Here is a 235,000-nt window from a genome sequence, read left to right as displayed (position 1 = left end):
ATTTCTGCTCGGCACATTGAGGGATTTACATAAGATGGCACTTGCCTCCTGGATGTTTATTTCCCCCCATATAATGGAGCATGTTGGCAGGATTGTTAGGGCTGCAGAATTGGCGTGCTGACATAAGGGGGTGGGGAGGATCGGTTTAGGTGCTCTGCTCTGTAGGCAATACCTGTGTGGTTCAGATAACGGTCAAGTGCTCCAGCATTTGCTGCAAGCCTGAATTGGTTCTGATCCATGGCTCTCTAGAGATAGACGACAGACAGCTGCTGCGCACCAGCTCCCAAATGAAGGGACTTGGACAGTGTTCCAAATTAGAAAACAACAGCAGGCGCTTTGCCATGACCTCGAACACATAACTCTACTAAACAAACTCAGTGGTTTCCAGTAATGAAAATGCACTGCAGTTTGGGCGAATAAAAAAAGTTCTTTCTTTCTTTCTTTCTTTCTTTCTTTCTTTCTTTCTTTCTTTCTTTCTTTCTTTCTTTCTGCTTAAAATGAGGCATTGTTTTTTATTATATTAAGACAAAAATCAAGTAATTTGTTTTTTTTTATTTTTTATAAATCTAATCAAACTTAAATTATACAGAAAACTGTTTGACAAAATCTAATTTTTGATTTAATATAAAATGTAATATGTGGCCCTGGACCACAAAACCAGTCATAAGGGTAATTTTTTTTAAATTGAGATTTATACATCATCTGGAAGCTTTCCATTGATGTATGGTTTGTTAGAATAGGACAATATTTGGCCGAGATACAACTATTTGAAAATCTGGAATCTGAGTGCAAAAAAAAAAAAATCTAAATATGCATTTAAAGTTGTCCAAATGAAATCCTTAGCAATGCATTTTATTAATCAAAAATTAAGTTTTAATATATTTACAGTAGGAAATTTACAAAATATCTACATGAAACATGATCTTTACTTAATATCCTAATGATTTTTGGCATAAAAGAAAAATCTATAATTTTGACCCATACAATGTATTTTTGGCTATTGCTTCAAATATACCCCAGCGACTTAAGACTGGTTTTGTACTCCAGGGTCACATATGTTGACAAAACCAATATACTCTATATATATTTATATTAATATTTTATATTTATTGCACATAAACACACACACATTTAAATTACATTTATAATTTTGGTGTGAGAATGAGATACAGTATTATTTATTACATCTTTTAATTCTAGACTCTTTTAGCTGACAGTGAATATGCAGCTCCTTATATTTTCAGCCTTTAGGTAATCAGTTTGCATTCACTTAATCATTGTAATTACCAGTTTGATTGAGAAAGAGAGGTGCATTAGCGTGAATCATTTGGTGAATTATGCGTTTAGAGCTTTGCGTCTGGTTCTGCCCTCTCATGTTCTAGGTCTCTTATAAATTTGAATTATTCAAGGCATAAAATGTGACTCAGTGAATCGGAACAGGAACAGACAAATTCTGCTAACAAGACAGCACTTTATAGTGTTCACAGTTCTTTATTACACCCACTCACTCACTAACAGAAGACAGACATTGGAATGATTGTGCCTTGAAGTCTGGCTGATCAGCAATCTTGTAAAACCCCAAGATGCTGAAGACAGGCAATTTTGGGCTGCAGGCTCAATAGCTTTCTCATTTTGTGTCTCTCAGTAGCATCTGATCTGTATTTGGATTTGGATTAAAGATAAAGTATGTACTGTACAGTATTATTGATTTTAAGTGGTTATACTTATTGGTTTTAAGTGATGTAAACAGTTTTTAGGTTTTTAGATATTTATGCATTTTGTGTATAATAATTATGTAAAAATTGCTATTATGAAATAATAAAAAAAGATAAAACTGCATTGCCATCACGGTACCAGAATCAAAGCACCAGAAGTTGTTGCATAAATCTAGAAAAATTGCCATGGCCCTAATTAAATCCACATCTCGTGAACGCTGGAAATTAAAATTCTGTCATATCTCAAAAGCGCTTCATTTACAGTGTTGACAACTCGCTCAAGTGTTCTGCCTTGAGGGTTCATTTCCGTCCTCAGTCTAAATCCTCGTGCCAGTCACGTCTGCCTCTGGGCTTTGAGTGTGTCTCAGTCTGGCCACTTCATCATACAAACACACAAGCAGGCTAATCTCTGAGCGCTCCAAATAATATCATCCTCATAAGCCAATGACAAGTCTTCTCACAGCGTGAAGAAACTGCTCTGACAGGGCCAAACAATAAACAGGGACAGACAAAAAGCATTAGGAAAGCAGTTTTGAAAGTTTGTAAAGAAAGATTTGAACTGAATTATGTATTGTATGCATTTTTTTCAAATCATAATATTCCTTGTGATTAAAAGTCTCTGTAAATTTATTTAACAAGATGTTAATTGATGGACTGGAGTACTGGAGTGGTGTGGATTATTGTGATCTCTCATTCTGACGGCACCCATTCACTGCAGAAGATCCATTGTTGAGCAAGCGACATAATGCTGTGTTTATTTTTTTCTGTTCTGTTGAGGTTAAGATATAATCTAATTCTTGGATGGCCTGAGGTTTGAGTACATTTTAATACAGTGAAATCATTTTAATACAGTGTTCGTAACGCAGTTTACTCCTGCAGTCTGACATGTTTTTTTTTTGCATCGGGAATTGATTGGATCAAACATTAAGAGCTTGATGTCAGCGGCATGGAAATTTGTTTCAGAGGTGGAGTAAGTTGTACATATTTTTATATCAGACAATATTGGAATATTTTGCACTGATAAATCATATATAATGTATTAAGAAAGAAAATCAGTCCAGTTTTGATTTCATGTTGACTTTCAACAGCTTTTTTCTGGTGAGTTGGTAATGTGTCAGTTGATGCCACATTGTTACTCCAAAATAGACCCAGATTTGCTAACTTTTGCACTTCATTATTCAAAAGGAGAATGAAGGCACAGACTGTACGTCTGAATCCAGACCCACGCCAGCAGCTGGGGGTTACACCCATTCATATGGCCTCTGGAGATAAACTCAATTCAGTGGGTGCTGAAGGACTGTGCAATGGGGTTAAATTAATCTCTTTGAGCGACTGCGGCCTAAAGGTAAGAATGTATATTTGAATGTTAGAAATAATATTTCAGTTTACAGTGAGCAGTGTTTCAGAATGATGAAACATTGCGGGTCTTAAAGTCTTAAAAAGTGAAAGTGACCCATACTCAAAATTCGTGCTCTGCATTTAACCCATCCAAAGTGCACACACACAGCAGTGAACAAACACACACCCAGAGCAGTGGGCAGCCATTTATGCTGCGGCACCCAGGGAGCAGTTGGGGGTTCGGTGCCTTGCTCAAGGACACCTCAGTCATGGTATTGCCGGCCCAAGACTTGAACCCACAACCTTAGGGTTATGAGTCAAACTCTCTAACCACTAGGCCATGATTTCCCCACAAAGTGTAGAGCTCTGTTTGGAGAATGCGGGCAAGTCTTACTTTACCCTTACCCAAATTTGGCCCAAACTGAGCCGAATGTCTTAAATTCATACAATCATGGCATTAAAGGTTGCATACACTTCATCAGTATTTTTGTCTTGTTTTCCAGTTCTAATATCTAAACATCCTTATATCAAGATTTATTTACTTGAGATGGAAAGTGTTTTTTTTCTGTAAATTGAACAAAATTAAGTGAGTTTATGATTGAAATAAAAACAAACATCTGCCAATTAGGGTATGCAAGTGAATTAAATTCATTTTTCTGAGCTCATTAGAAGATATTGTTCTTGATGTAATCATAAACTCACTTCATTGTGAACAGTTTTTCAGAAAAAAAAGACTTATGTCATTTAATCTTGTCATTGTTTTTCTCAGGTAAATGCATTTTTTATTTAAGAATCTTTAGACTTTTTATAACCCCCAGGTATAGCATACATGAAATTGCCTCGTAGAAGATCTATTCAGGTGGAGCTGGGGAAGGTGGAGGGCTTCTGAAGCACGCTGCAACTGCTACAGCAAGCACTAGCCAAGTATTTGAATGTAGAGCAGCAAGCTCATTGGCTGCTGAAAGAAACCAATCACCATGCGCCATGTGAATAATGATGTCATTATATCAGATTGAGTTAGAACCTATCAGTCTGCGCCATCTAGAGTTTCATGACAGAACATTCTAATTAACATACAGTATTTAAAGAGGTCATGAGCTACCTTTTTTATTAAATTGTACAGTTCACTGAGGTCCACGTTTAATGTTATCAAGACTTTTAAATAAAAAAAAAAAAAATCATAATTTAGAAGTAATAGGCTATTTTCTGTCCTGTTTTGACCCCCCTCATCTGAACGCTCTGTTTGAATAGGCCTGACGGACTGTAGACTCGGAAGTAAACACCCGCTGCTATGATTGGCTGATAGTTGTGGATGTTTGACAGCCTGCGTCCTTCAGGTTAAAAATGCATAAATACTCAGTACATATCAAACAATCTATAATAACAGACAAAGCAATAGTGTTACCATAATAAAAATAGTTACTCACACTTGTGTGGTGCGACATCGTATCCAATATAGTCGGCACAGCATTGTCTTTTAGTTTCAATCTTTCTGAAAATACTGCTTTGAATTGTGCCTTGTTTGTAAATGAATCCATTGTAAAATGAAATGAACACAGGACCAAGTTCTTACTGACATAATCTGGTGCTGACTGGCTTCAATATAAGCTGATTTTAAACTAATGAGAAAGTTCTGAGTTCTGAAACTTACAGAATATTTCCATATCATAATGACCTTTTATATATCAAAAGGAATTTTGATTTCTCAGTTCGTGACCCCTTTAATTGTATTAAAGTAGATATTTTACCAGGCCTGATTACTTAGTTTGAAGGATGAAATAGACTTATGATGGCTCAAAACAGTCTGCTTGCATGGGCAAAAATAGTTAAACTTTGCACTTGATCTTAGCAACTACGATGGAAATAGAAGAATTAATGGAGAGCTTTTCCTCTTTGATAAACTTTTGCGCTGCAAATTACTGTAGCAAATGTTCTTTAATCTACTGTCACTGAATGCTAAATACATGCGTGAGAAGTGAGGCTTCAAGAAGAAACCAATTTCCAATTACATAGCAAGTTCCAGATAAAGATTTCCCTGTTAAGCAATGCTTACACAACATCAGATAGACTGCACTCAGTTTCTAAAAGTGTGCAAAAATATGGATATTCTCTGATCTGGAAATTCATATAGTTGCTATTAATTTTTCTGCCCTGCTGCAGCACGCTCATTACACTCATAAATAGTGTAAATCTCATTTAAAGCATGACTGCTGTAGGTGCATCTATCCATGCATATAATTCTCAGACATACTCAGAGGAACAGTGTCGGCCCACATCTCCCTGTCTGGCACCGTGTGGAAAATGTGTATGCGAGCTCTGCTTAAGTAGGAGCAAACAGAGACCGCATTTACATTTCAATCTGGCAGCGAGACATAGCAAGTTTGTACAATCTCTCGCTCTCCTTTTCTACAGGGTTCAAGATAATTATAGATTGATTCAATGCTTCCTGCCTTCGACAAAAATCCAAGCTTTTCAGCAACTCTGCTGCTCCCAGAACCAAAAGGTAATCTAGGAATGAGGTTCATGGCCGATTGGATATCGCTTTAATGCACAAATAAGGAGCAAAGCAGCAAATGCCAGAAATAATGAAGCTTTAAATAAGACCATTATTTTTATTATTAAATTACTAAATTATTACAGTTATACACCAGTTTAATTACTAGAATATTTTAAAATAAATAAATTGTTGATTAGATGTTACAAAAAGTGACTTTGGATGTCATTGCTGTATATTGTTTGTTTTATTTTTTACGTTATGTACTGTGCACATGTGGAAAACATATTTTGCTGTTGCATCACATATTTTTTCTAATTCTGTGTTCTGGTCATTTTGACCTGGCGTGAGTAATGCTTTTTTTTTTTACCCAAAACGTGAGGTGCATAAGTACATAAATACAAAACCTATGCTTATCGAAAGAAAACAAGATGACAAAAAATATAATCCAAGACTTGGTGATAATTTTACAAAATGACAGATTTACAAGCATTTTTAAGTGGCAGTCATTTTTGATTGGGAACATCAAATTAGATAAAGCACGGCAATCACAGATCTTTAAGTAGTTTGGCCTGTAAAATGTCTGCTATTACAGTTTGTTGCATTACATTGTTTACAAAGAAAAACTAAAAAGTTCAGCATCAAACTGCATTTCTGTTTGGAATGAAATGCGCTCAAATCTTTGTTGTTTGAAATGGAGCAGAAAATCAGGCTGTCAATAAAAAGCCTCTTACTGAGGGAAGTATTGAGTGTTGATTCCTGAGCTTTTGTGTCAAAATAAACCCTTTGGTTCTCGAGATGCCTTTGGAATTGACTTTCTGGGTCGACAGCACTTATGTACTTAAAAACTGCAATTACAAGGGAGAAAAGGGGCAGGATCAGGCTTTGTTACATTATCTGACAGAGACAATTTTCCATTGTGCACACCTGTAATACAGGCCACATGATAGAGCTGTTCAGCCCACACGATGAATAGACTAAAGGTGAGAGAAGAGAGGGATCAACACATGGATAGGAAATAAAATAAGTCACATTTTCCTGCAGCCCAAGCAAAAAGGAACAATGCATTGTTTGGCCATTCTAGCATTGGTCTATTCCTTACACAAAGCTATCGCATGTCTTCATATTACATATATATAGTGTATGAGTTGTATAGATGACTTTCATAATGCTTTTGTGTGTGTTTGTGAAAGCTGTAATCTTTTCATTGTGATTAAATGAAAAAAAAAACAGTATATTTTCTTGAAATTTTCTCCTTTTGTGTTCCACAGAAGAAAGTCATGACGACATGAGGTTTGGTAAATGATGAGCTATTCCTTTAAGTTCATTGATTCAGCAACAGAGAGCATCCCATTGTATCTCTCAGCTTGACACAATCAGAGCGATCGCCTCTATGATCGAAGAATCCCTCATATAAATAACAATCTCTGTTTATGTGGAGGAGGTGCTATATTGCGAACACTAAGCAGTATTGGGACACTCTAAGAGGGAAAACTATAAGTGTAGTTTCTGTTAGTAGAAGCGGACTGATTCTGATTCAGGGTGTGCTAGACTGAAGAATGTCATTCCTTTTATGAGTGAAATGTAACATATTGCAGTTTTGTTGGTTCTAAATTTAGAATAAAAAGCCATAAAGAAATGAATTCTGTTTGTTGAAATCAGTGTACTGTAGTATTGAATGTAGTATTGCAGTATTGACCCTATTTACTTAATTAATACACAGTTATAGTCTCAAAAAGTAACATAACAACATTGATATACATACAAATTATTCTTGAGCAGCAAATTAGCATATCAGAATGATTTCTGAATGATCACTGAATACAGCAATGATGCTGAAAATTAAGCTTTGCATCAGAAATAAATAACATTTTAAAATATTTTCAAATAGAAAACAGTTATTTTAACTTGTAATGATATTTTAGAATATTAGAGTTTTTACTGTATTTTTGATCAAATAAATGCAGCCTGGTGAGCATAAGAGACTTCTTTTAAAAACATTAAATAGATAGACAGACAGAGATTGATAGATAGATAGATGGATAGATACAGTAGATAGACATTAACTAAATTCTACGCACTCCGCATCTTTTCGTTTTTTACAAATAAACTGAACACAGGATCCATTCATGATGTTTGCTGTTTGTGATTCTAGCAAATGCCTTAGTTTGTCTAAGTTTCTGATATTTCACATATGACCACCATCGTAACTAGCTAACATTGTTGTCCATAATGGTATCCATGCTTTTCATCTATATTTAACACAGTCCTTAGGCTACAAGAATCGTTTAAATCTTTAATGAATCAAGCACATTATCCATTATTTTTAGTTCACAGTTTCCTTTCACACAATTTCTTCTCTCCTTTCCCTCTAAGACTCTGTACTAGCCAAGTTCCTTGGGGCTTGTTTTTGTCTGGCATTAAAACAGCCATGCTGAGACCTTCCGACAGCTTCCAGATTAGAAAATGAAAGACCGTGAGCAACGCGGATTCCGTTGCCAGGGAACTGTAAATCAACTTGTCATTGGCTGAGTGGAGACGATTCGAAGGTTTGCTGACCACTTGTTGTTCAGCAGGATCTTTGTGGTCATATTTTTCTGGTGGACATAGAATGTCCGGTTTTCAAGGCCTGATTGGAAATAACAGCAAAGAGATCTAATAGCTTCTATAGAACATCTAATTAAAGGCTTTTGCCAAGCACCTACGATCTGTATTCAAATAGATTTACTGCACTTTTTAGGTCAGGGGTGCTGAGTGCTGCACCTGCAGAACTATTTTCCCGAAGTTCCAACTCAAGCACACCTGAACCAGCTAATTTAGGTCAAGTATACTATAAAAATTGCAAACAGATGTGTCGGAGAAGTTTAAATTAATCAATTCCTCCAATATAGAGTACTGCAGTGATGACATATTTTTGTAAATTAGCATCACCATGGTTCCCTGAACAAAATCCCAAATCCCAACACTCGAGGACCAGTGGTATTTTTCTATAAAGCTATCGTATGACTAGGAAGATTTGAAAATTGTTCATGAGTTGTATGGACCACTTTTGCAATGCTTTTATGATGGCTTTTTGGCATTTTTCATGCATAAATCAGCTTCCACTTTCATTGTATGAAAAAGAGCAGGAAGAAAATATATAATCTGAATAAAATTAGTGTAAGTGATAACAAAAATGCATTTTTTTTTTTTGGTTGAACTGTTACTTCATTCTATATCACAGTATGTTTTGCTGTTTCTTAAAGGAATTTGTCTCTTTTGCATGCAGTGATGAAGCAGTCAAATTATTGTTACATTTATCATGTTGGATATGAAAATGACTCTCCAGCTGCGCTAGATTCTGACTGAAGCGCAGACTGCAGGAATGGAAATGATCTGTGGTAGTGGGTGTTACAGGAGGGATGTGACAAGTAAATTGGTGTCTAAATTGCAGCACTGTGTCATTTTAAAAACCTCAGTTTATGGAAATCAGCCCTATTCCCACACACAGGTTTTATCTTTTTGTCAAGCACAGAGAACAGTGTTAGAGGTGCCGAATGGAGGAAACTGGCTGTTAATTAAAGTCTGTCACAGACGATCTCACACACCAAACTGTCACACCAAGTTTGTCCCAGCAAACACGTCCAGTAGGAGTTTCACTTCCTCCTGTCTTTATGTAAAGTTGTTAAGGATTTACATGCTGTTCATCTCTGAGAGGCTGTAAATAATACAGACTATTAGAGTCAATTTTACAAGAAAATTCTAATACTTGATTTGATATGTGATACTAATACTTTGTTTTTACATATTTCCAAACTCTTGAACTAAGAACCGAAAGATGAAATTAATGTATACGTATATGCAGTGGCATTAGTTGATTAGGTTTAATCCAGTGTGAATCAACAAAACAAACACAAACTCCATTCAGACAGTCATAGTGTCACTTTTAGCTAATTAAAAAAAAATCATATTAAATCTGTCATTGACCGTATAAGCATAACTATGAATCTAAACCCAACTGGCACACATCTCCGCTAATCAGTTGAATGGACTGCTTTCAAGGATTATAATGTAGATGGGTCAGTGTCCAAAAGAGCCATTTAATCTTTTATTCATTGACACCCTCAATTAATCATTATGCGATGCCACATTGTCAAGACTGTGTAACAGGCTTTCCAGGGCCCTTCTGAACATCATTTAGCTCAGAAGACTTAATGGTGTTCTTAGTTATGGCTCATTTGAGTATCAGCTTTGTTTGCTGGTAGTCCTAAAACGCCTTTGAAGAATGCCGAAATGTTTTTTTGCCACATATGGGGCTTAATTCTGTGTTCAATCTGTGTTCAACTGGTTCTTGTATCTTTGAAGCCTTGAAATAGTTGTGTACCCATTTTCAAATCTGTTTTAGGGCTCAGTTTGCCCATGTTTGGTATGGCCAGAATGAAATATAAATGTGTTCAACACTCGGAATAGATTCAAACAAAATAGACAGACACAAGGGGTGAAATTATATAACCACTTTTACCACAGGAAGAAAAAAGATCTAGGTAAGAGATTGAGAGACAAATGTGTGGAGCAGCTTTTTCTGCTGCACAAACCAGATTTATAACCTGCTCCTTCCAATCCAATCCAGCTGCTCACAGTAATGAGTAGATGCATCTGATTGGCTTAGAGGGACAGAGGGTGGGGTTAACTGGAGGTTATGCAGATCTTCAGCTACTTAGGGTATGTTTACATGACAACAAGTTCTTCCTTTGTGTTTTTGAATACATACAGATGACAACATTGTCAAAACAATCCCCATTCACACGGATCCATGAAAAGGACTAAACTGCTGTATTATGCATGCCAGGCCAGTAGTTGGCAATTTTAGCCTACCTTGTAAAGAAAAACTACATGCACAAATTCAGTTTTTTGTCGTTTACACAGAGAATATAAATTGCATTTTTTAAACCTGTTTTTAAAAGTTTGTTTTCAGGTCAATGAAGGGCCAAAACACATTTTAAAAAATTAGTTGAAAATGGTGTTACTGTATGTAACAGCTCCTTAAACGTTCACACTTTGCCAGAATGTAAGCTCTAAAGCTAAAAAAAAAAAAAAAAAAAAAAAAAAAAAAAATGGCTAGCTCAGATTATTTGATTTTGACTGTAGTTGATGAGAAATATTTTAATTCATATTAAAATCTCAAACTTTTGATTGGAGACTTTGTATTTTGAGATACAATATATTTTCTGAAACTCTTATTAGGCTTTGTCCACATCTGTACAGATATTTATAAAAAATAAATAAATAAACAGTTTTCACTTCTTTTAAAACTAAACATCTGTCCACACTAACAGCATTTTAGACGACAATGCAAAAACACACGTAACCCAATTTTTGCAACTTATTGCAATGTAAAATTTGTTATAAACATATTATCAACCTGTTTAGGTGAATGACATAACACAGAATTTTTGAAGAATAAGCTTTTTGAAAAAGATCAGTTTTTAGTTATCTAAAATCCTGTTTACATGTGAATAACATCTCTTATAGATGGCGACTGAGAGACACATGAGAGATTACTGGGGTGTTTTTTTTTCTTTTTTTCAGGATACACTTATGCAATTGTCCCTTATTGCCATTTAGAAGAAACTGATTTTTAAAGAGAGTGATTTTTCTTTCCTGTGGAGGAGTTCTCATTACTCACTCTATATTGCAGATTCTCAGCTAATACTGGAGTTTCAGAGACCCATCAGAGAGAGAGCCAGTGCACTGCTGCCCCAGAGACTCCCTCAGGCTTATAGATCATTTCTTCCTAGTTTTAGGAACGACTCTGACAATAACCTCCTGATTCCCATCAGCCCCGTGTCCGGCAGCATTCCATCACTCTTCGACGATATCGATCTAGCTGTCTCTCTCGTCTGCCTCATCAATGCACACGTATGACTAAGGACGACTGTGGGCTGACGTGCTGCAGCATACGGACAAAATGCATTTCACCTCTGATTCCAGCGCACTTGGCTTTTCTGTCTGGTAAGTGGCCACTGAGAAGAATAGATCTGTTGGCTTCCATTATAAGACTAGGAAATGCTCACCTGCTGGACAATCATGCCTGACCTTGAAACTGAGCTTGAGTATAAAAGTTTGTGATGTTCTTTAACCATGTAAACTTTTAGCAAAAAACATCACAAATGATCACGCTTTGTGCTTATTGAGGAAGTCATAACTATTTTTCACTTTTTAAAACCTTTTGCTTTTGTGTTTAGTTAAAGAAAGAGGTAATCCTCAGGCCATCCAAGATGTTTAGTTGGATTTTCTTGGAACAGATTTAGATAAATGTAGCATGATATCTCTTGCTCACCAATGGATCCTCTGCAGTGAATGGGTGCCGTCAGAATGAGAGTCCAAACAGGATGCAGTCTGTCACTTAATATTCTGTGAATTGAAAATCTGCATTTTTGTAACACATTTCTAACCATAATATTAAGTCATCTAACTATAATATTGCTTTCTGTGAGTGGACAACAGGGAAGGAACTTTTCCGCTGAAGGAAGCATTATTATGGATTATAGACTTGTATTTTGGCCAAAACCGATGGTTTAAAGTTAAAATGCCTTAATGATGAATTTGTTTCTTACAAACAGTTTTTTTCAAGACCTTCACAAGACATTAATTGATGGACCAGAGTGGTGTGGATTATTGTGATGTTTTGATCAGCTGTAAGGACTCTCATTCTGATGGCACCCATTCACTGCAGAGCATCCATTGGTGAGCAAGTAATCACAAAACTTCTTCAAACCTGTTCTGATGAAGAAATTAATTTTACATCATGTGTCTCCTGTAGCTAGGCAGAAATCGACTTTAAATAATGGGAAATGAGTCGTGTTATCCAACAGCTTTCTTCTCTTGTGCATCGTTTCTTCTCCATCTGCTAGTATTCCCATCGAAGCTGTGAGGCGCCACGTCTGCTTTACCGTTTCCAAAATGACTCATTTTCAAGCACAGACTTTGAGGGTAAAACTCAGCATCTATGACACCTCCTTTAGATTCAACCTGCTGTTATATTGGATGTATTAGATGCGTATTGTTTCATTTTTGACAGCAAATTGCCAGAAAATGCTGACTGGGACCTTTTGAAACAATTTACCCATTTTTGCTAAGTGTATGGGCCTGTCTAATCATATAATAGCCCAAAGCAGATTGGCTCAGCAATAACTGCAGTGAAAAATGAACACTGACGGCAGCAAACAGAAAATACTGGTTGCCAAAGCATCTTTATGGATTCTGGTGAAATACAGGAGACATGGTTATTTCAGCTCTGCACTGTAATGAAGCTATAAAATTGGAAATAAATATCTCCTGCATTTTTGTACAGCAGCTACAAATGAAGAAGAGCTTTGGATTTCATATATTTATTTATTATTTATCTGCTTTCATATATTTATTTATTTATTTATTTATCTACCAGCTGCAGTTAAATTAATTCATGTATATGCAGATATTCAGATTTCAGGATATTGATTTAATCATCTTATAGGAGTGCATTTACATGATGCATTAGTAAATTCTGATTAATTTCAGAATAATTACTGTGCTTTTAAGCATACTAAAGTTGGGCAGCATCCTTTCTTTTTCTTCAAGTCCTGTCAGAAAGAAAAGAGCTTTGTCTCCTTTGACAGCATTACTATGTTAGGAGTTTGGATTAAAGTGCTCTAGTTTCTACAGTTCCTCAGAGACAGATAAATCATCCCCCTCCCCATAAAGACGAGACAGGAACTGAGTGGGTGAACAGAGAAAATGGGACATCAGTTGGAAATAAATAACGTTTCAGTGCAATGCACTGCTGAAGTGGTCTGGTGGAAGACTTAATGGCTCATAATTAACATTCTCCATTCAGCCCCCTGACTCACATCCTACAGTATTTTCAGTGTTTCATAACAAAAGGTCGATATGGTGATTGTTATTCATCTTCATCTGCGATTAAGTCTTGAGGACAGATACATAAGTGCACTTAGAAGTCTTTAAAGGAGATGGCAAAAGCAGGTCACCGTTGTTTTATTTTGCCCACTCACTGATATTTCACTTTAGGTTACTGGGAGATTACTTCTTCATCAGAGGTGCTTTTCATTATAAACACACACACACACACACACACACACATATACAGTATATAGAGTGCTGTTCAAAATTTGGGATCAGTGAGATTTTTAATGTTTATAAGGAAGTTTCTTATGCTCATCAAGGCTGAATCTATTTGATCAAAAATACAGAAAACAACTGTAATTTTGTGAAATATTGTTGCAACTTAAAGTTGCAACTTAAAGTTTTTTATAATTTTAATTTTAATTTTATAAATTTACATAATAGAAAAATATAATGTATATTTTTATATTTTATTTTTATACTTTAAAATAATTTATTCCTGTGATCAAAACTGAATTTTCAGCATCATTACTCCAGTCTTCAGTGTCACATGATCCTTCAGAAATCATTCTAATTTGCTGATTTATAATCAGTGTTGGAAACATTGAAGAATAAAAAAAGTAACACAGGTTCTAAAAAATATTAAGCAGCACAACAATTTCAACACTGATAATAAATCAGCATGTTAGAATGATTTCTGAAGAATCATGTGACACTGAACACTGGAGAAATTGCTGATGAAAATTCAGCGCTTCATCACAGAAATAAATTATATTTTAAGGTATGTTAAAATAGGAATACAATATTAGAATAATATTTCTGTATTTTTTTTATCAAATAAATACAGCCTTGATGAGCATAGGAGATTCCATTAAAAACTTATTATATATACTAATATTGTTACAACTCAAAATAACTGTTGAAAACAGTGCTGCTTAATATTTTTTGTGGATAAATTATTATTATTATTATTATTATTATTATTATTATTATTATTATTATTATCAGGATTCTGCATTTATTTAAAATACTTTGAAACATTTTAAATGTCTTTAAATGTCACTTTTGATCAATTTAATGTGTTCTTGCTGAGTCAATTTTTAACTGCTTGGAAAGAGTCTCTCTCTCTTTCTCTCTATGTAAATGCATATACCTTAAAAAAGTTATAATTTAGCTTATACCAGAGCTCTTAATCCATTAAAGTTTGTTAAATGCATGATATGCTGATTTAATCAAATGCATTACATTGTATTTGCGGTAAGCAGTAAATCATATACACCAGAAAAAGTGGCTTTAAGTCCATATAATGATTTTTTTTTTAATCACCCATTTCAGAATTGAGTTTGCCATCTGTCTGTCGGAGGCTGTTTACAGATGACATGTTCTTGTATTCGGTCTGTGCTATTTTTTTGATACACTGTCTAGATCTGCAGGCTCTCAACAACTGCCATCAATTTAGCTGCTATTTCAAGCGTGAATTGTTTGAACAAGCCATGTTCTTGTACTGGACTGGAGAGGAAAGTTTTTTGAAAGTTACAGTATATTTATATAGTGCAACACTTTTATTTGAAAAGATAAATTCTGTTTTTAATGATGACCCCTTTAAAGCATCACCTTACTGAAATATTGAAGGTAACATGATGACATTAAAATTTGATACTTTTATGTCATTGCTTCTTAGCTTGCGTGGACCACAAAAGGAGATGATTAGCAGAATGGCCCTGTTTCTCATCCACTTTCATTGTACAAAACAAAACTCAAACATTTAGCTAAGCTGCTTATTTTGTGTGAAAGAAAGAAAGCTACATGGGTTTTGAAAGACACCAGGAAGGAGAGTAATGCCACAGTTTCATTTCTAGGTGAAGCTTTCCTTTAAACTTTAAACAAGTCTCTTGTATGCAGTTTCTTAAAGAGTATTTCTGTGCCTAATTCTTATGTCCTTTCGTTTTTCTTTCCATTTTGGTTAAAGCTGCAGAAAAGCTAAAAGGCTTGCTAGATATGCATCACAGTTGATGTACAGAGTAACTAAATGCGACTGTATTGAGTGATAGTGCCTCATCCAGCTGCAGGGTTGTGGACATTTAATTTCTCTTTTAGTTTTATCACAGTCACAGTTCTACTAAAGTCAGAAGGTTTTAATTCATGTCAGAGGATCTTCAGGTAGGCTGTTAAATGTGCCAGGACTGTGCAGTAGTGCTATTCATCTCAATTGAGCTTCTCTGCATGCTGAAGGTGAAAAATAGATGCCGTCATGTTCAAATGTGTGTTCCTAACACTAAGTGGCTGGGTACATCTGAAGCTGTTAGAGCAATCATTGCATCATTCATTGGGAGCAAAGGCTTTGTTTTACTCAGCTTTGACTGATGGGACTCATTAGCCATTGCAGGTTGTGAGTGTTGCATTTACCTGCTATGAAATTTAGTAGGAAGCCATTTTCTCCTGCTCAAATATAGTTATATTTCCTTTCAGGAATAGTTCACGCCAAAATAAAAAGTGACACCCTCATCCAAAATGTATGTTTTTTTTTTCTTCATGGGAACAGATCTGGAGAAATGTAGCATAACAGTACATCACTTGCTCTGCAGTGAATGGGTGCCGTCAGAATAAGAGTCTAAACAGCTGATAAAATCATCACAATAATCCACACATCTCCAGTCCATCAATTAATGTCTTTTGAAGTCTTTGCAATGTGGTTTAAGTGTGCTGCAAAAGTTTGCGACAAGCATTCATGTACTTTAAACTAATGTATATAACTTTTATTTCATATTTTAAATATATTTCTAATTGCACATTTTATGAAGTTGCAATGTTGTTCATTTAAAATATATTACCTTTTATTTAACTAATGTAATATTGCATAAAACAGTTAAAATTATAATCAAGTACTGAAAATGTAACATTAAAAATAAGTGTACTTTTAGCATGACAAACAAATAATTAAAACGATTTAAAATGTACTTTAATTTTTAATTTAATTATTTTAATTTGACATTATTAAAGTGCACTTTTTAAAATACTTAAAGCACTTAACACTTAAGTGCACTTAAGTAGCCTTTGATTTCATTACAATTATATTATAGGGAATTATATGAAAAAAAACATACTTTTAAGATTTAAAGTACTCTAAAATTCAACACAATTAAGCACACTTCTTTTTTTGCAGTGTATAAGGAGCTCTTATGTGGCATAGATGTGGGAGTTTCAAGCAATGCCAAAAACATAACAAACAAACAAAAAAAAGCTATTTAGGCCACTCGTTTTGACCCATCCTCTCTTTGAGAGTGCATTTGAGAGCATGCACCATAAATCACAATAGCTCCACTAATGCCAGTGGGTTTTAAAGTTAACCTACTGTTTCCATTTTCTAGGAAGGTTATATTGTATGTGTTGCAAAGTCCGGGTTAGATTCACCCTAGTGGCAAAGTAAGTATTTAATTGAACCAAGTATTTGAAAGTGTGGAACAAAAAGGAATCCACGTGCTATTATGCTCGAGTGAAGCCGAATGAAGCTGCATTCAAGTTCCTAAGTGTCTCCTAGAGCCACAGTCACGTTTCAAAAGTCAAATGTGGGATATTTCTGTTTCCAAACTATATTGCAAAAAAAGTGTTACAGTAGCTTTGCCATTGATTTGTGAGTAAATGTCTGCATCAGACAAACAGAGCATAAATTATGCTATAGCACGTTAAATGTAATGCATTTTAATTGCTTGCAATGCATTTAAATTTTTGCATGCATCCTCATTTTAGAATTGTGTCTAATTTTCAGAGCTCTGGATGAAGCACTGCATCAGTCAGGAAGAGGCTGCTCATAATTTCACGCTGAGCTTGTGTCAGAGTGTTTTGTCCTGTCAAGTGGAGCGGGTCTCCCATCAGCCAGTGGGCAGCGCCAGCAGCTGGCCAACCCATGGCAGAAAAGTCAGATAAAAGGTTCAAAATGAAGCACATTCTGTATGGAATTTTATACAACAGGAGATCCCAGATTAGTTTATTCTAATGGATGTGGATTAAACGCCCTCTTGTGGGCCGGAGTCATAAATCCTCAAAGATAAATACAAAACCTATCTATCCATCTATCTATCTATCCATCCGTCCATCCGTCCGTCATTCTATCTATTGTTTTATTTGTTCAATCTATTGTTATATCTGTCTATCTACACTGTAAAAAAACCCCTGACATTTACGGTAAAAAGTCTGTAAAACATTTTAGGTTTTACAGACTTAACTTAAATTCACAATAAAATACCTGTATATCTGTTTTGAACCATTGTAATGCACTGATAACCACCAACAACTGGTGGTGATGAGAAAGTCATGATGAGCAAAGCTTTTCTATGAGCTGAAAAGGGCAATACTTGTATATAGAAGGTGCACAGTGTCATTCACATAAACACTAAACCCCATCATGGTGACACACATGATACTGAAATAATGCAATTAATATTAATTTAACAACATTAAATGTAACATAATGTACACAACTGATAAGAAAAAACTAAGAAGAAACATGCAATTTAAACAAAAAAAAAACATCAAATATGAATTGTCGTGCAGGGAATTCTGGGAGTGTCAATTTACAGTTTGTCATCGTTAATTATACAATGACTTTTTCTTTTTCACTTCCAACAATGACTTTTTCTTTTTACTGTAAAATTACATTCAATATAATTACATTTATAACTGAATATAGTATGGAAACTTACTGTTAACCAGTTAACAGGTTTTTACTGTAGCATTTTTACAGTCTTTTACTGTTAAATCACAATCATTTTTTTACAGTGATATCTATTTGTCTCGTGCCTCTTTTTAATCATTTAAAACCTAACAAACTTATTTTGTGAATCATTTTTCTTGGTGTGTTTTGGGCTGTATTGATTTTAAACTACACTTCATGAATTTAGTCTCAAACTAGACCAGTCAGGGAAAAACCGATAAGGCTGGTCTAATTTCAGACACAGCACAATGCTACAGTACATGACATGTTTTGTCTATTTGATAACAAAGCCAGATTCCCCTGAGAGCTGCAATCATGAGACTATTGTTGGTCCGTGCTAAATCCTACAGTGTGAAAATCTGCACAACAAAAATGTCAGTTTTCCCTTTGAGATGTTTTTGTACGAGACTATGACTGAATATGTCATGCGATAGGTCTACAGAGTCCCCTCTGACGTGTTCAAGCTATGGATCTCACAATAGAGACGTCTCTTTATGTAATCCGTAATGCTGGAGCCTCATATTCATCACAGGATGAAGAACACGCCTTTAAGCTGAAGGACATCTCCCTAGTTTTGTCATTTGAGAATTGTCAAAGCAGGGCGTGCAGTATTTATGGTGTGCTGATATGGCCTCAGATGACCTATCGGGTGTAGTTTCATCTGTCCAGATTTCAGCCACTCCTTCCTGGAATCACGTTCACACCTGCTTAGAAGAATAACCTAAAAGCAGCCATTCAAGAGGTAGATTTCAACACAAGAGGACAGACGATAGGGAACAGATTGAACACTAGACTCCTAAAACTATATAGAGAAAAAAAATCACAATTCAGATCTCTTGAATATCTCAGTTGTGTCTACTGGACAGCAGTGAGATTAAATTGAGACTTTGTTTATATCCTCTGCTTCCCTTTTCTTTCCTGAGAAAAAAACCACAGTCATCTCGTCTGTGTGTCTGACGAGTTCTCAGCAACTTCTCAAACTGCTCTGATTTGACATCAAAAGTCAGATATTTCAGTATGAATTTATTTAAAAATTACTGTAAATGCAAATATTATTTATTTTACATGAAACTCGTTTAAGACTAAATCATGATCCACAGCCTACTTAAAAAAAGTTCAAATCAGACAAGCCACTAATAAAACCACTCAAGACAAGCAAACCAGTTTAGGATGGTTTAAAATATGTTTTATTCAGGACATAACATTAATAGCTCAATACAAAAACAACTGCCTTATGTATATATACACTAGCGTTCAAAAGTTTTTTTTATGTTTTAAAAAAAAGTCTTATGGTCACTACGGCTGCATTTATTTGCTCAAAAAATACAGTAAAAACAGCAATATTGTGAAATATTATTACAGTTTAAAGTAACTGCTTTCTGTTTGAATATATTTTCAAATGTAATTTATTCCAGTGATGCAAAGCTGAATTTTCATTACTGATGAAAACCGTTGTGCTGCTTATTATTATTATTTTTTTTGGAAACCATGATACTTTTTTCAGGATTCTTTGATGAATAAAAAGAAGAGCATTTATTAGAAATCGTTTGTAACATTAAAAATGTGTTTACTGTCACATTTGACCAACTGAATGCATCCATGCTGAATAAAAAAAAAGTATTCATTTATGAATTCTTTTAAATGTCTTACTATATATATATATATAAAATGTATCTATGTATTTTTATCTATATTCTTGTCCACAACCTTGGCTTGTGTATTTTGCAAAATTATTCATTTTGTGCTCCACAGATGAAAGACATAAAGGCAGTTTTATACAATTTGACAAAACATGAGGGTGAGTAAAATATGACAATTTCATTTTTAAGTAAACTATTCATTTCACCTGTAAGTGTAACCAGTTTGGTTACAATCCAAATGAAAGTCTGTTTGATTAAAATCATTTTAATATTGAATATTTCATTCTCACATGTACCATTCCATATAAAAGTGTTCGTAATTTGTTGTGTTGTTTTTAAATATTCCTTCAGCTTTCTATTGTTAGTTTTCACTGACATTGTGGGGAAGCAGCAATATGGCACATTTAAGGAACAGTTTGCACAAACTACTGTGTTTAAAAAAAGGTCTAACAGCTGTTGAGGAACAGATGTGCTGTACTCGTCTGGAAATCATCACAAGTCCTAACTTTTCAAATAGAAGAAAGTAGCAACAGTATTCATGTTGGCATGTTTCGAGGCCGTTTCAAGTTCGATTAGGGGAGTGCTGGGGTAACACTGCAGTCTAATACTTGAGGCACCTTCCATAAAAGCCAAATATAGTTCCATCGATCCATTGACGAAACCTCGAGACGGACGTGTAGATGCCGGGGTACTGGGCATCAGCACAGCCATTGCCCCAGGAGACGATGCCATAGACACGGCCCTCACACACCAGCGGCCCTCCAGAATCCCCCTGCAGAAAAGACAATCATATTAATATGATTATGGACAGAGAGGTCAGATGGTGTGCAAGAAGAGTGACCTACTAGAAGGAGAAACTCACAATGAAAATGTATCATTACGTAGCAGATTGGAGCTTGGGGGAGAGGGGTTGAAATATATAGATTCACAATGTCAGCCAAAATATATTTTTAGTTTTTATTTATTTATTCTTTTGCACTGCCGTTCGAAAGATATGTACGCTAAATTTTGCTTCTTTTCATTGCTCAAAAGTGAGTGTGTACAGATATTTATAATGTCACAAAAGATTTCAGTTTCAAATAAATACTGTTCTTTTGAATTTCCTGCTAACTGAAGAATCTTAAGAAAAACAAGTTTTTTAATGGCTTTCACAGAAATATGAAGCAGAAGCACAACTGTTTTCAACATTGATAATAATCAGAAATGTTTCTTGAACAGGAAATCATATTTATTAGAAAGATTTTTGAAGGATCATATGACACTGAAGACGAGAGTAATGATGTTGCAATTTTTTTTCAAATCAACAGCTTTGCATCACAGAAATAAATGTAATTGTAAAATATATTTAATTAGAAAGCTGCTCTTTTAAATTGTTAAACTACTCCACATTATTACTGTTTTTACTGTATTTTTTATACAAACAAATGCAGCCTTGGTGAGCATAAGAGCCAACATTAAAAATCAGACCCCAAGCTTTTGAACAGTAGTGCATTTTATTCATTCATTTTGTCTTTAATTAATTAATATTTGAAATAAAATGCTTTTGAACAGTAGTGCATTTTATTCATTCATTTTGTCTTTAATTAATCTAATATGGTGTAATATCTCATTTGTATTCCCTACCACTAGATGGCAGACATGTAGTACTTCGATTCTAGACCATCATTACGTCATGTTCCTATTCAAAGTGTTCGAGGAAAAAGCAGAGCAAGTGAGCTCTCGTGTCATGATGCGGAAGCAGTTCAGTTCATAGCGTGCGAGTAAATGGTGAGATTTATGAGAGAAAATCGGCAAATGGCTAATACAAATTTGTACCGTGAGGATGTATTGCAAATGTTCTTCGCTGATTCTGACTCTGAAGGGGAATATTTGCCTTTTGGAAATGACGATCGGTCATCTAATGGTCGCGCTTCTCCCCGTAATCTTTGCAGCGCAATGGTGCCGCCGTAAAGGCGAGAGTGTTCACGAAGCACAAACAAATGATCATCTCGCCCTTTGCCCAACGGGGATGAGGGTGGCAGGGGTGAATAGTGTCCATAGGAGAGCTTTTGCTGATTCGCGAGCGCTCTAAAGGCCGCTGGCCAGACAGTACAGGTGCAGTCAGTGAGTAGGTGCGCTCTGCGCTGTGCCATGCAATGAGAGGAACCATACTTCAATAACTAAACTTTGTCGCCTAGATACCTGATTGGTTAGATAGCTGGTCAACTGATAAAAAAAATAGGGAATGCATTTTACCATGGCACAGTCATATAGTATAATTTACTACTTTTCCTTTTTTTTCTCTTTTTTTTCCTGATCATTTTGGAATGAGAATAAAAAGACAAAAAACAAACAAACAAAAAAAAAAAAAAACTTCAAACATCCATTCAATATCTATTATTTCCTGAATTTACTGATGAAATCAAAAAGTAGGCTACTGGTCACATGCGTTTTACTACTATATAGTTATATAGTAATAATTTAGTTCTTTTTTTTTTTCCTGTTTTATTGTTGGATTCCTCTTTTCTGATCATTTGGAATGAGGATAAAAAGACACACACAAAAAAAACATGCAAATAAGTTCAAACATCAATTCAATATCTAATATTTCCAGAATATTATGAAATTCGAGATGGCTGCCCCCGGTGACGTCATAATATGCAAATTAGATGAGTATATTTACACCCCACATAAACTTTCGGCCATGCCCAACATTTTTCTAATTCACAGTAGATTTCTATCTTTAAGCCCTTTCAAGCCACAAGCTTTTGAAATCTTGATGTAACAAATACAGCATTTTTTTTTTTTTCCAAAAAACCCTGCCTAAAGGGACCCCAAGCTTTTGAACAGTAGTGCATTTTATTCATTCATTTTGTCTTTAATTAATACCAGATATTTCTAACCTGAAATTAAAGAGTTGAGCTCCTATTTTATTTTATTTTTTAATTAATTTGCATCTGATAACTAAAGTAAATGGCCACACATTTCTAAGTTTAATTAGACCCATTCAGCAGTGCAACCAATTAAATGTATAAGTTGTTGGCAAAAACAGTGTGACATCCAAATAATGACTGAATATAAGATGACCATGTTCCTGAAAACAAAGTCCAGTAAATCACTACAATTGTGCTAATAGTTACCAGTAGTTTATTCCAATAAGTTTTTTTTTTTATTTCAAAATATCTGTTTTTACCACTTATTCATAAATAGTAGATTTCCAGCAGCATCAGAAAAAGTTCAGTCCATTGTTCTGTGCCATTCACATTAAGGTAAGTGCCTGTAAAGCAGTAATCGATTGTCTCACCTTACATGCATCTTTTCCTCCTTCACTGTATCCTGCACAGATCATATTCTCTGTGATGTTTCCATTAAAAGAGTCTGTGGCGTTACACACTGTGCTGGACACAATGGGCAACTTGACCGTGCGCAGGGTTGCAGGGATTCCTCCCGTTGGAGTGGTGAAGCCCCAGCCGGACACGGTGCACACGCGACCCACGGCCACCATAGTGTCCTGCCGAGGCAGCGGCGCCAGAGACACAAAGCTGTTCACATAGATGGGAGACTGCAGCTAAACAGGTTAGAGAAAGGAAAAATTAATAGTGCACATAAAGCATACAATAAAATGCTGTTCATGTTTCTTTTATTTATCAAGTAAACTTTTCTGAAACCCTAAAATTTTCACCAGCTGACATCTCAAATAATGACACGTTTTGCATAATTTGACAAAATTATAAATGATGCACAACAACTGATATTTGCCTTGATTTTATACCTTTATTTTCTTCAAATCATGTTTTATAATGCTATAAATAATTTTACTGAGGACAAAATTATTATGGTGGAAATGGGATTGTGGGACAGACACAAAAACATTTATTTATTATTATTCATTTTCAAAACATTTATTTTTCAATACAAATTTTATTTATCTTAACATGGCTTTTGATGTAGTAAGTATATTTCCCCCCATATTTTAAGATTAAAATGTATATATTATATTATATTATATTATATATTATTATTCATTTTTATATTATATTATATTATATTTATTATATTATATTATTTTATTATTTATTATTATGTGACCCTGGACCACAAAACCAGTCATAAGGGTCAATTTCTTGAAATTGAGATTTATACATCATCCGAAAGCTTAATAAATAAGCTTTCCACTGATTTATGGTATGTTAGGATAGGACAATATTTGGCAGAGATACAACTATTTGAAAATCTGGAATCTGAGGGTGCAAAAAAATCAAAATACTGAGAAAATGACCTTTGAAGTTGTCCAAATCAATTTCTCAGCAATGCATATTACTAATCAAAAATTAGGTTTTGATATATTTATGGTAGGAATTTTACAAAATATCTTCATGGAGCATGATCTTTACTTAATATCCTAATCATTTTTGATATAAAGGAAAAATCGATAATTTTGACCCATACAATATTTTTATGGCTATTGCTAAAAATATACCCCAGCAACTTTAGACTGCTTTTGTGGTCCAGGGTCACATATTATATTATATTATATTATATTATATTATATTATATTATATTATATTATATTATATATATTATATTATATTATATTATATTATATTATATTATATTATATTATATTATATTATATTATATTATATTATAAATGTTGCAATTAACCTGAACTTCTGGAATGCTTCAGAAGTATTTTTCTATGGTTAGTTCATGTTCACTAATGTAGGTAACTAATTTTAACAAATGAATCTTTTGTGAAATGTTATCAAATTATATAGTATAGTAAATTAAATATAAAAGTATAGAATTTTAAGTTTACAATTAAAACTTTAAAGGTGTAAAGCATGCAGGCAGTATTGTTGCAGCGCTGATTACTGAGAGACACATCCATCACTTCATGTAATATGACTTGATGCCGGATCATTGTGTTCATTTTATATGCATGAAAGGAATCAATGATTCACAGCTACTGATGGTTCGGTGTAACACAGGAGCATTGATTCCACTGCCTCACCTTAATGAGCATGATGTCTGCGTTATTGGTGGCTCTATTGTACTGTGGGTGAGGTATTAAAACATGAGGCCTGCGGAACTGCTCCGTCCCCTCATATAATCCCACAGAAAAATCTCCAGCCACGATCCTCATGTTTTCCGCCCTAAAGACACAAACCAACACTGATTTTCACACTTGAGTTCAAAAACTCTATTTTTATTGTATTTTACTGTACTTCTGCTTTAAAATACACTGTAATATACCTTCACATTTATGGTTTTTGAAAATGAAAACCATGAATTATCATACATTATCAAAATCGTACATTTCCAGAAATCACATATGATTATATTTTAACTTATTTTTGTTATCAGTTATGTATATTAGTGTGTTTTGTGCTACGCTTTCTGTTATTTATTTCTGTAGTTGAACTCTTTTTTTCCACCTGTATTATCCAGATTTTGATAACTCAAGTAGCACGGTATATTAACATTATATCAATTAAAATATACAGTTATGAGTTATAAAATATAGCCTTTAAGTGCCAATATGTCATCCCATAATGCCTGAATCATTTTTACTGTGAATCCCTGGCAACCCTGTCTGCCAGTTTTAAAACACTTAAAAAATGCTTGCTGGTTTAAGCTGGTCAAACTGGTGTTCAGATGGTTTTTGATGATTGATCAGCTGGTCTCCTAGTCTGAGTAGCCAAAAACAGCCTGACTAGCTGAAGAAGGTAGTCTCCTTAACCAGCTATGATCAAGCTAGAAGAACTATAAAACAATAATATATTATGTAAAATGTGTGTTTGTGTGTGTTTGTTAACACACACACACATATATTGTTACGTAAACTATTAGATTTTTTTTTTTGTTCCCCAAAAATTAAAAACTACAATAGTCATTACTACATTGTTATTTTATCATTAATTTATCACTTTATCATTATTAAACTATTTCATTTATGTTATTTTACATTTTTGGTGTTGTTTTACATATTTTGTCATTGTACCTTCCAATATTAATACATAGAACGCTTGAGTGCCAAGCTGTTTCTATGGTAACCACCTCAGATGTTCTGAGTTCGTCTCGCCAAATGGAAAAACACACACTGACTAACCTTATACTAATCTTACCCTATATTGCAGTGTGCTGCGGTCAGGATCCAGTATTTGTTAATCAGGGTCCCGCCACAGAAGTGCTGGCCCGTGGCGCTCTGAATGGACACAATGTATCTGATGGAGTACGGTGCAGGGGCGTATCCGCCCACGATACGGCCCTGTATCACATCCTGACCTGAGAAACAAACCAGCACACACGTGAACTCACTGACAGCATCTTCAAGCTCTAGATTTTTCTTTGCATACGTGCACGTGGAGGCCGCTCTGACTCCAAACCTTTGTCTCGGAGGGAGAGAGTGTAACTTAAGGTTGCTAAATTTGTCTTATACTATGTCAATACCGAACAATGCGGTGTAAACAATATGGGTTTTTTCCCCGTCTAAATCTGTCTGCACAAGACTATAGTTTCCTAACACGTGCGTCACGGACAGATGATTCACGTTTGATTTGACTGGTGACTAGAAAATCATCTCTGGTCTATATGTTGCCCTTGGGCTTATTGATTGGCATTTAACAATTAGGCAGCTGTATGTGTTGTGGTTAAAGTAATCCTATACAATATTAGCAGGCCTTCATTCTGCCCGTGTGAAACACATACATGATGAATTGAATAATCTATAATGCAACCTTGATTGAATGATCTTAGACTTTATGAGGATTGGCAGCAGCGTGACCTTTATCAGATTGCTTTATGAAGCTCTCAACGTGAGGAAATCCTAAACGTTAAAGAGCACAAAGCGTTGAATTCCCCGTACATGAAGAGGTTATGTACTTCTTTTGTTTGCTGTTTATGTCGTGAAGTAGCGAAAAACAGTAAACAATGCTGAACATCAGTGTTTACGGATTTAGATTACAGTGTTTGGGGATTTACTGTAAATAGTCTTGTTGTGGGTTTTTAATATTCAGCGCAATTTTACATTAGATTCCAGCATCTGATGGATTGGTTAAGATTTTTTTGCACATTATAAGATTTATAATTGCTTTTCAGGGCTTTTTTTCATGTTGGTAATGGCTTCTTTGGATTTCCTTCAGTGGAAATGCATGCTGTCAGGATGAAGGGCCCATCCATCAATGAAAGTAAACTTTTAGTTTGTCCTCATATTTCATTTCTGCACTAAATAAATCACAACACTGACAAAACTTCAGCCAGACATCCAAAATTGCTTACATATTAACTACCCAGTATTAAAAGTCAAATCCAAAATGTCTCCTATAGCAATCTTTATTTATTTTTTTGAGCTTAGAAAACTTGGCATTATTATTTTACTGTATATTAAACTTCAGTGTGTCAGTAAAATTCTATATATATATATATAATATATATATATATATATATATATATACAATGTTTGTATTGGGTGACTTTGGGTCTTTTTTTTCAGGAGAAGCAAATCTGATGAGTACATATTGAGATCTTTGACTTAATATTGCAGAGTTTGTTATTTTGGCAAATCTTATCACATTTCTTTACAAAGTCGTGAGGAAACTTCGGTAAAATCTAAAATTGATATAGCTTTTTATTAAATATGTGTAAAATATGATATATATATATTATGTTATTCAAAGAACAATTAAAAAATATATAATTTGTTATTTTTCTCTTTTCTTTTTCTCTTGAGATTTTAAAACTTTTTTTTCCTGTAGGTTGACAGATTGAATCTAAAACATTGGAATATTCCATCAATTTATTTTATTTTTTAAAAATGTTGTTATTATTATTATTATAAAATAATTTATTCTAATTATAAAATATATTTTAAAATAAATAATAAGTTGTTGTGATGTTGTAAATTGATTTTTGGAATTTTAATTTTTATTTTGTTGTTAGTTTGTAGAAAGTCACCCAAACTTTTTTTTTTTTAACAAGATTGTATTTTTGCAGTAAAAACTTCACTTACAGTTCATTGCTTTGCTCAAGGTACAGTATGCGATTGCTCCACTAGCCACAACAGTCAATGCCGCTATACTGTGTTAATGCACTGAAAGGATTTTATAGGACTGAAGTATAAATCTGTACTTACAGCTCACCACGAGGAGCTCCAGGAGAACACAGAGCAGAAGCAGCGGCAGGTTCATACTGATGGAGATGCAGACGCAGACGCAGAGACAGACACATCCACTGGTGCAGACCAGACTGAGAGGAACTCTGCTTCAGGTACTCTGATTCCTCACCTGGGGAAAGATCACCTCTGCATTCTCAGGTTTCCTAGTTCTAGTTCCTATTTCCGTCTCCATGGTCACAATGTTGCGGGAACAATATATAATTGAAGCTTTCTTAACCAAACCTGTGAACGTTTGTTTTGGGTTTGATTTAGGATCAGTACAAATGCCTACGTCACATGCAATTTGCGTCATATCGCAGATTAAATTCTGCAGTTAAAGAATCAGTCAAATTTACTGTAGCTTTTATTATTCTGTCTCATATTTCAGTCCCTTTTAACTGAACATTATTAGAAATCATTTGCACAATTTCAACAAAACTTAATCTACATCTCGAAAAGAACAGAATAGAAAGAGATTTAAAATAAATAAAATAAAATAATAAAATAACCAGTCAAAAGAAATTGCATAAAATGGCTAAACTGGATCATTTGATTTCAGATGACACTTTATTTTGTTGTTTGACATTTTTATCATTTTGAGCCCCTTTTAACAGAAAACTACCAGAATTTTTCACAATTTAAAACCCCTAACCTACATACCAGAATGAAAAGAATAAAAATGATAAAAAATAGAATAAAATAATAAATCAAAATAAGTTCAAAGCAGTGTTATTTTAGTATCATTGGGATTCTATTACAAGTTTTGTTAATATTTTGAATTAGATTTTATTTTTATAGTTTCTGCTTTCATGTTAAATTTAGTTAAAGTTTTAGTAATTTTTCTGTGTTTTTGTTAGTCTTTTTATTAATATTTTGTTTTAAATATGTCAATGTAGTATTTATTCATTTTCATTTCAGTTTTAGTTTTAGTTTTTTTTAGTACATCAAGTTAAACTAGATTAAATATAGATATGTTGCCTTGGAAGCTTGTTTTTAAGTTTTTATATTTTATTAAATTTGTATTCATTTTTTTTATTTTTTTTTTATTTTTTATTTAATATTATATATATATATATATATATATATATATATATTATATATATATATATATAGCTTTTGAAACCCCAGCTAAAGTAATTTTTTGTGATTTCTACATAAAATTATCCTTCAAAAGGTAAGGAACATTCTATGAAAATGTAACCTTGATATCTTTAATACTGACTGAGTAAGACCATGTTAAAGATTGAAATCTTAGTGAAATTAATGGTTGAAATCAAACTTTGATGGTTATCTCATAATTAGATTTTGAGACATTGAGACTGAATTTCACAGAGAGGGTCATAGACATTGAGACTGAATTTCACAGAGAGGGTCATATATATATATATATATATATATATATATATATTATATATATGTATATATGTGTCATATATACAGTGTGTTTATTGGGAAAATATAGTAAGTAAGAGTGTGTGTGTGTGTGTGTGTGTGTGTGTGTATAAATATATATACACACACACATTACTTACTATATTTACTTATTATTATTATTTTTTAATTATATTTGTTTTTTAATTTATTTATATTTTTACATTAATGCAATATATTTTAATACAATAAAACATTACAAAAAATAAAATAAAAATCTGGGTGCCAGTGAATGGTTCTGAACCGCTTTAACCAATGGACCAACAGAATCCAACAAAATCCCCATTAGATCTGGATTGCCCAAGATCTGGAGCAGGGATCATTAAAAATGAAGATGCGGATGAAGTGGCGTGGTCTCTGTGACCAGTGTGAGCTAATGATCTCCTCTCAATCTGACACAGCACAATCTACGTCTCATTTCTTGTGTCTCTTTCTCATGGCTGCTTCCCCCGGGTGCTGACTGCTGCCGTTTTAATACCTGATCTGTTGTTCTGCTCTCTTGATTCTACCACAACAGAGCAATTAGCCCTCTTCGCACCCCTCCTCATCATCATGACAGGATGTCTCTGGCTTCTGTGTTAGATCCTCTGCTCTGAGCCCTGCAGGGTCCTGTCCTGTCACACATGTTTAATGGAGAGTTTGGGGACTGTTCTGTTGTCAGTGGACTATTAATCGTGGCTTTGGCATTTATTAATAACTGACCTCTTAAATTGGATCTTTCATCCATACAGTTGTCATGGTAATTAGGGGGACAGTGATGTCACAGCACTGCTGAGATCCCTCACTGTAGGAGTGTTAGCAAGAATCAACTAAACGATTCAGTCTTTTATTTTATAGAGTCTGTAGTTGTAATAGCATTATAATAAAAGTGTATAGTCTTTTATAGAAGTTTGAGAGGGAATAAATTATGTGGAATAACTTTAGATGTCAAAATAAATCAGATGTTCTGTTTTTTATTTTGTTTTATTTTCACCATTTTAAAATTCTACATAATATGGGATGTTTTTAAATGACATTCACTGGAGATAACAGACAACTAAATCTGATTACCTTTTTTTATCACTTCAACAATTTTTAAATTCCACAAAATTATGTGAAATAAGTTTAAATGACATTCGTTAGAGTCATCTAAATGACTTAACAAACAACTAAAGCGGATTACAGGTTCCAATTTTATTTTATTTACAAAATGACTTCTAATTCTACATAATTATGTGGAATAAATTTAAATTACATTCAGTGGAGGTGACAAACAACTCGAGATGATGAACTATTATATTATTTTATTATTTTTTTGTTTTATTTTTTTCACCGCAGACCATTTTTAAGTTCAACATGATGTGTAATTTAACTTTAGACGACATTCACTATAAAAATTTTTTTTTTGTTTTATTTTTTTTACTTTTTTTTTAAAAATGAGCTTTTTTTTTTTGAAGTAGTTTAATTGAATTTTTATAGTACTTTAATTAACATTTATTAAATTGTACATTTTTGCTTTTTATTTAAAAATCGCAAGAGCATATAAAACCAACTTTAGCTTTTGTGTTAAATGAGAAAAAAAGGATAGCATTACACAATAAAACAAATGACAATATTTGCTGTAAAAACACTTCATAAATAAGTAATTCTACTATAAGCAAAGTTTTAATACTGATGTATCAAATGAACCAATTTAGACAGTATTGAGACACTCCCCAGACATCCTGATTTTATCTTTATATTCGGTTAAGATCCTATAATGTCAAACTTTTCCCACAAGTGATTCTAAAGCTGTTCTGTAAGCTGCCAACCTTTGTTTTTAAGAAAACTCCCACAGTCTGAGTGGGTGTGAGATGAAGGATGAAGGAACGAAGACAATAATATGGTGTAAAGTGGGATGTGTTTGCGGGGAAAACCATGTTGTCAGATTAAACAAAGACACTAAAGGTAAATAAATCTAATAATTTAGTTGCATATACAGAGATAAAAATATATATCTGGGAAATAATGTGCTCATCCAACAGAAAATAAAGCACTGATTAAATGTTAGAAAGGAAACTGAATCATTATATTCGAGTAACAAATGTCCCAATAGCTTAAATCTGAGAACCATATTTATTGTCTGTCATAAATAGCATCCACAGATGAATAGATATTAGTCTGTTTCTAACAGTATTTTATTACACTGAAAGCAAATACTTTAAATCAGCTAGGCGTTACCTAATAAACTCGTCATTTTATCCATAAGCACATTGCTTATTAAAATGCAAACATTTCCTTGAACTGAATAGATCCTAATCGACTTTAATGTCATACTTTATACAATATATTGTTCTGATCTGGTTAGAATTAGCTTATAAAGAGTCTAAATGCAAAAGTCTTTAGCTCTAAATCATTAGTAATGTCAGATTCTGGTTTTGAAAAGCCCTTTTTGTATCAGGATAGCATACAATCAATCAATCAATCGTGTGTCATTTCCAAGAAAATTATGGGGGGTAAAATCTTAAACTTGTTGTTAAAAACATTTCTGATCATGTAACCCAAGCTTGCGATATTTTGAAACGCTGTTCATCTGACAACACCCTCAGTACTTGTGTTTAACGCTGCCATTGAAACGCGTGAACAGGGTGTTGTTCTGAATCTCCAGCACACAAAAAGTCACAATAAAGAGTGTTGAATCAGATACGAGTGACACTGAGGGACTTCATCTTTGTCAGGTACTAGGTCAGTATCTGTTATACTGTGGGATAGATGTACAGCTTGTTGTTTGACGGACAACAGCAGGCCCGCAGAAGCACTGGACATGGATAGTGTGTCAGTATAAAAGGAGAGAAGTACTGAAATCAGCAGTTGGAGGTCATTCAAACTTGGTAGGTGAGGAATTATCACTGGTGAGTCTTCACATATTTTATTTCCTTTTTCCTCCTCGACTGTCTAATGTCGAAAAGGCATTAAAACGTCTCGTAATAGTCATTGACTTGTAAAAAAAAAAGCCTAAGTGACATGATCTTGTGATCAGATATTTCTTCTGCACTCTTGAACTGTATCAGGTTGCTATTGTACAGTTTTAAAGGATGCAAGCAGACATACAGATTTCAGCATTGAGAGACTCGTTTTCATTTATTACAGGCTTTCGCAATATTTCGGACACTTATTTTCTTACAGCGCTGACAGAATGGCTCAGTTATTGTGGGTATTTCTTGTGCTCGCTGTAATGATCAAAGGTAAGCAATGCAATTCTTCATTAAAAAGTGATAATTTGACTCAAAGAGCTTGGAATTAACATTTGTCTAATTCGTTTAGAAGTCTATTCTGCATTAGAAATTTCAGGATATAGCATTCAATAAAAAGTCATGATGTTAAAGGCACATTTATAATTGCATATGTAAGCAAACATAATCATAGTTAAGCTAAAAGAGAGTTTTAAACACAATGATATCATGGTATGTGGGTGTGGCTGGGATTGTTTCATAGAAACTCATTTTAACATCATCTAATCTATAAATATTCTACTAAAATGTTGGATATATAGCCTAAATAGGCAAAATATGTATTTTGCATGTTTTTTTGCATTGACTAGATACATTGCCACAAAGGATCATTGGGGGTCAAGAGGTTGTGCCTTACTCTGTCAAATACCAGGCATCTCTTCAGGTTGACAGGAAGCATTACTGTGGAGGAACCCTCATTCAGCCTCAGTGGGTGTTGACTGCTGCCCACTGCTGGAGACCGTACGTAATGAAGCTCGATTTAAAACAACATTTGGTTAAGTTTTATATGAACAGAAGGAAGGAATTTCATTGGAAAATGCCCTGTATGTTGTATTGTATTTGAATGGACAGGGCCAGTGTGATTCAGGTGGTGCTGAGTGAGCACAATCTTGCTGTAGAAGAGGGATTTGAGCAAGTGCTTGATGTGTCCAGAGTCTACAGTCATTTTGCCTACAATCCAAAAACTTTTAACAATGACATCTTGCTCATTAAGGTAAGAAACGCATAACAAATACAAAAAAATGACTGATTCTGTGGTGCGATTTGAAGACTTGATATATACAGTACGTGAAGAATCCTGCTACAGATTTTTTTTTTTCAGATTTTTTTATATTGTTAATTAATGTGCAGTGATTGATCAATAAATATTGATCAAGTTTCTTTTACAATGTTTTACAAAGTATTAATTTAAATAGAAGTATTAAAAAAATATATATCCATAAAAAAGTATTTTTCATTTAATAAAAAGTATGCCTTGTCTTTATCAATTCCATATTGAAATGTGAAATGTTCAACATCAGTCAAGAATATTTTCTACCCATTGTCACCATTACAGAAATCACACAAGTAATCAATATTCAGTTTTACTCAAAACACAGCTGAGTTTTTCAAAACTGCTGTTTTTGTTTGAGCGACTGAAATGTCAACTTCGAGCTTAAAGGTGGGGTAAGTGTTTTCTGGTAGCCAATGTTGATATTTCAAATCACCAAAACAAACACGTCCCTACCCCAAAAGTGTCTCGCCCCTATTTTGATAGCTTCGCCCCACACATACATACGCAACCCAGGCAACAATAAGTTCTGAGACAAAAGCAAAACCAGTGTTACACTGTGTCTACACCGGACGCGACAAATATAGAACTCATTATAATTTGTGATTCTGTGTTGATTTGTTGAGTTGATGCACTGCATGTCAAATGACAGAAAGATGATGCTGCGTTCTATTTATGACGTACTGACACAAATTTCAAATGATTTTCAAAAAGTCACCTTAGCGTGTCCAGTGTAGACAGATCTTAGCTGTTGCGGCGCGGCCCAACAACTGTCGCATCCGGTGTAGACATGATGTTACTCACCTATCGAGAAGAAACAAAGCAACCTTGGTGTCCGTTCGCAGGCCTTCCTGCTCATTGAGTTCTCTCCAGTGCTGGAAACCTGATCTGAAATTTACATGGGTCCTACTTCTTGCCTTATCGTAAGCCTTCTTATGTTCTGCAGATGTTTTCCTCTTTTGTTTTTATCTGTCGTCGCTCGGCTCGGCTAATGTCCGTCCTGTGCACTGAGCGCTCTCTCCTCTACATCATGAGTAGACAAGCCCCTTACTGCTGATTGGCTACAAGTTTGTTTTGGTACTCGGCCGGAGTTTTCTAAAGCATTTTTTTTAAAAATACATACCCCGCCTTTAACCAATGGCTTGAGCTTTTGGGTAAAATCTCAAAATCTCTTTGTTTGCCCAATGGCAGATGGGGAGAGTGTTTGGGGAAACCTGTTTGGAAACTGCCATTATTTTCAAGATTTTGGTGTAAAGTGCACACCTCACATGAAGACATATTTATTTTTTCCCCCAGCTCAGTGTTCCAGCCCAGATTAATGCTTATGTTCAACCGGCCACACTGCCAACCATAGACACGCCTGAGTTAATTGGAGGAACCAGCTGCACCGTGAGCGGATGGGGAGTGACACGAATATATAGCTTCTATCTGTCACCGATTCTGCGTGCAGTGGATGTGTCAATCATGAGCTACTGCCAATACTACTACTACTACAGAGTCAACGACAACATGATTTGTGCGGGCTCTCGCTTCGGGGGAAAAGACGCCTGCCAGGTAATCAGAGGTTTAAATGCAAACGACAACTTCCCCAGCCCTGGTGGCAGCAAATGGAATAGAGCGCAACAGGTCCCACCCACTTTTTCAAAGTATTTTTCTTATTTAACCAAACCATTTAGCTACGAGATGAATCCCAACATTACAAACTTTAATATAAAATTCTATTGATATAAAACTATTGATTTAAAGTTATTAATTTTATATTATATATATATATATATATATATAGAGAGAGAGAGAGAGTATATATATACTGTATAGAAACAATGTATTTTTTGTAGTGTTGGGTTTGAGTCCACCAAAGTCCAAGTCCAAAATGGGCCGAGTTGGACTCAAGTCCGAGTCGAGTCCAACTAAACATTAATGTTTGTCATTAAGTATCTTAAGCTTGTTTTAACCTTTACAGCTAGAAAAAGCAATGTCGATTTAAATGTAACAAAAGCAAACCTCTATTGCATCTTGCCATTTTGATTTTTGATTTCACATCATCTCATGATTTGTGTTCTGCTCAGCTAACCTAAAGTAACAAAAGTTATGGCTGACTTGATTTATGTTTATGACATATTTCAGAGTCAGCTGTAAGGACCTTTGAAATAACAGAAATCATTTGGCGAAGTGGTATGGACATATAATACAGTCAAGACATGCCTTGCACACGTTGAACGTTCATCAACCAATCAATAGGTTACTACAGAAATAGCCAATACAGACATTTAATCAGAGGTTCAATTGGGATTTGTTATGTGGGGGAGTGGGGAACTGTGGTTTCAGGCTTTTGAGGGGTGCATATGTTTATGCAAAGCCTATATCTTATATGAATTGGCAAACTGTAAAGTAACTTGAGAGAGTCCTCTGCTATGAACAATTGCTGATCAAAATTATTTTTACATGCTGCATGGCAGTGTGCAAAGCTACATCTGTTTGCAGGATTTTTAAAATCAAATATAAGACGTGTTTGAAGATGTGACCTTTTTTAAGGCCTGCAAAAATTAGTATAGAAATAAAAATAAAACCATATGAGCAGGGTAGGGCAATGTCTTATTAAACTGTAAAATGACTGTAAAAACATGATTTACAAGAAATTATTTTTAAGAAAAGGGATGAGTCATAAGTATAAATTATAGTATGGGTTGAAGTTCACATTAGTCTGAATAAAAACTGCAGATGGGCAGATTGAAAATGCAAATTGATTATCTGCCAGCAGGAGGCGCTTTTGGAATGGCAGAAATACAGTGGTTTCCCTGGAAACGGCTTTACACAAAGCAGTGCAGCACTCATAAATGCTTCTTTATCAGATAATAATGAAGATGCCATCAAAACTTTTTTGAAGACAGTCGGTTCCCTTCAGAGATACATCCTTATAAAAACACGCTTACTGCATCATTGCTTGAATTAGTATAAGAAAAGCGTTTAAAAATATAGCCAATATAGCAGTACAAGGAAAGTCCACTGATGTGTTATCGCAAGCCCCGGTCCAATTTAACCCCTGCATTTAATTAAGTAATAAATGTAAAAATAAATAAAATATCTGTTCTACTAAAGTAATTCAGATAAGAGCAGTGAGTGATTTTCTCTATTTCTTTTGTTGTTTGATTAACAATAATGACACATAATAACACAGGTTTATGCTGCTGTCGCTTGCATAAGACTTGATGCACAGATCAAATATTTCCAGCTGTTCAGGTTCATTTAAGACACACCTGACTGCATTTACATGAATACTCTTCAAGACGGCCATTTTGACATAACTTAGTGTATTTGTGTGTGGCAATAACATGCGAAAAAGAACTTAATTCGATATTAGCATACTGACTGCGCGTTTGTGAGAGCGCTTTGAGTGTGTGCACACATAAACCTGGCTGCTTTTAAGTACTCGCAAGACTTTAAGACACTTTAGGATACTGTGTGTACTTTTTGTGAATGTGCTTTTTGTTAAAGTGGTGCTTTTGGTCATTCGCTTATTCTGTTTGGCTTTTTTGTGGCAGTGCTTGGTCTTTGTGACTGACAGGTATACTAAAAGTTGTACTTGAGTGCGAGTTTGAGTACCCCACTTCAAATCTAAAAGTTGTTTTTTTGAGTGCGAGTTCGAGTAAAGATCCCCACTTCAAATTTTTTGGTAATTTGGTAAACATTGCTGTACTTTGTAATTGTTTTGAGACTTTTGTATTATTATTTTAAACTTATTTTATTATTTTAATACATTTGCAATGCTTTAATACTTAAAATTATTGTAATACTTAAAAAGTATGTCTATGCCACTTTTAGTGCACAAAAATAAACTGATATAACTTAAGAAAATAATATTAAAAATAATTTTTTTTAAGATAATCTCATAGATGAATATTTTTGGACACTAAAAAACATTAAATACTTAAACTAACTTTATTGGATCTTTTATATCATTATTTTGGCCCACCCCTATTTAGAGACACTTTATGAAATTTATAAACTATAAGCTGGGTTGTTTAAAGTTGCTCAGAGTTTAGTTTGACCCCTCAAACACACCTGCATTTTCATGGCAGTCTGCAGTTTCCCTAATTTATGATGGCAAACAAACCCTCCCGAGGGTCCCGCCAAAGGGATTTCTGTGAATAAGGTGTTCTGGGAATAAGGGTGCGGTCCATTGCTGACAGTTCATGGAGACTTTAGATATATGGTACAGCTTTCAGGGCTTTATATTCAGCTTCTTTATGTTAGTGTAAATCAAGGTGTGATAACTTAATTTAGTTACACAATAGGTAATGTTTACAGCTTTGCAGGTAACAAAAGAGTCCAGATGGTTTCAGTTTCAGTGTTTAAATAAGTTTTTTAAAATTAACCTTGAAGAATGGAAAACAGAAAAAAATGTAATGTAAAAAAATAAGGTAAAAATAAATATATATATATATATTTTTCAATTTTTAAGATAATGTAATTTGTGATGGAGGAAAATGTATTAAAATAAAAAAAAAAGTCAAATACATTAATCTTTCTTCTTTCACAGGGCGATTCAGGCGGTCCTCTCATTTGTGATGGGACTTTAGAAGGCATTGTGTCATGGGGAATCGGCTGTGCTCTTCCGTACTATCCTGGCGTCTACACAAAAGTGAGAAACTACAGCCGCTGGATCGACTGGATCATCAGCTCTGACAGCTGAAACATAGGTTCAACTGAATATGGGAGGCCTTTCCTTCAATCAGAATTAAGAAAAGGTGTAATTTGCGAATTATTTATTTTTAAAGTAATGATTCTTTCTTAATGTTTTGTTTATTTTATTTTTAATTATGGGTCTCAAAGATTATAGATTAACATGCATATTTTGCACTATAAAAAAGCATTGAAATTTTATTTTTTATCTTATGTCCAAGCCTATTTTCACCCATATTTCCATATATATGGAATGCTTGAAATTAGTTTTGAAGATAAATATAAACTGTGCCCATATGAATTTCTTTAGAAAACTGTATTCTATTTAGTTTTTCTAAATGTTGGAACAGATAGAAAAGTCCTTCAATGGGATTTAAAAAGCATCCCAGGATGCATCTGTTTGATGGAATGACTTGGAAGAAATCTAGCTGTCAGTTAGATTGATGGAACTGTCACAGTTTCGTTTTGAAATACATAAAGTTTACAACAAGCTCTTACTTGCCTCTTTATTATTGTCATATGAAGTCTCTGAACTCTGGACTGAGTAAACAGGATGATCTTTACTCATCCGTCTGGTTGCTTACAATTTGTGCATTACCTCAATTAAATATTTTCTAGTGCTCATGAAAATAAATGTTTAAACCACATTTAGGTAAGTGAAATTGTTTTGTTCATTATGTTGACGATCCTCTGTCTAATGATTGTCAGAATGCCGCAATGCACAATCCTATTCGTGGAATTCCACACCTTGTCATTAATATAAATTATTAAGTAAATGGGAGTTTTCACATTGCTGCAACAAATTACTTCATTCTAAGTGGCACAAAGTCATTGCATCAGTGATTTCCTCCTTAGTCACACACACACACACACACACACACACACACACACACACATACACACACACACACACACACACACACACACACACACACACACATACACACACACACATTAACTTGTGACTTGAAGCCATGTAGTGCCTGCTGTCAGAACAGAGTGTTCAGTCAGCAGCATTATGAATAGCTGGAGCCCAGAAGCGCTTGTTCGGAAATCTCAGGAAGCCAAAGAACAGGCGTATTGTCCCTACAGCAAGTTCAGAGTTGGAGCAGCTGTCTTAACAAGCGATGGAACCGTGTTCACAGGTGAGGACACTGTTAAAAAATATGTCTTTGTTATTTGAAACTACAAATATATACAGTACATAACATTCAAATGTCTGGGGTTCTTGAAATTTTTAAATGTTTTTGAAAGTCTCTTATCCTCACCAAGGCTCCCATTATTTGATCAAAAATACAATTAAAACAGTAATAATGTTAAATATTATTCAAATTTAAAATAACTGCTTTCTTTTTGAATATATGTTAAAATGTAATTTATTCCTATGATGCAAAGCTGAATTTTCAGTACCATTACGTTGCATGATCCTTCAGAAATCATTCTAATATGCTGATTTGCTGCTCAAGAAACATTTCTTATTATCAGTGTTGAAAACAGGTGTGTTGCTTCTTGAATTAATGGAAAGTTCAAAGTACAGCATTTATTTGAAATAGAATTTATTTTGGCTCATTAGAAATATCTTGACTGTCACTTTTGATTAAATGCATTCTGTCTGAATAAAAGTATTAATGTCTATTAAGAAAAATCTTACTGAACCCAAACCTTTGAATTGCAGTCTGTATTTGTCTTGTAGCTATATTTTGTGTCTGTTTTTCATGGTTCTTTAGCATGTAATGGTGATGTTTAACAGGTTGTAATGTAGAGAATGCATGCTACACTGCTGGATTGTGTGCTGAGAGGACTGCAATCTCTAAAGCTGTGTCTGAGGGACATAAGAGCTTCAAAGCCATCGCAATTGCCAGGTAATTCTGTATATAGCTATATATGTATTGACTGAAGTATAAGTAGTGTTGAGTAATATTCCTTAACTGACTTTTTTGCAGTGACCTTGAAGATCGCTTTATTTCTCCATGTGGAGCCTGTAGGCAGTTCATGAGAGAGGTCAGTTCTTTAAAAATGAAATATTGCAAACTGAGCATTTTTTTTATTATTGTTTTGTTACTACTATAATTTACAAAACATAGAAGTTACACTGTGGCTTGCGAAAACAAGTCATCAGGGAAAACCAAAATATGAGTCAACAAACAGCATGTTTGGAAATAATAGGATTTTGTGAAATGTAAGTGTGGCTTAGAATTTAAAAAAAATAATAATAAAATTGTAATACACATAATTTTTCAGCTTCCTTTGATACTGTCATCTAACAGACTGGTTGTCATTACTCTTACAGTTTGGCTCACAGTGGGACGTGTATATGTCCAAATCTGATGGATCTTACAAACTGATGACAGTGAAGGAGCTCCTGCCGTGTTCATTTGGCCCTGATGACCTGAGGGCAAGAGAAAACCATTAGACTTTTGACATAAAGCCATGACAGATAGATTTAAATGTATTGAATGGATGGTTATATTATTTTCCTATGAAATAATATAAATGTGTAAACTAATAAATAGTAGGTCTATTCTGAATTGATGTGTGGTTAAATTATTATTATTATTTTTTTTTTGCAATGTGTGCTTTCATTGTGACATGCGCAGTGCTGGGGAAGCTACTCTGAAACTGAAGCTTGACCAGCTACAAGCTACTGGTAAAGTAAAGTAGTTAAGCTACATTCAAGCTACCCTTCTGAAAAAGTAGCTAGCTACACAAGTTACTATCAAAAAGTAGCTAGCTACACTGAAACTACTTTCAGTTTGTTTTTTTAAAAAAAAAGGAAGATATTGTGGTTTAAAACAACATACTCTAATGCAATCATGATTTCAAAGAGTATGGTGAATTTAGGTTGATTGGGACACTTTTCCAAGCCATTTCAATGACAAAAGTGTCCCAATCATTTGATTTTGATATCTGATACACACAATAATAAAATAGGCTACTGAATAGTTATATAGTTATATATAATCTTAAACTGACTGTCAACGTGCAAAATTGGTACTAACATAACATCAATGAAAGAATAAAATGTATGCAACTTAAACTGGATATGGAGGAGTACGAATGTACAAATTACAGTTGATTCATGTGAAATATCCGCTCCTGTACATCCTTTGCAATATCATCATACGATCTCTTGTTGTTGGAAAGACTGTAAAGCCCATTTTCTATTTTATATTTGCTTGGATACAATGACAAACGTTAACTGATCTCTAAAGCAGTTCTTCAGTTCTTGCATGATACAGGACTGTCTATAAGAATTTAATTCAAATATTGACCTGTGGGGGGCAGTAATACGCCTAGAAATGTCTACTACACCATAGACATAAAATACAAGCTCTTACTTGTCTATATATTGCATTCCTTCTGGAAAGAGTAAACAAGATGATCTTGATTCAGCTGTCTGGTTACTTACAATTCTGTGCATTACCTCAATTAAATATTTTAATATATATTTAAGTGAAAGTTGAGTTTTTTTCATTATGTTGAGTGCTCTGTCTTATGATTGTAAATCACCTTGTCATCTAGGCCCAAAATGAATTTTTGAAGTCAATGTGAATTTTGACATTGTTTTATCAAATTACGCTAAGCGTCAAAGAGGCATTGCATCACTAATTTCGTCCTTAAACAGTCACACACACTAAGTTTTATCACTTAGTGCCTGGTTGCTGATACAGGCGCTCCAGTCAGCAGCATTATGAGTTGCTATAACCCAAAAAAGCTTGTTCAGAAATCTCAGAAAGCCAAAGAACAGGCATATTGTCCCTACAGCAAGTTCTGAGTTGGAGCAACTGTCTTAACAAGCGAGGGAACTGTTTTCACAGGTGAGGACTCACAAAAATTTCAAATTGAAATAAGTGTTCTTATACATGTATTTTTATTTGAATCCTACAAGTACATGCCATTCAAAAGTTTAGTTCAATAAGATTTTTTAAATATTTTGAAAGGATTCTCTTATGCTCATCAATGCATTTTTGATCAAAAATACAGTAAAACTTTAATATTGTGAAATACTGTATTATTACAATTTAAAAAAAATTGTGATCAAGAAACATCAACGTTAAAAATAGTTGTGCTGGTTAATATTTTTGTGGAAACTGATACAGTCTTCAGGATTTTTTTTTTTATTAATAGAACGTTCAAGAGAACCGCATTAATGTGAAACAGAAAGCTTTTGTAACATTTTAAATGTTTTTACTGTCACTTTTGATCAACTTAATGCATCCTTGCTGAATAAAAGTATTAATTTCTTTAAAGTAAAATCTTACTGACCCCAAACTTTTGAATGGTATCAATTAAGCACCAATAAGAAGTATACTAAATAAATCCCTTCCAAAAAAAAAAAAAAAAAAACAGACAGGCAATATGACACATGAGTTTATATAAAAGTCTGCAGTACAGGTTGTAATGTAGAGAACGCCAGCTATCCTCTTGGACTGTGTGCTGCAATCTCTAAAGCGGTGTCTTGAGAAAAGGCAGAAAGAAAAAAAAAAAAACCCTGTTGGCAATTCGAAATTGGAATTGTAGTCGTGTTACAAACCAGATGTACAGTATAGATTTAAAATGTTTTGAATTGATGTATAGCTTTATTATTTCCCACTTGAAAATATATAAATATAAACTGATAAACAATAACCATATTCTGCACTGTTGTGTGGTTAATAACCGACTCACCCCTTCGAACTTTTTATTGATATTTATCTTAATGTACTTTTATTGTGAAGTACGTTTCTTATGACCTTTATTTTGAAAGACTAACAAAAAGTGACATCTCGCGGACCAATGAGCGTCTATGCATAAACACTGTCCTTGAGTAAATAATGTAGGGAGAAGGTGGGTCGGTAAACGGTCCCAGTTGGTTTCTCTCATCGTTAAATTTAGTGCTTTACTCGGCTCAAAATGTCAGTGAAACATGCTCTCGGTCGGGGGTTGGAGCTGGGAAGGTCGCTTCTCCAGCTGGGGCTCTTTAAACCAGCCGGCCGTGTGGCAGCGAAGCTCCGCGGCGAGAGGCTGCGTGTGTCCCGCTCGACCCGCACCGTCCAGCCGCAGACCTTCCTGCCCGCTCGGTTCCGCTTCTTCCGCCGCTCTCTCAGCGGGCTGGCCGCCCAGCTCCAGTCCGGGGCTTTCAGGAGAGGGCTTGGAGGTGGTGCTCCCAGAAACAGAGCTGTTTTCCTGGCTTTTGGGGTCGGTTTGGGGCTGATTGAACAGCAGCTGGAGGAGGACAGGACAAGCGCTGCTCTGTGTCAGGAGATACAGGTGAAAAAGACCATCACAAATTGACGATATTTGTATATCTAATAATAATAATGATATTGCATGATAATAATTAAGCATTCCTGCAGCTCAAACAGTGGCATGGTCATGTTGATTAACAGAGAAGGCATAAAAAATGTATTTGCTTTGGTAATAAACGTCTGCCAACTGCATAAATGTAAAATAATTAAGTAATTTAAATGTATATGACTTGGCCATCACAATAATAAATTATATTTTAACATCTATTAAATAGAAAACAGTTATTGTAATAATATAAAAAAAAAATTACTGTATTTTTTTTAATCAAATAAATGCAGCCCTTGTTCCGAACTTTGACTGGTAATGTATTATATATTATTATATTTTAACATATAGTATAACACTTGTTATATTAATATAATATTATTACAATGTTGCAGTATTTACTCCTTGTTGCATAAAACACTTATTGCATGTAACATTGCGATGTTACGTTTAAAGTAATTCATAAATGTAATTGAAACATAATTAAGAAAAGAACAGGTTATTAGTTAACCTAGTCTGATTACAAAATACTGAACAGTAACAATCATTTGATGTTTTACATGTAATTATGTCATTATCTATCGCATCAGGTTACTACTTTCTTCTAAAGTTTATTAGACCTAGTCAGTTTTGCACAAGTACACATGCAAATGATATGCAGAGAGTATTATAAATATATGCAAATTACAACATAGCAATTGTATCCATGATGCATTTATTATTTGTCAGCAATGCATGTTATTACATTGGAATACAACTTCTCTATTCATTTTCATTTAAATAAATTTCAGAAAAATTGTCAGTTGCAATTACATGTGTATTCACAGGCTTATTTGCATGTTTTCCACAATGTTTTTTCGATGTAGGCCGTATTCAGAAAGAAGAAGTTCCAGACCCCTCTGAAGTCTTTTACATCAGGGTACAAGTTGGAGGACTATGTGATTGGGAAACAGATCGGGAAGGGTTGTAATGCAGCGGTGTATGAGGCAGCGGCTCCGTTCGCGACCCCTGCGGAGAGCGGGAAGTGTTCGCTGGTGGAACTCAACCAGAAAGAAACAGATGATGACAATAAGAAAGCAGGACCACTTCGATTCTCAGCTACACCCAGCTTTCCTTTAGCTATGAAAATGATGTGGAACATTGGGGTGAGAATTTAGAGTATTTTAGCATTCTGTTGTGGAATAAAATTAATTATTTTGGATTTTGTGTAGAATGCATATACAATACAGTATTCCAGAATCCCTCAGCAGCTTTTTCTCATGAACATTAGGCTGGTTCATCAAGTGACGCCATCCTTCGCTCTATGTCTATGGAGTTGGTTCCTGCATGTCCACAGGCCTTAACGGAAGAGCAAAGAGAGTTCGCTTTGGATGGGTGAGTTCATATGTAGATTTTAGCAGTACAGCATGGCCTTAAAATAGACTGAATCATTGCCAATGGCTTTGCTATTTTTACAGCCACTTTGGAATGGTGCCTAAAAGACTGACCGCTCATCCCAACGTGATCACAGTGTACCGGGCCTTCACTGCTGAAGTCCCGCTGCTGCCTGGAGCTCAGGAGGAGTACCCCGATGTCCTGCCTGCCCGACTCAATCCACTGGGTTTGGGCAGCAATCGCACACTGTTCCTGGTCATGAAGAAGTGAGGAATCATGAAAGCACCCTGTTAAAAAAAATATATACACACATATATACACACACACACACACACACATATATATATATATATATATATATATATCGTGCATACCTAAAAAAAAGGGGGTGAAAAAAAAATCAGCAAAATATTGTTTCATATTATTTATATTATTACTTTATAACAAATGCATTATCATAATAAATTATATATATATATATATATATATATATATATATATATATAATTATTGTTATTTTATTATGATAATAATTTTGTTATAAAATAATAATAATATTGTAAAAATATTAATTATTATTAGTATCATTTATTTAGTACAGTGTTTATTATGAAAATAACAAAAATAAATAAGTAATAATAAATAATATTATATTATTATAATGCATATAATAATATATTTTATAAGAATGTGTTATATAATAATGTTTATGTATTAGTTACTGTTTAATTTGTAATAAGAATGTGTTATATAATAATGTTTATGTATTAGTTAATGTTAAAAAAATAGGCCTTTAGACTAATTTTCTGATGGATGCTGCTTGTGGTCAGTTTTTGATTCTGTGAAGTCATTATTGATGTCTGTGCTGTAGTTATCCATGCAGCCTGCGGCAGTACCTGGGGGTGTGTGTGCCAAACCGGATGCAGGCGTCTCTCATGCTGCTGCAGCTGCTGGAAGGGGTGGATCACCTGTGCAAGCAGGGCATCGCTCACAGAGACCTCAAATCAGACAATGTGCTCCTGGAGTTTGACAGCAGTAAGAGTCATTAGACAGGGCAGAGAGCATTTAATGCTAATGTAGACTTGCAGCTTTTTGCCAGCATTAGCTAAATGCTTCAATCACAGTAACTGTAACATTGCTGTAATGTGTTTTTATTTCAAAGCTGGGTGTCCCAGACTGGTGATCACTGACTTCGGCTGTTGTCTGGCAGAGGATTTGGGCCTCAGGCTGCCCTTCAACAGCTGCTGGGTTACCAGAGGGGGAAACGCCTGTCTGATGGCGCCTGAGGTGAGAAACGTCTGGAATAACACTTGAAGTGTCAGGGCTCAACAATAAGGATTTGTTCTGCTTGCCTTTTCAGGCCAGTAATTCAGATTTCTGCTTGACCTGTGAACATTTTTACTGGCATTTTAAGTTAAATGTTATATTTCCATTTATAAAAGGGGACAGCAAGAATGTCTCTTGCAAGGCATTTATTTGATTATTACTGAACATGTTTTATTAATCAAATGAAATGTATTTATGATTCCTTTGTCCTCTAGGTGGCCACAGCAGTTCCAGGTCCAGGGGTGATGATAGATTACAGTAAAGCAGACGCCTGGGCTGTAGGGGCCATCTCCTATGAGCTCTTCAGTCAGCCGAACCCCTTCTACAGCTCGGAGGGATTGGAGAGTCGCACTTATCAGGAACAACAGCTTCCTCCACTTCCTGCTTCTGTACCTGATGATGTACAGCTAGTAGTGAAGCTACTGCTACGCAGAAACACTCGCAAGGTATAATATTCACCAACAAACACTACCTTATATACGGGCAAACGCCATTTTAATTATATATATATATATAGAGAGAGAGAGAGAGAGAGAGAGAGAGAGATATTGTCATTTAATTAATTTATTTAGTTTTTACAAGCATGAGTAAATCTTACAAAATATGTGTAGGTAATTGTTTTGTTTTTTTTAAATTCCCAAAATAAATATATATATATATATATATATATATATATATATATGTGTATATATTTGTTTATATAAACTATTGATATTAAATTGGGTTAAAATATGTATACAGAAATATTTTATTATATATATATATATATATATATATATATATATATATATATATATAATATATATATATATATATATATATATATTTTATTGAGTTAAAAAAATGTTTTTTTGATTATGTGATGCTTTCAACATATATTTGGGTCATAAAAAATATAACTTGTAAAATTATATTTTAAGTAGTCACATTTCAGGAACACTTAATGGTCCTAAATATTAATTTTAAGCAATACATGTAGAAAGATTTCATCTTCATTCAGATCATTATTCTAATAGTAATAATAATAATTATTATTATTATTATAATTATAGTAGTAATAATGCATGCTTTATTGTTGTAATATTACTATCATGTTTTTTAAGCAAAAATAAAACCATAAGTAAAAATAATTCCTGCATATTAGTTATCGGACACAACATAAAAATCATCTGTATCAGTTATAAAAATGATGCTGTAAAATCTGTCAGGCTCTGGTTTACCCATAGAGAAACTCAACAACACTTGAATATAAAAACTAAGAAGATAAAGCAGTTCATGGACTGATTTATTTCATGATGTCCCTGATGGTTTGCAGCGCCCCAGTGCACGTGTAGCCGCTAACATGCTTCACATCACCCTGTGGGGCAAGCGTGTGTTGGCCAGCTTGGATCGGGCCAGAATGGATGAGCTGACGGACTGGCTGCTGTGTCAGTCTGCTGTGGTGCTGCTGAAGGGTCGAGGGTCCGGCGGGAGCTCCGTGGAAGCTGAACTCCAGAGATGCTTCCTCGCCAACATAGACCTGGAGGACCTCCGCGCCGCAGTCAGCTTCCTCATGTACGGACAAGAGCAGTGGAAATCCCTGCTAGTGCACTACACTGAGCCTTAGTGTGTGAGTGAGTGTTTACCAGAGAAACAAGCACAGCTCAGTACCAGTCTTTTTTTGTAGATTGTGGAAGCACTTTAATTTTAATGTCCTTAACTGACATATTTTGAAATTATGGCAGTTTATGCATTTGCACTTTTCACTATATATATACATTTAGAATACTTTATGCTTTTGATGACTCTTTAGAATAACAGCTTAAACCAGGTACAAATTCATGCATAATGTAATGCATTAATATCCACAGTATATCACGCTATACTGAATATTGCTTTAAAAAGTAGGCAAATGAATGCAGAATAAATTATACAGTTGATGGTTTTCTGACAGGATATTCAATAGAAATCTGAGCTCAACTTTTGGTAACTGATTGCATCATGAAATGTCACTGGAGCAGAGTTGGTTGGAGGGGTTGAAAAAGGAATTGGGGTTTGTGATGTCACTTTAGAGATTGAGCAAGTGATTATATTTGGATGAATTCGCTATTACAATCTTTAGATGAATTGTCATTGTGCATTAAAGGAAACGGTGAATTTTGAATGCACGTTGACTTCATGGTACATGGCCTGGAAAGGAGATAAATGGCAAAAACAATAAAGAATTTGAATAGTATTGAAATAATGTGTTCATTTGCATGTGGCAATAAAACAGTTTGGCAATAAATTAAACGTTAATATTTGCACTGCAGTGTAATATCATTGTGACATTTGCATTACTTTGGAATAAATTGCATTGCCCAAGAGAAATGGGTATAGTGCACCAGTGCTCTTAGCAGAAATGCATAAGACAACATATAGGCTATATAAAGAGAGAGAGAGAGAGAGAGAGAGAGAGAGAAATGTAATTTATTGCTCACATTGCAGGAAAAACATGATTGTGCTAAAATTGTAATTTCAAAATATATTTTTTCTTTTGAAATATGACCTGTTTGACAGATTTTGTCAACAAATCTAAATAAATAACACCAGTTTGTATTTAATAATAATGATAATTATTATTATTGTTAATAATAATAATAATAATAATAATAATAATGCACATTCAGTTCTTGTAATCTTTTATCTTTTGTTTTGAAGTTTTTGTTTAAAAATGCAAAATGAAACTAATTAAAAATAATGTTTGCATAACAGTTTTTGGTTGGACTTGGATATAAAAATAACCAGTATCAGAGTAATAACCAGTATCGTCCATTAAAATGAAAATCATAATGTAGTATGCACACTATATACCCATTCCTAGTAGGTGCAGTAGGGGGTATGATTGTGAAAAACAACACAGAGTCCAGCCCCTCATCACGCCATGGGAGAAAGTTCATTTTGAATCGCCTGAACTAATAGCGACATATAAAACTTTGCGTTTACACATTTGCGAAACCTTTCCGTTGAAACGGACCTCTAAACTCGGTTGTTTGCACAAGAGTTGGTTGCACGCTAAGCTGATCATGCTCTCTTCGATCAAACTCGTTAGTAAAACTCGAGCAGTCTTTGGTGGCTCTCAGATTTTTAAAGCGTGCGCTTCTCAGAGAGTCGTAAAACAGGGACACTTTGACGGGGATCAGAGCAATGTGTCTTGCACGCGCCGAATGTCCGGGACGGGCTTCAATGTCCCGCCGAGCGCGGAGTTTGTGGCGAGAGTCAGCGGGATCGCGACTATGTGCAAATTACCGTTTCAGAAAACAGCGGACGGACTGGACGCGGCGTTCGTCGGGGTTCCCATTGACACCGGAACATCCAACCGTCCCGGTGCAAGGTAATACTGAACATTCATATACCATCACACACGGTCATGAGTGGCACAAAAATGTCTGCGACAGTTTGTCATTGTATAATATACAATGAAAACACAGAAACTGTATTTGCTATGTGTATTATAGTATGCTATAGGACAGGGGTGCCAAACCCTGGTCCTGGAGATCTACCTTCCTGCAGAGTTCAGTTCAAACACAGCTGTCTGTAATTATCAAGTGCTCCTTCAGATCCTAACAGAGTTCAGTTCAAACACAGCTGTCTGTAATTATCAAGTGCTCCTTCAGATCCTAATCTGCTATAGCATATATAGTACTGTGTATAAAATAATACATTTTACATTTATGTTTTAATACATTTTATAGACATATATACTTGTAATTAAACAGATACCTGTGTTTTATGTATGTTTAAATATTATTTTATAACATTTCACATTTTCAAAAAATGACTAAAATAATTTAAATATGAATAAAATGTAATACAAAAATTATAATTATTTTTTTTATTATTATTTTTATTTAGATATATGCTTATAATAAAACATACTATTTATACATGTATTTGATATATATTTTAAATATATTTAGTAAAACCTACTATATATATATATATATATATATATATATATATATATATATATATATATATATATATATAAAATTTTTAAAATATAATTGTATAACATTTAATATACTTTCAAAGTGTTAAAAAATTATAAAATGTAATAAAGAATTGTTATTCAGTGTTTTAAACATTTATAACAATATTTATATCTAGACATGCTTATAATAAAACACTATATATGTGTGTGTGTAAATATATTTATTTAAAAAACATTTTACATATTTTCAAAAATGTATTACAAATATAAAAAATTCAACAAAGTAGTAATAAAAGTAACTAATTTTTAAAATAAGAATGTAATATAAATAAATAAATACATACAGTGCCATTTGAAAGTTTGTGAACCCCTTGCAAAATCTGTGAAAATGTGAGTTATATATATATATATATATAGTATTACAAAGCAAAATGTGAGTTATGGTTAAAATGTTCATGAATGTTGAGTCCCTTGTACTCAATACAGATTTGGTCCGAGGCACATCAGGGCAGAATCTGCTATGATCAGGTTGTACAATGGCTGGACAAGAGCGGCCCCATACGAATCACTAAGGGTGGCGGATCTTGGTGACGTTAACGTCAACCTCTTTGACCTGAAGGACACCTGCAAAAGAATACGAGAGGCTTATCGTGAAATTGTGGCCACTGGCTGCATCCCACTTACACTGGGTGAGAAAACATTTTCAGTATGCAGAAATACTTGGATCAGGTTTGAATCTACCTTTAATATGTTACTTCTCCAATTGTCTTGGATTCCCAGGAGGTGATCATACAATTGCATACCCAATTCTACAAGCCGTTGCTGAGAGGTTGGTGAAAACACGAGAGGTCCCCCTCCTAATTTTATAATACTAACTCACATTTAGTCTAAAATACTGCTATCTCTGCTGTTCAGGCATGGTCCAGTGGGCCTAATACATGTGGATGCCCATGCAGACACTAGTGACATGATTCTGGGTGAGAAAATTGGTCACGGGACCCCTTTCAGACGCTGTGTGGATGAGGGGCTCCTGGACTGCAAGAGGGTCGTCCAGATCGGGCTCAGAGGCTCGGGTTATTCTCCAGATAATTATGAGTGGAGCCGAGCACAGGTATCATGATGCTTTTACCAATAATCATCATATATATTAGAATGTAATGTGTCAGATAATATTCATTGGCCTACAAAGTGACATCATAGTTCCACCACTCTATAATGATGCTAATATTTGAGTCCGGTGCTTCTTTCATGTCTCTCATATAACTCCGCTGACATGCGGCCTTTTGTTTCATTCAAACACAGCAGCAGACATTTTTCGCCTCAGTTATCTTTCAAGTTATTTACTTAAAAATGATAGGCCTATGGCAATAATGTTAAAGTCTTTGTCTTGTTGCTGGAACGATTTCTTTGTACACTCTAATGGATTCTAAGATAAACAGATTAGATTTTAAAACAGTTTCAGTATTACACGTCTCCGACATTATTTAGGTGTTGAAAAGCAGTGTATTAATAAGTGATAAGACATTATCCCTCAAATGTCCCTCAAATGCGATAACAAACTGTTGGAAGTACATTATCCTGTCTGTCTCTGTTTGTTATATTATAGCCATATTATATTTATATTTTTAAATCATTTTGGTCTTTCCAGGGTTTCCGTGTAGTGGAAGCTGTGGAGTGCTGGCACAAATCTCTTGTCCCTCTCATGGAGGAGGTTCGCTCACAGATGGGAACCGGACCGGTCTATCTCAGCTTTGACATAGACAGTCTGGACCCTGCATTCGCTCCCGGCACAGGAACACCTGAGATTGCTGGCCTCACACCCATTCAGGTATGCTTTACCTGTCGCTCAGAGATGCTTAAACCTGCTCCACGAGTTGAGAATAAACTCCCATCACCCTTAAACCAACAAATGAAGGTCTTTTAAATCACTTTATGTTAATAATACTTACACAAGTATTTATATAAACATATAACTTGCTCCACACTATGCAACCGATATATAGAACAAGTGATTTGGAAAATGGACACAGTATTAATCTGGCATACTGTACTATAAAATACAGAACAAAGATACAGCCAAAAGCAGCCCTTAGACTTTGCGCGTGAAAGTTTAATATTAACCTTAGGGGTTGGTTAAAAGCGCACTGAAAGATAGAGACATGGCTGATTTGAATCTCAATCGACACGCTTTTGTGTAAAGAATAATGTATTTTGAATTTTTTTTTTAGGCTCTGGAAATCATTCGAGGTTGCCGAGGTCTTAATCTTGTGGGTTGTGATTTAGTTGAGGTTTCTCCACCTTATGACACCACAGGTACTGTATTATATATATATATATATATATATATAAATATATATATATATATATATATATATATAAATAAATTATTTATCATATTTCTATTATATTTTATTATTTACATTATATTTTTCACAGGAAACACTGCTTTGACTGGGGCTAACCTTCTTTTTGAGATGATGTGTGTCCTTCCAAAAGTCAAATATTATTGATTGCGTTGGTGGAATGTCTCAAATAATTGCACAGTGACATATCCATGATTTCTGTACAAAATCAGTATTAATATTATTTTCAGCAACAAATACCTTTATTTGGATTAGCAAAACAGAGCCATACTGTCAATTTATGAACACAGTGAAGAAAATTCATATTGCGTATGGAGAAACAACTCTCGGGAATAAAAAAGAAATCACAAAATTATGAAAATAAAACATTTCATGTTTATTTGATAATATAGTTTTTAAACCGATTAATAAATAAAACAATTACATAACACGATGCAGAGTTCATATTTTACACCACAGACATAAACACATTTAGTCATATAGAGTTAATAAGCCATGAAAATTTGGCATGATTTAATGCTATCTTAAATTTAAGATATTTACCAGTGCATTGCAAAACACAAATAAAATGCTAATATAGTAAAATGGCACCAATACCGCATCATTGATTATAAAGTATAATGAATGTTCATTGAACACCATATGAATTAAGTAATATTATTCATCACGCAAAATATGTCAGTAATGGAAGACTTCATATAGGAGTGGATATAACTCACCCACACCTTTCTGTGCATATGCAATAGCTAATCAAATGAATTAACCACTAAATCCTGCTAAAGAAAATGAAACATCACTACATAAAGGAGACAAACGCTTTTCTACAGCAAACATGAAATGCATAGTACAAAATACTTCAGATCAAGTATGTATCATTTCTTCTCTTTGTACTGTTGAGAGTATGCTTTGCATGCCACAACACATTTTTAATTAAAACACAAATGGAAACTATATAGGTCTCTGGCGCTCTTTGTCATTCTTTAAGGCTATACCTACTCATTTTATAGCTGCACTATATAACTGAATGTAACTTGTACAGGTCAATAAAGAGCTGTTGCACCCTTTAATTACACTATTATTCTGGTAAGAACATCTGGAATCTTTCTTATATTTTAGAGACACAAATCCATATTATATTTTTACATATACATTTAATACTATGTAACTATTTACACCTTGGGACTGAAGCACAGTTCATGTTCTATGGGTATTGCTCTAAAGTTGCGCCAGTTGTGTTAAAGTCTGTACCACAAGTATGGAAGATGCTAAGAAATTTGTACTGGAAAAAAAAAATGAATTGATGAAACTGATAAAGCTATAGTATTTTTTAAGTTTAAATTAACTTATGATATCTACCATCCATATTTTCACTATTCTTTAGAAGGGGGGAAAAAAGATTTTGTGTTTGTTCAAATTATTTAAAAAAATTAAGAATGGTGCATGTTTCCAAATGGCAGATTTTTATATTTTCAATTTTGAATTCTAACAAACTTTAATTAAAGGTCTCAAAGTAGCCTAAGTATTTGATTCTAGTTTTATATTATTAAATTTTATGCTTTAGAATGTTTTTTTTTTTTTTGGTAAGGAATTGCAAGTAAACCATTAAAATGTTAACATTAGTAAATGCATTTAGCATCATGAACTAACAATAAACCACAATTTTGAAATGATTTAAATGTTTTAGTATATTTACTGTAGAAATGTACGTTATCCATAATTAATCAATGCTGCGAAAGCATTGTGCATTATTTCAATTAATCCAATGCATTAACTAAAGTTAGCACATAGAACCTTATTGTAAATTGTTAGCATAAAGTTAAATATTGCACTTTGTAGATCAAGGGTGTTAAATTAAAATTATGTGTAATATATTAAAATAATATATTAAGTGTCTCTTAAAATTGTAAACGTACAAATTCACAGCATTGTCATGAGTAAACAGTTAGGACTAAAAGTCTACAGTGATCATGTTTGTTATGCTACATTATGTTAGCTGTTTTTCAACTAGCAGCATGTTGCAGTGTTATTCATGGAACGGAAATGTTTCAAATCGAAAGCTAGGCTAGCTGTATCAATATTTTGTCTCTCAACTAACAGCCTTTTGAAATGAATACCAAATATCCAAACTGACTGTAAATCGCTCCATTAGAGCAGCTAAAGTAAAGATTTCCAAGAGGTCAACATCAGTGTCGATTCAAGCGCTCCAAACATTCTCCTTTACTCAACAATGCTAAGCCAAAGTCACTTTTGCAAAGTCTTACATAGAGCATCTGTCTCTGAGTAGCTTCAAGCCTGGTTTAAATGAGGCCATCGGGTGCTTCTAATGCAGCTGGGTTATTAGCTTCCATGAGGCTTTATTTGTTGACAGTGATCTTGTCCAGACCGGGCCAGGCTGGGACATAGTACCGTGGCAGCGTCCCTTCCATCAGTCGCTCCATCCAGAGTCCGAGTCGATCCAGTTTGTGGTGGATCTGAAGAGTTGTGGATCGAGAGCGTGTCGTGCCCTTCCTGGATCGGGATCCTCCTCCTTCCTCTTCTGGCTTGCTATCCAAGTCTTCACCTGTGTAGACTGGCTTGAAAAGACACAGGTACTTCTTATGACCATTGAGGGCTAGAACATAGCCAGTGTAGTCTAATTTGCGGCTGCCCGCTTCGTCCTCATCTGTGTCGATTTGCATGGCGTCCTGGGCGTATTCCAACACGGCCGCCATCCATTCGCCGTGTTTATCCACATTTAGGAAGGAGAAGTGTAGGGTGAAACTCCTACGAGGAAGAGGATACATAGTATATATATTTTTAAGGCTTTGTGACTTAAAGGTACAGCATGCAATGAGGGCTCACCCAGTGAATGAATAAACTTCCTTGGCAAACTTGCTGAGCAGGATGTTCTTTGTGGGATCAGTAAGTACCAGAACTACATTAATATGACCCGGCCTCAGCTTCACCAGGTTACTAGTGTATGTAATGTCCGTTAACTCTGTCACCTCCACAAAGTTTTTCTTTGGTGGGCGACTGCTGGAAAAAAAAAAAAAAGTTTAAATGAGAGCATTTAATAGTATAAATAATTAGGGTTGCATCAATATAAAATAATTATTTTATGCTATTTTTATAGCTGATAACAAATAACTGATATTATTAAAATTCCAAATGTAATATTATTTTTATATATTTATAATAAATAAATTATATAAATAATCTCAACATAAAAAGAAGAGAAATGAGCATGCATAAATAAATAAATATCCAGTATTGGTTTAAACTCACTAATATCCAATAAATGTGACCCTGGACCACAAAACCAGTCATAAGGGTCAATTTCTCAAAATGGAGATTTATACAGCATCTGAAAGCTGAATAAATAAGCTTTCCATTGACAATATTTGGCAGAGATACAACTATTTGAAAAACTGGAATCTGAGGGTGCAAAAAAAATCTAAATACTGAGAAAATCACCTTTAAATGAATTCAAATGAATTCTTAGCAATGCATATTACTTATCAAAAATTAAGTTTTGATATATTTACGGTAGGAAATTTAACAAAATATCTTCATGGAACATGATCTTTACTTAATATCCTAATGAATTTTGGCATAAAAGAAAAATCTATTATTTTGACCCATACAATGTTTTTTTGGCTATTGCTACAAATATACCCCAGCGACTTAAGACTGGTTTTGTGGTCCAGGGTCACATATGTAATGGCACTGATACATTGTGCATCATTGAAATAGATGAAGTTCTGTTGAATTTATTTATTGGATTTATCCAAACGTAATATACGAAAGAACCTGGATGTGCTGGAGGTGTTCGGTGAACCATTCTCTGCCTTGGATGCCTCTTTTGCTTTTGTTTTGGGCTGTTTTTCCTCACTTGAGTCACTGAAATTAGAAAGAGCAACGTTCAATATCTCATAATTTCCTATCTAACACATCAGAATTATGAATGCAATAAATCTTACCTGAAAGCCTGAATAACTACAGTGCCAAATAAAATAAAAAGTGCAGAGAATATCAAAGACAGCAGGGGCATCACCTCACGCCTGCAAAATAAAAATAACTTAGAGCAGTAAATATAAAAAATATTGCTGACCCAATCCCACCTTAACAACTGTTGCGTTCTGCCACTAAGAGATATGTGACCCTGGACCACAAAACCAGTCATACTGTCCTTATCATACTGTCCATATTACTAATCAAAAATTAAGTTTTAATATATTTTAAGTTTTAATATATATATATGGTAGGACATCTTCATGTAACATGATCATTACTTAATATCCTAATGATTTTTGGCATAAAAGAAAATCAATAATTTTGACCCATACAATGCATTGTTGGCTTTTGCTACAAATACACCCCGTGCTACTTATTACTGGTTTTGTGCTCCAGAGTCACATATTTCATAAAGTTTATTACCTGAATTAGCAACAGTAAAAAAGAGGGGCAGAGTTTAGGGTCAGTCGGCATTTTATTCACCTACCAGTTATTGTGAAGAAGATCATCGATAATTTCAGCCAAGTAGTCATATGCCGTGTAAATCCATCTTATTAAAAACATCTGAAAACATATGGATGTACAAAATTAAGTTCCAGTCAGTTTGGATTTAATCTAGATCTCTACTGAAACATGCATATAGGACAAGGTCACTGCTAATTTCCCAATTAAAGACGTTCCATGAAAAGCGAACCCTGAGAGACTCACCGAGGTGAACTCATTGTTGAGCTCTGGGAGAACGGCATCATTGTTGAGGATGGAGGGATCCTTCTGCAGTCTTTCGAGTTCCTCCAGAAGCTTGTGTTTGTCTTCCTTACTGCCGTTCCATCCTCCCGAAACTGGCTTATACAGAATCTTACCAGCTCCGTTACGCCTCTCCAGAATCACCACCTGCTCAATACACACAAAAGTTTTATTGGGTTACAGACTAGAGGTCCACCAATAGTGGATTTTGCTAATTTTGCTAACTTTAATGGGAAAACAGGCCAATAACCAATTGGTAATTTTATCATCCATGAAACCTTGGAAACTAAACGTATATTGAATGTAAAAATTCAATGTAAAATAGTGCTTTATTACTAAAGCGTTATTACTTAATGAACAAAAATGACTTAATCCTGAATGTATTGTTAATATCTCAAATGAAATCAATTCAAATTAAATATAAATACAATTGGAACCAAAATGTAGCACTTTAAATAACAAAAATTCCAACAAAGATAGTGATCCAAATATCACAACTTATTCTGAAAACAGGTAAAACTTTAGGAATCCTGTAAATAATTGCTACATCAAAGTGATCGTTTGAATAAATATATTGTTCTGTTCTCTGTCTGCAATAATTGATGCAAAAAGCAACTAATAATGTAGAACAATCGTTCGAAATAACATATCTGTCAACCTCTATAATGCTCAAGTATTTTCTTCTCGAAACAAAAATGCGTGGAGAAGATAACATCTACCTGTGGTAGTGTGCTGTCTTTGTTCTTCAAGAGAACATCGCATAGGGGCTGCTGACGTCGCTGGTAGACGTAAGCAAATCGCAGCACATCATTAGTGTTCGCGGAGGCTAGCGAGAGGAAGGCTTCATTTCCTGTGGCGAAGGACTCTTCCTCACCAGTGATGAGTAGAACACAATATCTGTGGAAGAGTCATCGCAGACTATTGGAAAAGACCTTTTAACATGGAGAATCAGATTAACTCCACTGATATTTACAAAGCCGTCTCACTTCCTGCGACGATGGAACTGTTTGACAGGGCAAAGCTCATCAAATAGCTTCTGGTTCACCAGGCGAGGGGCCAGGAGGAACTTGTTGTTGGAGATGAACTCATCTATTATCTGCTTCTTCATCCCTTTAGCCTGAGGAAGCAAATGTTTAATTGAAAGTCAAAAGGTAAACATATTTATATCTTCTCAAACATCTAATACAAAAAAAGATGTAGCTGAAGCCCCAACCTGATTGGTTGTTGTTTCAAGACCTTCTAAAGCCATAAACACACTGCACGATTTTCGGCTGTCGCAGACGAAAGATTGGCATCGTGAAACAATCGTGGCGATTTCTCTGATCGTGGCTCCGAATCGGTGCAGTTATGTCGTACAGTGAAAGAGGTTCAAAGATAGCCGTTGTCACGGTCTTGCGACTAAAGAGAGCCTACGATACAGAATTATCACCGCACAGTGTGTTTGCTGGTACGATCCACGTTTACTGACCAACCAATAAAAATGCCACACAAAATCAATAAGAAATGGCACTAAAACATAAAACTGCTTACCTCAAGCTCTTAACCCCTTCCTCTTTCGCAGCTTCCAATTTTTTTAAGCACACATAAACAATACAACTGCTAAAGTGTGATTTATCATGTCCTTTTTGTTTACCACTAGCACATGCTGATGACGTTTTTTTCTTCTGTAGTAGCATATGAGTCAATAGGTGTAATCATCGTACAGTGTACATACGTCATAGCCAAGTATATAAAATCCATGTCGCACAGTGTGACATATCTTATAGGATTGCTAAAATCGTGCAGTGTGTCTCAGGATTTAAGCCTGTTACACACTGCACGATTTTAGCAATCCTATAAGATCACTGCTGGTCACACTGTGCGACACGGATCTAATAAACTTGGGTACAACATCCATGTAGACTGTACGATGATGACATCTGTTGACTCATAGGCTATGATGCACGTTTCATTAGCATGCGCTAGTGGTAAACAAAAAACCCATAATGATTCACACTGAAAGTTGTAGTTTTTATGTGTGCTGAAAAAAGTGGGAGCGGCGAAAGTGGAAGAAATAAGAGTTTGAGGTAAGCAGTTTTATGTTTTAGCGCCATGTCGCATTGATTTCATGTCGCATTTTTACTGGTTGGTCAGTAAACGTGGGTCGTAACTGCAAACACACTGTACGATGAACATGCTGAATGTCTTACACTGCCAGAAAATTATCGTAGGCTATCTTTGGTAGCAAAACTGTGACAACGGCCGTCTTCAAACCTCTCTCACTGTACGACATAGGACCACCGATTAGGAGCCAATCTTTTGTCTGGGACAGCCGAAAATCGCGCAGTGTTTCTCGGGCTTAAGATGTGTCAAACTCAGTTTCTGGAGGGACATAGCCCTGCAGGGTTTAGATTCATACCTAATTAAATGCACCTGATCCAGCTAATCAAGTACTTCAGGTTTATTTAAAAACTAAATGGTATGTGTGTTGGCACTAAACTCTGCAATTTGACGCATCTGTTCTAAGACAAGTATCCAGCACACGCCTTATAACAAAATAAACAATGACTTAAATAGCATAAATAAAAATAGTTGGATACAAAATTAATAAAAAAAATCATCTAAATTGCACACCTTCGAACAATCTGAACTTTAACAGGTCAGGCATTAACTATGCTATTTTTGCCAGCAACAAAACTATCCAATCGATGCAGCCTACAGTAGTCAAGGGAACAGGTTTACCTGTATAATATCTGCAGGCTTCTCAACATCCTCTTTGAATACAAGCATGGTTGGCGCATAAGTGTTTATGTTGAATTTTCTTAACAGGTCAGCGGTCTCAGAAAGACCTTGATCCACATATCCAAACTGCACATAGTCCTTATAGGCAAATGCTGTAAGCTATTAGAAACAAACAAACAATCAATCATTGGTGTATTGGCTGCACATTGGCAAATCTGGAGGTTACTAACCAATCTCTACCTTATAAAGCAAAGGGACCGAAGGCACTTGGTCAAACAGGAGAACATGTGGCTTGTTCAGCTCATGCCAGCTCTTCAGAAACTCTTGGTTGTTCTTGTCTGTAACCTACAGACATCCATGAATGAGCAGTTTGAGACCAGAAGAAGATATAAATACAGACATTAGGAGTGCATGATGATGTTCACTAACCTTTTCAACTAGTCTCTGTGGCAGCAGATCTTCTACAAACTGCATCAGGTGGCCTTTTACAACAGCGTAATGGAAGAAAGCCACTTTTCCATTGACGACACCAAGAAAGGATGGAGTCTGATGTGCTCCCAAATGATTTGCTAAACGCCGCTCATAACCAACATCAACCACACCAATTCCAATCCCTAGAGATGAGAAAAACAACTTCTTATCTGGAGGAAGTGATCATATCACTAACAGGGACGTAAGCATTTCTAGAAAACTTGTATCGTCCCACCTAGAGTTTCCAATTCCTGCACTGTTTCTTTCCAGACTGGCTCGATATGGATGCAGCTGAAGCACCAGTCTGAGGTGATCTTGATCAAGTAAGGCCTCTTGAAGCTGTCAGGCACAACTTCACTGATATACTGGTTGAAGTGCAATGTGTACTTGCTGTCAGCAAAGTCCCGGCCACCCTTATTGTTGAAGGGGAAGTGAAAGAAAGACTCGTCAAAGTAGAAGTTGTCATGAAAGTGGCGGAAACCATGGTGGCCACGTCCATATGGGTGAGTGTTATCTGTTTGTCCATAACGATCGTAGCTGGCTCTCTTCTCCTCGTTTGTTAAGATCTACGGAATAACATGAAGTTAACATCAGTGGTACTTCTGACAACATGTGATCTGTTAAGTGTCTTTATGAGCTGCAATACCTCATAAGACTTTGTAATCTTGATGAACATGTCTTCAGCTTCAGGGTTTTTGTTTTTATCAGGATGCCTGACAGTAGAGATGAAAGATGAAAATGGTGTAGCATTCTCATTTAGACATAAAATTACAATCTACGAGAAAAAATAGCACTCTCACCATTCTTTGGCCAGCCGTTTATACACTTTCTTGATTTCTGCTTGGCTTGCGCTTCTGGTGACTCCAAGAACTTTATATGGATCAAATTCTGCAGTGCTTTCCACCATAGCATCCATCAGGAGCACATTGACCATCATCACAGACAGCAAAAGCACCATCATCCTCATCTTGACCATGTGTTCTGCTGCCCAAAGACTGTTATATTATAAGACATTATGGAGGAAATACTTAAGCATGAAATATTTAAAAAATAAACATTTAATTCTGAAAATAAACAAGTAATAAATAAAATAAAATAATTTCTAATGAAATAATAAATATAACCAAATATGAAGATAAATAGAAAAATATAAATATAAACATTAAATATTTTATCCTGAATTTTTAAATATATAAAAAATTAAATAAGAATAAATACAACACAATGTGAAGAGTAAATAGATAAAATGTGTACATAAATGAAGGAATTAAATATATCCATTGTTACGTTTTTGTTTTTTTTAATAAATATTAAATGAATAAAATGTTTTTATTGAAGTACTACAATTAAAATATAAAATAAAATATAAAAACAAAAGCTAATTCAATATTATAATAATTATTAGGCTAAAATATTATATAGCCTAAATAATACTGTTATATAATAGTGAATATATCTACAAATAAAAAAAGGTATATATATTCATAATGACTTATCTATTTCAATTTCATGTTTGGTCTAGTGTGTTATTATCGATCTGCCTTCGCACATGCCAAATAAAATACAACCTAATTTGTGCATACTGAAAGCTGTCATGCAAATACAGAAGTTTCCATTAGATGTCAGTGACACATATTATAATTGCGTTTAGACTATTACAGAAAACGCGACACATAAAGCGCATTCGATGATAAAAGAAAATAATCATTAAATCGCGTTCTGAGTGCAATAAAAAGCAGGACATGCAGGTAAATCTACATCTGACGAAACTGAAAGATCCTTAGCTAGCCTGTTAGCCAACCTAGCTCATGCTCTTATCACGAATATGACATCAAAACGAGAGGAAACCATTACAACATGAATGGAATATGAATATACCGTTACTAATGGTGCCAGAAGTTCATCCAGCCATCTGAGTGACGCGTTCATAAACCATGAGACATGCGCATTAAAATGAGCAGATTCAAAGCGGCACAGACATTCTCTCTCTCTCTCTCTCTCTCTCTCACACACACACACACACACACACACACACACACACACACACACAAAGAGAGAGAGAGAAGTGCGCGGTCTCTCTCTATTCCATGGTGTTTATTGCAGTAACAAACAAATATGGTATTAGGCTACCATGCCTTGCAAAAACACTTCCACCTTGATATGATGTATAAAATGCCTCCAAGGGTAGGCTATTTCAAAAATCTGTTAGGACTAAAGAATGTGGTACCAAATCTAAACAGACTGGACAAATTGTTTCAAATGTTTAATACAGAGGTGTCTTAACCCAAGAAGCAGAATAATTCAGACTCCAGATAGCAATGTAACTCATTAAATATTAATAGGACTACAGAACAGTCGAAACAGTAGGGCACTATGCTGCTAATCAGCATACAGCACCAACTTCTGTCTGACAGACTTGCAGCCTTTAACAGCAAAGATTTTCTCCTCTGCAGGGAAGAAGGGCAAGTCTCTGGCCACTTCATCTGCCAAATCATAGTCTTGGATCATGTTCAGATGGTGCATCTCAGTCATGACACACTGACGCACATGCTTTAGCTCCAGAGGGAGGAAAGGAATATAGTGATCGACCAGATGATGATCTATGATACTAGAGTGCAGAAATCCACCTATAAAACACGCATAGACATAAAAAAAAGTTATTTGTGGAGTAAATGCAACCACGTATTCAGACATTTATATATATATATATATATATATATATATATATATATATATATATATATATATATATATATATATATATATATATATATATATATGGTCTTTCAATACACACTGTTCTTATCGTTGAAGATGTTTTGAAGAATCTTAGTCTCCAGTTCCTTGCTGTTCATCCAAAGCTCTTCCCGATCTTTGCCTTCTCTCCAGAAATCCAGAGCCACTTCAGCAATCACATTCCCACCTGCATTACTATAAACAAACAGATAAACACTTGTTAGGGACAGTAGAGGCATTTAATTACCACTGTGTTTGAATTTTATAGAGCTAATATGCTGATTACAACTGCATTTTCAGAAATCCAAAAAAACAAACCCTTGAGTTTTTGAGGGCTTTACCTAAGAAAAATGAAGATTGCATTGCGGAATGACACTCCATCTACATTGGCTTCGTAGTCTAGGAAAGGTTTTATGACATCAATCAGCTGTGGTTGCATCTTGTCCATTTCATCAAATATGAACATGGAGTGGGGGAAACTTGATACATTTCCATGAATCCACTGTTTTAGCTGTTCCTGAATATACAGCACATGCAAATCCCAGTTAGAGGAATAACTTCTGGTATGCACAACATTCTCACAGCCGTTTTACAAAAATGTGCATTCTTTTTTATTTTCGTATTACAATTTTAAATATATTATTTACTATGTTTTTAATGCAGTAATGAATACTGGGCAGAATATGCGATCAGGTTAACAGAAATTAAATGCAGTTTCATTATTATTTCAAGTGATTATACTAAATCTGTAAATAACCCAAATCCCCACCTGTCCAGCCAACATGAGTCCTGTGGGCATTACATTATTAGTCAGTTGTTATAAATGATTGCTATAAGTCTTATAGGCCAAAGCTAAAAACTCTGCAAATTATTTACTTACACTGTACAAGTCTAACTTATTTCTGTGTGGGAAATGATGCTCAGATATATATATGTGAACATGCTTGCTCTGGTCCCCTTTTTTGTACACATTTCTTGCAATGATTTTAGCAACATGATTTTTCCCAACTCCTGCAGTCCCATGGAAAGAGAGGACCAGCGGTTTGTTCGGGTTGCTGTCAGTCATAAATGATTTTACAGCTTTCAGTACAACATCAGATACAATGTGCTGCCCAAAGAGAGAGTCTCTTAAATCTTTCTCCAAACCTGAAACATGTTGAGATATGTGAAGTCAACAAATAACAAAACAACCCATAACACATTTGCATTTCTGAGGTTTTCTGACAAATTATATCGCGCAAAAACCTCTCAAATGGTGTAAATATAGCATATACAAGGGTAATTTTATTATAACATTTAGGCCTAACTAAATATTGCTGTAATTCAGAAAGGGAACTACCATGAAGAAACAACACTGGAGTCTCATTTAATTTCTGTCCCTCTCCCTTTCTTTCATTAATGCAGTTTTAATTGGGTAAACACTTTACTTTGAAAAAATATTTGATAACGTATAGCCTGGTATCAGTAATACCGTGGGAACGTGCTATCAACTTCATAACCATAGTTTGGGGGGGAAATACTAAGTTGAACACTGTCGTATATGAAGGATAAAAACGTTATCCTTTTTATGAAAAAAAGTTATATGGAAAGTTATAGCCTAAGATAAGCGCAAACACGCTGTTGGAAACAAAATAAAATTTTGACATATGATGAGCCATAATCAACTCATAAATCTATCGTCAAAACATATGATAGGCCTACGTTATTTCGCCGTTTTACTCACCTTTAAAGTCAAAGGGCAGCAAATCGTCCTGTTCAAGAAATTTGTGAATCACATAAGATGCAGCAGCCGCGAAAAAATCCAGAAAACCTGAAGATAATGTTATATTAGACACCAGCAATAAAACTATTAACAAATGCACTTTCATTGTGAAAGCGAATAATCTAGGCTTCTTTCAGTCACGGTTTCGTTTTTGGAAGGAACTCGGAAAGGAACTGACGCTCCTTCAGCAAATATTCAGTTCCCTGTTAGGCTTTACTAACTACAAGAAAGAAAACAGGCTTTTCTTGTTTTCCCAGTCTTCGGTATGTTGACATCAAACTCACCATGACCACTGCAGAAAGTTATTATTATTATTCTTATTTTTTTATTATTATTCAATAAGTTACAAAATGTGTCATGACTTTAATTACAGAGAGAGATGCCAAAACCTTCCTCATCATGATCATGTGGTTTGCTGCCAATATTCCCAGAGGTTTTTATAGAGGAAAATTAATAGGTATGCAATATTTAAAATTTATAATATTAATTAATTCATTTTATTATAACATTTAACTATAAAAAATTGTAATGAAGTTTCATATGTAGATAAACAAGTGTGTAAATAAATGCCATAATAATAAACAAATATAAGGTGTAAAGATAAATATGTCCATAAATCTAAAATTAGAATCGTGAAATCGTTCAAATATAATGCAAATATTTTTTTTATTTTAATTATTTTATGTTTGGCTACCATTACACTGTCAGTTTTGCATTTCCTTTACAGGCGTGAGTCTTGAAATGTCCTGTTCACACAGCAACTTAGTAGCATCTCGAATACTGTCTGTATGAATGTGCAACGGGTATGAAGCCCATATTCCTTAACAGTAACCATAGCAACAGTGACCAAGTAATATCAAAGATGGTGACGTCCGTAAAACTTAAATCCTTAACAGTAAGTATTATCAAATTTTATAGGTTTTGTAACTTTGTGTAGGATTATTAAGCTATGGATGTCTGTTCAGCCCTGAATGTCGGCGGAGACCAGGACAACTATGAGCCCCAGAGACAGATCCCCAGTAAAGACCTTGTCTCCTGGACGCAGGAACCAGATGAGTCCTCTGCACAATCTGACCTTTCTGCAGCCTGGAATTGAACTGCTGGTTTTGTCTGGCCAGAGGAGAACTGCAACTTGATTGCACAGATACTATTTAAACTGAACTGAGCTGGAGGATGACATCACTGAATTCAATGATGAACTGCCTTTTTGCATTATTGACACACTATTTTAATATTTAATGCTGTACAGTTGCTTTGACACAATCTGTATTGTTAAAAGTGCTATATAAATAAAGGTGACTTGACTTGACTTTCTGACACAACGAGAGTCCAATTGAGCCGCAAGTTTTTCAGTGAATATCTTCATTTGCCTACAGTATCTTTTATATTTGGGTAGAGAGCACAGCATTTGAATCGTACAAACACAAACCCGAATGGAGCGGCTCTGGTGTAGTAATGTATGAGCCTTTTGAAAGTTAGCTTTGACGTGTTTGTTTAGCTTCAACATGTGTGGTTTCGACGCCGAATCTATATTGCTGCGCTGCTCACGTTCAATTAAAGTGACAGCACATTTTTGATGGACAAAATAAACATTATTTCACACAAAAAGTGCTATAAATGCACAGAATAAACATGTCTAGCGTGTTTAAACAAGAATTGGAGTAGGTCTATGTCAGAAAAAAAATGAAGAATCAAAAATATGTATAGAAGATTTACCCATTTAAACTTGTTTTTAATTTTTCAGTTTGGGTTAAAGTATTGTGTAATAATAATAAAAAAAACCATTTAAAACAGCACATTCTGTATCGAAGTAGCTACTATATGACTGAAACTACATGATCTTAGCTATTTTTGTTGTTTACCTTTTAAATGCGAATACCCGCGTTAACATGCAAATCCCTATTAACAAACTTTCAAAACTTTAAAGCTGACAAACTTCTAAAAACACATTTTTAGTTGTCTTTGTAAAGAAATGTGTGGCTTTGGAGCTGCTACTGTGACGCTGTACAAATGCTTCCAGTGTGAATAGCCTACTAACACGACTCTGATGGTGTAGTTATGCTGACATGACGCTGCCACAAAGCTCATGCTTGCGGTGTGAAACAGGCGAGATTCTGGCAGCTGTATGGTATTGCGGCCACGTGGTTGTAGCTCTCAGAATATTCAAAGCCTACAAACAGAGTGGGGGAACAATGACGTCACTTTGTAGGAGGATCGGCTGTTAGCATCACACTAGTGACACAGTTGTAAAAACGACGGCTTTCTTCTAACATGAGGAGGTTTGGCATTATGGCATATTTGGTTTTGGGCGGAACGTTAAAGAACACGACACACACGTCTCCCTTAAATCCTGTCTTATTCAACCAATCCGATTACGACTCCTAAACTCCCGAAGTGTTTCCTATTTTGTGTGCCTTATGCATCAGACGTTCGTCCAACAGTCTGAGACTAGCATCACACTGGTTCCTTTGACAAAAAATAAATGCTGTGTTCAATCATAGTACATGAAACTTGCACGTTTTGTCCATCAAGATAATCTTCACAAAATAATATAACTTTTATGAATTTTGAAGCCTAAATAAAAGCACCAGAACTTAAAAGCTAAACTTGGCTATAAACGAACCACACCACCATGGTCGATCGCCTTCAACATCACCACCACCATGCTTCCAACAACTTTTTCAAACTTATTTTTAACATGTTCAGTAGAAAAGATTTACTCTGTGGATGAATTTTAATCCACACTACATGAACCTTTTCATATAAACTGGAATAAATACAAAACTAGAGCATTTCAGCTATTTTTTGTTAGGGTGGGTACACAAAATGTTATTTTATCCTTGCTTTTAGAAAATCCTCAATCTATATGCTTTCTAACGGCTTCATGTGGGCGTAAACATTTAATTTTAACTCATTGTGCATTGTGAGCGTTTTTCCATGAAAGTGCTCTGCTCTCGTTTGTCTCTCTTTTCAAAGACAGTCATCGGCTCCCTGTGGTTCAGGACCCGCCGCTACGGAGGCATGGAGGAAAACGATGAGCTGCTTGAGGTTATGGAACGCACCACGGCGAGGCTTGACTTGCCATGGAAGCGGGCCAATTAAGTGGCACCTCGGGGCTGCCTCGATGAGCATTATCTTTCTGACCATAGCCCTCCATCTCAGTGAGCATTCCATTTCTTCCTGATCTTCATGTGGAATTCGAGAGGGCCTGGAAAAATCTGTTTCCATCCTGCTTTCTATGGGCGAGACATCTTCTCCTAAGGCTACCTCCTTGCCATCCAAACCCCTTCAATTTTCGTTTGAATGACAGGGCGTACACAGCAGCCGGTCAGGCTACAGCTTTATTGCACACCATGGCGGTGCTATGAGCTTACCAGGCTGACCTGCTGAAAGACCTGGACATGGGTCAGGGTCCATCCCCTGATGAGGTGGCTGAGCTGCGCCGCATCACAGATCTCACTTTCTGTGCCACTAAGCCATTGGCAGATCCATGGCGGCCATGGTGGTTACAGAGAGACATCTGTAGGTGAACCTGGTGGATATCGGGACGAAAGAGAAGGGCTTTCTCCTTGACGGTTTCTCTGATCACAAATGCAGACATGGTTTTATGTTTACATGGCGCGATGCAACGCAACACAACACATAAAAACCCAGTATAAGTCATTATAATCCATAATTATGTCCCCACTGGATGCAACAAATGGCTCATTTGCATCTCAGGCCTTTGGCTGAAGGGGATAATGTCACTGACAGCCATCAAGGCGTCCTATAGGGCAACTCCCATAGCTTTGGTGGAGTTAGTATTTAGTGCTCACCTTGGTGCTTTGCATGCACTCTCCTCAGCAGGGCAGCGTGGTTATACCTTTTCCCATAGCAACCGCTACAGGACACAGTTTGAAGTTCCATCAGAAGGGAATGTCTCATGTTACATATGTAACCATGGTTTCCTGAGAAGGGAACGAGACACTGCATCCTCGTCTAGAAGCCTCGCCATGCTTCGGACGCAAGCTTTAGACGAAGAAGCAGATGATGCATTCTCCCTGTGCCCTTTTATACTGTGGTCACGCCAGTAATGACTTCTGGCTGTCGCCAGCCAATGTTATTGTCGTGATTAGATGTATGCTTCAGACACCTGTCACACTGAAGGCGTTCCCCATAGCGACCGCTAGAGGGTGCAGTGTCTGGTTCCCTTCTCAGGAAAACATGGTTACATATGTAACCTGAGACGTTTTTCAGGTAGCTTTGCAGTTAGGTTTCTTTAAGCATATTGGATATGTTGCCACAATTCTTCTGGATTTAGTGTGTCTCAGTTTGTTCTGTTTCTTCATGTCATTCAAGACAGACTGGATGATGAAAGATCTCTGTGTGGAGCACTGGCTGTTGTCATACTCCTCGTGCAAGCAAAAATCTAATTTTTAGCTGGTGAAAATACTAGTGGCCTAAGGCTCTCATCACCAACATACAATGACATATGTTGTGTAATAAACCTGACTTGTTGCCTCACTGGCAGTGACTTTGCATGCAGTGTTTACGCACAAGGTACCTCCCGAAACTGATTTTAGACAGGCTTCTTTGGCAACATAATAGTTTAATGATCTACAACAAAAGACAGACCTTTGGTGTAAGTAAGTGAATAGGCCTATTTAAATACTACAGTACTCATATCTTGCTAGAAATCTTTTTTTTTTTTTTTAAATAAATTTGTCAATACGTCGGTCAGTTAGTTGTACATTCGACACATAAGGATTTATCAGTATTATTTTACTGGGTCTCATCAGTATTTCATAAAAGAGTCTAATGACACCCCTAATATAATATTATCAGAGATTTACAGATTCACACAAACACACACACAAAAACATCCTTAATCTCTCTCTCTCATTCCCTGAGCTCTTTCATGGTATTTCATTATACTAACAAACATTTAAGATGGTATAATCATGGCTTTTTGTCATGAAGTTACTTCCAAAATCAGGTAAGAATTAAAAACATGAATTTAAAAGGTAAACAGACTGGACATAGGTCTAGATTAAAATGTTTAATATGATAGTGCCTCCAACCCAGACTCCTAGCAGTGTAACTCATCAAGACTGAAATATTAATAAGTTAATACAAAGGAGAGATTAAGGTCATATATAATTTCTGAGCAACAGTGTGTTAACGATAAACTGGACAACAATGCTGCTAAAGTTTTTCATTATTAATTGTCATATAGCACCAACTTCTGTCTGACAGACTTGCAGCCTTTAGCAGAAAATATTCTCTCTTTTTCAGGAAAGAAGGGCATGTCTCTGGCTACTTTATCTGCCAGATCATAGTTTGGTTTGATATTCAGATGGCGCATCTCAGCCATGACACACTGACGCACATGCTTCAGCATTAGAGGCAGGAAAGGAATATAGTGATCAATCAGATGCTCATCTATGATACTGGAGTGCAGAAATCCACCTGTGGAACAGACATACACATTAAAAATTAAATGTGTTAATTGTGGAGTAAATGGAGCCACATTTTTAGTTTTAGGGCTAAATAAATATATTTAGAAAATATATAAATAGAATGATCAAATAATATATTATGAAATACAAGTCAATTAAACTTTTTGAAATATATTTGAAAATCTATATAAGCTTTTGAAATGTGTTTAAAAATATATATTTTGCTTAATACTTAAATTATCTTTTAATACACACTGTTCTCATCACTGAAAATGTTTCTAAAGATTTTAGTCTCCAGTTCCTTGCTGTTCATCCAAAGCTCTTCCCGACATATGCCTTCTCTCCAGGAATCCAGAGCTACTTCAGCAATCACATTCCCACCTGCATTACTATAAACAAACAGATAAACAGCTTATAATTAGTTGTGTCACTCGTTAGGGACAGTAGAGGCATTTAATTACCACTATGTATGAATTTCTTAAAGCTAATATGTTGACTACAACTGGATTTGTGGAAATCTTAAAAAATCAAACTTATGATTTGAGGGCTTTACCTAAGAAAAATGAAGATTGCATTGCGGAATGACACTCCATCTATATTGGCTTCGTAGTCTAGAAAAGGTTTTATGACATCGATCAGCTGTGGTTGCATCTTGTCCATTTCATCAAAAATGAACATGGAGCGGGGGAAACTTGAAACACTTTTATAAATCTCCGCCTTTAACTGTGCCTGAATATACAGAACATGCAAATCACTGTTTGAGAAATGAATTATGTGTAACGCTCCCACAAAATGTGGATTATTTTTACTTTTATATTATAATTTTGAATATTTGGTTTTACTATGTTTAATACCAGGTAAAAAAATAAATAAAAAATGCTGTCATAGTTCACCCAAAAATGTTAATTTGCTGACAGTTTACTCACCCTCAGGTCATCCATAGACTTTGTTTTTTCATCGGAAAGATTTTTAGAAATGGAGTATTATGTCACCAATTGTTAACCAATGGATCCTCTGCAGTTAATGGGTGCCGTCAGAATGAGAGTCCAAACAGCTTATAAAAACATCACAATAATCCACAAGAATCCAGTTCATCAGTTAATGTCTTGTGAAATGAAAAGCTAAATGTTTGTAATAACAAATTAATTATTAACATCATCATTAATCAAGTTAAAAAGTTATCTTATCTGAACCAGGAAAGAAATGTGCAGATCAGGCACTATTTACAAGCAAAACCGTTCTAAACAAATATGTTGGTCGGTTTTGATATAAGAGGACAACAGGGGATGGACTTTTTCTCTGGAGGAAGTATTATTATGGATTGGGATTTTGGCCAATATCTTTAAAGTTAAAACTTTAACTTTACACTTCACAAGTCATTAATTTATGGACTGGAGTGGTGTGGATTGCTTGTGGATTATTGTGATGTTTTTATCAGCTGTTTAGACTTTCATTCTGACGGCACCCATTCACTGCAGAGGATCCATCTGTAAGCACGTGATATAATGCTATATTTCTCCAAATCTGTTCTGCTAAAAAAACAACTTGGATGGCCTAAGGGTTAGTAAATTTTCATTTTTGGGTGAACTACTTAAACTGAAATGAAATTCAACTTGATTATTATATCAACTGAGGAAAATACTGAATCTGTAAATGACCCAAGTTTCTAACTGTCCAGCAAAGGGCATTCTCACTCCCAACTCGTCACCTATTGACGCTTGGTCAGGATCCCTCTGCGTCACTTTTTAATGCTCAGGATATCCCTTGAGCATTGCTTTCAGTTGTTTGCCTTATGCATCATATCAAGATGGCATGCATTGCATCAAATCACCATGCATGTAATTGTTTGGATATATAAAAGTATACATTTTAAAAATAAAAATAAATATAAATAATTGAAAGTGGATAAATATTGATACTTTCATAGATATTGGAGCACCTAACCCCACTCCTACCTACCCACTTCACAACAACATAAAACACTTAACAGGCAAATTCACAGGTATTGTACAATTATTTATTTACTGGTATTAATCCAATGTGTAATTTCATAATGGCAACATTCCCGTGCATATTGCATATTGCGTCTATGTGTGATGCCAAAGGTTTCTCATTGAAAGCAATGAAGTAGCTACCCTGCACATCGAAAAATAAACATATGACAAACAACTGAAAGCCACACTAAAGGGGTACCCTAAGCATTAAAAAGTGACGTTGAGGGATCCCGACCAAGTGTCAATATGTGATAATTTTGTATTGAGAATGTGTTGGCCCAGCCAACTCTGAGTACATGAATCCTATGAACCATCTTACTGTACATCTTAAAGAACATGACCGTGATAAAGAAGTAATTATTTGTCTACATGTGATTACTTGAGTCTAAGGCCATGGATTAAAATACCATTTATTTACTTACTTTGTATAAGTCTGACATTACTTTGTGTGGAAAATGATACTCAGATATATACATGTGAACATGGTGGCTTTCTATCCCATTTTCGTAAATGTTTTTCGCAATGATTTTAGCAACATGATTTTTCCCAACTCCTGCAGTCCCATGGAAAGAGAGGACCAGCGGTTTGTTCGGGTTGCTGTCAGTCATAAATGATGTTACAGCTTTCAGTACAACATCATACACAATGTGCTGCCCAAAGAGAGAGTCTCTTAAATCTTTCTCCAAACCTGGAAGATGTGAAGATATGTGAAGTCAACAAATAGGCCTAATCTAAATATCTGCATTTTAATATTGAAGTTTTTTTTACCACACATAATAATAATAAAAATAAATAAATAAAAAACATAATTAACTGTAGCAAAATAAAATGTTATGAAAATACCTAATTGTTTTTAAGCAGACAACTAGTTAAAACAGCTCATGCAGGTTTACTGGTGTTAACTGGACAAAATTCTCATGGAAAATAAAACAGAGAAGCACAACGACACATTTTCTGAGGGTTTCTGGCACTTTTACCACATGACAGATATTAAAGCTGTTTTTATTGGTAAACGCTTTACTTAGATTTAGATTTAAATAGTTGCGCTTTTTCGGAGGTTATGCGCCAGTCAGAGGAAGGCGTTTTTCCACCAAACCTCTGAGTATTATATATGGTCAAACGATTCGATACGTTTTACTCACGTTTAGGATCAAAGGGCAGCAAATCGTCCCGGTCAAAAAATGTGTTAAACACATAAGATGCGACAGCCGCGAACACATCCAGAACACCTGAAGATGATGTTATATTAGACACTAGCAATAAAACTATTAACAAATGGCACGCGTTCATTGTAAGAGTGAATCATCCAGGCAACTTTCAATCTCGGTTTCGTTTTTGAAAGACACTCTGAGGGGAACTGACGGATAAACTGCACTCCTTTAACAAATAGTTAGCTCTTGACCACAAGAAACAAAACACGCTTTTCTTGTTTGTCCTGTTTGAGACGTAGGCCTATGTTCAATTCGCCATAAACACTAGAGAAACCTGTTCTCTAAGTCTAAGGTAGGCTACATAATCTAGCTTCTTACTATAACATGGGTGGTGATAATATTGAACATTAGGCCTATGTGCTCTTAAAATATATAAACATTTAATTGAGTTCATCTGTGTATGAATTATGTATTTTATATTGTTTTATACATCAGTTTAATAAACAGGTTCATATTAAGTGACTAAGATTCGAGGAACACTGTTGTCTGATTTTGCTTTATTTCCTCAGCAAAAATAATTTCAAACAAAGTCACAGCTGCGCCTCGCGCCTCTCCATCAAACACAGCAGTGTTTTGTTCATGAATGAATCTGCGTTTTTGAACAAGTCAATGATTCAATCGCCCATTTAGTCACTTGCTTCATTTCGAATGAATCAGCCGTTTGAACGAATCGATTGAATGAATGATTAAGTGACAGACATTATAGTGACTTGCCGCCACCTACTGGCCTTTTTTTAGTTTCATCAGTAAAGCATTTAATATTTCTATATTCAAAACTTTATATTTAAAACATCAATTTCATAACATTGTTATTATGAATGTAATTGCATTTATGCCTCCTCCTACGCCTTGTTAAACAGTGTTTACATATCTAAATGCTACTTATGTGTTCTTCTGTGCCACCTCTAGTGCCAAAGATTAATTTAGTTGATACTATTTTATTTGATTTGTAGGCTAACTTATTCTTCCTGATTAAATTTCAATTTAAAATAAAAAGATTATAAATATAAATGTATGAATTCGACATAAAAGGTGACACATTTAATAAGGTTAGAAAAAATGACAGTACAAAGGTGCCGCTGCAAATCACTTTGAGTCAAATATCACATCATAATGTGAAGGTAAATTTTTTGTCATTTATACAAAAGGTACTCCTAAGTTTTTGACTGTGCTGCTTTTTTTTTTTTCTAATTGTCTCATTTTTTTTTTTTTTTATCTAAAAGTGGTAGTTGTTATTTTAAATGACCAACCACCTTTTAAGATATAGTGTCCTAGTGAATTTTGGCCATTTCCACCATGCGCTGCTTTTGTAGATGCACACACATCACTTGCACACAAACATTCTGGAGCACAGAAATTTGTTATCAACACTACCCCGTGACTTTTATTATAATAAAATATTACAATAAAATAGCTTCAGTACTGCATTACTACATTAAACAGTATTTCTCAGCAGCAAGGTGTTTTTTGAAGTAACTAAACTCACAGCACAGCTTCATTGTTTGTAGAGAGATGCACAGATGCAGGTTATTCACACAAGCACCTTTTATTCTCTATAGCTTACTCTATTTGAGAAAAAAAGTCAAGTAATTTGCGTTCACTGGATATAGCTGTTGATCATTCAACATTTTTATCGTAAACACTCCCTTGATCGTAAAACAGTTGACATGATTTGCAGCCTCCATCTAGCCTCTCTCTTTTTCAACTTGCTTCGTGCTGGAATTCACAAACTTTTAAAGACATTTTGTCATCCTAACAACAAGAGCGTGCATAATGGAGTGCAACAGATCAATGCAAGAATTTCAAATATTGGACAATATTCTAATAATGGACAGTTTGTCTATTTCTCTATTTGTCTATTTGTCCCCCTCAATGTTATGTAATTTGGTATTCCTCTCGTACCCTTGTCCTCTTTTATGCTAAGAAATAAGTCTCCAGGAAGTTCTCTCCCAAGTGGTTCCACCGCTGCCAGCATTAAGTCTGAGTATGATTCAGTAGGCTATATAACACTTTTAATTGTCAGGAAATTACTTGTCTTTAAAGGTCTTGGTTTAACATACTTACCTGTTGATCAAAAATTGCCTTAATTTTTTTTTTTTTTTTAAGCAACATTCAGGAGGGTGTACTCATTTTTTGCAACACAACATTTTATCACTTTGATAAGAAAATCTTATTTTGCTGAATAATCTTGACATTCTTCTTTGGTAACTGATCAAGCAGACTTGTTGGAACATTATATCTCCAAAGAACCCTAACATGTCTTCTAAGTAAAGAGTAATTGCTGAATTTATTAAGTTTTAGAGGGGGTGTACTTATTTATGCTGTGCACTGTATGTAATGGAACATGATAAATGTTTTGCTTACCGCTTGAATTAAAACAAAGCAAATCATCGTCCTTATAAAAGAAATCCCAGAATCCAGCCTCTGTTGCAACAGGCAACATAAAAAATAAAACAAAAAATGTTCCTGATTTCATTTCAAAGATGATTCCTTGCACTGTTTTAGTCACTTTCAACTGTGAAGAAAAAGTGGCACAGTACAAGATAAATTCATAAGGCTTTCCAAGAATGAGGTTTTACAGCCACATCTTAATACGTCAGGACTGGGTGAGGCGTTATGCCAATCTTCCCACATACTGACTTGTTCTTGTTCTTCCACATTCTCCTGTCATGCATTGTGTTTAAAACCGATCAGGGGTCAACCAACACATAACTTCTGCCCCCAGTGGCTAATTGAGGCAAGTGAACTGTCAAAATCACAAGGCATACTTTTTTTTGTGTGTGTGTGTGTGTAGAAAAGAGTATTAATTATTTAAAGGGCCATATGATGCGATTTCAAGTTTTCCTTTCTCTTTGGAGTGTTACAAGCTCTTAGTGCATAAAGAAGATCTGTAAAGTTGCAAAGACTAAAATCTCAAATCCAAAGAGATATTCTTTATAAAAGATAAGAGTCAACCACACCCCCCTAAAACGGCTCGTTCTAACACACCCCCACATGTCTACGTCACTGTGTGGGAAGATTTGCATAACACCGCCCAAATATTCAGGCAAAGAAAGTAGGCGTAACTTCGATTCTTGCTGTTACCGCCGGCGCCATGTTGTGGACATGCTGTTTTGTTGTGAAAGCCAAAATACATTGTTTGGTCTTTCAAAAGAGGACACGACTAGAAATCAGTGTTTAAGTTGTATTTACAACACTGTTCCAGAACAATTCAACCCAAATATTTAGATGTGTGCTGCGCATTTTATGGAGGACTGTTTCCTGATCCTGGGAGAGAAGACTACAATGCCAGTTGTTCTGACCTACAGTGAGTAAGTGTGTAAAGGATTTGCCACTGATGAATCAAACGCCAGTTTTGAGCAGTGTAGAGCAGAGGTTCTCAATTCCAGTCCTCGCGACCTCCTGCTCTGCACATTTTGTATGTTTCTCTTATGCTTCAGATGTTTGTTCTATTCGAACAAGTGCCCTGCGAAGTGGACATCACAGTATATTCCGCCATGATTCCAGTTAGAATTGAATGTATATGTTCCATTCAAAGTGCATTGAAGTGTGCGAGACGTGAATTTAAATTATATTTATTTACAGAAGTATATGATGTCACACTTGTCCGTGTGTGAAGACGTTGCGCAGTGAAAATCCGTGAATGAATGTTCCGAAGTGAGGTAAACTTCAACAGATTTCCCCTGCTCAGGGAGTAGGGAGCAATGAACACTGTGTAGGGACCATGCCAATGGTAACACAGTTCATGCACGGAGCTCACTTCTAACGAGCTGTTTATCTGAATCAGGTGATCAAGAGAATCAAGAGAGACGTACGAAATATGCAGAGCTGGGGGGCGCTAGGACTGGAATTGAGAACCACTGGTGTAGAGTAGAGCTTGTTGTTTGTCATTTCTCCGATCATAAATGCAGACATGGTTTTATGTTTACGCGGCGCCTCACGATGCAACGCAACGTGTAAAAACACAGTTTAAGTCATTATCATCTGTAATTATGTCCCCACTGGATGCAACAAATGGCTTGTTTGTACTGAGTTTTATGGTTTTTGTCTCGTCGCGCCAGTGTTTGTACAGTAAGGGGCGTAACATTTCCGTTACACGCTTGAAGCATTCGGCCAATCAGAAAGCATTGGATAGCTGGCCACTCAGAGCACACCTCACTTTTCAGACCGACGAGCTTTGTAAAAAAACGACGCATTTCAGAAAGGCGGGGCATAGAGGAGAAACAATAATGTACAGTATGTGGAAAATAATGTGTTTTTTAAAAACATTTAATTACAGCAAATGCACAAAATAATGTTATTTTTAGCGACATCATATGACCCCTTTAAATACATTTATGGTATTATATGTATAGGCCTAGTTAAAAAGCAAAATATAATCTTCTACAATATGAACATCCTGTTCTGTTTCTATTCACAACTCCTTGACTGAAAACAGTTGAAGATCTCCGTTAGTCTATCTGACAGGACTAAAGAATGTGCACTAAAAAGCTGCAGACTGGACACAAAACTTTTATTTCACAGTTTAACTTTAAAAGTACAGTATTAAATCCAGACTACAGACAAAGTAGTAGTAAAACATCAAAAAAAAAAAAAAAAGAACAGAGAAAAGGGTCAGGTCATACTTTATTGCTGTTGAACTTTGTGCATTCTAGAGTTAAATCAGCAGCAGTGCAAAAAAGGTGAACAAAATCTTTCATATATTCATTGATCTAGGCAACCAACTTCTGTCTGACAGACTTGCAGCCTTTAACAGCAAATATTTTCTCTTTTTCTCTTTGCTCAGATATAAATGTGTGAACATGCTTGCTGGGCCCCCCCCCCCCCCCTTACTTGATTCTTCCCAACTCCTGTCCATGGAAAGGATCAGCGGTTTGTTTGAGTTTTTAAATTTACATTTAGTAATTTTGCAGACACGTTTAGCCAAAGTGACTTACAAAGAGGACAATGGAAGCAATCAAAATCAACAACAACAAAAAATTATATGCAAGTTTATATCAAAGTCTCAGTTAGCTTAATGCAGTACACGTAGCAAGTTTTTTTTTTAATTATATAATAAATAAAAATAAATCAGATAGAATAGAAAAAGAATAAAGCAAGCTAGTGTTAGAGGCCTTTTTTGCTTTTGTTTATTGTATAATAAATAAAAAGAAAACAGATAGAATACAAAAAGATTAGAGAAGCTAGTGTTATTTTTTTAAGGAAACAAGCAGTTAATAAATAAATAGAGTGCAAGTCTATATATATATATATATATATATATATATATATATATAAAAAGATGGAAGAGATGTGTTTTTAGCAGAGGCTGCTTGAACTGAGTTGGCAGGTCATTCCACCAGGAGGGAACATTTAATGTAAAAGTCTGTGAAAGTGATTTTGTGTCTCTTTGGGACAGCACAATAATGCATCGTTCACTTGCAGAACACAAGCTTCTAGAGGGCACATAAGTCTGAAGTAATGAATTTAGGTAAAGGGGTGCAGAGCCAGTGGTGGTTTTGTAGGAAAACATTAATGCCTTGAATTTTATGTGAGCAGCTATTGGTAGCCAGTGCAAATTGATAAACAGAGGTGTGACATGCATTCTTTTCGGCTCATTAAAAATTAATCTTGTTGACATGTTCTGGATTAATTGTAAAGGTTTGATCGCTTCATAACATTACGGTTGAATCACTGATGGCAAATGGACTATTCTGACGATGTCTTTCATACTTTTCTGGACCTTGACAGTGTAACTTACTTGGCAGTCTATGGGACAGTCAGAAACCTCCCAGTGTTCATCCAAAATATCTTAAATTGTGTTGTGAAGACGAACAAACTTTTACGGGTTTGGAACGACATGGGGGTAAGTGATTAATGATCAAATTTTCATTTTGGGGTGGAGTATCCCTTTAAGAGCCTACATCTTGAGAGTATTCTAGTGTAGCCTATTCTGATTTACCCATATGTGGTTTTGTAGCTTTGTAACAGTTACCACGCCATCAAGGACTAGGCTACAAGGAACATAGTGATCACTCAGATGCTGATTTATTAGACTGGAGAGTGTAGGTATATCATTTGGTGATTTATTAGACTGGTGTGAGTGTTTTTATATTTTTCATTTAAAAACTGTGGGAACGCAATGTCCTTTTTTTTAAATTACCTTTCCAATTATGAGTGTTTGTGTTAAGGAATGAAAAAAATACGTTCCTCTTTCAAGAAAAAATAATAAATGGGATGACTATGTAAACACTATGCACATAGGCTAATAAAATATTTAACTTTCAGATAACAGCCTAGCTTTTGTTGTTTTTGAAGATCATAATCTTCAGACCCTTGCTGTTCAGTGAATGGATTTAATTGCAGAATTAAAATTTGTAGCTAATATGTTGTCTACAAGTGGAATGTGGAAACTTCCCAGTATATTTCCCAGTTCCCACTTGCTTAAATCAAAGCTAGGGATCGCTTCATACCAGCTTCAACACTGCTTCAGAGATATAAATGGAACTACATGCACTTGAGGAGCTTGAACTGTTATTTGCAGATGCACATAATGACCAGCAGGTGGAGCCAAATATTCACAATGATTCAGAAAAGCCTGCAGATGAACTTCTGAACTACTACCGCTAAGGGTAAGTAAAAAGCAATTTGCGTGGAACTTGATTCCTACACAAAGTAATATAATTTTGTAAACGTCATAATAATATATTTATGTGTATAACATAGACATAAAATATTAAATTAAGAAACCAAAAAGTGCGTAAAAATAGATTAAGACGTACAGTAGTACACTAGTGTCTCTTTGGCGCCTCTAGCGGCTGAACGCAGGTAGTGCAGCGGGATCTCTTGACTAAAGGTGATCTGAATGAATGGAAAACGCTTTCCACGACTGAAACAGAGCAGAGGGAGCAGCCCAGACAAAGCAAGCGAGAAACTTTCACGCTGATAATCGCCAGTCCTGTCCCACCAGGCATGGATTTACAGAAGACAGCGGCGGTGCAGTAGATTCAACACCTTTCTGAGGAGATGAAGGCGAGTTTGGAGTGAATTTAAAGTCCTGCTGCTGCTGAATGGACGAGCTTATTTCGGCTCTTCGGGTCGATGATGAAGCTTTACAATGCAACAGGTTAGACTGAGTTTCGATATATATCAATAGACCAAAGAATCGAATGCGCTCCCTGGATATAATTGTTGCATTGGTCATGTTATAGTCCGTGTATGAATCGCTGAGACGCAAACAGCGTGCACGCGTACCAAACCATTGAAATTACAATGCTACACAATAATGTGAAATCAAAGGAGATGTAGCCAAATCAGGCCTGCTTGATGTTTGCATTTGTGATTTGATATTGATATGTGAGATAAGTGTGATATGTATTCGATGAAATTAATTTATTGATTTTTGGTTTATAGTTCGTGACAAGCTCTTAGAAATGTAATTTACGTTGGTTGCATTTTTGCACAGTTTATACCATTTTAAACAAATGTTAGACTCTAAAATGTCAAGTGGTGTGACGTTCTCGTAAAAGGAACTAAAATACTTTAATTACAGCTTTAAAATGTGTGCTTGACAACTTAATCATTGTTTTCTTTAAAGTTAAAATGGTTGTCAAGTGAAATTTTAAAACAATTGCTTTTTTTTATTTTTTTATTTTCAGTGAAATATTATGAAAGATTATGGCAAACTACTTTTGTCAACATTTGTTTTAGCTTTTTAATTCAGTTAAACCTTGTTGAAATTGTTTACCTTTAAGCCTGACAAAAATATCAGCATTGTTTAATTCACTAACTGAAAACGTTTTTCATATTTTAATGTCTTTCTAAATAACCTAATACATACGGAGAGAATATAGCATTACATACAATATATAGTCCTATATGTTTATTTTTATAATTTTTAAACAGTCATTGTGTTATTTTTTTATTTATTTTGTATATTTTTTTAATTAAACAAGTCTGTTTAAAGAGATACTCTGGTTTCAATATTGGCAATTTGATGCATACTCAAATCTGGGGGTTGTGTCCCACCTGGGATCTGTCTCTGGCAGTAAAATGTTCATTCTCCAATCATCATGCCAGGAGTGGTATCTGACCGCTGGTGACCCCTCCGCGTGCTGTTATAGTGTGGATCTCTTCCTCAACACAGAGAATGCAGAGTAAAGCAGACAGCATGGTACCCAACAAGTGGATTATGCATCCAGTTCTTCACAAATCTCCTCCCAGAAGCTGGCTTGGCATCCGGCTACGTCTCAGTAAGTTTTCTTTCTCCTCTGACTCATACAAAATGTTAATTAATTGATCATCTTAATATCAATAATGCAGGAAAGATGACTAAATTTGTATGTTTTTGCAAATTACATAAAATTGCTTGATTAAATGATTGACGCTGATGCTTCAGATCCCATAAACAAATCAATAGTTGTGGTTTGCCATTAAAATGATGACTTTATATACAGGCATTTGGAGCATAAGCACTCTCTGATAATACTTTGGACCTGTGGAAATGTTAAACAAACATCTAATAACATTTGTTTTCTGCAGTGTGTCTTTTTGTGTGATGTATTTGTAGAGTTATAGAAATGAGTTACAGCAAATCTCTCAGCTCATTATTTTAATAGGCAGTTTAGTTAATTATGATTCGTTTTAAATCGTTTGCATATTAGGGATTTTTAATTACTTGAGAATGAGACCAGAAGTGGCCTGTTCAGTATTGAAATCATAAATCACAATTTTTTTTTTACATGCATTTTACATTTCATATGGAAAGGTGCATGGTTGCTTACTGGCCTTCATTGAAATATTTAGTATATTCTGTGCATCAGTAAATACAAGCATGCATATTGAAAAGTCCAATAAAGTCAACAAACATTTATTTAGAAATAGTTCTTTTTTGTTTTATTAGACTTTTAAAATCAGATTCAAATCCAATTCTTGGATTCTGTAGCCATTCAGTACTACTTCTTCCACAGACTGACATGCACAAACACTTCTCGCTGTTGCCAAACATTTTCCTGCTCGATTATATTAACCTCTGCAATCACAATAAGATTAGCCTTCCAGCCTGAATAGTTATTTATAGAAACCCCAAACTAACGTGTGGTGTACGCCAGAGGCTTCTTATCTCAGCGGGGGCTGCAAGTTACCCTTAGTGCACCAGACCACTGAAGCCTCCCTGAAATACATGGGTTTAATCTCAGAGCATCTGGTGTTTAAGGCTTGTCTTAGAGGAGCTTCTGGCTCACTCAAATTTGATTAGTCGTTCTATCTTAACAGTTCTACCTAGCGTGTGTTTTTCCCTAATTTTGGGTGCATGATGTCAACTGACTGACCTTTAAAGCTCTTAGCTTGATATGCTTCCTGAAAAAATGTCATTGCATCACTGGTTTTAAGTTGGTTCCTTTTGCATCTGCTAACTCTTTGCCTTAAACACTGGCAGATCCTTCTGCTTTAAGACTAATCTTATTATCTGAAGTGTTAAGGGTTTTTATTTACCAGTTTGTGATTCTCTTAGCTATATTTAGCTTGTCCGGTGATAGTCAGGTTTTCTAAAGAAAAAAACAAATTTCAAGAGGTTTTTGCTAAATTGTGGCCTTTGTTTGACTTTTCTGAATAAAACTTTCGGTTGGTTTTCATAGCGATGCAATAGAAGAACTATTTTTGCTTCCCCAAAGAACCTTTCAGCGAACAGTTCTTAAAGGGGTCATTTGACATTGCTAAAAAGAACATTATTTTGTGTATTTGGTGTAATGCAATGTGTTTATGTGGTTTAAGATTCAAAAACACATGATTTTCCATATACTGTACATTATTGTTTCTCCTCTATGCCCCGCCTTCTGAAACGCTTAGTTTTTTTTACAAAGCTCAAAGGTGTGCCCTGATTGGCCAGCTGTCCAGTGCGTTGTGATTGGCCGAATGCCTCAAGCGTGTTATGGAAATGTTACACCCCTCATCATACTGTGCCAATGCCAATAAAGAGTCTTTATTTTTAAGAGTGGACACCATTTGTACATGCAGGAACAACTGTCACTTACATAAGTGAACGGAATTTTTGGTAGATGGTCAATAAAATTGTAAAACCAATCAATAACCAGTATATATGGGATTTTTTTTATTTTTTTTATCTTGGATTCAGTAATGAACCCCCTAGCATCTGCATAGCAATGTCCTGGCATTGAGGCTATGAGTTTTGCATGGGCAAAATGTAAAAATCCAATTAATCCTACTACAAAAGTGATTAAAACCATTAAAAAGGACATTTAACTTGCCTGCTAACATTGACACCATTTTCTTGTCAATAAATTGACCAATTAATTTGACAAGTGCTTAGTTTTTAGCCAAAAGACATCTTGCATTTGATTAGTAACAATAATGAAATATTGTTGGTAACTCACAATGATGTAATCGATTATGGCCTTTACTCGAAAGACTGTATTGTAAATCTGACTCCAAAACACAAATGCAACCCCCACATACACACAAAAACAAACCGCAGGGTTATTGCTATCAGCTTTTCAAGTCCAGAGATGATGTAATGCTCATGAACATGCTCTCGCAGCTGTCAGCCGTTCCCTCCACCGTTCAACAGCCCTCCTAGCTCTACGGCTTTCCCATCATCCCTCACTCTGTCACGCTTTCAGCTTGCTTTTATCATACACAAGAAAGGCTTAAGACAGTGCTATTAGCATATTGTTCTTCCTCCAGGTCCTGCCCTTGGTTTAAGTGGTTGTACAGCTATTAGACTTGTTGAATGAATGAGATTAGCAGTAATTTAGCCGTGAACTTGCAGTTGGAGTTGTTCTGTTTGACTGATGGTGTGCTGCTGTTGCAGCCTGAGGGAAAAATTTCAGGTCCCAGCTGTGAGGAGTAATGAAAATGTTCACTCTTGTATACTGCAGATGCTTCTCTGCGGAAGATTTGGCTTAAATAATAAAAAAAGAATTTTATAATTCACAATAAGGACTATATTTTTAGACTAATATTTTAGATCAATGCAAACAGCCATTTATTTGAAGTGTGTTGTTGGTGTGACACAAAACAGCCTCAGTTGCTTTTATAAAATGGCTGCAACTGCAAAATGATAAAATGCAACAGTTTTCAGTTATTCTGCCGAGAAATATAGCATATTTTAATTATACAAAGCTTCCCCAACTAAGAGAGGAAGTTCTCAGAATTTTGGCGAACATTCTGGCAAAGTTCTTACTAAATGTTATGAACATCTATTCTTCCACTGACATTAATAGAACGTTCGCTCCAAGTTATCTGGTCTTTAATAACATTCTAAAAATTTTATCAAAAAAACGTTATTTATACATACAACATTCTTCTGAAATGTACGTTTATCTAGCATTTTTTAAATGTTACTCCTTGTTTCACAACATTAAGAGAACATTCAAAAGTAACATTCCCATAATGTTTGCAAATTGATAAAATGTATAATTCGCTGCACAATTAATCACATTTTTAATCGCGATGAAAATTATGGATGCCACAATTACAAGGTCCACTTATGTTATTCTGCGTGCTTAAGATGCATTTTTTTTTATTTCTACATGTTATCTTATGGGGTATTCCCATAATTTTAGTTTTAATATAACGTTATAATACCATTTCTATTTTTTATTTTTTATAATTTAAAGAAGAAACCAATCTGATGTATAGTTGACATTTGAGGCTTAATATTATAGAAAAGTGTTTTCAGCTTGTTTATTTTCATATAACAATATGTCATGCAGTTGCATCAAACAATGGTATAAACATCATTCAATGTAAATTGTGATAATCGTATAGAGCTGACAAGCAACATAACAACTTGGTACATTAATGTATACTGTACAGTATGCACAACAAAATCCTTTAAAAAGAGATTAGAATCAGATTTTTTTTGTGTTTTTTATGTTAGATTTCTATTGACTAGATCTGTTGTAACTTCTGTAGCTGTTGGTTTCTTGGCCTTGCTAATGTACTAGCAGCGATCATGCTCTGCTCATTAGAGGAATAAAACGCTTGTGTCACCCCTCTCTCCGTGTGACGATTACGGTAGATTAAAAGGGCCCTTCAGCCTGAGTTCATGTCATCACTTTGTCCCATGTCGACTACTGCTGAAGAGCTTCCCCCACCAGCTTAAGTCCATTTAGGCGGATCTCAGCCTCGTGTTAATGACCACGTCTCTGCCAAGGATGAGCTCTGTAATATCTGCTTTTGTACAGAGCAAGACGGTCTAGCTTTTCATTATGTCCTAAATACCACTGTTCTATTACAGTAACAATTTAGGGATTTTGAAAAACAGGATTTGAGTGAAAGGCATATCAGGTATTTTCAAGGTCATCCACCTAGTTAGAGGTTAAATAAAATAGCCATCTAGATGTCTTGTATTTTGTGTGTAGTAACAGACAAATTGTTGCAGATGATTGCCAGGTTTCCATTCATGTGTTTTTATGTGATTATTATATTTAAAAAATGCCCTTTAGTAACATTTGCCCTTTAGTAACCAACATTGATTCTATTGCTTTTTTGTATTTTCTCTGAATTTGACATTAATGCTCATATATAATAACCATTAGGGCTTGGCGATATATCGCATGTGACATGAATCGCCTTCGATAATGAACGCGATATAGCGTAGCTTGTCAGTGAACTACGGCTCTGTCTAATAAATGCCGCTCCATTTGAAAGCAGGTGATGGCGATTTAGCGCTAATCATGGAACCGGCTTTACTGACGAAATGCGCATGACAATCACATTCGCATGTGATTGTCATGCGCATTTCGTCAGTATGTGTTCTAAATTAGAATCAAATAAATATTTTACAATTTTTCTGCATTAAACATTATAAATGGAAACATTATCTATAAACATGTTTTGAAACTTTTTTTTTTTAGAAATGTATACTTTTGTTAGTAAAGATGTTCATTATGTTACCAAAGATTTGTTTCACATAAATGTTTTTTTTTCTTAAACATAATATTCATCCTAAAAAAAAGCATCACAGTTATCACAAAAATATTAAGCAGCACAACTGTTTTTTACATTGATGATAAGAAATGCTTCTTGATCACCAAATCTGAATATTAGAATGATTAAAATATATTACGATAGAGAAGTTATTTTAAATATTACTCTCTTTGTTTTTGATCAAATAAATGTAGTCTTGGTGAGCATAAGAGACTTCTTTTTAAAAATTTTAACAACCCCAAGTTTTTTTATGGTAATATTTGAAAATTTGAGTCATCTGTTCAGTTTGTTGTTGTAAGTTTTGAAAATATTACATAAGCATTTCTAGTATTTAAGGGGTTAATATAGCATATGATGTGGTGGTTCCATCTAAATATAGGTTAAATATATTTTCCACTACTTTGGCAACCAGAGAGTCAAACTGCTTTCCATCTGTCAACACCATCGAGGCTTGGGAAAACTCACTCCTTCACTTCATCCTGTTGCACACACTCATTCTGCCTCTGTCACACGTCTGCACTCAAACTCTGTTATGTAAGTGCACTTTTTATGCTAATGCAGAATATTCAAGCCTACTGTTTGTGTTTAAAAAAGACGCTGAAGTTGCAGAGGAAAACCCTTAGATTCATTGTCTGAATCTGCTTCTCTGTTGAGTCTCATTCTGCAGCTGCCCGAGCGGGCTGTTCATTTAAAAAAGCTGCAAGTTCAAAGCCAGGTTCTGGATTACTACCATATGTCTGCAAAGCCAGACTCCAAGAGTAAGTCTGCCCCAGCCGTACCCTCTAATTTCTTATCCCAAAATTGGACATCTGAATGGCTGTGCAACATCGTCCCTCCTCTCCTACTCTTGCACGGTACGTTCTCACAATAATTCATCTCTGCAGGATAACTAAAACAATCTTACTGCAACAAGACATTGGGGAAATGCCACGTTTGAAATTGTCATTTTGACATGCATCCACCTCCGTAGAGCGGATATCTTATCAGGAGCCACTGCTGGCCAGTGTCCATCCAAGGAAACAGCTGACATTGTTGTAGTCACACAGCATTCGTAACTCATAAATCTCTCCCAAAAAGGAGGACTAGGACTAATCAATGCAGAAATGTCTGGCTTTTATTGTTTGTGCAAATCATAGACAAAGTTCACTGTCTGTGTAGGAGGGATTTGCAAGGGATCTTTGTTTCCCAAAGACTGGAAGGTATTGGCCTAGTCTGTCAATCCCAGCATGCACTTCAGCCCAGTATGAATACAACATTTGTTTGGTAGTGTGGGTCGAACACCCTCTGACAACCAGACCTCTTTGCCGAAACTGCTTGCACAGGCTTTGACACCGATGTGCCTGTTCCTTGCAGACTTGGAAATACTGATTGTTTGGTGAAGAAAGCGAAGAACTTCTAATATGAAGTTGAAGAAGAAGCACCGTCAACTTCTCAAAGAAGGCGAGACACTCTCGTCAAGATGTCAAACAACTTTGGAAGACTTTAATTTGCTTTAATAAGTGTAGAGGACTTTTAGGTGTTCCTGTTTAGCATGCAGCAAGATCCCATTGTGGGATCCACAATTTGAGAAGCAAGGAACACGTCATACATCATCCATTCAGAGCATTATTTACATTATCAAGAGTTGCTGTGGAATGGGTTCCAGGATTTGCTTGGGTTTGCAACATGGGTCTGGTTTTGGGATCTAAGATGAAGGTGAAGAAGAAGCACCATCAACTTCTCAAAGAAGGCGAGAAATTTTTGTCTGGACATCAAACAACTTTGGAAGACTTTAATTAGTTTATCCTTGCCAAGGTTTAGAGGACTTGTAGGTGTTTCCAACTTGAACCACAATTCAAGATGCGAGGAACCCATCATACGTTCTTTATTGAGAATTTTTTCTAAAGAGCTGCATTGAGTTGCTGTGAAATGGGTGCCAGGGTTTGCTCAGGTTTATAACGTAGTCTTGGATGAATTTGAAGAAGAAGCACCGTCAACTTTTCGAAGAAGGCGAGACATTCTTGTCAAGACATCAAGCAACTTTGGAAGACTTTAATTAGTTTTTATCTTACCAAAGTTTAGAGGACTTTTAGGCGTTCCTGTCTTGGCATACTGAAGATCCCACTGAGGGATCCACAATTCGAGAAACAAGGAACCCATCATATGTTCTCAATTGAGATTTATTGTCATGAGTTGCATTGAGTTGCTGTGAAATGGGTGCCAGGATTTGCTCGGTTTTGGAACGTAGGTCTGGTTTTGGCATGCCTAGTTGCGCGCTTTTATGGGTTGGAACTCGTGAAGCAGGATCAAAGCAAAGTTTAATTGTAAGGGAAGATGAGGTAACTGCAGGTGCCTGCTTTATGGGGAATTGTTTGAGATTGACTATATCCCGTTTAGGTCACATCATAGGTGGACATAAAGATGCTGTGATAGATGTTGAGTGTTTGATTATTGTGCAAGTGGGTATTGTTTCCTTTTAAAGTAGCCTTTAGAAGATCAGTTTATTTTTGCAGTTAGGGTTTACAGCCTTGTCCTTCACAATGTTCCTTTACTGGAGGAAACGGGGAGCTTATGAACTTGAGACAGTCCCATCTTCTTTGACAGAACTGGGGGCGGAACGGTACTCTTGGTCGTCCCCTCTGGATATCATCTATGATGTTTATGGTAAGGCTGGATCCACTTACCAAAAATACTGACGTTCCTCAGTCACTAACCACTTGTTGTCTTTTGTACACACTCCAATCTCAAACAGTACTTTGAACCCAAAATCATAAATGTACTGTTCTTTTTGGTAATATCATTCAGGGTTTCAGTAGTTGAAATGCTGTTTTTAAATGACTTTGTGACACTGTCACTAAGCTGTTCAGGTTTGTAAAGCCAGGATTACTATTACATGAAGCAGATTTTTGTGCCTTTTTTTTTTTTTTTTTTTTTTTTGCACTGTATAGCTGTACCATATTTGTTATCACAAGCTACATTGTTAAGTACAGTGTTAATTTTGACAGGCATTTTTGATTTAGTCTAGGTCTTTATCTTGAGACGAAAATGCCTTATAGTCTAAGTCACATTTTAAGCCCGAGACCCACTGCATGATTTTCGGCTGTCCCAGACGAAAGATTGGCATCATGAAACAATCGTGGCGATTTCTGTGATCATGGCTCATAATCGGTAGTCCTATGTCGTACAGTGAGAGAGGTTCAAAGATGGCCGTTGTCACAGTCTTGTGACCAAAGATAGCCTATGGAAATTTTCTGGCAGTGTCAGAAATTCAGCATGTTCATCGCACAGTGTGTTTGCAGTTATGACCCACGTTTACTGACCAACCAGTAAAAATGCGACATGAAATCAACCTCAAGCTCATATTTCTTCCTCTTTCGCCACTCCCACTTTTTTTCAGCACACACAAAAACTACAACTGTCAGTGTGACTCATTATGCGCTTTTTATTTACCACTAGGGCATGCCAATGACGTTTTAATCTTCTATAGAAACGTGCGTCGTAGCCTACGAGTCAACAGATGTCATCATCGTACAGTCTACCTGCATGTCGTACCCAAGTTTATTAGATTCATGTCACACAGTGTGACCAGCAGTGATCTTATGGGATTGCTAAAATCGTGCAGTGTGTAGAAGGCTTAAGTCATTTGAGTCTTTAATAGTTTTAGTCTAGTTTTAGTTGACGAAAAGTCATTGCATTTTTGTCAACTTTTAGTCATTACTTTTAGTCATCATTTTAGGCAAACTGCAGTTACCAACATTTATTTTGGTAGCTATTTTATATGTAGTTTCCAAACAAAAATAGTCATTAATTCTTCTCTGTTTAGACCAAATCAATTTGAACCAAGGATTGAATTGCAGTTACCAACTTTTTAAAATTTTTGGGTGAACTATCCGTTTAAAACAGTAAACAGTAGTGAAAATGGCAGTTGTTGACCTATAATATCGATAATATATATAATTTATAATTTTTTGAAAAAGAAGCACAATAAGACAAATATGAAAGGGATACAAATTAAACTCATTGTATTAGATACAGTAGGTCTACTTAATGTGTATATTTGTTTAACATCTTTTGTTGGTTAACATTAATGACACGGATAGGTACTTAAAAGGAATGCTGTCCCTTTAAGACGGAAGCTTGCATGAAATACTGACACACGTTCGGTTTCACCCACCTGTTCACATTCACTTAATCCATAACTGTATTTACGTGAGATATTCTAATCTACACCAAAGACATTTTGACTGCTGTGTGTGTATTTGAGCGCTGAGAACTGATTGCGCGCTGTATGTGAGAACTGAAGAAGTGGAGCGTGTGCGCGAGAGAGAGAGCACTTCAGTCAGCACAATTTCACCTATCCCACTTCACTAACTTTAAGTTAACCGACAACGAATTGTGACTCCCGGGAAAAACGGGATGTCTGGTCACCTTATCCCTACCCCTTCGGGTGCTGAGGCCATTGTTTCAGATCGCTAGTTTGCGTTTTGGTAGTCTGTCCATCCACTGCGGCTGCCATACTGAGACTATGCGAATGCCCCTTATCCGATTGCAATCCAATGACAGAGACGCACATATAGAAGGACAAGACCGTAGCCTATAGGATGTATTTTGAATGTCCGGTAGTCCTCAAATAACATTACAATGCCATACTGAGTTAATTTTATAATATTTTTTTTATTATTGTTTTTTTTATCTTGTAGGTTTATTTTGTTAGTGTCTTGTATTATTTTCGTTAAAGATTTTTTTTAATGATTGTTTTTATTGATTGTGTTAACACTGATTTATATGCACCCAAATAATCTGATTCTAAACAGATTTAGACAAAATAGTATAGAATTTGAATGTATGAATTCTGTATTATATTTTATATTATAATAATTTAAACATAATTTAATATTTTTGCATCCCTTGTTTATGTATGCATGCATCGGATGGATGTCTTCAGCCCTTGCATCCTGCTGTTTTGTAGTGCTACATTAAGCTCTCTTCTTTAAGCACCTCTTCTTTACTTTGAATACTGCTGCTGCCCTGCATTTATGTGTTTTGAAGTTGAAAATGTGTTATCATGGTCAATCATTTCTTTCATCTCCTTGTTGTTCATTACTCTTTCCCTGACGCTGTTTCTCATTAGCCCATCATTCAGTCCTCAATGCTTTATTTGTTTGTCACTTACTCAATCCAGATTTCTTCCGGAACATTTGGGACACTTCAACAGAGATAGAAAACTGCAGCAATGAGTCTCTTCTTTGATGTCTTCCATTCATAAGACCTGTAATTAAGGCCGATCCATTACTGAGAACCACTCTCTGGCCGCTGCGGCCTAGAGAAGAGGAGCGTACTGCATTTCTAAGTGCATACTTGTCATCTCAAATGCCATAATTAGTCTGGGAGATTAAGATGGTGGGTCGTGGCTCACTTTGGTGTTTGAGTTGGTAATGGTGATGGGAAAATTTCACAAATTCATAGCGGATTATATAGTCATCCTATGAGGCCCACTGCTTTAAGATTAGCTTCAAAATGGTCTTATTACTGTATGGATTCAAGTGTGCGGCCTTTTAAGTCCTTTTTGCATGTTGTGTAAGAAGCAGTATGGCTGGAGGCATGAAGTCTGTGCAGTCAAAGACTTGCTGTCAGTTTTCTGTCAATGACATTAATGAAAATGTGCATGCTGCATTTTTAGTTTTTCAAACAGACTAAATTTTTAAATGTTAGTACAAAAAAAAAAAAGTATGTAGTTTTATTTGGCTGGGCAGTGTCTAATTACAATAGGTATGCACAAACAAAAAGCTTGGAAAGGTTTTGTTTGACAGTGCAATAAAATTACATATTTTACATTAGGTTTTCAACAAAAAGAGTAAAAAACTGGGCCTTTTTTATATAAATGCAAAATTAATTTAAGATGTGAAAACTTACAGCACTTTTTTATTTGTTAAATATAATTTTTTTAAAGTAATTTATTTTCATTTTTTTTTGATGAAAACTGAAAGTAAAATGTTTTATATAAAAATTTATTATATAAGTATTTTCAACCAAAAGTTTGGTTGACAATTTCTGTTTCAAATAATTTTTATTTCAAAATATAAATTTTTTTTTGCAGTAGTAATATTCTCATCATTTGAGTCTTTATATTTTAAAATGATATTTTAAATTTCTGACTTTATATTTCACAATGTGACTCTTTAGTTCACATTTGGAAAGTCATTCCTCATAATAGCAACTTTATTTCTCACAATATGACAAGATATTAAGAAAATCTCTCACAATGTGCCTTTCTTTTCAACACTCTCACTCAACGCTATAAACAAACAAATAAATAAATAAATAAATAACTAAATAAAAACGTATTGGTACTAAGTACAGTATTATTATGAAATAATTGTTCTAGTTTTATTTTTCTTGGTGTTTTACCTGTATTTTGAATTTTGCACTTCATTGCGTTGTGTTTTAGGGTTAATGGAAATGTCCATAAAATTACCAGTGCATTTTTGTTTTTTACTTCTGAGTTTTCATCTAACATCTGATAACCAAAGTTATGAAAAAATATTGTGGTAAAAATTACAAAATTGCTTCAGGTTGCACATGCAGTTTTTGGGCTGCATTAATGATTTTTAATGCTAATGCTGATCTTTGTGCTGATTGTAAAAATAGTAAAACAGCGAGAGGCCATTTAAAGCAGCTTCTCATCTAATGCATGAAAAAAAGTTGCATCACTCATGTTCCTTTCCATTAGAAACAGAAAATGTCTTTTGTTGTGTAATTGTAAGCACTTTTTGTAGGGTGCATTTTGTAGCCAAAAGTCAGTTTACAATGTATAATGTATGTATAATCGATGGGATCCTGTTCACCTTGTCTGGATTTATTTTACTGATATATATATATATATCCCTTATATGTTCTTGCCACTGAATTTAAACCCTTTTTCCGTCCTTTGTGGTGATGCAGCAGTTGGCTGCGTCTCTGACAGTCAAGTGAAGCACCTCGTACCTTGGCAGTCTGTTGCCGTCTGCCATCTGTCTTCCAACAGACGCCTCGCGTTACATAACTCACACGGCGTCTTCGGCTGACGGGGTGCTTTAGTCTTCAGAGACAAGCAGGAGGAGGAAGGCCATCAGGCAGGTCCAGTAGTGTGCCAGCCGTCCCCTGCTGCAGAACACAGGGATAAATTCACAGCCGATCTGAGGCATTCCTCACATTCCTTGTAAAAGCCGTACAAAAGCGATGTGTAAACCTGCTCTTAGAAACTCCACTCTGCCTATACATGGTAAACATGGTACAGTCCAGGTTGAGGGTCCTTGCTGTGTGGTCTTCTTTGAGGAAGAGGATGATAAGGCTGCTGGACTGTGGGATTGTCGTTGGGAACTGTACGCCTTTGTTTTACGGATCACTTGTTTATATGATTATAAGACAAGCATCACTAGTTCTAATGCTCATACTTTGGCTTTAGGGGCTTAGCATGTCACTATCTAGAGCATTAAACTCTGGCATGTAACTTGTCCTGAAGAGTTTGAACTATGAATGTGAACACTATTACCCCTTTTCCACCAGCATGAACCGGGTGCTAGTTCAGAGCCAGTGCTATTGCTAGTTCGGAGTTGGTTCGACTGGCGAGCCTTCGAAGAACCGGTTTGCCCTTCCACTGGCTAGAGAGCCACCGTAGAGCCAGGTCTTACATCATCTGAATATGTCTCATTTCCCTTAGCAACGGTAGTGCGGCAGCGCCAAACACAACAGGCTTGTTCAGGTTGCATATATTTATTTATTTATTTATTTATTTAAATGCAAAGAAGTATTTATTCATTTATTATGGTTATTGTTAATTTTATTTTGACATTTTATATACCACTGTAAGATTGTCTTTTTTTTTTTTCTTTTTTTTTTAATAGTGTTATTATTATTTTTATTGTTTTTTTTTTTTTTATTATTATTATTTTTATTTTTATTTTTATTATATATACTAAAGTGAGATGACCAACTCTCAAGTAATGTTTTTCTATTTCATTTTTTTAATGCTTTGACATTATTATTATTATTGTAATATCTATATGAAGTCAGATGCCATACTTAGATTATCAGCTCAGATAATAGTTCAGTTTCAACTTTTTTCAATTACTTTTTTTTTTTTTATGATGATACTACTACTACTACTAATTATTATTATTTTTCTTTTCTATTTCATTTTTGATGATTTTACATTATTATTATTATTATTATTATTATTATCTAAAGTCAAATACCATTGTAAGATGATCAACTATTTCAAGTAATTGTTCAGTTAAATATTTTTTTTCAAATATTTTATTTTATTTTGATGATAATAACAATAATAACAGCAACAATAACAATAAAAAATTTATTTATGTATTTAATTTATTACTTTACTTATTACAAGCTTAAACAGCATTGCTTTTTGCTCTGCTGGAGTTGGCATCCGAACAGGCAAACAATACTCACATTTCATTCAGATGCTGTAAAAACTCACTTTGGCTTAAGGAAGTTCTCGGAGCGTGACCGCATCAGTGGCTGTACGCACATGCTGGCTCACTGTGTGTGTTGACAATGCATATGCCGCTAGCTTGTTTTTATCTGTTTGATTTGGGCCTAATCAGCAGTGCTGAGGCCAGACATTCCTCTCCACATTAAACAGAGACTGAGAGGGAGTGAGAGAGAGAGAGAGAGGGGAGAACAGGAGGAAGTTAAAGAGAGGAGAGTGGATGAATACTGCTGAATCAGACTCTTAACACATATCATTAGCATCCTACGCTAAGATGAACAAACTTACTGGTTGTCCTTGAGGTCTTTATTCAAAATAAATGTCAAATAACATCACATTTGATCAAATTTAGTAATATTTCAGTTTCAGCTATTTTTTTTTTTTTTTTTTTTTTTTTTTACAGAATTAACTAGTGAAGTAGTACATATTCAGTGAATTTAAATGCTTTTTAGCTTGTTCATTAAACGCAGACTGTGTTGGAGCAGCAAAAAAAAAAAAAAAAAAAAAAAAAAAAAAAAAAACTACTTAGGAAGCATATGTGACTTATTAAAGCTTAACCTTTTTTTTTTTTTTAAACATGGCACCATGCTGCAACATACAGCTTCTAACTTAAACTGGATTTTCCAGCAGGGATTGTAAAAGTCTATGCTTTATTTCCACTTGTTTCATCATCTGCAGAAGGTTAAGTATCACTGAAGTGTTATACTTAGGGTTTTGCAAACCATAAGTATGGGGAATAATGATGCAAAAACAATGAAGTGCTTGAGCAGGCAGCTGCTGCTGGTCAGACACTGTTGACTCACATGATTTAGGGTTTCACCACAAGTTTTTGATTCATGATGCCTTCGATTCAGTCTAAAAAATGGATGCTGTGGCATATTATTGAAGAAGGCACACATTTAGCTGATTTAAAGTGAAAGATCTGCAGATGGAAAACATGTTGGGAATTTTCCTGAGAATATTGAATCTGTAAGTGGAGAGGAGAGTGGAAAGTTGTTGTTGGGTTGACTTCTACTATGGAGAATCACTTAAATATGTGGCTGTAAACTGTCTTGAAATTCTCATCTACATACAGACACATCGATCTTACAGCATGTGAAAAAAAATAGCCATTCACATGATATTCTTGTGCGTGGGTAGCTTGTTTGTTGCATTCACCCACACCCCTTTCATAGTCCTTAAGAAATCGAATGAAAAATTGATAGTAAGCTTTTTTTAAAATAACTTCCTTTTCCTGCTTGTTTATATCCTGTTAAATAGGGCGCAATTGCATTTGCGATAATCGCGATGTGTCAAAAAACGCGAATTTTTTTCAATCGCAGATGGACTCGTGGAGCATGACAGTGCATGGGGACAACGCCGAGCGTTTTTCATTGAAGATCGATCGGTGACAGCTATGACTTCAAACGGGACCCGGCCGTGTATGACATCAAAGTACGGCGAGAGAGAGCATGAGACGTCCGCTCTCTCATAGCTCTCAGATTGGTTTGATTGGCTCTGATTGATGTGTCTGATCAGATCTAAGGATTGTTGTGAGGAAGATTTAAGTTGTGTTGCTACAGTGTTGCCAAGTCCACGGTTTCATGAACCTCTCCGTATAACGTGTATTTTACTGCCTGAAATACTGGTGGACCCCCCCTCGAAACACGACTGGGCTAGTTTTGAGTAGCAATCGGGCGGATTTTGTTGTGAAAACCTAGAAGCACTGGTCTAAAGTTAACAGACAGTGTTTAAAAAGTGCAGTCCACAGATTTACATATGTTTATTACAGTGACTTCGAATTACCTAAAGTAGTGTGGTAAAGCAGCAGATTTGTTTTTATATTTCTGCAATCTACTTTAGTTTGTGTGATTTGTATATTCATGTTTACACCAGGCTTATTTGTCAGTGCTTTATGTTGTCATAATTATTACATGCTTACAAGGTTGGAAGTTCAACAAATCAGTCAATATATTACTGTGATTGTAGTTGTTTAATAAAAATGTCATTCATATCAATTCATGCGTCACCTAATTTCATCGTAACATAGGCCTACAGAAAAGAACATTTCTGTTTAATCTATCTAATATTGTGTTGGTCATACTATACAATGATTTTTAGCTTGTCATTCAGCCCTTCTTTTAAAGTTCCTGTCTGTCTCAGTCTTTAACTTTACATTTTATTATATTACGGGGCCATTTAATGCTTGAATCTGATTGGCTGACGAACGTTCTGAGGCGTGCAATTATTTTCTGGGAAACGCACGGCGAACGTAGTTCCAGGCAGCTCGCCTGACCGCATTACGGTTCCATATCACTTCGCATAGTAAAACCATAATAAAGGTCACACAGTTTGCACAAAAAAGGTGCTGTTTTTATTAGTTAGCCTAAACAGTGTCGCAACTTAAAGGCTTCACATGACATTTCTCACTAGCGATGTAATAACAGCGCTGTTTGGAGACGCTGCAGCCGAAGAGTGTTTACTAGCAAAAGAGGCATTGGATGAGATGCGGAAGAAATAGTCCTTCTCACAATAGCGACCTTTCAGAAACCACATAGCAACTTTTTTTTTTTTTTCCAGTGTGTTCATGAGGTGTTTTAATGTGTATGTGATTTGATGTTGCAGATGAGAAGCCCGCTCAGGAAGAGTGCGTGGTTTGTCAACATCCAGACTGCAGCGAGCGCCGTCTTGCCTCAAAGGTAAGAGCCTTTCTGAAGACTGCTGGGAGATCTCCGCTTCTCTGTGGAGGGTCCATCTCGTGCTTTCAAGGATCAGAGAGAGGCCTGCTGGGATATGAGCTCTCCTCTCTGGCCACCAGACTGTGAAATGAGTTGACTGTCATAAGCTGGTGCTCTCTGAAACAGGAGAACGATCAGAGGAGAGCAGCCAGCTCAAGTCCACTCTCCTTGCTTTGCTAACATGTGCGGTTTACTTTGGGAATCATGGTGGGGACTGTTGGGAATGAGGTAGACGGCTGTTATTGTGTTGAGGGGCACGTTATGTAGCGTTTTGGGTTGTAATCGTGACCGGAAACTACTTGAGCATATTCATTTTATTTGTTAGGTACTTTGATAATGCTTTCAGTTAGCTAAAAGAGTGTAGTATTTCATGAAAAATAGTAATATTGTGAAATATCGGTGCAATTTATATTTATACAGTTTATAAGTAATTTATATTTATAAAATTTACACTGCTGTTCAAAAGTTTGGAAAGAAGATATTTATGCTCATCATGGTTGCTTTTATTTGATCAAAAGTCAAGAAAAAAATGTAAAATATTATTTCAATGTAAAATAACGTTTTCAGTGTGAATATGTTTTAAAATATAATTTATTTCTGTGATCAAAGCTGATTTTTCAGCATCATTACTCCAGTCTTCAGTGTCACATGATTCTTCAGAAATCATTCTAATATTCTGATTTATTATCCATGTTGAAAACAGTTAATATTTTTCTGGAACATGTGATATTTTTTTTGGGATTTTTTTTATAAATAAAAAGTTGAAAAGAACAGAATTTTTTTAAAAAATAGAATCTTTTGTAACAATATAAACCACAGTTTGAAAGTTTTTTTTGTGGTTAGTATTTTTATTTTTATTTTTTTGTCAGGATTTTTTTTTTTTTTTTTTTTTTTGATTTTTTTTTGATTTTTACTTTTATTCAGCAAGGATGTGTTAAATTGATAAACAGTGATAGAATTGAATAAATGCTGTTCTTAAATTTTTATTCATCAAATAATCCTGAAAAAAGAATCACAGGTTTCCAAAAAAGCAGCACAACTGTTTCCATCATTGATAATAAAAGTAATAAATCAGCGTATTAGAATGATTTCTGAAGAATCGTGTGACAATGAAGACACAAGAATAAATTACAGATTTTATACTTTTAATTATTTTACATTTATTTTTATTTAATTATGCACTTTTATATATGTATATGTATTTTTTTTGTGTTTTTTGTGTCATTGTTGCTGAATAAAATAATTAAAATAATAATAATATTTTGATTTAAAATGATGAAAAATATGGTATTTGAAATTTATATTATAATGTTACTCTGTTCTATGTATATAACTCATGAAAAACTACTTTGATGCAAGATTTATAATTGGACTTCAAGAAACAGAGGCACATGAGTTTACAGTGTAATGCCTTTATGGACGGCACTTTTCCTTCAGATTCTGAAGTTAGCCGAGAGCTGTTACCTGTTGGAGCTTGCTAAGTTTAACTAAGCAGCGAATGTCTCTCCCATCATCCAAAGTGCTGCAGTCAGCTGCTGTGATGTGTTTGTGTGTGTAAGTGAGCGCTCGGGAGCACTGTAGGGGGTCGGCCTGTAGGAGAACCTCTGTCTGGTGCCCCGAGGTCACGGGCTGTGGTTATGTAAAGAGATTATGAGGAAACGTTCAGGAGAGAGGAATGACTCTAGTTTAATTGTCACCTTCTCCTTCCTCTGTACCTGCATTATATTTCTCTCTGTTCATCTCCTCATTAAGATGTTAATATTTTCATTTTGTTAGCTTGACTTGTTTTTATTACTCCTCGTTCTTGCTTTAAGAATTAACGGAGAGTGAGTGATATATTATCCAAAGCTTTGGGGTCAGGAAAATGTTATTGATTTTGAAAAGTCTCTTATGCTTACCAAGGCTGTAGTTATTTGTTTAAAAATGCAGTAAAAATGTAATATTGTGAAATATTATTACAATTTAAAAGAGAAGTTTTCTATTTGAATTCATTTTAAAATGTAATTTATTATTGTGGTTTTATGTTGTATTTTATTGATCATTACTTCAGTGTCACATGATCCTTCAGAAATCATTCTATTATTCTTATATAATATTATAATATAATATTCTAATAAAAGAAAAAAAGAAATAATTCTTATATTCAGATTTTCTGCTCAAGAAACATTTCTTATTATCATTGTTGAAAACCGTTGTTCTGAGAATAGAAGTATTTTTACTGTCACTTTCGATAAATTTGAGTATTTCTAAAAAAAAAAAAAAAAAAAAAAATATAATATATATATATATATATATATATATATATATATATATATATATATATATATATATATATATATATATATATATATATATATACACTTAATATGTAGTATATATTTAATATATAAATATAATGTAATATATAATTATATCTATAAACTTAAATTAGAGGAGTGCAAAATTTTCTAATTGTAATTAAATTTTTGTGAGTTTTTGAATTATTAGTTGTTTATTATTTTTTTTTTTTTTTGCATTTTGATGCAAAAGTTTACTATAACTATAGCTGTGCCACTTTACATAATTTACATTTGTTTTATAAATTTGTAATTCGTGTAAAAAATCTGAGATTAATTTCTAGACCTGAATAAGTTCGCTTTGATAGTCTTTTTCGAATAGATTTAGAATATGCAAAATAAATAAATAAATAATAATAAAAAATTAATTCAATATAATCATAACATATTTTACTCACAAATCATGACTGAAAATAAAAATAATAATATTTTACATTTTCGTTTTGTCATATATGTAAATAGCTGTGCTTGATTGACCTCAAAATGTGCTGAAGTGATGTAATGCTCTGTTTGCTAAATTAAGAGGATGACACATTTTACCCACTGACACGTCTTAGCCCTCTTTCCCCTACCTTTCTGTTTACTATAAACATACAATTTTGAAAGTCATAATTTTGAATTCCTTGCACAATAAAAGCAGCTTTAGTTGTCAGAAGTACGTCAGGATTATTGTGCTGCAGTAACTCAATCTTACCACGAGGGGGAGGTAGAGAGACAAGTGTGTGTGTGTGTGTGTGTGTGTGTGTGTGTGTGTGTAGGACAGAACTCTGATAACTTACAAGAAATCTGTTGATGACAAACAACCCATAACCCTTTAAGTACTGTTAAACCTTGCAAAAATCTGTTAGCGTCTTGCTGTTTAATGCAAGGCCCAGCTAGAGCTTGATGACAAACACCCGGCTGGGCCAGATGTCTGATCACTGTCTGTGTCTCATTTTCTACTGCTCAACTAGTCACGGCTCTTGCACAACAGACGCTAATGTTGCTCTACAGGCCTTCAGACTGGTTTAAGGAGGATTGTATTATTTATAGTCTGCCGTAGGAATAATGCTGACAAGACTAAGGTTAAATGCATGTCTTCGATGTTTTGGAAATACACTTTTAGAAAGTGCTTGCTTTCGACAGTTTGGAAAATGCTGTGGTGTGCCGTTTGTGTAAATGTAACCTAGTAGAAATGTCACTTTAACTGGGTAATTATGGAAAGCCTTAAATGAGCTGGTTGTGGGAGACGCTGCCTGACAGTACGGCACATGCTGTGACGTGTTGCACTGCACAAACTCGAAATTCAGTCTGTTGTTTTCTTATCTAGTATTGTTTTTGTGGAATTTATATTTTATTCAATAATATGTTGAGTTGGCATTTCTTTTTATCTTTAAATTGTCATTAATTTAAGTTGTAGTAATTTTATGTTCTTTTGTAATTTCTATTTATTTACTTACTTAATTGTGTGTGTGTATGTTATTTGTAAAATAAATGTATTATACAGGACATTATCCAATAATTTTACAGACATTTCCATTAACTCTAAAATACAATGCAATGCAGTGTAAACACACACACACACACACACACACACACACACACACACACACACACACACACACACACACACACACACACACACAAAAAATGGGTATATACAATACATTTTCCCCTATTTTTACAGAATTTTGTTTAGCGTGTAACTTTAATTTATTAATTTGGTTTTAATTTTAGCTACTAAATCAATTTATTTCAGTTAGTTTCAGTAATAGTTTTATTTTTTGTTTGTATTTTTGTCATTTTTGCAATTATTATTATTATTATTATTTTCGATTTCTATATTTATTTAATAAATTGTATTATTTTCCATCAAATATTTATTTTGCATTTTATAACCTTTTCAATAATTAAAAACTATTTTTAGTAGTCTAATTTTAAGTAATTTTATGTGCTTTTATAATTTATTTTCTTTATAGCTTTAATGTTTATTTCAGTTTTAGTCATTTCAGTCCTTACAATTATTTATTTTATTTAGTTATAATTAATAATCTTATAAGTTGAATTTTTTTCAGCTCTATTTTTATTACTGATTTTTTTTAATTGTTTTAGTTAAAGTAATTTGGTTAAGTAATTGCTTTCATTTCTTTGTATTAATTTTCTAAAATCTAATATTTATATTACATTATATTTATTTCAACCTAATTTTTTAAAAGTAATTTTAATAGTCTGTTTTAGTAATTTTGTTTTTCTATAATTTTTTTAAAACTATTTTTATGTAGTTTTAGTATTTCAACTTAAACTTATTTCAGTTAGTTATGAATAAAAACACTTTTCTGATCCTATTCCCCCCTTTTCTAATAAGATCTAAATGGCTGTTAGTCTGTTCGTTTGTCTTAAGTTTGTATCTTCTGGTATCTGATCGTGTTTCCGTGTGGAGACGGGGCCAGTCTGAGCGTGCTTCCATCACTCAGAGCCAATTACCTCTATTCACTCCCCGACAGGACTAGACAAGGTGTGGATCGCCAGGGAAATACACGCCTCCACAGACACACAGCTGAGAGCCCTGTGTGTGTGTGTGTGTGTGTGTGTGCGTATAGCGCAGCGATAGATCAGATAACTGCCCTCACTTTCTCCATAACAGCTCATCCTCGTCAAAATCAATCCTCCGCCGTCGAGCCGCCCACTCAACTGCCACTCTCAAGAGTTACTACACGTTTCCAGCTAACTCCAGCTTTTCCCTCTGTTTCCTTATTCCGCTGTTAATCTTCCCCGAGGCGTGCTGAGTGATGGATCGCATGCTGTCTCCATCAGCCGTCTTTTCTCATTTGTGTCTGTTGTTTTCCAGTTCTGAAACGGCCCATAAATATTTAGCTTTCATTGCCCTAATGATTCATGAGTAACTCTGAGCAGCGGATGGATTTATAAATGATCCTGGATGGCTCTTTAAGATGTGAAATGAGTTGTAAGATGACGGTATGGGGCCACACAGACTGTTTAGACCATTGTGGACTTTGCGTTTAACCTTTGGGCTTTAAAGGAATATTTAATGCAAAAAAGATTTACTCACTTTCATGTTGTTCAAACCAGTAAGGTGTGGGATAATGAAAGTGAATCAGGTCTGAAATGTAATCATTATTAAACATTAACATGTTAGCAGCATTGTTAGCATGATTATGAAACTTCAGCAGAGAAGTAGTGGTGTGTAATTTGTTTATAAATCTTAAATCTTTTGAAATCTTTTCAATGAATCATTTGACTCAGTTCACACATGATTTGATCATTTTTAAGGCTGATTTAATTCTCTAGTTCAACTCACTTTTGGTAAGTAACACAAATTTCGGTCTGTTTACCACACAAATCTATCATGTGGCTTTTAAAATTTCTATATATTTTTTTTTTTTTCAATGAATCATTTGATCCGGTTCAGTTCACAAAAATGAGTTGTTCATGAATTGGACTGATTCAGTTCTCAAGTTCTAGATCTTTCATATGGCTTTTAAAATGTGTGAATGAATCCTTTTTTTAATTGAATCTTTTCAATGAATCATTTAATCCATTGCAGTTCACAAACATTTGTACATAAATTTAAACTCACTGAGATTTTCTTTAAATTATATATTTTTTTTGTCACCCAAATGTTTTGTATAGCTTTTGAAATTTGAGAATTAATTTTTTTTTTTTGTCTTCTTAATAACTCATTTGATCCAGTTCTTTTAACAAAAATAATTTGCTCATGAATCAGACTGATTTAGTTCTGATTGAATTCAAATATTCATTTATTTTCAGTAAACAAACTAATTTCGGTCTGTCTGTCACACAAATATTTCATATGGCTTTTGAAATTTGTGAATTTTGATTTGGATCTTTTTCATTTTGTTTGATCCAGTTTACAGAAATGATTTGCTCATGAATCAGACTGATTCTCAACTAAATTATCAACCTACAGATTCAAATATTTTTAGAAAAAAAAAAAAAAAATCTGTTTTTTCAAATAAATATATTGTATAAATTTTAAAATGTGTGAAATGTGTGTTCATTTTTTAATTCAACATTTGACCCAGTTGACAAACTTAATTGATCAAGCATGATTGGAATCGATTCAGTTTTAAAGATTGAATCAACTAACTGACTCAATAAATTAAGAACTAATTTTGGTCCGTTTGTTCCAAAAATACTTCGAATAGCTTGTTTATTTATGAATTGGGTCTTTGTAATGGTCTTTTCGATCCACAAAAATGATTCGCTCATAAATCGGATTGATTCTGTTGTCAAGTTCAATGTACAGACTCCAATATTCTCAGTAAATAAAACTATAAATATATTTATATTATTATTTTATATTTATATTTTGATTTGGATCTTTTTTAATGATTTGTTTGATCCAGTTCACAAAAATGATTTTCTCATGAATTGGACCGATTCAGTTCTCAAGCTCATGCACATCTACTAATACTGACTCATTATTATTATTGTCATAATTTATTCAGAGATCACCATGAAAATAGCCTTGATGCTGGCATGGTGTTAAAAAGTTAATAAATAAATAAATACATTATCATCGTCTTAAATTTCCACTTTTGTGTTCCACAGAAGAAAATCATACTATTTTCTTAAGTCAAATAATATGTGGGAGAGTAAATGACATTTAAATTGTAAGTGAGTTTTAGACATGGTTTTCCACATCCTGCTCGTTTGATATTAATTCATAAAGGTCACATTTTGTACATTATTACTTAAACTAATTGTAAATAGCCTATTGGCAGGTGTAACAGGTCTTTGCGGCAGCGTATGGTTTTGCGCTCTTCAGTGTGTGTTTTCTGTCATCGGTGTCTGAATTGTAAGATGTGTGCCCAGGTCGTAGTTACATTTTCCCCACAGATTGTAATGCCATTAAATAACCACGGACAGCATAAATTCAGCTTGAATGGACAAGGTAATGGCTCGTGAGATTAGAGCGAAGGCCCAGATGGGAGGATTGCTTCACTGTTGCGTGATGCTCATTGACCGCTCACCGTTGGAGCGTCTGCTGGCATTAAGACCGGTGTGGTGGAGAGGATGTGGCCTGAACACCAAAATCTGCCCGTCAGAGGAAGATAATGGCTTTTCAATGCAGAACGCATAGGGTGTGTTTAGAGCGGTGCACGAGAATGTTGTTCATCACACAGGAGCCCTTTCATTCGTCGGTTAGCCTATGGCATCAGTGGATTTGATTTTGTAAATGATGGATAAATTACAAAGTAAGGTCTGACACATATTTTAATCAATGTGTTTATCAACATCTGTGTCATAATTATAGTAGTTCCAGATAATACGTAATGCCTGTCTTTAGTGTGAGGGGTTTTCTGGGAGGGTTTGCACATCATCTTGGGAAAGAAGCTGTTGTGTAGTGTTTGTTTCTTAGAAATGGACCTTTAAACCCTGCCTGCATTCTGTAAGATGAGTAGTTGTTTTTCTGATGCCGATGGAGTGAATCAAACACAAAACAACAAAAACTGTTTAAAAAAGATTATTGAGGGATTAGACTTTTTAAGCAATATTTGTGTTATAGTAATTTCTTTTTTAAAAAAGAAAAGAAAATAAACAACATACAAAAGATTTCTATTTCAAATAAATGCTGTTCTGGAAAAAATGTATCACAGTTTCCGCAAAAAACATTAAGCAACTGTTTTCAACATTAATAACAAGGAGTACGGTTTGTCAAGCTAAAAATCACTGGTAGACCTTCAAATAAGATATTCTGTCAATCATGGCGATGGAACAGTCAGGACACGAGCAGGACGGGCCTGCATCCTTGTTACGACAAAAACAGCTATATTGAGACAGATGTGCGTAGGCTGTGTTGAAGCACTTGTGCTGCATCTTCCCGATTGCTTTGCCTGGAGCACCTGATACCCTCAGGTAATTGTGCTGCTGCTGTCTGCCTCTTTAAATATAGACTCTTTTAATTGAGGTAGACAGCAGGGGGTTCTGGAGGACGGGATGCTATTCCCCAAACACACACACACACACTGTCTCTCACGTAGGAAGCTAATTGTAGAGGACTTAAGTGAAGCTCAGCATGGTTTACTTTGAATACCAGAGAAACGGTGAGTTTTGTTGTAGAAGCTCTGGAACATCAGATCTGTTCTAGTTGACTAGTTAGGGAGTGTGTTTGATAGAGATGGACTCGATATGACTCACGTGGACTAGTACGTCAAATATATTTTACGCCCTACGTATCTAATCCTGGAAATACAATGCTGATGCAATTATAAAGCAGAACTAAAACAAAGCCTGCCTTTTCAGAGCGTGTTTTGCTGAGGGTGTGGTGTTTTATGTAGTTTTGTGGTAAGTCTTTGTTAAATAGTGTTGTGCAGTCATCTGTTTGGGGTTCATTAGGATTTGCTCCTCATATGTTTGACTGACAGGCCTCATGTGACATGATCAGCTCTGTGTTGTGGTTTCGAAACGTTTGTTTGAGCATGCCAGCCGGCTCAACACAGAAATGTTGGCACCACCAATGATGCCAGTTTGGGATGATCTGTTAGTCTGACCAATGTCAGATGAAAGAGGAGTGTTTGGATAACTAAAAAAAAAAAAAGACTTAAAATTAAAAAATGATTAAAAATTGAATTAAAATATTAAAAATAATTATTTTTGCAATTGCATTTGATGTCAGTAGAGGTGACAGATTTATTTTATATTTTTAACATTTTATTATGTTGGTTAACAGTTTATAATAACTTTTTTTTTTTTATTCACATGTGAAACTTTTTTTAGGCTCCAAAACATCCAGATGCATTAAGGTAATAAAACTTGTAGAGAAAATCTTAATTTCATGAAGTCATTCTAATATTGACAATGCAAAATTTTAATTAAATTAGTTTTAATTGTATTTTTAATTTTAATTTAATTTTATTCATGATAATGTCAATGCAAATATTTAATTTAATTTGATATTTAATTTGATATTTAATTTGACATTTAATTTAATAATTTTTAATAAGTCACATATTAAATTTGACCTTGAAACATTTGACCTTCCAAAATAAACACTTGCCAAGCTCTGAATGCAAATATTATTTTATTTATTTGTATTTTTATTTAGAAAATGCTGAAATGAGCTTGACATGATACGACAGCATGATCGGGGTGTTGTATCAGTCTAAAGGGGCTAATTTTGTTTTTAATTTTGGAATTTAAAATATTTATGTTATACAAGAAACAAGATACCAGCACAGCTATGTGGGCAAACAAAGGATAATCATCCACCCTAATAAGTCATTATATTCAATTATATGACAACAAAATGCCACGACTGACCAGTCAGAATGAATTATTTCAGATATGCTCATAATAAAAGCATGAGAAAGTATTTTATGCTTAAATCTTTTCCTTTTTAGCACTTTTGCCAGATTGTCATCATCTCTCCTCCTCACAAATCCATTAAAGTGGTTCATGTGAACTGATTAACAGATAAGGTTCATCTGAAGATGAAGTAGTGTATGTGCATTATGTGTGTGTGTGTAAGAGGATGGGGGCGTTTTCATAAACACACCCCGGGTCTTCGGTCCCGACTGACAGCAAGATTATATCTGATGTTTTCCTTCCTTATAGAGGTGCCAGCAGTTAAATAGTCCCACAAACACCTTCAGGGGCTAAACTGCGCCAACGCTGGAAGAAACGACACCGGGGTAGAAACATTCACCTTGTATAACTCACACACACATACGCACACCAGCTTACAGAGTTATTAGATTGAAAGCAGCCCGGTTCTACAAATCCTGCCAGACTGCAGGTGGACGCTGCAGTTTGCTCTGGAGCGAGAACAGGAGAACAGGACAGCGGTTTGACGCACAGAGGTGTAGAGCAACATGCACACATACAAACACGCATGCGACTGTGACCGGCAGCCGGTGAGTGCATCTGATGGCATGTCAGAGAGCCGTTCCTTCTAAACATTTGGACGTTTTTTTTAATGTTTGGTCATTTGTTTTTTCTTGGTTATCATGTGATGCATTCGTAATTCTTATGTTGGCATTGACGGTGCGCAAGCGTGTAGAAATTTCAGGAGAAAATTGCATGGATTGTGATGAGTAGTGGGAAGAGTTTAAACATGTTAATGTAAGAGGGGTGAGCATGCGGGTCTGGACTCTGGGGTAGGACGACTATGTTAACGTTTTTTCCCTTTCTTTACCCAATCCCAAGCTCTGCTTTTGTGCATTTAGAAAATGATACTTACAAAAAGTATCGTAATAGTACTGTTTTACTTTTTCTGGACATATACCATGGTATTCTTTCATGTACTATCTAAATAACACTGTTTATGATTATGGTAGTCATTAAGCACCATGATATTACTATGATTTATTGGACATGTACCATGGTAAAATAATTGTGTTCTTTGAATTGTGTTTTTGCATTGAGAAATTATATATATATCTTAAATTGTGAGGTTTGTATATATAAAGTTGGTGTTAGTTGTATGGCTTATAATGTATGATTTACATGCATAATTATATTACTGTGTTTAATAGAGTAAAAATTACTGTATTACTGTAATGATAATTTCCAAAAAAAATCTCAAGATTAAATCCTCCAGGTGCATTATGGTAATGAAGCTTTTGGGAGGAAATCTCCTTAATTGTTAAGATAATGTCAATGCGACAACATTCTTTATTTTATTTTTAATAATTTTCGCTTTATTTTATTTTATTTTATTTTATTTTGTTCTACTTCTTTTTATTTCATTTTGCATTTTAACTGTTATTTCAACTATTAAAAATAACTTAAATTATTTTAAAAAAAGCAAGTTGTAGTTTTAAACAGATCTTTAGTTCATATACATTAATAAGTTTATATGTGAATATATTTTTTTATACATTCATGTGAAATTTTGACCTTTCTAACAAAATTTTCACACTGTGTATTTATTTTATTTATATATTTGTTTGTTTTAACTTTAATCTTTTAAGCTAAAATGTTGAAAAATTGAGTAAGAATTGAGCACTTTCCTGTCATTTTCAGCTCAGAGAGAACGTTAACTTTGAATGTAGAGTTCCTTCTCCTTTCACTTCCTTCTAGACACTCTCTCTCTCTCTCTTTCTCTCCTCCCTCTCTCTTTCCCGTATGTCAATTCCTCCTCCTATTCCTCCCCTAAAGCTATGGATAGCAGCGTTGCGTCACAGAGTGGAGCTTGAGTCTGCTCTCTCAGAGCACTTGACAGAGTTTGAGTTGAATGCGTGCAGCTGCTGGTGAGTTTTCGCTTCTGTCTTCACTACATATGACTCTGGTTACCCAGCAGATGGCTAGACATTATGCCTCCTAGGGTTTTTCCTTCTTAAAAGTCTATTTTATGTCATTTACATTATTAATGTTAAACGACTGAACTTTCAGCTAAGCATGTTTAACAATGTTGAACTATGCGAGTCGTTGTCTCTAATTGGGTTTAAGCTGGGCAGCGTTTATGAGATATCATTATTGCTGCAGTTTGTGAAAATTGTGGTTTCATTTTGTTTTCAACCAACGCACGAAATACTGTTAACTATAGTTCTTCTTGGTTGATTTTTGTCTTAACTTAACATTAATTCGAAACCAGTCTCGAAAAGCGGATTGTAATTAATTTTCTTGCTCACTTCTGTAATAATGGTGGCTGTTTTCCAGGTGTGGGTGTGTACATGCACATTTGCTTTTGCTGATGCTGCATGTTGAAACACACACTGAGAGGAATGTTTCTTGTGAAAAGTTAGTTGGTTTCCATTAGCATGGATGGACTTGTCCTTTTGGTCATTCTAAGTTAATTTTTCTTGAGCTCTTCTAATTCAAGAGGGCAACCAAGTGGTTTTCTTTCAAATTGATTTAATGAACATCTGTATTGCAAGACTTCTAGCTTCATTTAGGGCACTGAAATGTGGAAAACTACTGGTAGAAAGCAATTCAGAGATGAGAAAACTTGGTGGAATAGCCTTTATTTAATGGACATGAGACAGAGTTGGCAAACTCTATTGCCCTGGAGTGAACTTTGCTTTTGGAGGGAAGTGATTGTGTAGTGGCTTGTATGTGATCCACAGGTTAAACTCAGGATTAGTCACTCAAGGAAGTTTTGGTCCTTTCATGGTGAGCAAATAGGCCTTTGATGTTCTCAGTACGTAAGCATGGAAATCCCACACCACTCCGCAGACATTTGTCATCAGCTTCTGTGAACAGGCTGGGCTACTCAGACGGATTGTGGCTGGTCTACTGTGGTCCTTGGTTGGCTAAAACCATGACATGACAAGGAGAAGTTTGTCTAAATGTGTGCTTTTGGTTTCACCTGCTTGACTGTTGATTCAAGCAGGTGAATTCTAGAACATTTAAACCAGAATTCATCTTCTAAAATGAGGGATCGATCTCTGGGGGCCTCCATAATGGAGCTTGTTTTGGTAGTACGCGGTTCTTTATTGGCATCTATAGGGCCTTTCGCACTGCTTTAGTTCCAGAACTAAATGTACAGTACTAAAGTACTGGGACAATTTTGCGCGAACTATTTCCCAGTACCATTTAAAGGGTTGCATTCGCACCGACAGTGTGTACTAGGAAGTGATGTAAGCCGGTTGACAGCGATGTCATTTGTGCACAGCATTCAACAACGGAAACAAAGAAGAACAACGTTAACAACAGGAGGATGGAGGACGCTGTGATCGGAGCTGTGTTTTTGTGTCACACGAGTTTCACAATAATGGACATGGAATGTCGACATATACCTAAAGTGATTGAAAGAACGGAAAGGTCCTCCAACGACAACTGGCAGTGCTACATTTGCTACAAGTGCCTGCTCTTCAGCGTCCGTCCATCTATCGCTGTTCTCCATACTTGCGAAATAAGTTGACACAGTGTTTACAGTATGTTTACATGGCGTTTTAAATCATGGCAGGTGAGGGCGTTTTCAAACGCATCTGGCCAATCAATGTCTACTTACGTCACGGGTAGTAAAAGTTGTGCTGTCTAGACCCTGCTCTGGAGTAGGAGCTAATTTGGTTCTCGAAAAAGGCAGTCCGGTACTAAAATTGCACCCAGTTCCGGCGTTGTGAAAACGCCAAAAAGTGGGTAGTTCCATAATTAGTTCTGGTACTATGAAAAGGTTCCCGCAGTGCGGAAGGCCCTTATGGTTCCATGAAGGACCTTTAACATCCACTAACATCCACTGAACCTTTCAAAGGGTTATTTAAGGTGGAAAAAGTTTCTTTAAATTATTAAAATATTTTAGAAAAAAAATGGATCTTTTAAGAAGTGCTCACTGAAAGGTTCTTTTGGAACCCCAAATGGTTCTTCTTAACATCACTGTGAAAAATCCCTTTTGGAAATTCTATTTTTAAGAGGAGTTTGAATTGTATCAGCCACATTGATTTCTAAGGATATGCTTTAGTTCACCTGAAAATGAAAATTCTGTCATCATTTACCTTTATTTAAAACCTGTGGACTTTGAGTGTGGTATTCGGAGCCACATTGATGGATTTCTAACGAAAAATATTTGGGCTAAATTTTAGTTTTTGCACATGTCCAAAAATGAAAGTTCTACACTCATAATCTTTTATGTTTTTATACTTAAAAAAAAAACCTGTGTGGATTTCTATGACTAGCCATATTTTTGTCATTTGGTGTTTTTTAATATGGATTATTTAATAACAGATAGAGAAAATAGTTTCTATGTCATGATTTAATGGATATCTTACAGGTGTTTCTAAGTATGACTGATGCTTCCCATTAAGTTGAAATGTTTGTTTAAACTGTGAAATGCAAATTGGTGGAAGTTTTTTATATGCAAACAAATACATAAATCTGAAATTTAGGCCTGAATATTTTTTGAGTGGAGATTTTTGTTCATAAAATCAATGCATATTGTGACCAATGCTAGTCTAACTTCAAAAAGTCAACCGTAAAAGTATCGCCTGAAAGTCTTTGGTTTTTGCATGTGTCATAATCCTGCAGTAGCAGCTCGGTCTTGGTAAATTTAGACTGTGGTCACTGTATTCTGACATATGCATGTAGACCACTTTTGTGGTAATGTGTTCTTTCCTCTTAATCGTTCCGGATGTCCACTGACCCAAGACTGTGACCCGTCAGTCACTAGCCCCGGTCTGCATACTTCTGTGACTTCTTGTATGCTGGTAATTTCCTTGCTTTAGACCCGTTTCATCTCTTTTAGAAGCATAAGAATGTCTCTTTGTCTTTGTTTGGTATAGAATGCTAGTTTACTGCATACTGCACATTGTGTAATGTATCTAAAACTGTGCCGATTATGTAAACTTTAGTATAATTATCACTTTGCATGTTTAATTCAGATGTTAATGTAAATATATGTCATTTTGATTGGGGGAAAAATCTCTTATAGTAATAATCTTGAATAATAGTCTCTTATGGTCATCACGGCTGCATTTATTTGACTAAAAATACAGTAAAAATGGTAATATTATGAAATGTTATTCCAATTTAAAATAGCTGCTTTCTATTTGAATGTGTTTTAAAATGTAACTTATTCCTGTGATGCAAAGCTGATTTTTCTGCATCATTTTGGTTTGGAGTTATGGAGTGGATAAAATTATTCCTTTATGATAAAAAAACGAGACAAAAGGCTAAGCTAAAAACCATATGGACTTACAGCTTGTTCAAAAGAATTGCAATAATGTGGCTTTCTGTTTTTAGCTCCAGTTTAAGAGAATTCAAGGAAAACAAAGCATGGTGAACCAAACTAATATAACGCTGCCTTGGTTTGCGTAAATGCCTTTTTATTTTTTTATTGATCTTCTTTTAATGTGTACTTTATGGGCCAGACGCTTGTCTTGGAATCAACAGTTGTGACAAGTCCATCCAGAGCAATCTGGTACTGAAAAGCCAATGCAAACTGATTTCGCTTCCTTCAATGGTTGTGTTTTTCTCTAAACACTCAGAAGCAAAGAAGTCGAAAGATGTTTGGCTGGGGCTTCAGTTGCGTAATTACTTAATTGCTTAACCACACCATGTGTCTGGGTGTAGTTTGTAAACCAAAGAACTTATAACATAAAAGACATTTGCCATTATTCATTTTATTTTTATTTTTTTAATTTTCTTGTTTTAGTTCATGAATTTTATTTTAAAGCTTTTCTTTGTTTCATAAGTTAGAATTTTTTTGTTTGCATAAAAGAATGTTTTTGTTTTGTTTCATCTTAGCTTTTAAATATATAATTATCTAACAGTGCTTTCATTTTTTTTTTTTTAAATACAAAGCAGTATTTGCTTGAATGCATAAAAAATAAATAGATATAAAAATATTAAATACACTACCATTCAGAAGTTTGGATGAATTAAGATTTTAGTTTTTTGTCTGTTTATTTAATTTTATTATCATGATAATGCCATGTGACTTAAGTTTTCATGCTTATTTTTATGGAAAACTTTGGCTATGCTTCATGTTAGTTCACACCCAGCTCTGTTTTGTGATGACATGCACATATTATATAAATGGAAGAAAAATCACTGAGTCTTCTAACAGCTGTAGCAGAACTCTGAGTCATTTCTCAAAATGGTTAGATTAGTGTAGTTCACTGTGTTTGTTTTAGTAAGTGTAGCTTGACAAGAGGGATGTGAATCAGTGTTATATGAGTCTGTATGTATGTTTGGGTCTGTTGTGTTTAAGCAGCAGCGTGTCTGTGTTTATAGACGTCACCAGCGTCAGACGGGAATTTCACAGTTTCGTGAGTGTGAATCAAGACATTTAAGGCCGTTTAGTGATTCACGTCGTTCTCTCACACTAAGTCACCATGATGCTGTCAGGGTTGGGCTGAATTTAAGCCTGTTTTTTAATCATCAGGCTTTGTGTGCTTTAGGATCGTTCTGTTTGAGTCAGTGTTTTCGTTAAAACATGACATAAGCTGTCTAAAAGTACTGATTTTTCAAACAGAATATCTATACTGGCATTGTCTTCAAAAGGTCTTATTCTATCAACCCAGCTCTGATTCAGCCCGTTTTTGCCATTTTTATGTGCAAAATGTATCAGGCATTCAGAGAACGGGACCTTAGGTGTGGTGTCTGAGTTTGAAGCTATGGCAGTGCATGTGAGATATTTCAAAATCTATTGCACTGCAATGATGATTCAGTGAATTTAGTTAGAATCTGAAGCTGCTGTCACAAGTCAGTGAGTTTCCGGACTTGTTTGGCCTTTTGTCACAGACTTAAGCTTGTGGCGTCCACGTGAGCACTGTAGCTCAATGCTTGCTTCGCTTCTTCTTATATGGTCAAGGTGAGAGAAGACTAGAGAACTGGGAATTCTGTTGAAGAGCTTGTTTACTATTTTTTTTTTTTGGGTGTGACCTTCACTAACTCCTCCATTTAATTACGCTTATGCGCATTATCAGCTGATTTGAGGTGGAGTCATGTGATTGTGAGATGCATTTGCATGCATAAGCAATGTTTAGAACAAGAAAGCTTTTTACAGTTTTGCCCTGCGAGTTTTAATTGTTGCTTAATTTTGTCATGTCCCTCTGTTTTGAGTTTCAGCATTTCCTGTTCACCAGTTTAAACTCTTGCTTGTCAAACTGAAGTCAAGCTATTCATGTTTTTTTGTTGCTCGCACATAATTTCATTCACCCTTCAAAGCGGCGAGGGCAAATTTCTCGTGCAGCTTTCCATGAAAGGAGAGATTAAATGCTGGCATAATTATCTGTGTGCAAAAGAGGGATGAAAATGTACATTATGTAAGAGCGCTTACAGTTAAAGGGAACAGGTGCTCAGTTTTGCGGCAGATGGATTAATCCTGCACTAAAAGGACACTGCACTTGACTTTTGACCTGAATCTCTTCACACTGTCTGCACAGCACCCCCTTCACCAGATACGTACAGGAGAACACGCTAGCCAAAAAGAGACCACAGAACCTGTTCACCATGGGTCCCCTTCACTCCAGGTCATCTTTGCAGATCGATGCTGATGAAATATTATAAAACTCTCAGGCATGAAATGCTTTTGCAAATCAAGGCTTAATTACTTGAAAGATTATTGAGGGGGGAAATGAGGGCATGAATTTATCAAAGCATACATAATGTCATAATCCTCAGATGCGCTCTGATAAATAGGGATGGCGGCTGCTATTGTTTTATGTGTTGTAACCAAGAGTGAAACGTGTCCAGTGACAAGTAATTAGATTTTTGGTCGTTTTAGCCCTGGTATTATGTGCATTTTGTTGACTAAATAAGTTTTTGTCTGTTTGTAAATGTGGGCTCTATGATTTCTGCGATACAAAAATTGTGGATGGAATTGCATAATCCATTCATAAAAATAGAATTTACTATAGATGTAACCAACAAATTTTGGATGAATAAATCAAAAGTAGGCCGTTAGATTTAAAGTGAGATATGGACTAGTGTCTGTGAATATAAAACCACAGATAATGCTATTTAAATATGAACTTTGCATGTTGTGCGTGTCTCTGTGTTGAATGAATGGTGTACGAAAGTACGGTTTTGTTTACTACACACATGAAGCATGTGTGATGCTTGCAGTTTTTTTTAGGGTCTGTGTCTCACACTATGAGGACATGAACATGTGAACATCTTCAGAGCTGCTCTGAAATTCACTTCATCACCATTTTATGGTTTTATTTGAGAGTAAACCTCTGTTGTGCAGTAAAAAATGTATGGTTAAACATTAAAAATTCATATTTTATGCCTTCTTTTGATTATAAAAAAATAAGAAAATAATAATAATAAAATAAACAACTCAGAATTTCTGAAAAAAGGGCCCTATTATTGTAAAGAAATTAATAAATGAAGTTTTTAATGATTTTAATTAATAAGACATGCATTTGATTATTAAAATTAAATTAAACCATTAAAATGGAATCCAGAAAAGGGAAAACACAAATTCAGAAAAAAATAAAACCGAATTTGGGAAAAAAAAATAAAACACATTTCATAAGGACCTAAAATTTAGTTTTTGTTAAGCATTTAATAAATTGCTGTTAAATTGTATAAGTTTCATGATTTCTATTAATTAGACATGCTTTTTTATTAATACAATTTAATTTACCCATTAAAACAAAGTCCAGAAAAATTAAAATGGGAATAAATAAAAAATCCAGAAAAATTAAAACAGAAAAAAAAAAATTTGGGAAAAAATTTAACTGATTTCATTGGGCCCTCTAATGGCAAGAATGGTGCCATGTGTATCTGAATTCAATAAGCCCCTCTGGACGCTTGTGTGTGTGTGTTCACAGCTGTCTGTTTCTCTCTGCTGTTCACTTAAATTCACCTCCACACTCCCAACATATCACCCCTTCCTGAGGCCCATGGGTAATCCAGCAGAACTTCAGAATCAAACAGCCTACACACACACTCACACACTCAGCTGTCCTTGGCTTTGATCCCTGGCTGAGGGTCCTTTAATTGCCCAACTGTTTGGTCAGCATGTAACTTGCTTGAAGTCTCTAAACTAAAGACTCATCTGTGCATGCTGCCCCACTCAGTTTCTGTTCCTGTTCTCACCCGAGTTTCAAAACCTGGTGCACTTCCTACCTAGACAACATTTAAAGGCAATGGGTAGAGATCAGGGTTATTATAGTAAACCTGGGGTCGGCAACCTTTTCGGCCTGACGTGCCATTTTTAATTTTTCTGGTTAACCACTGTGCCAACCTCAACCCCCACCCCCCTCTTTTTTAATGCATTCTGTATTACACAGCATGCATTAATGCTTTGTACAGTACATACACATTTTGAAATGATAGGATAAAAAAACAATAGGCCTATTTTGATTTTCATGCAAATAGTTTCTGAAGATTTTTTCATAAATTGTTTTTTTAAACTTTTCAAAGGTTTCTTGAATAACAGATATACAGTGTGACCGTACTGAACATCATTGTATGTGTGTGTGTGACAAGGCCAATGCATTAAAACTCATTCAGAAGCACATAAACTTGTTCTCAGCACTGCCACGCGACTTTTATTAATCAGTGCTGAATCGCTTATATTTCTCAGTAAGGAGGGGTGTAAAATCGCTGTTTTTAAGCAACTAAACTCAGCTTCATATTTTTGTAGAGAAAGGCGATTTAGGTGAAGTTGAAGCGAAAGTGCAAGTCGTGGCATTTGGTGTTCTGCATTTAACCCATCCAAGTGCACACACACAGCAGTGAACACACACCCGGAGCAGTGGGCAGCTATATCCAGCGCCCGGGGAGCAACTGGGGGTTCAGTGCCTTGCTCAAGGGCACTTCAGCCATGGGTATTAAGGGTGGAAGATAGCGCTGTTCATTCACTCTCCACCCACCTACAACTCCTGCCAGCACCGAGACTCGAACCTGCGACCTTCGGGTTACAAGTCCAACTCTCTAACCATTATGCCAGAGCTGCCCCCGATATTTAGAGATACTTACACATATCTCTCTCTCTCATTCTCAAAATGGTCATTTTGCAGCTTCATCTTACCTCGCTCTCTTTAACGTTAAATTGACACTTCGCGCTCTGCTTCTGTCAACTGTAAACCCCCGCCTAATTTGATTTGATTGGCCATCTCAGTCATTTTGACATTGACGAGCGCTGTTAGACCGCTGAGGCTTTGATCTGAAGTGCCTATGTGCAGCGGTCGCACGCTCATCTGTAGACTAGCGCAAGTTAATTCTCACACTTTAATAGTATTTATAGCTCCTAACAGGTTGTGTGCTTATGAGAAGTTATTACCTCAAAAAACGTCAGTATGCAGTTTTCCCTATTGCTCGCGTGCCAGCGGTTATCCCTCTGTGTGCCACAGGTTGCCGACCCCTGTAGTAAACTAAAAGTGAAAATATTAAAATCTAAATTTTTCATTACTTATTATTTTAGCTTGTGGGCAAGGTAACATTTCTTATTTTAGCTTTGTGCTAAAATTACTAAAACTACAAATTTTTTTTTAGAAAAACTATATAATGCAACACAATTGCCAAAACTTTATCTAAAATCAAAATTAAGAAAAAAGTAAAAATAACTTATTCAAAATATGAATAATTTATTTATTTATTTATTTATTTATTTATTTTTTTTTTTTTTTTTTGGTTATACTAAAATAACACTGGTAGAGATGTAGTTATACATTTGGAATATCTTCAATAAATTCACTTTGTTAAATTTTTAAAACTTAATTATTTCAAAATACTTTAAAATAAAATCTTATTTGTGTTAAAAATCTCAAAATGAACTGTGCAGTTATAATGTTGTGATGCTTAAAATTATAGCATTCAAAATAGTGGTTTGCATTTAAATATACAGTAGTATTTAAATCAATTTTAGTTTTAGGTGTTTTGTTTTTAGATAATTCATACAAAACGGTATAACGTTATAATATTGCCCATTTATCAGATATCTCACCTACAAAATTATGGATGTGCTGCAGATACAAAGTCAGCATCTTTCTATTTCAGTCCCAGAATGCATTAATATTTATTAATATTTTGAATTAGCTTTTATTTTTATACATTTTATGTTTTCATTTTATTTCAAGTTTTAGTGATTTTAGAACTGAAATAAAAAAAAAAAAATTCATCTGACATTTATATTTTATTTCTGCTATATTTCAGTTCCTAAAATGATTTAAATAGATTTTAGTTACAATAACAATACTGATCGGAATCAATTGGAGTCGAGTTTTGTAGGGTACATTTCATAAGGACTGCTAAATGTGTTTAGAAAGTTGCTGCCTGTGTAGAGTGCTTCAGATCAGTAGTATCCCATCTTAGAAGGTAGCTTCCTAAGTAGGGAGGACACTCACTTGAGGCAGAACTAGGCTCAACTTTCACCTCAGCTTCCTCAGTAATTTCCTTCATCACCTCTCTCTCCATCATTTTAAATAAACACTGAGTGCGTGTGAATACGTGATCAGTCAGGTCTCAGCCAGTCTGTAAACAGCGATGAGTCCCTCATTTTCCTTCAGACGGATGTGCCGTAACTCGTTCCCTCCCGGTGAATCAGCTCGGCTCTACAAACTCCTTTCCTGATGGTTGTCATAGCAGCGGCTCATGACAGACACGCCTTTACATGAGCATACAGGCTATTCTGTTGAGCGCTGTGTTTGGAGAATCTCTCAATCGACTGTCATCAAATTTCTCTTATTATCGGTCAAACCCCCACCATAAAAACTGTAATGTGCTTTAGTTTGTGTTGTTTATGTATATGTATGTTTTGACCTGTCTACTTCACTTGGTGGTTGTACGGATCTTGACCCATCCCTACTGTTATTGGTGACATTTGTGATCTGTTGCCCAGAAAGCTTTATAAAAAATTGTTAGCATTCTTTTAAAAGGGCACCACTCTTATAAAATATCTTTATTAATATTTTATTTAATTTTATTAAATGGAAATTTTCTGCAGACTCCCCTTGCGGCTTCTTAAATTCTGTTTTTGTGGGGGGGTTTTTTTTGTGTGTGTGTTTTTTTTTTCCTAAAAAAAAGTTTTTGCATTTTTATTTAATCTTAATATTAATTTATTCATATTTTATTCATTATTGATTAACCTTTTCATTTTCTTTTTCTTTTCTTTTCTATAATTGAAATTTTCAGCTGACTCCTCTTGTAGCTTTCTAAATTCTGTTTTAATATATAATTTTAAATATTATATATTTTATTTCCTGTTTTTTTTTTTTTTGTCATTGAATAAAATTGTATTTCTTTTTATTTATTTATTTATTTTATAAAGCTGATTTGTTTTTTAGCAGACTCCCCTTGTGGCCTTCTAAATTCTGTTTGTATGTATTCTTATTTATTAATATTTTATTTATTATTGAATAAATGTTATTATTTTGTTTGTAAAACTGAGACTTTCAGCAGACTCTACTTGTAGCCTTCTAAATTAATTTTTTTGTCTTTGTCCTTTTAATTGTATTTCTTAATATTTTATTTATTAACACTTTTTATTAAATTTTATAAAACTGAAATTTTATTTTAATTAAATTTTTTAATTTCCTCTTTCGGGCCCTCAGGATCCTCAAACCCCAATTTGAAAACCTTTGCCCTAGAGCACGCTATGACCATGGAATCCCCAAAAATGTTGCTTGCTTTGCAGTTCTTGCAACATTTCCACATTAATGCAAATCTATAAAACTCCGACATCCAAGCATGAACCAATAATTAAGTTTGTTCTGTCCTAAAGTGATTTGTGTAGACACATTGACTCCATATTTGACCTTTCATGCCTTTAAAGCTGCCGAAGCTTCGCACAAAGTCCCAGCAAGCCCTTGAATCAGACAAACATGAAAGTACACCTAACCCAATTGTGCTCATTGTGGTAGACCATGTCATGCCTATTACAGACAACAAGGCCCATTTAAAAGCAAGTGCTATTTAAAACCTTTATGGAGCCGAGACTGCCTTTCTTCCTCCTTTTGAGGTGGAGTCCAGTCTGAGAAAGAGATGAGCCAAATCTAATCTCCACCGCCCCATCAGATGGGTTCATGAGAGTGCACAGATGATTAGCTCCTCAGATTAGAGGGGTTTTAGACATCTGAAGACTGATTTGGTTGTTGGGGAAGACCGGGACTACCCTAAAACTGCCCTGCCCCCATGAGCGCTTAACTCGACTAGACACCGAGGGGGTGGGCCAAGATTAATTGGACCAAATCTTGTTGGTTCTTTGGGTGAAGGGAATGAATTGGGACCCTTCTGTGAGATTTTGGGGTGTGTGACTGTACTGGAGCGCTATCCTTTGCCGCCATGGACCGGTGTCCAACAAATGGGGCGGCCTGCACACATCCCATGATATGGAAGGTAAGAGGAGGGGAGGATCGTCTGATTGATATGTTTTAATAGGAGTCATTTCGGAGGGATTTGGATTAAGCTTGAGTAGGTGTGGCAGTCGAGGCTTTTCTGTAAAACAGCAAGCTTCAGACATGAAGGTGTACAGTTTGAGGAGAAACTAGTTTTCTCTTAGATTATAACCTTTCAGATCTTTAGCTTGATTTATTGTTTCGCATGACTTTTTGCTTGTCAAAACAAGGCAACCGTTGGCTTTATCACTAAAGGAGCACTTGATGTGGTGATTTCTTTTTTTTTTTGCACTTTTATCTTTGCAAAAATTTGGTTGAATCTTTGGAGAATTCTACTATCTAAAAGTTCATACTATTTTTCTGTATATTTAGATAGATAATCATTTAAATATTTGGGGATAGTAAGATTTCTTTGGAAAAAATAATACTTTTATTCAGCAAGGATGCATTCAATTGATCAAAGGGAACATTAAAGTCATGTATCATCTTACAAAAGACTCCTGTTTCAAAGGAATGCTGTTCTTTTGAACTTTCTATTTATCAAACAATCTTGAAAAATATAACACTGATAAGAATTGCGCAAAGAATGATTTCTGAAGGATCATGTGACACTGAAGACTGGAGTAATGATGCTGAAAATTCAGCTTTGCATTACTGGAATATTTAAAATTTTAAATTATATTCTAATAGAAAAGTTGTATCTGGAATATCTTGGTTCTACCATAGTACATGTCCAAAAACATGGTAAATGATATCACAAACAATGTTTTTTGCAAATGTACCGTGGTATTCTTGAAAGTGCCACGTAAATACCATGCCACATGAATTCTTCTAAACAGTTCAACTCTGTGTTTTGGTCTAAACGATTTAATTTGGTCGTGTTTGTCTGTGTATGGTTGCATTTGAGACTGTATATGATGTTGTGAACTGTCACAAGAGGAAACCGACAGAGTGAGGTGTTTTGTGGTCTAATGAAGTGTGATGAACCTGACCCTGAGTGACTCTGATGTCTGATTTCTCTGTTCCTGTAGGTGTGTCATCATCCCGTCTGTCAGGAACTGAACGGTAAAAGCCCCCTGCACCTGTGCGAGTCATGTGATTCTCGCTGTCACCTGGATGAGTCTGACAGCATGCACTTTGACAGGCATCTCCGCTTCGACGTACAGCCACAAGGTAAACGGCCCTGCAGGCACAAACACACATGTGACCTTCTGCCAAACAGGTTTATGCTTCATACAAACGAGTCTCATTTAAAAACGCCAAGAATGGATGTTTGGTTATTTGTACAACTAATAACTACCAGTAAAATTCAATCACCCAACAACAGGTGCTGGATATAAATAGTATACGTATAAAAGGTTGATAAATTGATTTAATTCATATTAATTTATTTTGATAATAATTAAAAATACTTCATCTTTTGATATTATCTTTTAATTTTTTTTACATTATATTGTTCTTTTTAAATATTATAAATATTATATTTTTAAATCTTTTTTTTTATTATTATACACCATCCCTGTACCATTATATAGTTAATTAGTTCGTTTATTAGTTGGATTACTATTATAAAGCGGACATTTCTGTAAAGAGTGAAGCATGCAAGATCAGATTTGCATTAAATCTGTGTCGTCAGGTTCTATCCTGGCGCGGAATGTGTCCACGCGTTCCTGTCCCCCTCGCACGAGCCCCCCTTCAGACCTGGATGAAGATGAAGAAGGAAGCACTGAACGAGGGTCAGTCGGTGATTCGCAACCTTCCCACAACATTCAAATAACTATATGGAATCTTACAGCCTATACACACCAAGAAAGGCACAAAAAAGTGATGAGAAATTTGAAATGTTTTTATAAATCAAGCTGACATGCATGAAGTGTTAGCATACCTGAACAAGCGCAAAATGCACATCTGAAATTGAGCGATGGAAATAAATCAATATGGCTGCATGATGAATTTAAATAAAAACCACAATCATGTCACTTGGTGTGATTTAATTTGTAAAGGCTGTGAATTAAATAAATACATGCAATGCATGTTTTGAATTTCAAAGTACAAGATTCACTTAATTTGAAGCATCACAATTGATAATAATAAGAAGAAGAAATGTGCCTTCAGCATCAAATCAGCATATTAGAATGATTTCTGAAGAATCATGTGACACTGAAGACTGGAGTATTGATGCTGAAAATTCAGCTTTGCGTCACAGGAATAACTTGCATTTTAAAATATATTCAAGTAGACAACAGTTATTTTAAATTGTAATAATATTTCAAAATATTACTGTTTTTGCTGTGTTTTTAATCAAATAACTGCAGCCTCTGTGAGCGTAATGCTACTTAAGAAAAAATATTTTTAACTGTAGTGTATAAGTAAAAGTGTATTTTTTTTTTACCTTCACTATGGTTTATTTTAATGTAAACATGCACCAACCATCTACCCAAATATGAGAATGGAGAAGAGCTTATAAACTGTCCATTGTCAAAAAAAAGAGAGAAGTTTTAAGGACTCTCCGAGGTTTTCCAATAAAAAAAATAAAAGCACAATAGTTTTGTATTTGAAAATAAATAAATTAAAAGCCAGAAATTAATTTTGTAATTTTACTTGTGTACTTTTTATTATTATTCTATTACTTACAATAGTTATAATAATATAATTGTATTATTTTTATTATATTTACCTGAGATACTTTTTTATTTTACAGAGAAATATTGGCACAATAATAGCTCTTGTTTTGTTTACTATTTATTATTGTAATGTAATCACAATTTTGTCCAAATTGTACACCCTTACAAACAAGCATAGCAAACCTGGAGCTTTTTTTTTATTTTTTTTTTAAATCACATGCGCAAGTTTTACCACAAAATTGCAATGAGATTTTTTAAAAATGCAGTGATGGTGTCAGATACAGATGCCATGGCCATTGTCCTCATGTCTCTGTTGTGTTTTTCTGTCTTTTAACAGAGAACGTAAGACAGGAGGAATGAAGCTGAAAAGCAGAGAGGGAAAAAAGCCCCGGCGTCGCCACACTGATGTGAGTATTGTCCTCCCTCCGTAAAGGCTCATGGGAAACTTTTGAAATCCTAGCTGACTTTACACACTGATAGGCTAAAACAAGCATGTATAGCTTCTTAACATCCTACATATTATATTAATATGCCTTACCAATATTTTTACTGTATAAGTACTTGTATAGACTTGTATGTGGGCTTCCCTATCCTACATAGCATACAGGAAATGACATGTCTCTGAATCATCAGCAGCCCCAGGATGTGGTGGCTAGATGGGTATCTTGATCACATCTAGAGTTTGTTGGAAATGACTGGAAGTGGTCTGTCTGTCGCCCACCTTTGACCAGCGCTGTTCTGTCGCCCCCTATAGGACCCCAGGAAGGAGTGCTTCAGCCTCAAGTTTGACCTCAACATAGACATTGACACAGAGATCGTCCCCGCTGTCAAAAAGAAGACATTACAGTGAGTCAGAGAACAAATCTGTGTTCCCCAGCAACCTTGAATGAAGTTTTTGTTGTGTTTTTGTTTAATAGGTAGTTTATGCTAAATGCATCCATTGTGAAATCAATATTTTAGGTTAGAATTTATTTGAATATACAGTACTCTACAAAAGTTTTTTTAAAGAAATTAATTCTTTTATTTAGCAATGATGAATTAAATTGATCAAAAGTGACAGTAAAGACCTTTATAACTTTACAGATTTCTATTTCAAATAAATGCTGTTTTTTTTAACTAAGAAACCTGACAAAAAATGATTACAGTTTCCACAAAAATATTAAGAAACACAACTATTTTCAATAATGATAATAATAAGAAATGTTTCTTGATTAGCAAATCAGTATATTAGAATGATTTCTGAAGGATCATGTGACACTGAAGTGATGCTGAAAATTCAGCTTTGTATCAGGAATAAATTATTTATGAATATCCATTCAAATATAAAACATTTGTTTATAATTTGTAATAACATTTAAGAATATTACTGTATATCTGAGCAACTAAATGCATCCTCATAAGACTTCTTAAGAAATGTTTTGAACTGTAGTGTGTAAGGAATAGTCTGTATTTTTACCTTTACTATAGTTTATTTTAAACCTTGCAATGTAAAAGTTATTTTTTAATATTAAAAGTACAAATGTTGCATGTATAATATATATATTATACGTCATTGAAAATCGTTATAAAAATAACAAAAATAAGACTATAACGACATACAATAGGAAAGGAGTATTTCATGCCAGCTTTCCAAATAAAAGCTCAATTTCTTCAATTTCTTCTTACAGCTTGTCAATTTCTTCTTACAGCTTGTCAATTTCTTCTTACAGCTTGTCTAAATCTTTGAATGGGTGTTAATTTGATTGCAAATGTCCATAACTCAGTCTTTGCTTTGTTCATTTTATCTGTGAAGCTCATTTGCTCATTTTATTGTTCTTCAGAGAGGTGCTCGGACCCATTTTTGAGCGCAAGGGCATTGAATTATCCCGAGTGGATCTGTTCCTGGACCAGTCCAACACTCCACTCTCACTCCACTTTGAGGCGTATCGTTTCGGAGGACATGACCTCAAAGTGAAAGGTAAGAGTTTGAAGTGTAATGCATCCTCTGCGGCGCTCAGCTTCTTCTCGTCCGTATGGTTTCCGGCTAATCACTGTGACAAATTATCACTTTAGTCTTGATTTCTTCCTACACATTTACATCGAGGTTCAAAACATACACCAAATCTCTGTATTCCACAACACAGCCGTCATTGTGTCCACAGAACCAGACAGTTTCCCAGGAAATGAGGTGTGACCGATTACACTTCATTAGAGTTGTTATGCATCTAAAGGAGCCTCACAGGGACGTGCTGTTTCTTCAAGTAGATCTTCACTTTCACACCACACTTTTCGTGATCATACAGCCATGTGCCTGTCTTTACAAATCCGCATCCCCATGTCTTTAATCAGATAACGCAAACACACGCCAACACAGGCATCCCACAGGTGCTGGATGGCCTCTTGCGTAATACACAGCCTGTGACGTGAGAACGAAGAGAGGGTTAGCATTAAAATGATTGGGACTGAAGAGTTTCATTCATGCTGAAAATCTGCTCTGTTGAAGACCTTCTGGTACTTTTATTAACTCTAACAACGGATTTCAGTGATAATGAATGTATGGTGGTAATATTTTACAAAGTAATCCACAGTAGTGTAAGTATTTTGTTTTACTTAAGTTTTGTTTGTTTGTTTTTTTACTCCCTTGTAGTGTTGGTCTTGCTTTATTTGTATTTTTTTTATTATTTTAATTGTTTAATTTAAATAAAAATAATAATTTCTTTTTTATTGAATTTAACAGGAATCATTCCTTTTAAAAACAACAAAAGCATAATAATATTAATATATCACTATTATTAATATTATCAATGATAATAATAACAATAATAATCTATAATTGTAATGTTGGTATGTCATATTTTAAATATTTGTATGCCATTATTTAAAATAGTGATTTATTTAATGCTATATTTAAAATTCTGATTTAGAAATGCCAATAGCCGTTCAAAGCCATGTGCTCCACAGTTTATATTAATATCATTTATTATTACATACTGGAATTTTCCTTTTAAATTTTTAAGCTATATTTTATTAGGATTTGACATTTAAAGTAATTTGAAACATTACTCCATTATAAAGTATTGTTAGGTCTATTTCATAATCAGTGTTTTCAGAATAAGAACATTATTTGTTCATATTCGTATGATTAAGTGAGTATTTCTTACAAAGGTTGTTTTTCTGCAGCTCGGCCCGGCGATGAGCTGAAGGTGGAGCAGAGCGTGAAGGATCTGCGCTCTCTCAGTCTACCCAACATGAAGCCGTCAGGAGGGGGCAGTGTCTACATCCTCACACCGGGCAGTGAGAGGGCCGAGCACGGGTCCCTGCCGCGCCGGGAGAGCGTTGACATACTGGTCAGTGATGCTGCTGCTTCCTGTGTACAGCCACTCAAGCCTTTCAAAAAACAGTTTGTGTCATGAATTAGATTATATTTTAAATATGTTTTAGAAACATGGCCTAATGTTCTGATGGATGCCAGTATGTTACTTATGAGTACTTACAGTATTGGTTAAGGTTTTTAGTCGTAATTTAGTTTTACAAGACCATTGTTTGCCCCTTAGATTTTTTTATTTTTTTTGTTATAAATCCATTTAGAAACATGGCCTTATATGCTTATGGGTTGTATTTATATATTTATTTTTCATTTTTGACAGCCTTTTTTTACAATCCTTATTTTTCCCCCCTCAGATAGTGTGGGGGATTATTTAAATTTATTTTTTAGATTTTATTTATGTTTTAGAAACATTTTGTGTCTTATCTGTTTTAGAAACATGGCCTAGTGTGCGTATGGATTTTTAAAATTACCTTTTCCCCCCAAACATTATTTTTTACACTAAGTTCTATGTTTTTTTTATTTTATGTTTTAGAAACATGGATTATTTTTTGTATTAAGTTCTTAAATTTTTTAGTTTGTCATCTGTTTTAGAAACATGCATTTTATTTTTTCTTAAAAAACACTTTTAAATTATGTGGGAATTATTTTTATTTTTATTATTTTTATTTTTTATGTACTTTTTGTTGTGGGGTTTTTTTTTTTTTTTTTTTTTTTTATTCATAGTAGGGTATTATTTTTATTTAAATTTTTTTTTTCTATTTCTGTTTTAGAAACATTAGTTTTTTACATATTTTATTCAACTTGTAATTTTTTTATTTTTTTCAATATTTTTTTTTTTTTTTACACAATTTTTAGGCATAAATGAATTTAACAAGAGCATTTTTTGTCCTATCTATAGTAGGGGATTATTTTATTTTATCTTTTTTATTTTATTATCTGTTTTAGAAACATGTCCTTATGTTTTTCTCTCTTTTTTTTCTTCTTTTCTTTTTACTTTTTGCTTTTCTACATATTTTATTTGCTTTTAATTTTTAGCTTAATATATTTATTATATATAATTTATATATATATATATATATATAATATATATAATATATATCATATCTATATTTAATTTTTTTTTTTTTTTTTTTTTTTTTACAGTTTTAGTTTTTGTGTTTTTAGGCATAATTGAATTTTACAAGACCATTTACTGTCCTATCGATAGTAGGAGATTATTTATTTTCATTTCATTTTGTCTCATACCTATTTTAGACTCATTTTATTTTTTTACACCAAGTCCTTATGGCATTTTAAGTCATTATTTAGTTTTACCAAGACCATTTTCAGTCCCTTTAAAAGTAAACAAGCTCCTTTTTGTCACTTTGAGACTTCTATATATAAGTGATCTCTGCTATGACTGGCTAATCTGTTTATGTGTAAAATAAGCATGTTTGCTGACCCTTTTGGCTCTACATTCATGCGTCCCTCTCTTTCTTGATTTCTAAACACCTCAGTCCCACTTCAACTTCCTTTTAAAGTTCCAGCTTGGTGTAAATCATCTTAAGCATAACACATGACTTCATACAGGAAGTTTACTAAGTGCATCCTCCGCCACATACGGCACTCTGACCCTCTGAATGATGCTGGCGATTGTTTGGTCTTTAGCTCTTTTCTGTAGAAATGACTGGTGACTCTTTTAACGTCATGGGGTTGGATTTCCCCAGCTGCACCGTGATACTCAGTAAAGCTGGATTCATGGAAAGACAAGCCTGAACGTATTCCTGTGTGCGTGTACAAACATGGAGATGAGCGCAGACTGTAGGATTGAAAGCCAAAGCCTGTCGATGCACCTTGTGGGCTTTTACTGTGCAATAAAAACTTGAGAACAGAGCATTCAGGTCAAGGCTGTGTCATCCCATCAGGCTTTGCTTGGCGTTGTGTGCATGTAGGTTACGTAATGGCATAAAACAAGTCTTCACATGTTGGACGAGTGTTGCACAGGTATTACGCATCAGACCCGGGTTTGTTTTTCTAGTTCTTCTGTAACACTGGTCTTTTGGAAAAAAACAGAATTTTACTAATCAGACCTGGGATTAGATTTACACCTTTTTTTTTTGTGATTAAAGGTTCATTTGCAATACAAGAAGGAACATTCTCTGCTGAGGATGTGTAGTAATTACGGTTTCTTCTTTGGATAGAGAATAAAAACTCAGGAAAGATGCTGTACGTCAAATTATGCAGCTTGTTTAGAAAAGGTGTGCTATTTTTTGTTTTTTTCTGTGGATTTTAATACAAAGAATGGCTGTTATTTCTGTTTCTGCTTTCACCGACGTCACCACTGGTGTTGTTTAAGGCTGGTGGTTTAGGATTCACACATTTGTTTGATAACGAGCAGCATGAGTTTGCATCGTGGTATTAATTTCCACATTTGTAAGTTCCACCACCCCCTTGTTTTCCAGCAGGGCATTCCTTATCACTCCGTTACACAATTCCCATTGTGGTTATTCATTATATGCAAATAGCACAATGTAATGCAAAACTTTTTATCATTAAATTGGACTTGATCAAGAAGTTGTTTTTTTTGCGGCATCCTGATATATTTAAGTAACTTATGTTTTTTTTTTTTAAAATAACAAATTAATTAAATGGCCATCAAGGTTGTGAAAGTATACATTTTTTTTAAAATAATAATAATGTTTATTTGTTTACAAAATATTATATTTTAGTTTTGTCAAGATTTGGTCGGTAAGTTTTTTTTTTTTTTTTTTTTTTTTTTTTTTTTAAGAAGGCTGTTATGCTCACCAAGTCTGCATTTATTTAATACAGTAAAAACAGTAATATTGTGAAGTATTTTTTACTATTTAAAAGAGCTCTTATCTATTTGAATATTTTTTAAAAATTTTTGTTCCTGTGATCCTTCAGAAATCATTCTAATTTGCTGATTCTCTGCTGAAGAAACATTTCATAATATTATCAATTTTGAAAACAGTTGTGCTGCTTAATATTTTTGTGTAACCATGATAATCAGAATTATTTGATAAATAGAATGTACAAAAGAATAGCATTTATTTGAAATATAAATATTTTGTAACATAAGTCGTTATAAATAGAATGTACAAAAGAATAGCATTTATTTGAAATATAAATATTTTGTAACATAAGTAGATAATGATAGGTCCTTGCAGAATACGATAGATAGGACAGAATAGATAGATAGATAGATAGACAGACAGACAGATAGATAGATAGATAGATAGACAGACAGATAGATAGACCGATAGATAGATAGATAGATAGATAGATAGATAGATAGATAGATAGATAGATAGATAGATAATATTGTATGTTGTGATTGTTCTGACAGTAGCAGTGACCTCCTCGTTTCCCGCTGATGGAATTCTCAGCTCATCTGTCAGCTATTCCGTTGGAATTTTTATGAGAGCTGCTCGGTTTTGTCTGTGAGCGCGTTTGACCTGTATGTGGTAACTCACCCACTGCATCTTGCCCCCTCACCAAAGCCTGACCTTTAGAAAGGAACCCATCACCCCTAGGATTATTGGTGCGGCAGTGACACCAGGACTCCTCTTTGAGGTTTGATTGGCCCAGATCTGCCCCGGTGGGGGAGTGACCTTTAAAGCGCGAGCGTTTGATGTAGCGCAGTGACTTTGACGCTCCCAGGAGCTGAAAGACGAGTGTCTCACGAAAGCAGGTTTTCAGGTGAAAGTCATGTTTTTGATCTGGCCCTTCTTTTGACATCAACTCTCCTAAATATGACAGCCCTCTAGTGGTTATGTGTATAAATATGCATAAGCACAATGTGGTTACCATTGGCGTTTAGTTTTAAATGCACACTATGATTCTGTTGCTTTAAGCATGTCTTGTTGCGTAAGATTCATATCTCACCTCAGCGACCTGGAATTCAGTTTCCCCACCCCTCTTCACCTTTAACCTCCGGCTCCGTTAATGCTAGCTGGCATTTGGGCTGCACCATTCACCCACACAGACACATAGTAGAGCGATCTCACCTGTCTAATGACCTGAGAGGTGTATTACACAACACTTCAGGTGATTAGATCAGAAGTCCCCATGGCCCTCAGGGATGTGTCATTATGATGGATTTAGTAAATCTTGGTCATTTTTTGTGTATGCCATGACATCTCCTCCAGCTGCTAAATTGGTTTATCTATACATATCTGAATGTCATTGCATTAATGACAAACCAAGTGGCATCTGCACTCAAATGCTTCAGGATATTTTTTTCTAACTGTTTTGTTGTTGTTTGTAATTGTATATTTTCAATTAAATAACTTCTAACAAACATATTTTTTGTGAAGTATGTAGTTTAAAAAGTTGGCTTGATTTTTCTTAAAAATAAATGCTCAGACTTGGTTTTTGTTTTTTCTTTGTTTAACCCCATAAAATGCATACTTTTTTAAAAACTAGAAATAGATTTTAGGCCTACTACTACTGCTAGCTTTTTTGTTTTAATAATAATATTAATTATATAATAAATGCATAGATATATAGAATCTACGATATATAATATATAGATTACTATATACTATATATATATATAGATATATATATATATATATAATATAAATAATAAGAAAAAATATTAGTAGTAGTTCTAATGAATAAAAATATAATTATATAATGTAATTTTTATTATTATAAATTAATTGTTGGATTGGATATCATTTCATACTGGATCTCATTTGTTTTGTTTGTTGTTGTGTTTTATATTTTTATTTTTGGTTTGCATTCATTCGTTCGTTCGTTCGTTCATTCATTGTTTGATTGATTTATTTAGCTTTTTCCAGTGAGGCTTACTTTGTATGGTAACATACATATTGCATTATTTTCATTGGCTTGCAAAAGAATCAATAGCTACACAGAAGCTAGTATTTCAAAATGTTATCAAATTGGTGTGATTAATGTAAATATTTGGCCTTTTAAGAAACATTTGTCTTCAGAGACTGCAGAGTTCTGTCACCAAAATGGCATCAAAAGCTTCCAGAGAGTGTGTGTAAGGAAACGGTGTGTCCTGATCAAATGTAACTCAGTCAATGGAATATCAAAGGTCTGGATAAACTGCACAACATCTGTCGGCTGCGACAAATGGCAGGAAATGAGCCTTTCCCTGTTTCCCTATTTGACCTCTCTGATAAAAGACTGGTTCAAAAGTGCATTAATATCACAGCAAAGAGTTTTGTGTCAGAGCAGACAGATTTTATCTGCATCGGTTTCCTTTTTAAATGAAAGGATCAAGTTGTTTGATATGTTTAGGTGTGTATAACTCTTGCAAGCTTTAGGGAAAAAAAATAGCAGATCTGTGTTTGTCAATCTCACTCATTAAGCAAGGGGACCAATGCAAACAGTAGTAATCATTTATTTACCTGGGATTTCAACAAATCACTCTGTTAAGAGCTCTTGACGCAGCAAACCCCCACATGTGATTGATGCTCTTGTGAAGTTAACACAATTACTACGCAATTAGTTTCTGACCATTAACACCCAGTGTTCGAAGACAATAGAACAAAACACAACTTGAGCAAAAAATGAGTCTTATCTTCATGGGAAACTAGTGGGCTGATTCTGAAATGTTGTAAGATTTCTTAGCACACATCGTGTGGAAAGCGAATTCATAGTGTCTCACATAAATCACCTTAAAATTGAGAATTAGTAGTGTCTGTAATGTAACATAGGGCATTTACTGAACTATGAATGCTGATATGTAGTGGATTTGTTGTCTGTCAATACTGTTTTTCTATTTTTATACCCATGTCAACAAAACCACCCTTTTCTTCCAAAAGTTTTTTGGTGTTAATCTGTTACATAAAGGAAAATATTTTTACAAAAAGAAGCAAATTTTAGGACTAGTTTCTAGTTTTGCCTCAAAATACTCATCATCATGTCTAGACATTTTTCCTTTTAGCTTTTTTAATTAGCATAAAGGGGTTGCCATGATCAGCAAATACTACCATATGTGTAAATGCATGAACCATACACAGTATATATATAACTGATTTATCATACAGTTGCACATCAAACAATACATCAACGATTGCAGTACTTCACAATTTAAATCATTGTTTAATTACAGAAATAAGTAAAAAAAAAAATTGTTATAGTAATTTAGGGCTGGGCGATATATCGAATATTAGTGATAATATTGGAATAATTTTGACGACAATGTAAAATTTGAAAATATCGTGAATATCAAATATTTCAAATTCAAGCATATATTTCCCAAAAGAACGCACCGAACGTCCAAAAAAACTGCTCTACATGCCTCTACTACGAGAGCTTTCATGAGAGTGGTTGCCAGATAACATTTAAATTTGTTTAAATCGCCCAATCAGAGCTTCGCTGTTACAAGAATACATTTTCTGCCTTGTTTGCTATTTTAAGCAATCTGGCAACCATGCACATGCTTGACGATGATCTGAAAACCAACACTAAACAAGCGTTGGAGTTTAGCGGATCTAATTAAAAGCGTCGTTTCATTATTACCGCTCCTGTGTTTCTTGTCGTGAGATCTCGACTGTATTGTTTGTGATTGTGATCGCTGAATAAATGCACTTACTCGACCGCTGATGTTTTTTTTGTTTTTTTTAATGGGGCAAAAGAAAATGTTTTTTTTTTTATTATTATTTAAATGCAAATGCAAACATATCGAGATATATATCGAATATCGAAACAATTTTGACAATACGCACGAGATATATTTGTTTTTTTTATATATCGCCCAGCCCTATAGTAATTAGAAAATGCTTAATTTTGATGAAAAATGGCTGACAATCGAAACAAATGCAATTTCTTGTTTATTTTTCCTTTGTGACGTTGTGGTGAAACGTGACACTATAGTTTGCTCACCTACATACAGTACCTAATACTTCCATACTGTAAGGAAGTTTATCTTGTGAGTGTCTGCTGGGGGAGGGGTCAGATTGTTGATTGATTGTTGTGGGCTGTGATGTGGAACTGTCTTGGAGGAGATGGGAGGAGCATATTGATGAAGTCACAAAGCAAAAAGCTTAAAAAACTACTCACTGACAGATAGACGATAGATAGTAGATAAATATATGAATAGTTCTAGCGATAGATTAATATATAATAGATAGATAGATAATAGATAGATAATAGCTAGCCAGACAGAGCATATAGATAGATAATAGATCGGACAGACATGATGATCGACCGATAGATAGATATATAATAGATATGTATCGAAGAGATCTACAGAATAGATAGATTATAACCGAAATTGTATGTTGTGATGTTCTGAGCCAGTAGCAGTGACCTCACGCCTCGTTTCCCGCTGATGGCTTTCCTCAGACTCAATCTGTCCGCTATTCCGTTGGAAAATTTTTATGAGAGCTCTGCTCTTCTTTTTTTTTTTTTTTGTCTGTGAGCGCGTTTTGACAACTTTATGTGGTAAACTCACACACACTGCGTCTTTGCCCCCTCACCAAAAGCCTGACCTTTAGAAAGGAACCCTATCACCCCGTGGGATTATTGGTGCGCGGGCAGTGACACCCAGGACTCCTCTTTGAGTTTTGATTGGCCCAGATCTGCCCGGTGGGGGAGTGACCTTTAAAGCGCGAGCGTTTGATGTAGCGCAGTGACTTTGACGCTCCCAGGAGCTGAAAGACGAGTGTCTCACGAAAGCAGGTTTTCAGGTGAAAGTCATGTTTTTGATCTGGCCCTTCTTTTGACATCAACTCTCCTAAATAATGACAGCCCTCTAGTGGTTATGTGTATAAATATGCATAAGCACAATGTGGTTACCATTGGCGTTAGTTTAGTTTTAAATGCACACTATGATTCTGTTGCTTTAAGCATGTCTTGTTGCGTAAGATTCATATCTCACCTCAGCGACCTGGAATTCAGTTTCCCCACCCCTCTTCACCTTTAACCTCCGGCTCCGTTAATGCTAGCTGGCATTTGGGCTGCACCATTCACCCCCACACAGACACATATAGAGCGATCTCACCTGTCTAATGACCTGAGAGGTGTATTACACAACACTTCAGGTGATTAGATCAGAAGTCCCCATGGCCCTCAGGGATGTGTCATTATGATGGATTTAGTAAATCTTGGTCATTTTTGTGTATGCCAGACATCTCCAGCTGCTAATTGTTTATCTATAATATCTGAATGTCATTGCATTAATGACAAACCAAGTGGCATCTGCACTCAAATGCTTCAGGATATTTTTTTCTAACTGTTTTGTTGTTGTTTGTAATTGTATATTTTCAATTAAATAACTTCTAACAAACATATTTTTTGTGAAGTATGTAGTTTAAAAAGTTGGCTTGATTTTTCTTAAAAATAAATGCCGCTTGGTTTTGTTTTTTCTTGTTTAACCCCATAAAATGCATACTTTTCCAATAACTAGAAATAGTAGTAGGCCTACTACTACTTCTACTACTAATGATAATAATAATAATTAATTATTATATATATTATAATATAATATGCAATTATATATATATATATATATAATTGCAATTTATTATAATACGACAAAAAATAATTAGTAGTTGGATTATTATTGGATAATAATGTTGTTGTGGATATACTACCGTATATATAATTGCAATTTATTATAATAATTAATTGGATTGGATAATTGGATATACGTTCATTCATTGTTTGATTGATTTATTTAGCTTTTTCCAGTGAGGCTTACTTTGTATGGTAACATACATATTGCATTATTTTCATTGGCTTGCAAAAGAATCAATAGCTACACAGAAGCTAGTATTTCAAAATGTTATAAATTGGTGTGATTAATGTAAATATTTGGCCTTTTAAGAAACATTTGTCTTCAGAGACTGCAGAGTTCTGTCACCAAAATGGCATCAAAAGCTTCCAGAGGAGTGTTCAGTAAGGAAACGGTGTGTTTGATCAAATGTAACTCAGTCAATGGAATATCAAAGGTCTGGATAAACTGCACAACATCTGTCGGCTGCGACAAATGGCAGGAAATGAGCCTTTCCCTGTTTCCCTATTTGACCTCTCTGATAAAAGACTGGTTCAAAAGTGCATTAATATCACAGCAAAGAGTTTTGTGTCAGAGCAGACAGATTTAATCTGCATCGGTTTCCTTTTTAAATGAAAGGATCAAGTTGTTTGATATGTTAAGGTGTGTATAACTCTTGCAAGCTTTAGGGAAAAAAAATAGCAGATCTGTGTTTGTCAATCTCACTCATTAAGCAAGGGACCAATGCAAACAGTAGTAATCATTTATTTACCTGGGATTTCAACAAATCACTCTGTTAAGAGCTCTTGACGCAGCAAACCCCCACATGTGATTGATGCTCTTGTGAAGTTAACACAATTAACCTACGCAATTAGTTTCTGACCATTAACACCCAGTGTTTCGAAGAAGAGACAATAGAACAAAACACAACTTGAGCAAAAAAATGAGTCTTATCTTCATGGGAAACTAGTGGGCTGATTCTGAAATGTTGTAAGATTTCTTAGCACACATCGTGTTGGAAAGCAAATTCATAGTGTATTTCTCACATAAATCACCTTATCAAATTGAGAATTAGTAGTGTCTGTAATGTAATTTATTATCCACATAGGGCATTTACTGAACTATGAATGCTGATATGTAGTGGATTTTGTTGTCTGTCAATACCTGTTTTTTCTATTTTATACCCATGTCAACAAAACCACCCTTTTCTATTTTTTTCCCAAAACAGTTTTTCTGTTTCCAAAAGTTTTTTGGTGTTAATCTGTTACATAAAGGAAAATATTTTTACAAAAAGAAGCAAATTTTAGGACTAGTTTCTAGTTTTGCCTCAAAATACTCATCATCATGTCTAGACATTTTTCCTTTTAGCTTTTTTAATTAGCATAAAGGTTGCATGATCAGCAAATACTACCATTATGTGTAAATGCATGAACCATACACAGTATATATATAACTGATTTATCATACAGTTGCACATCAAACAAATACATCAACGATTGCAGTACTTCACAATTTAAATCATTGTTTAATTACAGAAATAAGTAAAAAAAAAAATTGTTATAGTAATTTAGGGCTGGGCGATATATCGAATATTAGTGATATATTGGAATAATTTTGACGACAATGTAAAATTTGAAAATATCGTGAATATCAAATATTTCAAATTCAAGCATATATTTCCCAAAAGAACGCACCGAACGTCCAAAAAAACTGCTCTACACGCCTCTACTACGAGAGCTTTCATGAGAGTGGTTGCCAGATAACATTTAAATTTGTTTAAATCGCCCAATCAGAGCTTCGCTGTTACAAGAATACATTTTCTGCCTTGTTTGCTCATTTTAAGCAATCTGGCAACCATGCACATGCTGACGATGATCTGAAAACACTAACAAGCTGGAGTTTAGCGGTCTAATTAAAGCGTCGTTCAGCCGCTCTGTGTTCTGTCGTGAGATCTCGACTGTATTGTTTGTGATTGTGATCGCTGAATAAATGCACTTACTCGACCTCGCTGATATTTTTTTTTTTTTTTTTTTTTTAATGGGGCAAAAGAAAATGTTTTTTTTTTTATTATTATTTAAATGCAAATGCAAACATATCGAGATATATATCGAATATCGAAACAATTTTGACAATATCGAGATATAATTTTTTTTTATATATCGCCCAGCCCTATAATAATTAGAAAATGCTTAATTTTGATGAAAATGTGCTGACAATCAAATGCAATTTCTTGTTTATTTCCTTTGACGTTGTGGTGAAACGTGACCTATATTTGCTCACCTACATACAGTACCTAATACTTCCATACTGTAAGGAAGTTATCTTGTGAGTGTCTGCTGGGGGAGGGGTCAGATTGTTGATTGTTGTGTGCTGTGATGTGGAAACTGTCTTTGGAGGAGATGGGAGGAGCATATTGATGAAGTCACAAAGCAAAAGCTTAAAAACTACTCACTGTCATCCAGACCTTGAGCACATGTGGGGAATTTCTAGCTCGTCTCTTCATTTTTGCCTCTTCTCTGGATGTTGACTGCTGAAGTTTAGCATAGGACATGCACTTTAGTGTTTGAGCGAGGTCAGAGAGGGCATCCAGGCTGGATCATGGTACGTTTTGGACGTCTGTCCTCATGGCACAGTTGGGATCTCCTCCACATGAATCCTGAAAGTCTGTCTGGAGAAGCGTCTCTCAAAAGTCCATCGCCAACAAAGTGCCAGGTAAAGCAATGCTACATCATTTAAGAGTTACTTGCTCTCTAGCTTTTTGAGCATTCGTGTTTTGATGAATTCTTCGTCAATTATTAAACTTCTCTATAGCATCGTTTTGATTGCACACCACTGTATTTCTCATTGAGCAACTGTTTGTATTGAGTGGGAAGATGCTACGTTTCTGTGTGTAATGGAAGCTGAATGTACACGTAATGGAAAGCCACTAGCATCATTCCGCTAACTGATGACACAAGTTTAGGCCCCTGTGCTAGACAGACATGGTTATCTCGTCAGATGATAAGGTCGTATTGTGATTTTGATCACTGATTAATCATCTGTCCTTAAGCTTCAATGGCTCTTTGTTCTGTCTCTGCTTTGACTAATTGAAGTGGATAACATTGTGAGTGTTGTTGGCCCTGAGACTAGTCCTGTGTTGAAACTCAAGGTAAAGTTAGGAGATGAAATGTGACCTGTTAGAATGGTGTTTTTCTAACATGTTTTTGTGGCTTAAGTGTTGGTCACTTAAACTGTAAATGGATTGTGAGCAGTTTATGTTTACTCTAAGGATTTATAGAACATTATATGTATTATCATTATAGAGTTATTATATATTACATTTTTTATTATGTATAATTTCAGTATACTTCAGGTTTTGCATACATGCCCTCTGATGAGTTATTAATGTGTTAAACCTGCAAGTCCAGGGCTGGGACTTTTTAAGCAGGTCTGTTAAGGAGTATCATCCACTCAGTCATTTCATTAAAGATGATGAACCTGTTTATTTTATGTAAAAGTAGAGCTTACACGTCATAAGGTAGGCCATGGCTTACATAATAACGATGCAGAAATTCAATATCAACATACTATAGTCTGGGATTCCCCAAAGTTAAATATTGCAGAGTTCATTTCCCTGTTACAGTAAGGAAGAACAGGATGCTTGGAAATCATTCAATGCACAGGAATACCATGCTGCTGTCACTTTCGTTTTATCGTAAATCCAGAGGATCATCAGAACCTCTCTCTTACGATGATAGACTAAATCATTAAATGGATTAAATGAATATACTCGCAGCAACAGTTTTGTAATGTAAAATATGATTTTAAGCTAATATAATAGTCTTAAATGTACTTTTCTTAAATGTGTAATTGTTTATTTTATTTTCTGCACACAAAGACCAAAGTAAATTATTTTTTGAAAACTTTGAAATGAAAAATATGTTGTCAAACCAAAGGCTGGCTTTTTTGAGGCACCAGGATGTGTTCCTGGGACCCTGCAAGCTATCTTCTTCTCCCCTCCCTCTTTACATGTGACCCTCTGTCTTTAAGCAGCCACACCTCTTTTTCCTGTCTCACACAATGGGACAGGATCCTCCTAGTTGCTATGACGTTTGGGCTGTCCTATTCAGTAATGCAGGCACACAGGCTCGGTTGGACAGCTTTAGCTCTCATTGCAGGTTGAGAAGCATTGGGAAACTAGAAAGGACCTCGTAGGGAGCCCTGATGCACCTCATATTTTTAGAAGGAAATTAAGGGGTGCCGAGTTAAAAATAGTGATTTATTATTTTTGAATTATTTCAAGAACTCTATTAACACCCATCCAGGAGTTGCAGGATCTACAGAACTTGTCTATCTGTTGGTTTTTTTGTGAGCGTTTGAAGAGAGGAGGTTTTGAGTGATCGTAGCAGCTGGCTCTAGCATGGGTCAGGCTCTGTGAACTCGGCTGAGAGATTACCATGGTCTACCTCTCATTTGACATGCCGCTTGCTTCCATGGTGAGTAGATCAGGCGCTCTAGGAACCCTGTTCCGCTTCATAAATTAGTTGGCCATTCAGTCTGTCCACAGAGAATGAGAATTGCCGGTTACAGCTGATCAGAAAGTGGGTGTCATTGCATAAGTTGAACAAATTGCTTTTTTTTTTTTTTAGCTTTTGGAGAAATGATTTGCTTTACTGGTGCTCTGTAAAGTTTATCAAAATTGTTGTTTGTAAGTGGAATTAAGTGGTGGAAGAAAACTAAATATTGATTTACCGATCCATGTAAATTATAGATGTGTGGCTTTCAACAGAAGGATTCCTTGTGATGTGGCATTTGTTACTCATTGAAGTTTATACAGTACTTTCTTTGTTGGTTGTGCGTAATATAATAAAAACTCATGATAAAATCATAAAACAGTCGTAAAAATGGACAGTATGCATAAATGTGTTTTTCATTTTTAATGGCAGAAACTTCTAATGTTGTGCCAATAGTCCATTTCTGCCTTGAATTTTCATCTCTAGTGCTGGTAGTGTGGTTATAACCAGCAGTCAAACATCCACTGTCCATCCTCCTCAAAGTAGGGACATTTCCTGACATCTGTGTCCTCATCCTTTCACCCCAGATTCTGCAAAAATCCCCTCATCAAAGCTCATCGTCTGCCTTTCTCTCTGCATCTCCTCTAAATTTAGAAAGATGACATAGTGGCCAATCTGCCATTCTTTTATTTCCTCCATTGTAGGGATGTTCATTATTTGCCCTGCCTACAGAGAAAAGATTTTAAAGGAATTTAAGATTTAATAAGAAGTTTTGTCCACATTAAGTTGATCAAAAGTGACAGTGAAGACTTTTATAATGTTAAATATTTCTATTTCAAATAAATGGTGATCTTTGGACTTTGTCCATCAAAGAATCCTGAAAAAGGGTTTCAGTTTTTTCAAAAATATTAAACAGCAAAACTTTTTCAAAATCAATAATGATTATTTCTTTAGTAGTCAACCAGCATATCAGAATGATTTCTGAAGGAAATCACTGAGGGCTAGAGTAATGATGCTGAAATTTTAGCTTTGCATCACAGGAATAAATTATATTTTAAAGTATGTCAATAAAGCAGTTATTTTAAATAGTAATAATTGTTCACAATATTCCTGACCAAATATATGCAGCACTGGTAAGCATATGAGACTTCTTTCAGAAACATTTTGAAAAGTCTTAAAATATAGTAATATATACTTTATTAGAAATGCATTTAATTGTATAAAACACCTGCACAAGTCTCTGAAGTGTTCAAATCAAATGCTTCTGTTATTGTGGCAGGTATCAGTTTCACTTGTGTTTGTTTAGGGAATTCCATTGTTTTGTCTTCAGACCTTTCCTGTTTTTTGTGCATTCCCCCAAAAATGTCGTAGCCGTCTGTGGAATTTGCAGGAGTTGTTAGTGGGTTACGGCACTCAGGGCAGTGGAATTCCCTGCACCCTGACGAAGGGTCAACAAGCCCGTCTGCCTCCCGCTCAGTGAGATTACTACTTCCTTAGATTCTAAACAGCTGTTTGTTTGTTTTTTACCTACTCCCTTTACCTACTATTGTGTGTGTTTTTCTTTTTCCTTTTGCCTTTATCTTCTATAGCAGAGGGAGTGTTTATCAGTAGAAACAATAGCAGCAGGATCTTACTGTTTGGAAAAATCGGTATGAATCATAATGCATTACTGTTTCTCTTAATGTCATCTCTTTGCGGGAGCCCTAATTTTTCAAGCTAGGGTTGGGTGATATGTCTTTTTAAATGATAAAATGGTAATATTTATAAATAATTTGTGATGAAGAAGTCTGATTTAAGAGCAAAGAAAAAACTCACTACAGTCAACTAATTCTATTTTTTTTAATTCAATTATTTAGTTTTTTTTTTTTGTCTGTCTATGTGTGTATATAAATATATCATTTATTCATATTTATATTTATATTGAAATTAAAGGTTAAAAGTAATAAAAATTAAAAAAAAAAAAAAAAAAAAAAAAAAACTTTTAACAGGAAACATCTAAGCAGAAAATAAACATACATCTTTATGAATTTATTTGGTTATACATTTATTTAAATAAATAAATTTATGTATTTACATGATAAATCTGAAATAGTTGAAAAATCAAGAAATGGAGAAAATAGTTTTTTTGTGTTGAGGTAATTAGTTCAGTTAATAGTTTATTTATAAATAATTTAAACATTTTTATATTTAAATATAATTAAACCTAAAACTTAAAAGAACAAAGAAACTGAAGCGGAAATTGTATGATGTGAAATAAGAACTGTTTACTATTCTGCACTATTTCTAGGTCCGGTTTTAACTTTAAAAAATCTTGTGATTACAAATGTGTGCCAACCCTTATTTCCAATTTATTTTATTTTGCAGTTGTGGTTTGTTATCTTTAGAAGAATGGTGGTACATTTACTTTAGTTACTTCCACACCACCTGTCTCTCTCAATCTTTTTCTAAACCTCTCTCACCCCCCCCCCATTCTGTAGGTTATTGTTACTGATAACGGTCTCTCTCCTATCTCTCGGTCTGTTGTCCTTGACATACTGGTTGATATCCTTCTCACAAACCTCTATCTTTCTGCTTTTGTAAACATTTTGTCGTTCCCATCTCTTCCTCCTCACAGGGTCAGGCCCGTCGGCGGAAGAACATGACGGAGTTTCTGGGCGATGCCAACATCCCGTCCCCAGACACTCTGGCCATGCTAGGTGGGTCTTTACCAAGCGTGCCTCCAGGGGGTTCGCTGCCCGGTGTGGCCGCTGGACCAGACAAATGGAAGAACCGCGCCACCAATCGGATCAGCGTTTTCTTCGGCGCCGGATCTGGAAAGGTAAACCTTATCTCGCTCATCTTGAAAACCTCAGGAAGTTCATGGAAATCAGGATGTGATGGTGCAACTTTCCATGGTGTGATTTCCAGTAAAAAGATCTCATGTAAAGATGAGCCAAAGAAACGAAACTCAAACTGGAGGCTGTTGAAATATGTTTATAGTAGGTTGTGCCATAATCTAGTTTCAAATATACTTGGAATTGTATGTTACGGTTTATGAAAATGTACTCACCCGCCATCCAAGATGTAGATGAGTTTGTTTTTTCATCAGAACAGATTTGGAGAAATTCAGCTTTACATCATTTGCACACCATTGGATCTTCTGCAGTGAATGGGTGCCGTCGGAACAAGAGTTCAAAAAGCTGATAAACGTCACAATAATCCAAAAGTAATTCACATGACTCCAATCCATCAGTTAACGTCTTGTGACGTGAAAAGCTGCGTGCTTGTAACAAACAATTCATCAAGATACTTTTAACTTCAAATTGTGGCTTTCAACTGAAATACAAGTCTTCTGTCAATAGTATTGCTTTCTCCAGGGAAAAGTGTTTTTGTGTCTATAAGGAGAGAAATATGCACAGACCAAGCACCATTTATAACCAAAAGTAGCTCTAAACAAATATGTTGGTGGATTTCATTATGAGAGAACAACAGAAGGTGGGATTTTGTACTGGAGGAAGTGTTATTATGAATTACTGACTCATCATCAGAAGTGATGATTTAAAGTTAAAATGCCTTACAAACATATAGCTTTTCACAAGATGTTAGTTGATGGACTGGAGTGGTGTGGATTATTGTGTTGTTTTTATCAGCTGTTTGGACTCTCATTCTGACGGCACCCATTCACTGCAGAGTGTCTGGTGAGCAAGTGGTGAGCAAGTGATGTAATGCTAAATTTCTCCAGATCTGTTCCGAAGAAGAAACAAACAAAATCTACTTCTTGGATGGCCTGAGGGCGAGTACATTTTGAGCAAATGTTCATTTTTGGGTGAATTATTCCTTAAATAGGTGACTAAAACAATACAACAAACAAAATCCCATGAGCCTCAAAAAAAAATAATAATAAAAAAAAAACTCCCCCTTGGAAAGTTTCGGCCTGCATTTACACCAGATGCATGACTAATAGAGACGGAAGCTGTCACTGTCATTTCACACTTCCATCCCTTTCACATTCAGCCATCAAACCCCCAAACAAGACAGACAAGGGGTGTTCTTGTGTCCCACTGGGACTCTTTTTCACAAAAGAAGGGTTAACCAGGGCCAAACCACTGTCTCCAGCAGCCACTACAGGCAGCCTATAGTCCATCTGTGTCTGGCCTCTATTGTTTGGAAGCACTCAATGCTAAATACTCGTTGTCATAAGTACACCGGCCATCCCATTACAGGACAATGGCCCCAGAGGCACATGGGCTGTCAGAGAGGGTTCCTGACATGAATGGATGGGCTTTAATTGTGAGGTTAAAGAGAAGGTGGCGTTTAGTGAAAGGGGTGTTTGTTAGGTGTCATAAACCCTGTCGGGGGTGTTTCGTTGGAACAGACAGGCAGCGCCTCAGTTGTCTGCCAGTTTTTGGTGGTCTGCTGATGTGCATTGTGCTGTGATTTTGATAAATTACAAACTTCGTTAATGTTAGGGACTCTTTATAGTTGTTTTGTTGATTTAAAATGGTTCTGTCATTAAAAATGTTTTGTAAATGTTTTTGAAAGAAGTCTCTCGTGCTCACCAAGGCTGCATTTATTTGATGAATTTATTTGGTCAAAAAATAATAAAAATAAAATTGCTGTGTTAGTTATTAGTATTAATTAATAATGATTTTAATACATACAAAATGTAACTTATTCCTGTGATAAAACAGTTTTAATACATACAAAATGTAACTTATTCCTGTGATAAAACACTGCATTTTCAGCAGCCATTACTCTAGTCTTCAGAAATCATTCTAAAATGCTGATTTAATTCTAACAAAAAAGCTGCAAATGAAAGCGAAATCTTTTGGCCCAATGCTTTAAAAACCCAAAATTTAGGGGAAAACGAATCTTTGAAAAAATAACAAAGAATGAAGATACTTTTAAAAAGAGTTTTTAAATTTTTTGGGAACAAAAGGGTTCCCTTTTTTTCAATTGCCCATTTTTTTGTTTTTTTCTTCTTTGAAATGGCTATTTTGATATTTTCTAAAAAAAAGTTTTTTCAGTTTTATAAATTTACTTTCATTTTTATTAAACCAAAGAAATTCCTTTAAAAAGGCGGGGATTTTTGGGTTTTGACTAAAAATTTTCCTAAAAGGGTTTGGGAGTATTGTATTTTGCCCTTTTTAATATTCTGTTTTTTTTGTGTGATGGTTTTTACTGTTTCCCTTTCACGATCTGGTGATCACTAAACCAGTGAAGCGTTAGAGAAGGTAAAAAGTGACCCGACACCCGCCCCCCTGCAAAAATGGGGGGTGCAGAGAATAAAAGGGCCACGGGTGGGGGTTTAAAAATTTAACCACGTCAACTTTAATAGTAAAACCAAAAACAGGTATGATTGTTTTGTGAATAAAAAATCGTTTTTAAATTTTTTCTTTCTTTGGTCTTGGGCCCTGGGTTTGCCTCATCACCTCAATGATTTCAAGGGGCGCTGTGGCTGCCTATTCTTTCCAGGCCAAAGGGCGAAACCCAGGGGCGAAGTTGGCTGAGGTTTTGCAAGGGCCAGGTAAAGTCATACTGGCCCAATTTTTACCAATAACGATCTCTTTGCCCTTTTGAATTATAAGCCCTTTTTGAAGTGTTCTCCAGTAGAAAAGGGTTTCTGTTTGGGCCCATTTTAAATGAAATTTTAGAATCACGCCCAGCGGTTGAGGTCAGAGGAAGCTCGCAAAACAAAAGGTTGTCGAAAAAAAAAAACTCCCGGAAAACATCAGGGGGAAGATGGGGGACAGCGGTAACCCCACAGCTAGTTCCCCCTAAAATTTTATACACAAAAAACCCAAGACCCAAACAGGTATTTTATTTTTTGTTTTCTCTTTTTTAATTTTTTAAATTTTTTTTTTTTCATTTTATTTTTATGAAATTAATTTAATATTTAGGGTCTTATATTTTTTTTAAATTTTTCCATTTATTTTTTTTTTTTATTTTTTTTATAATTTTTTTAAAGTAATTTAATATTTTATGGTTTATATTTTTAGATTATTTTATATTATATTAAATTTATTTATTTTATAGTATTTAAATTAATTAATATTTTAATTTATTATATTTTTATTTTTAAATATTATTATTATATAAATTTTAAAATTTTATTCTTTTGAACTGTTTTGGAAAAAATTCAAATTTAAAAACAATTGAAAAAAAAAAGGGTTGACTAAAAAGGGTTAAAAAATAGAAATGTAAATTTGTTTTCAATAAAAAAAAAAAAGAACAAAAAAATAAAAAAAAATTGAATTTAATTTTTTTTTTTTTTGTTTTGTTTTAATTAGTTTATTATTTAATTTTAATTTTTTTTTTTTTTTTAATTAAATAAATTTAATTTTTTTTTATTTTTTATTAATTTGTATTATTTTTTAAATTTCCTTTTTTGGAAACAAAAAAATTGGCAATCATTTGGAGCTGGGCATTTTTTTTTAAAATTTAAACTCTCTTATTTTTTTCTCTGTTTTAAAGGCAATCAGAGGGCTAAACAGAAACCTGTCAGTGATGGAAAAAGGGATAGTCGGATGTTTTTGGTTTCCTTCCATTTTCAGTTGACCTAGCTGGGCTTTCAAAACCAGGATGCCGGTTGTCCCACCCACGGACCCGGGTTTCCCACAGCGGGACTCGAGCCCATCCGGACAGTCAGGGGGTAGCCCGGGGCCCCCACAGGGGCCTTTCCCCATGTCCATGGACAGCGCTTTGGGACACTCCCCAGAGCCATGGTTAAAAACCCAGGTGAGTGGCCCCAATAGAGGAAGCACCCGAGGATGACAAGGAGACGACGGGTGACAAAGAGGGAAGAGCAAGGGAAAATGCAGAAGGGGAAGACGATGGGGGGGAAGGGACAGAAGTATTTGGTCTCGGGGCCCCGTGGCGTTTTTCTCTAAAGCCAGGCGGGGCCCCCCGTCCAGGTCCCCTCCCGTTTTTTAGAGGGGACTCCCCGGGAAAATTTCCCTTTCCCGAAGAAAACCCTGCTGTCCACAGGTCACCATGATAACAAAACCCCCCCCCCCCCCGGTGCCCCCCCGGGCAGCCACAGGGGTGGCACGGGAAGTAAGCACAGGGAACAGGGGGTTTAAAACTTTAGAAGCGGCCCTAAGCAGGGGGCCCGGAGGAGCTAAACCCCTGCGAATCGGACGAGTGTCTCCCGACGGAGGAAAAGGCCACAGTTTTCACATGCAGCTCCCCTCGGGGCACGCTTTGGAAGTTTGAGACTAGCAAAATTGCCCATGAGGGGGCCCAGAAACCCAGTTCCCTGCAGTGCGTCAGAGGGGGGAACTCTCGCCCCTAGTGGCCTGGAGGGAAGGGCCCGGGGTTAAGAAAACCCCAGCAGACAAAAAAAACTCACACGGGCCCCAAAATTCCGGGATACGCGCCCACCGGTGCTCAAACTCAAGCTAAACACCCTCGTAAGTTTTTTTTGTGATTGGTTTTTTGAGATACGGGAAATTTTCCCGTCTTTCAAAAATTTTGCAGAAAAAAAATTCCTGGGCAAAACCCATTCTCAAGCTTTTTTATGATATTTGGGGCTGTTTTTTTTAGTGTGAAAGAAACCCAAAGATTATAGGGGGAAAAAAAAAAAAAAGAAAAATTAAAAAAAATTATAAAATTTTGGGGGTTTTTTTAAAAAGTTTGAAGGGTAAAAAAATTTATTTTTTTAAATTTTTATTTAAAAAAAAATTAAACTTTTTTTAAATTTTTTTTAAACTTTGGCCCAATTTCTTCAGGCTACACAAAAAAATTGAACAAATTATTCAATTTGGTCAAAAAATGTGTTTTTTACAATAAGATTGTTCAAAATATTGGGAATGAATATTGTGAATCCCGAATTTTTGGGTATTAAAGAAATAGAAAAACAAAAAAAACAAAAAGAGAAAGTTATGTTTAAATATTATGTGTGTTTGTGGTGGTGTGTTGTGTGGTTTTTAAAATAAAATTTAACCCCAATAATGAAAAAAAAAATTGTAGGGGAAAAAAACAATATATAGAAAAAATTAAATTTGTTGCCGGGGAATTTTTATTTAGTTACTTTTTATTTTTTAATACTAATATAAGGGGTTTGGGGGTTTTTTTTTTTTTTTTTTTTTTTTTTTTTTTTATTTTTGGGGAAAAGGGAAATTCCCCCATTAGATTTCATTGTAATAATTCTATAGGGTGCAAAAAAAAATTAATCGCGTTTAAACCTAATTCAAAAAAAAAAGTTTTTTACATACTAAAATTATAGTATTATTTTTATGTATATAAAAATTACACAATTTTTAAATTTTTTTAAAAAAAAAAAATTGTATGTAATATATATTTATATTGAAAAAATTTAAATATTATTTTAAAATCTTAACATATTTTCCCTTTTGAAAAACGGTAGTGTGTGTTTTTATACATTAAAAAGTTATACACAGTTTTGGAAATTTTAAATTTTATTTTGAATGCACCCTTTCTTTTATTTAGCCCCCTTTTCCAATTTCTTCCCCCCTCCTGCCCTCAGATAAAATTTTAGTTGTTTTTGAAAATTGAAACTTTTTGGTGTTCGACAAATTTTGGGGCTGTGAAAAAGTTTTGACTCTTGTCACCCTCTGTCCCCTCAGGGGGAAGTGAGATTTTCGGCTAAATTTTCTGCGGGCCAAAAATCCCTTTTCCCCAGTGAGCTCCCCGGGGCCTCTCGCTCCCTTTTCCCGGTCGGTGGATTCCTGGCGTGAGTTTTGGGGGTTTTTCTCTGGGGGAAAGGGGACGTCCGAAAAGACTTTTAAAACCCTTGAACTTTGAAAAAAACCAGCTAATTTTTAAAGAGGTCAAAGCTTTCGGTTTGGGACAGCCCCTTTTATCAGAACGAAAAATTTAATTACAAAATGTCAAAAAAGGGAGTGTGACCGAACCCCTACGGGGGGCCCGGTCGGGGGTTTTAAAGGGGGTCACATGAGGGAAAATGAAAAATTAAAAAACGCCACATTGGTTTCCTAATCGCCCTGTTTGTTTTCTAAAGGGGATTTCTGTTTGACAAAGGGAGGACGAAAAGGTGGTTCATGTTAACTGCACACGGGTTTTGGGACTGGGGTTGGTGGGGGGTTTATAAATGGGGAAAGTGTCCCAAATTCATGGGGCTTTTTTGTGTACGACTGAGTGGGTTCAGATCCAAACCCTTTAAACCAATAAATGTTTTTGTTTAACTCTTCAGTCTTCTTGCTGTATGTCTACAGGCTCTGAAGGAGTTCAACCGAATTGACCTGACTGCACCGATGATTGACACTTCACCAGAAGCCACCAGGCAACTGCACCTGGAGGGGGCGCTCCGCATGAAAGAGGGCAAAGACAGCAGGGTTTGTTCAGATTTCAGATGCATTTGGAAACATTAGCAGTGTAGTTGTTTTCAAATCATTAATGGGAGCCACTGTCCTTAAAGGGACAGTCCACCCAAAAATGAAATTCCAAACCTGTGAGACTGACTTTCTTCAGACAAAAGAAGATATTTTGAAGAATGTTGGTAGCTTAACTATGTCTGTTCCCATTGACTTGAAGGAGAGAAAAAGCATTGTAAGTCAATTGTAGTGGTTGTCAACATTCTTCAAAATATCTTCTTTCGTGTTCAGCAGAAGAAACAAGTGAATACAGGTTTTAAATGATGTGTGGTGAGGGAATGGTATGGAATTACATTTGCTTCTATAAAAATGAACGAAACTTTATAAAACTGAACGTAACTTTTTCAGAAACTATCAAAAATATGCCATTACAATAGAAGAAAAACACTTTCCAATATGCGCGCCACTGAGTGACGTCTGTACTTCCTGGTCAGAGAGCACCTGTCCATCAAAAGCTCACTATCCAATCAGAGTAGATCACTGTTAAGCCCGCCCCCACGAGAGGTTTGTGTCAAAACACCAAACGAAAAGCTGCGAATCGTAAGCGAAATCTGTGGCAATGCATTCAAAATCCACAATTAGCGAAAACGAATCTTTGAAAAACATTAACAAAGAATGAAGCATATTTGAAAGAGCCTTGTGCGACTGAGTTCATTTTTTTCATTTTCATTGTGTTTTTCTTCTTTTGTAATGGCATATTTTTGATAGTTTCTGAAAAAGTTACGTTCAGTTTTATAAAGTTACGTTCATTTTTATTGAACCAAATGTAATTCCATAGAATGGCAGGATTTTTAGTTTTGACTGAAATATTCCTCAAGTTTCGAGTATTGTAGTTTGTCATGTTTTACATGTATCTGTTTCTTCTTGTGTAGATGGATGTTTACTGCTTCCTTTTCACTGATCTGCTGCTGATCACTAAACCAGTGAAGCGTTTAGAGAAGGTGAAAGTGATCCGACAGCCGCTCCTCCTGCAGAATGTGGTGTGCAGAGAACTCAAAGACACAGGTGAGGGTTAAACATTTAACCACGTCATACTTTTAATAGTGAACCAAACAGTGTATGATTGTATTGTGAAATAATAATCGTTCTGATTTTCTTTACTTTTCTTGTCTTAGGCTCGTTTGTCCTCATCTACCTCAATGAGTTCAAGAGCGCTGTGGCTGCCTACTCTTTCCAGGCCAACAGCGCCACCCAGGGGCGAAGTTGGACTGATGCGATTTGCAATGTCCAGGTAAAGTCATACTGGTCCATTATTACCAATAACGATCTCTGTCTGACATTTCTGATATTATAAGTCATTTGAAGTGTTCTCTCAGTAGAGAAGTTTTCTGATTTGGCTCACTTGTAAATGCATTTTAGAATCAGCTGCAGCGGTTGAGGTCAGAGGAAGCTCGCAGACAAAAGGCTTGTCTGAAGAAAAAACTACAGGAACATCAGGAGGAAGATGAGGACAGCTGTAACTCCACAGCTAGTTCACCTCAATTTATACACAAAGAACAGAGCAACAGGTATTTTATTTTATTTTATTCTCTTTTTTAATTTATTTTAATTTATTTTTTTCATATTTTATTTTTATGTAATTAATTTAATATTTTATGGTCTTATATTATTTTATACAATTTTTTACATTTATTTTTTATTTTATTTTATTTTTTTATAATTTATTTTTAAATGTAATTTAATATTTTATGGTCTTATATTATTATATTATTTTATATTATATTATATTATATTATATTATATTATATTATATTATATTATATTATATTATATTATATTATATTATATTATATTATATTATATTATATTATATTATAAATGTAAAATAATTCTGTGAACCTGCTTTGGAACAATCTAATTAAACAACGTGAATATCAAAGTTGACTAACTGACAGTTATAAAATAGAAATGTAAATTTGTATTCAATAAAAAAAATAAAGAAAACAAATAAAGAAAAATTTATTAATTATAAATTATAATTAAAAAAAACTACACAATTATATTATATATTTTATTATATTATAATAACTACCTTGTTACTTTTCTCTGTTTTCTTTTTTCTAATTAATGCATCTTTTTTATTTCCATTTTGTTTTAACACAAAAATTGGCAATCAGTTGACCTGCTGTGCATTTTGTTTTATCATAAACTCTCATTATTGTTTCTCTGTCTTAGCCAATCAGATGGCTCCACAGAAACCCTGTCAGTGATGGATATGGATGAGTCTGGATCGTCTTTGGATCCTTCCACTCTTCAGTCTGACCTAGCTGGGCATTCAGACCAGGATGCCGGTCTGTCCCAACTCACTGACCCTGGCGTCCCACAGCGGGACTCTGAGCCCCATCCGGACAGTCAGGAGGGCTCAGACCTGGACCCACAGTGCCGTTCCATGTCCATGGACAGCGCTTATGGGACACTCTCACCAGAGTCCATGGTTGAAACCCAGAGTCGAGTGGCCCCAATAGAGGAAGACGACTCCGAGGATGACAAGGAGACGACGGGTGACGAAGATGAAGAGCAAGAAAATGCAGAAGAGGAAGACGATGAGGAAGACAGAAGCTCATTTGGATCTCAGAGCTCCGTGGCGCTTTCTCTAAAGCCCAGGCGCCGGCCGCCCGTCCAGTGTCGCCTGCCGTTTTTTTTGGAGAGAGTCGTCGTATAATATTATTCAGGAGAAAATGTTGTGTACAGGTGTCAATGTTATAAATATAAACGGTGTGTCAAGGGGGGAGACAGAGTGTGCAGGGGGTGAGCACACATGGGAACAGAGGGTTAAAACTTTAGAAGCGCCGCTCAGCAGGAGCCTGACGGAGCTCAACCCTGCTGAATCGGACGAGTGTCTCCCGACGGACGAAAGCCACAGTCTCACATGCAGCTTGCCCTCGAGCACGCTTTTGGACAGATTGAGACTAGCTAAAATTGCACATGAGGCTGGCAGCAACCAGATTCCCTGCAGTGCGTCAGACGGGGAACTCTCGCCCCCTAGTGGCCTGGAGGGAATGGGCCGCTGTAAGAGACCCCAGCAGCACAAAAAACTCACACTGGCCCAACTCTACAGGATACGCGCCACACTGGTGCTCAACTCAACGCTCACAGCCTCGTAAGTGTCATGTTTGTGATTGTGTATTTGGATACTGTTATTTTCCGTCTTTCAGAAATTTTGCAGAACTTAAAATTCATAGGCAGAACATTTCTCAAGCTATTTATGATATTTTGGTGGCTGTTTTTTTTATTGTGTACAGTAACCAAGATATAGGGAGGAAAAAAAAGAATAATTATAAAAAATTATATAATTTTTGTTGTTCTTATATAAGTTTGTAAGTAAATTAAATTTACTTTTTTTTAAATTTTCATTTAAATAAAATTAACTTAATTTTTTATTTTATTATAACATTGGCAATTCTTCAGAGCTACACAAACAAATTGAACAATTATTCAATTTGGTCAATTAATGTAGCTCTTTTTACAATATAGATTGTTCAGAATATTAGTATTATGAATATTGTGAATACAGAATTATTGTATTACAGAAAATAGAAAAACTAAAAACGAAAATGTAGAAGTTATGTTTATAATATTATGTAGTGTGTGTGTGTGTGTGTGTGTGTGTGTGTGTGTGTGTGTATATATATATATACACCATATAATGAAAGAAAAATAGTTATGAAAAATACAATATATAGATAAATTGATATTTTGGTGCCAGGATACTTTTATTTAGTTATCTTTTTATTTTTTAATTACTTATATAAGAGGTTGTAGTGTTTTTTTTTTTTTTTTTTTTTTTTTTTTTTTTACATTTGGGAAAGAATTACCCATTAGATTTCATTGTAATAATTTACTATAGGGCTGCAAAACAATTAATCGCGATTAACTACATTCAAAATAAAAGTTTGTTTACATACTATAATTATAGTATTATTATTATGTATATATAAATACACACATTTTTATATATATATTTAAAAAAAATGTATGTATATATATATATTTATACTTGTATATAATTTATATTATGTATAAATCTTAACATATTTTTCCTTGATATATACGTGTATGTGTGTGTATTTATACATATAAAATAGTTATACACAGTATGGAAATATAAACTTTTATTTTGAATGCAGCCTTCATTTATTTAGCCTCTTTTCCAACTCTTCCTCCTCCTGCCCTCAGATGAAATTTTAGTCTTGTATTGACATTGAAACATTTTGTGTTGCGACAAACTTGTGCTGTGAAAAAGCTTTCTGACTCTTGTCATCCTCTGTCTCCTCAGAGAAGTGTAGCATCTTTCTGACTGAATTCTGCGGGACACAAATGCACTCTTCCCAGTGAGCTCTCCGGCTGCCCTCTCGCTCCCTGTCCCGGTCGGATGGATTCCTCGGCGTGTAGCTTTCCTGTCGTTTCTCTGCGGGAGGGACGTCCGCAGACTCATTAACTCCTTGCACTTTGTAAAACACAGCTAACTTCTAAAGAGGTCAAAGCTTTCGGTGAGACAGCGCTATTATCAGAACGATAACTTAATATACAAAATGATCAAAGACAGAGTGTGACCGAAGCCCTTACTGTGGGACGTCTGAGGTTTCAATGGGTCACATGATGGAAATGAGAATAAAACGCCACATCTTGGATTCCTTAATCGCCCTGTTTGCTTTCTAAGCGTATTTCTGTTCTGACAAAGAGGACGCAAGTGGTTCATGTTAACTGCACTACTGTATGTGACTGTGTGTGTGTGTGTGTTTATGAATGAGAAAGTGTGCAAATTCATGTGCATTTGTGTACGACTGAGTGGGTTACAGATCTCGACCTAAACCAAATCACTGTTTGACTTCAGATAACTTGAGTAGCCGCTATGGCACGTTACGCATTACTTTAGCACCAGTGTTATGTTCATATGTCAGGAATATTTCTGTCATGCAACTGCTTATACTATTAAATCTTTGGGTTGACGTGGCTTATATAAGTTATACATGAGCACATCGAACCCCTTACTGTATATTGTGTATGTGAGAAGTTGGATTCATAAATAATATCTAAAAATGCTTCGGGAGATGTGGTATTAAAGGCAAACAGACTGAAAAAATAACCTTGTATTTTGGTTTATATTGTTTAAGGATTCAGGAAGCGTCGTCTGACACTAGATTAGCACTTATTAGAGATCATCTGACGCTGAATAGGGTGTTTGGTTTAAGTTGAAGCTCATGTTCGTTTTCAGACATTAACATATGTAATGATGATTTGTCGTTGTTGTTTTTGTTGGTATTCTTATGGTTTTGCAGATACTGCTGTTACCCGAAAGGTTGAACTGAAACTGCCTGGTGCTTTACTAAACCAAGTCCTTCTGAACTCCCTTTTTGAAAGAAAGAAAGAAAAAAAGAGAAAGAAAGAAAGAAAGAAAGAAAGACCCTGCCCAAAGTAAATATGGTGTATTATATGTTTACTTATTAGGCTTTTTGTGTTTGTCATATTTATTGAGCTTGCATTGTTTTATATATATATAATATGGTCTATAATAGTATCATTTCACTTCACGGTTGTATTTTTTGTTTTGTTTTGTTGTCTTAATTTGTTCATTGTCATTTGTTAACTTAATTTTGAAATCTGCTAAGAACCAAAAATAACCCTTTTTTCCATGTGAGGGAGTGTTCCTTAAATGTCTTTCCAAATAAAAGACATCTTTCAGTATTCACGGAGTTTGATGTGACTTTTTAGTGACTTCTGATGTAGATGGATGGATTGATAGACAGCTAAACATTAAAATGCATTAAGTTGAAATGAAATAAAGATTAAAGTGAATAGTGCCTTTGACAAATTTGTTTTAAGAAATATGAAGTAACTGACATGTTTAGATCATCTAGCTAAAGTAATAAACATAAATAATAGGATTTTTCAACAGACTGCTTGAACTTCATTATGTAATGGGTCGTCTGGATGATTTATGCATACAGAAAATCTGCATACTGTGCGCAGTATACATATTATATGGTGCAGAAATAAGGGGGTTGCATGGAAAAGTTTGGATCAACACAATGTAAATGTAACCTTAAAGAAATAGTTAAAAATTAATAATACAATACAGTACTATAGGGAGTAGGAAAAACGTTTAGTAAAGACAATAATAATGTTGCAAATGATTTTTTATTTTTTTTACCTATTATTCATCAAATAATTTTGCGTTTGTCTATTAAAGCCGCAGTCCGTAACTTTTTGCGCTCCAGCGGTTAATAAACAGAACTGCGTGCGTCTTGCGGAAGAACATTGTAGCCGGAACTACTTCTCTCTGTTTATTACTATGGCGAATCACGCAGGTGGCGGGCTACTCCGCAGCGGTTCCACCAGAACCAGTCTAAAATAGTCCCAATATAAACACTTAATATAGGTGTACCGTAGTGATTCAGGATAAGACAAAAACACGATTATATAAATTTAGTAAATTTTGAACACAAAAAAGTTACGGACTGCAGCCAGGAGGTTTAAGTAAAATATGAATGCTTCTAAAACGTGGTTGTGATGCAAAAAGCCACATATTAACAAGCATAAACATAATGATGTAATAGGTAACACAAACAATATATAATCAAAATAATATTTTACACTGTACACTATAGAAACTAAGTCTGAAAACTTGTCCTAGTGCACTTTCCGACAAAAGTAATTCCTCACTATGAGCACTAGAGGGAGCTACTGAGTCAAAAATAAGAATTACACAAAACTACAGAGATGCTGGTTCTTTGTCATTGAACTGGCTCTGCAAAGAAAAGCTAGTGCTACTTAACTTTTAAGGTAATATTTCTCACTCAATTTCACAGTAGGCTATATGTAGTTATGATAACTTGCTAAACTCACTTTAAACTAAAAAAGGCCTCTTCAAGGGTGTGCTGGCTACTAGGCTGATGATTTCCAGTGCTGGAAAGTAACTACATGTAGCTGAATTACGTAATTAAATTACAAAATACTGAGAAGAAATATACACACATACAGATTTGATTGATTTCTCTCCCAAATTTCATTAACTGCTCTAAAATATGAGACACCGGTGTTTCAGCAGTTTAGGACACAGAATCGGACATGTTTATTAGATAAATGTTTTATTTCCTATTTGTGTTTATGTGCATGCTTTATTTTTGAAGATGAATTGTAAGATGCCAGTGTTTCCTTAACCTCAGAAAGAAAAAAGTCAAAAGCAGTGCTAAAGTCTGATTTTGTAATCAGTAATCAGTGTTGAGTACTACTCTAAGGTTAACCCTGCCTGCTTTAAAAGTTTCAAAATGATTAACAATTTGTCAGAAATTTAGAAAAAGTAATCAGTTACGTTGCTTTAATAAAGCAATTAAAATAGTTACACTACTTATTACATTTCGAATAGGGTAACTTGTAATCTGTAACCTATTACATTTCCAACGTAAGCTTCCCAACACTGATCATCTCAGGTTTATCCAGCAGAAAGATAGTCAAACATTACAAAGTGTAATCTAGAAAGATCTGTATACACAGTTACTTCCACTGATGATATGTGGACAGTATATGGCTTTGATTCATCATATAGCAGATGTCTGTCTGACTGAATATGTTTTATAGAAACATAAACACAAGATGAGATGCTCGTCTGTGTATTTAGTTGTGGAAGTTGTTAAAGTGTATGTGGTGTTCTTTTATTTTTTCTCTAAAGGTTTTTTATGATGGATTATGTATCTTATCAATCAGTTTTTTGACATTCATGCAATCAGATCTTTCTGGGTTGGCCTAAACTCATTCACCCTCTGTGCACGGCAGCGCTTGGCATTCTGGGATGTGTGCGGGCCAAGGTGTATTTACAGGTGATTATATCAGCTAATCGGTGGATTACAGCATGTTGACTCCACACAAGACCTTAATCCTCATGGAAAAGGCAGCGTTCAGGCCCCTGGGATTTTCTGCATTAATCCCATCCTAGATTTGCCGGATCCAGCCCCGACCTCCTCCCTGATTCCCACATCTGGCCTTCTGGGGCTTATCAATGTAATCCTCCATTTTAGAAGTAGTTTATTATGCTTCATCGCTGATACACTGGACTTTAATTATAAAAATGCAGCTTTACACTGCGACCCAAAAGTAATTACACAACCTGAGTCGATTAGCTGCTATGTTTGTGTGTGTGTGTGTGTGTGTGTGTACCTTCATACACACCTCAGTACAGTATCATGGTACAGTGATTTTCTTTGTAATAATATATATATATATATATATATTATTACATATATATATATTACACACATGGATGAATGTATTACTCAGCAAGGATGCATTCATTAAAGGTTTAATGTTACACAATATTTCAATTTAATAAATCCTGTTCTTTTGGACTTTCTGTTCAACAAAGAATCATGGGAAAAAAGTGAATCATGGTATATCATGGTTATTATAGTGAGATAAAACAGAAACTAAAATGAAAACCATAAAACCACTACTTCAAACAAACATTATTTAAAATGAACTAAAATGTAAAAAAAAAAAAAAAAACTTTTATAAATGTATAAATTTCAACTAGGTGACAAGGCAATTTTTTAGTTTAGTTTAACTTTTACTACAATAACAAACACTAAAACTCAACTGATAAAATAATAAAAATAAAATCAATAATTAAAATGACAAAACACAACAAAATTAAAACTTTAACCTAAATATATACATTTTGAAAAGTGACAGTAAATTTTCGTAATAATGTTACAGAAGAATTAAAAAAAATTAAAGAATTAAAAATAAAATAAATAAAAAAATTATTTTAATTAAAAAAAAAGTTAAACAACAAAAAAAAACCTTTTATTTCAGCTATATATATATATAACTCAATAAATACCAAATTGATGTAAAGATTTTTGTCCTATTAATTTGATTATTTTAACTGACACTGTACTGTACGTCTGATCTCCTGTTTCTCCTTGCGACAGATGTCATAAAGCATCCTGTAAAAATTGTCTGATTAACATAAAAGGGCACTTTGGCAAATCCAGATTACGAGAGCACTTTCCTTTATTAAACGCAGCAATCCCAGCACTCTCTGCAGCTCTGGGATTAAGAGCAGGTAGACGCCATTGTCTGTCGAAACAATCCCTCTGGAAGCCTGCCGGTGTGTCTGCGCCCATGACGTGTGTTAGTGTGAACACCGTTCTCTGAGTTCTCTTTAATCAACATCATCCTCTTTAGAGGCCGAGGTGACAGGGTTTAGGTTGTGTTTGAATGAGAAAGAGGAATGGGAATGAGAGCTGAGGTATGTTTACTAGGCCATATGGAGAGACTCAGCATGAGAACAGCTGACTGACCTTTGTATTGTCACTAAAGCTGCCAAGCAACATCTGGCATCATTAGGCACAGTGGTTTTTATCAGGTTAACATGGAATATTGTGTACGAGACATGGAAAATCTGGTTTGAGGTTTGATATCTCTCCACACAAAAGATGAAGAAACAGGTTTTAATTAAGTTATTATTATTATTATTATTATTATTATTATTAATACCACTAATAAAATACAATATTAATATAATATATTAAAATATATAAAATAGAAATATTAAAACATAAATAATAAAAGCACCACAAATAATTCATAAAAAGGTTTATAATTTTAATTTAAAATCAGAATTCTCTGGTGTTTATTTATTATTATGAATTACTAACTATTCTTACTCTTATTCTTAATGTATTAATTAATTGTAATTGCCACAAATAAAATAAAATAATATAAAATAATAAAGTAATAATAGTGTTCACATAATTTATATGCTAAAAGGAAGCAAATTAAAAATATATATATTATTGTTAATTTTTTTTACTATTGTTATGAATAACTTTTATATTCCCATTTTTATTTATTTTTATTTTACTTAGAATTATTTTTATTTTTTCATTATCATAATTATTTGTTACAATAAATAAAAAAAACTAACAAGCCACAAAAATGTATTCTCTGTAGTAATAATAATAATAATAATAATAATAATAATAATAATAATAATAATAATAATAATAATATGTATGCTAATAATATATATATATTATAATCACAATTTCACCATCCAGTTAGGCACATCAACCATAACTCCTTTAAAGACAGCCAGAAACTTTGGAGTTATGATTGATGATCAGCTGGCTTTCTCAGACCACATTGCTAAAACTGTATATTTTATACTTTCAGATGATGATGATTAATAATAATGAAAGTGAAAAAGTGAAAGTGACATGACATACAGCCAAGTATGGTGACCCATACTCAGAATTCGTGCTCTGCCATTTAACCCATCCAAAGTGCACACACACAGCAGTGAACACACACACACGGAGCAGTGGGCAGCCATTTATGCTGCGGCGTCCGGGGAGCAGTGCCTTGTATCAGTTATTTTATCAGTCATGGTATTTCCAGCCCAAGACTCAAACCCACAACCTTAGGGTTAAGGGTTAAACTCTCTAACCACTAGGCCACGACTTCCCCAAATATGTAACCAAGACAAATAATATGGGTATTTCTATTATTTGAATTATTTTTTATTTAGTTTTTGTGATTAATTGTCACCAAAAACAATAAAAAGATAAATATATAATAAATATAAACAATAAAAAGCAACACAGATGATTAATACTAAATTATATACCATAATGAACTAGGCCCGAGGTTTCCTTTTCTTTCCTTTTTTTGTCGAACTACTTTTGTTTGGCTTAATATTTAAGCTGTTTTTCTGTTCTGATTCTGTCCCATTAGACATAACATATGTCTGCGAGCTCATAATCATTACTTAGGTGTTTTGAAAAATGAAAGTGACCATACGACACAGTTTATAAAAACAACTTTACAGAGATTACAGTTATTGTATCAGCCTTAAGGAGCTTATTGTCATTCCAGTATTGTATTTTTGAGGGGGTTAATGCACATGAAAATGAAATGACAAGCATATTACTTAATTAAATGGAAATCCATTTGGAAATGCCAGACGCTGCTAGTGAGAAGGGAGGTAGAGTTGTGATGTAAACGGGTTGCATTTACCACCATTTTTGCAATTAATCTGGTGTACTGTAGTTCATACCTTCAGATTATCAGATGTCAAATCCCTGGAGCAGAAGTAAAAGATAACATGAAATATTCAATTATTTTGTGTTCTAAATGCAAATAAAGAAAGAGCACAGGCGTCTGATTGTGTCTTGCATGTGGTGCTTTGAGCAAATTATAAGTCACCAATCTATTTGTGTTTGATTATTAACCCAAATTCATTTCAGGTCATTTCATCTATACACATACAGACGCTAAATAAGTGTGACTAGTGATGGTAAAGCATGTGATAGCCAGCTGAATGAGTGTCCAGTAGAGAATGCTGACCTCCCGAAATGTCCCGTCACTTCCAGTCATTAAACATTAGGAGACAAGCTCACCTTGGGAATACACAAGTTAAAATAACAATAAGACCAATAGTTCATTGTACAGTGCTGTGCATATATCAGTAGTCTTCATGTCTTGGTTACAAAAAGCTATTGAACATTTCCATCAAAAGAATGGCCTTCCCTCTGTGACAACATGCCCCAATAATAGCTCATAATGTTAAACTATATGGGGTAAGTTGTCACAATGAAATCTGCCAGCTGAAAGAACTGCAACACATTTAAAAGGTTAAATGTTTATATATATATATATATATATATATATATATATATATATATATTTTACACACACATATACACACACTATATATATAATAAAAATATATTTTATGAAATTATAAATAATTTTATTATATATTCTAAAGAAAACAGCTAAATTTAAAAAGCTTTCAAATTTAAAATGTTTTATATTTATATTTTTTCTTTTTATTTGCTTTTAGGCTATATTACTTTTATTTTATATGTTTCCTTTATATTTCATTGATATTTTAATAAAATGTGTTAATGTGTTTATATTATTTTAAATTAAAATTTTATATAAAAAATTATATTTTTTATATTATATTATATTGCCTATATAATTCTTAATAAAACAGCTAAATTTAAAAAGCTTTCAAATTTAAAATGTTTTACGTTTTATATTTATATTTTTTCTTTTTATTTGCTTTTAGGCTATATTACTTTTATTTTATATATTTACTTTATATTTCATTGATATTTTAATAAAATGTGTTCCTATGTTCTTAAATACTTTTGTCTGTATCTAAAATCATATAGTGTTTATTTAGTGTATGAAGAGTGTTCATAGAGATGCTTCTGTCATTATAAGATGCAAATGAAGTTATTTATCCTTTAATTAATCGTTTTTTAGTCTTCAGAGCACAAAGGGTTAACTGTAGAAGGTTTGCGGATGAGGGTGGAGTGAACTTGGCCAGTCAGTGTACACTTTTTTTTTCTTCAGTAATAAGCTTGACTTGCAGCAAAGTCATGCTTCAGCATCTTCGAGAAGAACCCATCACGACTACATCACATCTGTTGTAAAATTTCATTTCGTTTTCAGTTCCCTGACAGAGATGGGCGAGATCAGTGAAGCGTCCTTACTGGAATACATCTGTTCCTCTGGAGGAAAAGTCAAAAATTCAGACCTGTCCAACACATATAAGCATTTTATAAACCATAGCGATTTGCAGCTACGTGGTGAGTAAATCAGAATATGACATTTTTCACATTCGCGTTCGCTTTACAGTCTTGTCTTCTCTGCAAGCGCGACGCGACGCAACGCAAAGCGCGCTCACACACACACACACACACACACCTGGCGCGTTTGCTTTTAGAAATGTTACCTTAACTGAATGAAACAGAACGTGTGGGGTCTCGAGACTAGTTCCGGTAAATTACTTAAATAAAAGAAATTTTTCATTTGTGTTGACCTAGGGTTAAAAACGGCTTTAGAATAGAGTTGCTAGGAGCATTAATGAGGTGTTTTTGGGAGCACATTCTGTCATTTTTAACTCTAAAATAAGATTTAAAAACTCGCTTCGCATTAGGAATGGCAACAGAAAAGTAACTGTGGCAAACATCTGCTTTCGATTAAAAAGCTACCAACAGATAGAATTACACACGGAATTCTGTCATTTCCTTTGCTCCCTCAGGAAGGGCCTCCACATTCCCGAACCATGAAAGTTGAGTTCTAAATACAGTATTCACTGACTGTGTTGTTTACAGTTCGATTCATATTCCAATATTAATCAGAATACGGTCAGATTGAGTTATGTAACACACTAAACTGATTCCCATAATAACCAGAATAAGCTGATATTCCAATTTCTATCAATCTGAATAATGAATAATGGTAAATCTGAGTGATATGCTTATTATATATAGAAAGTTGTGAAAAGTTAAACTATTAAAGAAATGCATAACTGGCACAAGGAAGAGACTCTTTTCCTTGCTTTAATCTGAATATTTAACCACATTCTGATTGATATTGGAATATTCTTGTGCAAGTTATCACTTTCAGTGTCTTATTTTGATAAATGCTGAATTGTTAATGCTGACAAATGCTTATCTGCTTTTGCTTTTCTGTTGGCCTAAATTAATCAGTTGTTGTTTCACACGACAGGTTCGTGTGTGAGCTGATCAGTTGTCTAATATTTGATAATTTTTAGATTATTTGCACCTGATTAGCACCCAGTTTCAACATCTTTGTCAATTAATGAGTTAATTTATTATTTTTTTTTTTTTATTTTGTTCTCAATATGACTTCAAATCCCATTTTATAGATATCAGCATCTGCCACTGAAAACAAATATTGTTTGAACGCTAGTGTTTTGTTTATGTACATTAAATATGAATGTAAAAATGGCATAGCGTGTCACCAAAGGCTGCAGCAAAGTGGGTCAAATAAAAAAACATGATGTTCTCATAAGCCATTTAAATTGTAATTACATTAGATGATGTTGCATTTAATCTTACATACATGTGTCAAACATAAATTTATGAAACAATTATCCGTAATGGCTTATAATGCCTCGTCCAGCTGTGCTGGTACAGTTGTGTACAGAGGTTTCAAAATCTGACTTCATCTGGTGCCATCTGACATAGCTATCCAATTATCATAATTATTCTTGATTACCGCAGCAGCCTGCATGACATGCTCTAATTCTGGAGTTATAATGATTCCAGTCCTTTTTAGGATGGTGGTTTTGATGGGATCTCGGGCAGTTGCTATATTCTGTGTGGGAACATAGAGTCCTCATGTAGTTGGCAAGCATAGACTAATAAATTTGCTCCGAAATCTAAACTGTGTGCCTCTCAGCTTCATGACAGGAATTCTGCAGGCTCCAACTGTTAAGTGTTGACTTCCCTTAAGGTTTCCTGTTGATGTTGATGCTGTGTCGCAATGTCATCCCCGTCTTTTCCCCTGGCAGGAAAACGGAAAGGTTGTGTAGGGTACATTATATATTTAAAGATCCTGATATATTTTGGCTTTTTGGCACAGTCCAGTTTAAGTGGCTCTCATTTTTAACCCTTAATATATCACAATGTGTAAATGTGATTTATTTGAAAGTTAAACAGCATCCCCAGTCAACTTTTAAGTATGTTTGTTGACACAAAAAGAGTAAAATATTTCATAAAACAATTGGGATTCTGGGAAATAAATTTTGTATGTTTATTATTATTTTATTGTATTCATTCATGTTCATCAGCAATAAAACAATTTGTTCATAAAGTTATCAGTTATTTTAAAAAATGCCTGCTTGTTATATTAAAATATAATAAAATATATCAATACTAATAGAGCAAAACAGTGTAAACAAATGGGAAAAAAATAAATAAGATTAGACTAAATATATATTTAAAATAAAATATTTGATTTAAAAAATAATAATAATAAGACTAAATAAAATATATTTTTAAAATAAAATATTTGATTAAAAAATTTAAATGTAAATAAATAATACATCTAATAATAACATACTACTGTGAGTAGGGTAAAATGTATTAACAAACAACATTTCCCAAATATTTTAAACATTTATTTATATATATATATATATATATATATATATATATATATATATATATCTATATATATATATATATATATATATATATATATTTTTTTTTTTTTTTTTTTTTACAAAAATAGTGAAAGAAATGTTCATTTGAAAGATGAATACTTCAGAATAAGCTTACATGATGACCTTCAACAAAGTGGCTCACACTCTTGCATCGAATGTGTCTGTTGCCGTGGCAACAAAATAACTATTACATATATATATATATATATATATATATATACATATACATAAACACACACACACACACACACACACACACACACACAGATATATATATATATGTTTCACCCGGATTGAGTGAAACAGCTTCTGCAAACAGAAGCCTTTTTGTGATATAAAAAGTAAACAGGACCATGTAGAGTTACAACTAGAACAGCGGTTTTCAAACTGTGGGTTGTGAATCACCACAGAGGGGAAGTAAGGGGTTCAGGCAAACAGCAAGAGTGATGGTATGCTCATGCCATGTCAGAAATATGAAACGTGTATGTCCTCAAATTCAGTTCATGGGGTTCACATCTTGTGTTTACATATTTCTGACATGACACATTACTGCAGCGTTTCCTGAACTCCCGCTCCTCATGGTCTGCTATGCATGTAAAAACAAACAATAACCACCTGTGTAGTCCGATTCACGAACAAATGACTCTTATGAGTCAGTTCTTTTAATGACTCGGTTCTGGCGACTGCCAGTTACCTGTTTGAATCAGTCTTATAAATCTTTTACTGAATGAACTCTGTCAGAGCGGCTACTGAATAATGATTCACTTTCTTACCTGCAAGTTCCATTTCAAAGCTCATTATATCACTATATTCATAATGTTGATCAGCAATAACATCTTTAGCTCATAAGCTCATCAATTATTAAGAAGTGCATATATGACATTAAAAAACTAGTTTATTATATGTCAATATATTAGCACCACATGTGTAGTCCAATTCATGAACAAATAACTCTTATGAGTCAATTCCTTTAATGATTTATTCACTCAACTGGCAGTTACCCGTTTGGATCAGTCTGATGAATCTTTTACTGAATGAACGTCTACTGAATCAGCATATGATTCACTTAATGAATGGCAAGTTCCATGTCAAAGCTCGCTATGTCACTGTGTTCATATTGTTCATCACCAATAAAATTATAAGTTTATAATATCATCAATAATATTAAAAATAATGACTTGCATTGAAAAAAACTATAACATTATATATTAGTATATTAGCATCACCACCTGTGTAGTCCGGTTCATGAACAAATGACTCTTAAGAGTTGGTTCTTTTAATGACTCGTTAATGACTTATTTGAATAAGTCTGATTAATCTTTATTGAATCTTTTAATGAACTCCATGAGGACAAATATACACACAACTTGTGTCAAAGCTCAGTACACCATAGGTGTTCTTACTTGTTGTACAATAAATAAAGGGAAACTATATTCTGCTTAGAGGGATGGAATGAAATTGAAGAAGGAAAATATCTTCTTGGGATCTAAATAAAACTACAAAGCAGTGCCAGGGGCATCTGAGTGATGCTGACCCGTTGGGAATGATTGTTGAAAAGGAATATGAGCACAGCAGTAATGATGGATTTGTTTGTGCAGCTCTCCTCCCTCTCTGTCATTTAATCATTTTCTATTCTTGTATAGTAATTCGAGCCAGTTTCTGGTTTCTCCCTGCTGCAGTCAGTCTGTGCTAAAGTGATGTTGCATAACATCACAAACTCCCACAGGCCAGGAATCAGAGTCCAGTGTTTGTGCCAAACATTACACAGCTAATCTTTTCAGTCCAAAACATGCAGACAGAACAAATCAATCAATAAACATGAGTTCAAGGTTTGGTTTCAATCACAAATCAGGAAATGTTGTTTTTTAAAGAAGCAGTTCACCCAAAAATGAACATATGCTGAAAATGTATGTATGAAAGATTTGAAAAAAAAATTGTATTACATCACTTGCTTACTAGAGGATCCTCTGCAGTGAATGGGTGCCGTCAGAATAAGAGTCCAAACAGCTGATAAAAACATCACAATGATCCACAAGTAATCCACATGACTAAAGTTAATCATTTAACGTCTAGTGAAAAGATATGTGTTTGTAAGAAACAAATCCATCATTAAGGTTTTTTTTTTTTAAAACATCAAACCTTTGCTTCCAGCTAGTCCTCTATCTATAATAGTGGTTTCTCCATGAAGAAGTTGTCTTGTCTGAAAAAGGAGAGAAATATGCATATCAAGCACCATTTGCAAGCAAAAACAGTCCAAAACAGTTTGGTGGATTTTAATGAGAGGACAACAAGAGATGGACTTTTTCACTGGAGGAAGCATCATTGATTATGGACAAGCATTTAGCCCAGAAGTGACGGTTTAAAGATAAAACTGTGGATTTATTTTTTACAGACATGCAGCTTTTCACTTCACTAGACGTTGACTGATGAACTGTAGTCATGTGGATTTCTTGTGGATTATTGTGATGTTTTTATCAGCTGTTTGGACTCTCATTCTGATGGCACCCATTCACTAAAGAGGATCCATTGGTGAGCAAGTGATGTAATACATACATCTTTACATCAATAAATTTCTTCAAATCTGTTGCCATGGAAAAAAACAAACAAAAACAAACTCTACTACATCTTGGATGTTCTGAGGATGAGTACATTTTCAGCAAATTTTCATTTTTGGGTGAACTATTAAAAGCTATGCTAATTCTTTCATCTTTACTCGCCCTCATCAACATCCAATCCCGTGTGACTTTCTTTTTTCAGTGGAACACAAAAGAAAAAACAGTCATTACTAAATGTAACTAATTTTGTGTTTCACAGAAGAAAGCCATACAGGTTTTACTTCTAGCCTCTGGCATGCTTTGGGTTTTCTTCTGATGCTGAGTTTAGATTTACAAAGGAAAGAACGAATGCAAGGTCATATTACGTACATAATACGAGTGACCTTTCTCCTAAGATAAATTTGGAAAACATGCTGGGGAAAAATGTTTGCAAGCACATACTAATGACACTTTAATCTCTTTTTGCTCCTCTAGCCAAATACAGAGAAGAGTTCAAACTCATCATTGATCGAATTGCGGTGGTGAAATCTGAGAATGTGAGTGTGTTGTCTAATCAGTATTGCATTATTGTTTAAATGAATCAGCTCCACCCGCAGTCTGATTATATAATCATTAGAGCATTTTTGCATGTGTAATACGATGACATTTTATTCCCTGTCCCTGAAGAATAGTCGCAGAGGACTCTATTCTCACAGTGATTCATTATTTACTCTGTGACTGGGATAAGCTTCACTTTCTCACATTAATGCTATACACCACACCCTTATGATCTTGGATCATTGTCCCACATGTGTACTTTCCCTCGGATGAGATCACTTTCAGTCTGTTCTGAACTGGTTTCCGGCCATACACTACCATTCATAAGTCTGGGGTCAGTAAGACTATTAAGGTTTTGGAAGGGTGTCTCATATACTCCCAAAGAGAGCATTTATTTGATCAAAAGTACAGTGAAATATTGAGAAATAATATTAGAATTTCAAATAACGGTTTTCTATTTTCAGCAACATTACTCCAGTCTTCTTTTTATTTAGATAAGATATTTCTTATGTATCTTTAATGTCACTTTTGATCAATTTAATGAATCTATGCTAAATAAAAGTATTAATTTCTTAAGGAAAAAAACATTATGTTTAAATAATTTTTAAAGTGTTAACCTAAAAATATATATGTAGTCATTATTTATACAAAAAGTCATATTTTTTCTTTATTTTTTCAAATAACTGAATGAAGGTAATGGTTCCTTTTTCATTTCAGGGAGAGAAATATCTCGTCCTCAAGAAGAAGTATAGACAGCAAATGCAAGAGCGAAAGTCTGGCCCCGGAAAGGGAGGAGAATCAATCAGCCGGTTCAGCCAAACCCACAAAATGTTCTCCGGGTCTCCAATCCAGTGCAGAACCGTAACCCAACGCCTCAGCAACCAGCACTGGTGGCCTGGTGCTCAGGACCCATGATTACAGTCACAGAGGCACCAGAACCGATTCATACAGATGTTGTGAGTGATTATTGATCATAATAGTTCTGTTTTACTCACTGTAGATCAGTATTAAAGGAATAGTTCACCCAAAAATGAAAATTCGCTGACCACTTCAGGCCATCTGAGATGTAGATGAGTTTGTTTCTTCATCGGAACACATTTGGAGAAATTTGGAATAACAGCACTTGCTCACCAATGGATCCTCTGCAGTGAATGGGTGCCGTCAGATTTAGATTATTTGCTGTTGATTGGAACATCACAATAATCCACAAGCAATCCACACAGCTTCAGTCCATCAATTAACGTCTTATGAAGCATGTTTGTAATTAAAAAAAAAAACATAGTTAAGACATTTTTAACATCAAACTGTAAATACAAGTCCTCTATCCAGTCATCTTGTCTGAATCAGGAGAGAAATATGCATAGATCAAGCACCGTTTACAAGTGAAAACAGTCCAAAAATGTTATAAACAAATATGTTGGTGGATTTTGATGTGAGAGAACAACAGAGAAAGGGCTTTTCCATTAAGCATTATTATGGATTTGGCAAGAAGCAACAGTTTAAAGTTAAAATGCCTTATTGATGGATAAACACAGCTTTTTACTTCACTAGACGTTGATTGATGGAGTGGAGTGGTGTGGATTACTTGTGATGTTTTTGTCAACTGTCTCATTCTGACGGCACCCATTCACTGTAAGTTCATTTTTTTATTTTTGGGTGAACTGTTTCTTTAAGAGGAGTAAACATCAAGTAAAACCTCTATTATAGCTCAGACAGTGACCACTTTTGTCACAGCCGTGTTATCATACATGACACATCATGCCATCTTATGATTTTACTAAAAAAAACATAAAGAAGAAGAAGAAACAAGAACTAAAGGGGAATCTGGATGAGTGATTTAACCACAGTATTTCATCATTGTTCTGCAATGTGACGTTATTCCATTAAACATTAATATTTAAAGCTCTGCTTGAATGTAAGGCCAAGTATTTGTCCAAGTATTTGTTATAGTCTCAGTTAGACTAGCTAGCATGACATGTTCACATCAGCTAAAGTAGTGTAACACTCTTGTGAAATTCAGATCTCTATTAATCATTTTCTTGGAAATCATTCAGAATCATTCAGAAGGTGTTTTTCCTCAGACTGTTTGCTAAAGCTTTTCTGGTCTGGATTAAAGGAGCAGCTGGTGATAAGAGAAAGCTTGTCAAAAGCAGATAACATAGTGTTTCACTTGCCTTATCTTGAGCTGTAGGACTTCAGCTGTTAAAAGCGTTATTTTGAACCACATATTGAGACTTCCGGCAAGGTAGAGTATAGTGGGCATGTAAAATTTCATTTTTGAAATGATTAATTGCTATTTTTTTTATTTTTTTTAAAGATAATCTTCACTTATCTATGATGCCTGGAAGCATCTTTGGATAATTTAAGCCTGTGAGGTTTGCATCTCTCTGTGGTGGCCTTGACAAAAAAATGTAGATTAAAGTTAGCACACAACTGTCACAGCACAACATTCACATTACTATTACTGGTAAACACAACTATTAATGCAAATCTGTGATGGTCTTATGATTTTAATCTGAAAAGGTGGTTTGTCTCTCTAAAAAGGTAAACATCATTATTTCCTCATTATTGATGATAGGTGTTATTATAGTTAACTAAAAATAAAATAAAAAAGGAAATAAAATATAAATATTTGATAGAAATATTGCCTCTCTGGAACTTCAAGTTGAAGTACTAAAAGTATCTAACTAATGATTAAAAAAATGAAAAATGAAAACCTAAAAACAAGTTTAATTTAAAATGCAAATGAAAACTAATTTAATGTGAAAAAGCGGTATAATACTCTATAAAGGTGAACATTATAAGCATATTCATTATGAGTGCATATTATGAGAATTTCTATGAAAAGTAAAGTGATTAAAAATGTTAATATATATTTAATTAATAACATTTATACAGATAATGTATTTTGTGTGTGTGTGTGTGTGTGTGTGCGTGTATGTGTTCAAAGAAAATTTCTAATTGAAATTTGAAATGTTGTCTGGACAACCCTCCAAAAAAAGTTGAAGCACTAAAACTACTAACTACTACTACAAAAAATAAAAAATAAAATGAAACAAAAACAGACAAATTTAAATCAAATTTGTATTGAATGTATAATTCAAGTTTATATTAATATAAACATTGATAGTAGATTCTGCTAAAAACACTGGTTAATGAGTCGCAGTTTTCAGTCACACATGGAGCGCATCAGCGCATACAGTTCAACACACAATAGTGTGAATTTCCTGTCTGCGCTTATTTCAGTCACTTTGATATTGTGTCTAGAAAACTGTTAAACAGACATAGCCTACTATATGAAAGCATGAAAGTAGCTGCATTTATTTCTGTGCAATGAAAACACCATTTTTCTATAGTTTAGCTTTCCTGATCTCAGTATGAGGAGGAGTGATTGTCTTCTGAGAATGTGTTTGGCCTGTTGACCAGGTATTTTGTCAGCATCAGCACATTTGAGCACAGTGAAGTGATCCTTAGTAAGTGATCTTAGTGAAGTCTAACTTCTGCTTTTCTTGTGATTAGCAGGCAGACAGCACCCTCTCACCGCTAGCAGCAGAGGAGAAACCAGAGGAGCTTTCAGCCTCAGACCGAGAAGATGAACTCGACAAGGATTCAGGGTCAAAGGTTAGACTCAAGTAGCTTAAAGAAACATGATCTGTTTTTTAAAACTGATCACACTCTATTTAAGATGTGTCTGTTGCTCTGTCTGAAAGGGAACTAACAAACTTCTCTTAGTTGTCATAAAAGCACTAGAACATAGAAGGGTCAATGGCATATCTGTAAATATTATTTACACAGTTTAAAAAAACAAAATGCATTTCGTATAGACAATGGCTTTAATATACCTTTCGTGATTTAACATTATTAAATGTATTATTATATTGATGTTTTATCCTGGGATTAAAGTAAATATGTCTAGGAGGCTTTACTATCCAGAAAGAAAAATAATAATAAAGACACAATATATAATATTATAACATAAACTCAATCATAATATTTATAAAATATAATATTATTTAATATTTAAAAGTATAATTATAAATTGTAAAAAAAAAAAAAAATCCAGCTAATTAGAAGCCAAGACCTTTTAATTTATAAGCAAAAAGTACACAAAAAGGCCTGCACTCTAAAAAATATTATATTATGTATTTAAGAAAAAACGGGTAAAGCTGTTTTTTAAATAAAAAAAGTGAAAAGTAAAAAAAAAAATGTAATGCAAAATTAAAGTAAGTTTTGTCAACATTCAAGAAGCCATTGTGTTTTCACGTCACATAAACAGGAAATGACATCACAAGGAGGCCCACTGTTGACCCTCATGACTGTGTCAAGCCTTTTTAAGTATTCAGATTTAAGTTTAGCTAAACACTGAGAATACTTCCTGGTATTATTTAAAAAAAATGGTATTTCTTGAAAATATGTTGATTAGCATATGCAACCAAGTTCTAAAAAAATAGCACATGCATCAGAATTTTTTTTCCTCAAGATTTTTTTTTATTATTTGTTGTTGCTCTTATTTGTACATCCTTACTTATCAGTCACCCAAAAGCTGACAATAAAGCAATAATCCAGGAGCCCTTAAAGGGTTAGTTCACCCAAAAAAAATTAAATTCTGTCATTAATTACACAAATTTAGATATCTTTGATGAAATCTGAGAGCTGTCTGACCCTGCAATGATGTCGTTTCAAAATGTCAGTTTGAAACGACATGAGGGTGAGTAATTAATGACAGAATTTCCATTTTTGGGTGAACTATCCCTTTAAACATTCTTCTCAAATGATATCTGCAATACTAGGACTAACCAAAAGGTGGCGCCAGTTAAATAGCTGGATTTTTGAAAGGCCTTATTTCAGCCAGGGGTGACAGCAGGAAAGACACATTCATTTACATTTGAAAGAAGCTCTCTATTCTTGTGCAAAACAGCAACATGCTCCACCTCATTATAGAGAAAATGATCATCTGTGCCCTCGAACATTTGTATGCAGATTAACCTGAGATGCAGCTAGCTAAAGGCCAATAGCATAATGTTAAAACAAGATTTAATTATTATTATTTTTTTGTATTTTTATTTATTTATAAGTAAATATTGAGTCTTATATTTTGTAATTTGAGTTTTAGATTTTAAAGTTTTTTTGTTTTGTTTTGAATTTTTGTTTTTTATTTGAGCTGCTTTAATTTTGTTTTGTTTGAGTGGATTAGATTTTGAATTGTATTCTCTTCTGGAATGTCTTTCCAAGAAGCGAGACGAAACTGAATAGTCTTTCATAGGAATTATTCATATGATGAATTGAAGCTGAAATCATCTGCATAAAATGTGATCTTTTTAATATTTTACAATGCACTGATACTCTTTCATTGACGTATTCATTACTGCATGCCGGTTTCACTACTGTGATTATTTGTCACCAGTCTGGTTGATTTCCACATGGAAAAATATTCATTTTACATGCAATTATTCAGTCACTCACCCGCTCTTTTCATTCTTCTCTTAAAAGGAAGTATGTCTGGCTTGGTTCCTATTTAAGCACAGGTAAACAAATATTGCAGGCAGTTTTAGGAAAAGAGACCTTGTTAGTGTAGCCTATATGAAAGAGTGCAAGTGTTTTCCCACTGTCTCGGACACTCTACAGCTGTCCTGAAAACAATTAGCCCTCACGTGCGCTGCAGAAATGACCCAACCGCTCCATTTTCCCTCACATTAATCAGCTTGACTGACACTTCAGTACATAAAGAGAAATTGACCATCGCTTTGGCTCACAAAACTAGTGGCTTCTGGTAAAACGGCGTATGATAAAAAAAACAAAAGGCATAGTTAGAGCAATTTGGTGCTCATTTGAGCCAATCATTAACCTCTGGCAAGTTTTAAGTGGATTTTTTATGCTTGTGTGACTTGTCAAGAGGGCAAATTGGAGGAATTATCCTTTGTTTTTACTGTTTTCCCATTTCCACATGCAGATTTGTTGTGTTTTTGAAGGAAACGTCCCTGGAAGTTTTGTTTCTGGTATTCAGTGCGAGTCTGTGTACTGATAAACAAAGTGGATGTTTCCTGTATTTGCTGTGTTGACTGCATCTTTGCTGGGATCTGTTTATGTCTGTTTGTGTACTGATGACTTTGTGGACTGTTTGCATTGTTTATTTGCTTGAGTTCGTTCATTCTTCACAGCTCTGGGTTCCCCTGCGGTCATAACGCAACTACAGAACAGGAAGAGGAACCTGCCAAACCCAATCGCCCTTTTTAGCGTGTCTCGTTATTTGTATTACTAACTGTTCGGTTTCACACTGACTCGTCCAAGCTCCAGATGATACTGACAGGTGGTTTTGTGAGTCATATCATATCCTGTTTCTTTTCCAGAGTGAATCCGAGCAGGATGAGGAGTGTGGAGGCAGTTTGGGATCCACCGCTGTGGCTGTGAGTGTACATAACACATAACTGATCATAACATGCTTTAAAAGAAACCTTTATCATGGTAAATTTACAGAAAAATTCCTTTTGTTACTGTTGCTACAATAAAACTGTGGTTTATATACAGTAACACTGAATTAAACCACAGAAAGATTCATTTTGAGACATTTTGAAGGAGATGGCATATTAATGTATCATAATTTGACAGTAAAAACAGTTTGTTAAAGATTGTGTGCCCTTAAATTTAGCTCAGGTTACTCCAGGTGTCTCCCTTTAAGAAGTACTGTAAGTTTGTCAGAGTGTAAAAACATCTGGTTAATGATTATTTACTTACTATTTGATGAAATAAAAAAAAAATAAAAAAATTGTAAGTAGTCATGGGACTGTGAGTGAGATACTGAATTTTAAATGTTGATTTCAGTGTACTATCACTATTGTAAAGTACTTTTCTTGTTTGTTTTGTCCATAGCTTGATCCTCTTGAGAAAGAGTGGATCTTTTCTGCAGCAAGTGGCAAACTGTCTCACCTCACTCAGCTCCTGAAGCAAGACTCCTCCCTGGCCAATAAAAAGGTCGATATCATCAGTATATACTCAGATTAAGTGTCTTGTGTTGCATAATGTGTCCCTCTCCGCCTGAATACATGAATGTAATTTGAATGCATGCGTCTCATATCATAAGCTCAGTTTTAATAATGAATGTTTCTTGGTCTTTTCATATGCTCGGAACAAAATAGGACTTCACCTCAGTAAGTCTGCAATCATACAACACTGCACGTACAGTAAAAGTAACAGTATAAGTTTAGACATGTATGTCTGAATTAATATTTTTCAGAATATTAAAAACCTCAATATAAGATGGAAATGAATTTGTGAAATTTTCCAAATTTTAAATAATTTAAACAAAATATTTAAAATTAAACTAACTAAGATAAATTATGTTAATAAACTAATTGCAAATATATTAATAAATTAGTTTAAAAAAATATTCAAAATTCAATCAATCATTATAAAAAATATATAAAATATATAAAAAAATATGTGTTCCTTGAATTCTGTTTAAAAATTAGGATGAAGCTCACAACATTGATTGAGTGACATTATTACTAAATCACTAAATAATAACCTTCCACTTTGTGATATTTGATAGTTTTATTGACTTCACTGATCTTCTGAAATGTCAAATGTAAAAAATGTGAATATTAAAGGAGCATATGTTTCCAAACTTGACTGGTGATACAGTATACACAAAACCTCTAAAAGTCTTGAATGACAATTACCACTTGCTATAATTTTGTCATTGTAATTTTGTTCATTAATGGATTTCTCTCTCTATCTCTCTCTCTCTCTCTTATATCTCTTGGATTTGACTTCCAAAAGGGGGTGAGTTCAAATTTTTGTCTTTTTTCATTTTTGGGGAAACTGTTTAAAAACTAGTTTTCCAAGTCAAGATTGCATTTTATTTAGTTTGCTTGGCTGTAAAGCTGCATTCTCACTCAACAGCAATGTAGTTTTTTAATCACATGTTGGAAAAGCTAGTTACTAGAAAAGCTAGTTACTTTTTTTTAGTTAGTTTCTCACAAAAAAACTCTTTTTTTAAGCATTGTTATGTCTCAGGTGATTGGTACTGATCACTGAGTGCATTCCAGCACATGTAAATGTTTGTCAGCGTGGTGAGAAGCTCATCAGCGACGTACATGACGTTAACTAGAGTTCTGGATCGCAGATTCCCTGTGGCTCCTCGCAAGGTTACTGACTTTCCACAGTTTCCTCCCTCGTACCCAGGTGCAACAAAAGCTCAACCCCGATCATGCATTTCAAAGCCTTATTTTCAGAAGGATTATGAAAGATAGCTTTTTAGCTCCTTCACCCCCCAAAAACAAGCTCAAATCCTTTTATTTGTCCCCCCTGTGCGCTTAAGAGCTTTGAGCCGGTGTTTGTGGTCCCTGCCTGGGCCGGAGTTCTCACACTGTCCCGTGTCGGACCACCTTCTAAGAACCTCTAAGCCCTTCGCCTTCCCCACGCAGACAAGATACAACATCGGCCATTGAAGTGCGGGAGAGATTAGGGCTCACCTCAAAGACTTCAACCACTTAAAGATAATCTGAAAGTAATAGAGCAGGCTGGGATTAATTGGAGAACAATCGCCGCCGTGTCCCCAGGAAGGTGGTAAATCTGACCACCATGTGGCTTTGATGCCCCCCTTCCTGAACCGGGACGGCGTGCCAAGCAAGCCACCTCTCCTGTGTTTGGCACAGTGCGACTGTGCTTGTGAGATGATGGTTTAAGAGGCGTTTTACCTGTAAAAAAAATTCAGACGTTTAGAAATCTTCAGGCAACCATCATCAGGAGTTTTTCAGTTTACTCAACTTATGGAAAAATCATTGTATCAGTTTACCAAATTTAAAGTTTCATCAAACGCAGTATATGTTCTATGAACTCAAAATGAATGTTTTCAATTTTAGATCATTATAAATTAATGTAAGTATTAGTGGTGTAGAATTGTCTTAAACTAACTTGTGTATCAATTTGTTGAGCATTCTAAAAATACAGATAAATATGAAAATATAGAATAATAATTACTTCTATACACCAAAGAAAGTTGAGTATATGTGCTGAAATGGAAAAAAAATCTTACTGAAAAGAATCACTGTAATGGTGACTTGAAACATACATTTAATGACAAAATACTATCAAAAACACTACATAGAGCTGAAACATCGGATATTTCTGAATAACAAATATTTGTTGTTATATCTCCCTGTGCTTTGACTAAAAATACAAATCAAACTGAGCATGCCCAATATTTTCTTAGTTGGACCCTTACCACTAAACTTGACATTGTAAGTTCTCAAACTAAATGAACAAAAAAAAATGGCCTTTAATATTATATGTAATGCCAGCTTTTCCAACCTTTAAAGTAGAGTTTTTCTGACAAAACAAAAGTTGGATTTTTTTAAAGGATGCTCATTTTTTGCTGTCCTGGATCTTTTCTGCCACTTCTATTGTTTAAGTCTTAAGTTTAAGTAGTTAAGCTTTGCCTTTAGCCTCTCAGTTGCTAAAGTTGCCCTGAGCCCGTAACCCGACACGATCTCTGTTTTCCTTTCACACGTTGGAAGCTCCTTTGGGGGAAAATTCCAATTGGAGCTCTCACAGTGAAGCCCGTAAATAAACAGCCACAATCTCAAATGCAGCGTAAACACTCCTTGCTTTGAGCCGTGCGCTCCAGCAGGACCGCTCGCTTTCTGGCCACAAACCAGATAAAGACCCTGATGTCCTTCAAGAGAAATCAAAGATTAACAGGGTGTGACGTCATTTTGAACAAAGTTGGACCAAAGCAGCATTTGTTTGGAGTTTATTTCATGAGAGTCCCACACATAACATGGATGTTAAGAATTTATTCCCTTGTTTTAGTAAATTGTGGCCATGTTGTTCTAATTCATTACCTTGATTTGAATTCATTAAAACTAGACAACATGGCCATTATTTACTAATTCACCCTTCCACAAATTAAGGCCTAAAAAGGTCTTAAATCAGAGTGGAAAATATTATATTCATAGTCATGACATGTTGCATACCCTGCAAAAAATAAATTATATTTTGCACAGTATTTTTGTTTTGTTTTCCAATACACACATCTAAACATCATAAACATCTTGTTATCTGAAAATGTAAACAAAATTATATGAGTTTATGCTTAAAAAAAGAACAAATATCTTTCAGTGAGGAATGAAAACCTGTTTTCACTTTTAAGTTGAATTTTCTGAGCCCATAGACAGATCTTATTTTAATCATAAATTCTGAGAACTCATAAAGATCAGTTTCTCATAAAATACTTTTTATTTTAGGTCTTTTTGGTTCTCAAGTAAATGTATTTTGATTTAGGAATCTGAAGGCTTTTGCATTGGAAAACAAGAAGTTTTGTTTTAGTTTTTTCCCCCACTGTGATCAGAAGGTAATAAATAAATATTATTTATTAATAAATAAATAAATATTTATTTATATAGTGAAATGAATTAAAATGGAGATCTGTTGGAAGTTTTTTTTTTCCAAACTTTAAAACATTAATAAAAGACATTTACATTTAAAAACATATTGACGTATTGTGTTCCGTTAAATTTATTCCTTTAATTTTTTTTACCTGGACGTAAAAAGTCTAACATTTACCGTCATAATACCTGCAAACTCTAACTAAAATGAGGAAACATATTCTACAATATTGACAATAGACAATGGACCTTTTTTGCCCGTAAAAATCTGCTGAAATATCTATAATATGGCCACGCCTAAATACTGTTTAATACCATTATTCTCAGGAATTTTTAATTTCTTTTTACCCCTAAGCGAAGAATAAAACTAACTTTGCTGTACATCAGTAACCATCATCAGCTTCAGGTTCTTGCACAGCTATTCCAGAGTGGGAAAAATGTTTTTTTTTTTACAAAAATCTGAAGCAGCATTGTTAATAATAAGAAACTGTCCTTAAACAGCAAATCAGCATATTAGAATGATTTCTGAAACAAACTTTGCCATACATCAGGTGTAAATGTAAATCCATCTGTGTGCTCATCTCTTTCTCTTCTCCTCCACCATGTCATCCTCTCCCGATGTATCCCGGACTTCCTTCTTCCTCTGCCCAGTTTGTGAGTACATCATTTGTCCATCGCTCTTCTTAAAAAGCCGCAGTGAATATGTCTCTATTGTGCCCGCACAAAGGTGCTATTTGGTTAGTGAGAGTTGAGGGTTCCCCGCCAGGCCAAAACAGGAACCTGAGGAACAAGGGTAGGAGACGTCACATCCTGTTGGCCATCGTCCATCTTGCCGAGCCTCCATGAGACCTGTCGCGCTGTCAGTCAAACATGTGTGGCAGCCAATCCATCTCAAGGGTGCGACAACCCAAACAATAGAGCGGCTGATAGGGATACCAGACTTCATCTATCACAATATGTCCAGTGGGCAGGACTGGAAACACCTACAGGAGACAGGACCCTCCCGTAGTACAGGACACATTTCTAAGAATACTCAATAGTGGAGACATGATGCGTATTGTGTACAGATGAAAAATAGTATGCGTACATAGATTTCAGACTGTAGTGCATTGTTGTCATGTGACTTTAGTCAGTGAGTTGGGTCTATAGTTATTAAAAACTATTGAATTTTTTTAATGACATTTTGTGTAAAAATGTCTTTTGGCAGAATCAGGAGTTACTAAAATTTGTAGCTGCCTCAGGGTCTGACATTCATTTTTTTTTTACAAAAATATGAAACAGCGCAACTGTTTTAAACATTGATAATAATCAGAACTGTTTCTTGAGCAGCAAACCAGCATATTATACTGATTTCTGAAGGATCATGTGACACTGAAGACTGGAGTAATGGTGCTGAAAATTCACCTTTGATCACAGGAATTGCATTTCAAAATATATTCAAATAGAAAACCGTTATTTTAAATTGTAATATTTCTAAATATTACTGTTTTTTTTATTTATTTATGATCGAACAAATGCAGCCTTTAAGCATAAATCACTTCTTTTAAAATCATTAACAAAATCTTAGCAATACCAAACTCACTTCAAGCCCATTGCACTGTGGGATACAGTATTTGGAGTAGTATGTTATTAGGAACCATAGCCACTAAAAGCATTTCAGTATGACATATTATTGTCACATGACGTCATTTTGTTTACTTTCAGAAGTTATTTTATGTTTTAGTGTAGTTTTGTGTAGAAATATCTCTAGGCAGTCCTACTTAGTATTTGACAAATTGATGTAAAAATCTAAATATTATCAGCTGATATAGCATGGAGAAGTTTTTTAATTTTTACTTTATTTTGACACATTTATTTGGTATTTTTCACAATGCATTAAAATGAGTGAAACAGAAATGTAAAGTTAAAAAATGTAGATCAGAAATGTATTTTATTCCTTGCTACATATACATTTCTTTACAAAACAAAAAAATTCCATTGCATTCATTCATTCATTTTTTTTTTACTCTTTCATTTTTGTTAAGAGTTTTGAGAGGTTTGGTTTAACTTTCGGGAAACAGAAAAATTAACTTAAAGGGATAGGGCACCCAAAAATGAAAATTACCTTTTGATTTACTCGCCCTCAAGCTATCCTGGGTGTAAAAGACTTTCTTCTTTCAGACGAATACAATCAGAGTTATATTAAAAAATTTCCAGGCTCTTTCAAGCTTTATAATGGCAGTGAATGGGTGTTTCAGTTAGGAAGTCCAATAAAGTGCCTCCATCCATAATAAAAAGTGCTCCACGCAGCTCTGGGGGGTTATTAAAGGTCTTATGAAGCGTTTGTATAGGAAAAATATCCAGTGAGAAAAACCAGTAAGAATATGCTAGTCTCTAGGGGTGTAACGGTATGTGTTTTCGTACAGAATGGTTCACGGGGTAAATTCCAAAGGGAAGTGATCATCCCTATGCCCTACTCCCTTCGAAGGGCAGAGCCCTTGGAGTGGCGACACCGTGCTGCGTTGTCACGGGAACATGCTGAAGATAATGAGGAAATTACATCGCTCTCTTTGCCAAGTGCATTCCAAATGACTACATAATGGCACGAACATGCCCTGCTCAGTCCAAAGTCTCCACTCCAAGGGTTCTGCCCTTTGAAGGGAGTAGGGCATAGGAATGATCACTTCCATTTGGAATTTACCCCGTGAACCATTTGGTACAAAAACCTGTACCGTTACACCCATACTAGTCTCACAAGATCCAAATTTTGTTTACAGCAAAGGAAAACTAGTCTCCTCTTGGTTTATATTGAAATCATCCAACATTTTTCTTTACGAATCCTCCTTTTGTACTTTTTTTATTCATAACCGGGTGCTTTGTTTTGCACTCTCCTCTGTGCCTCTCCATTCTCACATTTTTTCTTTCACAAATGCATTGGTTCGCTTCAGAAGGCCTTTATCAGCCCTATGGAGCAGTTTTTATGAGGGATGGATGCACTTTATTGGGATCTAAACAGCCATTCATTGCCATTATAAAGCTTGGAAGAGCCTGGACATTTTTTTTAATGTACCTCTGATTGTATTCTTCTGAAAGAAGAAAGTCCTATACACTTAGGATGGCTTGAGAGTGAGTAAATCATGGGGTAATTTTCATTTTTGGGTGAATTATACCTTTAAACGGTGTCAGTTAAACTTTCCAGAAATAGAAAATTAAGCATTAAATAATGTAGGTCAGAAATTATTTGAATTCAGATTTTCTCCATAATAACATTCACAAAATGTAAGCACAGTACAAGCACAAAGTGGCTGATTTTGATCCAGTGTTGTCTTGAAGAATCCACCTCACGTCATCGTCCTGATAAAGGAGGTGTGTCAGTCAGGCTGAGGTCAATAGCTTTCCCATCTTCTCCATTCGTGGTGTTTAAGAGCACCGGGTGTTTGAAGCTCCGTGTGCATGTGTGCGGTGCGCGGCCCCTTCTCCTCCTGACAGGCCTTGTCAACAGCCTGATGCCTGGGTGGGTCCTCCATCAGAGGGTCATACCAACATCATCAATCTTGCACCCCATGACAGGCCTGTGCTCCCCCCGCAGTGGGCACACTGGTTTGTTGTTTTGTAATTAGACCACCATTAGATGGCAGGAAACCGTCCCCTACACACCCTCTGTGCACAGCTGGGGCCCGCTGGCAGCCTATGGGAGCCGCGGGCCGCTACACCATGTGGCGTTAGGGGGGTGGGGATCTACCTAGTGGGAGAGAATGAACATGCAGAGTGTAAATGATGTATTACAAGATGAATCAGATGGCTTGACGATTGTGTACTAGCTCAAACAAGTAATATGAGAATTCAGATCGACCATGCTGCCCAAAAGTCTCAGACCACACTGAAAATCTGCTGTTTGGGGGATTTAGACAGAAAAGAATCTTTTTTAGGTTAGTTTTAGAATTTTGAAAAATGTTCAATGATTTAACTTATTTAATTAATTCTATGAAATTAAATGAATTTATTTTTAAAAAATGAAATTAAAACTATGAAATAACATGAATGCAAGTGTGAGAATCATTTAGTGACCAAAAATGTTAAACCAATTCTGTCAAACAATTTCATTATGTGAAAAAAAAAATTAAAAAAAATGAATGGATAGTCATAAAAAATATTAAAATAAAAATGCAGAATGTATGAAGAAATTATATTTGAACGAGTACTTCTGCACAATTTCTTGGTTAAATGTAGTAATAATAAAAACATTTAAGAGTGAATGAATGAGTGAAGTAAAATAAATAAATGTAATAAAATAAAGTAAATATTAAAATAAAACTATATTATAATGGAAAAATATTTGAAGAACAAATATTTAGTATTCTGCACAATTTCTAAGTTAAGTGTAATTAAAACATTTAAGGGCTGAATTAATGAAAGAATGGATAAGTAAAAAAATTTATATTAGAATAAAATTATGATCAAAAATATTATTTGAGGATTGAATATTTAGTATTCTGCACAATTTCTAGGTAAAATGTAATAAATAAAAGCATTTAAAATGAATATCAGAAGATGTGTAAATAAAGTAAAATAATTAAATATTAAAATACATTTAAAAATAAATATTGCAATAAAATAACATTATAATGAAAAATACTATTTGAAGACCATTTCTAGGTCAAATGTAAAAATGAAAAGCATTTTAAAAATGAATAAAAGAAAGACATTGTACAGGAAGATATTTCAATGATATGTAATATTTTATGTAAATGTTTTTGTATATTATGCATATTTACATTTGTATATGTTTAGTATTGTAATGTTTCAATATCTCTTACAGACCGCGCTACACTGGGCTGCGAAACATGGTAAAGAAGACATGACCACAATGTTGGCAGAAGCAGGGGCTGACATCAATATAAAAGCAGTACGTGCCACTGCTTCATAAATCAATACATTTTTAGTTAAAAACAAATACACACATGCCTTAACTTAAATGCATTTACTAATCATTATGTTTTTGTCTTCTTTTCTCTCACAGCATGTAAGTACGGCTCACCTTACATTCACCCTTGCTGTGTAATGTTTCTCACGTGTGTGCCAGGCTGCCAGAAAGTGTCCGCTTCTGACATAACTCCTGTGAAAGGGTACGCGGGTGCCCAGCTGTGCAAATGAAGCCAGGCGCTGTTTGAGAATGTCTGTTCATAAATCAAACTCTGTCATGTTAACAGCTTCCCTTAAACAATGTCTTCATGTATTCCAACAGCAGGCTCAGAGCAAAGCAATTTCACTCAATTACCAGGCAATTATGATTCTGTCATTAGATTTTGTTGCTGTAACCTCAGTTCATTTGTGTCCCGTCTTTCTCTCCCCCTCTTCTCTTCTTTCTGTCACTCTCTGATTCTGTTGTGTTGTGTTTTTTATGATTGGGACATGGGCACTAGGGGGTGAGTGTCGAATTTTCCTTCACCCTGTCCATTTCCTTTTCATTTCTGTTTTGTGGTGAGATTGATCACTAGAGATATTTAAAACAGAAAACCTTTTCTGTTTGGGTGAATCTCACAAATAACATTTTCACCCCCAAACCTAAAGAAAATAAATAAAATTATATTTAGAAGCATATATATATGAATGAAAATGTCGCAGTGCAAAAACAAAATATGTAAAATATTTGTAATATTTGTAATATATGTAAAATATATTTTGTATTTAATTGAATTAAATATTTTTTGTTTAATTTAATACAATATATTAATTTTTATATATGTGTGTGTTACGTACATATATTATGGAAATGAAAATTATTAAATAGACTTAAGTGTCATGAATATAATGTCACACAGAGATTTTTTTTTAACTTTTTGTAGAATAGTTGTTAATGTAAAATATAGTTTGTATTAAATTGAATTAAATATTTTTGTTTAATTAAATTTATTACAAAATATGTATGAATTTCTGTTTGTGTGTGTGTAACGGCAGTGACAATGAAAATAATGTCACAGTCCAAAAACTCGAAAATATATTTTATACATAAAAACAAATATTACTAAATGTAAAATATTTGTAAATATAAAATATATTAGGTATTTAATTAAATTACATATTTTTATATAACTTAATTTCATTTAAAAAATAAATTGATATTTATATTTTTTATTTGATTCTTTCAGTAATGGGATGAAATATGACTTGGACATGCTCTTGACACTTTTTGAGATATTCAGTCTTTTGTTCTTACAGGGATACACACCGTTACACATCGCAGCACTGCATGGCCATCGACATATATTTGACCTGCTGGTCAGGACATACGGTAAGCATTCATACCTTAAAATATATTTTATTTTATTTTATTTTATTTTGCATGCAACTCAAATTAACAGAGCAAAAATAAAATATCTTGACATATTCTGAAATGAAATAAGAAATAAATATAAAAGCAGCAACACTTGAGTTGTTTCATTTAATATTGCTGAAATACGAACATGTTCACAGGAGCGAAGGAAAATCTGCGGGACTACAGCGGCCGCTTAGCATATCATTACCTCAATTTACGGGAGACACAATTAGAAGACCATGAACTATGTGAGTCAATCTCAGTTCTCCTTTTTTTGTGCAAATATGCAATGCGGCATGTGGGTGTTTGATGTGTGGCACATGTGGAAAGAGCAGCACTGAGGATGTTTTCCACATTAGCGCAGGCATGTAGTTTCTGTGAATCTATGGGGTGCCTCATGGATCAGTTTTGGACTGTTTGTCTTCACCCTATTTGTCCTTCCAGCATGTTATTTCATGCCCAGTGTGGTCTTCTTCTTAACACTGCTTTGATGTTTGTTTTCCAAGCTGAAGTCAGCGAGTGCCACAGCCTAACCCAGGCCGGCGAGCGCAGGAACAGGAAGATCACCTCATTATTTCACTCCATGAAGAAGTGGGGTTCAGCAGAGGACCTGGCGCCCGTGCTGGAGGAGAGGACTGTTGCTCATCAGCTCATGCTCCCTGCATTTAGACCCAGAAAGTTCTCACGGTAGACTGTGTGAAGTCTCGCTTTAGTGCCGCTTGAATAGTGTACAGATGAAAACGCACTTTGCTGCTTTATTCGCACAGATAGCTATGATGAAGTTGTATTCACATTTAAGTAGCTTTTTAGCTTCATTAGCATTTGTAGTGTTATGCCACAGCAGTGTGTGATATTCTAAAAGTGTAATGTCTTATTTTCTCTGCTAAAGGTTTACATTTTTCATTAAGCAATGAAAAGGTGCATTTTAAATGAACTGTTCATCTTATGATCCCAAAGTTTTACAAGTATGAAGAACTATGTTGTCTGTATGTTAATGCTAAAGTTCTGTCTTGAATAGAGACCAACTTCAGCTTTCATTTGCCTTATTTTCACCTTACCAAACTTAAAAGTCAGAATCACAGTTTATGGTTCTGTGAGAATGTTTTTCATCCTTAAAGACAACAAAATCCAAAAATACCTTATTTACCAGTTTTAAAATATTTGATGTACTCTTATTTTGTAATATACTAATTTTATATATATAACTGATTTTAGTATCTATAGTATATAACGTACTATACTAGTGTAGTGTAGTATAGTATATTATATATAATTTTGTATATGTAATATATTGCATATAATTATAAAAATATTTAAGTTTTTGCATAGATAGATAGATACCATATAAATGAACAATGTAAGTATAAATATATATATATATATATATATATATATATATATATATATATATATATATATATATATATATATATATATTTATATTATTTTATTTTATTTTTTTCTCAGCTAAATAAATAAATCTGCTTCTGAGATAACTTTTTTCCATGATGACATGACAAAGGCTCTGTGCACCAGGGAAAAAAAATATAAGCCAATAATATCCCAAACAAGAGTTAGAGTTATGATCTAATTCCAATTAAAAAATTAGTCACACACTTAGAAATATTGAAATATATTTTTATGGAATTTAAATGCTTTGCGAGAGCCTGTTCTTTTCTGCTGCTAATGTCTTGAATTGTATGTTTAGCCCATTTTTATATTAAAATAAATGTATTTTGCATTCCAAAGGATGATGTTGAGTAAATCTGCTAGTTTGTGCTTTATGTTGGAAATTTGAGGGTCTTTCCTGTTACCTGAGTGTTTATTTTCATAATGTAATTTATGTTCCCTTGTATAAAACAAAAAATAAATTGTACTATGTGTAATGTGTACTTTTTTCCTGTTCATTATTCTCTGTTTTTTCCCTCTTAATTGTTAAGATCTATTTTTTTTTTTATAAAGTGTTGCGTTCCAATCTCCCACCTTTCCTCCAGGCTCTTGCGCTAATCTAGTGTGCGGCACTTTCATCACTCTCCTGGATCACCCTAACAAGATTACACCCTATCAGATCTTCCACCTCAGTCACTGTCCCCTGGCTTGCACCTTCCCAGCAAAGATCCTCGGTTCTTTTCTCCTCTCTTTCTTTGATGCCCATCGGTCGCTCGGCTTTGAGCTCCCCAGATGGAGCAAATATGGGCCCTAGCGGCCCTCCGTAAGGTCCTGAGCCCTTAATTCCATTTTAGTCGCAAAAGGCCAGCGCTTGCTTTCAGGTTTTGGGTATCACAGGAGAAGACAGGCAAGTGGTTTTGTGCCTCATTTCTGAAGGGCATGGGGGTGTTTGAAGGATAAGAGGGCCTTGCTGTAATAGATACTTATCTGACTGCCCCGCAGTCCTCAAACACGCTGCTCCTCTGAAGAGATTAGAACCCAGGGAGGGCACATTAGCTCTAATCCCATGCTTTGAGGGCTCTGCCCCACCCCGCGCTCCACTTATTCTTGCCCCTTCTGTTGCAGGGGGATACCTTGTATCTGGCCCATGTGTAAGGGGAGCCTGTGGCTACACAGGAGGGGGGTCAGAGGGTGTGCGTTTGCGGGGGGAGCCGCTGAAAAGCCCGGAGAGGCCTCCACTGCTGTGTAACTGATTCTCAGCTCTCTGAAGAGATTAGGCACTACATTGTTGGTTTGGTTGCTCATTTCCATCTGAGGGCCGCTCCCCCTGCGGTTTGGGGCTGCTGTTGTGCCGGGGAGGGGAACTGAAACCAGCGGCTCAAGGCCTCCAGCTTCCTTGTAGTCTTTGTTTTACAAATGACCCAAAATGTAGATGTCATGTCACAGATGCCTTACAAGCACACCAGGTATTGATTGTGAGGAGAACATTTGTTAAGCGCTTCATGCGAGTCTTGATGCTGGCTGTTATTCGGAGTTTCTGATCACAAATGTTCAATGATGTCTTATCTATCCATCAGTTACTGTTTTGTCTATCCTGAGTGTCTATATCTCTATCTAATAATTTTTTGATCTATCTATCCATCTATCTCTCTGTCCTTTTCTCTGCCTGTCTGTCTTTCTATCGTTCTACCCATCCACATGACTGTCTATCTCTCGAATACATTTTTCTGTTATCTATCTATCTATCTATCTATCTATCTATCTATCTATCTATCTATCTATCTATCTATCTATCTATCTATCTATCTATCTATCTATCTATCTATCTATCCTTTTTATCTACCAGTCTGTCATGTCTGTTATCTATCTATCGATCTATCTATCTATCTATCTATCTATCTATCTATCTATCTATCTGTCTATCTATCTATCTATCTATCTATCTATCTGTCTGTCTGTCTGTCTATCTGTCTGTCTGTCTATATCTATCTATCTATCTGTCTGTCTGTCTGTCTGTCTATCTGTCTGTCTGTCTAACCATATATGTCCACCATCCATCTCTGTGTCCTCTATCTATCTATCTATCTATATAATGCATTTTTATCTACCAGTGCATATCTATCTATCTATCTATCTATCTATCTATCTATCTATCTATCTATCTATCTATCTATCTATCTATGTCTATCTATCTATCTATCTATCTATCTGTCTATCTGTCTGTCTGTCTATCATCTTTCTGAATATCTGTCTATCTGTCTATCTATCTATCTATCTATCTATCTATCTATCTATCTATCTATCTATCTATCTATCTATCTAATACATTTGAGATTTTTCTATACATATATTTGTGTCTATATTTCTGTCTGTCTCTCTTTCTGTTTATAGAACTGAGGTGTTGTCTTGTTAGTGTCTTGTCCTGTACTTTTTTTGCAGCATCCCAGATTTTTGTTCAAGCAGCAGAACATGTAGCAGGAATCTGGATGCTGTATGGACGCAGTGCACTGTATTCTCAACCACACATACAGCACAAACTCCAACCACCATGCCGCCTGTCACAGGCTAACGAACACCACCTGTCACTCACCCCATGCGGGGGCTGTCAATCAAATCAAACCCCAAAAGAGAAAGAGGAGTGGGCGGGCCCAGTGCAGACCCCTAACAAAGGCATCCTCCCATTGGTGAGTACTTGCAATGTCACTTCCCTGTAAAGAAGAGTGATAGAGTGGGGCTGATAACACAAATGACAAAAGATGGATGGATAGTGGAGGGGGTGATTGATAGAGGGGAGGTGGGAAAGACTGATAACATTCACGTTCAGCTAACTTCCCTCTGTTTGGGCCTGTGGACTTGGCATAGCTCATTAGCTCTCAAAATGAGGGTTTTGAATGCTAAAAACAACAGCATTGTTTTAGGAGGCCAACACTTTTATGAGGTCATGACATTTAAAATGAGACCTGTCTTGTAATGAAATGGCCCATATAAAAACAAATTTTTTTGAAGGGTGATTTTAAAAGAATTAAGAGCAATTTAGACCACAAACAGAAATGTATTTTAATTTCTTTAGGTTTGTCAACTTAATAAATGTACTTCATAACATTCAAATGACTCGTTACATTTTATTTAGGTCAATATTACAATATATATAGTACAACTCAAAAAAAAAATAAAAAAAAATGAAAGTCTTTTTTAAAGGTCCAATTAGGTTGAAAAAGCTCCTTAAAGTAACATCTTGCTTTATTTATTAGTTTGTTTCTCTAGACTAATATACTTTAGTAAAATATAAATGTGATAATTTCTTTTTAGCTATTATTCTTTTAGGTTTAATGCTAACTTGATTCACAGTGTTTAATTAAATTTGACCTCCTCTCACCTCAAAACGACTTAACAAGGAACTACTTCCAGAAAGAAAAACTAACATGTCGAAGGTGTGAAAAACTCTCTGTGGATTCCCTTCATGCTTTTGTTAACAGATCTTATTGACACCTGACTATTGGCCATTCTAATGACATGTTCGAGCCTTTTGTCTGCTCAGCGGTATGTGATGAGCGCTAAATGAAGTCACACCTCTGCCCATTGTCATTATCAACTCATTAGGACGCACATACTGCACTCAATGGATGATCCTCCCATTTGCAAAGAATTCCATTTGGGTGAAGTGCCGATAGTTTAATTTTTAGTTTTGGAGTACCTAGACAGACCAGTCTGGTTTTGTCTTGACATGTTTAATATTTATATTTCCTCACCAGTAGACACTATGATTTATTTTTATGGTTTATTAATTAAGTTGATTAATTACAGATTTCTTCTTATACATTACATAACATAACTACATAAAGTATAACTACAACATATATATATATATATATCCATGAAATAAATTGAAATTAGAATTATTTACCATATATAGATGTGAATATTTTACTTTTTATTCACTGTGTATTTGTATGGTTATTTAATTTAATTTTAACAGACACTTTAGAGTATATCTTATAGTAAAACCAAGTTTTGTGCATATACATTTTATTATTGGTTATTTTTTAATTAATTAATTTGTTTCATTTATTTAGGAATATATGATTTTCCATCCATTTGCATGGTTACTTCAGTATATTTAGTTTATTAGTAATAGTTTTTTATTTTAACTGCTATTTTAAGGTATATCTTGTGCTTATTTATTTATTTATGAGCTTTTTTTATTTACCATATTTGTATTTTTAAAAGCCTGAGTATGTCATAGTCAAACCAAGTTTTGTGCTTGCTTATTTATGAGTTTATTTTTTTTATTTAGCATGCATTTGCATGGTTGCTTTGTTTTATTTACTTTTATTTTCTAAGCCATTTTACAGTAGTAAAACCAGGTTTTGTGCATATTTTTTATGTAGTGCATTTTTATGTATCTATGTATATTTGTTATATATAAACTCATTGTATATAATATAAGTGTATTCATTCATTTATTATATTTATTTGTCCAAATGATTAATTATGACCTATGAAAATATCTTTTCAGTAAACATATTTTATGACGATTTGAGGATTCCAGCTGACCTTGATGTGTAGAAGTAACACTAAGCTGGTAAGTACTGGCACTTTTTTCTCTGATCCTGCAGTTGTTGATTTGTATTGATTAATCTGGTTGATCTGTTTGGTTAACCACAACACAAACCATGAGGATTTTGACGGGAGTAGTTCCAGTAGAGTGAAACAAAATTGAATTGAGCTCTCGGGAGAAATCTCCACTCACACCGATCTTGATTTCTCTGCTTTCTCTGTGGTGAAAGACTGGAAAAGCTCATCTCTTATCTGAAGTATGTCGGTCTACTATCTCCCACTGTTCTCCTCTCGGCAAATGACTGGCATCCCATGAGCAAACAGTCTTAACTGGACCTGTCAGAACATAAGTACACCTGTATTGTGTGCGAGAAGAGAGGAAAGAGAGGAGAACGCAGAGTGTGTGAGGAACATGATAATCACAGCCCTGAGCTGCTTATCTCCAGAGATGCAGCATAAGCTTTGCTCTTTGCTCTCTGTTTTGACCATTGTGCTAGTTGAGTAAATTTGCCCTTGGCCCGAGGGGATCTGAACCCCACCCTGCTTCCAAACTTATCTGTCCGTCTGTCAGCCCTTCAAATGTCTCACACCTTCACAACCTCACCATACAAAATCTTAATAAACATTTCCAAATAAAAGGTGATGAAAAAGATCAAGGTCAGTAACACTTCTTTTCATCAGATACCCTCCTGAAATAATACATAAGATGCCACTAAACTTAATTCTGAGACTCTATCAAAGTTTTAGGAAACAATGCATGCCAGCATTGTTTACTAGATAACAGATTAAAGAGCGGGTTTCAACAAAAAACTTGTATTTCCAATGTCAGAGAGCCTTCACCCCCTGCTATCGGGTTGTTTGCTGTGCTTTTCTTTCCAGGGCATTGGTATGTATGTTTAGGGATTCTAATCTTATCTGAGTATCTCCCTGCATTAACATCTGTTATGCTGCAATTACCATATACATTAGTCGACACCTGTTTCGCTTAAACCTATTTAATTACGCCAATTGTAGCCTACTAGTTTGTTGTGGGCAAAAGCAAAGTCATCCCCTTTTAAAATAGGTTTGATGTTCGGTTACAATAAAGCCAAATAGCCTTGGGTCGTTTGGAACCGAAAAAAAAACAAAAAAAAAAAAAAAAAACATTTGCAACCGTGCAGAAATGATTTAGCATACATAAATGAAATTAGAAAAATAATTCCGCTTTTAGACTAGTTTATTGGATAAAATAATAATAATAATAAAAATCGGCGTGTAAACAATATTTTTTATGTCTGTGTAAATAAGACATACAATTCTATCCGATTAAACAAGTTGTATTTTTAATAACTTTAACGAAAATATTAGCTATTTCATTTTTTTTTTAGAAATTAAAATAAATTAATTTTGCTAAATGTTAATGTTATTAATGAAAGCTAATCTAATTGTTATACCAATGAATCAAACTTGCAACGCAAGTTAAATACATCTGCAATAGTTTTATTTATTTACTTTTTTACTTGCACTAAATCTAATATCAAATCAAAGCAACCAAAGTTTCCAAATCGGTGTTAATTAGTTAAAACCGCTACAAGGTATTTTCTTACTTTTTCAAACGCTTCAGACACACATTGCACCGTGTTGCTAATCAAATTCTGATAATGGCTTGTCATGTCGGGTCTTGTATCGGTTTGCTCAGACAAAAAGATGAAACAGTCTCAGCAAGATGGAGAAAAGTTTATTCTGAGATGTTAATGTGCGACATTTGTAGCTGTGTCGACGGCTTTCACTCGCTTCTCTCGGCTGAGCATCATTCAATTCTATTTGAAGTGTTTACATGCAATCAAGATTAAACAAAACCTATAAAACAAAACCAAAATAGGCTAAATTAAATGTAAAATAACATTTTAAGTGATTTCTAAAGAAATTGCATGAGAACATGTAGCAAATTTAAATTATAATTATATAATATTTTAAATGATTTAGAATAAGTATATTTAAACATTTAGCGTTTTTGTTGTTTTTTTTTATGGAATTAAGATTTTCACCAATCTCATTTAGGAGCATTTCCAAAAAAAAAAAAAAAAGCGAATTTGGAATGGAGCCCATACTATTTTCCACTCTTCAGTACGGATAAGCGTAAGATAAGAATCGTGAGTTTAAAGACTTTTAGAGGCCGTTAAAAGGAACAACCGAAATTCTTCTTTGAAGGGATTTAGCCCCAGTGAAAGCCTTTGGATCACAGCTGTCAATCAACCACCATGGCACCGCCCACTGGTGCGGCTCCGCCTATAAAGAGCGCCCGTGAACTCGTGGGAGTGTCATTCAAACACCAGAGCTCAGGGAGTAAGGATGCCTGCTTCTCCAACGGCGTTTGGAAACTTCTTCATGGACAGGAACATCAGCATGCCGGTTGGATATCAATTATTTGGCTGCCCGCCTGCAATGCAACAGCCACCGCAACATCTTGTGGGCATGGCTGGGGTTCCCTTACCTTTCTCAGGAATACCGGGGTACAGTTTCATCCCCTATCCTCATCCGGGACACATGCCACACATTGTAAGTATTCTGAAGTATGATTATTTTTATATATTGCATATGCATTACAATTCAGTGCTAAAAAAAATATTTTATTTTGTACGTATTACAAATGTTATAGCCTAATGCATGTGGAAAAAAAAAAAAACATGACAAACTGAAAAATTATACTTTATATGCATATTCTTCATATTCTAAAACCAAATCTCTTGCTTACTTTCAGAGCAATTCCTATGACCTCAAGGCTGCATCTCCTTATCAAACTCTCCTCGGACGTGGAGGACCCTATTACACTCCATATCGTCCCATGCCAGCTGATGACCCGAGTAGGGTCACCAAAGTGGCCACCAGAGAGAGCACCAGCGCTTTGAAGGCCTGGCTCAGCGAGCACCTTAAAAACCCATATCCCACCAAAGGTGAGAAGATCATGCTCGCCATCGTCACCAAGATGAGCCTCACGCAGGTGTCGACGTGGTTCGCCAACGCCCGGCGCCGCCTCAAGAAGGAGAACCGGGTCAGCTGGGCCTCCAAAGGAAAATCCGACGAGGAGGATGAGGAAGAGGACGGTGAGAGCGAAGAGGAGGGGTCTTTGAGGAAAGTCACGGAGGACGAAGATGAAATCGATCCTCAAACGGTTGATGATGAGGAGGTGGATGTCGCGGTGTCAAAGTCGGTCGAGGACCGTTTAGCGGAAGGACTTGATCAGCAGAATGAAAGTGACAAGTCTGACAGGTCGCGCGAGGGCAAAAAAGAGGTGTGTAAACAAAACGTCGATGTCCAGAAACCTAAAATCTGGTCTCTCGCGGAAACCGCGACTTCAGATATCGTCAAGAAACCCAACGATTTGAAACATCTCCACAGTCCAGACTTTGGGAAGTGGTGGGCTGGATGGCCTTCAAGGGACTCGTACTCGCCTGTAAACCTCTCCACACATGACCTGCTCAAACAAAGTCAATGAAACTGTTAATCCAAGTCATTATAGACTGAATTTTGCACTTTGAAAACCAATGGGAACGTTTTGTTGTGGAAGTTTGCATAGGCTACAAGATTTAATCCAAAGGATGCATAGGCCTATTGTGTAAATATTGTACAGATATTTTGTTTAAATTATAAATGCATTTACCTGCTGACTTATTTTTGCTAAAATAAAACGTTGAAAAATTGAAAAGTTTTGGTCATGGTCAATGGTAACAGTAAAATCGCTTTATCTAAAGTCTTTGGCAATGGTTTGGGGTTTGTTGAAATTACTGAAGTATGAGTATATTTTTTTTTTTTTTTTAAGTGTTGAATTGTTTTGCTTTTAGGTTTAGTTACAGCCTACTCTCAATTTCCAGCTGTAATGCTGTAGTTTCTTAAAGTCCTGAAGACCCATTAATTCAAGCAATAAGTCACGAAAAGTCTCAGATTTCCGCTTATTTATCTCGCTGAAGTGTTTGTAAGCAGCAACATAATTAAACGGGCCATCGTTTAACAAATAGGACCCTTATGAAATGTAGTAATCGAAAAAATATAATATAGATCGTCACGATGTTTACACAAGCAATAAAAGCATCAACATGATGCATACTGTATAGGCCTGCCTCACCCAATAAAAACTGACGCACAACTAGACCTAATACATTTTAAGTTTATTAGTAAATAAAATTCGACAATGATTGGATTAAACAAATTTTACGCCGCATAGCTATTAGCCATTCGCTGGCTGCAAAAAAATAAAATAAAATATCTTACTTAACAATGCTCATCCAATCAGAGAACTATCGGTTTTATAGGTTTTATATATCGGTTATATATATATATATATATATATTTATATATATATATATATAGTTATATATATATATATATATATATATTTATAGTCACACCTTTATCGATGATCACTCTCTAAACCTTAAAAAGTATATGTTCACAGTCGAACTTTATATATGATAATTCTTTTTGAATCTCTTTTTCTCAGATTTTGGAGGCAGATCAAGAAGCGTTCAAAGCGGTTCACTTCAAGGCTGGATTTAGGCTTCATGTTATCAGTGAGGACACTACTATTACGGGATTTGCATATCTGCCTCTGATCTGTTAAAACAATTCAAAGCAGCGCAGATTAAAGACATGAATTGTTCTGTCTTAAAGGGTGATAATTAAGATTATTCTCCTGTTTAGTCACGACTTGACAGACGAAAAGTGCCAGAAGCTTCTACCTTTACCCTCATTTAGTGCTTAAATGTAGGTGCCATGAGATCAAACGTGAACAAAGTGACTTGTGATAAAATAAATAGTACACTGATGCAAAAGTCAAGTGCAAAAAGGTTTAAAAAACTGAAATTAATATAAGCCAACTTGAACTGGAAAAATTGTATGTTATTTAAATAATATTCTTATACAGTATTAAACTAAACGTGAGCAAAAAAAAAAAAAAAAAAAAAAAAAATTTTTTTTCTAAAAGTCTAAAAGGTTAAATAAATAAACAGGCTAAGTCCAAAAATAGTAGTAGCAGCATAATAATAATAATAATAATAAAAAAACATGGTACTCACAATTAAATATAGAATAAAAATACTTTTAATGCAAAAAAACCCTCCAGAAAAATCCAAAAGGGTATTAAATATATAAACAAATGTAACAATTTATTATAACATAAAAAACAGGGTACTTGCAATTAAAAATATCCTGTGCATAATTCACCAATCATAATTTTTAATCACTACTAGAAAACGATCAAATAAATAAATAAAAGAATAAAATAGTCAAATAAACTGCTCCATCGAGGAATGGGGCATCAAAAATCTTGTATCCTTTGGTTTCTTTTGTAACTCTCTCTCTGACACAAACACACCAATGGGATTAGGCCTTGGGACAATATTCTGTTTTTGCGGCCTCTGCTTTTGAGGGAATGATAAAAGGAAAACTCTTCCTTGCCAATCACTATGGCCTCCATGTAAATTCAAAGGCCTGTGGCCTGTTAATCCAAGGATAATGAGAAAACCCTTGAGTACAAAAAAGGAGCACCTCCCATCCACCCCCCGAGCACATATTCAGAGCTAACACACACTGGACACAACAATCTCCTCAATGCCCCCCCTTCAGTGGCCCAAATGATGTGTAATCCCAGTCTAAACATGACAGGCAAAAGGCTGTGATATTGAGATAAGGATTGAGGCCTTGAACAATGGCGTGAGATACAGTGCCTAAATCGGCCATCAGTGGGCTTCTCGATCCGAGCATATGGTCATTATGACCTAATTAATAGTTCAACAAGCTACTTTTAGATTTGTTTAAGATATATACAAAAGTATGAGCTTTATAATAATGTCAAATCAAAAATCTACACATAAATACAACACAACTTTACATTTTCTAATAAATAAAGGGAGATAATGTAAGAAATATAGTGCACCTTGTGATTTTCCTATGAGCCAAAAGTGAGATTAAACGTTTTTAAGCTTTCATGCCAAAATATCTCAAATATGGAAATGGCAACCTCTTGTGGACAGTCAGAGTATCCCACAATGCATGAGCGATTCATCAGTCTCACACCAGTTTTTCTGAGGACATTTCACACCTCATAAGTAGCGAGTGAAATCGTATAGTGATAGACAGGTTATTATTTATGGAGAATCAGCCATTTATTTAATATGTACAGACTGAGGCTTTTCTGCATAAATCAAAAAAAAAAAAAAAAAAAAAACCCATACAAAATTCACAATAAAAAACAAACTGGTAATCTACAACAGAAATATTTACACAATATGCAAAGCAACACAGATTTCACAACAATTAGCAGTTTAAATTATATCAACATTAAAAAATATATACATGATTTTGTGAACATAATAATAATAACACACAATTCTGTACCACATTATTTTCAATCCCAACTTACACTTTTTAAATGTTCAAACCTTCAATTTTTAGGCATTTTGGAATAAGTGTGTAGTCCTTAATATAAGTACCAAACAAAAGCACTGGGATGCGTATGTTTGTTTAGTGCAGTCTTTCATTTTCACTTTCATTTTTCATTTCGTTTTGCTTCTAATTAGATTTGATTGCCTTTCGTTTTAAATGCTTTTCAGCATATTGTAACAATCATATTGCAGTGCTAATGCAACTGCAATAATGCAACTGCGAACACATATTTGAAAACAGAACTACTTTTTCAGTCATGAAAAAGAACACTTATGATTTTGTAAGACACAAAGCTGTAAAGCAGTGCTTCATAGTGTAATGCTCTATATACAGTATATAGATGGTTGTTATGTGATGGGAGTACAGCTGTCTGTACTTTGTAGAAGACTGTGTTCTATGAAAATGAATTTGATTCAGTAGTTGGGGTAATAGTGGGTTTGCCATCCTCTTGTGCTACGAAATTTCCATTGTCAGTCAAGTTGCTTAGCGTGGGGCTGACGGGTGCGCTGTTGTCAATGTCCTCCTGAGGCTGTTGATAAAGTGGTCGGTATGCTTTCTCCACATCGTCAATTTCTCCCTGTGTTAAGACTTCTATGGTTTTTTTGGGAAGCTAAAAACAAAAGAACCGTTATCATTCATTTCTAAACATGAGAATTTTGCTTTCCATCGTTGCTTGTGACTGAATGGCAAACCCAGACATTTACCTTATAGCATCCAGATTTTCCTGGAAGAAAGTAAAAACACAGTTAATGATAAAAAGCTGGAATATGAGCACTTTAGCACATAGGAATTGATTGTGAGAAACGGTACACACTGATCTATTGTAGATAAATTGATTAGATCATCAGTAGGTTGCAGCACTTACTTTTTTTAATGAAAACAAATACTACAACTGCGACGATTATCACAAAAACTCCCACCCCAATGAAAACTTTGTAAATGGGTGTACCAGCCACTGAAACAAAACACACAACAAACTCGGATGACAATCTTCATCATTTTTAATAGTATGGGTAATCAAATCATTACTACTGACAGCATTTTAAAACATCTTAGTACTTAATGCAAACTATGCCATGTTTTAAGTAAGCATGGTTTTTTGACTCTCAAAATCGAACACACCAGTTATACAGGAACTAAAATCTACCCACAAGGCTCTCCAGTTTCACTACTGTACTTTCAGTGCTTAAATAAAGTCTTCAGACTTAGTCCACATTAAGAGCTATCAAATCAACAACAATTTCCATTCTACTGACTATATAATATTCATATTGACTTTGGGCAAAGAGTGCAAATGACTAAAAGCACTTTTTACAGCGTACTCACCACAGGTCTGATCTGAGGTTGAACTGCCAGGAGTGTTTTGAACATATCCAGATTCACATCTAGAGGGGAAAAAACAGAACAGAAGAGGAATTTTTATATAACCTTGAGTTGAGACTTCAGGGAATCCCTCAGGGAATTATTTCTGTTATTTCATTCAGAATGACTGAATCAACCAGATTGCATTAGGTTAAAAAGTAATTCAGATCAGGCAGAGATAGTTTCAGTGAAAGTTTAAGCGACCATTCAATTTTATACTTTTGGAAACATTATGGTAATGTTACTTTTTGAATGTTCTCTGAATCATCCGAAACTATAAGGTAGCAAAGTTTTTAAAAATGTTGGACCAAAGCCCAACCAAAAATGTTTCATAAAAACATTTAATGAATTATGTATAAACAATGTTTTTGTGCTACCATTTTGGGAAGGTTATTAATTGCCAGATTACTGAACAACCATTCTAATAACATTACTGGAAGAAAGTTTGAGAGAGCGTTGCCAGAACTTGGTTCCCTGTTAGCTGGGATTTCATCCTGTTACACAAGCCTAAGACACAATAGTATATGAGACCAGCACTAACAGAAAAAAACAAAGGGACTTAATATCAGAAGGCTTTCTCATACTCTGTCCATTTCCTGCAGGTGTCAGATGAATCATTGGTGGAGAATGTTCCATGTTCACATGCCCCACACACAGTATCACTAACCGATGAACCTGTCAAAATACAGGGTAACAAGAGGCAAAAATGAAACCCTTGTGTCTATTCAGTGTAAATGATGTCTATGCACAGGGTTTGAACCTAAAAGCTTCAATTTAACCACTAGCTACACCATGCCAGTCAGCTTCCTCCAAGTGTCTTTGGCCATTTAGATAAGTACAATGATTGTAAAATCATTAAAACACATTTAAAATGATATTTTATGACATATTATCAAGATTCATTTTTTAATAACAATGTAAAGGTACAAATTAGGACAGAATCAACATGAAATAGCAGTAGTACATACAAAACTGACTCTTACAACAGACAGCACAAACCTTTTTTGACAACTCTCTGTCCTGGCTTGCAAACTGTATGTTTTGTACAAGTGTTGCAGTCGTCATCTTGTGTACAGTAGTATCCAGGTTCACACTGACATCTGCTTAGCTTGGTCTTGCTGGGTTCATTTTGTTGCATAAAATGTAAATCTGAAAATTGAATGAAAATGAAAAAAAAAAAAAAAAAAAAAAATTAAAAGAGTAAGCTTCACGGAGACCTTCCAATGACATTTATTCACTTGGCAGCTGCTTTTATTTATAACCTAAAAATTTTGATTAATTTATACTAGAGATTTATATTAATATTAAAGGGATACTCCACCCCAAAATGAAAATTTTGTCATTAATCACTTACCCCTACGTCGTTCAAAACCCGTAAAAGCTTTGTTCATCTTTTGAACACAATTTAAGATATTTTGGATGAAAACCTGGAGGCTTGTGACTGTCTCATAGACTGCCAAATAAATAACAGTGTCAAGGTTCAGGAAAGTATGAAAGACATTGTCAGAATACTCCATCTGCCATCAGAAGTGCAATCTGGGTTATATGAAGTGACAGGAACACTTTTTGTAAGCGAAGAAAACAAAAATAACGACTTTATTCAACAATTCCTTTGTCAACGGTCTCCTCTGTGTCAAGGAATTGTTGAATAAAGTCGTTATTTTTTTTTTCTTCGCTTACAAAAAGTGTTCCTGTCACTTCATATGACCCAGATTGCACTTCTGATGGCAGATGGACTATTCTGACGATGTCTTTCATACTTTTCTGGACCTTGACAGTGTAACTTACTTGGCAGTCTATGGGACAGTATAAGTAATAGTGTCAAGGTCCAGAAATGTTTTGAATTGTGTTCCGAAGACGAACAAAGCTTTTACGGGTTTGGAACGACATGGTGATTAATGACAAAATTTTCATTTTGGGGTGGAGTATCCCTTTAATAGTTTTTTAAACAATTGATAATTAATATTAATATATATTTCTAGTATGCTAAACTATAAAAAATAAGTGCAACTGTCTAAAAACATAGATACATTAATCTAAAAACATTTTGTTAAAAAAATAAATAAATTAAACTTGTGGACACTCACTAGGGTCACAGCTGGGCTGGCGCTCACATTTGGTATCCCTTGTGTAGCCACTCTGATACTCTCCGTTTTGGCAGTCCTGACAGCGCGGGTCCTCGCAGTTATCATCCATCAACATCCTCTTACCTGTGACACACTCACAGTAACTACCCGCTCTGATTAGACTAAGAGATTTGTATATTATGACTAAGAGTAAGTAAAACATGATATTATTGCTTTTTTTCAAGGCCACATGTAAAACAATATCAACTATTCAAAGTGAGGCATTGGCGATTAAAACAATATGGTACTGTAGTAGCTAAATAGACTATTCATGTGTATTTTTATAGAAAACAAGGGAAGTGGAGGCTACATGCTGATACTTCCTCTATCTAGACTATGTCAGTTTACTGTCACACCACATTGAATTACAATTCGTCCACATACCTGGTCCACACTTCTTACAGCATTTATCATCCTTCAAAAATTCTGTTTCCGTGTCACAGCATGACACAGGGTACAACAATGTGACCTGTCAAAGGCAAATGCATAAAGAACATTATAAAGAATATTAACCCTTGTATTGTGCTGAAAATCCTTTACCTAATTGGTGTTCCTGGTACAAAATTGCTTGTAAATCTTTAAGTATGCTATATTATCACCAGATTTTGGATTCAATCTTTTTGTCAACTTGTTTTCTTTTAATTAGAACTTTTGTATTTGTATTTGTATTTTATTGGTCATACACCTTATTGATCTGAGCTTATGCACCTCAGTTTTTATGTGAAAACAAGCATTATGATCAACACTATATTTACATGTAAGCATGTTTTTGAGTAATTTAAGAGGACATGGGGTCCCTCAGACATTCAAAGCGAGACATGGGGCAAACTTGAAACCAAAACGACGTTATTATTACGCAGACAATGCGGAAAGTCCCCGAGATCCCCACCCAGAATGACCGTTTTTCAGTACAGAAGGCTGCAACCTTACAATAATGCATTAAACTACTATTTAACAACAGACAATGCAAATGTTTTTATATGTGTATCAGATACAGATACTTTAAACGCTCCTCCAATACCAGCGTTCAAATCGAAAGTGAAAGTGACGCTAACACACGAGTCATTGTTTTAATAACAACGACAATCCAAACGTTCTAAATGCTGCACATGAAACATAGAAACTGATTCATTGTTGCAATGAATATTAGCAATTTCAAAAACAACACCCACCATTAATTTTAATGCGTAGTTAACATGCTAGCACTCAAGCGTAAAGCACATCACTTACCAGCGCACAAAGAATGAAAACTGTCCTCATGATGGCAATATCTGTAGAAACAGATCCTTGTAACCAGTTCAAGCCTCAAGCATGTAACACACTAAACCGTCTGCTGCAGATCTTAAACGCTTGACAGCTTCGAAACGAAGGGGAATTTCTTCCCGCAGACACGCCCACATGTGACGTGACCATTTCCCATTTCCAAGAAGAGAAGGTAGAAACTCTAAAGACGTATTAGGCTATTGATAGGCTAATGCATGATAAAACATGCATAAAGTATTACACTTATACTATTTTAAGAATTATTTCATGTTTTCGAGAGATTTTTTTTGAAAGTTGCGTAAAAGAATCAATAATATAATTTGAATTAGTATAGCCTAATCTAATATATAAATCATCATTTTATTAATTTAAAAAAAAAAAAAAAAAAAAAAAAAAACAAGACCCAGATTATAACATGGAATTCGTTTGTCTGTCAGTCTAATTCCATGACAACGTCACTCAACCATGCAGAACTTCCCAGCTTGACTTTCACTTCCTCCAGAACAAAAACACTATTGAGTGATGTCAGCAGTGACAAAACGTTTATCTCTTACTTGCAAGTGACATTTATTTATTTACTCGCGTACTTGCCGGATTTAATGTCACCTTAGCATCATTAGCAAAACAGAAAATCATAATTCATCTGTGATTTACTGATGTGACTAAAGCAGAAAAATTCTGAGCACTAAGGCCTGCCATTGCATTTTGGAGGGAATGTAAACATTTAGTGTTGGTGGCAGTGCAGTGACATTTGCAGTGCTTTCAAACGCACAAATAATTAAAATAAATAAATAAATTAAGGTTTGTCCTAAAGTGACAATTCATTTTTGGGTAAATGTGTACTGCAGTATATAAATAATATTAATATTATAAAGTATTATATAGCACAGTGTTGTTATTATAAATTCAAAATACAAATATTAGAATTATTTTTCAATTTTTTATTTTTCTATAATAGTATAATAAATGGGGGCAGCTGTGGCCTAATGGTTAGAGAGTTGGACTTGTAACCCGAAGGTTGCGGGTTCGAGTCTCGGTGCTGGCAGGAGTTGTAGGTGGATGGGGAGTGAATGAACAGTGCTCTTTTCCACCCTCAATACCCATGACTGAAGTGCCCTTGAGTAAGGCATTGAACCCCCAGTTGCTCCCCGAGCGCTGGATATAGCTGCCCGCTGCTCCGGGTGTGTGTTCACGGTGTGTTCACTTCTCACTGCTGTGTGTGTGCACTTGGATGGGTTAAATGCAGAGCATATGGGTTACCATACTTGGCAAATGTCACGACTTTCACTTTCATAAATAAATACTATACACTGATATAGTATTATAGACATATAATATAAAACAATAGTCTATACAAAAAAGTGATAGCAAAACAAAGCTCATGAAACAATAATGTTGATACAATGGCAGCATGATTTGACACAGTTCACACATTTCACCACTGTGAGAAAGGGAGAGCAAAACAGTATGTAACTTGAGAGTTTTACAACCACAGGTGAATCCCACCCCTGCTAAAGGGTTCTCCCCTACGAAAAGAAAAAAAAAACCCAGGTCTGGATTCAACAGACAGCTTGAGGAAATCCCCACGTTACAAGGAAGTTGTTTTGGAATATACACGCATGAGTACTTCTAGGGACATACCGTGGAAGAGAAGAAATCAGCCGGATCCCAACACAATGACATCTGGACTCAGGAACTTCAGACATAGATTTTTATAACATAAGGCTGATTGTCTCACTTCCTCACAAGGTATACTATCTGAGAATGATTTGAGGCATGTCATACTGTAATTAAAGGTTCTAGTGAAAAACCCTTGAGTCCCATGAGGAACAGTTCAGAGAATATGGACGTCACATTTTCCACGTCAGTTTTTAAAAAAATAGCTTTTCTCTTTGAAGACACTGCATAGTCTAGGGGGCTTGTTGTATAAAAGTCTCTAGGCCTGTGTGTTCAAAGTGCAATAACTGACAAGTATGGAAAAGTTATATGACAAACTCAGCAAAAACACCAGGGCCTATGTATTTATGAAAAATCTTAGTGCTAAGAGTTGCTCCTAGTAACAAAATTTGTTTCCTCCTAAAATTAAAGAAAAGATTCTAGTAAAGAAAAAAGTAATTCAGAAAGCATCTTAACCCTTAAAAGAAGTCTTAAGGACCAGAATTGTTAGGAGTACGGACGAGAACTTTTAAGAGGCTCAAGAGTATTTTTAGCAGTGGAGAAAATGGACAAAATATCACCGTAGCGCCATTTTGGAAAACACCTGCTGAACGCAAACTGCGTACGCTCTTCTGTGTCAGCCGCGACACAAGGATGTGCTGTTTTCTTTCAAATCAAAGTGTAAATACACATACAAAACGTATCCTTGTGGCGTGGCTGAAACAGAAGAGCGAGAGAAGAGAGTTTGCGTTCAGCAGGTGTTTTCCGATATGTCGCTAATGTGATGTGGGGGGAGACAGAGGAGACAAATTGTTGAATAAAGTCGTTATTTGTGTTTTTCTTCTCGTACAAAAAGTATTCTCGTCCCTTCATAATGTTACGGTTGAACCACTGATGGCAGATGGACTATTCTGACAATGCTTTTCATACTTTTCTGGACCTTGACAGTGTATTTTACTTGGCAGTCTATGGGACAGTCTCAAGCCTCCTGGTTTTCATCCAAAATATCTTAAATTGTGTTCCGAAGACGAACAAAGCTTTTATGGGTTTGGAACGACATGGTGATTAATGACTAAATTTTCATTTTGGGGTGTAGTAACCCTTTAAATGTGGTCTTTTATTTCCTTCTTGGACAACCAACCAATCACAGTCTTCAAAAGATGAAAGTTTTCGTCTTTTCCTCGCTCAGAGTTGCTCTCAGATTGGTCCTGAATCGCTCTTAAGCTAAGACTCCTACATAGAAATTTTTAAGCTAATTTAGGAGCTTTCTTAGAGGAATCTTAGAAGCTTTAAGAATACAGGCCCAGAATAAAAAAAATACATCTGCTTTACATGTGTGTGAGAGAACTTCAGTAGTTTACACTACACTAATCACTAGAATACTGGCAAATGAAATAGGATGTAAACACTTCCTTTCTGTCTGTTACTTTTTTGACACATATAGGCTATTTTAAGTAGGTGTTAATTGACACCTACAAATGAATATGTCTGGGAGTTTTCAGATGTTGGGGGATTGCTAAGAACACAACCATTAAACTTTGTTTATTCTCTGAACTTTGTTTTGTTTAGTCTTAATTTGGTTGTTAAATGTATTTAAAAAAAGTTTAAAGGAAATTAATTTGTGGAATTAAAATACAAATTTGTCCCCCAAATTATGTGTCAGTTTCATAGTTTGCCAAAATATCGAAGTTAATAGTTCATAATTAAAAATCATAGTTCAATTTTTAAATTTTCACAAATGTTTGCAATGTTAGGGTGGTTGTCTTGGTATTGCCACAGTGGTATGGACCGTTGCTTTCACTCGGCCGCCATCTTGGCATTGCTCCCTAGGCAGATATTTCCAAGTACAGTAAGTACACATCCTATCTTTTTGAACAGGGAATCTCAAAAAGTCGATAGATAGTGTTAACTGATTTCAAATAAATATAACAACATTATAAATGGTATCACGCATTGCAGCGTCAACAAACAGACGATCTGCACTTTTAATTCTAATTTTAAAAATAAGTTACTAAAATAAGTTAACTATTATTATTATTATTATTATTATTATCATATTATTATAATTATTATTAACATTAGGCCTAACGTTACACTTTAAGCTGAAGTGCGTAGCTGCTTGTTTAAATGCAATAACTGATTTAAATTCGTTAAAACCGCTTTCACGTTCACAATACTAATATAGATCTAGTTTGTGCTTTATTTAAAGTCTAGTTTGTCTTTTACAGCATCGTATAGTGATTTGTTTGTGTCGGCTGTTCACCACCAAGCGGTTAATCATTGTGCTACAGTTTAATGATCTTTCAGACATGTTTGGAAATGCGTGTTTTATTTTACTCTACAAATTTGAGAGTACAACCATCTTTATATCGACACAACAGCAGTGTAATTTACATAAATAGCCATACGTAATGCTTAAACGAGAAGTCAGATAAAGGGTGGAGGTGTATAAGTAACCTTTTCCGTCTTCATGTAAGCTATATATATACAGGGGCGGTTCTAGGGTGAGTGGAGATCCGGGGCTTAGCCCAGAAAAATCCATGTATGTGACTTTTTATTTTAATAAATCAGAAAGATGTACCTTGTTTAAAATGTACAAAAACAATAAAAAACAAATTTAAAATATTTTATTTTAAGTTTATCCTTTGTATCCTGACACATATGCTGATGTTGTGTCTTTATCTCGCTTTTTTTTTTGTCTCTGTCTCTCAGTTTTCTTTTCTTTTCCAATCAAGCCTGACTGGCTACACTCGTCCTGGTAGAACAGGGATAAGAAGCAAACATTAAGCAGTGCACTGACATACTCTTACTCTACAAAGATATACCGGTCAAAGGACTTTATCTCTGTGTTTATGCATTACAGTAAACAGATTCAAGTTATTCAGTCTGGCAGATAAACCTTACCCTCTACTGAAGTCTGTGCATCATTCATATCTCCAGTGTTTCAGTTGTTTTATGAAGGCTACTTTGTTCATGCTCTCTGAATGATTCTAAAGCCCTTTTCCAGTTGGAGAAACCTGCACTTGTTAATGTGTCTTTGCTCTTTCGGATATGATGCTTGCCAAAGAGACGACAAGAAAAGCAGAATGCAGAATTTCTGGATACAGAATACCCAAGCCACTGAAATCCATTTAGCCAATTCTTATTAAAAGCTCTCTGCTGTGTTCCAAATTGGGTAAAGGTATACTGCTGAAGCTTCACGTGTTTTGGACCTGTCTGCAGTGTTCTAGATCATCCCTTTCACCTTCTAAAGCCTCTTCTTTCCTTGCTGACTCATCCAAGACATGGTAAAATAGTAAGCTCAGCTCTATTATTGTTTTAATAGTCTTCACTTAACGGCATGATTTTTGTGAGAATAGATTAAAAAAAAGGTGAATAAAGAATCTATAATAAAAAAAATAAAAATAGATTAAACTTCACCCATTCTTCCTGCACATATTACATTTTATAGGCTACCTTATTCTTACTTTATACATACACTCACATACATAATACACACACAAACACTAAAAGCAAGGATAATTATAAACACAGGGCTCTATACACTTATATTTTTGAAGGAGCACTTACACAGCACTTACAAATTGCATAAATAATCTTATGAGGCTAATGTATCAAATATAAAATTTGGAATACAGAAATATGAAATTATGAAAAAAATTAGAATGGTACTTTGCCACTAGATGGCGGTAAGCCACTGCCTTAATGAGTGAGTCGGTCAGTCATTTAATCAATGGATTCGTTCGAAACAGATGATTCATTCAGAAAAAAAAGTAAGCAACTTTTTATGAATGGGTCAGTGAATCATTTACTCAAGCAAATTTATTCAGTAAACACCGCTGTGTGTTGCTGCAGAGCACAACAACATGCTTTGTTTGGAACCATTTCCTTTGCGAAATGTGTCTTTTTTATTATCTTGTTTATTGAATTGTTGCCACTGACACGAAAAGTCTGCCACAGACCGTGCTAACCAAAACATTATAACCGCTCTGTGTGTGTGGTGTGTGTGTCCTAAAGGTGACTGTGCTGCGCAAGCGTTAACTGTTAGATGTTCAAAATGTAACGTTAAATCAGACACAATTTAAAACCGAAAAAGAAATATAATACTATGATTAAAAGTTACAGATACCTGAAGCTGTTGTTTCTTGGCGTCTAAATGTTGTCTATTCTTTTGAAGAATTTTGAAATATCCATTTCAATTTTCAAATAAATTGATCTAGTAAATACTACACGCCAACAAACCACCTGGCTCCAAAAGATCTCATATCATTGGCTGGATCGTACAGACGCTCATCGATGGTTGGCCAGTTTACATGTCAGTCAGAAGCACTAGACTCAGTGGGCGGTTTACGTGAGAGTCGAGAGATATTTATTTATTTATTTATTTAAATTCTAATATAAATTACTTTATTGGGCATGAAAACTCATTGATGCATGGTGGTAATAAAAACATTCGGGGCTTTACTGAAAACATATAATAATATATATATGCCACATACCAAGTTCTCTGTCAGAGAAACACACACACCTATTGTCCCTTTTTTCAGATGTCTGCAAACCTCAGTCTAACCCAGTTTACTATTTTCCAGCACCTGATGGGTGATGTGACATATGTTTTGGTGTCCTTAAGTCCAATGAAGAAACATGGATCATGGAAGAGCATATTCCTCGAGGTAAAACTATAATTAATTAATTTAATTATTTTGTTTTAATCGTAAGAATATGTGTTACAAGTAAAACTTACTCTGTTACAGAAACGCCCTCTTGTGCTCGTTTCCAGTGTTGCATATGAGAAGTATTTCCTGTAACACGCGTCCCAATGTGCATACTATCCATCCTAAAATCTATGTGATATAGTAATTTTCAATACTATTTAGGGCAGATAGGGTGGATAGTATTCACATTGGGACGCAGGGTAAGTATCTAATTTTTAAAACATTGTTAAAGTAATGCAGTATACTTTAGATCACATCACATGATATATGTAGAGAATCAGTATGTACTCATTTATTCCTGTTTTTCACCACATTATTACTTGAATATTGAAATTATAGACTAGAAACGACTATTAGCACTGATTGGAGCACCAAAAGAATTTTTTTATTCCTGTTTTTGCACCAATTTCTTACTTGAATATTAAAATGATAGACTAGAAATGACTAGTATACACACTGGAGCACTAGTAGTAAATTTTAATACAATGCAGTTGATTAATGAAAAATTAAACTGCAGAAAAGTGAGGGGAAGGTAATGGCATTAAAACTGATAAGAAATGTCCAGGTTCATTTCACCCCAAAATCAAAAGGAAAATAAGAAATAATATTTTGCTTAAAGAAAATTACGATTATTCTTAGGAACTTTTATTTATATATTTAAGATACGATTCTTTTAGGATTCATTTTATTTTATTTGTTTTACAAAATAGAATCTATTTTTGTGTGTGTGTGTGTGTGTGTGTGTGTGTGTGTAGATTTTTGGAGCAAACATGACCTGTTTATATGAGCGTCACTCAGTTTTCAATGTTGAAAAAATTTAATTATTATTATTATTTTTTTGTTACTGTTAATATTTCCCAGGCAGAGCATTTATTAAAGATGACTGCAATGCTGTAGCATTTGCTTCGGTTTAAGAAAAAGGTTAAGCTGTGTTTAGTTCCTTCAGTTTCTGCAGAGCTGATGCGAGGTGAACTTTGCCCTCTATCTGAGTGTTACGCGTGACCTCGCTGACCTTCAGAGGACTCAGATTCAGATCAAAGATGAGGCTGTAGTTCTGTAGCAGGCGTTTGGCTAGGTCTCTGTCCACATAACCTGAAAACCAGTGTTGAAAACATCTCTGAGTCACAGTGTTTTAAATCACTTTAAAATGTGCTTCAGACGAACTGTATTCGTGTGATGGGTTTTATACCTGCGTTTTGGGTGTCACACATTTGTAAGGCCATCTCCATCTTCTGGAACCTCTGAAGCCATGTTTCTCTTTGTTCTGCATTGGCATCGCTCCTGTCACTCACTGATTCCAGGTCAGTACTGGCCACTGACCCACCCCAGATCTCGCCCTGGAAGGATCATGTTTAAAAACATCCATCAAAAGGGTTTTTTTTTTTTAATTTTTATTTCAGAAAGCTGCTGACAGTATAAAATGATAATATGCTGGGTAGTTTGACAGACCTCAACACTTTGCTGTTTTTCTTCTTGTACAGCTTTCTGTATGAACTGCATCAAGTCTTGATAGTGCACCTGCAAAGCAACAAGGTGAGTAAAATGCATGTAACATGATAGAACATAAAAATCACTTTACATAAAAATGACAAACTTTTATGAAAATAATTCCTATAGAAGTCAATATATGCATAAAAGCACTTTAACTATAATTTGAAATAGTATAAATTGATCTTTTAATGTTTACATTTTATTTTGAAAATCAAAAATTTCTCAGAAATTGAACTGAACCACATAAAAACTTTACGTCACGTTTCATATATATCTATATCTATATCTATATCTATCTATCTATCTATCTATCTATCTATCTATATCTATATCTATATATATATAGATATGATATATATATATCTATATATATCTATATATATATATATATATATATATATATATATTTTTACAAAATGGAAAACCCGGTAAATCCCAGAAAAACATAAACAAGTCATCATTTTTTTTTTACTTTATATTCAAAATTTACATTTTGTTTATAATAGTTTATTATAAATAATAGTTTATAATAAATTGTTTTTACAAAATATTTTTTACAACATTTTTACGTTTCATCTCAAAATCTAAAGAGAAAAGAAAAATATTATTTTGCAGGAATACATTTAAATCTATTTTCAGTACAAATATGCTTTAATTGTCATAAGGTCACGTTTATGTTCTGTTCTGGTTTAGATTTTCCTGTGTTTCTGTTCTACCTTCTTTGACCTAGCTTCCCTTAGTTCCCCATATTAGTTCATTCTGTTCACCTGTGTTGATTAATCATCTCGTTTGCTCCTTTGTTTCCCTGTCTTTATAAGCCTTCAGTTTCTGTCTGTTCTTGGTCCTGGATTAAAGTTTTGAAATGGGAGATGTGTGTTGATGCCATTTAGCTCTCCTGGGGCCTGTTTCAGAAAGGAGGTTAAGTGAGAACTCTGAGTATGTTTACCCTGAAGTGAGGGTTTTCCATTTCAGAATGGGAGGTTTGTTAAACGCTAGAAAGTAGGTCAAGCCCGTTTCTGAAAGAGAGGTAACTTAAACTCAGAGTCAGTTACCGTGGTAAATTAAGTGCGTTTTACTTAAGTAAAATTATCTACCAGTGTGGTAGTAAAAATAATCTTAATGCAAATGGAAACCAGATTATTCGGAGTGTGTGGGTGCAAATTTACAGTAGCTCCACCCTCCAATGTCACACAAGGTTAAATACGACAGGTCTGTATAGCGGTATCAGTAGTGTAGGCAGTAACATGTTGGGTGCGGAGAACTAGCTTGTGATGTGATTGACCAGGTTCAAATTCGGCTTTTGCCGAGCTTAATCTTCTCACTTTCCCCATCACATATCACATTAGAATTTTTCAATAAAAATGAAGAAAATGTTCTAAAAGTGGAAGTAAAGTGCCTAATGAGTATTTAATAATGATAAAAATGAGAATAATTTACACTGTTATTATTGCATCCAGTTAATGTACAACAATACTGCGGTGCAAATAATATGTATCTGCCAGTATAAAGTTACACTTATTGTAAAGAACTGCTACTTTTACATGGTAAATAGAATATATCATGATTTTCACTAAGTGTAAATACCATCTAGAGCTATTTGCACTTATATCGTTAAGAAAGTATGTAAATTCCACTTAGTGCAAATAGCCACTGCCCTATTTTTCTTACCCTATTGGCAGATCATTTGTCAAATAAGAAAAAAGCACTTCAATTATTATTATTTTATTTTTTTGCCAGTGAGATACCATGAAAATGAATAGCCTGTTAGTTCAATAACCTACCGTTCTGCCAGTTTTCACCTGTGATATTATAACAGTGATAAGAATTAAACTTGTATTAAGTCTGAAGTATGCAGATGGCTTTTTGGCGGGAGCTGTTGCCATGGTGAATCATAATTTCAGAGCTCCATTGATCATGGCTTTTCATAGTCGTTGTGCACGTGCTAAACTCAGTCAACCTAGTCAGAGTTGACTGAACTTACACAATTCAGCTGTTCTGAACCCGAAAACTCAGTTTCCCATCTCAGAGTAAGTCAACTCAGAGTTCAAGTTTCAACTCGGAGTCGGTTGAACCTCCTTATTGAAACGGGCCCCTGTTCTTTATGTTGAAGTTGGAATTAAAGACCATAAACGTTTACTCCTTTTTTATGCGCTTTCTACAGCCACGCCCCATACAACTAATGTCTCTATGACAAACAAACAAACATGTTAATAATGTAGTGTAATATGAAACTTGTATATGAAATGAGAACAATTAATTCAGCATTCAAGTTAAGATTTCTGATTTAATCATTGGGTTTCATTTTTGCTGAATGCATATGCAACCGAAATTGAATAATGACTCAAATAATATTATTTGCTGTGATTCCCAGAGGTTCTGCTTGATAAGTGATCTCCAGTACCTTCTCTGGGTCAGTGGTGTTACTGAAGGATTGGAACATACAGGCCAATGTAGTGAGCTTCAGAGGGAGCTGCAGTCTGAGGAAGAGACATGTGAGTTCTGACTGATGGATGGTTCCTGATCGGGACGGATCGAGTGATGTCACTTCCTCCTCGATGATCTGGAATGTTTGTGGTTCCAGATCCTGCAGTTCCTCTGAGACGGACGAGAGGAGGCAGAACTCTGGACTGAATTTAATTGGCTCCTCTGTCTGGACATGTTGAGTAAAATTTGGTTTTAGAGATTTTATTTTTAATTTAGCATACACTATCAAAAGTTTGTGGTCAGTACATTTTTTTTTAAAATAAATTAATAATTATTCCAGAAAAAATGGCAGTAAAGACATTTATAATGTCAAATTAATAATAATTTATTTTATAGAATATTTATTATTTCTACTCATCAAACAATTCTATAAAAGGTATCACAGCTTCCGCAAAAATATGGAGCAGCACAACTGTTTTCAACATTGACAATAATAAGAAATGTTTCTTGAGCGGCAAATCAGTATATTAGAATGGTTTCTGAAGGATCATGTGACACTGAAGACTGGAGTAATTATGCTGAAAATTCAGCTTTGCATCATAGCAATAAATGACATTTTAACAACATATTCATAGAAAACTAAAATTTAAATGGTAGGAATATTTCACAATATTACAATTTTTTACTGTATACTTAAGCAAATATATGCAACCTTGATGAGACTTCTTTTAAAAACATGAACAATTTCTGACCTCAAACTTTTGGACAGTAGTGTTTGTTCGATTTGATTAAAGACAGCATGCACATTATGTCTTACCTGTGCCTCCGTAATATGAGGATTTTGCATGAGTTGTTTTGTGTAACTCATGTTGATTGTGGACTTCAGATGTATGTAGGATCGTGATCGATCTCCACATGGTGCCGTCACACACCGTCTGTCAGGAACCTGGATCATTACCAAACCATTAGCATCCAGCTATCTTCTGCACGAGCTTCAGATTATATAGCACATTTTTTCCTTCTAGTAAACAATGGGAAGTGGATTTCAGAACCCTGGACAGAGCTGGTATTTTGATTGGTAAGTACCAGGTTTCAGTTCCGCGGACAGTGCAACCATTTGACCTCTTAAGTCATCTGAAAACTGGTCAGTGACGATCACACAGTGGTAAACAATGGTTAAGTCTTTCAAAATTACTGAGTTTGTCAGTTGAATATTGCATTTAACGGTCAGTGTAGTTTTTGATGTAGTTGATTTTTTTTTATTACCTGTCTGAGGGCATCTAAAAGGTTTTCTGTGTGCTCAACTGGTCTCAGATGCTCCAGGTCATGAGAAGGTGATTTTCTGCTTGAATCTCCATCTGTGACTCTGTTAGGTGGACTGTGTCTGTGCTCCGAGCAGTTTGTTACCTTAAGATGATCTGTAGGACTATATATAATATTAAATGTATTTGTATATTTTTATTATTGATAATATTAAATGTGTAATGGTAAATATCATAACAATGTTAAATGGCATTTTATTTATTTTATATATATATATATATATATATATATATATATATATATATATATATATATATATATATATATCCTGCACCATTTGTGCTGTGGACAATAACAAATATATAAATAAATAACAATTAAAATATTTTTTAGCAATATTTATATTTAGCCTGAGCTGTAAATTTAAGTATAATAAATGTTTACAAGTTTATTATTATTATATAATCTGCCAATATGTTAATTATAACAATTCTAAATTAAAAATAAATATATTATACATAATTAAAAAATATAAAACCTTTTAATACATTTAATTATTTTGTTTATTTTTATTATTCTTTGTTTTGTACCTTTTTTTCCCATTAGTAAAATGCTTAATTTGTTTCCCACCAACAATCTTCAGCACCAGCTGTGGCATGAATGTCTTCCCTGTGGTTTTCCATCCATCCATGATGTGTGAATGTTGTATGGGAGGTTATTAGTGATTGGTGATATTGAGTGATTTATCAAATACTCATATATAATGTATATATATTTTTTTGTTTTGTATATGTATAATATAACTTCGTGCTTAAAATTGTCTGAATGTCACTGCATTACATGACAAGATGTCAAACCTAATAACTGACTTCACTTTCCTGAGGCAATTTGACTTTAAAGACTGTAAATCTATCAAATGCTTTAATGCTGCCAGTCTGGTTGGTGTTTGAATGCTGAAAAGAAGGGAAAGAAAACATTTACTTACCCACTATCACTTAATCTCTGCTTTTTGCGTCTTTCAGGTCTATAAAACAGCTCTCTTAAACAGAGTGCCCTTGTCCTGAGCTGATATGTGTCTGAGATACAAGCATGGGTGAGGTTAGGAGCAGCAATATCCACAAATAAGAGCACAGCCTGTTCTCTCTATGGTTCTCTGGACTCCAGGGGTATAGTCTCAACTGTGCCATGGTTACCCGAGCAGCCCAACCTCTCTGCCACAGCCACTTCCAGTACATACACAGATAAGAGTGATTTATTACAGTCCGCTTCTAAAAGAAAGTCATTCTACCTGACTACACAATGATAAGGTAAGTAAATTGTTTTAAAAGCCTAAAAATGGTCTTCTAGCTTACTGAATAGCAATGGGAAATGGCATTTTATATTATTATTGTTTAAATTTTCTTTTTTTTATTTTTAATTATTTTATTTTATTTTTTATTTTATTTTTTTTTTTTATTGTTATTTTTATTGTGTATATATTATATTTTATTTTATTTTTTTATTTTTTACTATAAGATTTATATTTTGAATAAGCTTATTTTATTGTATTTTATTTTATTTTTTACTGGACTTCACAATGATAGGTTAAGTAAATGGGCTTTTAAAGTTCAAAGATAGGTATTAAGTCAGACAATTGGCATTTTATTTTATTTTTTAATAAGTAAATATTTAACATACTTTTAAAATATTAATTCATTTAGGCCTTTATGCCTCAGTTGTTTAGGTTGTCAGTGATATGAAGCGCCACCTCTAGGGGCCGACCTAACACAGGAAATAGACATTTCATTCCCAATCTTTCAAGTGAGCACTGCCAGTACTTTCAGGTCAAGATGACATTAAAAATCAACAGCACATTGCTCATACTTGAAGATTTATTTATTGTTCTTCAGTTTCACGGCAGATGAAGTCTTCCAGCCAGTGTGCCCATCATGCTGATCTTGATCTGTACTCTCAGGGTGTAATTATTTTATCCATCAGGATTAATGACTAGTCTGTAGTTTATTTGATGGCAGTAAAGGTGCTAATAGAATCAGTTTTCATTTTAGCACAATTCTTGATAAGCTACAGGGAGATACAGACAAGCAGAATTGGGTTAATTACCCGTGGAGGACCTCAAACCGGTTAATCCACTGTCTTGGATTGAAACGTGAGCACAGAATGTGCTTCTGATTGGACTTGCAGTGGTCAAATGAAAGGCCAGCACATGGTGGAAGAAGAACACAAGTCTAATAAGCGCTGCGGTTCCCAATTTTGTTTGATTTGTGCAAATTAAGGCGTGAAAGTGGCTCTTAATGGACGCGGAAATAGCCGGTTTTGGGGAGCATCAGTAGTCGTGGCACATCCCAGTGTTTCTGCCTTTCTAAACGGCTTAACACGGTTGAAGTGTGAAAGTCAGACGGCTAATTCTGATCTTAATGATCAAAATGCGATCCAGCCGACGGAAGCTCGGACTCCCTCCACGAGGCAGATTGCACAGCCCCAAAACCTCAAAGAAGCATAAAATCACAGAGCTAACACACAGAGTTCACTCCAACTTCAGAGGCAGGCAAAGACTGAAAGATGAAAGAGAGAGAGAGTTGGTTAGAGATCTGGGATGGCAACTGAAAGACTGCAGGGTCAAACCTCACAAGAGGTGACTGAGGAGCTCCACTGAGGCTCTAATCTTAGGGTAAGATTCTAATGAATGTGTAAACATTTGATTGGAATTCTGACATAATTAGGAATCAGTCCTGATGGGATCAGATAAATCCTCTTAGAATTAAATAAAATGCAACTGGATAAGCTGAAATTACTACAGGATTTTTCTAGTGAATGATTTTTATCAGAGACCTGCTTGGTTGTATTTGAATAATGTACTTTTGTCATATTGAAATGCTCTTAGAAAATTCACAGTCCTTCTGGATTGCTTTTCAAAATATGATAATAAAAAAATAAATACAAAAGGCTTCCAATTTCTGATTAAATATAGTGGAAGTGGTGTCAGGATTGCTATTGCTTATTGCGCACGACACCCTAGAATGTTGTTGTGAGATTTGCACAGGTCAGAGTTTGTGTAAGTTCTTTTCTGAACAGATATTGTCATTTTTATAAACTGCTTGCCCAATGCATGCTTAAGTTGCAGAAAATAATTGACATGAGACTCAGGAGGACAAAGAGAAATATTTTCTCTGAATTTCATGAAACTGTTTAGATAAAAGGAAGTCTCTTATGCAATTTGTCACTCTTTTTTTTTCATCTAATAAAATTAGTTTGTTCACGAATTCCACTAATCCAGCATTTTTTTCCCCCTAGGACATCCATAAAATTAATTAATAAAGTTATTTCATATTTATTTATTTATTTATTGTTCTGCAACAGGATTTATAAAACCAACCTATAATGTACAGAAAACTACATTATAAATACATATTAATAAAATAAGTGTATTATTTTGTTTGAAATGTTATTTAATTTTCTGGATTTTAATGTTAATATTTAGGTATAAGGAAGCATCTTGTGTTTTCTCAAGTCTTACATTATTGCAGCAATTTTTTTTCATTCTAGGAGATCCATAAGATAAATTTTTGAATATATATTATTTAATGTAAAATATTTATTTATTTATTTATCGGCAGGATTTATATAAAACTGTACTATAAATAAATATTAATAAAATAAATATGTTATACAAAATAGATTTCATTTTAATTGAATTGAATTTCATTTTGTCTTGCAACAGCATTTACTTGCAGCATATGTGACCCAGGACCACATAGGATAAGACCACTTAGGACAGGACAGTAATTGGCTGAGATACAACTATTTGAAAATCTGGAATCTGAGGATGCAAAAAAAGAAAAAAAAAAAAAAAAAATCCAATATTGAGAAAATTACTTTTAAAGTTGTCCAAAAGAAATTCTTAGCAATGCATGTTACTAAGCAAAATTTAAGTTTTGATATTTTTATGGTAGGAAATTAACAAAATATCTTCATGGAACATGATCTTTACTTAATATCATAATGATTTTTGGCATAAAAGAAAAATAAATAATTTTGACCCATACAATGTATTGTTTGCTATTGCTACAAATATACCCCGTGCTACTTATGACTGGTTTTGTGGTCCAGGGTCACATATATAAAACCACATTAATAATAATTAATAAAATAAATAGATTATTTTATAAAGAACATTTATTTTATTTATTATTTTTAATTAATATGTATTTATCTTACAACAGGGTTTATAAAACTGTCTTTTCTGGTGATAAAAGACCAAAACTTGATTTAATCTTGGCTTAGAATTAACATGATTTGAGCATTAACTTGAGTTTGCACCAGAGACCTGTGAACATTCCATGAAGATTTCTAGTTTTTAGTTGCTCTGAATAAGTGCATCTCCTAAATGCCTTGAATGTAAATGTTACTCCAAAAGAACTGTCTTTTATTATTACTGTAAGTCACTGTAGATAAAAGTGTCAAAGAATTGACTAATTAATCATTAGGGTGAGTCCGTTTGAACATGTGCATCTGAGTGTAAGAATAAGTTGATGGAGGTCGTGACAGGGGCGGCGTGAGAGACTGAAGTGTGTGTGTGTGTGTGCTAGAAAGAGAGTGATGTATAAGAGGAAGGTGCTGTGGAGACTGACAAGGTGATGAATCACCACTTTCATCCTTTTTATTTCATCCGACGACATCCCATTATTGTCCAAACCCTCGCACACTTACACATACACCGTATCAGGATGGCGTTTCTGTAGAGAGCAGCCATTTAAACATTTGTGTGTGTGTTTGTGTGTGTGTCTTTGTGCTGTACAATGGGACATACAATGTCTTTAAAACATGGAGTAAGAAAGGGAACCGAATTAGATGTGGTTTCCTGATATTTTTTTCATAGTACGATGCGATTCAGCGTGTTTTCATGTAAGTGAAAGGCATTTGTTCACAACATTAATCATGTAAGTGTGTTTGCTATCTCGCAGACAGACTGATAGGGCTGAAATGAAGATGAATGAAAGCCACAAGGTTCATGGGTGTTGCATTTAAACATTTATCTCAGGACGGTTTATTTAAATAGTCATTTTTGTTTAATTTTTACTCTCTCATTATCATAAGTACTTCCGTTCATGCTTGTAAGCCTTTACAAATGCAAAGTCATCCTGGTTTCAGTTGTGTTGAATGATAAATCTTTGGAGATTGTTTAATATGTTTGATATGTTTAACGGTGTCCTGATAAGGTTGGTTGAGCATTAGCGAGGATGGGATTTCTCTGTGGTTTGACAGTTTCCTGGGCTGTAATCTCATATCAACATTTCATGTCTTCTCATTTCAAAAGCAGACACAAGCTGCTCTGTCTTACATAAGACTTTAATGTTTATTTAGCTGTGAGGACGACCGGTGTTCATTATTCAAAACATTTATGATTACAGCCTCATTTGTGGAGTTGGTTTTTGTGAGAGATCTTGTCATGAGTATAATTCTACCTTTCTGATGTCCAAACAAACTCATAACCTTTAACCAACTAAAATAGAAGTTCTGACTTTATAACATGCAATTGCGACTTTATATCTCATAATTCTGACTTTATAATAAGCAATTGACCCTTAGTTACTGTTGCTACATCCGACAAGCCATGGTGCTGTCACTCCAGACATCATGCTCTCATGCAGTGCAAAATACATTGTGTAAAGAGGACATGACAATGCACCGACAGACAAGACAGAGCAGGTTAGTTTTGGTATGAAACAAAGCCTCAGGTTTCAAATTTTGTCATTTTTAAAATTTATTCACACTATTTTTCAAGTTCACGTCTGCCGACATTAATCTACTGTCCAGTACCATGTTGACGCCAATAGCCTCGTGGTTAGTGCATCAACATATAGCGCAACTGTGCTCATGGAGACACTAGTTCGATTCCCGTCTCAAGGTCCTTTTCCGATCCCGCTCCACTGTCTCCCCCCAGTCCTTTCCTGTCGACTCTCTACTGTCCTATATGAATAAAAATGCATAAAAATAACTTTATAAAAGAAAGAATCCAGTACAATTTTGATGCACGGTATGTAGTGAACCAGTGTTTGTTACACTGTGTATTTTAGCATAACTGGAGCTCTGTATTGACCAGCATCAGCATCTATGATCAGAACTCAGATCTGTTTTGTAATCGCTCATTATATTTTCACATGGATAATGATTGATTCTGGATGGTTGTGTTTCCCGTCATCTCTATCAGTGTGATGTATTCAACGCAGCAGCTTTCGCCTGCCATAATCTCCTTGTTTTTGTCACTCTTGTTGAAGAGTTCTGTCGTGGCGATCTGCGAGACGGTCTCTAATTGATCAGCTTGACAATTAAACACAGAACAAGGCCAGTCTCTCTGTTTGTCTCTCTTTCTCTGTGTGTCTGTCTTTGTATGTCTGGCAGCAGCCACTCTGAATCAGGTTATCCTCTGACAGATAATGGATGTAGCCAGTATCTAAGCATGCTCCCCAAAGCCAGCTCAATCCTTCCTACAAGATAAAGCTGACAAATTACGCAACACGAAAAAAACTTGCAGGAGGAGAGCCAGAGAAAGGGGCGAGGATGTAAAGAAAGAGAGGACACAGGTGAGAGAACAAATGTGCTTAGAGATTAATTGATAATTTGGTGTGCGATTCTCTCGTCGTTAACCTTTAGCGCAGCGCAAATGACGCGTCACTCCATTTAAACAATGGGGTTGTCCGCCGCGGCCGATTGTGTATCTGCTGTCAGGAGGAGCATTGATCAAGAGCTCCACATCAGTCTAAATGTGCAGGAGTCTCTCAGCACTCCGTTCATTCATCACACGAGCCTCCTCCTGCTTGCGTCCATCTTTATTAATGTCCTCTATGAATGTCAGCACCTCCCTCTTAAGTACGGCCAAGGGAGAGCGTCGCACATCCTTCATACTTCCTCAAGGTCTTCAGGAGTTTTAAGGAAACTGACAGTCTGGCGCTGAAAGTTTTCCAAAGGGCATTTAAAGGCACAGTTCACCCATAAAAAAATAGTTCACACAAAAATTATTATTGTTTGATTAATTATTCAAGTTAATTTGTTTTCAAAAATGTAAGACCTTCTTCATCTTCGGAACACAAATTAAGATTTTTTTGATGAAATCCAAGAGCTTTCTGACCAAAATAGAGATTTTGGTTTCTTTTTAATCCGGACAATCTGCTCTAAATAATGGTTATTTTCCATGATCTGATCATGTTGTATAAAGTTACAAGTAAAATGGTGACATCAATATATTATTTTCATATGGGTCTGGGGGTGACAAAAATTCTTGTACAAAAACTCGCTTCAGTTTATTCAAAGTCCCATACAATTATGCTTGTTTTATTCTACTCAGTGAGACCTTTCAAATGACATATAACACATGACTATCTGAGCTGTATGATATTTTTGACATATTAGAGTACATGGCACAAAAAACATTTTGTAAATAGATTTTTTTTTTGTCATTTATCAGCAAATGACTCAGCATTACTTTGGAGTTAATCAAAGTGGCTACATGCATTGTAAAGCTCAGACTCTGAGCTTTCAAATTATATCCATTTTTTGTTAATCAAGACAGTGGTTTGAAAAATATGATTAGTAAAATTCATATTTCGCAGTACACTTCGGTTTAGAGGGACTGCTCAGCCTTAGTTAAGAGTTGATCAAAATAATTAGATTCATTAAAAACTGAGATCCTAAGCTTTAAAATAATATGTATTTTTTTTTTATTCCATTCAGGGGTTACTTAGTAATTTGATTTTTACATTTTTCATGCAGGTGGTGTCCCGCCGGTGGGACAGCTTGGGTTTAAAGGGTTAAAAAGTTTGCCATAATTAAAGTTGGTATGTAATTTTATAGAACTGTGATTGCAAGCATTTCTCAATTACAGTGTGGTTTGTTAGCTCCACAGCTCAGCAGAGAAGTTAGATTAGTATTATAATATGGGCTGCCTCCAAAATGATTGGTTGTGATCTTCCCACTATTGATGAGATTTATGACTCACATTTGCAGAAAATCCTGAAAGATCCCTCACTTCTAGCCATATACCTCTTCAGGCAGACATTTTCTGAACAGAACTCATTGTAGGATTGTTCATGCTCTTAATTCCTCTGGTATTTATCCATCTGTATTTCACTCCCTGTAACTGATAGCACATACATGTATATATGGATTTATGTATGTGTTCTTTTTAGCTCACCAAGTAAAATTCTGAACAACTAGGTTGTTATGGCATTAAATAAATAAAGGTGCATGGAAACATTAAGATATGGATATAATTTCCAAAATGTGCATACAAATGGAATGATTACTTTCATTTAGAGGTCATTATTAGTACAGTATAACCTTAGATGAAAATACAGTGATGTTCCATTTCTATTTTGTACACATTTCTGTGGAAGTGATGATTTTGTTCTCTTGAGCACACTGAGCACACAATGCAAATTGTTTTATATTTTTAATTCTGTTTTTATTTTATATTTTATTGTACATTGATTTCATTCAGTTTTACATTTTATTTGACATTTGGTCTATTATATATATATATATATATATATATATATATATATATATATTGGTTATGTGTGTGTGTGTGTGTGTGTGTGTGTATATATATATATATATATATATATATATATATATATCTTTATATATATATATATATATATACACATAGATCAATTTTTAAAATTTGAATAGAAACATAGCTGGTGAAAAAATGTGTTTTAATGGTATTTTTTTTTACCATTTTTAGAGCCTGATCACTATATATTGTCATTGTATGGAAAATAGATATGTAAACATTCCTCTGATTTTCTCCTCTTGCTTTCCACAAAAGAAAGTCATACGGGTTGGAACGATATGAGGGTGAGTAAATGATGAAATAAGTTTCATTTTGGAGTAAATAATCCCTTTAATGTCACCTTGGAAGGTTTTCTTCACTTTTCGTTTGAGATTTTAGCCCCCCATTATGTCTTTACAGAAAAAAACATGCTGACCTGATTCAAAAATTACCTGAAAATTAAAGGTTTTTTTCTTTTTTTGTCATTCAGTAGAGGATTGTTGCTGGAAATATCTGGAGCAGGTCCGTTGTGACATAATTATTCAAGGAGCATTTTGTCTAACCTTCACAAACGGCGGCCATTCATCCATTCAGAGCCTCGCGTTCGGGTGGGAAATGTAGCAGGACCAGGGTTCAGTGTGGGACCTCATGAGGCAATGAAGCAATAAGTTTCCATCTTTCTGAAGGTCACCTGACCTACATGTGCTGCAGGAAGTTGGACACATTTTTTTATTGCCAGTTGGTACAGATTTATCAGTGTCACTCCATAAAATGTGAGTAAATGCACATTTGAATGAATCAAATGAATCAAAACAGGCCCTGTTTACTTACTAATACATGTTCCAGGTGTTTTTGTTCGTCCTTTATCAGTACATGTTATTCTAAACAAAAATCTGACTTATTTTATCTCTGAATGATGTTTCTTGACAATGAGTCATTGTACATCCCGTGCCAGTGACGTGTCATGCTCTGAACATTTTACGTCATTGCTGAGATATTTTAGTTGTTCTAGAAATGGCAATAAATAATATAGGAGAGCACTCACATGGGTCCTGGTGATGCGGCTGACCTAGAAAGACAGTAAAAACACAGGAGGAAAATAGACAAAGGGTTACTCAGTCAGTTCAGCTGCTTTATCTTCAGCCCATCACCATGTGCTCAAAAACCCTGTGGTGTTCAAAGTCACCTAAAACCTGTTGGAAACAGTTCCCTGAGTTGAACCAGTACATAAATATTCACAATAACCATATACAAGCTGAGTCTTCCACCCACTTAGACTGGCTGATTGGCAGGTAAAGTGACTAATGCTGTATTCAAGTCCTTTGGAAATCACAATTACAACATGATGTGCGTTCAAATGATTTTTGCTAAAGTGAAATGTTTTTGCCCGATAATATACTTCTGGAGGCATTTTAGTACTAATGCATCATAATGAAGAGCAAAGGATGTGCATTTGGTGAGTAATCAATGTTTTTTGTCATTCTTGTTCTCACAGAGAATGATGGGAAATGTAGTTTGATTGCATTAGTCTGTCTACTCATGTATCAGCTAAATGACTAGTTTTCTGGCTAGCCCTATAGCAGTTGTTAATAAACAGTACTCTAAATGTGTACAAAACTGTAGCAGTAAGATCTATTTTTAAAAGAATTTTATTCAGCAAGGACACAATAAACTGATCATAAGTGACAGTAAAGGTATGTATAATATTTCTATTTCACAAAAGATTTCTATTTCAACTGTGAATTGTTTTCAAAATGTATAATAATAAAAATGTTTCTTGAACATCAAATCAGCATGTTTGTATGATTTCTGAAGGATGTTGTGACACTGAAGACTGGAGTAATGATGCTGAAAATTCAGCTTTGCATCACAGGAATAAATTACATTTTAAAATCTATTCAATTAGAAACCAGTTATTTTAAATGGCAGTAATATTTTTAGTGATTTAAAAAAAAAAAAAAAAACAGATAAATCCCCAGCATACCACAACTGTATTTGATTCAATTCTTTACACAAGTTTTTCTTTTAAAAACATTTACATTGCTTAATAAGTATGTTTTAATTAAAACAGTTATGAATTTAAATGAACTCTCTTTAGGTCTGCCATCTGAGCTGACACTATATTTGATATAATTCAAAGGTAAAAATTAAGTTTGATATTGAGCTGAATGAAACTTGAATGAAACCCCTTTTTTTCTGTGAAATTTTGAAGAGTAAATGTTCGGTTTTCAAAGAGCTGTGGCTCACGGATGATTGCCTCCCCACCTCTATGTCATTTCATGACAGTGTGTGAATCCGCCGCTGATAAGGAAGCTTTACTGACAGAGAGACTGACGGTCTGTCATGGGCTCATTGCACATTGGAAAAAGCCTGTCGCTTGATCGGGTTTAACTCGCTACTAAAAGGGGTCAGCGCTAGATTTACCCCAGGTGCTCATGCGTTTCTTTAAATGCTAACCAATGCAAATGGCCTCACTGTTATCTCTCAATTATGCCAAATTATTTTAATCCAACAATACTTTAAATCCGTAATGTGTGCTGGGAATGACGGATGCCAGCTGTTCTTCAAACTCGGACAATGCCTGTTTGAGCTGAAGCATTGATGGCTTCTCTTTGCAATAGTGCTCCAGCTCACCCAGGGGACGAGGACGGATAATGGAAGTTCAGAGCCGAAAAGCTTGAGGGTTTGCTGGGAATGCCACTTGCCTTTTCCCTCTGGATCCACCTGAAGAGAACCTGACGGATTCATTCAAACGGCACAGAAAGGCATAAAAAGAAACTGGAAATGTTTGCTTGAAATGCAAAGTTTTGATATGATTGAAATATGTCACATGATTTAGTGTTTCTGCATTCAGCAAGTTAAACAAAAGCTAGTCTTGGATGTGTACACATCTTCTTTTTTTTTTTTTCTCTCAATTAGTAGTACTTAATTCATGTCTGCAGTTGGTACAATACATAGTACATTGACTCAAGTCAACAGTAAAGTCTATTACAGTTGAAATAGTGTCTTAAAGACTTAGAACTCTATATTGCAGCGCAAATAAATTCTAGCAATCAATAAACATTTACTTGTACAGTTGGTTACATGTATAACATACTGAATGTTTTGGTCACTTCTATGCTGACTTTGGCTGGTCATCATGGGTACACTGCTAACCATCCAGTGTAACCAACTAACAGACCAGCAATGCTCCTTTAAAACCAGTTTTGGATTTTAAAACTCATGTTCCTCATAAAACTCATAAGACTCAAGAAGGCTTGGTACTTTTATGGTTCTTTTTTCATCATCTGCTTTATTTTTCAGATATTTTTCAATTTTCTACCTTTGTGTTCCACAATAGAAAGAAAATCCTGCAGGTTTGGAATGAGTTTACATCGACTTCAACCTGATGGTGAGTAAATGGAAACAGAATTTTCATTTTTGGGTGAAGTGAACTAATTTGTTTTATCACATCTGTTTATCATTTATTCTTCTACTAAACTGTTTAAGCAGCGTTAAATGCCCGTTCACACCAAGAATGATCACTATGAAGATATAACTATAACGATAACTGCATTAACATCCATTCACACCAAAGCACAATAATATCTGTTTCTAAGCACACTGAAGTTTTGTTGTATTTTATCATTGCTTTAAATGCTTGAGCTCTTTAAAATCTAGAGTCAGGTGAATTCTGTTCATAATCCTATTCTTATATATTAAGATCAATTAACCTTTTAAAACTTTATATTTATTGTTCTTGGTGTGAATGAGCCTTTACTATTTCTCATACTTAAAGTTAGTGATTTGATCAAATCTCAACACCCTTAATAAACTCTGGCATATAATTTGAATGAAATATTTCTTAATTAATGTGTCTTGTTCAGGTCAGGTCCTCTGTTACTTTAGTAAGCGATGGCAGATGCAAAACAAGTGCAACAAATCCCATAGACTTAACGATGGAGGAAGGACCCAAGCTATATTTAGTCGAGCCAAATTGTCTAACAAAACAAACAAAAATGCACTTAATGCACCTTTAATGACAAATGTGTACATATGCATATGTATTTTATGGAAAATAGGGGAACATGCAAATAAAAATCCACCCAAATCATTCATTAGGCTCATATCTAGGTCAGCTCTCTGGGCATGAAGCCCCTGCTCTCATTGTGCTTGAAAAGAAACTTGCAGGACGTGTATGACAAAACTCAGACACAATGTATGATTTTGAAGGGACACTGTTCTCATAATTCTAGAAATTTGCATAGGGGACATAATGCATGAATAATTTAAGATGTGTACATCTAGCTCACTCATGAGTGACTGATTTGGAACGTTCCACCGGCAGCAATTCTGTTAATGTCCGTCAGTTTGCTCACTTAACAAAACAAATGGTAAATGCTATATGCTAAAACATGATTCCAGTAGTTTTTCCATTAGCAAATGAATGAAATGTATTGCATGTGTATTCAGTGAACATTTAATCTGCATGTCCGTCTATGCTTTTTTTTTCGCAGAGATTATTAGAATGCATTTTGGGATTGCTGCCTTCAAACATTGGACAAAACAAGAAGGGAGGATAATATAGTTTACCTGTGATGCCATAAATACTATCTAGGTAGGTTTTTTTTATACAGTTATATAGTCCGTCATTTTCAGCGGTGCTGGTTTCGGAGGTAAAATTCCTATTTGTTTTTCAATACTGATTTAAAAAGTGTCTTCGTTAAAGCATAATAAGCCATGAACCAACCCAACCAGCTACAAGGTGAATCACAACATTACAAACTGACAAGACAAAGGTATAAGACTGTTTACATAATGGTTTTAGCGAGGGAAAGATCTACAATCCCATGAAACATTGCAATTCCAAAGAACAACAATCGAAAAATAAAACTGTTAATTGTTTTTGGTCTAATTATTTCTTAGAAGTTGTTGGTTGTGTCTATAGAAACGATATACTGTTAGGTTTATTGCACTATATATATATATATATATATATATATATATATTATATATCTATATATATATATATATATAATATATATATATATATATATATATATATATATATACACACACACAAATATTTAAGTATTTGACAGCGTAAGGAGACTGACTCATATACTATATGTCATTTGCAGTGCTTATTGGAGTGGGCGGAGCTAAAGATTGCATGCTTTGCGCATTGCGACTCTCTTATTGGTGGAATTTTCTGTTTGGCATCATGGGTAATGTAGATTTCACCACAGATTCTGATATTAAGCATTATTATATTAACATATTGAATTAATGTGAACAAATGGGTTCGAGTAAAACATACAATCAAGCTCATAACTAATAAAGGATTTATCAGCTTCCTTAAAAATAAAAATCAGTTTCCTTCTGGAGAAAATGACAACAGAAGCCTCGCACATTCAAGTTACAAGTGTTAAAGGGATAATTCACCCAAAAATGAAAATGACCCTATGATTTACTAAGCTATCCTAGGTGTAGATGACTTTCTTATTTCAGAAGGATAGCATTGGATTTATATTAAAAAATGTCCTGGCTCTTCCAAACTTTATAATGGCAGTGAATGGGGGTTGAGATTTTGAAGCCCAAAAAAGTGCATCTATCCATCATAAAAAGTGCTCCACATGGCTCCAAGCAGCTAATAAAGGCCTTCTGAAGCAAAGCGATGCATTTGTGTAAGAATAATAGGTATATTTAAAACTGTAATCTCTAGCTTCTGCTAACTGTTTTACACATGTTCACGAGAGAGTGTTCCAACGGATGATGTAGGATGGAAGACGTAGGCTAACTTAAGCTCTGGTTAGAAGTCAGGAATTAGAAGTACAAAATGAAGATTTGCAGAGAGAAATGGATTTTTATATAAGTCAAGAGGAGACTGGTTTTCCTTTGCTGTAAACAAAAACTTGGCTTACGCTGAAAATGCCACTCTCTTGTAAATGCACGCAACTCTGATTTATTAACTCTGACTGTGTTCATCTGAAAGAAGAAAGTCATATACACCTAGGATGGATTGAGTGAGAGTAAATCATGGAGTAATTTTCATTCTTGTGTGAACTATCCCTTTAAAAACAAGGTGGCTATAGTAGGCTAGGTGTATATTGCATTTGATCTTTTATTATCACCGTCTTAGTACATTAGGCATGTTTTTAAGAACATTTTTCACGTTAAGTACTGTAGAACTTCCCACTGTTTTTGTGATTGAAATACTGTAGCGAGTGCAGTTTGTTCTCAAATCTTTGCTTTTCTTCTTGAGAGGTGACCTAAATATCTGTGGCTTGATATAGATGGAAATTCGACAGGCTTGTTCTCCAATTCTATAGATGTTTTGCCCTCCAGGTGGTATAATGTGACTAAAAACTTGAACTAAGGTTCAGTGCACAAAAATTTACATATGTACACATTCTGTTACTTAAGCAGCTAGTCAGAGTAGTTTGGTAGTATGCTGTTCTGAACTTGTATGCACTCATTCTTGTTTGCTTTGAAGTGCATACTTGTTTGAGTAAGTGAATGTACTGTATATTTCAGTGTCTGTGTGTGGATGTGTTTAGGTGTGTGTCTGCTGTAATAAAGGTTAATAAGGACGTCTTTTTGCTGCCACACAGACAGAGCTGTCAGTCCGGCGCAGAACGCGACTCCAACAGGTCTCCGCCACATGCCGCGGTAGAATATTTTAGAATATTAATTGCATACTTGGTATGCTGTTGTCATATGGCTTTTATTAGTATTCTATCAAGCCAATGAGGCGTGAGACCACCAGATGTAGCTCAAATGTCTCTCACTGGGGGAGTTCCACTATGTGTCGAGTATGTAGTGTCAGATCAGCGCTCCACGTCTCCTGTTCATACTGTAAGTGAGATGATGAACACGGATGGGTTTATAAATGCTGTGGACAAACAGTGAGTCAATGACTCAGCTTAATAACTCAAGGTCACAGATTCGAGCAATCAGAGATGCTGGTTAAAAACTCCTCATGACACTTCACATGTTCAGCAATGTGAAATAAGTCAACATGAAACACCTTTTAGAAGATAGATAGATAGATACTGTAGATAGATAGATGATAGATAGATAGATAGATAGATAGATAGATAGATAGATAGATAGATAGATAGATAGACGATAGATAGACTGATAGATAGATAGATAGATAGATAGATAGATAGATAGATAGATAGATAGATAGATAGATAGATAGATAGATAGATAGATAGATAGATACATTATAGTTTATATATAATGTATCTATCTATATATATATATATATATATATATATATATATATATATATATATACACTGTACTGATGATCGAGACAGAAAGAGAAACATCTTAGAGGGGCTACGGTGACTTATGACACTGAACACGCGCAATAAATCAAGACGACAGAGACTGTGTGTGTGTGAGAAACAGAAGTGGTGTGAGAGATTGTGTGTGTGTTTCTGCTCTCCTCTCGTCTTAGGCAGCTGAGGTCAGTGCTCTTGACCTGCTTAAATGCCACAGTTACTGAGCGCTTTATCTGCACCACGCAAATGATCAGCCCCTCATCTGTATTCAGCAGCCCATCTCTCTCACACACACACACACACACACACACACACACACACACACACACACACACACACACACACACACACACACACACACACACACACACACACACACACACACACACACACACACACATACACACACTCAGTTTACCACATAACCACTCAAGCACAGCAATAGCATTATCTCATGCTATCACTCGCAGTCTTTTGCACCGGGAAAACTTGATATGCAGGTCCAACAAATATGAAGTAGATGTGACCTGTTCGTCCTGTTGATACAAATGCTTAAGATGACTTAACTCATTTGTACGATGAGAGAAAACTATATATATATATATATATATTAGTGCTGTCAAACGATTAATTGCATCCAAAATAAAAGTTTTTGTTTGCATATTATATGTGTGTACTGTGTATATTTATTATGTGTATATATAAATACACACACATGTATGTATATATTTCAGACAAATATGTTATGTTTATATATTAAATATATTTAGAATATAAATATATGAATATAAATATAGTTATGTAAATACATGTTAATTCAAAATATATACTGTATGTATGTGTATATACATAATAAATATACACAGAACACACACATATATTATGCAAACAAAACCTTTTTGTATGGGATTAATTGTTTGACAGCATTAAAAAAAAAAAAAAAAAAATATATATATATATATATATATATATATATATATATATATATATATATATATATATATATATATATATATATATATAGGCTATATATATATGATATAGTGTAGTAGTGTAGTATATTTAAATATAATAACATATTTTTAACAAATTTATAACCTTTTTTATATTTAAAAAAGCTAAATTTACTATCATTTCAATATATTTATATATGATATAGAATTTTTTTATTATTTAATTAGTAATTGAAATATAGTATAGGGCATTTGATTAAATTTATCTAAATTATTTTAAAACTATTAAAATTATTTAATAATTTAAATGATTAAATGTATTACTTTATAATAATACTATTATATTCAAATGTATTATATTTAAATGTGTATATATATATATATATATATATATATATATATGTATATATATATATAAATAACAATTATATCCTCACCAGGTGTGACATGATGAGAAGTCATATGTCTGTCCACACTAAAAGTGACACGTTTTTTTTTTTAAAGTCGGCTTTTATGTGATGAAAGTCGAGTGGAAGTCAACTAGTTACTGATGACTTCATTAATGAACAAAAGCCAGGAGCTGTAAAAAAAAAACCCTTGTGCACAGCTGTGGCATATGACACAGTGCTGCCCACATGGTTACTGCTCCTATAACAGCTCATTTTTATGAGTTCTTTTGTCTTTGGGTCGTTATATTTCTCACAGATTTCTGCTCATTCTAAATCAGATAACGTTACAGATAAAGTAGCACAGTAAAGATTACATTCATATGACTGCATTAGTGAGAGCGATTGCGTGTGTGAATTAATTCTACCTGGCAGCGTCTCTCTACTAGTAGTGAAGCAGTGGGATTTAGTTATTAAGAAGTAAATTATAGAACTCTTCAGTTTATAAGCTATTTTATTGAGAAATCACAGAACAGTGTTGACCATACATTTCCGCACTGAATGATTCTGTGCGCGCGCGATCTGCGCGTGATGTACGAGCTACTGTCTGTAGCCTATGTGTGTGTGTTAAAGTGCAGCAGCGCGTTAATTTAGAACAGCGATTAACTTACCTGTACAATAAGCTGTTTTAAACGTGCTTTCTCCTGTTCAACTTCGAGCATCCAGTAACATAATCACACATGACTTGTGGAGTACTTTCGGAGTATGTATTTATTTGTAATTTTAACTATTTGGAAACGGAGCATAAATGTGGAAGTCCTTCAAAGATTTGTTATCCTGTTGCGCCCTCTATAGGACCAGCGACTAGTCAACGTCAAGCTTAAAGCGTCAAGGAAGAGCATTGAAGTCGACTAGTTGACTACTCGTTTTTTTTTTGTAGTACACAAGTATGTTGATTTTTCTAAGATTTTAATCAATTGTTCTTTCTCTAAACTGCTTATTTTTTGCTTCTTGGGAAACAGTAAATTATTTTGTTGCCATACAAAAAATTTGCATGTTGACTCCTGTAAGATAAAGTCAGATGGCCTTCATTGTTGTTATGTGCAATAATTGGGTTATATTTAAGCTGGATATGCACTCTCAATCCCCGAAGCAGTCGGATCACTAGAGATTTGTGGTTTGTTGTAAATGAAAACCAGTTTTACGGTAAGACACTGAAACGCAGCCATGATTTTGAGTTCAGGTACAGTATGTTTTCCACTGCATCAAACTCTGTTTCTTCAAAAGATCAGAAAAAGCAAAGTTCCTCACAATCTAACCTATAAAAATAAAATGATATGGTATTCTGGTATCTTGTATACCACTAATTTATGCACTAATTCCAGTTACAGAACAAACAAGTTTCAGCCGTAAAGTGCATTAAATGTATGATGTCTATGTATAGCTTTCTTCATGTTCATGTTATTTTGTGTAACCATAAATCATGTTTATTTTTAGCTTGTTAACTGTTAAATTCTGTCATCATTATTATTTCAATATTTATATTTCCTTGAGGACACAACTTGGCTTGTTAATCACTGCATTTAAATCATTTAAAGGAACAGTTCACACATAAATGGGAATTCTGTCTTAATTGACTCTTTTTGACTATTTATTTTCAGGTGAAATTCTGAATCTTCCTCTCTAATGAAACTTGCTTCTTCACAAATTTTCTATTTCTCTACCACAGAAGCAGCACATGGGGTTCTGATGACATGAGGGTGAGTAAATGATGATAGAATTGTCATATTTGGGTACATTACCTATTTAGGTAACTGCACACTGGATTATTACCCGCATGTGCTCCCAAACCAGCTGCTTTAATAACACAAACGTCATTTTACATTTAGCAGGAGGAGCATTATAAAGAGTGCATTTGCGTGTGTGTGTGTGTGTGTGTGTGTAAAATTGCATGTGATTTAAATGCATTGACTGGAATCCCTGTGCATGTGTTTGTGTAATATGATCAAGCAGTTGCAATTGAGGAGAGAGCCATTTCATTCTACCGTGTTTGGGTTGTGTAATTATTACTTCCTTTAGGTAGCATGTGCCTGATGGACTGATAACGAGGGTCATTGTAACTCACCAGTCAAATTACACAACAACTATCAATCAAAATGCAGAAAGAGGGCATGGGATTTACCAGGTTCTCACTTTCACTGTCGTTCTCTCAATTTGGCCGTCCACGCTCCTGATCTCTCCAGAGAGATGTGAGTTTCTGTGTGTGTGTTTGTGTCTTCTCATTTCAGAGAGAAGCCCAGCATTACTGTGAGGTGTCTGACCCTAATGTCGTGAATATTCATGAGCGTATACAATCTGTCAGCCGGTGGCCCGTCATTGTGTCATCTTTATCAGCTTGTGTGTCATTTCTCTGGCACTGGTTTGGAGAGGCCTGATTTGTAATTATGTTGTTCGATGCCATGAGGCTTCAGCTATGAGATGCATAAGCATGGATCCCGGGCACAAGGACAAAGTAAGAACTAGATGGAGACAATTCACCACTTTAGTTAAAACCTTTTATTTATTTTTTTTTTTTTTTGGTTAGATTGGTGAATTTGTAAAAATGTTGAACAAGAAGTTATTGCATACATTTTAAGGGGTCATATATCAAGCTGAATTTTGCTTGATCTTTAGAAAGAAAAGAGCAGTTTTTGAGACTTTTTGGTGTAATATATTATACGCTATAAACTATAAACTATAAACTATTTACTAATATAAGTTAACCTCAGGGGAAAAATAATGACCCCTTAATGATAGATAGATAGATAGATAGATAGATAGATAGATAGATAGATAGATAGATAGATAGATAGATAGATAGATAGATAGATAGATAGATAGATAGGTAGGTAGGTAGGTAGGTAGGTAGACAGACAGACAGGTAGGTAGATGGATTAGATAGATAGATAGATAGATAGATAGATAGATAGATAGATAGATAGATAGATAGATAGATAGATAGATAGATAGATAGATAGATAGATAGGTAGGTAGGTAGGTAGGTAGGTAGACAGACAGACAGGTAGGTAGATGGATAGATAGATAGATAGATAGATAGATAGATAGATAGATAGATAGATAGATAGATAGATAGATAGATAGATAGATAGATAGATAGATAGATAGATATAATTAATTTTGTAATCATATTTTACTTAAAAATATAAAAAAATTATATAATTTGTATTATGTATAGGATATATAATTCTATTATTATTATTATATATAGGATATAATTTATTATTTTTTAAGTTAAAATATGATTAAAAAATTAATTATATCTATCTAAATATAATAAAAGTAAATAAAATAAATAAATATAATAAAATTAAATTAAAATATAATATTTAAATATAATAAAATGATTTAGAATATTTATATTATTTATAATATTTTAATTAATATTTAAATAATTCAATTTACTATTAAATGTATATAAATGTATTTATGTATGATATAATGCATATATATATATATATATATATATATATGTATATATATATATATATATATATATATATATATATATATATAATTTAGTTTATTATTTTTTATGTAAAATATAAAAAAAGATTATATCTATCTAAATATAATAAAATCTAAATAAAATAAATAAATATGATAAAATAAAATCTAAATTTAGTAAAATCCAAATATAATATTTTAATATAATAAAATTATTAGAATATATTTATATTTAGAATTTTTAAATTAAATTAAATTATCTTAAATTATATAATTATATAAATGTGTATAAATGTATTTATGTATGATATAAGGCATTTTAAATATATATATAAATATATATATATATATATATTTAAATAACTTTTCAATATTTCTTTATAATATTCAAATTAAATGTACTATTATATTTAAATGTAGTACATTTAATTAAATACTACATTTTATTACAATTACTAATTACTATATTATTATTATTATTATTATTATTATTATTATTATTATTATTATTATTATTATTATTATTATTACACAAATATATTTAAATTGAAATTAAATATAGTACATTTAATTATCAATTAAATGTCACCAGTAAAAGGGACAGAGAGAGACTCGGAAAAGGAGAGATTTATCAAATATTTCAATCTCTGTGTATCCTATCTTTTTTCTTGCTGACCATACAAACATGGTACACACATACACAAGCACTGTCTGTCCATATCTTCAGACATAGACAAACTGCCGCTGTACCCGAAACAAATTGGGCCAGGTTAAAGAGAATACGTTTGTGAGAGCGTATAGAGAGGTCGTTCTGCTCCGTGTCCCTGCAGTATTGCTGACAGTCACTTTACTTCAGCCAGCACATATTTCACATCTCTTCAGCAACTCAGCAAGGATTCCACGTTCAGAGCTCATTACCTCTCCTGACAATTAATTAATAACAGTGGTCTGTGGCTGGGCTCCGTCCGTGGGTATCACGCTCACGCAGTTCTGCTCGTGTGCTCTACGTGGGACCGGGGTTCAGGTCATTGATGTGTTTGTGGTTTGAAGGCCAGATTTGCTATGAATCCCAGAACTGGGGTACAGCACTGTGATAGTAATGACGGCTAAACAAAATGAATACACACTTGATTCATTCAAGAAGAATCTGAGCAATTTGCACAAACTTGTCCAAATGAACTCAAGACTCTTCCACAGGATTTATTTTATTTTATTTTATTATTTAAATGTAATTTCATTAAATATTTTATATTTAAGATTTTGAAAAAGTTTGTCATTTTAGTTTTAATTAATTATTTTTAACTTAAGTTTTAAGATTTAAGTTTATGATTATATTTAAATTTTATTTTATTTGACTTTGAATCTATAATGTGGTTCACTTGCTATATGCATTTTGAATTTCATGTAATTCCAAATATTTTTGCCCGTTTCCATTACCATGCATGCAAAGATAATTACATAAGGAATTTTATAATTAATAAAACATTCTAATTTAAACTCAAAGACATTTTTGTGGTGTTTTGAGTGGTTGACAGGGTGTTTCTCTGTGGTTATGATGGTGTTTCTAGTGGCTACCAGGGCATTGCTATGAGGTTGATAAGGTGTTCAGACAGGTTTCTAGAGACTTTCTATGTGATTCCTATGCTAGGGTGTTTTGAGTGGATACTGGGACATTTTTGTGGTGTTTTGAGTGGTTGCCAGGATGTTGCTATGTGGTTATTATGGTGTTCTGTCTGGTTGCAAGGCTGTTGTTATGTGGTTGCTAGGGTTACAAAATTCTGTCCACGTTATGGTTCACCTAAAGACATCTGAGTTTCTATGCTTTAAAAAGGACTCAAGTTTAAATACACAATTTGTAAAAACTGTTTGAGAAGGTTTGTACCAGTTCTCAAGTTACAGTAAGAGAAAATAGAATTTTTATAAGAGATTGTGACACAATATTTCCCGCCGCTTTTGTCTTCAGACTGTGGCAAATGTGTTTGCGGATGTTTGCTAATGTGATTATGCACTTATCAAATAAAACGGTGGATTCCTTACAAGCAGGAGCCGTTTAAATCACACACGGCGTTGTTGTTGCGGCGTGTTTTAATGATGGAAGTAGGCCACAGACTGTGGGAGGGG

At 34.7% G+C, this 235,000-nt stretch overlaps 13 protein-coding genes and 1 long non-coding RNA gene across 19 annotated transcripts; 8 read left to right on the top strand and 6 right to left on the bottom strand.

Moving 5' to 3' along the window:
* The first annotated feature begins 11,085 nt into the window (after positions 1-11,085).
* On the top strand, positions 11,086-28,026 carry LOC122141996. Its single transcript, XR_006158269.1, has 4 exons — positions 11,086-11,538; positions 19,892-19,937; positions 23,103-23,334; positions 27,895-28,026. It is a non-coding gene; the product is annotated as an uncharacterized LOC122141996 (long non-coding RNA).
* Positions 20,114-28,016, bottom strand: LOC109053250 (trypsin). The gene is made up of 5 exons (XM_042751159.1): positions 27,893-28,016; positions 25,887-26,046; positions 24,773-24,914; positions 23,063-23,326; positions 20,114-20,551 (listed from the first exon to the last, which is right to left on the bottom strand). Exons 1-5 carry the CDS (start codon positions 27,945-27,947, stop codon positions 20,381-20,383), a joined length of 792 nt encoding a protein of 263 aa, XP_042607093.1. The 5' UTR covers positions 27,948-28,016; the 3' UTR covers positions 20,114-20,380.
* Positions 28,027-30,879: 2,853 nt separating the features above from the next.
* Positions 30,880-38,121, top strand: LOC109100454 (trypsin-3). 3 transcript variants are annotated; one of them, XM_042751030.1, is made up of 6 exons: positions 30,880-32,214; positions 32,489-32,547; positions 32,904-33,054; positions 33,166-33,307; positions 34,661-34,918; positions 37,905-38,121. In XM_042751030.1, exons 2-6 carry the CDS (start codon positions 32,499-32,501, stop codon positions 38,055-38,057), a joined length of 753 nt encoding a protein of 250 aa, XP_042606964.1. In that variant the 5' UTR covers positions 30,880-32,214; positions 32,489-32,498; the 3' UTR covers positions 38,058-38,121. The 3 variants fall into 3 exon arrangements, with proteins under 3 accessions (XP_042606964.1, XP_042606963.1, XP_042606961.1); XM_042751027.1 differs by having other exon boundaries at positions 30,881-32,214; positions 32,453-32,547; XM_042751029.1 differs by having other exon boundaries at positions 30,880-32,547.
* An 863-nt stretch (positions 38,122-38,984) lies between these two features.
* cdaa (cytidine deaminase a) lies at positions 38,985-40,575 on the top strand. The gene is made up of 4 exons (XM_042751060.1): positions 38,985-39,192; positions 39,798-39,909; positions 39,991-40,048; positions 40,338-40,575. Exons 1-4 carry the CDS (start codon positions 39,066-39,068, stop codon positions 40,458-40,460), a joined length of 420 nt encoding a protein of 139 aa, XP_042606994.1. The 5' UTR covers positions 38,985-39,065; the 3' UTR covers positions 40,461-40,575.
* Positions 40,576-42,830: 2,255 nt separating this feature from the next.
* Positions 42,831-48,306, top strand: LOC109100545 (serine/threonine-protein kinase PINK1, mitochondrial-like). Its single transcript, XM_042750620.1, has 8 exons — positions 42,831-43,297; positions 44,188-44,466; positions 44,592-44,695; positions 44,779-44,961; positions 45,567-45,730; positions 45,858-45,982; positions 46,237-46,467; positions 47,337-48,306. The coding sequence occupies exons 1-8, from the start codon at positions 42,941-42,943 to the stop codon at positions 47,625-47,627; spliced, it is 1,734 nt and encodes a 577-aa protein (XP_042606554.1). The 5' UTR covers positions 42,831-42,940; the 3' UTR covers positions 47,628-48,306.
* A 605-nt stretch (positions 48,307-48,911) lies between these two features.
* On the top strand, positions 48,912-53,287 carry agmat (agmatine ureohydrolase (agmatinase)). Its single transcript, XM_042750184.1, has 7 exons — positions 48,912-49,373; positions 50,460-50,662; positions 50,754-50,802; positions 50,889-51,084; positions 51,622-51,801; positions 52,202-52,286; positions 52,410-53,287. The coding sequence occupies exons 1-7, from the start codon at positions 49,066-49,068 to the stop codon at positions 52,481-52,483; spliced, it is 1,095 nt and encodes a 364-aa protein (XP_042606118.1). The 5' UTR covers positions 48,912-49,065; the 3' UTR covers positions 52,484-53,287.
* dnajc16 (DnaJ (Hsp40) homolog, subfamily C, member 16) lies at positions 52,740-62,297 on the bottom strand. Of its 3 annotated transcripts, none has more exons than XM_042750181.1 (15): positions 62,144-62,297; positions 61,066-61,260; positions 60,912-60,978; positions 60,501-60,831; positions 60,224-60,408; positions 60,035-60,139; positions 59,795-59,953; positions 58,060-58,190; positions 57,793-57,970; positions 57,038-57,220; positions 56,817-56,893; positions 56,296-56,376; positions 56,126-56,215; positions 55,178-55,351; positions 52,740-55,099 (listed from the first exon to the last, which is right to left on the bottom strand). In XM_042750181.1, exons 2-15 carry the CDS (start codon positions 61,239-61,241, stop codon positions 54,691-54,693), a joined length of 2,346 nt encoding a protein of 781 aa, XP_042606115.1. In that variant the 5' UTR covers positions 61,242-61,260; positions 62,144-62,297; the 3' UTR covers positions 52,740-54,690. The 3 variants fall into 3 exon arrangements, with proteins under 3 accessions (XP_042606115.1, XP_042606117.1, XP_042606116.1); XM_042750183.1 differs by having other exon boundaries at positions 55,178-55,348; XM_042750182.1 differs by having other exon boundaries at positions 61,066-61,246; positions 62,144-62,263.
* A 218-nt stretch (positions 62,298-62,515) lies between these two features.
* On the bottom strand, positions 62,516-64,951 carry LOC109082417 (torsin-1A-like). The gene is made up of 5 exons (XM_042750185.1): positions 64,725-64,951; positions 63,882-64,147; positions 63,343-63,518; positions 63,063-63,196; positions 62,516-62,892 (listed from the first exon to the last, which is right to left on the bottom strand). Exons 1-5 carry the CDS (start codon positions 64,867-64,869, stop codon positions 62,645-62,647), a joined length of 969 nt encoding a protein of 322 aa, XP_042606119.1. The 5' UTR covers positions 64,870-64,951; the 3' UTR covers positions 62,516-62,644.
* A 3,630-nt stretch (positions 64,952-68,581) lies between these two features.
* LOC109082419 (torsin-1A-like) lies at positions 68,582-75,974 on the bottom strand. 2 transcript variants are annotated; one of them, XM_019097304.2, is made up of 5 exons: positions 75,771-75,974; positions 72,618-72,883; positions 70,755-70,930; positions 70,457-70,590; positions 68,582-70,211 (listed from the first exon to the last, which is right to left on the bottom strand). In XM_019097304.2, exons 1-5 carry the CDS (start codon positions 75,880-75,882, stop codon positions 69,964-69,966), a joined length of 936 nt encoding a protein of 311 aa, XP_018952849.1. In that variant the 5' UTR covers positions 75,883-75,974; the 3' UTR covers positions 68,582-69,963. The 2 variants fall into 2 exon arrangements, with proteins under 2 accessions (XP_018952849.1, XP_018952848.1); XM_019097303.2 differs by lacking the exon at positions 75,771-75,974 and adding an exon at positions 73,338-73,620 and having other exon boundaries at positions 68,583-70,211.
* Positions 75,975-80,221: 4,247 nt separating this feature from the next.
* LOC109075599 (pleckstrin homology domain-containing family G member 5-like) lies at positions 80,222-151,888 on the top strand. The gene is made up of 19 exons (XM_042750544.1): positions 80,222-80,511; positions 81,532-81,637; positions 97,411-97,484; positions 121,584-121,725; positions 122,189-122,288; positions 123,514-123,583; positions 123,931-124,022; positions 124,997-125,133; positions 126,336-126,502; positions 142,064-142,478; positions 145,903-145,964; positions 146,050-146,166; positions 148,017-148,123; positions 148,598-148,745; positions 149,657-149,789; positions 149,900-150,015; positions 150,144-150,292; positions 150,960-151,440; positions 151,517-151,888. The coding sequence occupies exons 1-19, from the start codon at positions 80,503-80,505 to the stop codon at positions 151,886-151,888; spliced, it is 2,997 nt and encodes a 998-aa protein (XP_042606478.1). The 5' UTR covers positions 80,222-80,502.
* A 9,249-nt stretch (positions 151,889-161,137) lies between these two features.
* LOC109080489 (ankyrin repeat domain-containing protein SOWAHC) lies at positions 161,138-184,575 on the top strand. Its single transcript, XM_042750399.1, is given in 15 exon segments — positions 161,138-161,386; positions 166,803-166,864; positions 167,583-167,664; positions 167,667-167,821; positions 170,385-170,486; positions 173,213-173,269; positions 173,733-173,834; positions 173,999-174,010; positions 174,642-174,644; positions 182,049-182,135; positions 182,250-182,252; positions 182,653-182,655; positions 183,449-183,521; positions 183,704-183,793; positions 184,052-184,575. Coding segments are annotated over 15 exon segments (1,140 nt in total). The 5' UTR covers positions 161,138-161,262; the 3' UTR covers positions 184,237-184,575.
* A 7,197-nt stretch (positions 184,576-191,772) lies between these two features.
* On the top strand, positions 191,773-193,170 carry LOC109051949 (iroquois-class homeodomain protein IRX-1-like). Its single transcript, XM_019069428.2, has 2 exons — positions 191,773-192,029; positions 192,232-193,170. The coding sequence occupies exons 1-2, from the start codon at positions 191,823-191,825 to the stop codon at positions 192,964-192,966; spliced, it is 942 nt and encodes a 313-aa protein (XP_018924973.1). The 5' UTR covers positions 191,773-191,822; the 3' UTR covers positions 192,967-193,170.
* A 2,515-nt stretch (positions 193,171-195,685) lies between these two features.
* On the bottom strand, positions 195,686-200,794 carry LOC109051919 (tumor necrosis factor receptor superfamily member 5-like). Its single transcript, XM_042750782.1, has 9 exons — positions 200,630-200,794; positions 199,784-199,868; positions 199,361-199,483; positions 198,273-198,422; positions 197,858-197,948; positions 197,238-197,296; positions 196,777-196,866; positions 196,616-196,635; positions 195,686-196,521 (listed from the first exon to the last, which is right to left on the bottom strand). The coding sequence occupies exons 1-9, from the start codon at positions 200,657-200,659 to the stop codon at positions 196,306-196,308; spliced, it is 864 nt and encodes a 287-aa protein (XP_042606716.1). The 5' UTR covers positions 200,660-200,794; the 3' UTR covers positions 195,686-196,305.
* Positions 200,795-207,850: 7,056 nt separating this feature from the next.
* On the bottom strand, positions 207,851-212,906 carry LOC109112410 (uncharacterized protein C1orf87). The gene is made up of 7 exons (XM_042750778.1): positions 212,802-212,906; positions 212,215-212,374; positions 211,766-211,894; positions 210,926-211,174; positions 208,483-208,551; positions 208,223-208,370; positions 207,851-208,125 (listed from the first exon to the last, which is right to left on the bottom strand). Exons 1-7 carry the CDS (start codon positions 212,900-212,902, stop codon positions 207,956-207,958), a joined length of 1,026 nt encoding a protein of 341 aa, XP_042606712.1. The 5' UTR covers positions 212,903-212,906; the 3' UTR covers positions 207,851-207,955.
* Between the last annotated feature and the right edge of the window lie 22,094 nt (positions 212,907-235,000).

The sequence above is a fragment of the Cyprinus carpio genome, chromosome B23 (assembly GCF_018340385.1).
Source record: "Cyprinus carpio isolate SPL01 chromosome B23, ASM1834038v1, whole genome shotgun sequence".
NCBI classification, from domain to species: domain Eukaryota; kingdom Metazoa; phylum Chordata; class Actinopteri; order Cypriniformes; family Cyprinidae; genus Cyprinus; species Cyprinus carpio.
This window is presented reverse-complemented; position numbering and strand designations above follow the sequence as displayed.

Bases quoted from the DNA above. Each gene is read 5' to 3' on its own strand.
- LOC109051919 (XM_042750782.1), bottom strand. From the start codon at position 200,659: ATGAGGACAGTTTTCATTCTTTGTGCGCTG. The intron at 196,867-197,237 runs GTGAGTACGCTG...GTTTTGTTTCAG, and splicing joins AACCTCAGATCAGACCTGTG to TGGCTGGTACACCCATTTAC. The intron at 196,636-196,776 runs GTAAGTGCTGCA...ACTTTCTTCCAG, and splicing joins ATTTGTTTTCATTAAAAAAA to GAAAATCTGGATGCTATAAG.
- LOC109075599 (XM_042750544.1), top strand. The intron at 81,638-97,410 runs GTAAGTTTTCTT...TTGATGTTGCAG, and splicing joins TGGCATCCGGCTACGTCTCA to ATGAGAAGCCCGCTCAGGAA. The intron at 121,726-122,188 runs GTAAACGGCCCT...CTGTGTCGTCAG, and splicing joins CTTCGACGTACAGCCACAAG to GTTCTATCCTGGCGCGGAAT.
- LOC109100454 (XM_042751030.1), top strand. From the start codon at position 32,499: ATGGCTCAGTTATTGTGGGTATTTCTTGTGCTCGCTGTAATGATCAAA. The intron at 32,548-32,903 runs GTAAGCAATGCA...TGCATTGACTAG, and splicing joins GCTCGCTGTAATGATCAAAG to ATACATTGCCACAAAGGATC. The intron at 34,919-37,904 runs GTAATCAGAGGT...CTTCTTTCACAG, and splicing joins GGGGAAAAGACGCCTGCCAG to GGCGATTCAGGCGGTCCTCT.
- dnajc16 (XM_042750181.1), bottom strand. From the start codon at position 61,241: ATGGTCAAGATGAGGATGATGGTGCTTTTGCTGTCTGTGATGATGGTC. The intron at 60,409-60,500 runs GTGGGACGATAC...TCTCATCTCTAG, and splicing joins GCAGGAATTGGAAACTCTAG to GGATTGGAATTGGTGTGGTT. The intron at 56,377-56,816 runs GTAGGTGAATAA...TTTATTTTGCAG, and splicing joins GATCTTCTTCACAATAACTG to GCGTGAGGTGATGCCCCTGC.
- LOC109112410 (XM_042750778.1), bottom strand. From the start codon at position 212,902: ATGGATGGATGGAAAACCACAGGGAAGACATTCATGCCACAGCTGGTG. The intron at 212,375-212,801 runs GTACAAAACAAA...TATTATATATAG, and splicing joins TTTACTAATGGGAAAAAAAG to TCCTACAGATCATCTTAAGG. The intron at 211,895-212,214 runs GTAATAAAAAAA...GTAATGATCCAG, and splicing joins TTTTAGATGCCCTCAGACAG to GTTCCTGACAGACGGTGTGT.
- cdaa (XM_042751060.1), top strand. From the start codon at position 39,066: ATGAATAGCTGGAGCCCAGAAGCGCTTGTTCGGAAATCTCAGGAAGCC. The intron at 39,193-39,797 runs GTGAGGACACTG...GATGTTTAACAG, and splicing joins CGATGGAACCGTGTTCACAG to GTTGTAATGTAGAGAATGCA. The intron at 40,049-40,337 runs GTCAGTTCTTTA...TTACTCTTACAG, and splicing joins GTAGGCAGTTCATGAGAGAG to TTTGGCTCACAGTGGGACGT.
- agmat (XM_042750184.1), top strand. From the start codon at position 49,066: ATGCTCTCTTCGATCAAACTCGTTAGTAAAACTCGAGCAGTCTTTGGT. The intron at 50,803-50,888 runs GTTGGTGAAAAC...TCTGCTGTTCAG, and splicing joins CTACAAGCCGTTGCTGAGAG to GCATGGTCCAGTGGGCCTAA. The intron at 51,802-52,201 runs GTATGCTTTACC...TTTTTTTTTTAG, and splicing joins CTGGCCTCACACCCATTCAG to GCTCTGGAAATCATTCGAGG.
- LOC109100545 (XM_042750620.1), top strand. From the start codon at position 42,941: ATGTCAGTGAAACATGCTCTCGGTCGGGGGTTGGAGCTGGGAAGGTCG. The intron at 43,298-44,187 runs GTGAAAAAGACC...TTTTCGATGTAG, and splicing joins CTCTGTGTCAGGAGATACAG to GCCGTATTCAGAAAGAAGAA. The intron at 45,731-45,857 runs GTAAGAGTCATT...TTTATTTCAAAG, and splicing joins GCTCCTGGAGTTTGACAGCA to CTGGGTGTCCCAGACTGGTG.
- LOC109082419 (XM_019097303.2), bottom strand. From the start codon at position 73,485: ATGAACGCGTGCCATTTGTTAATAGTTTTATTGCTAGTGTCTAATATA. The intron at 72,884-73,337 runs GTGAGTAAAACG...CACATCTTCCAG, and splicing joins GCTGCCCTTTGATCCTAAAC to GTTTGGAGAAAGATTTAAGA. The intron at 70,591-70,754 runs GTAAAGCCCTCA...GTTTGTTTATAG, and splicing joins GCAATCTTCATTTTTCTTAG to TAATGCAGGTGGGAATGTGA.
- LOC109051949 (XM_019069428.2), top strand. From the start codon at position 191,823: ATGCCTGCTTCTCCAACGGCGTTTGGAAACTTCTTCATGGACAGGAAC. The intron at 192,030-192,231 runs GTAAGTATTCTG...GCTTACTTTCAG, and splicing joins CGGGACACATGCCACACATT to AGCAATTCCTATGACCTCAA.
- LOC109082417 (XM_042750185.1), bottom strand. From the start codon at position 64,869: ATGAAAGTGCATTTGTTAATAGTTTTATTGCTGGTGTCTAATATAACA. The intron at 64,148-64,724 runs GTGAGTAAAACG...AACATGTTTCAG, and splicing joins GCTGCCCTTTGACTTTAAAG to GTTTGGAGAAAGATTTAAGA. The intron at 63,197-63,342 runs GTAAAGCCCTCA...GTTTGTTTATAG, and splicing joins GCAATCTTCATTTTTCTTAG to TAATGCAGGTGGGAATGTGA.
- LOC109053250 (XM_042751159.1), bottom strand. From the start codon at position 27,947: ATGAACCTGCCGCTGCTTCTGCTCTGTGTTCTCCTGGAGCTCCTCGTG. The intron at 23,327-24,772 runs GTGAGGCAGTGG...TAACCTGTTTAG, and splicing joins CAGACATCATGCTCATTAAG to CTGCAGTCTCCCATCTATGT. The intron at 20,552-23,062 runs GTGAGACAATCG...TCTTTTCTGCAG, and splicing joins GAGGAAAAGATGCATGTAAG to GGGGATTCTGGAGGGCCGCT.